The 247,554-nt window shown below is 49.2% G+C and overlaps 12 protein-coding genes across 46 annotated transcripts; 4 read left to right on the top strand and 8 right to left on the bottom strand.

The window, feature by feature from the left end:
* Positions 1 to 597: 597 nt before the first annotated feature.
* Positions 598 to 6,095, bottom strand: C10H2orf72 (chromosome 10 C2orf72 homolog). Its single transcript, XM_033068205.2, has 3 exons — positions 5,561 to 6,095; positions 3,107 to 3,223; positions 598 to 2,568 (listed from the first exon to the last, which is right to left on the bottom strand). The coding sequence occupies exons 1-3, from the start codon at positions 6,093 to 6,095 to the stop codon at positions 2,477 to 2,479; spliced, it is 744 nt and encodes a 247-aa protein (XP_032924096.1). The 3' UTR covers positions 598 to 2,476.
* Positions 6,096 to 14,921: 8,826 nt separating this feature from the next.
* RPL35A (ribosomal protein L35a) lies at positions 14,922 to 18,581 on the bottom strand. Its single transcript, XM_033069177.2, has 5 exons — positions 18,517 to 18,581; positions 18,160 to 18,202; positions 16,732 to 16,884; positions 15,780 to 15,924; positions 14,922 to 14,980 (listed from the first exon to the last, which is right to left on the bottom strand). The coding sequence occupies exons 2-5, from the start codon at positions 18,168 to 18,170 to the stop codon at positions 14,957 to 14,959; spliced, it is 333 nt and encodes a 110-aa protein (XP_032925068.1). The 5' UTR covers positions 18,171 to 18,202; positions 18,517 to 18,581; the 3' UTR covers positions 14,922 to 14,956.
* Positions 18,582 to 18,780: 199 nt separating this feature from the next.
* IQCG (IQ motif containing G) lies at positions 18,781 to 39,863 on the top strand. 7 transcript variants are annotated; one of them, XM_033068231.2, is made up of 11 exons: positions 18,781 to 18,817; positions 20,821 to 20,855; positions 22,651 to 22,786; positions 26,095 to 26,321; positions 27,367 to 27,495; positions 29,342 to 29,423; positions 35,472 to 35,633; positions 36,251 to 36,325; positions 37,734 to 37,865; positions 39,042 to 39,143; positions 39,570 to 39,863. In XM_033068231.2, exons 3-11 carry the CDS (start codon positions 22,652 to 22,654, stop codon positions 39,696 to 39,698), a joined length of 1,173 nt encoding a protein of 390 aa, XP_032924122.1. In that variant the 5' UTR covers positions 18,781 to 18,817; positions 20,821 to 20,855; position 22,651; the 3' UTR covers positions 39,699 to 39,863. The 7 variants fall into 7 exon arrangements, with proteins under 7 accessions (XP_032924122.1, XP_032924129.1, XP_032924128.1 ...); XM_033068236.2 differs by lacking the exon at positions 18,781 to 18,817 and adding an exon at positions 18,831 to 19,011; XM_033068235.2 differs by lacking the exon at positions 18,781 to 18,817 and adding an exon at positions 18,831 to 19,055.
* Positions 39,864 to 42,435: 2,572 nt separating this feature from the next.
* LRCH3 (leucine rich repeats and calponin homology domain containing 3) lies at positions 42,436 to 105,379 on the bottom strand. 14 transcript variants are annotated; one of them, XM_033068218.1, is made up of 23 exons: positions 105,161 to 105,379; positions 80,913 to 81,057; positions 79,704 to 79,830; positions 79,074 to 79,179; positions 78,758 to 78,894; positions 77,704 to 77,813; positions 73,517 to 73,610; positions 72,454 to 72,574; positions 69,859 to 70,007; positions 68,430 to 68,506; positions 64,509 to 64,604; positions 64,056 to 64,107; positions 63,779 to 63,919; positions 62,519 to 62,566; positions 61,496 to 61,549; positions 58,458 to 58,538; positions 57,124 to 57,195; positions 56,225 to 56,273; positions 55,613 to 55,726; positions 54,890 to 55,008; positions 53,240 to 53,377; positions 51,107 to 51,184; positions 42,436 to 45,875 (listed from the first exon to the last, which is right to left on the bottom strand). In XM_033068218.1, the coding sequence occupies exons 1-23, from the start codon at positions 105,369 to 105,371 to the stop codon at positions 45,747 to 45,749; spliced, it is 2,448 nt and encodes an 815-aa protein (XP_032924109.1). In that variant the 5' UTR covers positions 105,372 to 105,379; the 3' UTR covers positions 42,436 to 45,746. The 14 variants fall into 14 exon arrangements, with proteins under 14 accessions (XP_032924109.1, XP_032924114.1, XP_032924120.1 ...); XM_033068215.2 differs by lacking the exon at positions 42,436 to 45,875 and adding an exon at positions 46,464 to 48,840; XM_033068223.1 differs by lacking the exon at positions 58,458 to 58,538.
* Positions 105,380 to 106,437: 1,058 nt separating this feature from the next.
* On the bottom strand, positions 106,438 to 120,443 carry FYTTD1 (forty-two-three domain containing 1). Its single transcript, XM_033069074.2, has 9 exons — positions 120,296 to 120,443; positions 117,158 to 117,289; positions 114,104 to 114,249; positions 113,266 to 113,378; positions 112,224 to 112,320; positions 111,265 to 111,326; positions 110,362 to 110,436; positions 109,445 to 109,571; positions 106,438 to 108,393 (listed from the first exon to the last, which is right to left on the bottom strand). Exons 1-9 carry the CDS (start codon positions 120,441 to 120,443, stop codon positions 108,298 to 108,300), a joined length of 996 nt encoding a protein of 331 aa, XP_032924965.1. The 3' UTR covers positions 106,438 to 108,297.
* A 15-nt stretch (positions 120,444 to 120,458) lies between these two features.
* Positions 120,459 to 150,496, top strand: RUBCN (rubicon autophagy regulator). 8 transcript variants are annotated; one of them, XM_033069071.1, is made up of 23 exons: positions 120,459 to 120,540; positions 131,165 to 131,318; positions 133,038 to 133,121; positions 134,069 to 134,228; positions 134,403 to 134,509; positions 135,066 to 135,206; positions 135,420 to 135,576; positions 135,791 to 136,339; positions 136,886 to 136,930; positions 138,773 to 138,868; positions 139,043 to 139,158; positions 139,632 to 139,833; positions 140,194 to 140,295; positions 141,077 to 141,151; positions 143,515 to 143,575; positions 144,090 to 144,222; positions 144,571 to 144,716; positions 145,033 to 145,097; positions 145,649 to 145,887; positions 146,283 to 146,344; positions 146,531 to 146,684; positions 147,066 to 147,159; positions 147,970 to 150,496. In XM_033069071.1, the coding sequence occupies exons 2-23, from the start codon at positions 131,280 to 131,282 to the stop codon at positions 148,131 to 148,133; spliced, it is 2,991 nt and encodes a 996-aa protein (XP_032924962.1). In that variant the 5' UTR covers positions 120,459 to 120,540; positions 131,165 to 131,279; the 3' UTR covers positions 148,134 to 150,496. The 8 variants fall into 8 exon arrangements, with proteins under 8 accessions (XP_032924962.1, XP_032924960.1, XP_032924955.1 ...); XM_033069069.1 differs by lacking the exon at positions 120,459 to 120,540 and adding an exon at positions 125,113 to 125,191 and having other exon boundaries at positions 135,956 to 136,339; XM_033069064.1 differs by lacking the exon at positions 120,459 to 120,540 and adding an exon at positions 125,113 to 125,191.
* LOC117000954 (deoxyribodipyrimidine photo-lyase-like) lies at positions 148,146 to 154,480 on the bottom strand. The gene is made up of 10 exons (XM_033069073.2): positions 154,386 to 154,480; positions 153,970 to 154,222; positions 153,643 to 153,788; positions 153,321 to 153,503; positions 153,001 to 153,159; positions 152,479 to 152,677; positions 152,237 to 152,389; positions 151,866 to 151,987; positions 151,606 to 151,765; positions 148,146 to 151,463 (listed from the first exon to the last, which is right to left on the bottom strand). Exons 2-10 carry the CDS (start codon positions 154,208 to 154,210, stop codon positions 151,312 to 151,314), a joined length of 1,515 nt encoding a protein of 504 aa, XP_032924964.1. The 5' UTR covers positions 154,211 to 154,222; positions 154,386 to 154,480; the 3' UTR covers positions 148,146 to 151,311.
* A 110-nt stretch (positions 154,481 to 154,590) lies between these two features.
* LOC117000791 (flocculation protein FLO11-like) lies at positions 154,591 to 161,283 on the top strand. Of its 3 annotated transcripts, none has more exons than XM_033068812.1 (5): positions 154,591 to 154,884; positions 159,510 to 159,863; positions 160,079 to 160,189; positions 160,477 to 160,562; positions 160,774 to 161,283. In XM_033068812.1, exons 1-5 carry the CDS (start codon positions 154,803 to 154,805, stop codon positions 160,846 to 160,848), a joined length of 708 nt encoding a protein of 235 aa, XP_032924703.1. In that variant the 5' UTR covers positions 154,591 to 154,802; the 3' UTR covers positions 160,849 to 161,283. The 3 variants fall into 3 exon arrangements, with proteins under 3 accessions (XP_032924703.1, XP_032924701.1, XP_032924702.1); XM_033068810.1 differs by lacking the exon at positions 154,591 to 154,884 and adding an exon at positions 156,425 to 156,933; XM_033068811.1 differs by lacking the exon at positions 154,591 to 154,884 and adding an exon at positions 157,793 to 158,362.
* Positions 161,284 to 178,344: 17,061 nt separating this feature from the next.
* On the bottom strand, positions 178,345 to 188,782 carry MUC4 (mucin 4, cell surface associated). Its single transcript, XM_033068421.1, has 27 exons — positions 188,521 to 188,782; positions 188,076 to 188,215; positions 187,703 to 187,867; positions 187,466 to 187,621; positions 187,207 to 187,337; positions 186,887 to 186,975; positions 186,358 to 186,579; positions 186,168 to 186,311; positions 185,961 to 186,080; positions 185,552 to 185,754; positions 184,832 to 184,910; positions 184,425 to 184,595; positions 184,134 to 184,235; positions 183,693 to 183,929; positions 183,173 to 183,307; positions 182,909 to 183,087; positions 182,624 to 182,783; positions 182,446 to 182,544; positions 181,688 to 181,870; positions 181,519 to 181,592; positions 181,146 to 181,210; positions 180,641 to 180,840; positions 180,275 to 180,443; positions 180,017 to 180,190; positions 179,154 to 179,191; positions 178,974 to 179,071; positions 178,345 to 178,777 (listed from the first exon to the last, which is right to left on the bottom strand). Exons 1-27 carry the CDS (start codon positions 188,750 to 188,752, stop codon positions 178,721 to 178,723), a joined length of 3,822 nt encoding a protein of 1,273 aa, XP_032924312.1. The 5' UTR covers positions 188,753 to 188,782; the 3' UTR covers positions 178,345 to 178,720.
* Positions 188,783 to 194,303: 5,521 nt separating this feature from the next.
* TNK2 (tyrosine kinase non receptor 2) lies at positions 194,304 to 214,748 on the bottom strand. Of its 7 annotated transcripts, XM_033068415.2 has the most exons (18): positions 214,515 to 214,748; positions 209,336 to 209,574; positions 208,906 to 209,197; positions 205,190 to 205,367; positions 204,976 to 205,046; positions 203,573 to 203,785; positions 203,329 to 203,481; positions 202,855 to 203,132; positions 202,653 to 202,779; positions 202,415 to 202,561; positions 201,971 to 202,065; positions 199,065 to 199,259; positions 197,555 to 197,646; positions 196,997 to 197,041; positions 195,465 to 196,780; positions 194,927 to 195,022; positions 194,710 to 194,837; positions 194,513 to 194,605 (listed from the first exon to the last, which is right to left on the bottom strand). In XM_033068415.2, the coding sequence occupies exons 2-18, from the start codon at positions 209,524 to 209,526 to the stop codon at positions 194,599 to 194,601; spliced, it is 3,624 nt and encodes a 1,207-aa protein (XP_032924306.1). In that variant the 5' UTR covers positions 209,527 to 209,574; positions 214,515 to 214,748; the 3' UTR covers positions 194,513 to 194,598. The 7 variants fall into 7 exon arrangements, with proteins under 7 accessions (XP_032924307.1, XP_032924306.1, XP_042635532.1 ...); XM_042779598.1 differs by lacking the exon at positions 214,515 to 214,748 and having other exon boundaries at positions 209,336 to 209,609; XM_033068419.2 differs by lacking the exons at positions 208,906 to 209,197; positions 209,336 to 209,574.
* Positions 214,749 to 216,720: 1,972 nt separating this feature from the next.
* On the bottom strand, positions 216,721 to 232,758 carry TFRC (transferrin receptor). Its single transcript, XM_033068689.2, has 19 exons — positions 232,652 to 232,758; positions 231,092 to 231,162; positions 229,070 to 229,283; positions 228,265 to 228,481; positions 227,935 to 228,078; positions 227,076 to 227,169; positions 226,577 to 226,699; positions 225,337 to 225,432; positions 225,044 to 225,183; positions 224,509 to 224,669; positions 224,087 to 224,206; positions 223,413 to 223,498; positions 223,236 to 223,299; positions 222,836 to 222,903; positions 222,403 to 222,470; positions 221,944 to 222,025; positions 220,796 to 221,020; positions 220,184 to 220,324; positions 216,721 to 219,914 (listed from the first exon to the last, which is right to left on the bottom strand). The coding sequence occupies exons 2-19, from the start codon at positions 231,122 to 231,124 to the stop codon at positions 219,672 to 219,674; spliced, it is 2,319 nt and encodes a 772-aa protein (XP_032924580.1). The 5' UTR covers positions 231,125 to 231,162; positions 232,652 to 232,758; the 3' UTR covers positions 216,721 to 219,671.
* Positions 232,759 to 244,781: 12,023 nt separating this feature from the next.
* On the top strand, positions 244,782 to 247,248 carry SLC51A (solute carrier family 51 subunit alpha). Its single transcript, XM_033069062.1, has 9 exons — positions 244,782 to 244,825; positions 245,012 to 245,106; positions 245,470 to 245,624; positions 245,740 to 245,813; positions 245,888 to 246,046; positions 246,179 to 246,290; positions 246,392 to 246,538; positions 246,718 to 246,823; positions 246,942 to 247,248. The coding sequence occupies exons 1-9, from the start codon at positions 244,791 to 244,793 to the stop codon at positions 247,076 to 247,078; spliced, it is 1,020 nt and encodes a 339-aa protein (XP_032924953.1). The 5' UTR covers positions 244,782 to 244,790; the 3' UTR covers positions 247,079 to 247,248.
* Positions 247,249 to 247,554: the final 306 nt, after the last annotated feature.

The raw sequence follows: 247,554 nt of genomic DNA, 5'->3' as shown, positions 1-247,554 counted from the left end.
AGTGCAAGGATCAGCGATTTTATCCCATGGGTTTTACAACCTGCCGGCCGCCTCTGCGGCCCAAGGCAGACGGGATACCCAGGCTGATGGATTTGCACCAAGGAAAGCCCAGCTCAGGAGAAGCAATGCTACACACAAGAGACCAAAGTGCCCAGACCTCTGTAGCATTAATTTCTGCTTGTTGCTCCTGAATAGGAAGAAACAGCCTATGAAGGGCTTGAATTCTTTGAGAATGCATAATGGTATCAGTTAGTGAAAGTTATTAATGAGAATTGCTAATGAAACCTTATCAGACCCCTACCCACAATGCCAAGAGGGGCTGCTCTGCTCTTGGACAGCTGGGAAGATCTCCAGCTTTCTCCATTGCTCCACCTGGGCTGCACTCAGTTCTGCTGATCTTCTGCATATCAGACACTGGGGTCACTTCCATTCCCTCCTATCCCATCCCAATAACCAGTTTTTTCAAGCAAAGGTAAATATGAGTTAAGCTATGCATAATGCTACTTTAAGGATAATACCATGGCAAACAAATAAGCACATTCCAATTCAGAAATTAAACGTCTTTATTCAATAATTCATAATAGTGCCCTTAAATTATTCAATCAAATATGTTAAAATATGTAGTTATACTCCAAGTGCACAGACAGAAGAGAAAAGAAAAAAAAGTAACTCAAATCACTTTTATTCCTAGTCAAAGAAAACCAGTACTTTTAGTCAAATGTATTCTTGCTCACACCTCCTAAAGCCTGGGCAGTTCATCCACTTCCATCAGTCTTGCAGGGGCAAACTTGCATGGTTTACCTAAAATGTACCAGTAAATAAATCCAGTAGATTTGCAGCACTAAGGGAGGTGCTCTTGGATCACCTCTTCACTGGAGAATGCTTAGTAGCAAAGGCTAAATGCTGCAAGAAAATAAAGATTCCTACTGGTGAGTCCTGCTTGACCTAACCAGGGCTTTACTAGGAAATACAGACCTGCACAGCCATCTGGGCTGTGCAGGGATGGAGCAGGAGGGAACCTTAATCTCACCACGATGCACTGAGTGCTCAGTGCTGAAACTCAGGGTCAATAATGCAGTCACCCACACCAAGTCACTTTGTTACATTTGTATCTTCCACAGGTCATAAGCACAGAAATCCTGGAGGCTGGAAGGAGAGTGGGTCAGTGCCCCCTCTGCCGAGCAGCATCCCCTCCTTCAGGGAAGAGCTTCTGAGATGCCAAAGGCAAACTGCTGCAGGATAGTGCTGGCTAGAGCTGGCAGGACTCCAGACACTTCTGCTGCCAGTGGAGAAAAAGGAGCCAGAGAGAGGACAGACATGCACAGAGGATGTACTTGGGCAACTAACCCAAAGTAGAGGTAGGCAGGTTGAAATTTCTGGTCTGAGCTGGAGGAAACTAATAAAGGAAAGCCAGCCCCAAGCTTGTCCTCAAAATAAAACAGGAACTCTTTTATGTTGCATAAACAATTTAAAAGATATTCTTAGCATTAGAGTAATATTCCTCGTAAACCAAGGATTTCTAGTTAGTTGTGTTGTCCCACAGGCTACAGGCAGCCCTTTGGATCTACTTAAATAGATAACTTTTATATTTTTATGTTTGTTTATAAAACAGCCACATCTTGTTGTGCTGCAGGCCACCTCCACGATGTGCCATGCCTGTGGAGATGTCCCAGGTAAAATGGCCCTCTCCTGTATCCCCATCCAGCACCAGTCAAATCTTAGTGCCCACCTGCCACCCTCCAAGCCAGGCATCCCTCAGTTAGCCTGTGAGCACCAGGACAAGCCAGAGAGACAGATCCTGCTCCCAAACCCCACTCTGATCTAGATGCCAGTACTGTCAGTATCTTTCATGTTATTCTTGGCACTCAAGTTGGGCTGTTACTGCATTTTTCACATTACACTGTTACACTCAAGCCTTTTCAGTAGCTGATGATCAGATCCAAGAGCTCACATTTTGTCCCAGTGCAGTCTCCAAGCCACTATGTTACTTGTTCCTGGGTTGCTTTTTTTTTTTGTTTTTTGGGGGGAGGGGTGAGACCTTCCAGACACCAATAAAGCAGGAAAGTGAGACAGCACAATCAATCTGCCAGGGAGGCCAGCCCCAGCAACCTCAGCAGGAACTTGGCTCAGAATTAGAAAACATTTCTCATTCTTCAAACAGGTGGCTGCATATCACACTCAAAGTCCCAACATCATTTTGCCCAGGATGTGAGGTAGATCCCCAAAGGGTTTCTCAGAAGCCCAGTGCCCAGAAGCAGCTCCAGGTGCCCTGGGGCAGCAGGGCACAGCAGGGAATGGCTCTGGCACAGACCCCAGGGCTGGCAGCAGTTACAAAAGACCCTGGTGAGTTCAGCCAAGTAGCTTTTCCCTGGAGCTGAGGGTCCTTGGAGGAGAGGGCTGTACCAGCTCCTCCTCCCACTGCTCCAAACCCACTGGGCAGGTCTGGGATGTGGACTGTGTTGGATGCCCAGCAGCTCTAGGTGCCTGTGCCTCCAGCAGCTTCTTCGCAGTTTCCACTGGGGGAAAGGCTGGCCAGAGCCACTTCTTCCTCAGGGTCCTGCAGGTTATCTGTACAGGGAGCAGAGAGAGGTAAAGGCAGACCTGAATGGAAAACCCCTCCTCCCAGAAAATGCAACTTAAGATGAAAAGAAAGCATGGACTGAAGCAATTTATATATATTTGCAACCTAAGATTTTTTTCAAAACTGATTTTCATTTTGTTTAACAAACTCAACATTGTTTCAGCAAACAGAGCAAAGGAGCACAGGGCCCAGCTCCTGGCTTCCTGAAGTGTCAGCAATCTAAAAACACACATGGCCACAGGGTATTGCCTGCCTGGCACTGACAGCAAGATCAGGCACTTCAGTTTTCTGACCATGTTTAGACAAGCAAAAGGTCAGAAAACAAGGAGATGGCAATAAAGCAGACACATGTGCTGTTTCTCTTCAGGTTTGGTCTAAACCACAGCCAGGGAAGCAAGGTCAACTGCAGAGCTGGAAATAGCTGGAAGAGGCTACCAGCAAGGGGTTTGGGCACCAGAACCATCAGAGAATCATGAGGAATTTCTGACAATCACAGCAGAGTACAAGGGAGGGAGCTGAGTGTACCTTCATGGATGTTGTTTTCAGCTTTTGCTTCATAATCTTTTCTCCAGCTCCTCTGGTTCCAAGAAATGCACTGCAGGAAGGATGGGAACCTCCACCTCTCCCTGTCCTTCATGTCTTCTGAATAAACCAGAGAAGATGAGTTTAGACTGGTAGCCGGTCAGCCCTTCTGCTTCTTCACCTCTCCTTCCATGAGCCTTGCTACAAAACCAGGTCCACTCCACAAAGCCCACTACTGGAAAGCCCAGAGCAACTCCTGGCAATCCTTATTTTTGGCTGAAACCTCTCTGCTACCTTGGAAATTTGTCCCTGGTGTCAGTTTTTACTTGGCCACCTCACTGCCAAAACCAACCTGGATGTGGCAGCCAAGAGTGAGCAAGAAACGTGGCAAGAGCTCAATTGGCACACGTGGCAAGGCTGGGGACTGACACAGAAAATTCCTACAGAAGGAAGTTTTCCTTTTGCACTGTCACACAGCTTCCACCACATCAACCTGTTTACTGCTCCCTGCTTTATGAAGCAATTCCTCCCTCCCATGGAGACCTGCTGGACCTGCTGTCTTGCAGCAGCACACTGAAAACTGCAGCTGTAACTGCTTGCAAACTGCAGAGAGCATGTGGTCAATGCATGGTAATTATTCTGTAAGACAACACAGTTACTACAGACTTTCAAGCCATTTTAGTAAAACACTATAGCAGCGTATTTTATGTGGTCTCCAAGAGCAGCAGTTCAGCATCCCCACTGAAATGTCATCCAGTCTTTCACCTCCTAGTCAGATAACAAATGATAAGCCACTTCAGTGTCCTTCAGTTTATCAAGCCATTGCGACACTAAAGGGCTCAGTGTCTTTCAAACAAACAAAAACCTCCAGTGCACAGTCTGGGGTGCACTGCCTGAAGTGTTCAACTGCTCTTTGGAGGCACAGCTACTCTTGGGATCCCTCTGTCTAGGTGGAGATTTTGGAAGGCAAAGCTCACAGAACCAGGGAAAGAAGTTGTCCCTGTCTAAGGTTGAACCCTGAAGGTGATGAGTGTCCTCATTACACACACAGGTCCTGGGACACTTACATGACTCAGAGCACCAGGGAGAGCATCAGAAGTGAAAGAGCACACACAAACAAGCTGTAACACCCGATCCAGCTCCTCCTGCTCCTCGTTCTCCACAGCCAGCCACAATAATACATTTACTTAGCCAAGCACCACCAAAGTGCCAAGGCAGAAAAAGGTATGCAGGGATGCTTTTCTGCCTCTGTAGCTGCTGTCCCACCAGACTGCTGTGACCAGAACTGGAGGATTCACTGGCATCTGGGAACACACTAGAAATTCTTGCAGCAGGAGCAACGTGAGGAAGACAAAAGCATGTGAAAGGAGAGAAGCTGGAAGGCGGACTGTGTGTGCCTCAGTAGAGAGGTAGCAGAAGACAGCCCTGTGCCCTTGCCACCAGCCACCTCAAAGCTCCTCAACATTCAGATTGAGGATTCTGGGCTGAGCTGATAGAAAGAAGCACCTGAACTGCAGCAAATCAACTCCATGTCCCAGGGATCCCAGGAGGCCCTGTCAACCCTGTGGTGCTGAAGGCAAGTGCCAGGATCCCTCAAGGTAAAGTCAGCAAGACGGCAAAACACCCATGCCCCTGGAAATGTGGGGGAGCAAGGTAAAAGTGGGAAAAAATGAAAGAAGGGAGGAGGAAAGGGAAGCAGCCAGAGACAAACTGCCAAAGATTAAAGTGTTTTATGTGGCAGCTGCAAGAGCAGAGCCTGCCCAGCTGCCCATCACCCTTTGTTGACACACAAACCCAACTCCCCTTTCGCCCCAGGGCAAATGCTGTTCCTTAGGCCTAGCTGACACCCAGCTTTAATCCTGCCATCCTCTCCCTGACATGGTTTTACACACAAATAACAAGCTGTGGTTACTTATTCATTATGCAAAATCAGCACAAGCATCTTCCTCCTGCAAGAAGGTCAGGTCCTGCCTGCAACCTACAGCACAGGCCACATCCCAGTCCTGCTTCCCCCAAGAACACACATCCAATAAGCGTGGAAGGCCACCGTGTAGTGAATGGCCACAATGTCACGGCTGTCAGCCGCCACATCCCTGTTACCCATGAGAACTGCTGGGAAGTTTGTCCACCTAGGCTGCCAGTCTGGGAACCTCACCAGAAAGAGGCATAGCATATTGGAAAGGCTCTGATCCCACCAGCTGAAAGAGACTTCACTGGGGAAAGATCGGATTGTGCGTGTGTAAAGTTGCCTTCAGTAGTGAGTGGTCAATCCCAATGGGAAAAGCCTGACCCATTGCAGGGGAGATCCCATGAGGAGAGATCAGAACCCATTAGGATGGGGTAGATCCCACTGGGAAGGAGAAGATCCCACAGGAAAACGCAGCAAATCCCACTGTAAAAACCGGCCCCCAGGTGAGGGAGGGAGGGAAGGATGAAGGAGTCCCCCGACCCTGGTACCTGCGGGGTGCTGCAGGGCGGCCCGCAGGGCGCGGCAGGCGGCGGCGCGGCAATCGCCGGGGCTGCCCGGGCTGTACCGGGCCGCCTGCACCGTGCCGGGCACCGGGAAATGCCGCCGCAGCGCCGCGTCCAGCACTGCCGCGTCCTCTCCGTCCCCACCGGGCAGCAGGACGCCCACGACGGCGGGCGGCGGCCCCGCGGGCAGGCGGCCGCGCACGTCCCGCACCACCTCCCGCAGGCGGGTGCGCGCCCCGCGGCCCCGCGCCGCTCCGCCGCCGCACAGCACCAGCAGCAGCCGCGCTCCCAGCGCCCGCCGGCGGCCGCCCGCCGCCCGCCGCGCCCGGCACCCCGGCACCGGCACTGGTGCCGGACACGGTGCGCGCGGCGCCTCGTCGCCCAGGAGGTCGCGGGCGAAGGCGGCCAGCGCGGGCGCCGTCGGGGCTCCCTCCGCCACCTCGGCCACCAGCAGTACTGCCCGCCGGCCGCCCACCCGCTCCACCAGCGCCCGCAGCTCCTGCAGGTCCGCCGCCGCCATTCCCCGCCGTGCTCCCTGTCCGGCCCGCACCTGCATGTTCCCCGGCCACGGCTCCGCACCGCCCACTGGCCCGCACACGCCCCACCACCCTGCACCAGCGCCGGCCCCGCGCTGAGCAACACCTCGGGGCATCTGGGCGAGACGGTGTCAAGGATTCCCCCTGCTTTCAGCCCCGTCCTGGAACCCGCACAACCCCGCCGTGAACAGCCCCTCCCTGCTTCCCGGTGGGCACAGCAGAGAGGGGAGTAGAGAGCCCCCGGATTTGCCACACGACCAGACTCAGAGCCCTCGCACAGGCTGGTCTTGTTGTCAACGAGGAGTTGATAAAATTCAGGCAAAAAACTGCACTGTGGAGGGGTTCAGAAGGTGAGAGGGGGATGAAGAGAGGCTGTGGTGGCTGCAAAGTGGGACACACATGAGGTTATGATAGAGGAACAGCTGACCATACATCTCCAAGGTGCTCCCTATGGTGTGGCATCTCATTCCCCAGAGCAGCAATAGAGTGGCCTCTCTGGCATCATGTGCACTGTGCTGCTGCACAGCCTGGCCCCAGGCTATAGCCACCCCTGGAAACAATTACACCCTCAAAGGACATACCCACCCCACTGATCACAAGCGCACAGCTGAGCTGCAGCCCCCACATCACATGCTGTATCTGTGAGTCCCTTCCCAGGCCAGTGCCCTTTGACTTCCCCTCTGCCACCTCCATGCAAAACACAGCCTGCAGTCACAGGCCCACGAGCATCAACATCACTACATCCCATCAAAGCACAAATGTTTCCAGGTATAAGTACAGGGCTTTAGTCAGGGCTTCAGCGCTGGCACTTGTTACACGTATCTCTGCCAGCTGACAGTGAATGAAAGCCACCGTGCCCAGCCCTGACACTTGCATGGGGAAGTTCCAATCCTTGGCATGCAGTAAGTATTTCTCCTATGCCATATCAGAACAGGCTCCTCCAAACCAGTAACGTCTTATTGCAAGAACCTGGGAAAGATGTAAATGGCCAGAATCGCCTTGGCCAATTGCTCTCTCAGGATTTTTGGAGCCAAACCATCTCTTGTGGGATGGGTGGAGGAATCTCTGAGTGTACTGGGGATGAAAGCAGAACATGTGCCTGTGCTGGATCAGTAATTCCCAACATGTGTATTTGGGTACACTTGTGCCACAAATATGTTTGAGCTGTTGTGCCTGCTGCCTGCCCATACTCATGGGCATCTGTCCCCAGAGCCCAGCAGAGCAGCAGCCACAGCAGAAGAGATGTGCCATAGGATGATTCCCAGGCACAACAGCAGTGTGGCAGCTCAGGAAGGTCACAGTGTGGCACCAATTTTAATCCAAGGAAAGTATTTCCCCCAGTACGGCAGGCTTAGCATCATGGATGAGGGCTTCAAGAGAGAGTTTCTGCCTTGGATCCTAGCAAAAGTAATTTTCTCAGGGACAAGTGCTGATAAGCAAATGGGACAGGGCAAAAAGGGGGCAGTAAAACAGAAGGATTAGGCTCCTCTTCCAAAGATCAGGGTCTGCCAGAGCCCATGCCCCCATGCCAGTGTGATAGCCCTGAGAGGAGCTGTCAACATGGGAAGGCTACAAAGTTAGACATAATTCAGCAGTCAGGTCTGGCCTTAGTGTTGCCCAGATTTTCTATTTATAAGGATTTTTTTCTCATCTGTTCAGAATCCTGTTCATGGTCCTATGGACAAAAGCTCAAGGTGTAATCAGCATCATGAGTTGTGTCAGCAGCAGGAGGGGACAAGAACATGTGCTGGTCCCCAGAAACCCTGATCTCTCTGGAAAACTGCCACAAGATCCACAGAGTGTTTAAACTCCTAAGGAGTGCCAGCCAGGCCTGTGGTGTGGTGGCACTGGTTAAAGCCTGACTGATGTGCACACCATTAGAGCACAGCTCTCACAGAGCTCTTCCAGAGAAGAGCCATGCCAGTGACTTGCCTAGAGAGGCCAAGATGGCTCAGGCATTGGGAAGTGAGCTTTCTAGCTGGCAATTCCCCAGTTTTATGATGATAATTCTTGCAGAGAAGGTATAGAAAAAATTGAGTACTCAGGTACATCACTGGCTACTTCTCTGCAGTGGCCTCAATGTTCAAACTGCCAGCACAGCCACTAAAAACTAATATTTGGGACCACATAAAACTGTTCTTTGTGGCCACTGCACGTCTTTAATTTATATTGGGTACACATGTAACACTGCCAGCAGAGGCTGGTTGGAAAGGTGAATGTCACCCACAATACCCAAACAACTTTGTTTACATTTCTTTACTCATTAACAGGGGTAAGATCTTACACATACAACTCCCTTCATGTTACTTAAAGAGGTATAACTCAAATAGTTCAGAGGCAGTTATGAGCTCAGCAGCATCTGTTGTCCCTCACAACTCTGTCTTCAGAGCCCTGTCAGAAATCTGAGCAAAACCACAGATGTGTTTAGAAGACCTGACACTCCACCAAACATCCATCTGACAGTCACAGTTGTAGAGAATCACTACAGACAGCCCTAAAGCCCTAAATGAGGGTCATCACATCCCTTACATATACCCCTAGCAGTCCAGAGCAGACAAAACATCTGTTCATTTTTGACTTCAAAAAGAGAAGGTGCTTTGTTCAGAGAAACAATTTTGGCATGTGTATTAGTAGTGCCTTAAAGCCTAAACAACAACAAAAAAAGATCTACTGCATTAGAGCCTGCATTTACCAAGATTAACCTTTCTTCTGAAGAGAATAAAAAGAGGACAGGAAAAAGGATTCTTATGCCACTTTTGATAATAGAGGAGCAGAGACTGAATGAACAAGAAGGGATCTGTAGGAGCTGTTCTGAGCCAGTGTCCAATTACCCAGCCCAGCTCCTTAAATTCTTCCTTTCAGTAGCTTTGGTGGTCATGGGGACACTTGGAAAAGCCTCTGAGCCAGCTGGAACTGGCTGCAGACAAACTAAGCTTCAGCAAACCTTTGCACACTTGCTTCCACTGGTCTGTTCTCCAAACTTGCTTCAATCATTACTTTGAAAAACACATCCTTACTAGATGCTGTTAAGCATGTGCTTTAGTTGTGTAGCACTGCCAGCTGCTACCAGGGCATTGCTGCAGGGCACCAGCACTCACTGAGCTCTTCATCCATGGAGACCCGGAGACCTCCTTGGGTCCCCCAAAGAAATAGCGAGGAAGTAATTGTGAGAGAAGAAAATACCCCAAAACCCCCTCCTGCCCCCAATATCCCAGTCCCACTGATTCCCTTCTAGCCTGCCTCCTGTTCACTCCTCCATGGCTCTTCCTATTTCCTCCACTAACCTTCCCCAATTTCCCCTCAATTTTTCTGATCCCTGAACCCAAATGTCTTCCCACTTTTCACCCACTGGAGCTTGAACTTTGTATCAAACCAGACATGAACCCTTTCTCTGACAAGTTTGGTCACACTGAATCCAAACTGGATGGTCACATTGTTCTGATCCAGGTCTTCTCACTCTTCCAGACCCAGCTACCTCCAGGGCCAGCTAAGGCAGCCCCAGTTTTGGTCCCAAGGCAACCTGTATCAGCTCAGTCCTGGCCTGGATCCATCCAAGTCATCATAGCCCTCTGGGCTCCACTTACACACCATAAGCAAATAAAGTTGGGAAGTCCCTGGCACCCACAGCAGGGACACAGCCTGGCTTCCTGATGGGGAACCTCAAACATTTTTCTTGTCTCTTTTTCTCTGTTCCTTCTAAAAGTTGCCCATCTCTGCCATTGTCCTAAGTTTTCCTCATGTTTCCTTGAGTCGCCATTCCCTTCTGGATGGCAGAGGAGCATAGGAAGGTATGGCTGAAGAGGAGGATGGAAATCTGGAAGGGGGCCATGTGCAGAGAGCCCAAAGTGTTGGTCAGCCCTGGTCACACAGTAGGAGGGATGTCCTTCCCTGCCCTCTCAGAGACAGATGGAGGCAGCCTATCAGCCTATTCCACTCTTGGATCCTCCACTGGAAGATGTAAAAGAAGTGGCAATGAGTATGAAATCAGACCCAAGGAACAAGCCTGCCTCTTCTGGCCTTTTTTCTGGCTGCCCTCAGCTGAATCCTTGTCTTTGGTTTGAAAACAGGTCCCAAGACTGGCTGGTCACAGCCACCAGTGTCCATTCTTTCCCAGTATACACATGACTTTGACACCGACAGTCCAGCTTTTGTGCACTTACCTTTTGCAGCACCTGTTAAAAATCAACTCAGACCTCACCAAGCTGGGGGTCAATAGTTGGGACCACTGCACACAGACACAGCCCCTTTTGCCTCCCTAACCCTGCCTCATACATTCTCCTACCTCCTTCACACAAAGCCCCTTCTTGGCATGGCCAAGCTCCCAGGTTCTCAGAACTGCTCCCTTTTATAAGGCAGAGGGCAGGTCCAGCAGCTTCCCTGGAGTTGCTGGAATGAACAGAACAGGTCAGTGTGGATCTGCCTGGTTTGCCAGCCCTGAAAGAGGCCACAAAGGGGCCCCTCTGGTACACTGCAGGGCACTCTAAGACTTCTCTGTCTCCACTCAGGATTAGGTGGAGAATGCAGCAAGGGTGCTGCTTGAGAGCATCCATGGATGGCCTTCTGCCTTCTCTCCTCCTCAGCTCTCTGGGTGACCACACTCCTTGTTATCCCAGCCACACATCCCTGTGGCTGTATCACTTGCCCTTGCAGGGCATTCCTGTGCCCCCAAGCTCTGGTCAGGATTTCAGCCACATCTGAGTTTCTTCCCCCTTTCATCTTGACAGTGCCCCACAACACCCTACACAGAAGTGCCTGGACACAGTATAAACATGCTGCCAAAAAAGAAACTTGACAGCTGCATGGACTATGCCTGGATTTGTGTGGTTATCTGTGTGTTTCAGATGCTACAGGAAATAATAGAGACACAGGACCTCATTGTGACTTCTTGATTTAAGGATGTCCTAATATGCTGATCTTTTAAAGCCAACCTGTCTTCACTCACAAACAGCCTGAGCATGTACATGTCTTGCTTTGACTCAAGGGAACTATTTCTTCATTAGCTTGACCAAAAACCAGTAATGAAAAGGCAGAATTCATCTGGTGGAAATGCTCGTGGATAGAATCTTCCATAGCACAGCAATTGGGTCACCTCATCCAAAAGCCTGCCAAGCACCAGCACCACCCAAATACTTACAGCAAGGTTGTTTTGCTACATAAAGCCACATCCTTAAGGATCTGAAAAGAATCCATATTTAAAAAATAACCTGGAGAATCCTTTCTCTGACAAACGTTGGTTTACAGGATCTGTACCCTCCTCAAATCCCACACTTCTGTACCATACTGCATAAACCTGCAGCTTCAGCAAGTTTTGCAGTCTTAGATATAAGCTTTGAAGCTTATAGACACACAGACGCAGAGAAATGAGGTAAATATCCAGTTTTAATCCTTCTTTTGATGACAATGAAGATCTTAGGATGACAAGAGATCTATAAAAAACACCAGAGAAAAAAATACATATAAACTCACAATGAAAAAAAAAAATGCAGCTACCTGTAGTGCTTTGCCATGCCCACAGAGGATGGGAAATTATTTCAGCCATTATGTCAGTAATTGGACTTATAAATATTCTACTACTCCCACAATTCCTCCAATCCTAAATAACCCATCCCAGAAACTCAATCAGTTGGATGCTTACCCACTTGTATGTAAGGTCATCTCCCTACTACAAAGAACCCTGGGGAGTTTAAAGAGCTTTGTTTCTGATGAGAACCACTAACCAAAGACTCCTGCATCCAGGTTCTCCTGGGAAAACATGGTCTGAGGCCTTAGTCTTGAGTTTCACTGTTTCAGTTTTGGGACAGTTTTAAATCTAGAGGCTTCTGGCCTGCTCTGATTCCCTCTCTGCTGACAGTTTTCTTAGGGACAGGTTTTTTAGGGACATTTTAATAATCAAGCAAGGCATTTAATGCAAAGCAGAAACGCAGTGATTTTTGATAAAAGTTTCCCAGGTCAGATTGTTCAGCCAATGCAGCAAAGAACGCTGAGCTTTGTGGCACGGGACACGTGGCACCGATGCTGAGGGTGCAGTGTCCCCTTCTGGCAGCAGTCACACATTGAATCTCATCCATGCAGAAGGCCTGGGCAGACAAGCAGGTCACCAGGAAGTGTTCTGCAAAGGGACATCCAGCAGGACAGTGCTAAAACCAACCTGACAGATTCTGCTGCCCAAGGGAATTCATTCTCCATCTGTCTTTGATACCTTCTCTTGCCTACATTCAGGCAGAACTCGACAGTATCTGAGCTCCGGGAGCGAAATAACAAATGGCTCCTGGGAGTCGACTTCTAGGGGAAGAAACACAAGTGATAGAACACCTGGCACCATCCTTTCAAAGCTAAGGCCTGGGGCCACCCAAAAAGGTTGGCACATCTCTCCAATGAAGAACTCAGGGTCAGTGAGGCTGTGGAGCAGTTAGTATCATCACAGAAAGCTCCAGCAGGGAGTGAGAACTTCAGCTCTTACACTGAGCAGCATTTCTACTGCCATGTGTGCTTTGGGGCAAGGAAGAGCCAACACCATCTGACTTGGAAGAGGGAACGTACTTGGCTCAAACACATTGTCCATCCCCATCCCAGCATGTAAACCCTCACTCTCATTTCTGGCTCATACTGCCTGCAAGGTCCAGCTTGTCTTCCCTCTTGCATTTGAAACCAGTTGACAAGCACCACTTCAGTCTACAGCATCCCTCAGGCTCTGCCCTGAGCATGTTTTTGTGTCCCTCACCCCTGTGTTTAGCTGTGTTACCCGGTTACCTTCATGGCAGTTCAAGGCTTCTCTCAGTGCCCTACAGGCAGCTCTCTTTGCCTCCAGGATACTTCCAGGCTGGCCTGGGCTGTAAATTGCAGTCTCCACAGTCAGTTGCAAGGCCCCATCCAGCACACACTGCATTCTTCTCAGCGCGCTCACTGCCTGGTCCAGCTGCTCCTGGGAGTCAGGACGGATCATCACAAGCACCAGCACGTCTGGCAGGCAGGGGAGGAGGTTCCTCACATCCCGGACAGCCTCCTCCAGGTGATCCCACTGCATGAGCCTTTTCAACACACTGGCTTGCCACAGCATGAAAATCAGATGTGGAGGAACCAGGTCCTCCTCTTCCTTTCCCTCATCATCTGCCTGCTGTGGTCTGTGTTTGATGTCCCCTGTGCCACACAGGTCCTGGGTAAAATCCACCAGCAATGAGGGAGCTCTTGACTCTGCATGGTCCACTTCCATCACACCCACCCGTCCATTCCTGCTCCCCAGCATGTCCAGTAGGTTGAGGAAATCCCAGGTAGTTCTGTCCACGAAGGAGGTCGTCTCCTTTGATGCCATAGCTTCCTCTCACACGTCAGTTTACTGTGCTGCTGGGGAAACAAGTGGAAATAGCAAAGGCAATTGCACAGCACAGGCAACATCTGCTGCTCTGAGCAGCCAACACTGGGTTGGGTGGGACCAAATGAATGCAAAAATACGTTTTGATACAAAGATTCACAAATTGCAGCCATGTGCTCTTTGGGATTGGACCTCCCAAAAAAAAGTCTTTGTACCCTTGGTAGTCTGGTACAATAGAAAGAGATGAAGGAAGAGAGAAGAGATGATTACCTATTTTTCGGCATCTCGTATCAAACTCAAAAGGACTTAGTGCCTTCTTATCAGCAAAACCCAACTACATGAAGTGACCACAGGCTTACAAATCTGTTACAGTCCACTTTGCTCACTACATTTCCTCCTCCTTCCTCTGCAATACCTGAAGCTGGAAATCCCATCCACCCTTCCTTGAATCCAATGTGTCCAACCTGTTGGTAGTTATGAAGACTAAAAGCCCTACCTGATGTGGTCCAGTATCCCATAAGCTGCCACTTCTCTCCACACATTAAAAAAATGCATTTTGCATGGCAAAGGCTCTCCTGCTGTGCAGTAGCAGCAGGCTTAGATCTTTTAAGTCCAGCAGAAAAATTTTTATACCGGAGCTGAGTAGTTGCGTCAAATTTTCAAATTCCAGTTCAAAGTAAAGTTTTGATTTACCCAACAATGTATTCTGCACATACAACTACTCCACTTTTTTCAAGAAGGAAGAGGATTAGCTGTGGAATACCAGTCCACTGCAGGAGAAGACGTGCAAAGCCTCAAAGGGCTCCCTGACACACACTGGGAGCAGGGCCAGACAGGGAGAAGGAAGCCCTCATGCCCTGGGAAGGGGTGACTGCACAGGAGTGGGCTTGAGGTGTAATTGACCCAACAGACTTACCTGCCTGACCAACTAGGGATGCACTGAAAATGATGGAACTACTTTGTGTACATGGAACTGCCCTCACAGGGTATCCACAGCTCATTTGGGGACTGTGACATCAGCAGCAACCATGACAACCTGTACCTGCCTCAAACTTCCCTTTAAACTACCCAGTATTTTGGGGGGATTTTCAGACATAAGAAACTCTGAGCCTTGCACTTCAAGACTGTAAATTAGTTTTTCACCACCTTGTTCTTCAGCAAATGTAAAAGAACTACGTAAGTGCTGTGAAGATGCTCACTGCCCTACATGACGAGCCAGGATAAGCCTGGCCAAGAAAACAGCGTTAACACTTGGGCACCACAGAGCTGTGCAATGAAAATGTGTTTAAATAACTTACACAGAGCAGACACTAAGGGTACACATGCTGCCCAGGTACATGGGCTCATTATCTGGGATTCTAACAGAACTACTACTGTGAGATGTGAGAGAGGCTTTGCACCTGCCAGGATTTAGTGTCTCTGTGCTGTCAACACTGATACACTACTGAGAAAGAGGTCTCTCAAAATTGGTGGAGGCAATAAAACCAGAAATATACAAAAGTTAAACAGAGTCTCCATTTTATTTCCAATAAAAATTTAGATCCTAGATGGATACAGCATCTGTAAAACAGAAAACCAGACAGAAGCACGTTAGAAATCCTGTATTCAAACACGAGTTTTGCAGTTACAATCTAGAACATGAATCTCTTCTGCTATAAATGCAATCCCCCGTTTATACACAAGAGGCATGAGAATGGAAAAGCCCAACAGCTGGTTCAGTGACTTGCAGAAGAGCACTTTGCTGGTGGCACAGACCGGGTGGCAGCCAGCCCTTCTGTGTGCCAACAAGAGCTCCCATGGCTCTGGATTTCAGGAATTACCTGTGCTGTTCCTACTGTGCTTTTTTTAAGACACAGGAGAAAGACAGAAAGAAAGGACTGCAGCCCTCTTGAACTCCTTTTGACAACACCACTAAGGAAATATTACATCACAACTCTGGGTGAAGGAGCTAAAGGGACAGTCCCACTGAAGCACTGTGGCTAAAACACCAACTTGTGGAAGCAGATGGGAATGGCCATGACAGGACAGCACCACCCCCAGTTAAAGAAAAATGAAACAGGTTGAGGAGTAGAAGGATGCAAAAATACACAGAAGAGATTGGTGGAAAATAAATCAAGGCAGCTTTAGAAAGCAGCCGAGTCCTGGAACTTGAGGAGCCTTTCCAGACTGAGCAAGCATGCAAACCGTGGACAATGAGACAAATCCCTCAGCAAAGCCTCACTGCAGTCACTGAGCCATGCTGAACACCCAACAGCAACAGAACAAAACCACAGTTCAAATGTTCCCTCATACTATGTGGAATTAAAGTCACCCCAAAAACTGCCAATAAATATCTTGTTGCTAAAACACCCCCACTTACCACCCTGATTCTGTGTCCAATGGCCTTGGCAGGAAGGTTGGAGCGGAACTTGGCACGAACCATGCCACTGTTCCCATGGGCGCGGGTCACCTTCCCCCAGATCACGCGTGTCCTGTTGGGTTTGCCTCCGGGGGTTACCGTGTTGCTGGGGGAAAGGAGGCAAACAACAGATGAGCAGGGCAGTCACACTGTGGTCCCTCTAAGGCACCTCAATAATTAGCTCTGTATAGACCAATATCAATTTTTATTTACTTGTGAATTTCTCCAGGCTTCAGATTTTCACTGTACCTTTCAAAGGGGTATCTACAGCTTGTAATTTATCAGAAGTTCCACCAACAACTACTAACAGCTTACTAAGCTCAGAAATTTGGAAAACACTTTTGCTGATATGATTAAACTGAAAAAAAATCAACAACATGAAATTCCAACACCTTATTTCTCCAGACACAGTAAAGGCAGGAGAATAGGCCATTGGGACAGATGGCAGAAATTGCCTTAAATGAAGAGCCATGTGCCATATTGGGAATGATGGTGGTCAAGTTATCAGTCTGATGAATTTTATTCAAGGCAATTCTGAACTCTTAACAACAGCACTCAAGGAAAAAGAAGGAAGTGGAAATAATAAGCAGCTGCTCCCAAGGTGTCTAGTCTACCAAAGGCAGCAGAAGTGACACAGTGCTCAGACATGGGCACACCAAAGTCAGAATACAAATTCATTCAGACTTCACAAAATCACTTTACTGATTAAGTAACTCAACAGTTCACAGCTTTTAACACAAATTCACCCACAATTTACTCCATCAACTCACCTTCAATTTTGTCAATCTTAGGCAAAACTTGTTTCTCATCCCACATGGTCTCTAAGATACCATGTAATATCATTATCTCCTAGCATTTGCAAAAGCTGATACAGGAATTGGCTCATTCAGCACAAGAACAAAACATTACTTACTTTTTAGCTTTGTACACATAGGCACACCTCTTGCCCAGGTAGAAATCTGTCTCCTGACGGGCATAGACACCTTCAATTTTCAGAAGGGCCGTGTGCTCCCGCTGGTTTCGGAGGCCACGTTTGTAGCCAGCAAAAATGGCCTTGCACCACAGCCTAAAGACATGGAAAACATCTGCAAATTACAATTCACTCCAGAGTAAAAAAAGTAAAAACAAATCACATGCTGCTTCAGCAAAAACTAATTCCATACCAGTAGAAATTAGCAGAGGAAATATCTGACTTCCATAAATCACTACAAATACTTATGTTCAATGAACAGAAAAGCTGAGTATGTGGAGTATGAAGTATTTTTGAGAACACTGCATTTGCTTGTCAAATGTTTGTATGCTTGTCAAACTCCTCACACTACAGTACAGGCTTCATATTAAGTTTGAATTGCTTCAGCTTTAGCAGATATTGTTTCCAAAAGTCTAACACTCATGAGTAAACACTGCTTTATTTCTACACACCACAGGAAGCCTCTTGTGTTGCAGTTACTGCTACAGAAGGTATGAACTGCCCCTGATTTGTAACCTCAGAGGAGTTACCAGCCAGAGTAACAGCCTGACATCCACTGGACACAGACATTACACAAACTCCCCAGCAGTTCTTCAGGACAAAGTCCTGTCTGCACTGCCCGTTAAAGTTATTATAAGACTTGTCCCACACACCGAATAGACAGCACATCTGGCACAAGGGCACGCAGCACCTGCCCAGGATCAAACTGAGAGACATCCAGTTCTACCTGCCACACGTGTAGCAGGACATAAACTCCAGAGATAAACAGACATAAAGCTGTGATTCACAGAATCATGGAATGGTTTGGGTTGGAAGGGACATTAAAGACCATTCAATTCTGACTCCACTGCGTGGGAAGGGACATAGCACACTAGATCAGGTTGCTCAGAGCCCCATCCAGCTCGGCCTTGAACACTTCCAGGGATGGGGCAGCCACAGCTTCTCCAGGCAGCCCTAGAGTATTCAGATTTAATCCCTCCACTTACAAACTCAATCCCTACATCTGTAAGAAAATTCGGCGGCACAACAAGAAATTTATCCATGGGAAAAATATGTTACTTCCTTTACTCAACGAAACACTATATGTCAAAGTTCCATTGTACACTGGAAAATCACAAATACTGTGCTAACAAATGCATAAATTTTACATTGATATTTATTGACAGGACAGGGAGAACGTGGCACATCGCAACAGCAACTACAACCAGCTCCAGACTACAGAACAGGGACACACAACTGCGGGCGTTCTACAAGGCCCAGCAGGACACTGGGCAAAGGAACACTGCTCATTACCTACTGCTCCAACACTCTCAGAAATGTTTCGACAGCTTTACAGCACCCAGCCGAGAGCCACCTCGGACAGTCACTCACCTCCCAGCCATGGTATCCTCCCGCAGACCTGGTCCCGGCAGGCCTGGAAACGACACACAGCCATGAACCTCGGGCCAGCATCTCCGCCCGGCCCGGCAAGGGGGGACCTACCCGGGAGGGACCCAGAGCTCCGGGACCCTCCGTTCCCCCACCGCGCAGCCGCCTCAACCCCGCTCCAGCTGAAGGCCCCAGTCCGCAACTGGGACCATCCGCCGCGCATCGGCGCCATCCCGCCTTGTTCCCGCCCCAGACCGGACCATCCGCCGCGCCCCGGGTGCCCCGCGGCCGCCGGCGGCCCCATAGCGGGCGCACCATCCCCTGACCCCGCTCCCGGCCCGCGGCCCCGCTCCGCCTCACCCCCAGCGCCACAAGATGGCGGCGAAAGAGACCCGGGTCGCGCTGCCTGCCGGGAAACGCGCCTCCAGGACCCGAGCGGGTGTCTAAGCGCTGCCTGAGTGAGCAGCACCGAATTGACGCGGGCGGTCCAGCGGCCCCGCGCCTCGTGTCCCGTGCCCCGTGTCCTGTGTCCCCCCGGAGCGATCCCCGCAAGAGCGATCCCGGGAGGGGCGGCCCCAGCCCTGCTGCGCAGGCACCCTCCTGGCAGCCCCGCGAGGCCCCCGAGCGTGGTGGTTGCCACGGAGACGGGCGGCGCATCCCGGTGAGGGCGGGGAGCGGCCGGGACCGGGACGGGGATCGGGAGCGGGGGAAAATGAGGGCGCATCCCGGTGAGAGGTTGAGGGGAGCCCGAGCCGGTCTGTGCAGGGAGAATGAAAGCGGGCCTTGGCGCTGAAACGAGCCGAAGAGCCCGAAGAGAGGCAGCGCGGAGGGAGAGAGCAGCCCTTGGTGCTCGGGGTGGACTCCGGGCCCTGCCCCTCGTCCCTCGGTTCTCACCCTGAGTCAGTGAATCATCTCGACATTTATTTTACTTCTGGTATCGCCTTGGAGGCAAAAAAGATACTTCGACACTGAAATCCCTGTAACCAAGTCTCACATTCCTTTATTTTCCTAAATAAGATCTGGAAACATATACTTACCCAGTTGCTTGTGTCAGGGTTATTCACTCCCGATTTCTGTCACTTCCCTCACACTGCCAGAAATTCAGGTGTATTTTCAGAGCGCTTGAAGCGATTTAGGGAAAGGAAGGTGAGGAGAAGGGAAACCTTGAGGAACCTTGATGGTTTTCCCATTCCCTTTCTTCTCTTCCCATCCCTTTCTTCCCCTGACCCTTCCTCCCTCCGTTCCTCCTCTTTCCTTTCCTTGCCTTTCCCGGCCACCCCCACTTTTTTTTTCCAAAATGAGCACCTTGCTCTCCTAATATTTCTAGAAAGAAGCAGAGCTGTGTAAGGTAAGGCCACACCTGTTTTGCTTTCCAATAGACCTTTCTTTGGTAAAAATGAAGTTACTTGTGATTTCTGGCTCAGCTGCTGCTCCTGTGGATATTGAGAATCTCTCCTTGCCAATCATTTGCAAACAGAGCTAAAGGAGATGTGACATTCTCAGCTATGTGTTTTCTCACTGGAATTCACTGGAGTCTCTTCACTTTACTACAAGGAATGCTGCACACAGTGCTGCTCTTGAATCCCTCTTCATTTATCAGGCAGCAGGGTGGGAGAAGTGTTCATCCAGGACTCTCACACAGCAGAGGGAGTTGCAATCCCCAAAGGAACAGGAGGCCAGACCTTTTATGCAGCTGCTTTAAAAATTATTACTTGATATGTTTTTCTTTCCCTTTAGATCAGCAGGGAAAGAATGTCCTCCAAAACTCATGGGGAAAGCTGAATCCTTTACATACTTATTAAAAAAAAATTATTAATAGAGTTTAATGAGGGAGTTCAGCAAACCCAGCAATGCAGGGTGATGCCAGGATGGTCTGAGGGGCACCGTGTTGACACTAAAATCCAAAGCAAGCAGCTCATATCTGTAGTGTTTCCTAATGCCCCAGACAGTGGTTTCCTTCTTAATTCCAATTCAACATAAGCCCAGACCCTACTGGTTTGGCACGTGGTTCTGCTGAGCAAGGATATGGATGCAAGAGAAGGTACTCAGGAGGAGCAAAGCAGCAAAGGGGTTTTAGAGAAACATTCCAGCTGCCAGCCTTCTTAAAGCATATTAATATCCTGAGTTAATTCTCTCCTGGTCAGAGGCTGCTGATGGAAAAGAAGAAAAGCTGTTGCATCTTGCTTTGTTTCCAATTAAGTCCCTTTTTCCTATGAGAGCTGCATGTGTTATTTCTTCTTCCAAAAATGCTTCTGTAATCATCTGTCACAGCTATCTCCCAACACATCTTTTTTCACCATATTTTTAGCATTATGACTCCACATGTTATAGATTATTCTTAGGTTGTTTAGACTCAAAATATGGATCATGGATTTCTGAAAAAGATAAAAATGAGTAAAACATTGAAAAATATTTTATTAGTGCCTGTTGACTGGAGACACTGCCTGACTTTCTTGATGTAAAAATACTGCATCTCCACTTCTATCATTGATTCCAAGGTTGAAAAGAAAAGCAATGGATTTAGTGTATTATGCAGATCATTTGCCATTTTTAAAATGCTATTATCAGAGTCCTATCTCAAGCTGTTACATTTTTAAAATAATTAAGGTAAAAGAAAAAAATCTCAGAAGCGAAGGGATTAAATCAGCTCCTTCCTCATTCTAGGTGACCATTGAACACCCTGCTCAGAGGAATCAGAGGTAAGAGGGTACAAACAGTACAAGTATAATGAATATATTGATAATGTTCAGAATCACTGCTTTGCTGTTATCTTTTCCTGCCATGATTTAAACAAGCTTCTTGAAATAAATCAGTGTGCCTCTGCCTCTACCTTGTCTGAAAGGCTGTTCTGTATTTTCATCCATTCAGGAGTTAGAAACCTTATCATAATTGCCTGGTTTAGGGGAAATTACTCTCCTTTGACCCAGGGCAGTATTATCCTTTAACTTCAATACCTCTGTCTCTCCCTGGTATCTGCCCTTCCTATGGATTTACTGAGAGTAATCCCAGTCATTGCCCTGTGCACACTTTCTAATCTTATCCCCAGGGAAAGCTGTGTCCTCTCCCAGCACATTTCAACACGTGTGGCATTAAACAACTTCCTGCAACAGACAGGAAGATCAGGAAATAAATGTGTGAAATCTGAGTTACTTTTGTTTGTTTTACCTATTCTGCACTAACAGACATCAAATAAACCTGCACTGAAAAATGGCATTTCTTTTCTGCCAGGTGAAACTAAATTAATGATCCAACTGTAAATTACATATTTTCTTCAACAAAAAACAACAAAAAAGGAGGAGGACAAATGATAATAGCTTCAGAGAGGTTATAACAAGAATGAATCTTTTTAAACACTTGCTTATGAAATATCACTGATTTCCACTGATGCAGAGAACATTTGCATCCAAACCTCTTTAATTTTCATAGAATATGGCCACGTCTTACGCTAACAGGGACTGCCTGATGTGTTTCCCTGGCATGCTTACAGGTTGGGCTGTAATATTTTGCAGGCTTTTGGATATGTTTATGCAAGGGTTTTACAGAGGGCACAAATGCAGTTGTAGGTAGAGCAGCCAAATTGAGATTTTGGTAGTGGCTATTGATACTTCCATTGCAATGACACTCAGGATCTCAGCCACCACAATCTGCAGTTGTGCTATGTGTTGTACAATAAATACCTGGTTTGTATGTACAGGCTTTGGAGGAATTGTCCAATGGCATATAAAAACATTAAAGTTTTTCCACTGTTGTGCAGGTGTTTTCTTAGGTATTTTTGGATTAATAGTGAATTTTCACTTTTCCTTAGATATGCTTTCACAATATTCCATCTGCAGACAAGGCAAAGGGGTGCCTGAGTGTATGACAGAGCAGTTTCATGTTTGAAGTGCAAGTTAAAATAAAATAATACAGAAAGTTACAGATTGTTTACTAGGTCCAGGTATTGATTCTCATTTGTGTTGCAGCATCTTAAGATGGTAACATTTCCTGCTGAGAGGGGACTGGGATTATAAAAGTGTGAAGGCTACACAGTAATATTAAGCAATGATTAGAGCATGAAGGTTTGCCATCTGAGACTTTATAGGATGTGGATTTATTATTTTCTTTAAAAAAGGTGTATTTCTTCTGTTGTTTCCCAAAGTGCACTATGAACCACTGCTACCCCCCTGAACTGAATAATGAGGCACCTCACCCAATTTGTGCCCTCTGTACCCATTCCCTTCCCAGCCTGTCTACCCAGATCTGCTGTAGGAGGGACCAGGACCTCTTTGTTTTGGGAAAGCTAAACATTCCCACTGTCCCTGAATGCAGCCATTAGCAGAACACAGCTCCTCTTATAAACAGTGTATGAAAAGTTATAAACAAAGCCAGGGAAGTATATGTAAGGCTGCAAATAAGGCTATTTCGGGTCTACCTTTAGTTTAAACTACTGTTACTGACATTACTAACACCACAGCATTTTTTCTGATTGGTATCTTTTATCTTTGTTCCTCCTAGCATGAACACAAAGACTAAACAAATGGAAAAAATCACTCATCTGGAAGCTCTGATGTTTAGTGCTGTGCTGGAGAACTGTGTGGATCAACTTGCAATTCTTGGATATATCATGCCAGTTCCACAGGAGGACAAGAATGTATGTGCCACTGCGTAAAAAGATGGGGGTTTTGGTTGCTTGGTTTTTTGTTGTTTTTTTATACTGCAGCATCACTGAGAAGCCTTGGTTATGAATTTGTGCAAAGCATCCTACTGATCCAAGATGAGGTTCCTGAGATTATAATTTTAAATCTCAGTAGTTAGACAACAAGCAAAGAAGTGGGGAAAAGAAAGAAAAACATGTATAGGTTCTTCTGTAGATACAGAGCTATTTTAAAAGTAGAAGCCTATAGGTTATTTCAAAGTACTTAAAACCAGGGTGATTCTATTCCTCTCTAAGTCCATGCCAAAGTTCCTTTTGTTCCCACCATGTATTAAGAAAGATGCACTTCAAAATATATTAGTAACTACCCTTCCTCAGTGATCATCAATGATTAATTATTAGTTGATTTCTAATAGACATCATAGCTATGATGGTTGAGCAGAGATATGGAAAACAGAAAATTTCTAATGCTCAGGCAGGGGTTTGTTGTTGTGGAAGAAGGTGGTGTGACATATCTGGTAGCTGTTAGACAGAAGAGTCAGGATGGGACCATCCTGAGGGGTAAATGGCTCTAAGTACTATGGTCTATAAGTGACACAGCAGGCTCTTTCCAGTTTTAGCAGGTTTGAAATCTTTTTAAGATGAACTGAAGAAAAAAGTTCCCGACCAGGATGGAAATAAAAACTAGGATCTGAGTTTTCACATCTAATGATGTTCACTCTGTCTAATGTACCAGTTAAGAATGCCAGAGGAAGTTAAATCATGTTTTTCTACGTGCTTCCTTGCCATATTACATTTTCGAAAAAGCCATGTCAAAGCCACAGCAGCAGCTGGAGTTACAGTGAATTTCACGGTGGGAACGATGCTGAGACTGTGCCATAGAGGGCACTGCTCCCCTGAAAGACTCTGGGAGCTGGCCTCAACTGCTCCCAGAGGATGCTTCTCCCTCTCTTATGTGCCACCAGCAGAAAGAACATATCTCTGGGAAGCAGCTGCCGTCTTCAAACACACAGACTCAGGCTGATAGACCTACTGAAGGTACATGTAAATTATAGGGAAAAGACCTTTGCTTTTCTCTTCAGTCACAGATACTCATTTTTACCAAGTCACTTCTTAGAACACAACTTTCTCACAGGTTATAAACCCTACTTATGCTCTTAAAGATGTGAAAACAAATAGAGGAGGAAACAATTTAGAAAAAAGAAAATGGCTTAGGGAAGCTATTTGCTAACTTTGGTGCTCTGTAATTTGCTACTCCTCCCTGTTTCTCAGTTTACATTTGGCTGTTTTCATTATATTTGTACAAGATCTATATTTGCAAAGTACCCTGGAGTTCTAGCAGGCAGACAAATCAATGGCATCTTCAAAGACTGACATCTAAATTTCAGTTGATGACATTTTTGAGAGGGTTAATCACAGTGTTGGCCAGCACCTCACTGATTTTCTGGATGGGATGCTCTTGCACATTGCTTCACACAGTGCATGCCCCAGAGGGAGGCAGCCTTTCTATTTGCTGAATTTTGGGCAACAGACAGGCACTTAGGAGACTACATAAATGGTAACATAAATGCAGTTTACAAACTTCTTGCTTTTGCATATTTATTTGTTGATTATTAGTGTGTAAGTCCCTCCCTAGTGTTTACTACCAACCAGACAACCCAGTTATTGCCTGTCTTGAATTTACTGGACATTAAAAAACATCTATCAGAACATTCATAAAATCTACATGATACTAAAGCAGTTTGTTTGCCAAAATTAGTTCTTTCTGAAGCACAGAACCAGCTATTTAAGCCTTTTTTTTTTTTTTTTTACTAATTAACAATGCAATTTTCATTGGTCTGTATATGCTTTGCATGGATTAATTTAATGTAAATTTAACAGTCAAAAAATTAAGCACATAGTCACTTTGCCTTCTTCTCTAGTCACTGATGAGTCAGGTACTGCCAGAATCTGATCCATCCCAATCCAGAGTCATCCAAAACACTCAGCATGAAGCAGTCCCTTGCTGTGCCCTCACAGACTGCAGCAGCACCTCAGAGCTCTGACAGAGCCTTGCTTGACTTGCCTGACAAGTAACTTTTGGAAGTACTCCTGGCATCCACAGCTGCTGCCCTGACCACTTGTTTTAACTCTGCCCTCTGCTCTGCTGGCACAAATGTGTGTGGTTGTGGAAGGATCTGGGCTGAGAACTGGAGCTGCTAAAAATAACTTCTTTTTTTTTTTTTTTTCTTTTTGCTGGAAAATGTTTCATCACAGTGAGTTCTCTGTCTGCTTCCCCAAGCAGCCGGGGTGGGGAGCAGGCAGCTGTGGACAGGGATGGGGCTGGCAGAGACTGTGTTAGCTGCAGTCAGCAGTGCTGTCAGCCACAGAAATGCGGGTAGGCAGGCAAGAAAATGTTCTCTTTTTATGTCCCATTGTGTACACCTGCATTTTATCTATAACATATAAAACAGAGAGTTTCCTAGAAGCAAGAGCTTAGCTGATTTTATGGTGTGCTTTTGCATTTTTGGGGGCTTTTCCTTTTCTAATGAAATTGTACTCAATCACAAGATACCTTTCCATGAAGGAGAGAGCTGCCAGTATTTAGAATTTTTTCTTTGAATTCATGTTACATTTCCTCTGCTGTTACTCTCAAAAAACCTGCTAAGCAGATAGCAGACAGAAAATCTATCACCTTTATTTCCACACAGCTCTAGTTATAACAATAATATTGTTGGGGAAGACTGTGGTGACAGGCAGTGGGAAATGTCTAAGATGGAGAGAAGGAGGAGGAGAAACAGGTTAACAGTCTTCCAGATTGTAAAAACTGCTGCAAAAATGGAGGGAATGACTTGCCTACAGAGAGCAGGACAACAAGCTGGGGGCTCAAATGCTGTTGAGTAGAAAAAACTTTCTTATGGTACAGATGTGTAGTCTCCACTGATGGAGGCCATTAAGAACATGTCTGATTAAGAAGAGTCTGAACCATCATCTCCTGGAATGGATGAAGTCACCTTTTTAGGCCTTTTCTAGTCATATATCACTTTAGGACTTTTGAACCCATAAACTTCAAATGAGCTACACTGTGTGCTCAAAATTAACCAACAGAAAAGTTTCTCATCTTCCACTCTTTGCAGAATGTAACATGCACTATCAGTGGCTCTTACTATAGCTGCATTTTATTGAAGGAATTTTCCTTCCTCTCACATAATATTGCAGAGGGTTTAGTTCTGCTGTACAATGTGCAAGCAAGCAGGTCTCTCTTATTCCCTTTCTGCCCTTCCCTTATTCTCTTATTTCCTTTATCCCCTTTTATTCCCATCCAGAAAATGAAAGCAATGATCCAGGAGGAGCTGGATATTAACTCCCCAGAGCTTATGTCAGCAAAGCAAGAGAGTGGGGAAACAGTTACCTCCACGGCCCTGAAAACCACCCAACACAAGCAGCAGCAGGGGAAAACGGAAGGTCAGAAAAGCACCCAGCATTCTTCCAAAAGCGCCAAGAAACGCACCACTCGGGCTGCAAAGAAGCTAAAAAAAATTTATGCTGACAGGTAAGTGAACCACCTGTGAGGGATCCTCAGAGCTGTAAAGTTCTGCAAAACTACAAAATTCCTCTCTCTCCCACTGCCAGAGTACATCAGTTTCTGTCTGGAGGGAGTTCCTCTAAGGACAGCTGTGGTATCCTTCACAGACCATTTAGTTCTGGCCTTTGCTTGCCTCTGGATGATACCTAACGACCAGCAGTTTATTTTGAATGGAGCTGTAAAACATTACCCCGTTGATAAATGTTGCCTGGGTAGAAATCATGCCAGGCACTGATCAGTGCTCATGTTCTAGTACCTGGAGAGAGGTTCCTTTAGCAGATCCCAGATCTGCAAAGGAAGATCTGAGCCTTATTTTTTAACTCAGTCATTCTGCAGGGCACACAGAGCTTCTGTGACATTTATAGGCATTACAAAAAATGAATATAAAGACTAAAGATTTTCTTTCTTTTTTAAAACAAACTTTATTCCTGCACCTAAACCAGTGCCTTGATTTGCAGAAATACCAGAAACCTTTGGTTTTAAAGGATTATGGACCTGAATGCTCAGTATGCATTTTTCTGCATCCTGGATTCTGTCATTTAATGTCATTTCAACAATGGGTTTAAGATTCTGACACAAATGGAAAATGCAGCTAAAGTGTAAATGCCACATGCATCATGACATTCAGTAAACTGCACAAACCCATGTATTGCATTGCCAGGTCTCATTTTCCAACATGCACCTGTCATCACCACTGCAGGCCAGCAGCCTTCTTAATGGCACCACATCTGACACAACATGGATATGTTTGTGCCTCTGCAATTTCCCAGAGCAGCATGCAGGACAGCATTTTAAAATTATAAACTTCAACCAACTCCTAATACTGAGTTCTCCAGATGTCCAATAAGCAGACACCATAGGAGAAGCACTCCTGGGTTTGATAGGACATAAGACTAGAAAAGGGACCTTTTATTTCCTTGTATTTTACTGTAAACAGTAATGGATAAAAAATGCCAGACATTGTACTACCAGCACCTGTAAAGTATTGTTGTGTTCCTTTTCTTCCTGGCAGGCAGTATGCAAGTGATGTAATTACAGTCACTATTAAAAATCTGGAGGAATTGGGAACATTTAGTAGCCTAACAGATGCTAATGAGAGAGAGAGGGCAAAAAAGAACAAGTTTTGTGACATCCTCATCAGGTCAGTGTTGTATATAGTTCTTCCCTGTTTAAATGCTGAAAGTAATTGCCACTCAGTACATGCTGAAAAAGAAATAAAACCCAATAGAAAAAAACCCAGAATTGCTACTTTTTAAAACTTGAATTATTCAGTTTGCTTTGTAATTTTTCCCCCTTGGAAAGAAACAGTGGATGGGTCTGACACTGATCTGAGCTAGGAATTGCCTGAGCAATTAGTGCAAATGCCTAATTTCAATTAAAACATAATGTGATGCAGGAGCTCCTTGATCTTTAACTCCTGTCTCCAGTGAAAGCCAGAGCAGCAGAGAATCTGTTCAAATCAGGGCCAGCAACATATGGCCTTTAGGTTGTCTGATGCCCAGGAGAATCTGCTCTGACCCATATGCTAATAGGCTCCCTTTTCCCAGCAGCAATGAGGGGATAGCACAGATGGTGACAAGTGTCTTATTTAAGGCTAATCCACCAGCCACTGTGCTGTGATTCTCTTCTGTCCCAAATCTTTCAGGCTACACATTTGTTATCATCTCAGCTCAAAGCAGTGATGTCTTAGCTCAAGCTTTTGAGCTCTAGAAGTTGGGTGTTTTTTTAGCAAAACTCTGGTTCAATCCCAAGACTGTCAGAGAATTGCAGTCATCAGAGAAATATTTGACCACTTTAAAACTGCCTCAGTGCAGCAGCTCAGGCCCATCATTGAGGGTGCACAGCAAAGCTGCTCTCAGTCCTGATTTGTTAGGAGTCCAAGCTACTGGAACAGCTCTTGTGGTGGCTCAGGGATCTGCCTCCAGGGCAAATCCACAGCTTCAGTGGAATGTGTGACTTCAAGCATGAAACCCAACTCTTCCACTGCCTAAAACCAAGGGATTTATTGTTTATCCATGGAAGGGACAGAAAGCAAGAATGAGATTAGCAATTGGCTGTGCAGTAACTAACCAATACTGAAAGTAAAAAAGAACAGACAAATTATTATGAGAAAGGACATAATCCTATTTATCCCCTTCTGTCAATCATATCTAGTCATGTTGTACTAGACATTCTTTTCACGGAATGAACTTGATCTGTCCTTCAAGATAATAAATACTTGCCTGATTTTGTGTAAATACACTGCTCTGGAAGCATCTGCAGTGAGATGATGGGACTCCTTATCAGGAGCTTTTGTTCATCAGTCACCCAGATAAGGACTCTGAAAATGAAGTGCACGTGTTATTGTAAAGTTGGAATAGGATACCAAGTTTCAGGGGCCAACTGCAGTATTTACTGGTTTTAAAACTAATCATAAATGCTTAGAAGCACTCTGAGTGAAATAAGTTAATACCTAGAATATTTACTGCATCTGTTTTGTTTTAGACAGATGAACACTTCTCCAGCTTTTGGTCTTCACTCAGATCCCTTCATGGATCTCAGAACCTGGGGCAGTATTCTTTGGAAGATTTTAGGTCTGATATGAAAGAAACAACATTTTCATACACATAATAACACAATTTGATGCTCTCTTCTGCTCAGGCTTGTTTCTGCACAGAATCATGGGCATTTTTACCAAAAGGTAAAATTGTGACTCAGTGACAGGTGTCTTCCCTCTCCATTATAGTAATTATAGATCATCCTCAAATCCATCCCAGGCTTTCAATAAGAGCATCCCCTGTTTTTTTGGCTTGTTCTCCCTTTTGTTCCCATCTGCCTTGCTCAGTCTGTGCACCTTTTCTTTCAGGATTTACTGACCAAATAAGTAGTTTGGTGAGAAGTCTCTGTTTATCTGATCACAATGTATCAGGAGACAAGAAGTTCCCCTTCTAGGTAAACAGCTCTTGTCTTTTTTAATATATTCAAGTGATTGTGTTTTCCCACTTCAGGGAGGAAAAAGGAAAGAAGGAGATAAAGGCACTCCAGAAACAGCTGCAAGATGTCAAGAAACAAACTGATAAAGACCTTAAGGTGAGAGCACTTAGCACTGGGCGTCTTGCCAGGGGGAAGCCTGTTAGGAAGCTGGCCTCTGCTGCCCAGGAATTAGCACTCGGAGAGGCCATGGCCATACACAATGAGCCACCACTCATGCAGAGGTAGAATAATTACAATAAAGATTTGTATTTGGAATAACCCCTCTAATGACTTCAAGAGCAGTGTCTGATCTGTCAAATAGGAGCTCAAAATGATCATAATCATGAGAGACTGTGATCAAATTAGAATATCCCAAAAACTCTGCTGGGACTGACAAAGCACAGATACCTGCAATCAGTAAGAAAGGTTATCTGCAGATAACACTATCTAAGCTTCTGTCATACTCTGTCATGGCAGATCATTTGGCACAGAAGGAGGTGTGCCAAAGGGAGTGAGAAAGATGGACACCTGACCCTATGGGGGAAGGCTGTTTTTCTACCTACATTTTCCTCTGGGGAAAGTGTCATTCTATTGAGATATTTTTCTAGGCTTTCAGACATCAGAAAATCCCAAACATGCCTACACAAGGACAGATCAATGTTATTGCACATATGCTGTCAACTTAATCTTTCTGAAAAGCTTCAGCCCTTCTGTCTGCATCATGCAAAGGGTGTGTGCATGCACAGTAAATATGGGGCATTCTGGAAATGTCAGACTTGCTACACAAGTGCAGATCAATTGAATGGCTTATCACTGGTCACTTTGATGCTCACCAGACCACTCAGACTTGATGCTCATTCAACATGGAAATGTAGCCTGGACCTGCTGAGGTAGGAGATGTGTGATAGCAAACAAGTAGAAGGCAAGCTGAGGCAGAGCCGTACAGGGGCTGGGGGAAGGAACAAGAATCTGATACCTGGTTCAGTAGTGAGCAAGAGGACAGCAAAGGCTTCTGAAGAAAGAATTTGGTGTCATTGAGTTTTGTCTTTGGACAAAAGTGTGGACAGTAATCAAGCCAGTATATAGTTGACTACACAGAGAAATTTTAAGTCCCAGACATGGTGGTGAAATTTGGTTTGTAGAACACAAAGGTTTTGTGTTGGCAGCCTGGATGCCTATGCAGTGGAGAGTTTAATTGTAAATATGGGACAGTTGTAAAAACATGAGGGACCTATTTGCTTCTCACACTGTCCCTTCTCAGACTCTGATGGCTACTGGGAAGTTTCTGCTCTCCCACTCCCCAGGCTGGTGAATGTGTTGAGGTATTTCTCTGTGTAGTGTTCTTCAAACCTCACCATGTCTATGCACACAATATACTTACCCAATCCTGGTACCTTCCCGGGGCTGTAATTATCCTGTCTTGCACCAGCAGCAATGTTAAAGCACTCTGCAGTCAGGCTCACTTCTCTGTGTCCTGCCCTGCACCTCTCCTGCCTCCTGCAGTCATAAAAATGTGTGTAGCTCCCATCCTGAGAGGGGGTTCTTCTTTTTGTCCTTTCAATGCTAATTCAGTTATTGAGTTTTGCCTCATCAAGTGGGATTTGCACTCATCTGGGATTTTTTTTTTAATATTTCAAGCTTAAAAGTCCTTTTCTGAGCTTCCATATAGTTTCAGCTTTGATAACAAATCAAAGAAAAGACTACTTTAAAGTACTGCTTTCCTCCTGTGCCAAAAAGAATGGTGTCTCACTGTGTCTCCCAAGGGAGAATAATTTCTATTTGCTTCATATGGGATTTTCCCATAGGCAATTTTACAGACACTTGCATGATTTGTCACCTTGCCAACTAATTAAAAATAAAAATACAGCTTCGCTGACTGTGGAGTACTTTGAACAACAATTATAATGCACAGACCTGTAGACAAAAGCCTACATGTTTGAGAAAACAAAAGCGAGCAAATCTAATCCTGGAACCAGAAAAACACGGCCTTTGTCTCACTCATGTTGCTGTGAATTTGTATTTTCAACCTTTCTACCTCTTAATAAGATGCTAATTAATAGTGTATTAGCCTACTCAGCTCATTTTTCTTTCCAATGGAACACAAATCAAATGCTAAATGTTCTTCTTTATTTTGTTTTCTCCTGGAAAGCACTGATGTCTCTAAAGGAGCTGAAATGGTGCATCTGGTTTTGCTCTTACCTCTCTGTGCAGGAGCAGTACTGGTAGCTCAGGTTTGGCTGCAGGGGGTCTGTTTGCTGCTGCAGTGTTCATTTTCTAGTTTCTGTAAAAATACTCACTTTCTCTGGTTTCCTGGGCAAGTAAAAGCAGTCTGTGCAGGTTTTGAAACAGATTAATGTCATAGAGGATTATACGGCTTAACATAAATTTAGGAATGTAAAATTTAGCATTCCTGCATTGCTCTTCACCTGAATACTTTTTATGTCCTATAGGTTTTGTGGTGTACTCATGTCATACATGTGTGCAAGTAGTGGTCTCATTTTATTACAAGCAGTAATATTACAGCTACCAAACAGAAATCCAAATCGTGGCACCACAGTACCAGTGAAAACGTCTGTAACTTTAATTCTTTGTCAGTTGACATAACACACCCAGATCCACTGTATCAGTGCATCACTCAGTCACAGTTTTAGTAGTAAGATCAAAACCCATTGTGTTTTTTCCCTTTTCCTCTCCCAGGAGGACAAAAACTTCAATGGAGTGTTCTGTGGAATGTTTTAAACACATATACACATGCACTGGTGCATGTTTCTACTGGAGATATGCACAGGATGATTACAGTAGAAGGCACAAGGTTTGTGATGGTCCTGAGCTTCACTGCTGGCACAGCCCCAAGGAGCACTGCAGGACTTGGTGCACTAGGATCCAAACCTGGCTCCAGAGGGGCAGGATTTTCCACAGGAGTGCTGCTGCCAACAGGTCTGCTCCCTCTGCCAGCAAACTGCCCCTCCTGGCTCTCTCCCACAGCTGCTGCCATCGGCGCTGAGCTGGCCAAGGGCTGCAGAAGCTGTTCTGTCCTTACCAGGTGACAGCCAGCCTTGCTGTCCCTTGGGCACAGACATTCCTTGAGGGTGTTCTGGAGCTGGGACAGTGATGCAGGCAAAGCCTTACTGAAGTGCCTGCAGTGTTGCCTGTTGAGGTTTCAGGGGAGCGAGCCCAGGCTGCAGCAGGTGTGTGGATCCAAGCACATCTCCGGGCCCTGCAAGCTGAGATGCTGCAGCTGCCAGAAGAGCCTTGAGCTCTGAGCACTCAGTGTGGGAGCAAGGCAGAGCAGGGCCCCCTGTCAGCACAGAGCACAGCACTCCTTCCCCTGCCAAATGGGCAGCATTGGACTGCTGGAGAATTCCTCAGACTGTTTACTCCTCTGGGCTATTTTTGTAACCAGCTGTATTTTATGACTGTAAACACTAATTGCTGTGGAAGAGCTGGGAGATCTTGGTGGCACTTACAAGAGAGATAAATCAAAGTAAATGAAAACATAGGAGTGTGGCTAAGGTCTCCAGCTAAGTGCAGCTGCTTCTGCAGCCAAACAGCATCTGTGGGGAAGACTCCTGTGGCACCAGGTGACAGCAGACAGTCCCCTGAGCTGATGTCTGTGAGCTGAGAGATCAGAGAAAATCAGCTTGTTTACCTGCTTGTGAAGCAGACTGGCTCCTGACAACTATTTCCTGGGTTTTGATCTTGGTCTCTGCCAGTTTTCTGATAGTTTTGGACATGAGGGATGATTTGGTTTGGCCGATTCAACGCTGAGGTCATCCCAAATAAGCAGCCCAGAGATTTACTGCATCAGCTATGAAAGTGTTCCATGTCCTGGCGTGGACTTTGCTATGATAAACCAGAATGAATAAATATTAACTCATTTCCCCAGTTACTGTCCCTGAAGTTCAGGGAACAGCACACTCTGCAGATGGTACCCACAGTTTGTGGGCATTTACTGCTGCATTTACTACCCTCAGCCAAATGCCAAACGCGCCCCAGCTCTGCAGCACCAGGTCCTGCAGCAGGAGCTGCCCTCATGCCTGCAGCTGGCTTTCCCTGGCCAGGCAGATGCTGCTGTAAACCACCAGTGGGTTTTGCATTTCACTTCCTGTCTGCTTTGGATTGTGTAACCAAGCCCCCAGACTCCCCACCTCTAACCAGGATGTTTTACAACACCGCAGACCAAATCCAAACCACAGACATGCCATTCAATAGAGCAAACAGCAGAGCACATGGGCCCCCATCCCGGCTGAGGCCTGGGGCACAAGAATCAAAAGCACTTTTTTTCTTTACTAAAATGTGAAATAAAAAAGAAAATAACCTGGTGAGAAATTCATGCTCTTTCCCAGCTCTCTGAGTATTTTGTAACCTAGGCTGAACCTTTATTTTCTGGACAGTTTGCAGAGCTTTAGAAGATAGCAGTAATACACTGACATCAGCAGTGCTTGACTTTCCTGAGCCTCAGCGCCACAAAAAGTTGTGGGTTGGGTTTTTTTTTAGTTAGCATCTCCTCACTGTCTTTGCTGAGACACAATTTCACTATGACCCAGGAAGACAATCTCAAAATAGAGTGGTACACTCACATTCCCTGTCTACTCACAGGAACAAAACTCCTCCCAATGGCCACCAAAATTACCTGCCAGGGAAAATAAAGGCCATGACCAGGAACCTTAATAAGGCACAAACAGCTCATGTCTGTAGCTGTCTGCAGTCATATGATGATATGGCCATAAAAATAATATTTTGTGTTTGAAACCTTCAAAAACATGTGAATACCTTTGAACCCACAAAATAGCATTAGCCAATGACCCAGTTATCCTGAGCCTCATAAATGTACTCTACTGTTCCTATGCACGACAAGGGCTTCAGAAGGAAGGACTTTCCTTTTAACTGTTCCAAACTGTTCTTATAAGGAGACCTTTTCCAAATGAGTCATGCTGCAAGGGCTTTCAAACACAGCACTATTGAGCTGGCTTCTTGCTGTGGCATTTTTCCATGTTTACACAGCTCAGGAATGTGAGGTGCTTCAGAGACAAGATATGTGGGTTTCAAAAAATGCCAGCACTGTGGTATTTCATCTTCAGCTGTGGAAGTTTGCCTGATGAATATCAAACCAGGGAAGCAAAGAGAAAGGCTGTAATGGAGCAGTTGGGTGCATTCACATTGATCTTGCATAATTATACAGGAAGCTTTGATGACCTTTTTAACTCGATAAAAAAGTCTTCCTTTTACAGGCATTTGACCCAAGTTCCAACCTCAGGGTAATGAACCTTTATCTGTTATTCAAATAGATTAATTAAAAATGAGTAAACAAAACAGCAAACCCAAATCAAGCAAAAGCACTTTGATTCCTGAGCATGCTCCAAAAGCTGGATAAGCTACTCTGTATTCTGGCCTATGAGAGAACCCTAGGGAACAGAAAACTGATCTTTCCGCCCCAGGAAAGCTCATCTCCATTGCAAATCAAGGCATGTGGAGAGGCTGGGACCTCACAGCCAGCTTTTCCTTGACACTGATTCCTTGCCCTGGGTGTCTGTTTTCATAGTGAAGTGGGCACCATCTACCTGGTAAGATTTCAAGAAAGAACTGTTTGAAAATAGGAGCAAGACAGGATTAGGTTTGCACCTGTTCCTAAGGCTGTATTTATACAGTTGCTGCATAACTAGAAAAAAAAATTAAAATCTGAGGAATAGAGTATACTTTAGGATAACAAACTTTGACTTTTGTGGGGCTGAGACATTATCCTCCTCTTACAGATGCTCAATCACTGAGATGGTCTAATGCAAGGTGTTAGTAAAAGTAAAGCCTAACTTTAAGTGATTAAAATTCTTTGTTTTTTGTTTTTCGTTTTTTTTTTTTTTAATATTTATCCTAAGCATGAGTGAATCAATTTCTTGACCAGAGAGCAGGCCTGCCTTCTTGTCCCACTCTGTCCCTCACTCCACCCTCTCCAGAGACAATCACTCCTTGCTAATGGGTTTATTGGTGTCTATATGGGTCACAGATCAAACTAACCTTAGAAATGCTCCTTGAAATGGAGCAACATTCAGGGAAAGTGAAGCCTATAGCTTTGTCTCTTCTGACCTTATCAGGGGGTGGAAAGATTAAGAAATGGTGAGCTGACCTCAGTCTCCAGCTCTGCTTTTGTGCTGCTTTTGTCTCCACTAGAACCGAGATGAGGCCATTGATCGCCTCAAAGATAAGCTTGAAGAGAACACGGCCAAATGGAACACAGAGAGCTACTACATGAAGAGAAGCACAGATCTCCAGATCCACCTAACCCAGAGAAAGTGCAGCAATGCAGAGATGGCCCTGGAGAAGGAAATCCAGGTAAGCCCTTCCCCATGGCCCATACTGGAAGGCATCTCCATCTAGTAAGGGAAGAGCCCTCCCTTGCTCCCCAGATGCCCTCTCTGTTCTACATTATTATCACCAGCACAGCTGGTGTTTGAACTGGATCAGGAAACTCATCGGGGTTAGGCACCTTTATGTCTTCTATTGTTTCTGTGAATGATGCTGCAAACAGCCACAACAAGGATGGCATGACTTTAGGGGACAGGGAATGCTTAAAGTAATGCCATGGTCAGAAAACCAGACCCAGAAGTATATCCAAAGGGGTGGTTATAAAGGTATCAGCAACCTGAGCTCCTAGCAGTGCCCCCAGCAGATTATACAGATAGAGCTGCTTGTGTGGCCATAAGGTGAACTGGACTAGAAAACTGCTCTGGTTTTGCAAGCATCTTTTTTTGACTGATCAAGGTCTGATCTAATAGTCCCTTTTTCATGGATGGCCCTGGAGCAAGGACTGCCTTGGCTGATTTTATCACTGGAAAAAATGTCTGTGAACTACACAGAGCTCCAGCACTTTTACTCAGCTTTCAGCAGCAGTGTGCACACACATAGACACCAACATTGTCTCACATGTGTTCTGTCTGCTCTGATCACAGAATTTGAAGAGCAAAACTGATGAGGAGATTCAACTCCACATGGAGGCTGAAAATTTCCTCACACAACAATATCAGGTATGTGTGACTGTCAGCCCATGCTTAAAAAAGCAATCTATAAACACCATATCATTGATTAGTGCCTAAAGGAAAACAGTTATTGCTCCACCAAATGTACCAGGTTCATGACTGCTGCAGTTTGAATGATTACTTGTCCTCAACCCAGCTCTCCCAGGCTTGGAATTTACTACATGTAGATACATTTCTTTAAATTAAGGGTTCATGTAATGAATTACATTGTTTATTCAGGTGTTATGGATTTTTCCTCTCTCAGTTGTATTTGGAGTTTTATTTAGACCCTCCTTGGTAGTTGCTGGGTCTCCCAGCACCCCTGTGAAGAGCCCAAAGTAAGGGAAACAGCATCAGAGACCCAAGGGCTGTGTAGAGGAGAGGGACATTGAGGTTGGATCATTGCTAATCCACAACTATTGTACACATTTTCAGCAGCATGAATGTCCTTGTGGTGTTGATTCAGAGGTTCAGAGCATTCCTGTCATTAACAGTGAATAACTTTATAGTGACTAATGCTGCAAAGCCTCACATAAATGGTATGATTGGAAGAAAACCTGGACTATTGCAGGGTACCTGACGTCACTGCCAGTACAGAATTTAATAGGAGATAATAGGTTTTTAAAAATGTAATTTGAGTGCAAACCAGTGCTGTATCTAGTGAGCAATTGAACAGTGTGCTCTGCACCCCAGAGCTTTGGTCTGATCAATGCTCCCAGCGAGGGGGCTGCCCAAGTACATGCTGAGCCTGGCTGACCTCCAGCAGCCAGCCCAGCAGCAGCCTCTCCATGCCCAGACAGCAGCTGGTGGCTTTGCAGGGGCCGCAGACAGGAGGATGACCATGCCCTGCATCCCCCTTGTGTGTCCAGCTGTGATGCTGTAATGAGATTGATGCTTTTCCTCAGATTATTTTTCCATGGAAGCAATCACGGTGGTTGCTATGGAGAAGTCATTGGTGAATAGGAGGAAGTCATCTGGGTGACTGTTTCAGAAACACCTGCTCTGTTCATGAACACAAAGCCAAGTTCACAACCTGAAATAGCGTGAAGTGCTGTCCCTTGAGATCTTATTCTTGGTGTGCTGACCTTAATCCAGAAAGTGGGTAGGGAGTCAGGCAGAGGATAAAAGCTCTCCCACTGACAAATTGTGCTTTTTAACCCCTCCTCCTTCTGTATACACACAAAGAATGGCTTCTGGCTGTCACTTGCTTCATCAGGACTGGCTGCACAAAACTAGCCCTGCTGTAATTTATGAGTAGTCTTAGGGGTTTGATCCTTTCAAGACGAGAAGGAAGCACTGACCATGCATAATTTACAGGACTCTCACCACCATCCTGAAAGCAGGCCATGAAATAGTAGCAAACCTCTCACCTGTGCACTCTTTGCACCATGCTGAGCACCCCTCTCTCTCCATGCAGAAGGTGAAAGAGAAGCTGGAATACTGGATGGAGAAATATGAAAAGGACACTGCTGCAAAAGATGAAGAAATTGATGATCTAAAAGCATTAAAGGCAGACAACTTGGAAACGATGCAGAGATTTGCCAAAGAGGTAAGACATCAGCAGCATCTCAATATTCAGTCATGCAAAATTGCATTGGGCTTTTTCCTACACCACTCAGATAAGGAACCAGGACCACAGAAAAAATCAGTAATTTTGAGGAACAGGCTGTGATTATAGCACTTGTCTTGGGAAGACAACGGCTGAGATGTCACCTTCTATTTGCCACCTGTGACATCAAGGAGGGATGATGATGTTTCCCCTATAGCTATTTTCAAATACCAGCAAGTAATTGAGAGAGCTACTGACAGCCTTTGTGAGGGGCAGAGGTACTGTCCCATCCCATTAGTATGCCTCACTTTACTTTGCTGCATGAGTGTGAACAGATCTGCTGCTAGGAAGACCAGGGAAAGACAGGGTGAGAAAAGTCAGCTCATCCCTTCCTGCAGACACACATTCCCAGCTGCACAGAGCTCTGTTATCAGGGTCCTGATTCTGGATAGAACCATTCCTGCCCCACTGGGTTCTTGGTTAACTGCTGGGCTCTGATCACAGCAGAACAGCAGCACAGAATAGAGAGTGGCATCTAGAAAAATGTGTGGTTTAAAACCAGAAAGAATTTACTTGTAAACATTCCTTACCATCTGTAGGCTGGAGATGATGGGATGGAGTTGAATGTTTCCCTGCTTGTGGGCTCATTTTTCACTCTGTACACTGTCATCTCAGTGTCCCAAGTGTGTTTGTACATCATCTGCTGCTTAGCCTGTGTCCTCCCCACCACCAGCTGTTGCCTGGGAAGCCATCAGGCAGCCATTTCACAGACGGGATCGGGGGGTTAATTACACCCAGGCTGTGAGAGGTTTCACTTTGGCAGCAGCTCCAAGTGCCTGAGGACTGGCGGTGGTAATGAGCAACATTTGCCATCTGGATTTAGGAAAGATCAAATAGTGGAGATGGGGGAGGAAAGTCCCCACTCACACATTATCCCTGGAGCTCCCTGGTGCAGAGGGACACCACAAGCCATGGGCCTGAGCAGTCCTGGCAGGGCTGTGGGAAGTGTGTAGCAAGGATGAGACCTGTAAGCAGCAGAGGGAAAGAATCCTTGCACCAGGGTCCAGGTGAGCCGTGCCCTGGCAAACGGCTGGGCACACTTAGCCCTGAAAGCTGGCCTTGCAGTTTAGGGGATGTGTTTGTCATGGCTTTTGCCACCCCTGTGCTTTCTTGCAGTGCCTGCTATTCCAGACAACCATCATCATTGACCGGACAGACAAGGAGGCCAAGAGAAAACAAATAGAGCAGGAAGCCCTGGAGCAGAAGAGTGCCCTGAAGGTAAAGGGGAGCAAAGCTGAGGCAGTGCTGCTCCAGCAGCCCCTGGGAGTTAATAATCTGTGCCACAGGCTTCGTCTAGTAAGAAAAGAGTCCAAGAAAGCTGCCTGGTGTGTGGTGGCACAAACAAAGGACAAAACCTGTTCCTTTTGCTGGGCACACTCGGAGCCAGCAGCTGGCTGCAGGTTTGAGATGGGAAATGAAAGGGGAGCAGCCAGGTAGTGCTCCTGCTTGTCCCTTGCCACCAGCAACAGGTGCCTCAAGTCCAGCTGTGGATGCCTTTGGCACAACCAGGCTCAAAGGCTGCTGCATGGGCTGGGGGCTCCCTTCTGTGGCTGGAGAGCACAGGAAAGACTCTCCAGGCATTGAGCTGTACCAGGTACCCCAGCAAGTGATTTCCCCTCAGGCCTCTCTCTCTCTCACTTCCAGGTGCAGGCCTGGTGGAAAGGTACAATGGTGCGCAGATTCATTGGTCCCTACCAGGAGCTTGAGAAGTATTTGAAGGAACAGTTAGCAGAGAAAGAAGGACGCAAGGAAAAATCTGGAGCAAAGAGATAAGTAAAGAAATTGGCCACAGATGTGTTCCAGGACTGTTGCTGGCCACGGCACTGTGGTATGTCCGACAGGACAAAATAAACCATGTAACAGAGGTTGGGCAATTCTGGAGAACACAGTTCCTGCAGACACAGGTATGGTGAAGTTGCACTAAAGATCTTAAAGCTGCTCTTGTACAGCCTTTTTTCTCAGCACAGAGGGGATTTGTCTCAAAGCAGTGAGAGACACTTCATCTCCTGCAAAGTGCTTTATGGAAACACAACAGTGGGAGGTAATCCTGTTACCAGCCCAGTAACCACCAGCATGGGATGCTCTGCAGCCAGAATCTCCTCTGCCACCCCCAAAGCACCGGCCATGGCTCTGGGTCAGGCAGGGAGGCCGAGGCACCCCCAGATGGGCTCCCTCTGTGCTCTCCATGCCTCCACCACTGGCATCAGCTCAGCAGGGGAGAACATGAGCAGTTTGCAAGTGTAAACACAAGTGCAGTCAGAGCACGCAGGTTTCCATTCCCACAGTCCTGCACAGTGTCAGTGCACAGACAGAATAGCTCCATATACCCTCTGACCAAGGGGAGGAACAAAGGGAAAAGGCAGCCAGCCATGCTGCCTACAGGAGCTGGTCCATCACAGTCATCCCCACTGCCCCAGCCAGTGCCACTGCACATGGGGATGGGGCTGAAGGCAGGGAGCAGAGCTGCTTCTTACCAAAAGGGAATCTCTGCTCCTGACACCTCTGTCAGTCCACATACAGTCTGTGCACAAAGTCCTGTGGCCTCTCCCACGTGGGAGATGATCTCAAACTACGGAGTCTGCTCTGCTCTTTGAGACCAGCCAGTGCTGGCCCCATCCAAACCTCCTCGTGTCCAACCTGAACTGGGCCAAAAGCTCACATGAGATGGCTGAAACCATGAGCAGAGAGGCTGTGGCTCAGAATTCTGAACAGAAGGCACTGGTGCCTTAGCAGGCAGACTTGGTTGTCAGGGGAGTGCTGAAGTTTCAGATGCTCCAGACAAAGTGCATTAGAATTGCTGGTATTCCTGCTGGAGCATGGACACTTGCTTGAAACCTGAACAAGTCCCATTCCAACACTGGTACTGAACAAATTCCCTCACTTCCCATGCTCCCCATGCAGCACTAAGAGCAGGGATTGCTCCAGTTCAGGGCTGGCAGGAACAGAGCCAGGACTGTGCTTACACCCCACTGCAGGAAGTGCCCTAGTGCAAACCTGGGACTTAAGTTCCTAATTTTAGCTCTGCTTTTTCATGTGCTGCTGACTCAGTTAATTTCACCACAGACCTGTGTCTTCTGTATGTGATGGGGAGTTAACAGATGACCTGCTTGGGTGGAAGAAATGAAGTTGATCATAAAACTCTCCAGAGGCTTTGAGCTAAGGAATAGCGGGATGAGATGGAGATGAGCAGATCTCTGCTGTTTATGTCAAACTCCAGGCCCACTTTACTAATGCAACCAAACAACTGAAATCTGACTCTGGGCTGCACTTGCTTGTCAGCAGAGAATGAAGTAGCTCTGGAAACAAAAACAGAGGCAAACAGTGGAAGAGGGTTTTCCCATGAAAAAAACCTCAGGGGTGCTGAACCTCAGGTTCCTACCCGAGGCCACTGCAGGGTACTGACAGGGACACAGGTGTGTAACCTGACTGAACCCTGTGACCTGCCACACACTCTGGGCTGGGGACTGTGGCCACAGTGCCACCCATCCAGCTCTTCCCAGCTGCTCTCTGTATGAGCCTCCCCTCACTCCATGGAAACTGCAGCGGAGTTCGTGTCTGGGCTATGCAGCTGCCAAGCAAACAGGCTGGAACATCCAGGGATGGCAGCAGAGCCCCAAACCCAGCACTTCTGAGGAACTGTGCCACAGTTGGTACTTCTCCGTATTTCCAGCTGTGGAGATGGACTCAAAATATACACCCATGAAATTTTCTGCAGGGAAAGCATATGCCCTTTGGAGAGCGTTTTCCTGGGAATTAAATGCAGAAGAAAGGCTGGAGATTGGGAGGCTGGTTAGGAGAAAGCTTTAGTTTGAGGGGGAGAAATAAATACCTGAAGAGAGCTGGGCAACCTTGACAGGCAGGAATGGAGCTGTTCACAGTGGCTGACAGAGTAACAAGGTCAGACAAGAATGCTGGAGCAGCCTGGTAAGCAGGGAAGAGCATCACAAGGATAACACAAGCAGGGAGGGTTTGTGGATCTTGGGCAATTTCTAGGCTTTGTATTTTTATATTTTAAAAAAACTAATAAAACTAGTGATGAGGAGGGATGAAAAGAGGATTAAACATTCTGGCTAAGAATAAACCTTTCAAACGCAGCAGGGTCAGGAAATAGGGGTGAGAGTTTTACACTTCACACCCAAGACAGACCAAAAGCCAAGGATGAGAACAAGGAGCAATGGGACTGGCAGCAGGAAACCCCAAACCCAGAATGTGTAATTTACATAGAGAAGGAAAAAAAAAGGGGCTATGGAGGGATGAGCAAAGAATTCTTTACAAAATCAGTATCTGGGAAGGTTAAAAATACCCCCAAAAAAGTTTCTGATGTGATTGCAAAATATATATAAAAATACTGGGATTTTCCTTGCTGGTTAACTATGAAAAACAGAAAATCAAAGTAGGTCCATCAAATGCCAACTGGGATGATATGGAAGGGGAATAAACACCTGACACAGAGGATGTGACATTCATTGGTGCAACAGAAAAACAGCAAGAAGAAATACTGCAATTCATGTAAGTTTTAAAACTTTATTTCAAATACCCATGGTTTCCTTTTATATTATTAATGTGCTAGAAGTTCACACTACTGGCAGAATACAGGTCATTTAAAATATACAATATTCAGACACATTTATATGTAACAGAAATTATGGAATGTATTTACAGACATACAGCATGGGATGAAGCTTTAAAATCCTTTACTCTATTACTTACACGTTTACACTGTTTTCAGAAATAACAAAATTAGATCACTTTGTAAAACATCACAATATCTATACAAAAGAATTTTTTATGTCCAAATTCACCTTACAAGTCCTCTGTTTCTAAAACAGTTTTTCAAAGAACCATTTATAGCCATAAAGGGGTAAGAATACCATTTGCCATCCTGCTACCAAGAACAACAGAGGTGCTCTGGCCCTGTTGTAAAAAGCTGCTCCTGGTGGATTTTAAGCAGAGGGTGGGGCCTTTACAAAAGCCTCTCCTTCAAAGGGGGGACCCCCAGCTGCTCTGCCCTGCCCCCCCAGTGCCATTAGGGGCTCTCGAGTGCCTGGGCCACTACACCTGGAGTGTGTGACCTTGCAGAGCCTCAGACACTGCCCAGAGCTCACCAGGTTTGAGGATGGAGTGTGACACCATGGAGTCGCTGTAGGAACACCAGCAGCACCAAACACTGAGGTGGATCCCTCCCACATCCTCCAACACACACAAATGCCCCGAGGAGGAAAGACCTCTCTTCTTTAACACATAAAACAGAACTTTATACATGTTTTCTTTCAAATACCCTTTCCATGGGATACAACAAAAATTGCACATAACTACACTGAAAAATCCCAACCCATTTTGCAAGAGAGAACGGAAGTGGGTTTGGTGTAACACGTTAAATAAACTATATTTTGAAACTTAAGGATTGGATTTTTGTCCTAAGCATCTGGACAAGGTTTAGCGCTTGCCAGCCTGAAAACACAAGATTACAAATGTCAAACTAACACAATTACCTACACTGAAACTGCTAGAATGAATGCTGCTCACAACAAAGTACCTGGCGCCAGGGACCCTCTGCCTGCCTGGCCTCCAGCCACAGGTGGCCGTAAGCCACTCATGGCTGTGAGCCACACATGGCAATGGGACATGGCTGCTTCTTGCAGGTCAGACTCGAGTCCCCACCCCATTAAAAACTACTGTTATTAAACAACAAAATTTCCACCAACCTGAATACTGTTAAGTTTCACTTTCCTTAAGTGCTGGAGCAATCACCACACCCTCGCAATTCCATGAAGGGAATGGTTTTCTTCAAACAGGGATACTTAAATAGCCCATGATGGGTTGTGCTGCTAAATGCAACAGTCCCTATAACAACAGGTGACCTGATGTTGGAAACCAAGATGAAGTCAGTGCCTCCCTCTCTCTCAAATTACGTGCAGAGACAAACACACCAGGAACACTCTGTGGTGTTGCCTGCGAGTGGCAGCATCTTCCCCTCAGCAAACTGCAGCAGACACTTCAGACACCTCTGTGTAACCCTGTGGGAATGACCACTCCTCACCAATGGCATTAAGTGAAACACAAAAACTACTAAAGGGGGTGAGAATGCCTGTGTGGAGCTGCTCTTCCTGACGGTACTGTGAGTTCCTGGCATTCCATTCCCTGCAGGGCTCAGGGCACTGAATTTGGCCAGCATGAGGTTTCTCTTGGCAGCTGGGCACTCTTAAACACCTTCCAGCTGTTCTTCACTTGGAATGTGACCAACCAATGCCAGTAAGAAGCAACTGGAATACTTATGAGAAATAAGGGATTCAACAATCACCACAATGGCCCTTGAAAGAAATACATGAAACAAAACAAAATGGAAAAACCCCTGCAAATCAAAAGGGGAAAAATGCAGCTAAAACCAATCCTTGGCAGCTCCCACAGCAGGTTTTACTTCTGCAAAAATGACTTTTAGCTAATTTGTTCCCATTTCTTCTTCCTTTATCTGCATAAAATCCTCTCAGTGTATTCTGCTTCAACTATATCCCAGTCAGAATATGGCTGATGCCTGGAGTTGCTTTCAGAACCTCATGTACCATGTATTAGTAGCATAATGTTCAGAGATGCTTTAAATTGGGCAACACCTGACAAAGGAACCGTATGAGTGGAAAGCTGGATTTTGTAAGGCCTTTTTGTGGAGGAAAAAAAAAAAGTTAATTGATCTGGTAGTGAGCTTGGCCTTGTCATTAGGACCAGAGCATACAGACCTGTCTTTATTTTGCATATCAGCTTTCCAAGAAAATGCAAAACTTGTCAGCTGCCTCTCCCACTTCTGTAGAGTGATTTTATTAAGGGAAGAGGAATGAAGTAACAGCAGTTCTGTAAAACCAGCACATCTCTCTACATAAACTCCAACGAATAAAGGGCTTTGGTGAAAGCCTTGTCTAACCCTTCAGAGCTGCCTTAGCTGGTAGGGATTCTAATGAGCAGCAGGGCAGGCTGGCACTGCTCCCACTGCAGGGAAATGCATGGGATTCTGGTGATCCCACAAAACCACCAGAAGGGGATGTGAGGACAGGGACAATCTCCCTCCACTGCTGTAGGAAAAGTGTTCAGATAAAGACATGCTAAAACCCGACCAGAAAGTGAACCCAGCAAGAATGCTGATGGGATTAATCCCATTTGAACAGACTTAGTATCTTTTACTAAGGTGTTTCTGGCAGAGAAAACATGCAGTAATTCTTCCATTAGGAAAAAAAAAAGTGATTTTGTCTTCAACTTTTAGTAATGAAGACCTGCCAAGGCAAGTGACAGCTCTGTGAGGTTCAACCCTGTTATCAAGCACTGCAGGTTAAGATTGTGTGATGCAATTTAAAAAATACTTTAATAGAAATAGCCATTCTTTGGAGGCAAAAAACTCCATTTCTTTGCACCCTGCGGGTAAGGAAAGAAATTTAATTCCCTGTGTGCCCACTGCAGCAACACCTTTTTTTTTTTTTTTTTTTTTTAAACAAATTCCCCTAGGAATTGCTTTCCAAACTCTAAACCCATTTTTCATCCTGCAAGGTCAGTTTCTATAGCTGGCTCCAACAGCCGGCCACTGGAATTCCCTGCCCTTCTCCCAATGAACTCTCATTATTTTAAATAAGGGGCAAAAATATCGGTAATAAAAAATGTTATTGGAAACTGTTGTGATCTCCAAAAAAAATGGAGAAATGAAGTAAAACATTCCTGTCAGGAATCACGGAAACTCATTTCCTTAGAACAGAGCTCTGTGTGTTTGGATGCACTGCATGGGCAGTAAAGTCTTCAGGTCCTTCTGCTTAGCCAAGGTAACCCAAAAGGTCCCGGAGGTCTTTACACAGCAGACAAGTGGTGAAGTGGCTGCTGCTTTGGGGGTGCCAGCTCCAGGAGCGCCTGGACAGTCACAGCTACCTGTGTCAAACCCTTCTCTTCTAAAATATGCAGAGGCAAACATAATTGCTCCTGAATGGGGAACAAAACAAAGACAAAAACAAAATGGATGAAAACCACTCAACTGAAAAGAAAAAAAAAATTAAGCAAAAGGTGACTGAAATAGGAAATGTTATGGACAGGCAGCACACACACATAGGGGTAGGACATGAGATTTCTGCTGGTGACAAAGGAACCATGACCTTGACTACTCAAGAAAGGTGGCCTTGGGCTTATCTCTTGTGTTCTTTTAATAGAAAACTCTACAAATAAGAATTTGGAAAAGGATTGTGATAGAAAAGGGGAATAGCAAATTGTCTTCAATCTCTGCCCTCAGTGAGGTGGCAGCAGTTTATGAAACCAAAGTCGATGAACATAAGGGCAAAACTTTGCTTCAATACGATCAATGTGCTACAACACAGAGCAGGAGAGGAGCCACAGCTTCCTTTCCAAATCACACCTTTTGGAGACAGTCCTGCTCAGCTACAGCTGTCAGGGAAGCCCTGCTGGGGAGCAGGGAATGAGTCACTACCACTCACTCAGGTCCCCAAAGTGCCCCTGCTTAGTGGGCAGCCCCCAAAATCCTCCTGAGGAATAACAGTAATACGCAACATGCAAAAAGAGGTTTCAAACTGTTTATTAATAGTTGTGCTATTCTCAGTCTAAGATGTACTTAAAGCCTCATCCTACAGAAGTCCTTGGCACCTCCTGGCCATCCTCACTCCACAACAGTCAGGATACATGTTCAACAGTTCTCTGTATCCACAGAAAATAACTCAAGTGTGCTCTTCCTATAGGGCTACAGAGACTATTTTTCATGTGTTATTTTCACATCAACTGGCATTTCTCCACTCATTGAGTCTTTACTGATTTCTGAAGTTAAAGAAATCCTTCAGCACAAACAGTGGCAGCCAACACTCCTCCCACAAAGCTCCAAGCAGAGAAAACAAGTGAGCCCCGACTGAAATTCTCATAGAAAGCCATATGCTCAGGCTAAAATACATTTTTCTTCCAGTAAATGTATATTACTATGAAAAAATTGTGCTTTTTGAGAAAATACTTGTAAACTTGAGTAAATATGCCTTATCTTTTTTCTTATGTACGCAAACAGATAAGGGGGGAAAAGCTTTGGAATGACTCCATATCACAGACATAATGACAAACAAAATTTAAAAACTGGAAGGCACTGTTAGTGTAAAACCCCTTGCAGCTTTTATCACAGTGTTCATTAGAAGTTAAGAAACACAGGAACCGAGTTCATTTTAGTTCATACCAGTAAGCAGTGCAAAAATAGCTTACTTAAAAATAAAACAATCTCCCCCTGTCAAAAGTCCCTTCTTTACTCAGTGATGTTTGGCTTGGACAGAACACTTTGTGTGACTTGGACAGAAGGCAGCAGCTCTTACTTGCTCCTTTGATAAATACTCACTTCATGGTACAAGAGCTTGTGAGACCCACATACTCGTAACACATTTTTACTGGTAGTGACCACATTTGCAACTGGACTCCTGTGTACCTTAAACTGTGCTTCAGAGGTGTTCCAGGTTATGGCTGGAATGCCAACACCAATAGCACCAGGCTTCCAAGCCATTTACTGCACTTGCAGATATAACAGAAATTTATTGAACAGACATTTGGAACAGCCATTTCCTGAACACTTACCTGTCACTGGTTTCTGAGCAGAGCTCCCTGAATGGATCTCCACTCTGGGGAGACATGGTCTGTTACACACATGGGGAGTGCCCTGAAGTTCTGAGGTGTCCCTGAGACATTAAAGCATTAAAGCACCAGGATGCTTTCCCTGGGGAGGGAAAGGTTGTGAAGCTTTATGGAAGACTACCTGAGTTTTGTAAAACAGTGAAGAGTGCTTGTGCAGCTGGGACTTATATTTGTGCAATTGCATGATACAAGTGTTTCTGACAATGACAGGATAAGAGGATGAAGGGCGTTAGCATGGAACAAGCTTGGGTTGGGGCATCCAAGATCAAGTGACAATCCAAGAAATTTTTGGTAAGTCTTATACAGATTAGAGTAAAATGCTGACATTCTGTAGCACCTGATAGGATCATAAAGATGTTTCTTTCTATGCCATAAAACTTTTCTCTTAAAGCTGTTGAAGAGCTTAATTTCTCTGAGATTTTTCTGCTTGAACTGTTACAAAGTTCAAGTAGCTCAGGATTCATTGACAGTTGTTTTAAAAATCCTGATGCTAAGTAACACAGCAGAGTATATAAATCTGAGAAATCAAATGCTCTCAGAAGCAGGATAAAGGACTGGGGTAAGAAACCAAACCAGTTAGAAAGTTCTGTGCACAACACCAGACCATGTCTCCTAAGACTGTAAGACCGCATTGAGAACATTGACATTGAAAAAAATACTTCACATTGTTTAACATTTTTCATCAGATAATCCTCAAGCAATTTACCAAAGTGGCTGCATTTCCCATTATACAGATGGGGGAACAGAGGTACAAACTGACACTGCAGTTTTCACTACACCACTGGTCAGCAGACTACAGCATGCACCACGTGTCCTGAGCTCAGCCCTCGCTCGAGCCCAGGCACAGCACCTCCTCCCTTGGAAAGCATTTCATCTGCTCAACGTGACACAGCAAACACAAATGGGAATTGGTCACGGATGGTGCTGTGGGTGCACCAAGGTGTTTGCACATCGTACTTGTCACCTCTGTCCCATCCGTGGGAAACAAAGCACTTCATACACACAGTCTTGGCAAAGCCCAGAATCTGTTCCCAAGCACTGGAGTGACGGAGGGAGGAAGCAGCACCACTATCCTTCACTAGAGAAAAAAGACCCAGCGATAGAACATACAGAGCGTTAGCATTAGAGTACAGTAAAACACCACAAAGCCCCAGAGCTGAACGGAAAGGGACACAAGACTGGATTCTTCTGAATCTGTCCCCAGGGAAAGAAGAGTCTCAACTGTTCTTTTAACGCTGAGGTTTAGCTGGAGAATGTCAGAAGGGGAACAAAGATTGTCCTGTCCAGAGTGTGTGAGCAGGAAGGGAAAACAGACAGAAAAAAACGGTCAGTCAGTTAGCCATAGCAACATCCACGAAGCAGTTATCAGACATCTCAGATACAACCTACACATTTGAGAAGCACATCACAGCTGGTTAATTCTCACACAGAAATCTGCAAGACTCCCACTGCACAGAACTCAATGTCAGTATTTAGTGTTCAGTCACCTCTCTGGCTCCAACATGTAACTATTCCTTGTTGTTAAAAACAGCAGTTTACACAAAGCCTGAGTGAAACCCATTTTTCTCCAGAAGTGACGAGGTTACAGGTATCTGAGATGCTGCTGGCATTGAGTACTCAGCAAAGTTCAGCCTCCTCATGTAACTTAATGAAAACAGCAGGACAAGGAATTATTTATGTGTAACTGATGCTTGAATACAGCATCCTGCAGAAATATCTATTACTAATTAGAGTTTAAGAGTTCTGTAACTATTCCCATTATGTGTCTCTTGTCTCCCTTTCCCACAGGTAACTGCTAATAATCAGTGAAATCTAGATGCATGGATCAACCTGCTCAGCTGATGGTTTCCTTTGATCCAAGGGCTTTAAAACCACCCAAGTCCTACAGAAATTGCTGCTCTGCTGTGGTCTCTAATTAGCCCTTTCTGAAAGTAGCCTTCCCCTTAAAAGACAAGCATTCCTAGATGGATCCATGCTTTCACAAAGCCTATTATTTTTGTAATTAGAATGGAAATGTAATGAAAAACCTGCAGGCAACTTTTCAAGAAAAACATACTAGGCTGCCATGCCATTCTTACATACAGGTATCTTATGTTCACATCTCAGTAGAGATGCAATGCAGACATGTGAGAGCAGCTTTGGAGTTCATGGGGGGCATTTTACTAAGTTTTCCCAGAGAGACCCTCCTTGAACTCTTTCACATTAAAACAAGATATATATGAGAAAAACAGGAGGGTTCTACACAGTAGGGGTAGTAGATGAAGCAGTCTGAGTTTATAGGGGACTTTTTGACTGGCCTTTGTGTTTGTTTGGTTTTGATTGTGGGTCATTCCAGTGATCTTTGTACTGCAATCCCATAAAAATTGTATCTTCATACTTGAGGGAGCTATAAATAGGGAAGCTGGGATGGAATTGCTCAATTCCCCAGATGAATTTATATTGTGCAGTTCTGCTGGGATTGAAAGTCCAAAGGTTTTTAGGGGACTAAAGCAGTGCAGGATCTCCCAGAATCAACAATCACTTATAACTCCCTAGCCCCTTCCAACACGATTCACCACTGAGCCATGTGAAATTGCCAGGCACCTCAATAAATAAGTCATCCTAAAATCCCAGTGGCTCAAATATCTGCAAGTGATCTGAAAACACCAGAAAATCCAGCATGAGCGACTCAAGAACTGCCTTTAGATATAGCTGGGAAATGAGTCACAGGGTCTACTTCTCCCTTTCAGAACACAAAAGAAACCAGCACCTACAACAAAAGCACCAGTGCTCAGCAATGTAAAAATCCAAATCAATTAGTGCACTGAAAGGGAAAGCAGGAAAAATATAATGTCATGAAACTATTTGTACTGAGACTGCTGCTGAATAAGACCAAGTGCAAAGGACAGGACAGCATAAAACAGGGTAAGTGGATCAACAGGATAAGATGGACTATTTAATATGTGTCCACCTCCTAGATGTAGAAGTTTCAAAAGAGGACAAGGAAGACAGACTTCTACCATTGGTACATAACAAAAGAAGTAGGAACTATGCAGACAGCTACCATCAGAGAAAGGCCAATAATTCTGTGACTTGTTGATAAGACAGTAAAGACACTCAGGTAAGAAAATTATTGTGAAGGAACATGAAAAGCTTTGGGATTAAAAAACCCACATGCAAACCATCATCCACATTTTATTCCATTTTTTTAAAGCTGTCACATACCTAATATTAAGAAAACGTAACTGGTTTTATAGAACCTGCCAGTTCTAAAGACAAACTCTAAGTCCATCAGCTATTATGAATTTGATGCACAGTATTTAAGTAAATGTGTATGAAAATATAAAATCTATATACTACAAGCTGATAAACTGTATCTGGCTTCATTTTGCTCTGGAAGACCATGCAAGGTAAGTCTGATCTATACTGTAGGACAGCTTGTACCTGAACCTTCTAAACTTTTAATCATTTTGTTTTAATCTAATATTCCAAAGAATGTTTTATTTTCTGAAGCACCAGGCAAAACTGCATCTGAAATATTATATCAGGACAGCAGAAATACATACCTGAGGCACTCCAATCCTTCTGCAAGCTTCCAAGAAATTCTCCACATTTCGTCTGCATTTTGCCATTGTAAGTTTAGGCTGCAAAGAAGCAAAAGCATAGTGTTCTTAACTGGCAAGGTTTTAAAACATTTTTATTTTTTATTTAAATAAAACTCTTAATAAATCTCTTTGCCAAAAACACTGTGCTGACACAAGCTTGTCTAATTCAAAGCAGGCTCTGCTGAAGTTTGCTTTTCTTAGAAAACCATCCCAGTTTTCAAAGTTGTTTTATGAAAAGCTAAGTTATGAATACTGGATGATTTCAAAAAAGGGACACTTCTAAGCCCTGCAATATTTATATACACAGTGTTATATAAAACCGGCTAACACTTTCAGGGACTATAGTATAATAATTTTAAAAATGTCTTGATGAAATGCACATCCATGCCTTCCATGCTGTGATTTCAGAGCAATTTCATGACATAAAGCAATCCAGAGTCTGTTCTGGATTACTGTAATGCAAAACTATATAAATATAAAATCATACTTCAATTAACAAAGGGGTAAAAAAATAAAGGCTAGATGAAACCAAAAAATAATGTCAGAAAGCTGGAAGTGAAGCTTGCTTCTTGTCAGCCTCTTGTAGATGTGTTAAGTGGAGCTGTTTGAATTGCACTCATTGGCACTTTTTCAACTGAGGTTTTTTTCTGCAGTCAGCTTTCATAGCTCTTCAGACATACCACAGCACAGGCTCTGCTCTATCTTGTTCCTGCTCTCAAACCTTATTCTCTTCTGGTTCAAGAGACACAAACTCCCTGCTCCTGTGAACACACTTTGGAGCAGGAGGCAACAGCCTCCAGGTGTTCAACACTTCTCTAAGTGATGGGGTTCCTTCTGTCCCCTTCATGTGCTGCATTTCCCCACCAAGGAAGCAGGTTAAGGCCAGCAGTGGCTTCTCTCTCCTGAAGGACCAAGGGAGTACAAAGACCACACTGTGCCTCTTCTGGTCCTGGAGCCACATGACTCCAGGCTGCCTCTTCCTTGGGATTCACATGACAAAGCCATGATTTAATTCCTAACACAGAACATTCAGCTGCTCACCAAACCAGGCCATTGAAAAGATCTCAGGGATGCAATGCAAACCTCCTGAGCAGTGGCTCCCTGCCTTTGCTTGGAACGATCCCACAATCTGCCTAAAACATTGGTGTGTCCAGTTCAGATGTTCTCAAAATAATGGGGCCATCTGCCTGGTCACATCAAGTCCCAGGGACACAACAATGACACACTTGGCAGCCCTGGAAGTGCCAGTTCAGATTCCAATCAACATGAAGATTCACTCCAGAAGAAGGGTAAGTGAAGACTACATGCCTGTTTCAACTTCCCCAAGGAACAATCTCTGGTTTTTTTCCTTATTTGTACAATTTAAAGGTGCATAACAAGCAATCTGCCTGTCCATCTTACTTTCAAGTAGCTGATCCTAAATATTTTCACTGAACTTTCTGACTTCCAGAAACACAAACTGGACAAATAATGTCATCTCACAGATTTGACCTTTCTCTAATTCTGTGCTTTCCCTACAAAATAGATTGCAATACTTCCCTGCTCTCAAAAGCCCCCTGACACAGCCACACTTTTTTTAACTGTTATCACAAAGGTATGATGGGATTTGTTTTGTTCCAGGAGATGCTGTTCTTCAAGTATCTTAAGTGTGTTCTGGTAAATTCCTAAGCAGAGGAATTTGTAGTGCTGTGGACATGTGAATCAACTTTGTCTCTGCCTGGTTTCCCTGTCTTGTGTAGCAGGACCCAACTTGTGATAATTCCCTTCTATGTTTTCTTGAACTTCTCAGATATTTTGATCTTTTAAAATATCCTATTTCAGTTTTCATGTTGAACTGTCTCATATTTCACTAGTTTTGTAGCTAATGTGCTTAGGGAAGCACATGAAAATGTTAGAGTAACTTCCCTGAAATGAAACAAACCCAAACAGAATTTCATTTAGCGACATTACAGACCCTTTTTACACAGCACAGATGGGTATTTTTTGTCACATACATTCACTGAGAACGCTGAGTTTTGTGTCTGTCTGGATTACAGCACTTTGCAGGATGTCACTCAGGACAGCTATAAAGCAGTGTCACAGTTAGACACTTACAACAGCAGGAGAGGGCACGTGGATGCTGGGCACAGAGCGGGGCCGCACGTGGTTGGCCAAGTGGCACAGAACGACGCCGTCCGTGAGAGCCGCCCCGAGGTCGCTGGGCAGGGACACCTTCAACCGCGACTCGATGTTCTGTGGGAAACCAACAGGGACAGGGGGAGCTCAGAGCTGCCTCCTTCCAGCTGCTTCCCTCTGCACAAGTTTGTACGAGGCAGAGCTCCTGCATTACAACTCTGTCTGTCCTCTGGCATTTCCAAACAGCTTTGTGAATAACCCCAAGGAAAGCCCTGTGCGTTACTGTGGTGCAGGGCTGGCCACAGTCTGGGAGCACAGTGGACTAATACAACCATTATTCAAAAATAACGGAACTCAGGACCTAGGAACAGTATTCCTAACCCTACATATTCTCAGAGAATGGCTCTGCCAAAGGAAGTGAAGATGATTGTCTTTGTGGGTTGGAGGACAACACAATTAACAAAAGTCAAGACAATATTTTTGCCTTTAAATAAAAACTGAACTGAATATACTTGCTTATTTGGCATAAGCAGTCCCTTAAAAAGGAGGTAGTTAGCATTTGTTTAAGAGAATGATTAAAAATTCAATTCAGGCTTTTAAACTCATTTAAAATGCTCTGTGACTATCACTGAGTTGTAATACTGTATCTAAATTTTTAAGTATTTAAAAAAATTTAAGCTTACCTAGGGAACAGAACAAGAGACAGACTACGTAGACTACACAGAAAGCAACCTGAGATGATAACATAAGAGAGGGTCTGCAAACACCACCAAGTTTTGCTTTATCTAAGGTAACCTTTCCCCTTTAGAGGAAGGAGACTGTCCTTACTTCAACACTTTCCCCCAAAACCAGGGAATTTTCTCAATCTGGGATGCTTATGGCTTTTAAGATTAGTTTCACTAAGTATATTCTTATTTATTGGGAAAATTCCAACAATTAATTACAGCACCTCAAGAAATCCCTTCATGCTCTGCAGAAAGAAGTCTGGGGCAAAGCAGAGCAGTACCTTAATGCCACGTGGCATTTCCAATATTCCCGTTTATTGTCATTGTACCTGGGCACGAACTAGGAGTGTGGTGCCCCTGGGCAGACAAAAAGCATAAATATTAGAAACATTTGTGGCTCAAATGTTCTGCACTTAACTAAGGATAAGGCAAGAATCAACAGACAGATCTAGAGCACACGAGGAAACCATGATGGCAGTATGACTGGCAGCAGTCTCTGCACTCCATCTGCTTTCCTGTCAGTTTTACAGAAAAAATGAATTTTAAAAAAAGACATTAAAATAAAAAGTAAAGGCAACTTTCCAGGGAGTTCCTTACAAGTGTGAAAGCTGATAAGGAAGAAAGGAAGCACACATAAAAGCAGAGTTCACCAGACATTCCAGCAGGAGTCGACACAGTTTATTATACAGAATTTGAAGCTGACTTCATCCAGCACAAGCAACCAAGTGAACACCACTGCACCCATCTGAAAGAAGTACATAGATTGTACCACACCATTTAAGTTTTGGTCAACTGTGCCCCACATTGATTCGGTGAAACTGGTCCATAAGAGAAAGGCAGATTTAGCAGGGTCATAAAACGCGTTTCCTGCTCTGTTCACACTCTGGCTCCTGGCAGCATTTACCTTGCGTAGCTGCTCTATCAGCTCCAGCTCCTCCTCCCGCTGTTTGGAGTTCTGTCGCACTCGAGGGTCTGCAGAATCATTAGCAGGAGACAAGGCACAGGTAGAGGATGAAGCAACAGCTAAAACAGCAGCATGAAGGAAAGGAAATCACTAAGCATGGATTGGCTCTGTGTTGTTTGCTACTGCACCGCGCACAAAATTCCAGAATGGGTACACTACATTCTTTTCCACAAATCTCTTTCTTACCTTTGATTATTAATCAAACTAATGTTCTACCAACCTAAAAGAGATTTCAACACAACTCCCTCACTTTTAGATTCTGATCTTTCTGTTGGATAATAGTCGTGCACAAACGATGATAAAGTTTTGCCACATGGAGCATTTTGAAACGGTTCTGTCTTTCTCCAGAAATTGCAATTCTCTTACAGGCTACTGGGCAATGCAAGAATTATCAAGTTGTTGAAGGCTTGTGTAGCAAAGGTGTAAGTGCAAACCAGGATGAGCAAATTCTCACACTTCCACAGAAATGACAAAAGAATACTGGACAGCTCCAAATAAAACCCTGTTTGTTCACAACGTATGTGATGTCATCTGTCTACAAATGGAATTCTAAAAGTAGTTTATTGATAAAGACCTAAAGTAACAAAATACTGCAAGCCCCAGGTACTCCAGATGCCAATATAATGTAGCAAAACTAGCTGATTTCTGAGCTGGATAACCTACCTTTCTTGGCTTCATCCCTGACAGCTGTTCGGAAAAGGAAACTCTCGGGTCGCTGGGAAGGGTTTCTATAGGAAGGCGGGGCTGCATGGCCAGGATATGGAGGGGAAAGGTGGACTAAACAAATGTGGAAAGGCACAGGAAAGGAAGGAGGAAGAAGGAAATGGTTAGAGTTTAAATAGGAAATGGGCACAGCAATGTGGTAATTAAAAAGAATAAAACAAAAAATTTTAATGTAATGATGACAAAATAAATTACAGCCATGCATGATAAAAGCAGAGCAGGAAAAGGCACTTCCAAGGACACTTGCATGCAAAGCACATTCCACATACCAATTCCAACAACTGTTCTGACTCTTGCTGAATGCATCTGTGTGCCAAAGCCTCTATGCAGGCCTAAACCAACCAAACCCTGTGCTCTGCCTGAGGACTTGCTGCATCCCTGTTGTCTCTTCCATTGTGTTTTCTAAGGAGACGCCAGTGACTGGGTAAATTCTCACACACACCAGTGCCACACACACAGGTGGGACAGATGCTCCCCTCTCTTCACAGGACAAATAAGCGAGCAGACATTCTGATCTTATTTTTCAGAATTTTTTTTTGCTTTTCCTCTTACCTGTCTGAGCGGCAGACGAGCCAGGGGAGATGGTAGGTCTGTCATCACTCTGTGAACAAAAAAGCAGAAGAGTATGAATGGTCCTAATCTGGAAAAGTTTTGACTACGTTTTAATTTGCTGTTTCAAGAAAAGCTCCATCCATCTAAGCGTGTTTCAGAAAAATAACCAGAAATAAGAAAAAACACTGTATGTTGTTTCCCAAGTCTTATCTCTGCAGATACAAAGTTTTCTTCTTTTACAGAACTGACATAACTGCTTTTTTTCCTTAGAAAAAAGAATGATGAAACAGCTCTGACTATGCAATGACAGAACATTGTTAACTCTTTCTTTCAACCCAAAATTGAGAAGTTCTCTTCACAAAGGGGACACCAAAACCCAGGTATTAAGTAACGTGCAGAACTGACAATACAGCAGCCCCGACAAGGATACTCCTCTTTGACACCTTGGCTAATGCAGAACTGCTGCTTACTGAACATCTGTCCCCAGTGAGACACTCTGTGGTCTCATCACAGTGCTTACACAGACTAATGATTTCTTGTGAGGAATGCATTCAGCACAGCAGTTTCCACAGAAAAGAAAGAAACAGGCAAAGAATACAAGTGTACTTTTGATGAACTCAACTTGATCAAGAATAATGATCTTGTACAGAAAAAGCAACATCAAAGACAACCAAGAATCCCTTGGAGCAGCATTACCCTGTTTTATGGATCAGGCCTCCTGCAGACACAGCCTAAAGCTAAGCTGAGGTAATACCTACTACAGTTTAATCAGGTGAATCAGGTTCATACCCTACCTGAACTTTTGATTAGATGCTGACAGACTAACACCTGTTAAAACCGATGTGTGGATCCGAGAATTTTTGTTGGCTCTAGTGGTGAATGATAATAGCAAGAGATACCTTGACAGGACTGAAGGTAGAGGCACTAGGCAGGGTAGTAGCACAGCTTTCCTGGTTCAACCCTGAGAGTGACTGAATGCAGAAAGAAAGAGAAGGCAGTAGCAGAGTTAGTGAGCAGCTGACAGGTTGCACACAAAGGTGGAATGCAGCAAAGTTAAAAATGAAGAGGGGATCACAATCACATTCTCAGAAACACTCAACAAGCAACACATCTATACTTGCTGAACTATAGCTAAAGCCTTCCTACCCTCCTGAACTTTCTGGGAGGTACAGTGTTTCTTTTACATATAATACAGTGATATTAAAAACAGAATTAAGAACAATGAGGCAAAAGCTTTTTTAGTAACACCTATGCCATCAGAGAAAAAGAAATTTTACCCTACAACTGTCCATTATAGGCCACCATTAAAAATAAATAGCTTTCTTTTTAATGTTTTGAGAATGCCTGAAAAATCAGAGAAGCCAATAATAAATAAATATCAGAGGCTCAGTAATACACACTTTATATCTGCCACAAACACTAACAACTGGTCCTTGTGATTACACACAAAATAAATGAGATCCTGTGGGTAGAATCTCACTTTTGGGGAAGATGTCAGTGTCAGGATTTACAGTGTTACCACAAATAAAGTGCAGTCACATTTCAATTATGACCAATATCAAAACAACTTTTCCCGTTTATAGAACAGGGGCTGTAGTTGTGCCCATCTGTCACTGACAGGTGGATCTGGAAAGCAAAATCCTGCATCTCACTGAATGCACCATCAAAAATTTAACATTTGAGGACTGAATGGCTCACTGCACTTTCTGAAACAGCTTTCAAATAGCAACATGACAGTTCAGCACAGGAAAGAACATCAAATGACACCTAGAAACTCTACAGGTAGTGAAAGATATTTGGGAGTTAGTTTTTAAAACATTTGCAACTATTCTGCCACTTCAGAACAGCCAGAAGGACTAGAAGGGAAGGTTTACACTCAGAGCAAGCCTTAAACACAAATACAGACTTATAGCTGATCCTCAAAACTGGCCCTTTCTCCAGAGCAGGACAGAGCCAATTTTTTTTTTCTTTTTTTTTAGGAGTTTCAAATATCCCTTGATTTAGACAACATATTAGCTAGCACATGAGAATAGTAAAATAAACCAGAACTAGCTGGGATGTGACATCAATGTATCTGCTATTCCTGTAAGAAAAGAGCAGGGCAAGCTTGACACAGACTAAGAAGTGACCACTAAGAAGTGGTCACTGTGCAGGCACCCAGCAGTGGGCAGTGGGAAGGGGACACAGCACAGGGAGGGACAATCACAACACCAACACACTGCATGCTCTTCACCTGTTTGCGAGTGCCTGGCCTCCTTTTAATGGTATTGGTGTTATTGTCAATCTCAAACACAAAGAGAGGCTCAAAGCCATTCTGGCAGGTACAGTAAGGAAAGAAAGAGAGGGAAGAAAGGAAGAAGTGAGGCAAAGAATGACTGTGAGAAAAGGCAGCCACAACATTAAAGGAATTATGATGCTGCAGTTCAGACTTACACCACTCTCTGCACATGCTGAACCCAGTTTTTAGGTCTAGCACTGAAGTCACAAAAATTTCCCTGTGCCAGAAACAACTGCAGATACAGGGAGTGCCAAAGGAGAGCCCAACCAGAACTCTGCATGAACCAAATAAGGATATTTTAAGAGAATTCAGTTATTAAACATTTGAATACACAATGAATGCCAATGGGCTGAGAGAAAATTCCAGGGTACAAGTTTGTGTAAGTCAAGTCCTGCTTACTTTACCCATACCATTATTATTTGTAACACACTGGGGCTTACCTAAATGTAGTCTTTACTTAAAATATTTCAGAGGTGCTAACAGTAATATGACAGCCTCAGGTCACATTTAAGACCACAACAAGAAAACACAAGGAAGGGAGCACAAAGCAGCAATGACACAAAGCTTGTGAGAGGAAAAGGTCACAGCAGCTGCCTGATGCTTCTGAAATACCTTGTGGGCTTCACAACAGAGTAACTGAGAAGCAGTGAGAGGATGGTTTATTTTTCCCCCCTTCAACAGTACTAACCTTGTAAGGAACAGCAGAGGAGAAAACAAGAAGATATTTGGAGAAAAATGAGATTTAGAGGCAATGAGGGCTGAAATCATCAGCCAAGTCTGAAAACTTGCTACCAGCTTTACAAGTCATCTCTGTGGTGATGAATGGAACTATCCCTGTGAGAACAGCAAGAGCTTCTGACTAAAATAAAAAATTTTATTTTCTCAGAGAGGCCAGTGATTACATTTCTTCACCAACATTTTAGTCTGGTTATCTATCACAGGTCAACCCAAAAAAATCCACCACAGTGTGCAATGAAGTTCTACAGCCAGACTCCACTTCAAATCACAGTATGCAGGAGAACTACAACTAAATGGAACCATTAACAGTCACAGAGAGATGGGCAATCGTTCTGGGACTTCAAACCACCTCTCCTGATGTTGTTTATAAACAGAAGGAAATGAGCAGAGTAACCTGTGCAACATGAATACATTTTAATTTTAATTAGTGATTAAAGACAACAACAAGATGACCAAAAGAAACACTAAAGATTTTAAAGAGGAGATTTGCAACTTAATTTTTTTGTTAAAGCAGTAACAATGCCAAAAGAGCAAAGGAGCAAAATAAAAAGCTCACTTGGCTTTCTAACTACATATTAGATTTAGTACTTTTAAAAGCTTTTCCTTATGTCCTCAGAAATTAGACCTAGCTAAAATTTCAACCCATAAGGATAGGGAAAATGTCAAATGAAATGGAATAGAATATAAAAAGGAAAAAGCAATGTAAACTCTTACAATTTTTTAAAAGCAAATTGATGACTGTTTCCTTGATGTTGAACAAGTTTTTACGATATAAAATACATTTGTGTAAACAAAAAAATGGTAAAAATTCCTAAGTGAGTATGGCCTAATGTTCCAGTTACAGTAACTGCCAGAAACAGCTCCCTTGGCATATGTGTTCATTAGGCACAGTGTGGATTTCCACATAGAGAGCTGCAGATCAGAAACCCCAGTATTTTTATATACTACTATAATTTAGTGCTGCTGAAAAACGTGAGGAACCAAAAGAAAAATGAAGAGACACATTATTGCTTTCAATCCTTCCCTGCCAGCCTGGTCACTCTTTTTGTGAGGTAAAAAAGGATGTAACTTGGTTAACACAAAAAGAAAACACCCCTTTCAACACAGTTTCTGAAAATTCTGTATCTTAATTTACAACAAAAGTCATGTGATCACACAGTCAAATAGAAATGGGGTTCTGAAAGGTGTCTTTAAAATACTTTCCAAAGATGAATTCACTGACAACAGAGAATCATCTCAACCCAAACTATTGCTGTTCTCCTGCTTTTTATGACCTAACTATGAAAACACGTTTTAATATGCTCACTGATAGTGATTGCTCTAAACAGCCACAATTATTAAATTTCTCTCTAACATTTTAAGCTTTCTTTCTCTCCCACAAAGTGCTAGTCTTATGAAAGTAGAAAACCCAAAAAGTCTGAATAAAGACACAGTAAGTATCTTGATCAACATGTTCAGGAGAGAGACACTCTAACCAAGAGCACTGCCTAAAGAAAATTCAGGCAAATAATGGAAGCACACAAATCAAGAAAATAAATTCTAGGCATGCAGTCATGCAACAGTAGGCAAATCAGGTGTATTTTTAATTTTCTAGACATGGATTATGACATTAATTAGTTTTTTTAATTATGCTACATTGCTAAGATGCCACAAAGGAAAAAATAGCATAAAACATGAATTATGTGCATACATATTTTTATTTTTATATGTGTTCAAAATAGAAAATTTTTAAGACATTTGCACTAATAAACAATAAAACTGTATGAGTATTTTTAAGTTGAACAGTTTTTTCTTGTGCCAAGTATTTCTAACCCCCATGTGCAGGACACAGATAAGTTAAAGTAGAAGGCTGTACTAAGCATTAAAATTGTTTACTTGACACTGAAGAGCACATCAATTAGGAAGCAAGCTGAATGGAGAATAAATCAAACCAGAACAACTAGAGGTGAATTTTTCATTTTAGAAACTCTTCTTTACTATCAGTAATTTTCTTCTGCTCTCAAACAAAATATAAGCTTTAGTTATTTTGTGGAAAAACATCATTGTATTATTAGCAAATGTCTGATAGCAAGAGTGTCAGCATATTCATTACACCACAGTTCACAGCTAAGCTATTCTTCAAGGGAGATGTCATGTTTTATGCTATTTAGATTAGCTCTAAAACAGTTGGTCTAATCTGAGACAATCATAACATGTTGTCATTTCTATGCTCTAGAATCTGCCACAGAAAAAGGCCATTTCATGCAGGATCTTACCACTAACAAGGCACTATCATCAGTATGCTGAGACCTTCTGGATGGAAAGGGACACTGGCAGGTGGGAGAGATGGAGCAATGTCAGAAACACACACAATGTCAGAACACATGGTATGTGAACAGACAGACATTTTGGAACATGTACTGCTTGCTTACAGCACTGTGAGCTCTTTAGAACAACCCATGAAGTATCTGTAACTCTGTAGGAATACACAGCCTCATGACCCAGCAATTACAGTGCAGTCCTGTCACTTAAGGAATCAATTATTCTGCTTTCTGTGTTGTGTCAAGCAAATACAGAACACTATGCATTCACAGTGCCTACTCTGGTAGAACAAAGGACCTTTTAAAAGAATAAATTAAGAACAGAAAAACATAAAGAAGAAAAAGGAGCAAAAACTATTTCAATTTCCCCACGTTTTGGCAATTTTCTAACAAAAAGAGTTGGAAAATGCTGCTAAAGAACTATCATATTTGTTACAATATTAAAAGTTTTCATCTGATTAACACTACCAAGTGAATTATCTGGTTTTGATTATAAAGATTATATTACTATAAAACTATAGTAGAAAAAAGCTTAAAAAAATATTTATTCCTTTTTCTGACAGCCCTCAAACTTCTAAAGCTTAATATTTCTGGGACAACTGATGATCTGGGACAGAAAACTGATCAGTGAAGGATGACTAACAGTGTAACTTGACTGAATACTCCTGTAAGAATATAAACTGTAGTGCTCACAAGGAGCAGGTCAGAATGGAATATGAAATGTATTTTCTGCAGAGAACATAGAAAACATACAAAAAACAATAAAACAACACACTTGGACAGGTAATCTACATGAACAAAAGAAAATACTAGACTCGCCCCATTAGAAAAACCCCCAGCCAAGGTTTAATAATATGTAAAAAAACTATGCCATAACCCAGTTTTGAGGTATTTTCCACAATAATAAAAAACTCAACTCTGATGGAGATCTAAGAATAAGCACTGACATCCTTACTAATGCTCTTATTGGACTCTTACCTCACCATCCATTGGATTTTGTTTCTGAGGACTTAAAGAGGCTTTTTGCTACACAGAAAAAGAGAAAATAAAACTTCAAATAATGTCACAGAGAAATAAAAGCTCACAACAAAGCAGCATAACTCAAAAGTGTTTTAAAACAGAGGTCTTAGTTTTTTTAATAGAACATGCACTGGGAAAATTGCAAATTTAACTGAGCTGAAACTTCCCTATTAGTAAAAAAACAGCCTTTATTCAACAAACAAACCAACTAACATTTCAAATTATGCTTATGAAAGATGCATAATAAATCCAAAATACAACCCAAGGGAGGAATTTAACTGGTGAGAATAAAGTGGTCATGAATAACAAAGGCAACAGAAGAAAAATACCCCAAAACCAAACCAAAAACCCCAGCAGACTCATCAGTGAACAACATGCATCCTATAAGCTTAATCTTGAACTAAAAGACTGAGCTGAATATTTAACAAGCAGCTTTACTACAAAATAGTGCCAGAGGCCTGAGCATAGTTGGTGCTAATGAAAAGCCTAGTCTCAGGCAGCTTTTCCTAAACCAACTTTATACATGAAATACAAGCAATAAACCATTCTTTGCCTCTCTGCTGACTGCCCTAAGCCCAAAATATTAACAGTAACAGTTCTTAAATTTGTGATGGTGTGATTCAGGAAGTGATCAGAGCAGCAAACAGTAAAACAAGTTTAAATCAACTATCATATAAATAAACTGGCATGTTAACCAGAAGACTTCATATTGAGTGCAGAGAGAGACAGGGAAAACACAGTGTTCAGAGTGCCTGAGGTACCATAGCTCTGCACCCATGCCTTACCCAGGTGAAACTTATTATCACAAAATAGCAAAATAGATCAGGTAGCATTATATTTTTGTGTGTCTGATTATTTCCTCCCTGTCAAATTTGTCTTCAAATTTAACTGCCTCTATGCCTTCTCAGATACAGGCCTCTTCTTTCTTAAACCAATCCTGTCACATCTATGCAAATGAAAATTGAGAACATGAGGTGAAATGGGCAAAAACCAGAATTCTTTACAATTATATTTTGGGTAAATCTTCCTCCCCAGTTCTAGCTTTGCCTGTGATAAGTGAGGTACAGCACCAACACTTAACAGACTTAAATGGAATTTGTCCAAATTCTTTATAAAGTGCCAGGAGCGCAATATACAAGCAGTAATTACCATGGCAATTAGTCATGATTAAGGGATTTAGAAAAGATAAAGTATGACATAGGTACTAAAAGGAGGCACCTTTATAAAGTCAAGGACAGCTTCTCTCTGCATCTGCTTGGTTCTCATCCTCTCCTCCTCGTACTGGAGGGCTGCCAGTTGGGCCTCCCGGCGGGTGCGCTCGATGTGCCGGCGCTGCAGCTCCGAGTCTGTGCTTGGCACCTGCAATCAGACAGGGCATCAGGCTGGGCAGTCAGAGCTGCAGAGGGGTTATGGAGAAACAGCTCACATCTTATGGATAACACCAGTCTGGTTTTACACCAAACTCATTCAAAACAATTTGAATTCTGTGTGTTACCTGGGTGTGGTGACTTGATAGCGAGAGAAAATAAGGTGAATCAGGCAGGGGTCTGACAAATGCAAAAACAGAAAGTAAGTAGACTTTTAATCTTAAATCTAAAAATTTTGCATACAAGAATTGTCAGTGACAAGTATCAGAAGAGTAACTGTCTACTAACAGCTGTGATGATGATTTAGCTCCCTGTGAATGACAGATTTTGTGAAGTAATTTCTATTTCTTCTCCTGAATTGTAATAAATTTTTTTACAGCACAAGATGTACCAGTGGGATTGTACATTCGGCCTACAACATTGAGATACTTGGCACTTACACCCATTCTCTAACAGTAACCAAACCAGAATTTTTTCACATGATCCTCATTTAGAGGAACAACTGGATAGCATGGTTATTTGAGGGAGGGGAAAATAATAAAATTAATCAGGCAGAAATGTTCAAGTCTCTTTTTCCCTACCTCTCTGTCCTGTCCACATAACTCCTTAGTACTTGGTGATGCTCTCTGTCCTGCATCAAATTTAGAGTTTCAGGTCTTCGTAATTCATCTGTATCCCTGCAGGTAAGACACCAGGTGGAAGGGGATTTGGCCACTGATGCATACAGACTACTGTCAGATTAATTCTACTCTAGGTTACAACTGTTTTTGTGAGAGAAATGCCCAAACAACTAGCTTCATATAATCACAAAAGTGAAATCTGGACTAAAGAAATCACATTGTGATACCAAGTCAGATAACTACTGCAGTTTGTAATTAAACATTAACTTGCTGAATTAACAATTATTTCAAAATACAGGAAGATGGATTCTCTCTTAGAAGACAATATTTGGATTATTGCAGGCCTTATTCTGCTGTGGAAAGAGCAGAATTATTTTTAAACATCAGGATCCTTTGGTATTTCCAGCACACCTCACCAATCAGTGACACAAGCCCTCAAAGTCACAAGGCAAACAAGAACCCATCTGGCTCTTATCCATCGTATCAACAGTAAGAGAGAAATTTTGCAGTCAATTCTTTGCTAGAAGGCAGCTGTTAGCACTGAAACAATTCCCAAGGTCCACAGCCCACAGCATGTACCCTGACATGTTGCTGCCTAGAAACAAAGTTGATGGAAGTCAAGGAGCTTACTCTTGACAGCCTAAGCTCTGTGACCTGCGCTCCTGGGGCAGCCATGGAACACACACACACTCAACCGTGCATTTCCCAAACATGCAGTGCAGCTGGCTGTGTGCACACCAGGGCTTTTCCTCATGGAGGTGAGATGTGGAAGACCAATATGTTACAGGTCTCTTCTGTTACTTAAATTAGCACTGAAGCACATGACAAAGCCATTACTTGGAGCTGTTTTGAACAGACAGGACTGGGTTCAGCTCAGTGCCAAGGAGTGCGCTCAGAGTAGAGTACACACAGCTTTGTTGCATCAGGAATGCACCACAGTCTGTCCAGAGGCATAAACTGAGTTTATTTAATTGAATCAACTAATATAAGTACTCTTGAGATGAAGTCTGTGCTACATCCAGCTTTCAGAGTTTTAACGGCTCCAGCATGCTAAAGAAAAAAAAAAATAAAAAAGAGGCTGCCTGCCAAGACATTGCACAGAATTACTGTGGAAGCACTTTACAGCTTGTGGTTGTCACAAAATAAAATATTTGACTAATACAAGCTTAAAATACAAAAAATTACTCATTGTCATATGGCTGTTTTTACACAATTTTGAAGGCAATAACAACATGATCTGGTTTTAGTGCCTTAATAATTTCACTCTGCTGCAGCATAGTAAGCTACAACTCATGCAGATGATTAACTACTTCTGCATGGAGATCTACTGCTATCCTTAAGTTAAATTTTGAAATAAATGGGTTCTTTAATGAACTACAACTTCCTTTATCATTAACACCTGTCTATGTAAGCAGCAGCTCACCCCAGCTAACCAGCCTTCTATTTCCTTCAGATTTATCCTGCAAACCAGTGTTTGCAAAGTCTAATTATTTCCACATTAACCACAAATGTTCAAATAAGAAAATAAGTAAACAACCAGGCAAAAATTCAAATTTTGAAACCAAGAGCACTCACTTTTTTGGGGGAGAACATGGCAGAACTGCTATATCACTTTATACCTGACTTGTGGACAGGATAAGGAATGCTGACATATGCTGAAATAGTTACCCTCTCCTGTACAGCTACTGTATCTGCACATTTTCAGCACATTTCAGAATATCTATTTAGATGTTGCCAAAACTCTGGAAAAATTTATACACTAATCTTGGTCTCAATTTGCTCTTTCAATACCATTTTAGAATCCATTAAAAATTGGTTTCTACTGACAGCATAAGTAGTGACATACTTAGGACTAGCAGTTGTCTTTTCCACCATTCCCTGCCCCCCCAAACATTCCAAGTACAACTGGGTGGTTTTCTGTGGAGTCCTTACAAATTCACTTTCACTCCACAGAATACTGAAATGCTTCAATAGGGTAATAAAGGTTCTATCAGTTTTTATTTGGAAGAATTTGCTTGATTTTATCTTTTATTTGCTTATCTTCTTTTCTTTTAGCTAGACACCCAAAATTCTTTTCAGAAATCTAACCACCTCTCATTGACACTCTGTTCTCCTGACCTTTATTTTACAGATAAGCATCTTGTCCAACAAGCCAAGTACAGTAATTTCACGAATACAAGCCGCACCAATTTGACCAAAATTTTGGTGGAAACCCGGAAGTGCGGCTAATATTCCGGGGCGGCTAATCTATTAACAAAATTCTAAAAGCTGCCAACACGGAAGTGAGAGCCCGCGGCAGCCCCAAGCCAAGCTGGAGCCCGGCCGGCCCCGGCAGAGGTGGGAAAGCCTGGCAGAGGCGGGGCCAGCAGTGTGGGGGCGGGCGGCAGAGCCTGAGCCAGCAGGGCGGGGCAGGGAGGGCGGCAGAGCCTGAGCCAGCATGGCGGGGGAGCCCGGGAGAACTGGGGCTAGCAGTGCAGGGGAGCATGGCAGAAGCAGGAAGGCCGGCGGGTGGGGCTGCCTGGCAGCGGGGGAAGCCCAGCAGAATCGGGGCCAGCAGCGTGGGGGAGCCCGGCGGTGCGGGGGCCTGCAGTGCCGGCCAGGGCGAGGAAACGCGGCGGCGGTGCAGACGGGAGGGGGCGGCCGGCGAGCCTGGTGGCCGCGGCGGCAGCCCTGCCGGCGGGGCGAGCGAAAGCGGCGCTCGCGAAAGCGCCGCTCGGCGAGCGAAAGCGGCGCTCGCGAAAGCGCCGCCGCTCGCGGCTCGCGAAAGCGCCGCCGCGAGCCGCCGCCGCTCGCGAAAGCGCCGCCGCGAGCCGCCGCCGCTCACGAAAGCGCTGCCGCTCGCGAAAGCGGCCGCGGGGCGAGCGAAAGCGGCAGCGGGGCGGGCGAAAGCGGCAGCGGGGCGGGCGGCGAGCCCGGCGGCGGCAGCCCTGCCAGCCGGGCGAGCGAACGCGGCAGCGGGGCGGTGCTGACGGGAGAGGGGGGCCAGCGAGCCCGGCGGCGGCGGCGGCAGCACCACCCGGCCAGCCCCGCCGAGCCGTGGCGCTGAGCTGGGCCACCCGGCCCCGTCGGCAACCATGAGCGGGCCGAGCCTTCCTGGCCCCGCCCCGAGCCAGTAAAGCCCGCTATGCCGCGATCCTGTTACTAATTGGCCAATTTGTGAAAGCTGCGCACGGATTCTCGCGACGAACGAAAGTGCGGCTAATATTCGGGGTGCGGCTTATCTATTGACAAAGACAGCAACATTGTCGAGGCACCGGGGGTGCGGCTTATAATCCGTGCGGCTTGTATTCGTGAAACTACTGTAATCACTAAAGAGCATGGGCTTACTTCACCAAAATAAGCAACTTGTTTTCAGAATTGATCCCCATTCTATCTCTTCTGCTGATGAAAGCTCATGATTAAGACCCAGAAAGATACTTTTAAAAAATAAATTAATGTCCCACAATACGAAAACCAGCAGGAGCCAACCAGGAATGTGTCCTCATGGCACATCAGATACTCCATAGTATCTCTATCCTTCTTGCAAGCACCTTTATCCCTTTTTGTCCTCTATGTAATAAAGCTTAAATCAATGATTTAATCAAAGCACAAATTAAACCACAAAAAGCAGATATTAAATCAGTTTAAAAATATGCACTTTAATTATGCAGATTTCTTTAACCAACTGATTTTAAGTTGAGCATTGGCATAGAACAGTTATGCCTTTTGCTCACTGTCATTATTAAAATTCCAATTCCTAATATGGGGGCAATAACATATGAAAAAATGCAATACACACTTCTGGTGAAGCAACAGAAAACAATGCCATATTCTACACACATTCAGTAAATACATGCTCTGCACTCATCTCTAAATTCTTGTTAAATTATTGTGACCACACACCTGTTTTGATGTAAATGTCGTCTTGTATCCTCTGTTCTCTGAAATTCTCTGATGGATACAGGCTTTACTGGTGAGTTCTAAGCAAAAAACCACAAAAAAACAAGCTGACAATTTATTCAGAAAACTGTACATTAATGCCAAACAATCTCTTTGTAGAGCTACATCTGTAACTACTGGTATTAAAAACACCTGACAAAGCACAAAACACAAGTCAAGGATGTTCATTTCCAACCAAGCAAGCTCACTCTTATATTTTTTTCTCCAATTTAAATAAATAATAGTTTCAAGATTACATATAAATGCCTGCTGGTAATTTCAAAAGTTTAAAACCTCCAGTATGAAGAATTATGCAGAAAAGTTCATATAGGTATAAAATTTGTATTGAAATGTAAATACATTATTTGGAGTTTAACTCTGTAAGTGTATAACAGTGAAGACTGGATTCTCAGAAATACAGAATAAAGGAGCTGATGGTCTTTCATTGCATTTTAAAGACAGGTCTCAGAAGGACTAAAAAAGCAAAACCTGGGATTAGTAAGAACACTTTAGGTTTATTTTGAGCAATGAGATAATTTATCCTATTTGGAACAGAGACATATTGCCTTTGGTGTTATTTAAAAACTTCCACTGATCACCCATTCATGTAGGAAAATAGAAACTTTGCAAGATTAACTTGCCAATTTTCACTCACGCACGTTACTATACTGCAGTCAGCCTTCCTAAGTAGTAGAGTATTTTGGACTGTCTTTTTAGAGAAACTACTCATTCAGCTAAAACCAGTTTAATTTTTTAACTAGACAGACCCCAAGGAATAGCTGTTGCGATGCTGACCAATGCCTGTTCCTTATCTACAGCAAGGAGTCCTTGGGTTTCATTGCCTACAGTTGACTTTTCTGAGTTCTGCTCTTGTGTCTGTGCATCAGCTTCTGTGACCTGATACTGAATTTATGAGCTTTGCAAAATGAATGCATCTCTCATATCTGTGTGACTGATTTCTAACACAGTCATATAAAGCTGACAAGAAACTGCCCAAGCTCCTACATAAAAGCTAAAGATGCACTTCTCTTTTTTTCCTTTCTTCAAATAGCAAATATTTTTCTGCTTCAAAACACACAGAACTTTGAAAGAACACATATGAATCACAGCAGCACAGTTAACGTTTAAGCAGAGCAGCCACAAAGATTTTTGCAGACAAGTTATTCATGTAGTGTGTACAGTGAGCCACTGAACTGTGTAACTGGGTGCAGAGGTATTAATTAAGACTGACAGAACACAGAGGAAACATGTTGTGGCTAAAAATCTAATTCTATAGGTCCAGTTTCTGGTGTAACATCCACAAGTGTAACTTCCAGGTGACTCAACAGGGAAGAGTTTTCACCAGGGCTTTGCTGGGCTGTGTGAACAGAATGAACATGAGCAGAAGCAGCACCTCGTTGGAGATCCGCCGCTGGTCGATGTAGGCCATGAACTGGGAGCTGAGGCTGTCTGGCTCCAGGCTCTTGGGCTGCCTCACCTCTTCCTCCTCCTCCTCTGTGGCACAGCTGTCAATGTAGTCGATCTGATCGAGATCGTGTTCCACTTGACAAACATACACAGAGAAAACCCCCACAATTAGATAACCCACGAGAGAGGAAAAGACCAACAATGCAGCAAGGTCAGGAACTAAGGCCCTGATTTTTCTGCCATCTGGGAAAGCTCAGCCTGAAAGCTCTTGGATTTTGCCAGGCCCACTAACATTACACAAACAAATTTTGAAATAATGATAAAATTTATGCCTGTTAAAAGCAATGAGGAACATGTATCAAGCAGGTAGTTTTATACTGCTGGCTGTAGATATTTCTGCAGTGACTGCAAAAGTAAATACTGTGATTTCCTTTTCAAAAGTAAAAGCTATATATCAAAATCTTTCAGCTAATATCAAGACTATACAATGACATGTGTACATTTTGGAATAATTTCTCTTGGTTCTCTGTCAGAAAAATCAGAATGGATATGACAGATCCTTCTACTAGTATTGCTACTACAACAAAATAGAAAGCAGCTTGTCTAAATTATCTGGATGCAAACACAATAAATATAAGTGCATGTGGAAATAATGAACAACACTACAGAAAACAACAAAATCCTTCTAAAACAATATAAGGCACCTGCAAATTTACTTTAAAAGAAGAATGAAAAAAGAAATTAGGAATCACTGAAATGAGAGCAAGAAACAGCACCGTGTGGCTGGTATTGATTTTCTTTTGTGTGGGAGATATTATGTAGGGCAATTTTTTCACTTGTCACTGCTTTTCCACATTGTGCCCAGGGATTCTGAGAGTCATGACATACAGCAAACCCCTCTGGTGAAAAATACTGCACTAGGGATGCAGGGGAAAGCATAAGTTCCCTTTCAGAGCACTAGAGCTTTCTTTTCTTAAATCCCTTCCCAAACTTGCTCCAGACTCCTGCAGACATTCTTCTTTACTCCCCCGCCCCTTTCCTGCTTGTCTAAAACAGACTTCTCATTGCTCACCACACAATCTAGCAACTGTTACTGCCAAAGCCACCCCCTCTGCTACAACAACCACCCAAAACTACATTCCTATATGCTGTGGCTTCATTAAATCTCCATCTCAGTTTCAAATCTTAAAAAAATCCCAAAGAATCCAAACTCCCTTTCTTTCCAGGCTTGCTTATTAAATAGTGATGATGATAATAAAAACAATAATACAGAAGAAGGTGAAAGATATATGTTGTTAGGATCACAAAACTGCAAAGCATCTGATTTCTGACAGCCACATGTTATGGTTTGTGCCCCTCTCAGATACACCTACTCATGAACTGATCATGCTCCAGCTTAATAGTCTGTGAGGCATTTTGAAATCCCTGCTGTACAAAAGCCAAAGAACAAAGTAAAGTTAGTCTTGGAGGCAGAGCTGGCAGCACCACCTGTTATTAAGGTTGCCCAGAGTTCCCCATGACACCATGTCTTCAATTTTCTAACTGCCAGAATTTAACACATTTAACACATTTTTCCCCATTAATGTGAAAGAGTGTCAGTAAATTAAAATGTTTCAGGTATTTCTAGAAGGTGGCAGAGAAAACAAAAAATTGTGGCACAGAAGACTAAGACAAGAAGGTGGCAGAAGATAAAGATGGGGAGGAGAAGGGAAGAGGAAGAAAACGTGGGAGCTGGGCACAGGAGATTAATGTAGCTGGGAAGAGTAACACTTAGAAAAAATGAACTGCAGTAATCAGGGAAAATGAAAAACAGGGAGCAGCTGAGAAAGAAGAATCATCAAAGTATATTCAGATAACATCTAATAATAAGTAGTGCAGAGGAATGGAAAAAAAGGAATTATTGAAAAAATAAACCTGAAAGATTATTAAAATTAAGGCATATAAACAAAAGGAGACACTGGTAGCAGCAGAGTATTGGAAGTTAAAATGAAGGAGGACTGTGGAGATATGGGAACATGGAAAACATGATCACCTCTTGATCAGCTATGAAGGTGATCCTGCAAGATTGCAGGACGCCAATTGAGAAAGTGCAGTAAAGAACTGTCACTCACAAACACCAGACCCTCCTGGATGGTATTAAAGTTTGCATTAAAATCCAAAACTGGAACGAGACACTTGTACTACTTATAAATATAAAATTCCTGAACAAAATTGCTCATCCCCTTCTGACAGCAATCAGCACAGAGCACTGGTAATTTACTATTGCAAGTAAATTTTCCCCAGAAGTTCAAACAGCAAAACTCCATGCAAGGAAATTCAATATTTCAAAATACCATTTGAAGCAGTTGGAGACTTGAACATAGGACATAGGCAAAAGGTGACAGTTTTCAAGAAAATACCAATTCTGCCACTATTTGATTTTGCCTTTAACATCCTTAAAATCACAGTATTTTTACAGTTTCCACACCATTGTTTTTGTGCAGTTCCACCTAGACCTTTCTGGTTGTTTTTCCTCTTTAAACAAGCTATTATCTATAGGAAACATGATAATAAATACTGTTAGCCAAAGGTCACTACTTACCTCCACCATTAGTTACAACTGCACTCCCTCTGTTTTCTTGGTATTGACTTTCTCTCCTCAGTCTCTGCTCTTTCGTGATCTCTGCCACACGTAATGGGAGGTCTGACAACTCATCTGTTGGCTTTAAAACACAAACAGTGAAGTCTGGAAACATTTTTCTTCAGAAATGTAATTTTGTAATCTACTACTTCTTGATTTGTCCTTGGTTTGTACTTCAATTGCCCTGTTTTACAATCACAAAACACTAATTTAAAGCAAAAGACAGCTATAATGCATTGTTTTAAAAAAACATAGAAACCAGTTGCCTACAGTTTTGACTGCAGTATCTGCAGGTGACTGAAAACATCCCAGGATGGAAAATCCTAGCACCTTCTCTAAAATCAAGCTAGAAGTGCAGCTATGGAGTATAGCTCCCTGTGACACTTTATGTCTTGGTTATTTTCTAGTTGCCCCAAGAGGAAAAGGGAACTTCTTCATGGCATTAATAATTGACAATCTTTTTGCCAAGAGATCCTGTTTTCCTGCTTCTAAACAGTGAACAGATTTCAACATTTTAAACAAAGAAAGAAGACAACACTTCCAGCTGTTTTCCAACGCTGAATTTTCATATTCAGATTTATTTTATTGAAACAAATTTTCATGAATAATTACAGTTGACTTAGTGTTGCAAAATGATAGTCACAAAGTTTTTTAAATGAGGAACCCAATTTTTCTCATTTTTTAATGCTCCAATAAATAAACCTGTCATGCACTGTTTTATACATTTCTGTTAATACTTCCAACTTGGGCTCTGTCCTATATAAAATTACCTTGTTTTTTCCCCAATTAAACAAGCAATATTGGTTCAAGCCAACCTGCACACCAGCACATGCATGTTACCTATGGAATGTGCATACACATTTACAGTAATTTCACAACCATAAGGTGCACCAGACTATAAGGTGCACTTCCGGGTTTGGGCCAAAATTTTAGTCAAAAGGGTGCATCTTATAGTCGTGAAATTACTGTAGTTCTCTTTCCTGTGCAATACTGCACTCAACAAAAAGAAAGCTGCAACACTTACCTCATTCCCTGACCATCTTTTGTCCCCGCTGTCCACGCTGTTGAAGCCAGAATCGAGTGCTCCGTACGGACGACTGGAATAGAGTTCCTCATGGCTGTCAAACACACAGTTATCATTACTGTGATACAAACATCACCAGAGCTTCTCAGCTATTGCAGAACAAAAGCACAATAAGCCACCAAGCACACTTGCAGTGTGTTCACAAGCTCAGGATGTCTGAAAACCTCACACTGAATTTGCCACAACAGGGCAGGAGGCAGGTGTGACAGTTCAGCATCCTGCTCAGTCTGCTGTCACCTGCACTCCCTGCCTTCAGAGCTACGCTGATTCAAAGGACACATCCACTCTTCAAACGTTTCCTAAAGAGAAATTATGACAAAGGAAGCTGCAAAGTGCTCTTGTATTTCTCTGTTTAGCAAGTCAAACTTTCATTTTCTACTACTCATATGTGTTGGTTGAAAAACTCTGTCAAACTTTTATATAAATAACCATAAATATGTACAAAATCACTAAAAATACAGAATATACTACTTCGATTCAAAGGTATGCAGCATGTATTACATAAATGTCTTCTGTGTCATAATTGCATAAGAAACTACAGTAAACTGAACAGTATTACAGAGACATCATAATATAGTGACTGAAGAAGTACAGTTTTCATTTACAGAGCTTTGTCAATGACATGTCTAGACAAAGGCATTAGACACGTGCCCAGTGTTACAATACATATAACCAAACAGCCACACAGTTCTTTAAATTTCTGGGCTTCGAAACTATGTAATTCAGCAGTATAACTATTAGAGATGCCAACTCTGGCAACTGCTGCAGATAGCTACAGTAAAAGAGACAATGGGACTTGTCTGATCCACTGCAGATGGCATTTCACAATGGCTCAACTGTCCTACTGGCACTCAGTGCCCCAGGGAGAACTGCAGCAGTAATTACTACATAATGCACAAGGAAGAATGAATTTCAGGAAGCCAATTGCTTCACCCCATCATAACTAAATTGCAGGTCATCTTCTCACTGGCATTGCTCTCAAGTTGCTGCTTGCTCTGAAATTCCACTTTCAGGAAATACATATTTTCATCATTATTATTATTATTATTATTATTTTCATAGAAGGCTGACAGACTACTATCAAGGCCTATTTTAGCTTTCAGATAGTCATGAAATAGCAAAGTACTAAGAGGGATGGAGGCTACGGATGAGAAACATTAAGCTATGCATCTGTTTCTATGCAGATGTAGACTAGGACAAGCTCTTGCATCTGCATGGAGTTTTGATTAACTCAGAGGAGTTCTACTTTACAGCCCTGTAGTTGAACAGAAAGATCATCTGCATAATAAACCATCAGAAAGGAAAAAAAGCCAGAGAAAAAACCAACTCCCTTCTTCTGGGTGGGAAGAAAAAGTAATTACCATGAAGTCACCCAATGCAGTTAAAGAGCTACTAATTTGAATAACTGATCATAGAACCATAATTATACTAACAGTTTGTAGAACTTACACATATTTTTAAAACATGGGTCAAAGAAGAATCCATCTGCAGTATAATTCCATTTTAAATGAATCAATATTCTCAGCATCTCCTCAGCACCTTGTTGTAAATTGAACAATTACTGCAAATTAAGGAGCTCAAAAATGAGGAAGTGTTTTGATACGAATTTTCTTTTAGCCTCCCTTTTCAATCAGCGAATTTGAAAAGCTTTACATCTAACACTAAAGTTAGCTGGAAGCTCAAAATATGTAAATGCTGTGGTAAGGACTTCTCCTTTTTAACCAGAAAGCTGCTTTCTGTCTTCCCAACTCTCACAACTAAACCCACCTATCCAATGCTACACACTTTACACATTTATAATCATACAGCAGCCATCCTAACATCAGCTGAGACTTAAGATTTTTATTCCTCCCTGGCCAAGAAGCCACAAGGAACAACCATAAGTCATTTGGACAGATCAGAGCATTTTGGGGCAACTACAGCTTATAGGAAGCTGTGTAAAAATTGAAATCAAAGAATGAGAAGCCAAATGCCTGCTAAGACCAACAATGAAAGACAATACTTGCTGCCATTTCCAAGTAACACTAAAACCTGTGTGACCTCCTGTAAGCAAAAAGAGTTGCCCAAGTCCCAGAATACTCACTGCACTGGTTCACCCGTGAGTACTTAGCATTTTAAGCCTTCCAGCTCCAGACTATGTCAGTCTGCCAACAACTGCTACACAGCTTCAACAGTTCTGCCTCCTCTCAATCTCATTCCCTCCAGCACCAACCTGAGCTGCTCTGAGTTTCGCTGCTGCAAATGAGACTGGCTTGTTGCAGCTGAACAAAACTTGCTGCAAGATAAATTTCACATAGCTTATATTTAGAAAAGGACTGAAATATACAGGGTTTCACTCTGGTTAAACAGTTTGATATAATTTGACAAGGCTAAAACAATCAACTAGCTGTGCTAGAACCTGCAACCCACACTTACTGCCACGGTATTTTATAATATCTTGTTTTATTAGCAGTATCAACAGCCTTGCTATTAAAAATGTTTGATCAAGAGTGAACTGATAGCACGACACAAAGTTCCTCAAACTTTAAGAGTCTCTACCTACTCAGACTCTCAACCTGCATGGTATTACACCAAGTTGATCAGATAAACCAGCAACAAAGTCTAGGTGGACTGACTGATACCTTATTTCTATAAGTCACCTTTGAAGATAAGAAACACAAAGCTCTTGTGCCTTGCCTGGAAATATTAATTGTATCACAGCCGGAGGATTTTATTTCTTTCATCTCAAATTACATAAAAATATAATAACTGGTGATTCCCTCTTTCACTCGATCATTCTACCATTTTCTTCTAATATGTGCTCTGCTCCACAGACAGTTCTTCCATAGGAACATGAAGATGGAAGGAATCACCTGCAACACTGAATGCCCTAAACAGCACAGTAACAACAAATAATTCTATCACCAACTCTTATCTCCTCTTAGGTAGAGAAATAAAGCAAAAGCAAAGCCAGTTGAAGCTCATTTCATACTGCTGAATCTAGTAAAAATTCTAGAGAACGCATCCTCAACTAGTTCAGCCCTTATTTTAACATTTACAATTCCAAGCTATGAATAAAATACATTAATTCTTCTGCTTATTTCACAGAAACAATTAATGAAAATTTCCAGAGCAATATACAAATACAGACAACAATAAATCAGTAAGCACACAGCCCAGTCGATTTTAAATTTCTTTTAAAAATAAACAAACTCTTAGAGCTAAACAGATCATGACATTTTCTCATTTAGAGCCTTTTCCTTCCAGAAAAGGGCAGTATCCTCAGTATTATACAGAGACCATCTGCAACAGCTTGTACTGGAAATTGATTAATTCTTGACATGCTCATATGTTGACCTCATCTAGAACAGTAATTTATGACATTCAGTGCTGATGAGGAACCACTCTGTCAGTCCCTCACGTAAATTCTTCTTCATAAATCTGACTCATGATGATTTATTGTGAAGCCCCCTGATTTGTGTTTTATTGCTGCTAAGGCAGCAGTACATCCTTCAACAACTTACTCCTCCACACCTTATTAATACCTTCCAAGATGACTGAAGTGATTTTTATATATATTCAGTTTCATACTTCACTGACTCCCTTTCTTCTGTATCACGTAACAGAAATAAATCTTAACTCCTGCTTTTTGCTAGACATCTTAATTTAGCAGCTGATACTGCTGACTGTTCCAATATTTGTGTTACAATGCCAGCAGCAGAGCCAAGTGAAAGCTTGCCAAAAATAACAGTTTACTAACGGGGTGGAGATCAGCATTTACACCTGCGGTTTGAGCACAGCCGTTATAAAATTCTGTACAAAAGGTTAAAAATCACGGCTTGGATATGATTCAGTAACTCTGTGGAAAATATTAAGATCTTGTAAATCGAACATACAGGTTAACAACACGAGAGCATACCCTCTGTATTTTTATTATTACTCTCTTTTTACTGCATATCAGCTCTGACACTGCCCAGATCATCCTCTGAATCACTTCTTACACACTGGTACCTTACTAGAATGAACCATGAAATAGCATAAACAATATTTTTCAAAGCCACCTCAATGCAGCAGTCAAAGAACAATCCTTGATTTTTTTTAATAAACTCAAGTTGGACTGACAAAAATTGGAAATGTGCAAAACTTACCATGATCCAAATCCCATGGGTCTCCTGTCATAATCAGGCAAGTCTGGAGCTATCTTGCATGCTTCTATGTTCAGGTATTTAAATATATGAATTTTTCCTTTTATACATATCTTAAAAAAAAAAAATAAATAAAGTAAGTATAATTTGACAATACATTTTCAAAGTACACTACAGACATTCAAGATGCCCTTGAAAATAATAATAAATGAGTACATTTACATCAATCAATGTATCTTTTATTCTACTCTCACTGCAATTTGGAGGAACAGCTATAGTGGAGCATCATGACGGACAAATGGAAGCTGTCCTCCAAGTACATCTGGTCTGCAGGCAACTCTGTCAGCTGGATGCTGAAATTTCATCATGCAAACAAGACACAAGCATTTACAAGTACTAGAATTTATACCCTTGGCATCAGAACAGATGCATCCCACCCATGCCCAGATTTGAATGGCAGTGGCAGACTGCCAAAGCCAGCTCAAATTTATAGTCAATGAAGGCAGTAACAGCTGTCTCTGCTTTCACAAGGAAAGCAAAACCCCACTAAAACTACAAGTTTCAGCAAGTGCCCCTCTTGACTCTGATGCAGCAGCTCACAGTAGAACCTGTAACACTCAGGGACTCATATGCCCACACTGAAAACCAAATTAGTCATTAACAATATTGTTATTTCTAGCTCAAAGGCCAATTTGAGTATTCTGCTGCAAAATGGATCAGCAAACTGCAGCACTGAGCCTCAGTCAAAATTCTGACATTTGAGTGACAGAAAATCAGTCTTGCCTACCAGAGCTTCCTCTCTCCTATGCTGAAAGCAGAAATATTCAAGCCAACATTAGTGAAATTTTTTGGCATATTCCACAGCAGAGACCATTAATACAGTGAAGAGAAGAAAAGGGATTTTCCAAGCTGTGCTACATATTTTTTTTTAGACAATACAGTGCATTTAAAGTTCTCTTGTTTTAAAATAACAAATATGTAATATAACGCTTCAGTTTATAGTTTAGTTCTTCCCTTGTTATCAGAACTAGTAATCTGATTTTCTAGCTGCATTTACCTGTGCAGGGGGGGACTGGAGAGGGTTGTTTTCTAACATGATGGTCTGAAGATGTCTGAGGTTCCTATAACAAACTGGTATTGTTGTTATTTTATTGCAGGAGAAATCTAGTCGAATCAAAGGTAACTCAGCAAGCTCTGGAGATAGAAAACAAAGAATTCAGAAGATTAAAAGAGTGTGAGAAAAAGCAAAAGTATAAAAATATGTGTTTCACAATACAATTAAGCTGCTTCCAGCTCTCAGGGGAAGTAAAAGGGACTGAAAACAGAGAAGTGTTTGAAGTTTCTGCTGTTATAGTGGACAGCTGTTTTCTCACCTTCAGGTAAACGCACCAAGTTATTTCTTCTGACATTTAAGTCTCGCAAGGATTCCAAACTGCCAATCTGTGGAGGTATTGTCTGTATTTCATTACAGCTCACATCCTACAAAGAGCAAAGGAGTTACCACTGTGTAAGTCTGTTAACTAAAATATGCAGTTCTATTTAGGGACTGAAAGAAAAAGACAGCTATTTATATAACACCTCAGATCTGTATTCTTATTCAATATCACTGCTGATATGAAGCATTGTTCTCATTTTAAACACAAGGGGAAATAAAAGCTTTAAAAGATTAAGCACTCAGATGTAGAAATTTATTTCCAGTTACTCCACAGTATTTCAGACAGCACAACTTGCTACATAAAAGCTTTCTGCCAGAAACAAACATAACAAGAACTCTAATTCCACCAATTATTCCTTTCTAGAATACAGAAGTCATTTCAATTGACATGTATCATTTGCAGTGCCTCTTTCCCTCACATAAAATTATTTTAAAATCTCAGAGTATTTAAAACTCTTTTCTAACATCTTTATACAAAACTAAACACAGTTTAGAGACACAGTAGCAGACAGATCATCCTTGGGCCAAGAGCAGAACAGTAATAGCTGGAAATCAAGTGTTTACTCACAAGCTCTGTCAGCTGCTTGAGCCGTCCAATTTCTTCAGGTATTGAAACCAGCTTATTATTACTTGCTATCAAAACTTTTAGTGGTAGACTACAGAGGTGTACTGGCAATGTTGAAAGTTGGTTTCGACTTTTGGACAGAAAGAAAACAAAATAATCAGAAGTCTAATGAGAAATAGTCATGCAATGAAAGACACATACAAAAAGCACACTACATTTAGATGATCTAATCAGTCTTTATGCAACTACTATAGGGCTCCATGAGGTTGCTCTTCATTACTTTATCTAGTTATGTGCAAAGAAACTGTGAATATCAAGTATCAAGGCTGATCAGATGCTTATGAACTCAGTGTGGAGGAATGTAATGCTTTTGTGCCCTTTCAGGTGCCTCTGATAACTGGCCATGCTTACAAAGGAGTATGTTTGGGCTGAGTGCAAAAGCTTTCCTCATGGGTAGCACTGCAGGTCAGCACACATGAAATGCCACAGAGAAATTCATGAGACACTGAATATTTAAACTGTACTTCTGATTAAGTAAGGATAATAATGGTACTGCACCTACTAGAGATACAGCATTAGGAAATCCATATCTGATTCATATCAGATACATACAATTTTCACACAAATAGAAAGAATTATATTTGTGACAATTCAGTGTGCTTAGAAGACCAGAGAGGAAGAGCCTGAGACTCTGCCAATTTCTGAAGAGAAACTTTTCACATCTACTAAAAGACCCTCTACAAATGAAAGATGTTGTACACATTTGGATTTCATCAAGAGGCCAAGTTGCAGCAATTTTTTGCCTGTAATGCTGGCAGACAAGTCTTAATGCTTGAGAAAGATCTTCCAAAGCCACCAGTACAGTGAAGGTAAAGGGATATTGCATAAGCCTTTTTCAGCTGCTGAAAGCTGCTTTGCAGAGACTATGCAAAAGCTCTACCATCTCTTTTCAGTCTGCAAGGTGATATTTCACATGGAAACTACTGAAATTATTACTCCTTCAAGCTGGAATTAGCTTTCTTCTTCATGCTCCTCTTCTACAAGCTGCTACTTAATCCTCATGTTCCCTGATCCACCTAATGGGTAAGACTGGTTCAGGTTGCTTTGATCTAATGACATACAACATAACGAGTTAGCGCAACTTATGGGTGCACCAAAATGTATAAACCTAGACTACTCATGCTAAAGCAAAATTTGTAAGACAGCTGTTACCTGATATTTAGAAATGTTAAAGACTGTAGGTTCACAACAGCCTCTGGGATATATCGAATGCAGTTCTGGTACAGGTTCAGAGTCTCGAGGGACACAAAGTGACACGCTTCTGCTGGGAGCTCCGACAGTCTGTTCCGTGACAAGTCTGAAGGGAGGGAAAAAGAAAGATTCAGTAAAGCTGCCTTAGAACTTCACTGAGTTCCTTGCATGACAAGGTTGTTTTGGTTAAAGAAGTTTAACCAAAAACACCTACCAAATGTTTACACTTGAAGAATCAATATTTTTCCTTGGACAGTTCCAATTACCAGTCCACAAGTATTACTCTCTTTCACGTGCTGCACTGTGATAAAAAATATTTGCAAAGGGCTCTTTTTTCTTTAAAGGTCAAGGAAAGCTGCTGCTTATAAATGCCAAAGGGCAGTTCCTAGAGACACACACCTACAGCCTGCACTTCCTCACAGACACAGCTCTGAGTTCTGATAGAAGCATTACCCAACCTCCAGGTACGATAAAAGCTCAATACAGCAGGGCTATGAAGGATATGAAGTTCAGCAGGGTGCACACAGATAAGAAAGCATCAAAGCCATGGAAACTTCTAATCCACCAATACAAAAAGTTATTGGTGAACATTATGAAACCCTTTCTCTGTTCACCAACAGAACATTTTAAAAAGAAATAAATTAAAAATCACCCCCTCCCCCCATAGACAAACACCAAGTGCTTCTTTCCAGTTGGTATCAAGCTTGAACATGAACTCAGTTTCAACTTGTCCAAACTTGATTTTGAAAAAATCCACTATAAATTAATGTTTCTGACAGCTCTAATAGTGGGAGTTAAAACTACAGAAGTCAGAAATAGGTTTGCATTGCATATCTAGAATAGTTTTATTATTTTATGACAGAAAGCAGTTTGAGATCTTTGCCTTACTTTTCTACTTTTTGTGAAAAACATTTTTCCTTTTTCCCCCCACCTCTTTTCTTCCAAGAGTAAAGAAAAACCTGCACTTACACATTGCTAAAGACAGGCTTGATAAAGAGCCTGATCTTACCATTTGCTAATCCATATAAAACATCAGATTAATGCATCAATGCAAAGAAAGATCATAGTGATGGATTCTGCTTCCTGCTACTGACAAAGCAGAAACTTCCTACCTCTACAGCTTGTCCCAGGTGCTTTGCATTGCCAGAGTGTGAGAGAGATTGATCAGAAATACAGCATTTTTCTGATCACCTCTCCCTCAAACCCTATGCCAGAAATAGGGAAAAATATTGATACAGGGAAAAGAATCCCTATTTTTGCAGCAGAGAATATTCTTGGCATTTTAAAGCACTCACTGAACTCCAGCTTAAGTGGAAGCAGCAAATTAATCAGACTGATCAGAACAACCTGCTTAAGAATCTGTAGGTAACAAAGGAGTCAATAAAGTAATTGTATATACCATGCAGAACACAGCATAGGCTTCCAAGAATTTATACAATGGATACTTATTTTGCACTAGCCATCCCCAGAGTGTTCTAGTACATTCTAAGGTCCCTTCTGCTTTACTTCCATAGTTTAATTCTAATTAATGATTTAGTGAAAATGACAGCACACTGCAGCCCTCCCCTCCAAGCTGTAGAGCTGCAGCAGATTCAAAGCAGAGTTTTAGTGCTGTGCTACAATGTGGTGTCCAAAACTGTGACAACTCCTAGTGGGATCTCTGTGTGCCAACATTGTTGTAAAAGGTAACAGGAGAAGAGAGGTTTTCAATCATACTGTCCCAACATAAGTCATATATCCTGAAACATTTCCACCAAGTGCAGCTAGCCACCCTGGAATTATCTGCAATCCACACAACTTGCTAAGAGATTTCACAATACAATTGTATGTTACCATGCAAGAAAGGGAGAAGAATGCAAATTATTTCAGAAACAACAACAAGAAACAACCAAGAGCAATTTAGAAAAAATACTTATTTCCCACACTGGATGTTTGACCACCTATTTAAAGAATTATTACAACACTGGTTTACGTATAAGGTGTAAAAGTTTCTGAATTCCACCACTTCTCTCACAACATACGAGCATCCTTCAGCTCACAGCTTTAGCCCTCCTTCACACAGCTGTGCTGGCAAAGGCAGCTTGAATTCTACCCATTTTAACAGAAACAGGCTTCCCAAGTAGGGAGCCCTATTTTCTGGCAGAAAAGTGACAAAAAGTTTCTTTATACTCTGTTTTGGAAAGGGTTTAACCACAAATATGAGAATTCTCATTTGCTTTTTGTTTCACTTTACCTTACCAAAGAATTATTTTAAAACTATTTTTTACACATTGTGCAGACCATAAGGCATGAATTAGTCAAGAACTTCACATACTCTGAACCATGATTTAGTATTGCTACAGAAATAACTCCCTGCAAAAATAACACTAGGTATGAAGAAATGAAAATACACTTTTTAAAGCAACAAACGAGCTCAGAGTGTGATAGAAGAGAGACACCAAAGCTGGTTAGCACCAATGAATAGGTTTTTCCAGACTTCTCTCAATCTACGGTGATTTTTAAAACTTGGCACTCCTATGTAGCAGTAGACATTCAGTGGAAAACAGATTAAATCAGAGCTGAATTTTGACGCTGCAGCATAGTCTCTTAAATGATTCAAAATGGGTCTAACGAGTTACAAGTTTTGTCAATGAGTTTAGAGCATTTTTACTCACGAAGGTCACGAGACTCACACAGCATCTGTGATTTCATGGGCCCAAATGGGAGCCAAGAGGGAGGGTGGGCCAGGACCATAAAAACAGGCAAGCACCAGGAAAAGAGCAAGTAAGCTAAAACAAGAGTTGAGAATTGAGCTGAGAATAAGACAGATGCAACAAATGACAAAACACAGTGTGAATTCTGAATCTGCAAATTCAAGAACTGCTTTTGGTTATTTGCAATCCCTGCCTTGCCCCTGCTCCCAAATTTTCAGTAAGTATTTGAATTTCCCAAAGTCCAGAAAACAACATCCTCAAGATTCAGTGACTTATTTTCATTTGTTTAGTTTCTCTGGAATCCTCTCCCATGACAGAAAAGTAGACCTCAAATGTGATCAGAAATAGGGCACAGTACAGTGGTCACTGCATGAAAAAATTCAGCAATTTCATCCTCTCTCCCATCATCTTCCTCAAACACCTGAAGGAGAGGCACAGCTATAACAAAACCAGAAAACAACAAAAGCATTCCAGTCACTGGTTTTATATTCACATATTTGCTGCTCAGCAGCACAGCACCAGCTGGTGTTTTTTCAAAAGAGAAAGTGGAAGTGAGGTGAAGGAAAAAAATAAGGCATTTTATTTAAAATACCCAGTTAATACCCTTAAAATTAAGACTTGTTTTGGTCATATTCTTCTGTTACTGTATGCATGAAACAATGTCAATAACCAGAAAGGTATTACAGTACAAATTATAAACTAAAATTTCTGTAAAGATTTCTATTTCTCAGAGAAAATAACAGATGTTGTGGTGAGGTATTGTTTAAATTCTCATATTTTTTAACAAGCAAGACATAATTGACGTGATGCAGGTTATTTAAAATGTAGGTGCACACCCTTGCTCCCTCTCATACCTTAAACTGTAAAAAACAAATTACTAATTCCCCCCTAAAAGCACAAATACTTAATTTCACTATGAATAATATGAATGAAATCTAGTTGTTATAATTTGAGCTAGGATTAACTCATTTGTGTCCACATTTTATGAGTTAAAATCACTGTTACCAGAAATATTCCTTAAAAAAAAAGGCTCTCCTAGTTTACTAAAAATGGATGTGTTTCCTTGAAGGCAAGATCATGTGGAATTTTGGCAAAGGAGAAGCATTCTTTAGAACTAAGCTCTTCGTGAAAGATAAAAAAGCCAACAGTACAGATACAAAATGAAATCTCAGAGCACTCAGATCATTGACCTTTTCCATCTTAATTGGGATTCTGTGGAGAAAGCCAGCAAATCCAATGTTAAATGTGACTAGAGATACACTATGCTTCAAATTGCATCATTTGGCATTAATGCAAACTCTTCGGGCTCAAAGAATGCTCCTCTAACACCAAACATTAGCAGGGCTGTGTTCACACATTTTTAACTTCAGCTGTAATACAAATTTTGTCTCCCAAGGACATCAGTGACACATAAAGATGCACTGTGCAAGGTATGGGGTACCCTGCAATGAGAGGGAGTTGCAGCTCAACTGTTGCTGGCACTCAGACCAGCTGGGTGGTGCTGCCTTCCAATTCATCACGAGATGCTAATGGGATCAGTCCACTAATCCTGTTGAGATAGGAATACAGGTTTCTGCTCTCATTCTAATTAACTACAACAGAGAAGCTCTAGACCTGAGCTTTGATACAAAATTTTGTTGATAAAAATCTGCCTTTTGTCACCAGAGATCTGCACGTGTTCCCCACACATTTTGAATTTTAATTTTTTAAAATTTAAACTAGCAAAGCCCAGATTTTGGCTGTCTATTCAAAACCAAGTATCAGCAACCACCACAACACCCACTGGCAACCCTGATGTAAGAGAGATTGTGACACTGTCTGCTGTGGGCTCCCACCCATGATGTAACACGGCTCCAGAACAACCTCTCTGCAGCTGTTTGATGTCAGCCATGAACTTGCAGCAGTGATGCAACAACCCTGGTATCTATGAATTGTTCAGAATTCCTGTGGTGACACGGGTGGCTATACTACCCTCAGATAGGATGACTTCACTTGCATGGCAAGCAAACGTTCTGTTTTCCCAAAAACTATGAGATTTGTTGTGGCTTGAAAGCACACTCCTAGTTTTCCTTTATTAACAGACAAATCTAAGACATATGAGCCTGCAGCTGACAGAGGAAAATATATTTTCTTATGAATAATTAAAGAAGCCAATCAATGACCAGGAGGCTGACAGCCAATATAGTGACAGAAGGCAAAAGGCAGCAGGAACTACTTTAGGAGGAAAAGGTACAGCTGTTTAAGAAGAAATATCAGAATCTGGAACTGTGTAAACAGCCTTTTTTTCCCCTTCATGTACACAACTTAAAGACGAGAAGCAAACTCCACAGTTTCACACTGATAACAACAAAACCACCACGGCACTGAAGAATATCCTTGAATTGGGTGATGCAGTCTCGATGATGGGGAAAGCAGCTCCCTACAACAGCTCATTTACAGCTCCCTGCAAAGTGACTGCTTAGGTACAGCCACCTCTCAAATAACGTCACTAAAACCATCTTTTGAGGAACTTGATGCCATCTGACTGCTCAATTCTCACATTTAGAAATAAGTTTATCAGAACAACATTTCCAAATGGATTTGAGGGACATCGTTATACAAACCCCAGCTCCACCTTTAAGGTTGTCACTCATTCTATTAGCCAAATAAATGCATGCATCTTTATCCTACTTTTAGGAATTGGTTTTTTTCACTTCTCAAAAACTTCAGAACGTGATAACCTAAGAGTAACAATGCTTCTGATTCTGCTGACTTTCAGGAAACATTCCCATAAAGCTACTAAGAGAAAATTAATGTAATGAAAGCATAGCCTTAAGCAGATGAGCTACTGGTATTATGGTACTGACTTTTCTTGCATGAGAAAACCAGAACTCATGGGAGAATACCTCTGTGATATGCTTCTGATGCTGCTGATCCCTGTACACTGGGAGTGTTTTTCCTTCTAACACTGAAAATGTTGGCATTTCACACCTGGAGGATTTCCTGACACAGGAGGGGTGACTTTACCTCTTCCTGCCTGCTGTGATACAAGACTACCACTTCTGCCATACCCTAATTTAAAACAAACCTCAAAAATGTCATCTCCTGACTCACCTTCTACCCGCCAGCCCTGTCAAACATGAACTTTTCCCAATTATTTCCCCAGATACTCTTTGTGTAAACCTATTAAGTTAAGGTGGCATTTACTGAACCAAAATGCATTTGTTCCTTCTGTGTTTCCCCCAGGTAAACTGCCAAGGACAGCCCCCTGGTCAAGCCAGAATACCCACAGAACAGATTTAATGAAGACTCTTTTCATCATCATTATTTCTATAGTCCTGTAATGAAATATGGAATTTCCAGTTTCAATTTCCAGCATTTAATGACAGAAGATTAGGTTCAGATGTGATCCTTCCTTGATACACTTATCACATTTCAATTCTCAGCAGATCCATGCTTGACATGCATGATCACATTCCTACTCAGCAGCATTAAACTGCACTTTAACCATTTCCATGAGCTAACAGTTTGGAACCAAGAATCTCCAACCTGCTGCTTTTGGCACCATGCATGGGCTGTGATTTCTGCAGTTCCAGAAAACAAGGTAAAGGTTGCTGGTTTCTTCCAAATGTTAACTTGATGGTGCTACGTTTGGAATACAAAAAGACAATCAAAACTTGCTCCACCAACCTGAGAATTCACTGCATGACATGGAACACAAATAGAAGATTACACATCACACTGAAACGAGTGGGATTTCCCTGAGTGCTAAAGACAAGGTTTGTAATTTTTAACCAAGGTTGCTAACTGTCCTTTATAAAACCTGCTTCAAATCACTGCCAAATCATTGTCAAGTTTCACATGTGTGAATCAAAGTTTCACAGATGCTATTTCCTCTGGCTACATTTTTGTTTTGGAACATTGAATACAAATAACAAAGCTTATTGCCAAAGCTTTTAAAAACCAAGAAACTCCCTCACTTCTCTGAAGAACTTCCACAAATCTCTTGCTTGAAGCAATTTTAACGAAGTGAGAACTATGGCCAAAGCCTTTACCTTTTCCTTCAACACCTAGATTACAAGATGAAACCTGGCTGGCTTTTTTTATTTTCGAACTCAGAAGCATCTTAAGAACAATCATACAAGGGAGATTTGCAGAATCTGGCTTCCAAGTTACTGGAACTACACTAGGGTTTTTCAGCAGCTCTTTTTGTTAAAACACATCACATACAGAAAAAAAAATTTAAGCGAGTGCAACCCTCTGACCTGGCCTAGTCTCTGCATTATTCACCATTTGCTCTTAAGAACAAATATAGAAAAATCTATATACAAAGATCTGTAAAAACTTTAATTATACTAAGTAAGAAAACTTAATCATACCTCGGATCAAAGAGGAAACCAGAAGATTGTAATCACCAACTCCCATTCTCCTTCTCTTTTTTTCTCTCCACATGATTTTAATGCATATTTGCTGTAGCTTAGCTTTCTCTATTACACATGAAGGAAAACCTTGCAGGTGCCACCATAAAAAACACTGACTAAACACAAGCACATATTACAGTCCTGCCCTTAATGTAAGCTGCTGTGTGACCACTGACAAGAAGGCACATTTCCAAGGAAAGCACAAAGTCTTGCTGCAGCAGAACCACCTGAGTACTGCAAGAAGAGGATAAACATTCTAACGAAAGTAACAACTTGGAATACAATGCCACTTCCTTTGCAAAATGAGTTCATTTTCCTTTTGCAAGGAAGAATATTGTTTATTAAAAACAAAAAACAAACAGTGGCAACTATTAAACACCATTACATAATTGTTCTTGTGTGGTTACTGGAGAGCAGGCAAGAGTGACTTGCTCCAGTCCCTGCAAGGAGCAGGAAACTTCATATTCCAACAACTCCGGTTGCTTTTCCTCTAGTTGGCTCTAGAGCAGAAAAATCTGTGGCCTGAACGGATCAAACTGTTACATCAGTTATTATTTATTCATTATTCAATGCAGACCCTGGCTCCACGGTCAGCCACTCCAAGCCATGGAGTAATTCCTTACTGGCCATGTGTTACCATCCTCTCCCTTGCACCAGCACTCCTGCCTATGCAGCCAAACTACCAGTTTGGTCTCATTACTGAGAACAAATCCTGAAAAAAACCAAAGCCACAAATAGCTTTCAGCCCTTCTGAGCCATGATCCAGTTCCTGCTGCAGTTGAGTAATCTCTAACATCAACACAAGGGAGAAGACGAGAATGTGGCTTTATGAGTATTGAAGAACAAGACCAGGACTTTGGGCAGTAGCTGGGATTTGGACTAGCTGGTTAATAACAACCATGAAACTACTTTTTTTGGGGGGGGAGGGGAGGGGTTTCCTTAACTCACAAACATTTCTAATAAATCAGGTCTTTTCAGAGGAGCAAATACAGGATTGTGATCAGGGATTTATTCCCAAATTCTGCTCATTATGGATTCAAAGCATGGTATGTCCTTGTGTACACACCATGGTACTTTAAGGATGGCACACAGTGGAGCTAAGCAAACACTTTGAAAATGAAATGAAACCACTTTTCAGACGAGCAGGGAGAGATTTTCAGTAGCTTTAAAAGGGAGGCAGAAGGAAGTCAGGTGATCTGCCAGCTGGGCCTTATGACTGGCCAGTAAACAACAGGACAGATTACAGCCAGAATACAAACTGCAACTCATGTACTGCTACAGCACAGATGATGCAAAGTGGAACTGTTTAACCATGTCTGAAAACAGGAATTAATTCTGACCCCTTCACATGGGGTTTGCGGTTAAAGAAGTTTTCACATGTGCTCTGCTTCCAACTTCCCAGAGACATCCCCCAATCTTCTCTCTTCTAGCAATTTCATTCCCTTTCCTCACTAAACTTGGCACCCACCCAATCATGCTTCGCTTTCAAACAGCTCTAAAACTTAAAGCAAAACAAACTAAACTAAGCAAAAGTTGGGGAAGCAAGGTTGCAAGAAATCTATCACTGCGTAACTGGAGTCTCCAGCTCACCAAGGCTGGTTAAATTGGGAAGTTCAGTTCCTCATTGTCCAGCTGCACTGCAGGCCCCTCTGCTTTTTTAAATGCAGAAACACAGACATAGTATTTATCTCCAAGGAAAGCAGCCTTTGGTCTACACCTGCAAAGCTGGTAGAGCAGCACACACCCCTCCATTGATAAAACTGGTTTAAAAGAAGCAGTTTGGGTTTGACCCAAAACTATCCTTTGTTGATTTAAAACTAAAAACAAAAAGTCCAATTATAGCATGAAACTCTCATGTCTAGCCTTTTGTACAGTGTAGCAAAGAGAGTTTAAATGATATCTGAAAGCCTTGGAGATCCCCACCCTCTGGGATCCGACTTTACTGGTTTAAAATTATCCCCTTTGGGTCCTCCCTACTGGCCCTTTGCTGTAAGCCACTGATTCTGCAATGCTTGTGTGAGCATTTCCCAATTCACATCAGGCAGAAAAACCGTCAAGTTAGCTCACATGATTTTTGAAGCTGTTTCAACAACTCTTGCAAATTTTGCCTGAAGCTAACTTGGGGAGGACTTAAATGAACTGTCTCTCCAGTGGATCTATGAGGGCAGTGACTTCCTTTGGCAGCACTGCTTCCTTAAATTAGCTGTTATCAGCACATTGACAAACAAGTTGAGGTCTGGCTTTAACAATGAGTTGAAAAAAGGAGGAAAAGTAAGAAAACAACTTTTGTAAGAAAATCTTTCATCAAGATTTTCTAAGCAGACATTACTTTGAATTGAATCACATCAAAGTCTTCATTACTTAAGCATTCCATTTTCTGGTATGCAACCATCTTGGCTAAAACAAAGGAGACTAAGCTCATTTCATAAATGTCTTAGAATCATGACATGGTTCAGACGTACTGCTTTGATTCCCAGCATACACAAAATTTACCTCTTCTGTATTTCTTCATCATCTATTTTTATCTGAGACATCTGCTTTTCTCAGTTCTCACACTCAGGACCATGGAGAATAAGTACCAGTACATGGGCATGCTCCCTCCAAAAACATCGGCATACCTCCCTTCTATGGACTCTCCCAGTCAGAAAACAATTTCTCATTTTCTTTTAATCTTTTCACTTTCCCATGAAGACTTCAAGACAACTGATGGCTCAAGACTTGAGTATAACTTGTCATGTCCACAGGGGCAGAACTAACCTGGCTGTCAGTTCGTAACTTACAGCAACTTATTCTTAGTGATCTGGTTTGTAGTGCAGAGGGGAGTTGAGCTGCCATGCAGAAACAGGAATAAATGTGGCAAAGGGCTGCAAAAAAAGTTCAGCTGAAGACATTCTTTTACAGGCTCAAGATGGAATGCTGAATTTGAAAGTCAAGTGGCTTAATACATATGTTTTATCTTGTTTTTAATTAAAAGCTTGCTAATGTTGTTATGCTTCTCCTCACATCATGGTAAGCTGTACTCAAAAATAAACCTCAGTACTGGACACAGAGCAAGGGCTGAGCCAGTGGAACAGAGAGATGTCTGCTCTCAGTGAGAGGAGAGAAGGCTCTGTGTTCCATGGGGAATCTTCACGTTTCCTCACTTCTACTAGTTAAAAGTACCACATTTTTCTCATGGTCCAGAGAGTGGTCAGCAAGCACTCAGAGGGCTGCAAGGTCTTCACACACATTATCATCTCCTCAAATCCTGATTTTACATGGAAAACACAGGGCACGAAGTCTGAACAAAAGGCAGTGCAGAAGCAGGTATGAAAAACAGAAAAAACTCCTGCCAAGAAACTCTGCTGCACATACAGCTTCTCACAAACAAGACAGGAAATCAAGAATGTGATAAATATTATTTCCTCCATTCCATGATAAGACTCTCAGATACTACGCTAGATACCACAGCCTATAATTTAAAATCCATAGCCAACCTTCAGTTATTCATAAAAGGGAGGGGAAGGAAGGGTCAGATACCAGGACAAAGCAATCCCACAGGTTAATATAAAACCTAATGCAGAGAGTGTACAGTCATAGGCAATGACTGCTGACAGAAAGGTGTCAAGGACCTCTGAGTAGGACTGAGCCAGGCTAGAAAAACCCTCAAGGTAGCACAGTCCCTTTTGAACAGTTACACTGCCCAAGGTGGTCCTTCCACACCCAGCTTAGACATCCCAGGTACATCAACTGCAATGATAAACGACCCTCACCAATCTGTTCATGGCTGTCAGAGTCACCCTGAAGAGATCATGAGTGAGGAAGATTGTGTGGCATTGTCACTTTGCTGGATGTTGTGCCCTGGTTTTTATCTCAATCAGTAAAATATCTCATATATTCAGCCATTCTAATGGCTCTGTGAGTAAACTGTAATTTGGGGAAGGACAACCTGGAATGGAATAAAAGCAGGAGGAATGGGTCAGTCAGGAGGGCTGGAAACATAAAATGCGACTAACAAAGACTTTTTATTTCTGTCATTCATCTATTTATTTTACTAAAAGCTTTAATTCATCTTAATATTGGACATAAAATTCTCCATCTACAAGCATTTTCACATATAAAAATATCAGCTAATATAACAGTTGCCATTTACCTACTGTCACATTAATTCTGCATATTCCTCCTATTATTTCACCAATCAGTTCAAAATGTATTACTATAGTCCCTTTTTTCATAAGTTTAAATAGACTGATAGCTACAATAGATGGACAGACAATAAAGAAAAAGAATGTGGCTGTGAATACATTTCAAAATATCTTAAGGGAAGAGTTAGAAACAAACCAGAACTGAGAATTCAAAGATCCTAAAAAGAAAAGTGAGTAATTTCACATAAAAAGGCCAATTACTTTCAGAGAAAGGCAAGCATTTCTATAAAATTTTATGCCTGTTATTACTGCATTTCTCTGACACTCTTAATAAAGTGCCTCTGTATTTATGGCACTCAGATACAGCTTCATCAGACTGCACAGTAAAGTCACCAAATGTCTCATATCACTGCAGACACTGATCTGTCTTCTGCAGAACTATATTTTACCGAGGAGAAAAGTCAACAAAGTCCAACAGTCAAAAGTCCTGTGTTCTTTTAATGGCTCCTTGAGGCCATCTCTCATGCTGACATCATCCCTAACAAAAAAAGTCTGTTACACTTTACACAAGCAGTGTTTCAATTTCAATAGGACAATTATTGCCAGAATTCTAGAAAGAGAGCTGGAGTCTTACAAAGTCATCTGAGCAGTATAAGCCATTTTATTGTCAAGAAATAAAACAACAGTATAGGATATGCATGGAAAATATCCCATATCAGAGGGAACAGACAAACGAGGATATAAATGGCAGCAACTGCCAAAATATATGTTTAAAATATGAAATAAATTTTGAATCTGGAAACCATAAAAGTCACCTCCAGTCACAAACACACCATCTAGACATTACCAGGGATCAAGGGCTACAGGACTGGTGGTCACCATTTCGTACCTCTTCACTTTTTAAAAAAAAAAAAGCTAAGCTTGCTAAAAACTAGTAGCAAGGGTATCAAAATGATTGCTACATTTTCCAATCAGTATTTGAGGCGAATTACACGCACTTCTTTTCACAAAATAAAATTAACATTATGAATGTGGAAGCAAACACCTTTTATAAAACAAAATCCAAACTCATCTGATCAAAATGAATTTTTTTTTTTTTTTCCAAATCCAAACCATACTGATTCTTCTTCAGGGAAACGCTTAAGTTGAGGTTTAACAATAAACACTGCTCTTCAGAAGCTGTGATGAAAATTAATCCCAAACTGCAGTAGTCACTTTGAAAATTTTTGGCTGGGCAGTTCTATCCCTCCAGCTCCTTCAGTGAAACAGTTTTTCGCATGTGACAATTTTTATCTATACCAGCTCAGTGCAAACTGATGAAAATGAAAGCTTTTTGCCTTGCTAAGAAAAAATTCTTGACAAACACTGAGCCACAGAAGAGAAGCTGTGCAGCCACTGCCCACACTGCACAACAACGATGAGAATTCCACTTCCAGAGATCTCTGTTATTCCATTTCATAATGACTATTTCAACTGCTGATATTTTTAGCTGCACATGTATATAAAACTGTAATTTAAAAAGCGTTCATTTGAAAGCATGTAAGAATTTCAAGTGGAAAAATCTCCAAGTTACAGAGAAAGTGCCTCACCCCTGCTAACAGAGGGCCACAGGCAGGACACTCGAGATGTGTGAGAGCATTCACTGCTCCTCAGCAACACGACACTGCCTTCTGCCCGCTGCTCCTGAAATACTTGACTGAGTTCCAGCAGAGCAGGGTTTCATTTTCCAAGACTGCTTCACAACGTTACCAGTGAGGGGAAGTGTGCAGTAAATGAACTCATCCCCCCAGCCCCTTAAATGAAGTTCCTTCAAATACAAAAGGCATCATCCAACTAAAAAAAAAAAAATCAACTTTTAAAAACATCAATTTAAAGCAATACACATTAAAAAAGCTTTCAAAATGGGGCTAAACCTATTGCCAGATTCTAAGTCCATGTGCAAATCTCTGGATCCATCTCTTATTTTTTCCAATAAAAAATTATGAGTATTGTTAAAACATACATTTGATATTTATTCAATCCACTTACCCTTCCCACAACCTCACTAGGATAACAGGGTTGGGTACAAAGAGGGTCAACAACCTCCAGCTTGGGTGAACAGGAGGCAAATAAATAGTCAGAGACTGCAAAAAAGTTCCAAAGAAATCTAACACCAAACAACAGAAAACAGTCCCAATGAAAAAATCACTCCCTGGATTTTAGTCAATAGATTTAATGGAAATAACTCAGCTTAAACAACTTCTTAAAGTCTGCACAGACTGTGAGGAGATAAGAGAGAAGGGGTTTGATGCAGCAGGGTACTGGAAAACTTCAGTCTTGAAATTACAGATTTGATATTCACTGAATAGAAGATAAGCCAGTGAACCACACAACAAACTGGAAGGGGTGGTTATGCATTGAAAATAATTGGTCCTGATATGCAATATTTGAACAACATCATAAAAACGGCACAGTAATAAAAGATTCATCTAACTTCAGTATAAATATGGAAGTGATCAGCAAAAAAAAAAAAAAAAGAAATAAGGGTAGGAAAATCTGAGTCAAGCAGGATATCTGAAGTTATATAAAAAAAAAATTATGATAAAGCACTAACAATAGTGGCAGTACAGAGTACTTCTCTTGCCCTGAAAGTAATACTTCCAGAGTTCATTACTGTAAGCACAATATGATGAAGAAAATCTATCCTGAGATCAGCAGAGGCACAGAAATGCATCTCTACTTCTAACAGAACCAAAACAAACTCCCTGGCCAATATAAAGAAAGAATGAGAAACTTGTGAAAAGTCTCATCACAAACCATATTTGAAAATAAAATTATTTTAGTTCGTTTCTCCTGATAGTATTTAACAAACAAGAATTTTTTATTTAAACAGCACCTACAGCCAAAGAAGAAACAACTGTTGTAACTATAACAAGAAATACTAAGTAAAAGAAATAGAGAGCACTGCATTTCACTGATGCAGAGTAAGATAGCAAGAGTGGCAGGATCATAAGACGAGTTGCCATAAACTGACAAAAAAATTTGTAATGAAAGTTTGCCACTGGAGTTTGACATTGCCTGAAAAAATTAATGCCAACATTACACTGGAATGACTCTTCTGCACAACGTGCAATTTTATGATGTTACATAATGTAGTCACATAGCTTCAAATCATCTGTCTTGGAAATAAAATACAAAGGCATACGAAAAACCTGCTTCAATCAATTCACTTCTATGCAATATAAAACTTGAAATTAGATTTAAAAAAAAGTCCCCCACATAAGATGGATGACTTATAATTTCTTTTTTCCTCCTCTCTTCATGGAGCACAAGCTATGCTTTCCAGCTTTAAAATTACATGGTTTTGCCTGAGAAGTAAAACAATACACCAAACAAGTTCTTCTCTAAATGCCTCTGACATAAGGATGTGTTGTGGTGCACACAGGAAGGAAGGAGAACGTGCCACACAAAATAGAGAAAGCAAGATACAGAGAATTGGGAAATGCAGTGATAGGAGGATTTCTTTATAGTCCAAACCAGAATGGAAATAGAGTAGGCAAATTTGAAAAGCATGTTGTAAGTATGAACACAGTTTTTTTCTAATACAATTAAAAAACAGACACCAGTGTTCAGCAGATTGAAACACTCCCAGCTGAGGAAAACTGAAGTATGAAGTTCTTCTCCAGGGGTGAAGTGGCGGCCAGCCTACAGACTGGAGAACAGAAAATCTCAGGGTTCTACTCAGGCCCTTTTGTTTGTTTGCCTCTGTTATCCCTAACAATTGTCAGGTACCAGACACATTTCTCCTTACTATTCTGAGAAAGCCCCGGGGACATGTGCTGTAGTCATTCATTAGAAGAGGAAACCCCTTCCCCAAAACAGAGAGAACAACACCTCATTTGAGTTACCCCAGAATCTGCTCATACAGCTGGCAATGCATGCTTCTAAAAACCCCTGCATTTCTAATTGTAACATTTCTCAGCATGGTCTAGAATTGAAAAAAAAAGTCTATCACATGGCAAGGAAACAGCTGAAGGTAGTTTTGGTTTGGTTTTTTTTTCAAACATCACATTTCTGTCTGAAAGTCTAATTAGACAGAAACAATATCAGTCATTAAAACCATTAAAAGTTTTTCTTCCATTTATATATTGCAAATCTGGCAGTACTGGGTAACAACTGCATTACTGATGAAAGTCTGTATTTTTGCCTTTTGTTTTATGCATCCAAGGAGGAAAAATGTCTTAAGTGAAAGGAATATGAACCGAATAGTATTTAATTTTATTTGTCTGTGGAAAGCTACTTAAGCAGACTGGTTTCAAACTGATAACATGTTTTTCAAATGGAATTTCCACACACTTATTTCTTAACCACTACAGGGCAATACAGGGGCTGTGAACAGAAAATGCAATGCAAATACGTTGATAAAAGAACCTAACAGATGCATTTCTCATTTTACTGTATTTGTGAAAGCAGAGAAGGCAGATGTTTAAAACATCACATCTATATTACTCAGTTACATAATTCACAGTCAGATCATGAGCACTAGAAATGTGTGTGTGTGTGTAATTTCCTTCACCATGCTCAGAACACAATGCCAGTTCTGAGCTAATCACTGGTGAAGGTTTGATGACTTATCAACAGTGAAGCTCCTGCGATTTCCACACTAACTTTTAACAATTGTAACAACCTGACACACAGCCATCCCTGACTGATGTGACACAGTTTGCACCCAGCAAAGAACAGAGCCATGAAATATTTAACATCTGAATATTTGCAGTATGTTTATAGCTCCAATGGCTGACCTGCTGTTTTAGCATAGATGGGTTCCAAAGATAATTTTTTTACCTTGCTAAGCACAAATCTCTCCAGTCCTTTTCAAGCCAGCAGAATGAAAGGAAATAGCAGATATTTTATGGCTCATAACCACATTCAGTCGTGGTCCTCTACAAAAACATTTAATTCCATAGTTGAGCTTGGGACAAATGCAATGACAAGCTCCTGATTGTCCTGCCATTATTGTGCTCAGTGACTCTCAGTCCCTGAGAACAGCATGACTGACACCAGCCCAAAGACCAATAGAAACCTTGGTGTATGACTGAACTAAAGGGTAATATATGTGACCATAAATAATAGTAATCATTAATTAAGCACATTCAAATTATTACTTGTCTTATCAGCATCCTAAAATTAGTTTTCTCCTTGATTTTAAAAGGTATTTCCTACCAAATGTTAAGATACCAGTTATTCATCTTATGCTGACAACTTGGATGAGAAGACTGGAGTTGGTGATGAGAGAGGTATCTGAGACCAGGCAAGACTAACAAGAAAAGAAGAAAGTGTTAAGACATGGAAGTTGGGATAAAGGAGATGAAAAAAAAAATCTGGGCAGAAGAGACAGAACTGAGATAACAAACTTGGCTGGGAACAAGACATGTGACATGAACACAGGGTAGAGCATCATCATCTCCAGAACACCAAACACAGAACCTAAGACCTGCTCAAACCATCACCTCTGCCCTCAAACATCTGTACAACTTGGAAGTACAGCATCCCACCCTACAAACAGGTTCCAGGGAATGACAACCTCCTGCTATCTTGCTGGCTCACCTAAAAGAAGGTTTGAACTGCCCAGATGAGCCACACAGATGCCAGCTTCATTCTGTTTAACCATTCTAGAAAATTCAGACTGCATCTCTGCCTAAAACTCAGCCTGAATTTAGAATTCGGCATCAGGAAAGCAACCTGGAAAAGACAATGATATTTTGAACAGAGAAACCTCAGTTATAAACACTGCTAAATCAAGCACAAGGATGATACAGTCTATCATCAGAGATGCCCACAGAACTTTAATTGCTTGTTTCCTGTGCATATCTACCATCTACATGTCTTTAATTAAAAACCACATACCATTTTTCATTCTTCTTCAAAATTTTTGTTTAAATAAATTTTTTCAGACAAGATGAATTTACTGTAAGAATCAGGACTGATCACAGTCAAAGTCTTATAAAAGAGGGTGTTGTTGAAAAATGATTAGGGAAAAAACCCAGGGAATTTCACAAAGAAAAAGGGATTGTTAATCTGAAAGTAGTGAACACTACTTTGGAAAAACAGATTGCATACTGTCAGTGTCACGTATTTTCTTCATATTACTAAGTAAATTTTCTAAATTAATCTTTAAAAAATATAGCAATGAATCACATTTTTTCTAGTAGTTGGGCTTGATTCCCAGTATTTCTGAGGAGTCACCAAGTTATTAAAAGCTACATTAAAAAATAATGCCCGTAAGTTCAGGCACTAAGTATTTTATATGTTGGTACCCCAAATCAGCAGATGCTTTCAAACTTTGTACCATTCCAAGCTTCATATATATAAAATGCAGTAACATTACCATGCTTCACTGCACAGAGGTTACATGAAAAATAGCATTTGAAAACTTTTCAATGGTCTGGAGCACTATCCAAAAGCCCAAGGCAACAATAACACGTTTCTGTATTCAAAGCTAAGTTTCAACAATAAGCTGAATAAAGAGACTAAAATTCACATGGGTCACTGAACAATATCTGGGTGGTGGGTGGAACTGAATAGATGCTCCCTAATCCTCCTGCCCTCTGCACATAGCACATTATGGTCACAAACCATATGTTCCAGCAGCCAACACCTGGGTTGCAGAGCAAATTGGGGGTTTTTGGCATATTCTCGTTTTGGAGTGCCTGAAGCTCATTGGGAGCAGGTTATGAGTGTAAATACTTTACCTTTCAAAGCAGTAACATTATCAGCTGGAAGAGAACGAAGGCTCCTCACTCCAGAAGGACATGTGGGCTGTCAGTGGAAACAGCAGTTTGTAGTGTGGCATTGTAAGTGAGGCTGAAGTCAAGGACTATTGGGACAATTTTGGGGACTGCAAGTTGGAACATTAAACCCTCTTCCTGCACATATACAGAAGCACTAACCTAGGCACAACAGTCCTATAAAGAAAAGACCACAACGTCGTTCCCTTTGCATCTTTTCTAAATATCTGTAATTCAGATAATTAAGGCAATGCTTCTAACTCAGATGCACTGATAAATCCAACCACGAGACATTTCTAACATGAATGGATTTCCACTCCTCCACTTTGGAGAGAGGGACATAGCAGATGAAGAAGAAAGCCCCCTGCACAGCACATGGCTTCAGATGAATACACAACTGCAATTCATTCAAGCTGTTTGGCCAACATCAGAAACCATGAGATCCAAGTCTGATTAGTTATTACAGAGAGAACCCTTGAATTGAGTTATAGCCTTTTTGTTAGCTACCATGTAATTTTATTTTTAACACATGGTACATAATTTGCAGTGTTTGTTGTAACTAATTCTTCACTGCTGGTTCTTCTGGATAAATTAATTACATCTACTGCATTCTAAACCCGAACCATAAGTTTAAAACTACTTACATAAAATAATGTATTTTGCCAAATGAATGCATGAGAGCCAAACCTACCAGCAGTAAGGTTTCACTGAATGAAATTCAACTCTATAAGCCATATTGTAGAATAAAAAACTCTTATGCTCACTGAGCAAAGGCCAGTACATTGTTTGACAGAAAATTATTACCAAATTTACAGCAGGTCAGTAGTAAAAAGTTCCAAAACAGATTTAAGGTGTGATTTCATTTAAGCTTACACATCTGTCAAAACAGACCCTCTCATTCTCATCATCCATGCAGTGCTTCCATCCTTTCCTTCACTGGCATTCACACACAGGTGAAAACATAGTGAGCTGTCCAAGGATTCGATACAAGTAGTTATTGGCTGGATTTGCAGCCAGATAAGTATTAAACAGTTTGTTGGAAGGCACTAGGACTGCTGGTGTTGACCATGTAGCAGGAGATGAAGACAGAACTTCCCCTTTCGGCATCAGCATAGAACTTGGATCACATTAGGTTGTGTATTTATCATGGTCTCCATTTAACAAGGATGAATTTTCTACCTCCAAGCACAGGTACAGCCATGGGAGAACAGGGCTGGAAGCACCATGAAAAAACACATACATTTCCTTTTTTCTCTAAATTCTAATTTGTCCTTCGTGTGACTGCAGGGCTTAATACATTCAACTATGAATCCCTACCTTCTTTATGTTACAGTTATCTCCAAAAACATAACTATGAGGGCATATGTAGACAGGAACAAATTAAACAAATTAATAATACAAATTAAATCTGATCATGATGGACTCAAGGAAGGGGAAAACTAGGGAAGTAACTAGAAACACAGGCAACACCACTGAGCACTACTTACAAGAGCTCACTGGAAGTAAAATTTGATAGCAGGTCTTTATTGTTTGTTTTAAAAGATAAACTCACTAAACAAATGCAATCTGAATGTCACGTATTGCTTTTATTGCCACAAGGATTAGAAACTACAAGCTCAGATTGCATTTTCCCAGTTGCCATAAAACATTAGACAAAAAGACTTCCTGTGTGCCAAGAACAGTTGAGCATTACTGCAGCCCTCAGGTCCCCATCCAAACCCAACACACCCAACAAAAATGAACTACAAACTATAAACTATCAGTCTACCCCTCTCTGTGTTTTCAGGGTAACAAAAAAAAAAAAGCCAGAGAACTGACCTCAATTTAGCATTTTTTTAGCAACCCCATTAGACCAAGAATTGCCAGTGTTTATGTATAGACCACACGAGATTAAGACTTCCTAATACCAGAAACACAACAAGAACAAAAACAAAAGGGAGCAATAATCAAATTAAACAAGACTGACACAAGTAGGAGCTAAGACCGAAAAACACAGTTGAATGGAACAAGCTGGATTACTGTCCAAAGTCAGGGGAAGGGCTCTGATCCTCTCTCCTCCTCACTCCTACAGCTACTAGGAACCTCTGGACAGGGCATTTCTCTTTGGGGTTTGGTAAGCACACAAACGCAATCACAAGACTCTGAACAACCCTACTGACATATTAGGTTTTGGGCTTTAATACTGAAACTTTAGATAATTTAAGTATCAAAACTGTAAGATCTATAGACAGTCTGAGATTTGAACAAACAATAATTCCAATGCCTTCCAAGTTACACCTTAAAGATCACAATAAATTTACATTCAAAATACAGTAACCAAAAGAGATGAAAAAATTACTTTTAGGTTGTTTTTGACTGTGCTGTTGTGGCTTTAAGAGCAAACGTTTGGGTAACAGGGGCACTGTTATCTGAGCCATGCTGTGCTTCCCAAGCCATTTTACATTTCATTAGGCAGCACCAACTGAACTTCTAGCAAGAATAAAAAACACCAGTGAGATCCTTTACTGCAGAACACTCACATGCTCACTGCACTCCCTCTAGATGCATGCAAGCACTTGGCATACAGAAATTTTACTGACAGCATGGTCAGATTTTGCCATTTCTATGGAGAGCTAGCAAGAACAAAATTACAGAGATGCCTTATTGGCAAAGCCATTGTAAAGACACTGCAGACCATTCTATTCTTCCTGGTCAGAGTCCTTCTATCCTTTTTTACTACTAATATATTCCAGAAACACGACATAGTGAGCTGCATGTAATTATCTTACTCAATTTCCATGCAACGGACATTTCTTTTATTGCATAAACCCACATATTCCCATCTTCTCCTTTAAAAATAGAGACAGTGAGTGGTTTAAGTAATTACAGCTGTCATGGAGGGTTTGACAAATAGCTTTTCTGCTCAATGTATGCTTTAGGCCACTGGGAAAGCTGTCAAATAATGACATCAGAATCTACATTAACGCTGGCAAAATGCAACTGTGCTTCCTTTCACATTTAACTCAGGTGGTTTATAGCCCTTCCTTTTCTTATTCTGTGCTCAAGAACATGAGTGGAACGAACAAATGGGTTGTAACTGAGATAAAATGGGGAGAGATAATGAATGTAAAATGAAAGTATGAAAGAAAATGAAAAGAAACAGTATAAAATCATATCCTTCATTTGATAATGAAGAAGCTTGCTCATTCTTCACCACTGATGAGCTTTGTAAACCTGAGCAATTTCCTAAAAGTCCAATTAAACTGTAAGGGAGGAATATAAAGGAATGATATACTTTTTCAGTATCCAAGTTATTAGTTATTACTACACTGCATTTCTTGCACATCCCTCATATATGAGAGCATGAGATGGGCAACTGCATCACACACTGCTTCCTGCTAATCCATGCCAAAGCTTTCCAGCACAGACTATCCCATCTTCAACTTGATTTTATATGATCTTAATTCCAGCCAAAGTACAAAACAACTATAAAGTCACTACTGTTTTACTGCCTGCTCAAGTTATATGCTCAGTTCTGAGAGTAACCTTGAGCATTGATCTTGGTTTAAAAAATCACGTGTGGGTTTTCATCACCTGGAAGACAGCAATGCCCAGAAGCAGCCAAGGTCCTGAGATAACTAGACAATTCACTATCCAGTGAAAAGCTTGGGGACTGAAGAAAATTACTAATGAGGAATTTAATTTTTCCACCTAAAAGAAATACAGTATTAAATTTAAAACTAAAGTGCAGCAAACCTGACCTGGTTTTGCTGCTTTGGGGACTCTTTAGTGAGTGGTTAAGAACAGTACTTAGAAACTATTACAGCTTGAGCATCAGAGTTAGCATTAGTCAAATCTGAACCCTTACAAGGTGATTTAACTTCTGAAAATGCACCTTATAGCTGATATCACCCACCATCAACCTCAAAACCTGCACAGAGCACCCAACTAAACTTGATCAAAGCTCTGATCTCTGACACCCTGTTCCCAATGACGCGCTTTGCTGGTTCACCTGTGTTGACAGCAGTTTCCAGGCAAGGCCAGTGGCTCTGTTAGGGCTTCTGGCAATGCGAGATCCTGGTTTTCCAGCAGGTAGTTACGTTTAATGAAGGATGTGATTCATACCCACCTCCTAAGCATCGATGTGGTTACACTGACATGCAGTTACTTTTATTGCTACAAGAATGGGAATGAGCTGTATCAGTACATGATTCACACAGAGATGTGTCTATTCAGGCACATGAGGAGGAAGGTTTGCACGTCGTTGTTTCATTTTCAGGTTTGTAACTGAATTTGTGACTTGGGAGCAATTCCAGTAACTTTTATGAAACACAGACATGCAGCACCTCATGTGTTTGGAGTCTGTGGCACAGCATGCGGAAAGGCTCTGGGGAGTCTACCCTGTGGGGTGTTGTTTACTTTTAGTGCTTGTAACACCTAACACACAAATATATTGTATCATATTGTTTGTGGCTAGTCCTATATAAAAGAATTGTAAGTGTGCCATGAAAAAAACTGTATCCAGCATTATTCAAAACAAAAAAATCACAGGACAGACCACGCTAAAAAAACCCCACAAGATGAAGTTATTCATAGCAGCCTTCAAAACAGAGAATTTAAACACAATGTGTGTCCCCACACACACTCAATAAGCTTTGCTTTTTACAACTTAAGAACAGTTCTAGCGTTTTTCTAAGGTTCATTGTGATGATAAATGCACAAAAGTGTACGGCGTGCACTGCCGCTTATTAGCATTTAATGCTTCTTGAACAACTACAATGCAAATATTCATCACAATAGATGGGAACCTTGGTGGGAACAAGAATTCCCACAAATTGTTTAAGAGTACAGTAAATGAATAGTGTTATAAACAAAAAGCCCAAACCCCTCACAAACGCGTATGCTGTATTTGCTTACACATTAGTCCACTATACATTCATTGTGCAACTGCACTTGTAGAAATGAAACAAAAACCACCCCAAAAATTTATATCCCAACAAGTGGGGTTTTTTTATGTATAAATGTGGTCAAGACAAGCAAACCACTGCTATCAAAAGGTTTGCTTGAGTTTTCATCTGTTTCTTTAGTTAGTGACAGATCTTTGTGTAAGTAGGATGTTACAGGACAGAGTATGAAGTCAAGACAATTCTAAAGAAGGTTCCATTTTGAATTACTTAACTGACAGTGTAACCACCACACTTACTAACCAGCATGGTAACTTGAAAAAAGAGGGATGTTGGAAGCTTATTTTTAAGCTTTCAAGCTACAATTCAATACTGAAAAGTCTAAATTACTAGATTTCAAAGCTACAAACAAATGGCATGCTAACACCTTTTAAAGTTACTTTGACTTCACTTATACAACTCCACAATCAAAATTAACTAAATCTGACCTATATAATGTATTAAGAAGATTTCTAAATCCTGCACAAACTCTCATTTCCCAAGTCTCACCTCTCTATTTAGTACAGTAATATGCAAACAGAGATGTGTTCTCACTTCTGGTCAAGATACAGTCAAAGTATACGTTTTTTTAGTCTACTCTTCTGAATCCTTTTAAGGAACAGAAAGGACAAAAGCCCTATTGCTTCCTGTACCTTGTAAAGCAATTCATAATCTTTAATACCCTTAAATCCATGCTATACAACAACAAAAAAAGGGCTGTGATCATATTCACAGTATCTTTCATATCTTCTTATGGCTGTTTGAAGTTACAATAATAGAAGCACAAAGAGCTTTTCAGAAATAGTTTCTTTAGCATAGACACACCTGACAGCCCTTCTTGCAAGGTTGGTTTCCCGTGTCAGCAGGACAAGGTGAGAGATTGTGAGGTGCACACACAAGTGTATATACAGATTCATATCTACATGTATCAGAGCAAGAACAGACTGGCTAAAACCACAGCACTGAGCATCACTGCTGAGAAAAACCCCACAACGCTTTTGAAAACAACTCCTCATAAAGGAAACATTTTACAGCAGAGATGATAAAGAAAAAAACTACAAATAGGAGAGATCTCATCAGACGGGCAGAGGAAGAACCCTGCCACAGCTCCTCCATCCTGCCTCAGCCGAGGAGAGGAAGGGCGGAGAGCGAAGGGAAGAGGCGAAACCAGCTTCAATTTAACCAAGAGACAGCAAATTGGTCACCTCAGACTCCGTCCTGAACGGGGGCTGGCTGGGCAGCCAGGACCCCCAGCCCCTCTGCCACAGCCCCGCTCCCCTTCCCGCTACCTCGCCCCTCTCACCAGCCTGGGTGGTGTCGCTGAGATCGTGGTTGGCGGCGCTGGCCCGCGGATAGTCCCGGAGCTTCCTGCCGCTCAAACTCAGGGTCCCGCTGACCGCCGCTTCTTCTAGGGCTCGGTCCAAGGAGCGGCTCCAGGAGCCGGGAGCCGAGGGACCGGGCGGAGCGGGACAAGCCGCGGGCATCGCGGCAGAGCCGCCCTCCGGCGCCGCCATTTCCCCGCCACAGCCCGGCCGGACAGCGCATGCCAGAGCGCGCGGCAGGGGCGCATGCGCGGCCGCCGCCCGGCGCCGCCGGGACCGCGCGGGCTCCGCGTCCGTTCCAGCCGAGCCGAGCGGAACCGAACTGAGCCGAGCCGAGCCAGCCGCTCCTCGGGGCCGCATCTCCCCGCCCCACTCGGGTCAGCCGGCCTGCAAGGGAACCAGCGCCCCGGACACCTGCTGAAACTCTTACAAATTACAGTTTTCCCGCCAACGAGGGATGTCACAGGTTGGTTGCTGGCTGAGCATCGCTCACGGCTGCTGAGTGTCAGGCCCGTTCCGGCAGCAAAACAAGGGTAGAGCGCACAGATCTCTGCTAAGTGGGAAATGTAACAACTGCTTCACGTTTTTTAACTTAAGGATTGATAGCATTAAAAGGCCACACCCTTGGTGACATCTTAATAAATGCCATCTTGCCCAGCTGCTTCCTCTGAACCCACCTGATGCTGCAGCTAACACACCTCAGCTGATACTGAAGAAAAAAGGCTGTCAACACTCAAGTAGCAAGACAATCACAATGTGTAACACCTTATCGAATACATTTCCAGGCAGTATTTTGTCCGGCATTGCCAACTGATAGCAGCATTCGCACTGCTTTGTGCCTCCTGCTGGCACAGCGCTCCCGCACACCGCGGAAGCTGCTCGGGCTGTTCCTGCAGCACAAGGTGTTGATGACAGCAATTCTCGCTATCAGGACATGTCACAGCAACAATCGGTGCTTGGGCTGACACATCTGCTACTCACCACACCAAACCACTAAATTAGGCAGTGCTGCTGAAGCATTAATTAGTAGCTGACACATTCAAATGCAAGTGAGCCACTACAGTGCCACTCCAAAAAGCGCTCCCTTGTCAAGGTGTTAAACTGGGCAAGGAGTGTGAGCCTTTTTAAAGTTAGGTTGCTTTCTGCTGTGTTCTTCAGAATATTTAATAATTTGATAAATAAGAACCCCTTGCAGGTTATCAGAAAATTCACATAACCGGTATATTGCCCAGGTGGTTATAACAGGAACAAGACAATATCAAACCTGTAACTTTTTATTTAAAAAAAATTAACAGCTTCAGAATAGATCAAATGTAATAACTTCTCCAAAAAATACCAAAAGGTACAGTGTAAAGCATCTTCTCATTAAATACAAACTAGCACTTTTGATGCACTGCATCAATGTTTTGCATCTAGGCTGATGCAAAAGAATTTTTTTTGTTGCATCCTGGCACATGGAAAACGTATACATTGAAACAGGATGACTGACTACACTTTACCTACTCAAATTCCAACGGTGGGACATTTACTAAAAAAAACCTACTAGTAATTGAGAAAGAAACCTTAACACCATTACATTTACTTTGCTTCTGCTAAGGTATATTTTTCAACATTAAAAATAAAGGTTTAAGTCCTACTTTAGCATCTGAGTGCACTCCAACTTCAAAACTATACAAAAAAAACCCAAAAGCTCTTCTGCTGTCAAGTTTTCTTCAAGGTTGAAGTTGCCAGTATATGCTAGTTAACTTGGAATTTGAGATAAAAATGCAAGGAAACCAACTCTGTCAAATGTAAATTCTTCAACAATGTGAAAAGGAGCTAAACTTGCTTTAAACACCATAAACATTTCCCGAGGCAGCAAGCCAGTCTTCTACCTGACTGTACCTATCACACCTCACAAAAAAGCAGTGCTAAGATCATCAGTGCCTGGTCTGGAAGCAATTCTGAAGAAGTGCCTCAATTTTAGGGATTATGTAAATATAGATTGAGGATGCCCCAGTTATTACTGTCCTGCAGATTCTGATTCACAGAGCACTCTCTACTTAAAGCAGGTGGCTACATGTTCCTGCCTAATGCCTTACACATGCTGGCAAACAGGGCTCTCCTCCAGCAACGTTCCTCAGTTTCAGACAATTTCCAGATGTCTGATCACTTTGGATCAGCTTCACATCTTACCTCTCTTTGGTATAAACAAACAAAGTACCATGAGATTCCTTGCCTTCAGCTATTTTTATGAGTTAGAGAAAACCCTCTGGGGCAAGGTGTGCAGGATGAGAATCCTGTATCTTTGAGGGTAAGACACTCTACCATACTGCTGACTTTCTGGTGAACTGCTGTATTTTTTCCTATCAAATTATTAAAAAACATGAAGTTATTGCATTAAGTTAAAAAAGCTTTCAAAAAGAAATAAAAATCAAAAGTACAAGAATGAAAGGAGACAGAAACTCCATTTACAGAGTAGGATGATGAAGCTGAGCTACCTGGAATAAAAAGGACTCCACACACCACCTCTGTATATTCCTCCAATGTGGTATATGATCTGGACCACTTTTTAAGGATAAGAGTAGAATAGTCTCCATCCCAGTTACAAATTTTGGGTCTCAGCTAACAGCTTTATTTGTGAACGTGAGGATGCAAAACAGTTTTCAAGAAAGGAAAAAAAATGGAACTTTAAAAGCACGAAGAAGTACAGAACCAATGCTCCCATGAAAAATGCCGCTACATCGCTACCCAAGTATCCACAGACTGAGGCTCTGTGCTAAACTGGAGTCTGAAAGAGAGCTCAAAGGCAGTCCCTAAAAAACCCTAAAATGGGGTTTGTAATTAAACACTTAAACAATCTTTACCATAACAGAGGGGTCAAAGAACTCAGGTGGGCAACAGAATCTTTTCCAAATAGGTGATGGTGCCACTATGTCGGATCAGTTTCTCTCCACTTTTTCTCTCTCAGGGCATCAAGTCTTTTACCATTCCCAGTAAAAGTAATAAAGAGAGATAGCTCTGCCACCATCTTAGCAAGATATCTGGAGATTTCTAGTGACATACTCTGCATTCTTCTGCCCACTTCTATTTCAGGGTCTTAGGTAGGTGAGCTCAGTGCCCAAATCCATCTGCCAGGTTAGCCCACTGTTACAAAGCGGCTTCCTTTGTTCTGAGACAGTGCTGTCCTCTGCTCTTTCAGGATCCCAAATCGTTCGTTCAACGTCATCCCTGTCTGAAAAATAAAACAATGTAACCAAAACTTTAAAGGTGCTGGGTAAATTTAACCAAAATAATGGAGATTTTTTTCTTTAGTCTGTATCATCACTTGACTCCTCAGTTGCCTCGCTTGGATTTTTTGTCACTTCCCACACCATTTAAAAATGATTGGACTACACATCAAGAGCTTGCATTATCAGCATTCATTAAGAACACATGGTAAGTATATGCCAATACTCAAAGCCTACTCAAAATATTTTAAGTTAAATTGAGTACAGACAGACTGAAAAATGGAACTTTCAGTACACATTTCCCCACACAGATTCTTTGCAACTTCAACAAATGCAACATTTTCACCATTTTCATGCAGGCTGCTTTCCAGTTCACTCAGCAAAGGCAGGAAGCTGCAGTCTAATCCAGAAGTTCAATTAATTTTACACTACACTACAGACTATTTTTGACATGTTCCTGGATGTAACAAATGCGGATCAATGCCTTGACTCCATGCAGTTTTCTACAGCAGGCACTAAGGAGCTGATTACAATAACAGCATCTAACTCTGTCACTCTGTAAGAATTCCTTCAATGACAGCATTAGGATCACTGCACCAAATCACCTATCTTCATGAAACTTGTGAAAAATTGCTCAATTTCAAGACTTTACATGATTTTTTTTTTCTTCCTAGCTGGACAGCAAAAGTTGCCTTGTAAATTTGTCTGCCAGGGTTCTAAGCAGGTCACACAGCTGAAAGCAGCTCATCCCAGAATTATTCACAGTTGCTGATGCAAGCACAGCAGGAAACCAGAAGCCTTTTAGAAATATTCAACATTTTAAATCCCATTTAAATCATGTGGGCATGCAAGACATGAACTAGAAGAACAGGAACAGTGAGTTTAGCTACTTGCTTGAAGTTACACAGTGAGTTAGCGGAAAGACTGGAAGTGGAAACAAGAAGTAGTCACCTGTTCTCTGGTTTTGTCACTAGCAAGTCTAGGAGGAAAGTGCCCCACTGGCTTTTATTTGTCTTGAAACTACTTCTACAGTTATGAGAGGAAAATTGCATTTACCTGTTTTCCAACACTGTTTATATCAAACTGCAATGGAACCCCTTTTGGTATCTTCTTCTCTTCAGACTGGTCCCTCTTCATCAGAAATGGTGGCACAGGACTACGAGTTAATCGTAATTTCTGGGAACTGTGAAAGAAGAATGTTACAAAGGACATGATGAACATGTGTTTTATGCAAGAAAGCCTTAATGCTCATAGAGGTATGAATTCTTCATCAACCATTTCACCCAGCTGGCTGAAGAGCTGGAGGGCACAAATTCAAGAAGGTAAGTCAGGCAGAACTGAAAAAGGGACTATTATTGTTATCAGACAGGAAGAGCCCCAGCAGGAAACCATCTTATTTTTTATCTGCAATTATACTGACAAACATATAATTTGCAGTTAATTAATCCTATAAATACAAAATAAAAATTGGTAGTCTTCCTTACTGATAAAATGCTACCAAGGAAATGCTACTCAAGACATTTTTAAAATACACCACCTATAAACAACAGACCATCAACTTCTCAAACACAAATACAGCAATGTTCTCTTTAAGTGTAAGTCCAGCAGTATTTTTATGAATCAGAGAGTAACTGTTACCATCACTCATGAAGTAGGTGCTCATTCACTTCCACTCAGACAGAGGCAGAAAACAGCTGTGACATGGCCTGATTTGGAAGGGGCAGACAACGTGAAAATCTACCAGCCCAACACTCTTCCACTATACATCACATCAAGCTCCTAACTGGGAGATGATGTGTGAGATCCAGCTGTGATATTATTCAAACTCAGAAAGGGGCTAGACTTAAAAGCCTTCACAAGAAGCTGTGACTTTGAGGTCACCTGAAACACTCCCTGCAAGGAACATTCTAAATGGTTCAAAGCATGGATTCCATTTATATTCAGAACATTTCAGAACTTAATTGAAAACTCACATTGGGCTAATGATTGCTCCTGGATTGTCAATAGATACAGTCAGGATCCCTCCACTTGTGGTAGAAGTTCGCCATCTAGTTTGAAAACACAAAATCACTTACAAAAATTGTGCAGAGACTTCAGTCAGGGTATCTTTAAAAGTATGTCCAAAATATTGGCCAGCAAAGAATGGCCAAGCTTTTGTGATGTTGGCCAGTACAAAGATCACATGCTATTGACACCTGGCTATTGATTCTTGTACCTTTCACATTACCTACACCTATTCAGGACAGCACTAAATCACACGCTGTCGAGATGCACTAGAACTACAGCACTAACCCACGAGTTCACTTTTTAAAAACAAAGTTTCCCTGTCACAGATGGGGCCAAAATGGCTCATTCAAGAGGTGACAGACTGCACTCCGTGGCACCTGCTGCTTTCCTCATCCTGTTGTGTTCTCAAGAAACACCCTGCAAAGAGCCTAGCAGGCATGGAATGATATGGGAAGAGTATATGGGGAAAGAACCAAGTGGCCTCATTGGGCTCTGCTTTTTTAATTTCTAAACTGCTTCACAGACTTAAAGCCATATTAAATAAAAGGCAAATTACAAGAGCTCAGAACACTGACATTTTAATTTTTCTTCCAGTCTATGCAGTATTCATGAGTGCTAGAGATTAGTCTGATCCTCTTACCACCTTCCCTCTCATTTCTGCAAATGTCTTATGCAAACCAACTCCTCCTGGTTAAATTAGAAGATAATTTAGGAAATAACTGAGAATAGGGGAGGATCACTGTCACTCTAGTTGATGTGCCTAGAGGGGAAAAAATCCACCCTCCTTCTATTATCATAGCCAGGATGTCTGAGCTAAAATGAGACTCTTAGGTGTTACAAAACTGAAGTTTTCCAAATTAGATACTTACTGACGAGTTCTCTTTACTGTCTGATTATCAAGATCATCTGTTGACTGCACTTGAGCTCGCACCTGAAAACACATCAGTACAGACACCTGATTTGAATACTGTTTCAATTCCTATTGTAGCAGCTGGAAATACAGAAGTTCAAAATCAGAAATTTCAATCTGTACACTCTGCACAAACAGGGCTGTACTTGCAGAGGGACTTCAAAGACAAGAGCCTTATTACCTTCCTAAGACATTGAAAAGAAATTACTATAAGAACACGAAATTATTTAAACAAAATTACCAACAGAGCAATGGTAACATTTTGGAGGACTATGTTAGCCTAAGATACATCAAAATATTACTACACTAGCAAGAAAAGTCTGTCTAGTTCCTGATCCTGTCTGTAATTTTGCAATCCATCTGGAAGACAACAGCTACTTACAGTCACAACAATGGCAGATGTAGAATGAGGGCACAAATAAAAAGCAAAACCACCACTTTTCATTCACTGCGCACTCTCTAATCTCTCCATCCTACTAAAAATAACGAAAAAATCCTTAAGTAACTAAAATAACTGAAATAAATGATCCCAAAATAAATAAAAAAGCAAACCAAATCATAATCAGATTCTAAAATGTGTTCCTGCTCTATTATTCACCTGAAGGCAACTTCTGAAAGCTGGACAGTGCTTTCTAATATTAACTTTTAAAAGGAAAAATTAATACCTTGCAACTACCTTCAAGCACTGACAAGTTCCATGCCCCTAGAATAGCTCAATTACACTGGAATGTGAAGCAAGACTCAGTGGATTACAGTAACTGAAGAGAACAAGCACACTTCCCTAGAACCCATGGCTATTTCCCAATGCACCTGAAGTTTCTACTCAGATCTGCTATTTCAAGTTGATCAATATCAGTGTTACAAGTTAACTTAGAACCTGTGGAACAACTGCCTTGTTCTTTTCAAAATATGTATTACCTTCAGGCCCCTTCTAAACAGAAAAGTTGCTTGACGAGTATCTTTCTGCTGATTTAGTTTGTTTCCAATTCTGACAAAAGTGGATGGCATGTTATTCCTGTAATAGTAATTAAAAAATATAGTTATAAAAGATTCCACAGGGAACAAACACCTTAGAGAGACTACCATGGAAATCAAAAAAGTGCTCAAAACATCCATAAGGACATCTGTAGTGCTGCCTCATTGAGGTCAAACACTTCAGTTGGGATAAGCTCCTCATCCACTAGCAATGAAACAGTACTCATAAGTAGAGCAATCATTGTTTTACACAGAAGTCTACATCACAGGACAATATGGTCATTACTTCTGTTTTTCACTTTGTTCAGTATCCTCCAGCACTTTAAATGCTGTTGATTAGATTAAAAAAAAAAAAAAAAAGATATGAATAAAGAAAGTTTGTTTACAGTTTCCACGATATGGTCACATAGTGAAACCTTTTATCATGGAGACCATTTTGTTTGCAGTTTATAACATGTTAATTCCAGCAAAAATGAAACATGCAATGGCTTCCCTGAAGCTGCAGATGGCACCAGATTCCACAAAGGCATTTAGAACTTTAGAAAGTTCACTAAACCATGGCTACTAACACTTCTGAGCTACCAAAATCCACAGTGGCCATTTCCATACAGAATCATAAGCCACAGTTTCATGGTTTGGGTTTGAAGGAACCTTAAAGACCCCCTGGATTCAACGTCCCTGTCATGGCAGGGACACCTTCCACAAGATCAGGCTGCTTGTGATTTAACTGAAGGCAGAATACCAGGTGCTTACAATTAGAGGTACTTCCTGAGTGCTCTACATCATAACAAACATCTGGCTTTGTATTGAGACCATGTTAGTCACATTCTTGGCTTCCAGATTTGTAGAACTTCACACACAAGGTGGTCTTGACCATATTGCTACTGCCAGTACCTACTGTCATCTCATAGCCTCAGTCCTGTCAAACAAGATTCACTATGGAACGTTGCCAAGTAGTGTTCAGAAAGCAGGCTTGGTATTTTACCTCCTGTTTAGCAGGGTAGGCCTCCTGAGGGCAGGAGCTTGTTTTCTCTGCATTTCAGATTGTCTCTGCAGGTTTGTTTTCCTTTTCAAGACTGGGTAATTCCGCTGCGCATTCTTAAAAAAAAAATAAACACATACAGCATAATGTATACTGTACACACACAAACATTTTTCTTTCAGTTTCTATTTACCAACTGTGATTAGAATACACTTGGCTTTGCCTACCTTTCACCACCTAGTGTAATTTGAAAATACTTTCTACAATTTCATAAATTCTATCTTCTCCACACCCTCAGGAGAAAACAAAAAGCAACAGACCTTAGCAATTATTTTTTTCATTACCATATCTCCCTAAATGACAAAAATCCATGCCCCACATGTCTTAAAATTAGTCTTCTTCATAAATCCAAAGGTAATCCCCATGCTACAATACTGAATAAGATGAAGCAGGCAACAACTGGAGCAGTGGAGAAAAGGAAGCCTATTGATGGAGTTCAGTATTCTGTGAAAGCTTTCATTTTTGTAATAGCACATGCTTAGCACCTGCATAATGCCAATCTTCCTTGTAAAAATACAGTAACTCCCTCCACACTTGCACAGAATATACTTCTGCACTTCAACTCTCATGACTTGCAACCCAATTAAAAATTAGTAACTATTTTCACACCTAGTCATTATCCAGCCCACTCAAAACAAACAAGAACTCGGCTAACACATTCCAAATTTGATAAAAGCTTGGACCATTTGTCTCCCTTTTATATTTCAGTAGCACTGATCTGAAACACTCTTCTTTAATTTTTTTAACCTGTTCTGACACGAATCAGGGTTGCATTAATTACCTTCTCACTCAGTGGCTGCCTGTTCAGAGGACTGATTCCTTTGCGTGCACCCACAGCTTTCTTGGCTGCCAGGCCAGTTATGACTCCATAGGAACGCTTCTTCCCTGCTATCTTCCTTCTGCGCCCCAGACGATTCTTACCATAACCTGCAACAAGCACAGAAAGCTCAACAATTCTTCTGAAAGAAAAAGGTGAATGCTTTAAGATGTCTTGCAGGTAGCACAAGTTATTTGGCTGCACACTTCAAGCCTTAGAGCAGAGGCCACCGCTACACCTGACGACAATTTGGTCACTCAGTTGTTTAGCAGGTCTGGCCCAAGCCCCAGCACAGCAATGATCAGCTTCTCACACACAGCACACTTTTGTCCTAGTTCATTGCATTAATTTCTGTTGAAAATTTCTTATTTGACATGTTTGCAGGGAGAACTTCAGAGTCTTCTAGCACAGAAAAATACCAAAATACTCTGAAATGGAACTTCATCAAGTACTGAACAATATAAAACCAAACTTGAGAGTCCCTCAGCTTCCTACCTATTCAGGAAACTTCAAATTACCAGTTTAACTTAAAAGAAAAAAAAAACAACGAAAAAACCAAAAAAAACCCAAGACAGCTTCAAAGATTATTTATTTAAATCAGTGGTTTCCACTGATTTAGCGACTGACTAAATGACTTAGGAGGAAAGAACATAGCAATTGGCCTACAAAAGCACATTAAACAGCATATGAATTATATCACATTTGAAGTGTTTCCAATTAGAAGTCTGCATGGCAGTGCAGCCAAACTGAGAACTGAAAGCAGCTTTTGAATATAAAAGGCTTGTAAGTCTTAGGTCTGTAGTATCTCCAGTTACCAGAGTTTGATTAACCCTGTCTGAAGTCATTTAGCGTCATGCTATGAATACAAACCATGCTCTAATTTTGTCCCCAAGCACCCTCTCCTCTGGAACCTCAGACTGCAAAATAAATTTAAGACTGAGGAGTCAGCTCTCCAGCAGCAGACACATTTAGTTTTAACATATCTGACATAACAGCACTGATAACAAATCTGTGCTTCCTCGTGAGACAGGAGCCATGACATGAGGTAAGCCACTGGTCAGAACCCAGCTTAGAGCAATTTGCCATGGAAAACTGCTGTGTACACACATTTTGTATCTGGTTAGCAAATGCTCTTCTTTTCCAAGAGAAAAGCTGAGAAACAGGGTTACTTAGGCTAAAGGGACCTCAGGAGCTCTATAAACCAACCTCTGCTCAAACAAATGAAAACCTCCAAGTTAGCTCAGGCTGCACAGGGCTTTGTGCAGTTGCATTCTGTGTATCACCAAGGACAACTTTTATTTAAATGAACAATGCTCATCTCTCTGTTTTTACCCCCAAAAGCTGAATAGAATCCCTTGCTTCTTTGCAGAAAGTTTGGCAGCCACTTCTGAAACCACAGGGAACTGAACACTGTTGATCATTTGTGGTTTCTGCAGTTGTCCACAGAGGATTTACTACTTTTCAGAGTAACTTCAATAGCAGAGTAGCAATAAACTACTGGAAAGCTTCTAATAACTAGAATGCTCACAAGAACTATTTAACGACACCTTCTGTTTAAAAACAATATAAAACATTTGTTTTCACTGGGAGAAAATGTGCCAAGCTATATAGGAGGGAGCAGTTGAAACTGTTTACAATGTTTCAAGATATCATTAATCTGGCAATTTTGCAAAGAAATTTTTTTGTTTTTTCCTAGAACACAGGCAGGCAAGCTGGTAAGGTTCCAGTAAAGTAGCTGCCCAAGACATTAGTATTTAGAATTTCATGTTTACAGATCAAGTTTTTCCTAAAATTCTAAATCTTAATACTTGTTTCTTTGTGTTCTTTTGATGATAAACAATTGCACTTGACAACTGTAGTTATAAACAGAGCCTACATGTTTGATAATCTACAACTTAAATTCACTTACTCTTCACCCACACAAATATGCTCATATTTGGGCTAAGAGATTTAATAAATCTTTTTCCAGGCCTGTCACCAATTTATTAGAGATATACAAGTAACACAGTTGTGTGGGCCTGCATAGAAACCAAAACTCCTCTGAGCCATGAGTAACACAACATTCCACTGATCTCTAAAGACATTTGTGTCTAAGGAGGAGCTGCTGTTACAACAAACACTAAACAAGACAAAGATAACACAGGGATCATTGTGAGTACACCAGACAGATGTGTCTTTGTTTTAAAGGAATGCTACTAAACAAGAAATTGCATGTATTAACTTAAACACCTAACCAGCTCATACTGAGGTGGTAAGCTTTCTTAACACACAGTATTCTTCCATATTTTGATCATCTTGTGCTAGATACTTTTCAAAACTAATTGCAAGCAAAACCAGTGTGCACTTCAAGCAGGAGCTATCCATGTTCTGAACTAAAGCCTGGGAATTGTTTTAAAATGTCTCCTGTTCATCAAAAAAACCATGAGTTACTCAGGGGAACCTACAACAAAGCTGTTATTGCACACTCTTCCTCTCCTCACTGAGACAGTACTTCCTTTGCATCTCAAGCTCTTACCAACTCACACTTTGCACTATCCATTTAAATATTCCTGAGCCAGGATCACAGCCTGCAGTAACAGATACTTTGGGAGGCCTATAAAGAAAATTCTACCCAGCAAATATGAATATGCTTTTCTTTTGTACAAAGCTCTGGCAAGGCCTCCACATCTCCCAATACACAGGTTTTGGCATAAGCACTTGTTCTGTCCAACTCTGAGAAGGTGCAAGGCATCATCACAAAAATTTCCAAACTTCATTTGAAGAATTAGAAAGCAAGCCAATTCTTCCTTAAGTCAAGGACAGACCCTCAAGCATCTAAGCTCCCTGGTGGCCAAACACATCAATTACTTTCTCAGACTGAATCAGAAACAAAACCAAGTATAAATAGATTAAAAATATCCCTGAATTATAATCAAAAGACACTATTTGAAAGACATGTGAACTGACCACACATTTCATTATGCTATCTTTCAGCTCAAGAAGATAATGTGGAATCTGTGTTATGTTTGGCACACACACCTTTCTGCTGTTGGATTCCCCACTTAGAGTCTTGTGAAGTGAACTGCTGAGCTCGATTCTGTTGAAGCCCTCTTTTTATTTTGGGAGAATATTGCTTTCTCTCTTCTTTCTTGTTCAGCTTGATTATATCATCTACAAGAAGAAAAAAAAAATCACATACTGTTTAAAATTTAATATACTAAATAAAAACCCCAAACAGCCTGGAGTCAGAGGAGACAGACCAGTCAATCCTGCAAAGGCAGCACATACAAGTTAAGGTTAAGAAACATTAGCACTATAAACATCTGTTACATCTCACAGAACTTGCTTTATAATACAATGCCCCAGCAAAAGGGAAGCAGTTGCATACACTCAGAAAATGCAAGACACACGTAAGATCATGGCATTCAGCCCAGCATTAAATTTTAATTTGAATGACTCCATTAGTTCTTGTACACTGTTAAAAAAATGTGAATCCAATCACATGCCCAGACTTTGCAGAATCCAGACAAAACATCAATTCCAGCTTTAGTTATTTTATCCTAAGCTACTTAAAAAAGATCACATGAGACAACTCAGGCCATCAGTTATCTTCAAATGTTCACCAAGGCTGAAATGATGGGGAATAAAGCAAGCTAGACATCTCTCCCCAGGAATTTACAATCCAAAGCAATCACCTTATCTATTGTCCAGGGAAACAATTTCAGACAAGTATACATCAGTTCAAAGATATGTGTAAGAAACAAGCTGATGGAAAGTGAACAGCAGGTCTGTCCAGTGAAAATTATGCTACACCAGTTTGATTTCCTTCACCGATCTGGTAGCCAGCTTAGGAGAGAGTAAAGCAACAGGTGTGGCAGCTTTTACCTGACTTTCAGCTTTTTTACAAGAACACCTTAAAGGAAACTGTCAGACTGTGTTTACTGCATCTTTATCATGAGAGCACAACTGATAAAAACACCATGTTTCAATAGGGAGCCTCCCCAAATATGTGGACAGTAGTTTTTCAGTCAAGGAAAGATGGAAATGAGGTTACTGTGTTTGTGGCTGAGTTCAAATGGACTCATAAGGGGTAGAACAGAGGAAAAAAAAAGAGTAAAAAACACAAACAACAAAAATCACAACACTGTTATCCAACTTTTGCACACTGTCAAAGGAAAACGAAGAGAAAATTAATTCACTTTACTGCAAAAATTTACTAGGACAAGAATACTGATCCAGGTCACTCAGGGTTTGATATCTACACAATCTTCTTTACCAAAGGGGCTGTCCCTGGAACAAGGATTCCAAACTATCCTTTTATACACAAAGGAAACCAAAGCCACTTCAAACACAGATTCATGCTTCACAGTTCATCTGCTTCATCTTAAATCAAATTTCTGCAAGTTGCTGCACACAAGGTTACAACTTTTTAAACAAAAGGACTTAAGTTTCAGTTATTATCTTATCTGGGCAAATGAAGGACATTTGGGACTTCATGCATTTGTTAGAGGAGTCACACTGAACATTCTCCTTTCTTGTAAGAGATCAAAGACCACAGTTACAGCTAGAACAGCAGCAGAGTTATCTGGGAAGAGTATCAAACTGGAAGCTCAGCTGCACATGAACTGCACATAACACAACCAAAACATGTTTAATCTTTATTACTATGTAAGAATTTACTCAGCATCATGATCTCGACCTTAAGACTTCCTAGACTAAGGTCATGTCAGTTTCTCTGATATCACACTAGAGGTGGGACTGCATCTTCTCTTGGTTATACCCAACACAGAGCTTTCACCTGGGGACAGCAGCTGGGGTGACAAGGTCTCATACACCCAGAGAAGCTGAGGGACACACCCACTTCACAACACCACTTTAAAACAACATCCTCATGACACTACAACAGTCCTTTACAGTCTGCTATCAATTAATGGCCAGGACACGCAGCAATGACTGACTGAAAGGTTAACTCAGCCAGGAAACATTAGAATATGTGAAAATAAAACAAGCCAAGATCAATGACTCTATTAGCAACCCTGAAAACAATGATTGTGTGCAATGGGTAAAAACAGCTTTAGCTTTCTATGAATGCTGTAGCACTACTATACATTCAGACAAACTCTAAATATCATTTCACAAGTTATCTCCACTGCCCAAACAAAGAACTCTGCTGAATTCTTTACAGAGGGAAAAATTGTATAAATCCTCTTATTTTGCAGTGGCCCAAAAAGAGGCCAAGTCCACCATTAATAATTTCAGTTCACACTCTTTGATTCTGATAGCACCAATCTATCGTGCTCTGGTAATATCACAGAGCAGATTAAAGCGTATAAAACCGATTAAATTTTTTTTTTCTAATAAAAGTAAACTGGAAGATGCAGTCCACAAACCAAATTGTCCCTGACTGTTAAGGGGACTCAGTACACAGCACCAGAACAGAACTTCTCTGAGATACCTCACAGAAGTATCTACAGTGTGGATGTCGGTTTCTCGGACACGCTGGACAAACACAGCTCTGCAGATTTGTAATGAGTCTGTGCAACTTCCTAACACACACACACCCTGCAATAGGAGGGCAGGGGACAACGGGGTAGATTGTCACAGGAAACTACGTGGTAGAGGCGACGTCATGCTTGGTGTGACTGGTCTTATACTGCAAAGAGGTTAGACGGGAGACTTGCCACTGCCGACTTCCAAACCTGAGAAGAATAAAAAGGCCAGGCCAGCTGAGAGACCACCAAACCTCACCCATCCCTGTAGTTACGAGCGCCAGGCGAGGCCCTGGAACGCTCGCCGAGGGCCACCGAGCCTAAGGCCCGAGTACCGAGGGCCTCACTGGGCCACACGCAGGCGGTGCCCCGGTCCGCGGCCTGCTCAGACCGCCAAGCGACACAAAAGGGCTATGGCTGTTCCCCGCCAAGGATCGCGACCCCCGGCTCCCCGCTGCTCCCGGTGACAGCCCGGGACTCGCCCCCGTGCCCAGCCCCTCCTGCGCTCTCGCTGTGGGAGGGTCCCGTCCTTTCCCGTCCCCACCTCCCAGCCCTCCTTGGTTCCGCCCGCGCCGGTGCCCGGCACAGCCCCGTTGGTTCATTCCGCCCCTCCCCGTCCCCGGCGCTTGGTTCAGCCCGAGCCCACCGCCCTGACGCCCACGGCGGCCGCCCCGGCCCAGCTTCTCACCCAGGGACATGTCGATCTTCTCCAGGCTCTCGCCAGCGCCGTGCCGGGCCCCCGCCGCGGCCGAGGAGCCCGGGAGCGGTGCCGCAGCCCCGAACGCGTTCATGGCCGCCTCCCTCAGACCGAACCGCCCCCAGCCGGGCCCGCGCATGCGCAGCAGCTCCGCCCAGCCCAGGGCACAGACGGCCGTGCCGGGAGCGGCGCAGCGCCCCTCTGGCACCGCGCCTCCTGGCGGCCGGGAGGAGCAGGTACACGGGCGGGGGGCGGCGGGGGGCGGCGGGGGGCGGCGGGGGGCGGCGGGGGGCGGCGGGGGGCGGCGGGGGGCGGCGGGGGGCGGCGGGGGGCGGCGGGGGGCGGCGGGGGGCACCCGCTGGGGGCTGGCGGTCGCTTCCAGAAGCGGCTCCTGCAGGGACAGTGTCCTTGGGAGGAGCGAGGGGCACGCCGGCCTGCCCGGGGAGTGGCGGGGGGCGCGGGAAGCAGAGCTGCGGGCAGGCTGCGGATGCAGGGGCCGGGGACAGGACACTTGTGCCGTAGGACTCGGGATCCTGGACTGGCTGCAGACCTGAGGGGTGCTCAGAGGGGCCGCGGAGCTGATGGCAAGCGTGGAGCACCTGTCATATGAGGACAGGCTGAGAAATTTGGGGGTTTCAGCCTGGAGAGGAGAAGGCTCCGGGAGATCTCATTGCAGACTTCCAGTACTTGAAGGGGCCTCTAGTAAAGATGGGGACAGGTTTTTACAGCAGGGTTTGTTGCAATAGGACAAGGGGTGATGGCTTTAAACCGAAACTGGATATAAGAGACTGGGTATAAGGAGGAATTTTTTTGTAATGAGAGTGGTGAAAGACTGGCACAGATTGCCCAGGGAGGTGGTGGATGCCCTATCCCTGGAAACACCCAAGGTCAGGTTGGATGGGGCTCTGAGCAGCCTGATGTATTTGAAAATGTCCCTGCTCATGGCAGGGAGGACCTACATGACCTCTAAATGTCCTCTCCAATCTGACCATTCTGTGTTGCAGGGTAGGGAAGGGTATTCAGCTGAGAAGCTGGCTATGAGATGCCTTTGCCTGTGCAATTGAGATAAATAATCTTTTCTGTGAACAGCAAAACCAATGCAGGGTGGTTTTGAGCATAATTATGTTTTCAAACATCAAACAGCAGAGTTCAAACTAGGTTCATATTTCAAAATACCATGTAAAGCTTAAAATTACTACTTAAACCCAGAACAGTGTGTGCACATTTTGTTCTCTTTGGGTTCTTTTCAGAGTTGTTATCTTCATCAGTTTTCGGTCAGAATCATGTGATTGAGAAATTCAGAAGAGAAATTGTTTTTTTAACAAGGAATCTAGCAAAGCCTTTCCCTCCTTGCTGTGTATTCACATTCTTTGGAGCTGTGGCTATTGGTGGGTCAGCAGTACACATGTGCCTAGTGGGCTGCTGCTAAACTAGCTACATGTAACAGGGCTTTTTTACACAACAGCACTTTCTTCATTTGACTCTCTAATACAATTAAGGGATAGTAATTATCTCTGGAATCTCCACATCTTGCTTGTGGTTGGTTGAAGTTGGTCACTGAGTTCCAGACACAGAAAAGGAAGGAGCAGATGGACTGACAAGGTGATCACAGAGGATGAACTTCCTTAAGAAGCCAGGCAGTAAATCCTGGAAGGAAAACCCACATCCATTTTCCCTGCTCACAATGGTCACCTGGTGTTACTGTCCACATGTCCCTGAGGTGGCTCTGGGGCTGTGCTGAGGCTGCCATCCTGAAGGTGCCTTCCTGTGCCAGCACCAAAGGATGGCTTGTTTTAGGGCTGGCCTGCTTGCCTCCAGAGAGGGAGCTCCACACTGAGACTACAGGGACTGCATGGCAAATGCCCTTGGATAGGGATAATTATTTCCATACATGACCTTGCACACACCTCCTTCCTGCAGGAACGCTCCCACATTTCTTTAGTTGCCCACATATTCCATATGCACATTTGCTAAAATAAACACTCTGTGTCAAGTGCAATGTCCCGAGTACCTGACACACAGTGAGCTCCAGTGTGTGAAATCTGTGTCACAGCTCTGTCCTGCTGGCTGGGAGCTACCTGCACTGAAATACTCTGCAGGCCTTAAGAATGGGAGATCTTTCTAGGAGTGTTAGTGTGAAAAGCAAGAATAAGAGGAGTGAGTTGAGGCTTTCTGTCCTCAGCTGTGTCCTGTGCTACAGACTGTTGACAAGGCCTGCTCTCTCCATTTGCATTCTTTATCCATTATTTATCTTTTTAAATTAGGCCAAAAATGTTTTTCTGGATGTTCCTCTTGCTGCTTCCTACTGTCTAGAAAATAATGTCTCAGTTACTGTCACAGGACACCTCCAGCTAGTGAGAGATTTTCCCTTCAGGCAGGAGAATCTTGTGAACACAGTGCTGGAGGCTGACAGTTTCACCCTGTTTTCTTCTCTGTGTTCTCCACGGGCAGCAGAAGTTCAGACACAGAGTTTTGCACCCACAGATTTGAAAACTTTTGAAAACATTTTCCCCCAGGTGAGATTGGATGACAAATGATTGATGACGAGTAGGAGGTTCTTATAATCAGGCTATGTTTCTAATGCAAATATGCTATTGCCAGATTACCAAGAACTACTAAAAATAGAGGTGCCAAAAGATGTATTTTTAAAAAAGCATTAAGTCAAATTTCCTTGAGGCTGTAGGGTCCAGCTCCATCTGGGGACTGTGTCACACCAATAAACAAATGCTGTGTTTACCCCTAACAAACACATGAACTTTAAAGGTGGCAGATGCTACCTATCCTCATGACAAGTGGAAATCAGACAAAACCCAGATTTTACCACATCCATGAGTTGTGTTTATTATACAAACAGGACACCAGCTGTCTGCTTCTCAGCACAACAGAAAACCAGGCACAAGTTGTGATCCTGAGGAGTATTTTCTTTCTGTGTTCAAAATAGTTTGGGATCATGAAGGCAACCATGTAAACATCAGCTCTTGGTTTGCTGTGTGGCTCTCAGGAGTGTGGTGGCATCCAGAGAAGTGGCAAAGCTTCTACGTGGCACTAAGAGCTACAAAGAACCAGTATTTTAGTTGTATAAACTCCAGTATGACACAGCTGTGCTGAGTGTGTAACCCACAGGCTATAGAAAATTTGGGGCTGGTTCTTTCCTGGGCTTTTCCCAACCTTTCCCGAGCACCAGTTGTCTACTCACAAAAAAGAGACCTCATGGCTTGTCTGCCCAGTAACCTCTACTGTTTCAGTAGGAGGAGTTGCAGAGGAATTGAGGAGGAATTGCAGAGTAGATTTCACCTGCTGAACATGCAGAAGCTCCTGGGATGAAGTGTTGAAATTACCAAGCAGAAACAACATCCAAACGATCATATGCTAAATGTACTCAAAGATTTAAAGCCAGAGGGAACTGTCTAGTCCAATGTTGTGAGCTGTGGAATATCACCCCTGCTTTGATCCCATATTTATAGATATGGGATATATAGATATAAACATACATTGACCTCTCCTGGCACTCCTGAAATTTTACACTGGAGGATTAATGTCCAGTTTAATCTCAGTGCAGACCCAGAAGCTCACGTCTGTGTGTGACCACAAGCTTTTTATTGATGGCTTTTTATACGCTCCCTAAATTGATGTGGGCATTGACAATAGTTAAGTAAACAATGACTATAAGTAATGTATGCAAAACAACATAATGAAGCAGGGGAAATGGAGATTTTTTTTTCCTGAAGAAATTAAAAAAATCACTGTTGAGCAACATTCAGGCTATTTCTGACTTGTGGAGCTAGAAGAATCTTGTAATTCCTGATGGAGGAGCTAAATTAGATCTGTTAGCTTTATCTGCATGCTCCATTACACCAGACATGATCATCTAACAATCACAATAGTCCGGATGACTTGATTTCTTCCAATATGTTTACTGTGAGAGTCAACACAGTCTGATGGCCTGAGACCTAACATGCCATGTACAGGCAGTGTTTTCAGTCAGTGCAGTAGGCTCTATGAAGGGAAATTTCTGCCTGACGACTGGATTCAAACTGTGGTTCCACACTTATATACAATTATGATGCATGAGGTCTCCTGGTCTCTTCATTAAGCAGCTTCTGAAAAATACATTATTGTTGTTATCAAGAACAGCAGTAATAGAACCTTATACCCCCATGTGCTGCAACTGGTAAAATAAACCACACAGAAAATGTCACCTTTTCATGTATGCAGCATATAGTTACCATTTCAAGTAATAGTTATAGGGAATTTCCATTGTACAAACGCCTGGCTTTGGTTTCTGAGGCACCAGACCACGTCAGAGACGTATCTAGGTTTTATCTCCGATAATAATTTGTCAATGACTATTCTCAGTCGAAAGACAGCAGCATCACTTTTTCCTTTTTGAAGTTTCATTTCACTGCGTCTTACTCTGCTGTATTTTTCGCATCCTCCTTACTGTGGGCGGCAGAACAGAACCCTCTCTCCGTTTCTGCAGGTGTGATCAGTGAATGAGCTGTCCCTCAGGGACACGTTTCTGTTTGGATTTTTTCCCTTGTCATCGCATTTTCCCCATCACATCCAGGGCAGGATTTGGTGAGGGTTTTCTCAGCAATCACTGAGGTTTGTCCCAGCGCTTTGAAGTCGGGGGGACACCGAAAGGTCCCGAGAGGGGGAGTCCGTCATGGCGGCCGAACGCCGCGGTGCACGCCGGGAGCTGTAGTCCGCCGCGGCGCTGGGTGCGCCGGAGGTGCGGTGCACGCCGGGAGCTGTAGTCCGTGGGTGCGGTGGGGCGGGACGGGGCGGGCTCTCGCCCCACCCGCGCGACGGTGTCGCGGTGGCGGCGGCGGGGCCGCGCGCGCCCGGGATGGAGATCGGGCCCCACGCGGGGCACGCGGAGAGCAGGTGGGGCCGCGCGCGGCGGGACACGCGCGGGAGGGGCGGGTGCGAGTGTCCCGGGGGCGCGGGGCGCAGCGGCCGTGCCGGGGCGTGGGGCAGCGTGTGCGCGCCCGGGGCGGCGGGGTGCTGTGTGTGCACGCGTGGGGTGCCGCACACCCGTGTGTGTGTGAGTGTGCCTGGGATGTGCGTGCAGGAACGCGGGTGGCAGCGGCGCCAGCAGGCGCGAGGTGCCTGGGCAGCAGTGGGGATGCTCAGGGGACGCTCCTGGAGAGCTCGCGTCCTGCGTGGGTGTGGGAGTGTGCTCAGCCAGCGCCAGGCACAGCTGTGGGGGTACCTGGGGCAGAGCAGGGGGTGAACAAACCGCTCGTGAGTGGGATCGCTGCTCGCACAGCGTGACACTGCCCCCGATCGGTCCCTCGTGGGAGGGAGCACACAGTGGGCCGGGCTGTCAGAGCCATCGCCCACCCGAGGCCAGCACATCGCTCTGCTCCGTGCCTTGGGAAGGAGTCTTGGCCCCTGGAGGGGCAGTGACAGCCACGGATGAGTGCCCTCAGTACCTGATGCTCTGTCCCCACTCTGTCCCCCGTCAGCCATGTCCCACAGCAGCTGTCAGGCCTCTGCTTCACACGCCTTGAGCTTAAGGGTGAAACCACCCCGCCCTAACGCCACGCTGCCACTGTTGGGGTGGCTCTGCAGCTTGCTGCTCTGGGATCCTATCTCCTGTCCTTCCTGGCAGTCGTCTGCAGCCCCTCTTCTAGGTACTGAACAGAAATTTCTTTATTTATCTCTTTATTCCCGAGGGCCCCTGCACAAGGCTGCTGGTGAGCATGGTGACCTCGGTTGCATGGTCTTCATATGTGCTTCAGGCCTGGTTTTTTCCTTGTTAGCATTTGTGAACAGCAGAAGGTCTTTCCTGGAGGTGTTTGAGGGCGAGTCCTATTTACTTCAGGTTTTTACAGGTGCATTGTGTTTGCTCTGGTGCTCACAAGCACAGGTTGAATGTTGAATGGAAATTGGAAATGTTGGCTGGGGAGGAAAGAACAGCTGAAACTTGATATGGGAGAGAAGCATTCCTTATCTGAGGGGCTCAGCCAGTTGCTCTATTCCTGCTTGCCATATCACTGGGAAAATGCTACCGGTGCTTTTAAAGCTATAGCACGGGTTTGGTGATTCACACAGTTCGAGCTGTTCTCTTTGCTAATGCTTCAGACACAGCAGGTTCCAAAAGGAATTGTATACATTCACCGATTTGTCTTTCCAGGCTCATCTGTGTGCATTTTCTTGCCTTTGCAAGCACAATTCCTGCACTACCAGGTTCTACCATGGTGTGACTAATAGGGCTGGGGTGGTGCCACCCCCAGCACTCCCCCAGGGACAAGGAGGGCATCGTCCCCCACCTGTGCTGGCACGTGCAGGAGCCTGCTTGCACTCCTGGCTGGCACTGATACCTTGGGGAGGATCCCACATGGGCCTTACGCTGCCTTGTCCTTTGTGTGATGTGGTTAGCATTTTTATTCCCAGTGAGGTGCCATTTCATACTGGATTGTGGCAGTTACTGATACTGATAAGATAGAGATCACTGGATCCGTCTTCCTGTGGATTACAGGAAATGCAGAAACAAAAGTTATTGTGCTGAAGTCCGTTCTTCTGCCAGCACAGGAGAGGAAAATGAGGATCTTTTGCTGGATTTTTCCTCCTTGTAGCAGGTCTGAAATGCATTGAGTGGCAGGGCTGTAATGCCAATGTCCAGGGAGGATACTGTCCTTGGAGGCAAGAGGGTTAGTGCTGTCCTGCTGGGCAGAGAGCAGGGCTCTTGGGGTGGTGCAGAGGACATAGCAGTCCCAGGGGGAGCAGATGGGCCACTGGTCAGCTGGGCAGGTTAGCAAAGAGCTGCCACCTTTGTCTCTGGCGTCAGCAAGGCCTTCGGGGACAACAGGGCCAGAGAAGAGGGTTCCTAAAGGGAACCTGTGCTGTGAGTAATGAAGGGATGAGAGCAGGTACTCTCAGGGAGGTGGGCTGTGGGATGTGCTCTGCCTGTCACTGCCTCTGGCTGCCTGCATGCTTGTCACAGGCAGCTCCTGTGCAGATTGAAACCCAACGGGCAGCACCCTGGGTTCACAGTGTGTGGTCATCTGCTTGTGAGGGACTTATCCAGATGAGCAGGTAAAGCTATCTGTCATGGGAAAGTTAAAAAACACCTTTAATCCCTATTTTCTTCCCTCATCCTTTGCCAGTGCAGAGCAAGAATGCGTCAGCAAGCAGCATCTCTGGGCTGTGTTTGCTGGGGGTACCTTTTGAAGTCGTGTCCCCATTTTATATCAGTGCCAGCTTTTAGCATGGATACAAGTTACCCTGCGTGTCCCTATTCCAGCCATCCTGCTCAGCTATTCCTGCCCATCCCTGCTGGGCTGGCAGAGCTCTTCTGGCTTCCTCTGCCTGTCAGCCACTCCCCTCGACTGCAGATGAATTGCACGAAGCCTGCCTTTCTTTAATCCCTTTTCCCAGCAGTGCTGAGCTGCCGGAGGAGCAGGCGGGGGAGTCCAGGGAAGGGGCTGCTGGTTGTCTGGGAGATCTGGGGACAGCGAGGCGGGAGCAGGCTCTGTGCAGCGCAGGTTACGTGGCATCTTCGGTTTCTGCAGGAGGAACTGACAGCCAGCACAGGAATGAGAGTCCTTGGAGATTTGTCAGAAGTCCCTCCATAACCTCAGCATCCTTAGCCCAACCTCTTTAGTGTGCTAAGAAGGATCAAGAGAGTCTTCCAAGTGGAGGTGAGGATTCAAGCAGCCATTGCTGGGTGCCTCCTGCAGAGCACAGGAGATACGCAGCAGATGACGTTTGCGAGAAAGATGAGCTTCATTTTTGTTTTTCGTTTTTGAACACTGGCTACCTGTGTGATTCTGCTTTGGAAAGTAACCAGGGTTTGGTTTTATTTTATACAAAGGAGTCAGCAGCATGACTCCCTGCCTCTGCTGTGAGTCACTTTTGCTGACTCGGACCAAGAGAAGTTCCTACCCTTGCTGGCCTGGAGGGGCTGAGTAAGCCTTGGAAGAAGCATTCCCTGTTGTCAGCAGTAGCAGCATTAAGCCATTTTTTGCTCCAAGGCTGGATGCTGTCTTTTATCACTCCAGTGCAAAAGGTTCAGTTATGTTTGGGACAGTTCCCGATGTCAGGTTGATGTTGCTGTACTTGAAGATGGAGTTTGTTGAGGTAAAGAAAGGAGACCCAGAGCCAAGTTTGTGAAGCTGGTGGTTGAAATTGGAGGCTGGATCAGAGGTTGTCTTTAAAGGAGGAGAGGGATGCAGCTGAGATCTCACTGCTGCTCCACAGCCCCTGCAAGCACCCTTGGCCTTTCTGTCTGGGGGAAACCAGCTTTCCTAGATCAAGAGAGCAGAAGCATGTGTGATTCTTGCAGGGGAAGCTCTTGTCTTGTTCTGTGGCCCTCTGGAGTATTACTCACTTTGCCCTTATTGTAAATTGGGTGTTTTGATGATGTAATATGAATTTGTGTTACCCCATGCCAGGCTTTCTATAGCACTAGCAAAGGAGAATTCTCCTTTTTCAGGAAAAAAAAAGCAGATTTTTTGGTAATGCTCTGAACACCAGCAGAAAAGGGAACTTGGGCTTTCTCCATCCCTCCTGACAGCTAAAAACCAGGCTCTGTCAGCAAACCCTGCTGCTAATTCAGGGTTGACCCAGAGCTGAAATTTGGTTAGCTGTGCTGTGCTCAATTGCCCTGCCACCTGCAGCCAGCTGTATGGGTCGTCATTTCTCCAGCCTTGTGTCACTGTGTACTTTTCAGCATGTTCCAGCCCAGAAACAGCTGGGGTTTGGCTATCAAAAAGGTCTTGTGTGTCCAACTTTTGGACTGCTTTGGGCCAACAAGTCCCATAGAATACTTACTGTCCTACCAGGATTTAATTCATTTTCAGTGGGTTCATGATCACTTCTGCAAAGGTGCTTTAATGATGTGACTTATTCTGTATGTGCTTCTGTGTACAATGTTTTAACATTTTGAGATTATTTTGTTCAAGGATTGCTTACCCTTAGGTTCCCTGTGCTAGGAAAGAGCCATGGATCCTGGTTTCCTACTTCTTGAGATGCACAAGTCCTTTAATGGGACCATTCATTTGGAAAGGCACATCTCTGCATGTGCTACCCTTACATCTTTGTGTGCATCACCTCCTTTTTATAGCATGAAATAGCATGGGAGGGAGTTCCCCTGACTCACTGACTTGGAATATCAGTGGTGTGGCTGAGCTTTCACTTGCATTTCCTAACTCTGAGTGTTAGAAATATCTTAGGGAGGAGCTGCTGATGCTTTGAGCTCAGTGGCTGCAGGTGCTCTTTGACCAGGAACTGCCGTTCCTCTCTGGGCATCCACAAAGAACATCTGCATTGCTCAGGGCAGGGATGGGAAAAGCCCACAAATTCAGCAGAGTTGGGTAATTCTTTTTGTGTCTCCCCAAGCTGTATCTCCTTCAGGAAGCTGCCTTTGATTTGTATCTGTGCATTTTTCTTCAGTCTCTTCTGAGATAAAGCCCTGTGCCTGTTGGTCTAAGTACAACATAAACATGCACATGCTGCCACATGCACTGCAGGTCTGGTTTAGAGCTCCAGTGCTGTCAGGGTGATTTTGCTGGTGCTGGTAGGATGGGCTGGCTTCTGTGTGGTTTAAGCTTAGGTGGGCACTGACGGTGATGTTCCCTTCATGAGGAAGCAAAGTGAATGGGGGTTGAAGTAGAGACAGTAATTAATGATCTGCTTGTTCAACTAATCAGTTTGGCAGTAGTGAGCAAATCTCAAAAAGAGAATATTGGTGAGAAAAGCTTTTGTTTTAATTACCAGAAGTATGTGGCCCACACTTTTCCCCAAGGGGATGAAAATGAGAACAGTTTAAAATAATTATATTTATTTTAAGTTTTTTCCTTCTTTTTCCCCTTGTATTTTGGAAATCCAGTTTGGTTTTGGCTGTGGGTGGGATTAACTGCTGAAACACCATTTTGTTTTTTGCCAGTTGAAAACCTGAAGTTTCATGCTAAGGGTGCTTTTGTTACAAACCTTGCAGAGACTTTTATTTTTTGTTATTTGCTCTCCTGCCTGTACCTTGCAACGTTCCTGTTCTGAGAGAGTGGCTCCGACTTGAGTATGTGTTTTTGACAGCTGCTGTTCATCTGGCAGCATTGTGAAGCAGCTTGAGTGGGAACCTCAGCCATCTAAAGCTTCCTTCCCCAAAGCTACTTTTGCATAGTCAAATGATGTTATCTCTCTGCACCATTGCTCCTGCTTTGTGGTAGATAATGGTGATTTCTTGCTGTATGTAGGGCAGCCAAGGGGGATGATACTGATGAAGTATTGTGCATACTCTTGAGTTCACCAGCAGTTTGCTAATCTCTGTCCATAACATCATAATGTTTTTGTAAGTTGTGCCTACTGCAGGTCAGGGCCCAGACAGTGACTGTACAGCTGGAGTTGCACGTGAGGTGTCACCTCCCTGGGAGAGGAGCAGCTCTGCATCCTGACAGGGCTGGAGCTCTTGATGTGATGTGCATTGTTCAGGGAGTGCTGCTCTGTAGACACAGGGTCTGCTCGATGTGGTGACTCTGTGGTCCTTCCATACAGCTGCTGTGCTCCTGAGGGGCTCTCTCAGAGAGAATGTGTCAGTGAAGCAAGAGCCTGCTAGAAGGTTAATCCCCAGACTGGGGTACAATGTGGTACATTGCAGGAACCATCAGTCTGTTCTGTTTCGTGGTGGTGGCTACCACTCATTAGAAGAACCTTTACAATACGACCTATTGTCCACAAACCGTGTGTGGGAGACCACAGGGATTTGTAAAGTGTTTCAGCTCACCTTTGCTGGCTTCTGGACCACCAGAGGTTTCAACCTGAACAGTGTTTCCTTTGAGATAATGCAGTACCATGTTCCTGTTGCAAAGCTCCTCTTGCTGTATCTCTGATATATCTTGCTGTGTTCCTCTGCAGGAAGGAGCACTGGAAGCTCCTTGGCAACCTGAAGACCACAGTGGAAGGTTTGGTGTCCATAAGCAACCCAAATGTCTGGTCCAAGTATGGCGGCTTGGAACGGCTCTGCAGAGACATGCACAGCATCCTGTACCACGGGCTCATCCATGACAAGGTATGGCTCTGTCCTGCCAGCACAACTGTCTGTCTGTCTGTCTGTCTGTCACAGCCTCAGTGCCTGTCACAAGCAGGTGCTGCAGCTCACTTCTGAGCTCATAGCACTTGTGACAGGGTGGGAAGTGATCCAAGCAGGGACTGAGCTTGCCTGGTAAATGCTGTGGTTGTCAGAGGAACCTGGGTGCACATTCTTTCTATCTCATCTACTTTCAATATGTTTTCTCTAAGTACTTGTGCCCCCTGTGCTGAGGCCAGCCCCTCTCTCCTTTCTTTCTGCTGCAGCCAAGCGATTAAATTGCATTTGCAGTGAGTCAGCCCCGTATCATCTGCACTTGGACAAGTCCCCAGCGAGGCCTGGCAAGAGAAACCTCGCATCTTTACTGTTTCTGGTTAGCTGTGTTAGTAACAGGAGCTGGCAGCCAAGCCTGTGCTCTGCGTGAATGGGATCACTCTTTCCAGGCTCTTGTTGTGCCTGCAGTTGCTCACCCAGCCTTCCCCCCTTTCCATGGCTGCCTGGAAGAATTTCTCTTTCTCACTTGTGTGCAGAGGCTTGAAGATCTCCCCTTCAGCACAATTAATTTACAGTGGAAAGCTGAAGCAAGGCTGCAGGGCTTGCCTGGGGACAGGCTTCCCATCAGTGGCTTTGCCATCCAGAGAGAAGAGAACAGCACAGAGGAGCCCCAGGCAGCTTGCACAGGCCAGCTGGGTCCCAGATCAGGGAAACTGCACCTATGCAGTGCTGCACCCAAGCTAATAAACCTCCAGGAAGAGCCAGACTGACTCTGGTTGTCCAAGCAGGGAGCTTTGCTCCCTGGATTTATTAAGTTTGCAGACACCATTAGTTGAGGTACTGCTCTGTTTCTGTTAGTCCTCAGCTGCATGGACCAGGGACCTTCTCTGGGAGATCAACAGGGAGAGGAGCTACCTTTTCTATGTGAGGAGTGCTTGCTTCTGACAGACCTGCTATTCACAGGCTCCAGGAAGTGAGATTTAAATGATTTATACTTGTCTGTCTGTTGGTAACAGCTCATGCCAGACCTCCAAAGCAGGATGGTGTGTTACCTTCCTCAGTGCTTTTACTAGAGGCAGAGACAGCTCTTGCACTCAGGAATGTCTCATCTGATAGGCATGGGTGACACCAATCAAGCTATGGGAGTTGCAAAAGGAGGCCCATAAAACTACAGCTTCCTAACAGCAGTTGGCTCATAGAGGCTCCAGCAACTAATTTCCATTTGCTTTTTATTTTCTTGGCAACTTTTTTTGCCTACAGTTTGGAATTGAAAACAAAAAGGTTAAACATTATGTGCACATTAAGAAAACTAAGGTATTTTATTTGCTTGTCCAGAAAACCAAATTCAGTCTAGAAAACTAAAATTGCCATGTTAGTTTTCTAGTCTTATAAAGCAAACTACTCCCCTGCCAAACCAAATAAACCACCAAAACAGAAGCCGTTCCTCTGTCACTTGTGAAAGAGGAAATAGGGATGGAAGTAAAAATAATGAGCTTTTTGGTGAAGAGAGGCTTTTTGGGTCTGTGTTTACAGCCAGTAGGGTGGAGAGGAAAACAGAAACTCTGATGCAGTTCCTCTCTAAGGGGAAGAATAAGAAAACCTCTCATTGTCTGAATAAAGCTGAAGCAAACAGCATGGGACTAAGGGGGATGTGCTCGTTTCACTGGCACCTGGGAGGTGCTACCTGACTGTGCCTGTCCTGGGCAGGTGTGCTGCAGACAGAAGGATTACTGGCAGTTTGTGAAGGACATTCGCTGGCTGAGTCCAGGCTCTGCTCATCACCTGGAGAAGGTGGGTTCTGGAGGGGTGGCCTTGAGTGCCCAGTGGGAAGGGAGAGGGCAGCTGGGCTGGAGCCTCACCCGTGGGACAGTGGTGCCTGGGCTGTTGTGAGTAAAATGGCTTGTGGAGGCTGACACAGCCGTGTTTTTGGGTACAAGCCGTGTCCTGGGAACTCAGTGTGGTTTGGGCTGAGACAATTGGCTGCTTATTTCTCCCAGGCCAGTCTCCAGTTCTGCTGGGCTGGGTGCAGCAGGCATCACCAAGGGAACTGGCACAAGCAGCGCTTGTGTACGCACAGGGGTGATTCATGTGTCTGTGCAGATCTGTAAGGGTCTGGGCTGTCCCATTTCTGGGTTGTGACTTCACCATGCGTTTGTTTATTTGTTTTCCCACTCCTAACTTGTGCCAGCCACTGGCATATGGAGATGCTCCTGGTCCTCGGCTGCCCTGAGCTGACATCCATGGTTCCTGCTGTGGCTGGGCACAAAGGGCTGGCCCCTGATGGTCCCTGTGTCCAGCATGCTGCTGGGGGCATGGGGCTGTGACTCCAGTCCAGCTCTGCAAGCTGCAGCAGCTCAGGCATTGCCATAGCCTTTCACAGTTAATGTGTCAGCAAGAAAATGGCTGTCACCACCAGGGTCAGATCATATTTGGGAGCGTGGGGTCCCTCCAGGTTAGGGGCAAGGCTCATGGATGGGAGAGTGTGCAAGAGAAATTCATTATGCTGGTGGCTATCAGAGAACTTTGGTCACTGGCTGACCTTTGAAGCATTGCTCCTGCCTGGTGTTTTTGCTTCCCTGGCAGCTGGGGAGCTGCTGGGACATGCCCTCTTTCCTGCTGACGGTGACTGGCATGGGAAAGCTGCTGTTATCAGGGGGACCAAAGCCTTGCGGTGGAACAAGCCCTGCTCCCCTTCTTGCCTGTGCCTGCCTTAACCCGTGCCTGACGTCCCTTTCCAGTTCATCAGCCTGCAGGAGAGCAGCCAGCGTGACCCTGAGGGCCCAGGGGACCAGGCCATTGCACAGCTGTGGCTGCAGCACAGCCTGCAGTGCCACTGCCTGTCAGCACAGCTGAAGCCACTCCTGGGGAACCGGCAGTACATTAGGAAGTTCTACGCAGGTAAAGAGCAACGGGCCTTTTCCTTCTTACTAGGAAAATATCTAGCTGGTGGCATTTCCAAGCTGTGTGGGAGTGAGGGAGGGCAGCAGAAAAGTTGGTTTGCGTGTGAGCAACCGGTGTGTCAAAGTGTGTGGGTGAGAGGGACTCCCTTGAGCAGCATTTTTTTCTCCCCAGATACTGCCTTCCTGCTCAGTGACGCCCACGTGACGGCCATGCTGCAGTGCCTGGAAGCTGTTGAGCAGAACAACCCCAGGCTTCTGGCTCAAATCGACACCTCCATGGTGAGTTGAGGTTCCAGATTTTACATCTGAGCCAACTGGCTGTGGCTGCTCCCTCAAGGTCACATTCAGGGCACACAGAGCCCTTGGACAAGGGGCTGGACTTGGAACTAGTAAAAGTTGCTCCAAGAGGAAAGGAGAATGGGGAACTGTCCTTGTCCTGCCTGTGTGACCTGTAAAGGGTCAGGGTGGGGGAGATGGCTGTGTGAACCTGTAGTGGGGCACCTTGGTTCAGGCTTGCACCGAGAATTTGAGTAAGGACCTGAGGACCAGTTTCTTGTAAGGGGCGCCTTTAAAGCCCTCTCCAACAGTTCCAGGCTTCAGGGCCAGCACACAGAGCTGCCTGGTCATGATGGACAGTCACCCTCATGACAGGATAGGCAATGCCCCGGGACACCTGGATGCCTACTCCTGCTCATTATGCCAGTGACCCCCTGTGCAGCCCTGTGCCAGCTGCCCCCTCTCCAGAGGAGAGAAACAGCAGCTGCCTTCTTTGCACTGAGTCCCCAGAGGAGAGCAATTAGTGAGGCTTCATTAAATGGGAGATGTGTTCTTTCAGCTGGCCGGCACGTCACTGCCATCCCTGTGCACGTCAGACCCTTCTGCTGGGACAAGAGAGATGTGTGATCACAGTGGTGAGGGACACAAGAGCCGTCTGCCGGGAGCGCTGGGCTGCCTGGATCATTTCACTGAGAGCCGGGTAATCTCCCAGTGAGAATCTGTTCTGTGAACAAAGAGCTGCTTCCCTTCTGTGCTGCCATGTTTTTTCCCCCCCCACCCTCATGTTCCCAGGGCTGTCACCTCGTTTGTGGTTGGTGACCTGACATTTGTAGGTTGATCCCTTTCTGTTGCTGCTCTTTTGACAATGTAGCCCCATAGATGCTGATTTATTGATGATGCCACCTCTCTTCAGCTTACCAGGAAGAGTGACAATCCATCTCCAGTGACCAAGAGTCAGAGCCTGACTGCCCTCCCTGCATCCCCGTGTGTCCCTGCTGCCACCTGCTCACAGCAGCGCTGCTTTGGGTCCTTCTCCAGCCTCCAACATCCAGCCTCCTCTGGTCTCTCAGGTATCAAGGGTAGTCTGGGGAGCTTAGGGTAGACCTGGAAAAGACTTTACCTTTTAATCTGCCTATGTATTTTTTGGGATGAATGGGTATGCCCATAATGAGAGAGAGGGATTTGCCTGTACTGGCTGGGCATGTTGGTGTGAACCCACAAGCTTATTGCCCTAGGATATGTCTCCGTGTGCCAGAGTGAAATCATGCTCATGTCTCTGTCCAGACAGGAGACCAGTGAGTTCCTGTGGCAGCTCCAACTCCAGCCAGCCCCAGGAGCGCTGCCCATCCACCCGGTCCTCTTCCTTCAGTGAGGGCAGGTCCCCTCTGGAGCAGCCCAGCTCTGTCACCCACTTCCACGTCCCCTCACCCAAAGACCCTTTCTCTCCAGCCAGCGAGATGAGCTCCAGCACCACCAGCCAGAGCGAGGACACTTGGACAGGGAGTCAGGATGATCCACAGAGTGATGTTAACGATGGGCCGGAGTACCTGGCCATTGGGAACTTGGGACGCCGAGGCCGGGCATGCAGCAGCACCAGCACCAGCAGCACCAAGAGCAGTAGCTCCAAACTCTTCTCCTCCAGCAGCTCCCAGAAGCTGGACTCGGTATCATCCCTGGGGGAGCAGGGAGCAAGTGGAGGTGGCAGCAGGGGCCTGAGCCTGTTGCGCCGGTCCAGCTTCTCGGAGGGACAGTCTTCAGCTCCCCAGGGCATCCTCAAGAAGAGCCATATGCGCTCACACTCTGACACCAACGTGACTTCTGGGAAGTTACATGGTAATGGGACAGCTTTTCTGGGATGGCTTTTGGGTGTGGGAGTCCCTGGTACCAGAAGGCTGATGCTGGCCTCTCCTTTGATTCTGTGGATCATGTCAGAGAGAGGGACAGTGGACAAGTGGTTGGTCTTTTCCCTTAGCTTTTCAGCTTCACACTGGAATGATGGGATTACATCTTGCTTCCCAGAATGCCTTGGGGCTGGACTGTTACTGATACTGGCAATTTTTACTAAAATCTTAGAAAATGGCAGCAATGCTGTGGCATCAGCTGTTCTCCACTGGCCTTGCTTGGCTGGGATGTGGGACTGGGGCCTGGGCTCATCTAACTGGTAGGATGTCATCCTGTTGATAACCTGGGTTCTACTGTGGTCTTGAATGAGTGAATACATGGGGATGGGGAGAGTGGGGTGTGAGGGGACAACCAGTTTGTGGGAGTTTGCCCTGATGCTGCCTTCGTTGGAGAAGTGGAGGTCCTTGCTGAGTAGTAACCAGTCTGTCTCTGTTTTCTCTCCCTTAACGCTGCCCTTCTCCTCCTCTGTCTGCCCAGGAGGCCTCAGGGATATCACCATTATAATAGAAGATCCAGTGGCAGGTTTGGGAGCCAGTGTAACAGCCCTTCATTAGTGATCATTGCATCAAGTTCAGGATTGCCATCAATCCATTAGTGTTCATTTAGAAAACCAAAAAAAAAATCTTTCTTTGCTGTGTCCCAGCTGATGCTTTGAGGTGTGGTCTGGTTTATGCATGTGACCTGACCAAAGATCCCAGCTTGGTTTGTGGAAGCAGTGGCCCAGACCCAGAAGTGTGTCCAGCTCCCCTGCATGGCATTAGGGAGCGCTGGCCATCAAGTCTGTGAGCTGCATCCCTACCCTTCCCTCCACCCACTGCCTCAGAAGCCAGGAGAGGTTTCCTCTCTTACCTAGTGAATAAGGGCTGGCAGCTAACCAGGCATGGGCTTGAACATCTAATTTTCCCTTTTATTTTGTGGATCTGTGGCACAGGGAATTTTGATGTTTACTAATTTCTAGTCTATGTACCCACAGCTGAGACTCCTGGATGCTCTTTTGAGCTCAGGGCAGAAATGCTGGGGTGCTGTCCTTTTGCCCCACATGCAGAAAAAGTCAGCAGCTCAAAATAATGGGCTGTTTTGTTTTGCATCCACTGAACAGTGGTACTGGGTTTGTCGAGCTCACATCTGAGTGCCTGAGGGTTCTGTGTCTGGGAAAGCTCTTCCTTGGGGGTGATGGGTGTTCAGAGAGATGTGTCCAGCCCTGTGTCCTGCTCCAACAGGTGATGCTGAGTACTGCCTCACTTTACCTTTCAGCAGTAGGCTCTGTTGTGGCGTCCCCAGGCATCCACCCTGAGAGGTGGTTTCTGTGTTGAAGTGGGCTGCAGGACTCCCTGTCAGGCTGTAGTGAGTAGCTGTGACAGTGTCCTACACTGACAAATCTCTTGTCTCCCAGCCTGTGGGGTGAGTTGATCCCAGACTCCATCTTGGTGACTGCTGCTTCATAGCCTTGATGGGGAGAAGCGGTATTGGAGGGCTCAGGAGCCTCCAGCCACATCAGAGTTATGACACAAAGCTGGGAACAAAAGTGAGTAGGAAGTTGAGAGGACAGGGTTGCCCTTCTGTTATGCTCAGGACTGTCAGCTGGCACCTGCCCTGTATCCAGAACTCTGTGCTCCTGTCCCACTGCAGGCAGGGTGTTTTCAGTCTCCTTCAGCAGTCCTCTGTCACCCAGCCACTCCATGCAGGGGCTCCCTGGGGCCATGGCTCTCTGTAGAGCACCACCTGTTCTTGGTCTCCGGTCAGGCCAGCTCCTGGCAGTCTCCACTGGCTCAGTCTGGCAGGGAGTTGCACCACAGTGCGTGCGTGGGGCAGAGCCCTGCCCACAGCCCGTGTAGGTCACCTTGAGCACTGCTCCAGTGCTGTGTGTCCTGGCTTTTAGTGGAGCAGGAGCATGTCCTTCAGATGCCTCCTTACACTGATGTCCAGGCTGCTTTGCAGGGCAGGGACCCCTACAAATCCTTTGGCTGCTCATGTTTCCCTGTGTCTCCTGTTGTCTGTTCTGGGGGTAACTCTGCCCCCAGAATGCTCCCTCAGGAAGAAAGGGCTGGCAAGAGGTACTTTCTGGAGCCTATTATGTCCCCCAGCTCTACTCTGGGGTAAACAGAGGAAGGCTCAGGACGTGGCTGTTCCATGTTTCTCATGATCTTCTCTCCTTCATTCCCCTTCTCCCGCCTGAAATGCCTTTCTAGTTTTGCCTCCTCCTGGGTTTGCCCTCAGCTGTGGCATGGAGAAGGAAGATGTCTCTCTTTATTTCCATCCATTTGTGCCTGCGTGTGTGATGCCAAGCCCCTTTCATTTCACCCTGTGCAGTGGCAGGGCACCTCTGAGGTACTGAGCTGTGCCTGGTGTCATCTTCCCTTCCAGAGTCCCATGGTGATCCAAGTGGAGGGAGAGGGCCGGTCTCTGCTTCCACGCAGAGCAGTGAACTGAGCACACCCAGCTCCCTCTACATGGAGTATGGTGAGTACAGCCAGCCTCAGTGGGGACTCTCAATCCTGGTCAGGTTCCCTCCATGGGCTGCAGTGGCCTCAAATGCTGGTATCTGCTTGTGGGATGCTGTCTAGGTACTGGCAGGTCTTGGTGGCATGGAGATAGCAGGTCCTTCCCTCATACCTGTGTCTCTTGCTTTTCTAGACTCTGGACAGTACCTGAGCTCGGGGGAAGGGATGTTCAGGAGACCTTCAGAAGGGCAGTCCCTCATCAGCTACCTCTCTGAGCAGGACTTTGGCAGCTGTGCAGACCTGGAGAAGGTGAGGGAATCAGCAGCAGCCTGTGTGCATTGGGGAATGGATCTTACTGCAGGTTCAGGGATACTTCTGCCATGGGGGGATAATGCCATGGTATTGCCTGTTGTAGAGCTGTGCACAGAACTCCAAGGCTGAGCTCCTTGGTGGTGTCTGGTAGCTGGAATCTGCCCATCGGTCATATACATGGCAGCTTTGCTACATGTGAGGGCCCCTCAGGGCTGTGTGCTGACCCCCCAGAATGGATGTGTTGCACATCCTCTTTGTAGGATGCCTCTTGTGTTTCATGAGCATTCTGATGCCCAAGAAGGTTTTGTTTTCTAGGGCCTTATAGAAGAGTCATATTTTGACATAGATTAACATCTTTCTGCCACTAGGCATGAGTAATAAGCTCTTCCCTGGCATAGGTGGGGAGCAAAATTTTACCAAGTCTGCCTAGTTTGTCCAAGGCATAGCCTTGAATTCTTTTGCTCTTGCAGGAGAACGCCCACTTCAGCATCTCAGAGTCCCTGATCGCTGCCATTGAGCTGATGAAATGCAACATGATGAGCCGGCAGCTGGAGGAGGAGGAAGAAGACAGTGACAAGGAGATCCAGGAGCTTAAACAAAAGATTCGCATTCGGCGCCAGCAGATCCGCACCAGGCACCTGTTCCCTGCCTACCAGGAGATGGGCTCAGACAGTGAGTGATGTGTTTTGGGCTCATCAGCTAGTGGGATGTGGGTTTTCTGTCCATTGCCTATCCTATAACTGCCTGCCTTCCTGCCCATTCCTTGGAAACAGTTAAATTGCTACCAAGGTGGTGCCAAGATTTGTGAAACTGCTGCTATTGAAGACCATAATGTGACAGGTACCATCCACTGATAGCACTGCTGGCACTGAGTTATGGAATGTCTTTTCATTTTGAACCCGTAGTTTTCCATCCTCGAGCTCCATTCCTCCCTTCCCTGGCTGTACCTGGCTATCCCCAACTCCGATAGCTGTCAGTGACCCTTCAGAGCAAGGGTCCACTGATGACCTGGCTGTGATGCCTTTCTCCCAGGTCTCATGGCAACAGACAGTGGGTCCCAGTTCAGCTCCCACGGCTCCATGCGGCTCTCTGACTCTGGCTCTGCGGAGGATGTGGAAGAGTATGAAATTCGAGGTAGGAGGGAATGGCTGTGATGGCCTCTTTCATAGAAACACTTCCTGGTGTGGTTGTGTTGGGGTCAGTCCTGCTGAAGAAGACCCTGTCCCTCTGGCCTTCAGGATGGCTTTTCCCAAACAAATGGCTGAATTCTGAGTATAGAGCAGGGCAATCAGTTTCCCTCATGTGGTGGCATGACTTTACTTCTAAATCTTCTATAACCCTGTAACATTCTGTGCCTCTGGCTGGTAGGTGGTTTCCATTCTGTGCCTGGTACATATAGCTGCTGTCACAACTAGAGAGGTGGGAGAGCTGCTGACCTCTCTTCTCCCCAGGCAGAAGGAGCCATAGCTCTGACCACTGACTTCTTGGATGGTGGGTATTGGTCACATCCCAACCTGCAATACCTGTAGTCTCTGCTCCTGGCAGCTTGGGTGGCTGAGCTTGTCACCCACAGGAGACCAGCCCAAGTCACTGGGTATTTGTTTCCTTCAGAGCCTTGTTCATGCTCTGAAGTGGATGACACTTCTCAGCAGTACCTCCATCTCTCTTACTTTAAAACGAAGATGGGGTTGTCCAGTCTTCAGCTTTAAACTTCTTGTCTCCTGACTATTGACAGCAACCTCTCCTTTCAGTCCATGAGGGTGAGGTTTTGGGCTCAGTTTTGTAGCCCATGGAGGAGTGTGTGAATTCAGTTCTGGGCTCTCCTCGTGTGAGTGCTGCTCTTGTTTTATGCCCTTTCTCTCTGGCCTGGCTGAAGCACTGAAGTGAACTGTTTTGTCATCACCGTGTCATACAGATGGTAACGATGGATCTAACCTGATTCAAATGTCCAAGAACGGCCTCTCAGTGTCAATGGCTTCCTTGTTCTCAGGTACCCTGCAGTGCTCCCTGGGCACGCGCGCGTGTGTGCAAGGTGTGTGTGTGTGTGCACGGGCACACTTCTTCAAAATCTGCCCGCCTTCAGAACTGGGAATTAGTTCTGGTATCATCCAGATGTCAGCTAGAAAAGCTGTGGCAAGCTGATGTGGCAGGACTGAGTAGAGAGGATGCAGAGGAGGAGTTCTTCTGTGGGCTCCATCCCCCAGAGTATTTTGTCATGCAGTGTTTTGGATATATCAAAAGTGCCTGCTGTGGTGAAGACTTGTATTTTCCAGGGTAGGACTCCACAGGACAGTGAAGCTCTGTAGATGTTGAAGGCTGAGACTGAGCTGGATGAGAGCAGAGTCCTCTTTGATGTGGGACCAGGTCTCCATCCTAAGTGCCTTGGAGAGCATTATCCTGCTTAACTTGGCAGAGCTGGCCTGCCATAGCTTTGATCTGAAGCACAGCCTTCCTGTTCTGCTCAGACTTGACTTGGAGTGGAATCCTTCTAGAAAGAAGTTCTGGAGGGAGAAGTAATGAGATCAGACGGCACAGGCAGTTTGTTCATGCTGAAAGTCCTAATCACTGGGATCACATGCAGCTTAGTGTTTTTATTGTTTACAGCAGTACGAGGTCTTCTGGTCTGCTGGCCATGTTTTAATAACCTTCATGTGCTCCCTGTTTGCTTTAGCAAGGGAACAGCCTGCTGGGCTGCTGCTGATCTCTTCTGTCAGGTGTTCAGCACCAGCATGTTGTTCCTGCTGGGTTTGCTGGTGCTCAGATCTTTTCTGTCAGCCCTGTTGTATTCACAGACCATTCTGTGATCCTGGCTGAAGCTGGTACATGGGGTGATGCCCTTAGATTTGGGGTCTGCTCACAAAGTTCCTGGGAACTATCCCAGTTGATAGCATTGGCAGCAGAGGCATTCTGGGTAGCTAATGAGGATTTGAGGAGTGTTTGCAGTTAATGTTGGGAAGTGAGCAATATCAGGATCCCTGTGTTGGCTCCTGTGGAAGCCTAGGGTCAGATGTGGCTCCCTCTGCCATCTCTGAGACCATGTCAATGCCTGAGTGTGCTGGCTCTACTTCTCCATAGCACCTGGCCCACTCTGTGCTGTGTGTGCCTCTGTTTGCTCGTGTTCATCGTAGTTTGGGACCATGCAGGGCCTTCTACTCTGTGCAGAAGGCACCACAGCATGGCAGGTGTGTTGTCTGACTGGTGCCCTACAAGGTTGTGAGGCTGTTTGCCTGAATTTCCTGTTTTCTGCAGCTGGAATTCAGTTTGCATGACATAAATATGTGGATTCCTTAACATTAGGATGCTTTCCTGTTCCTGTTTAGCAATGGATGTCAAACAATGAAGGTCAAATATCCAGGCTGAATTCAGTAGTGTGAGTCTGTAAATTTGCAGGACTTGCTCCCTTTATTGCTAGGGCAGATCTACTGGGATGAAGGTTGTGGCTTTGGCCACTCTTCTGTTCTGATCTGTAGTACTTCACCCTTGCATGCCTTCTTCCGTTTTCTGGGAGCCTGATCTGCCATGAAGCAGGTTTCTGCTTCTGTCTGTTGTACAACTGGAAGTGTCCTTACATAGAGGTCTTCTACTGTTAAGATGGATTCCCTGTTAGGGTTTAACCTGCTGGAGTGAACGAAGGATGAGTGGTGAAGGTACCACTGGTACTCCCTGGTACCTGAGCTGCAGGGCAGTCCTTTGGGAGCTGATGGAGGGGTGTAGAGGGAGCAGAACTGCAGTGTCTTGCACCTTGTCTTGGACCTCTCCCTCCTCAGGAGATGAGTCTGTGACCTCTGCAGAGGGCTGGCCTCATGGCTGCTGGCTCTTTCTCTGCAGGGGTGCTGATGTGTCTGGGGAGTGCTGGGCACAGGCTGGCAGCCCTGGCTGTGCAGTCACTGACAAGCTGTGGCATGGCCAATGTCTGATCTTAGAGGGTACAGTCAAGTAGAGAGAAGGGCTCTGCATCCCATTGCTAATCCCATCCATCCATACTGTGTGTAGAGAAGCTACTAAACTTTCTTGCTAACCCTACAGTCCTGCTCTCCAAGTTCCTGTGTGTGTTCTATTTCAGGCCATGTTACTGCTAGGACTTGGTGTGTAACCCGTACCAGCAGCTACTTGTCTCCCCCAAACTTCAGGCTGGCTTTTCACAGCATCCCACCATGCCTTTCCCTTGTAGTTCTGACAGCCAACCGATTACACTGCACCCCTCCTTGCTGCTCAGTGCCACTGGTAGAAGTTGATGCTGTAGTTCACTTGCTTTTGAACAGCTTGATGAGTTTTACCTTGAAGCTTTGGTTTGAAATTAGTGTAAGCCTCTGCCCTGTCCCATCTGTTCCACCTTGTCTGTTTGTGATTCAGATGCAGACATCAAGAGGAACCCAGACTCCAGCAGAAAGTCCTTTCTCTCCTCGGACTCCATGTACGTCTTCAACCTTATGGTGACACATCTTGGTACCACATTCTCTTTCCTACCTAACTCTGCTCTTCCATGTGCATCAGTTTCTGTTTTGCACTGGAGTAGATATCCCTCCCTCCCTGTGTGGGGACCCCTTTGCTTTGTGTGGTGAAATACAAAGCTGTGTTCATGGTTGGCAGCTGCTTGGTAGGTTCATACTGGGGGAGCAGTTGTTTCTGACTTATGCAGGCACTCCTGTCACTTTGCAGCTTCCCCTGCAAACAGGCAGAGGTTTTGCCAAGTGAGTTAAGTTTTGCTCGCTCTTCTGAGCAGTTGTTGTGGTGCCATTAGCCAGCTTTGCTTGGGAACAGCTGCAAAGACAGAATCAATCACATTACTAATTTTAAGCTTGTGTAGCAGTGCAGAATTAAGGTACCAGAGTTGAAGGGAGGATCTTTGACTTGGGCTGGGACTGGCATGGGGCTGCAAGGAGGGCATAGCTGTGAGATCCAGTACTAACAATTCCTTTGCTGTCTAGATCCCACTCCTTCCTCAATTCAAACTCGGCAGAGGCAGTGGCCATGGGCTTGTTGAAGCAGTTTGAGGGCATGCAGCTCCCAGCTGCCTCTGAATTGGAGTGGCTGGTCCCTGAGCATGATGCCCCACAGAAGGTAAGGCTATGAATTCCTGTCATTGATTGCATTTGATCTTCCCTGGCTTCAGGGCACTGCTGAGGGGGCTTTGCTTGTCCCAGTGCTCCCTTTGTGGAGCTTGAGGAGGGGGTTTGTCTGGGCTTTGGAGATGGATGCAGCCAAGCAGGATTGTGCCACTGTAGCCTCCTGCAGCAGCGTTCAGATCCCTGGGGACAGCCCTTCTTCAGCCCCTGATTCAGCTGGAGAGGTGACTTGGTGCCTGGCAGTTTTTGGAGGGCTGCAGTTGCAGCTTTCTGTCAGTCCAGCTAGGTGCACTGCCTTTGCAGTACAAGATAGGGATCTGACCCTCTTGCCTGCCTCTCCCAGCTCCTGCCCATCCCTGACTCTCTGCCTATTTCTCCTGACGATGGAGAGCACGCTGACATCTACAAACTGAGGATTCGGGTGCGTGGAAACCTGGAGTGGGCCCCGCCGCGACCGCAGATCATCTTCAATGTTCACTCAGCCCTAACGTAAGGACCCTGTGGCTGGGGGCTCTCAGGGGACCTGCCCTTTCCATCCTTTTTCATCAACACCAAGGTTGCTTATCCTCTGCTTGCTGGGGTTTCCCTGCTCTCAGGCTGATAAATTCACAGTGGTCACCACTGTGAGATGGTGAGATGGAGCCAGTGCCCGGGGTTAGTGCCTTTGGTGTGACCCAGGACACAGTGGGGCTTTTTCCCTTGGATGTGTTGTCCACATAAACCCCAGGCCTGTGCTGGTACCCATCTTCTGGTGGCAGGTACCATCAGGGCTGGGTCATGCGTGTTGTCTTCTGTCTCTGGGCAGGAGGAAGGTGGCTGTGGCCAAGCAGAATTACCGGTGTGCAGGCTGTGGCATCCGGACTGATCCTGGTGAGTGCTGGGAGCATGACCTGTAGCTGGAGAGTGCTGGGGAAGAACCTAAAAACAAGTGGGAAGATGCTGAGTGAATGGGTGGTGGTAGAGCTCAGCACAAGGTCCCTGAAGCAGTGCTATGCTGCCTTTGCAGGCTCTGCCTACTCATTTTTGTGCACCATCCACAGAGGAGCCTCCTCTTCTAGGAGGTCACGGAGTTGGTGGAGGCAAAGAGCAGCCAGCCTGTCCTTTAGAGGGCATTGCAGATGTTGACTCCTGTAAGGCAAAGTCTTCTATTAGGTCCTCAAGCTCCCAGCAGGTTCTGCAGCTGCAGAGTTCTTCCCTGAATAATATGTAGGTAGCTGTGGCTGCACCAGAGTGGACTGTTGGTCCCAAAGGCTTTTGCAGTCAGAGGGTGCTTGCAGACCCCAGTGTTGAGCACTCTGGGCTGCAGGAGATGCCAGCAAGGCAGTGTTCCTTGCTTGTTGGGAATGCTGAGCAGTGTTTGGAGTGCAGCAGAGGCAGTGCCTGGGCTGACCCTGCCTGTCTGCCTGGGTTGGGTTTGCCAGATTACATCAAGCGGCTGCGGTACTGCGAGTACCTGGGCAAGTATTTCTGCCAGTGCTGCCACGAGAACGCCCAGACCGTCATCCCCAGCCGCATCCTGCGCAAGTGGGACTTCAGCAAGTACTATGTGAGCAACTTCTCCAAAGACCTGCTGAGCAAGATCTGGAGTGACCCACTCTTCAATGTGCAAGCTATCAATCCTGGCCTGTACCAGAAAGTGAAGGCTCTCAACCAAGTGCGGGTAAGACCCTTTTCATGCTTCCTGAGTGGAGTTTGGGTGAGGTGGATGGCTGCCAACTGTAAAATGTATTTCAGGGGAGCTGGGGAAAAGCAGATAGTTCAGTTTTGAAGGCTTAAAACCTCACCACTGTGTCTTTCCATTCACCTCTTCTGATTTCTTCAGTAGCATAGGAATGTCAAAAGGAATTCTGCCTGGTATCCAGCTAGGCTTCAGTTTATCTCCTGGAGCACATGATGGTTGTGCTCGCCTTCCCCTGTGTGATGTAAACACTTTGGAAACAGGAGAGCAGCAGCTGAGTAGCAGCAGTTATTTCAATAGCACAGGGAATGGGGCAGACCTGCTTGGCTGAGGACTGTGCTCTGTTTACTGATTCTTTGTCCCCCCTTCCTCTCCAGCTGCTGCGAATCCAGCTTTTCCACATGAAGAACATGTTCAAGACGTGCCGGCTAGCTAAAGAGTGAGTCCTGGGCTGTTTTGCTGTCCTGGTTCTGTCCCCTGGCAATTGGCACTGGGAATCTGTGCAGCTTGTGCATTGAGCTCTGGGCAGAGAGGGGGCTGGAGGGGGAGAGAAAGCATAAGGAGTGAAGGGAGGGGTCTTTGTGGAGTCACTTTGCTCTGAGTTGTGGTTTCTCTGTCCTGGCAGCCTCCTGGATTCCTTTGACACAGTGCCTGGCCACTTGACTGAGGATTTGCACCTCTACTCGCTGAGTGACTTCAGTGCCATCAAGAAAGGGGACCTGACACCTCGCCTGACAGAGCTCCTGAAGGCAGGCAGCCTGCACATTGACAAGTGCATGGTAAGGCCTCCTCTCCTGCCTCCTGCATGGCTCTAGACCCTTGGAAGCAGCCTTGGGAGCAAGCTTTGCTGCAAAGATGAGTGATGGGGAGGCTTTGGTGTGCAGGGCAGCCACCAAATTAACTGATTCAATGCTAACTGTTCCTGCCTGCTTCACACAGCTCCTACCCAGCACAAATGGGATATTTGCTACCCCACTTTGGCTCTCCCCTGCCCTGACATAGTTTGATTCAGCCTTCCTGTGCTCCATGCTGGGGAAGGGCCGTCCCACATGGTTAGAGCAGGACACTGTGGCCTGCTGTCCTGCTCTACTCTACCTCCTGCCCTACTTGCCAGCAAGATGAGTACTTAGCTGCTTTTTTCTCATCTTTTCTCCTTCCAGCTGTGCCAAGCCAAAGGCTTCATCTGTGAGTTCTGCCAGAATGAGGATGACATCATCTTCCCCTTTGAGCTCAACAAGTGCAGGACATGTGAAGGTGAGATAGTGGGGAAAACCAGGGTGGGGGCAGACCCTGGGGCCACCAAGGTCTGCTTCCAGTTTGAGTGGCATTTGTGCTAGCAAGAGGTACAGAGCCATAGCCAGCCAGACCAGAGTGCCCCTGTGCATGGCCTGTGTCTGCAGCATGTTACAACAGCAGCAGATCATTGTGACAGTGTTTGCTGGCATGGTAAAGTGTGTAAGTCTCCTCCTGACCATGCTCTGTGCTGCCTACCCTGGCAGCTCTGAGTGGTTGGGCTGTCACTGCAGCGAGCGCGTATCTGCGTCTGGGAGCCCTGGCTTCCTTCCTGCTGTGGTTACAGGACAGGCTGCAGCCTGCACACAGCTCCCCTGCCCCTACTTGGATGGCTGGAGATGACCTTGAAGAGCAGACAGAGCCTGAAGGCTTTATCTCTGTACCCTTCCTGCCTGCTAAGAAATCCCTAGACTCCTTCAGGAGACATCCTCGATAATGCCCAATATAAATGGCTGAGTAGACCTTAGCCCTACCTCTTGGGACCAGCCTCTGAACAGGCAAAAAATGGCTCCTGATAACATGTTATCCATGATATCCATGTTATCCAAGCATGTTATCCATAACATGCAAATCTTGGTTTGGCAGATGCAGTGCCAGAGAAAACTTGGGGCAAAGTCACTGTTTCCTTGGAGTATCAGCTTGGGGAGGGACCTTGTGCAGAGCAGAAATCCTCCCTCGTGTGCTTACAAAGCTTCATGAGCTAGTGTAGGGACCTGGGGTGTGGAGTGTCAGGCAGCCTGTACCAGCACTCAGCCATGCTTTCCCTCACAGACTGCAAAGCCTGCTACCACAAATCCTGCTTCAAATCCGCCCCCTGTCCCCGCTGCGAGCGTCTTCAAGCCCGGAGAGAGCTGATGGACAAGCAGAGCATGGAGTCCTACATCTCGGACTACGAGGACAAGCTGGAGCAGCCAGAGGCAGTGGCAGCCACATGAGCACGTTGCAGCCAAGGAGCAGATCATGGGTTTATTTATGTGCATGGCCTTCATCACCAGAGACTGAGCCAGGTGGACTGGGGATGAGGAGGACTGTTGGGAGGCCTGCAGCACTGTCTTGAAGGGATCTCTTCTTCCTCATGCAATAGTGCTGGGCGGGGAAAGGAGCATATTCCACCATGTGGATCTGCTCCAAGTACCACTCCCACTCCCTGATGCCTTTGCTTGAAGGGAGGCAGCTTCTCCTGCCTATCCTGCAGGCAGAACAGGGACCTTTTCTGAGCAGTTGTTCATGCTGGACCCAGCAGAGTTGTGCTGTCCATCCCTGTGCCCTGCTCCAAGCCAAGCAGGGTCCCCTGAAGGGTCAGCGCTTCCTGCTCATCAGCTGTATACTTGGAAACTCTGGTCACATCTGCTCCTTGGAGGAGGGAATCGAGTCTCAGTCCTCTGATCCTCCATTTTGCTGCTGGGGGTTGTGTGCATGGAGGGAGGGTGGGGTTTGGGGTTGGTTGTGTATTTAACAGCTCCCTTTCTCAAATGTGCTGTGGGACACTGCTGGAGAGCAGTCACTCCAGAGTCAGCGGAGGAGGTGGCAGTGATGAATGTGCCAGATTTCCCTGTGCTGCAGAGGGATATTGCCCCTGGAGCAGCTGCACAAGTGGATGTGGTGATGGACTTTTGGCAGGCAGATCCCCATGGCTCCATGGAAATCTGCTTCCATGGGATATGGTGAAGCTTCTGACCCTACTTCCTCCTCGTGCTGCCAATCTGTCCTTCTTTAAGGATGACATGGGACCTCACTGTTGGCACCAGGACCTGCCTTGTGTGGAGCTGCCTCTGCCTGAGACCTGTTGGGATGCAGGTGGAGGCTCATCCTTCCAGCTGCATCCTCAAGCCTCTGTCTTGGTTTATTGTTTTAGGTTGTTGGTTTTTGTTTTTTTTTAATCTGCTGGACTTGGTTTATTTTTTTAATGTGGTTGTTTGTATTTTTAACTGTGTGTTCCCCCTCATGGAGGTGCTGCTTGAAATGCCTGCTTAGGGGGCATGGGATCTGCTTGGGACTCACCAGTCTAAAATCTCCAGGGCTGTCCTGCTCCTCACCCCTGGATGGAGCTGGTTCCCTCTCTAGCAGGATCTCCTGCTTCCCTTAGGGGAGGAAGGGTCCCTGAGCCAGGCAAGCCTTGGAGCTTCCCAGCTGTGCTGTGGTGGGATGGTCAGGCAGCCTGCTTGCAATGGGGATACCTGAGGGAGAGGAGTTTGGCACTGAGGTGCTGCCAAGGACTGGTTCCTCACTGATGCAGAGCCACCTGCCACAAGTGACAGCTCTGCAGGGTCAGGGTCAGAGCCAGTGGGACAAGTTGAGGAGGTGCCTCTGCAGTGTAGGGGGATGCTTTAGCCATGACATATCCAGCAGCACCTCAGCACAGGTGGGATGTGGGGTGTTAGGAAGGATGGTGTGGCCTGTGTACGTGCAAGGAGGGTGTTGAGGGACCAGGGAGAAATGCACTGGCAGGAGGCCTTAAGGGGCAGTGGCTCTTTTAGCCCTGATTTGAGGCTGGGATGTGACCTCATGGGCCCTCCCTGTGGGGCTGGCAGGGCTGGGGAGAGGGGAAGGGGCTGGGACCAGGAGAGGTGGCTGCAAACCTTGCTGCTGAGGGCTGGGCAGCTGCACAGCAGCATCTCTGCCCTGCCTGCAGCATCCTGATGAAGTCCTGAAAGCAGGGTTCAGCTCCCCACTTGCTCCCCTGGAGTTTTTGCTGCCTTGTGTCTTGCTTCTGCTCGTTTTCCCCAGCAGTGCAGCTGCTCTTCTGCTGACTCCATCTCTGCCATCTCTGGGGCTGCCAGATGCTGGTCTGACTTGGTCTTGCCTGTCCCCAAGCCCAAGCCAAGCCCTCCTGCTGCTGCAGGACTTAGGACCCCCTTCCCTGGAGTTGCCTCAGCAGCATCCCGGAGTTGCCTCAGCAGCACACCTCCATCCACCACCCTATTTTGTTTGAAGCACTTTAATGTCATGGGACAACAGCTGACAGGCTGCTCAGATCCCTTTCTAGAAGCACTGAGTTCTTTTTGAGAAGAGGGAAGGAATTCTGGCTTAGTTATGGTTTCCACCCTCCGCCATGGACTGTGTGTGGAAGCAGCAGGACTCACAAACCTGGCACAGGTCTCCAGGGCAAAATTGTGCCCAGCACTGACACTGCTGCCCAGCACTGACCACTACAACTAACACTGGAACTGGCCAAGACAGGGGGCTCTTTGGGAGGGAGAGCTGGGGGCTGCCCTGGCCATCAACTGGAGCCCTCACAATGGGATTGTAATTGCACAGCAATTAAAATGCCGTCCTCAATAAACTAAGTTAATAAGGAGTCTGGTTGTGTTATGACATTGTTTAAGGTGGGGTAATGGTTTGTATGGTACCTTGAGGTGATGGGGCAGGCAGGGCCTGCTGCTGATGGCAAGGAGCAATGGAAGGGACAGCTTGTGCAGCTGGTGATGCAGTCACTGGGAGGAGGTTGCTGTCACTACCCCCTAACTGATTAATCTGGTTTGTGGCCTCCCCCTGCAAACTGCTCACTGGCCTCACGGCAGGCAATACAAGCCACTGAGTGAGGAGCTCTCTGTAATGCCTGCGCCTTCAAGAGCCTGCCTTTTCTGCTGGCCCTGGCTGCCCTGTCTGTGCTTGCATTCCCATTCCATGCCATTCAGCTCTCCCTGCACAGCAGTGTTGTGCATCCCATAAACACCATCAACAAAGGTGATAGAAAATGTAAACTTTAAAACAACTGTTAAAAAATACATCTGACAGCCCAGCACTGGCTCCATGAAGAGCCTCTTCATGGGGGCTTTTCCCTAGAAGCAGCCAGCTCAGCTCAAATCTCAGCTGCACTTACCAGCAGCAATGGTGACCTGGGATACTCCTGAGGACAGTGGTTGTAGAAAAGGTTTCTGGCAGGCACAGGCATGCTGAGGATGGGCTCTGACAGCTCCAGCAAACCTGTGGCAGCAGAAGGGCTCCAGCAGCTGCCCCAGTGTGCCAACTCGAGCAGTGGGTGATGGCAAAGACCTGCAAAACCCAGGAGTTTGCTACAGGGAGCCCTTCGATATCCCAGGGTGATCCCTGCCCTGGGTGATCCCTGCAAGCCGCAGCTTGGCAAAGGCACATCTGCCCCAGCACAGAGGATCACTGGGAGTGTGTGGGAGTGTAGCGACGCTCAAACTGGTCCACATCAAACTTGCGCTTGCAGCCGGCGTAGTTCATGTAGCGAATCTTCCCAAAGATGGGCCGCTCCGCCCAGCCCTGGTCGTGAATGCCACAGATGGACCACAGGCAGCCTGCCAGGCACAGGGACAGAAGTGTCAGCTCTCCCCGCTGCTCAGAGGCACACAGAGAGCAAGTGGGATGGGGGTGCCTGCAGAGCCCCCACTGCAGCCTTGGCCATCACATCCCATCCTGTGGCCCCATCCTGCAGCTTACCCACGTATCCATTGGGGTCCCTCCCATCCAGCTCGTAGCGGTCATTGAGGTAGATGGCAAACTGCAGGGCCTCCTCAGGGGAGCGTGTCCACTCCAGGATCTTCTTGGCCCAGTACATCCGCAGGAAGCCGTGCATCTTGCCCTCCTGGACCATCTGCAGCTGCAGGGATGGAGACAGCCACAAGGGTCAGTCCATGGCAGGTCACCTCTGTGCCTTGGAAAAAAGCTCAGTATTTAGTGGGGAAGATGTAGAGCAGTACCTGGGCAGCATTCCAGAGCGGGTCATGCGTGGTCCCCTGCTCCAGCTCCTGCAGGCTGTACAGATAAGGCCTCTTGTCTTTGGCGTGGAGCTTCAGGGTGGTTTGCGCCCAGTCATAGGCACCTGTGAGCAAGGGAGGGGCAACACTGACCATCCTGTTCTGCAGGGTCCTGAGAACGGGCTACTGAGGGCACTGCGCCCTGGAGGCACCAGTCTTGAAAAGGGCACTTGCCAGCTTCTGTCCTACCTCCAGAAGAGACCAAATGATGGGACATTAATGCCCCCACAGCCCTTCTCCTAGCAGAACTGGGACTGCCAAGCTGGAGTGACCAGTTGGGTACCCAGCACGGCCCACATGATGCAGGATGTTACCCTGCACGCTGTCGTAGTTCTCATTGTAGTAGCAGAAGTTTTCAGCCAGCTCCCTCCGCACCACAGCCTCCTCCACGAATGCATCCACTGAGTCCTTGTAATTGCGCCGGTGTTTCTGCACCTCCAGGATGGCTCTTTGGGTGGAAACCTGGCCTGGGGACACGGGGAAGGAGCAAGTCAGGTTGCCAGTCCAAGCCACAATAGTCAGTCCTGCTGCAGAGTGGGAAGCCTGGGATACTCACCGAAGTGAAGCCATGGAGATAGGTTGCTGAGAGCCGCCTTGTTGGGATCATTCCTGTGGGTGCTGAAGGATTTCAGCCTCTCTGCAATGAAGGACTTCAGCACAGCCATCCCTGCAGCTGTGCCAGGGGTTGCCCACTCCACCTCCTTCACGGTGTGGTCCACCTGCAAGCTGGAATAACAGGCCTCCCAAGCAATGGGCTGGGTGGCGACCAAGCAGTGAGTGTATCTGCAGAACCTTTTCAGCCAGGGCTGCCCTGAGTGTTATGTTCCCAGCCACCCTAGTCCAGTCCATGCCAGCCTTCTCTTCTCAACTAGCCCTCTGCATGGCATAGGTGTGGGAACTGAATGAATGAGGTGGGAACCTCCCTTTCCCCAGGGCATCCTCATCTCCACACCATCTGTGTGTGACCTCAGGCACTCCCTGTCCTCATTCCCTGTCAGCCCCTCCCAGGATCACAAAGGATCCATGAAACACTCTGAGACATGCCCATGAATGGGTTTGGAGTGTTTTATGCTGGTACCTGTGCTGGGCAGGAGGGCGGATGTGGGTGACGAACAACAGGAGGAAACTCGGTGAGGAACTCGGGGAGCTGAGCGTGGATCTTGCCCCGGATGGTCCTGGCACTGTACTCCTGCTTGGGGGAGGCAACCCAACAGGGCACGATGTTGTGGGCATCAACCTGGGAAGCAAAACCGCGGAGAAGGGTGTGAGAAGCAAACAATCCTGACAACATGACATGCATGCTCTCTGCTGAAGTCACGCCAGTGCATAAGACATAAGAGACAAGTTTGTCCCACATCTCACCAGGCAGTTTTCCATTCCCAGAGTGCTGGCACCCACCTGTGCAAATGGCACATCCTCCGGCAACCGCGCCCTGACGTCCTCTACCCACTGCCGGGGGAGGCGGAGGGGACTGAAGTCTGTCACCAGCCCACCCACGCCGTGCTCTGCCACAAACGTGGGCAGCACATCCTTGGCATAGCCCAGCAGCAAGTGGAAGGAGATGTTCAGCTCTGCACACTCCTGCAGTGACAGGGAAATGGCTGTGGGACAGTTCATGGCTCTGCAAACCCCACTCAACATCATCTGCTGAAGGGATGGATCTGCCTCCCCGCTTCCCCAGGAGCCCTGTCCCACCCCTCAAGGACATCCCTGGCTGTACCTCCGCTACCTCCTGCAGGCCCTTCAGCATGAACCTGTAGTGGCGGATGGTGGCTTCCAGAAATTTGGGCACCAAGCAGAAGCAGACGTGCAGAGGCAGCTCCTGTTTGAGGGCCAGGCGCTGGGCGTAGAGGAAAGCCCAGTTATCTGAGGGGAAAGTACACAGGGCAGCGTCAGGAGGGTGCTTCACTGACAGGATGGGGATGGGGTTTAGCAGGAAGTTTCCCCCCAGACACCCCAGCAGAGTGGGGCCAGCACCAAAGTTACTGTAGGAGGGGACCAGCGCTTTCCCCACCCATGGGAGCCCCTTCCACCAGCCGGTTCGCACCTTGCACTCGCTGATCCCGGCACATCCAGTAAAGGATGCACCGAGCATCATCCTTCAGGTCCGAGCCCTGCGAGACAAGGCGAACCCGCTTTTTGTTGTACTTGAACTCTCGAACGGACGGGGCCGCCCTCCGACGGGCGTTCTGTATCGCCTCCTCCTCCTCCGTCCTCCTGCGAGACACGGGCGGCACCTCCGTGACCTCGGCGCTTCGCTTCCCGCGTCCCCGCCGCATCCTCAGCATGGCCCGGAGCCGCTGCGAGAGCAAAACAGGCCTGAGCTCCCGCGCTTCCCGGCGCATCCCGGGCCCGGCCCGCCCCCATCCCGGGGGATGCTGGTCCCCTGCCCAGCCTGGTCCTCGGGAACCGGGAAATACCGGTGCTACGGTCCGCGGCCCGATCCACTCCTGGTCTTGATACCTGGAGGCCCGATCCTGATGCCGATGCCGGTCCCAATCTCGGTCCCTGCCTGGCAGCCACGCGGCCCCCGAGTGTTACACAAGCCGTGGGCGTGTGCGAAGGGCGTGCCCAGGGGCGTGGCCGTGCCCAGGGGCGTGTCCGCGCACAGGGGCGTGGAGGTGTCCGATGGGCGTGGCTCCGGCCCCGGCCCCGCCCCCCGCACGCGGCCGCAGGTGCTGCCGCGATGTCCCCGGCGCGCCCAAGGCGCTGCACCTGCCCCGGCAGTGGTGGCAGTGTTCGCTGGTGCCTCCCCTCCCTGCGCCCGGGAACAAGGAAGCAACTCCAGCTACCTTCGGCCATCACTCGGCAGCTTAGCTTCCTGCTGGCACCTTCCCCACGCCCTGAGTCCTCAGGTCCCCCACCTTGCAAGGCGTTGGGATGCTGGCTTTGGACATGACTCGGGGCACGGGAGGGCTGCCCCTGCTGCTGCTGAGCCTTGCTGTGCTGCATCTCCCACTGGGTAAGGGCTGAGCGGTATGGGGAGCTATCCATGGGCTGGGGGTGAGTGAGGGGCATCGTTCTCCAGGGTGGTGGGTGGCCCTGGGGTGACTTCACCCACAGAGCTGAAACACTTCAGGTGCTGTTTGCTCTCCAGCATCTCAGCTCTGTCCTAGTGAACAAACAGGGCAGTGTTTTATAGAACACAAGCAACAAGCTCTATTTATTTTCCCTCTGATGTGGGTCTCCATCTGGGGAGAGAAGACCTTAGGCCTAGCTGGACCCCCTTGCTGAGCCTTGGTCCTTGCTGGGCTCATTGCCTTTGCTACAGCCTTCCCAGTGGCACCAAATGGCCCTACCCAGATGGCAATGGGATGTACTAGGCCTGGAAAACTTCAAATGCCATCCCAACATTTGCATCTGATGTGAAGTAAGAGCAGTTTTGAATGGAGCACTGGGAATAAGCCTCAAGCTTGTACCTCCCGAGAGCCTTAACTGCAGCTGTAGGTCTTCTCCTGCTGCACCGCCTCAACCCCCTCCCAGAGCTTTTGTGGGTTGCAAAAGGTCTCTCATGGACTTGCCCTGAGCTGCAAGCTGGGATTTGTTCCTTTGTGGGGCTGCTTCCCCCGTTACCATTATTTACACCCACCGCTATCAGTTCCTGACTATCTGAGCACAGAGGGTTTGTTTAAACTGCTGCTGCTGCATTTCCAGACCATCTCACGGTCACCAGTTCCTGCTTGGCTCTTCCTGTCAGACGGGTTTGTCTGACTTCCTCCAGGGATGGGTGAAGATGGTGGAATGGGTCTTAGGACTGGCGCCTAGAGGAGTTTCTGCCCTGAAACCAGCGATGGCCATGGCTTGTTCCTGCTTTGTCAGGCTGGGGATTTATGATTGTCATGTGCTATTCAGGGAATCCACGTGCTTGATCCATGTAGGACAGGGAATCCCCACTCCTGATGATCCATGACTGATGCAAAACTCGGGCAGTTCATAGCAGTAGCAATATTGCACCATGCCCAGCACAGCCGTGCTGGCTTTCACTGCCAGCCCTTGTGTGCTGTTTCCCACATCTTTGCAGGGAACACTGTCCAAGATATGACTGTATCCCTGACTCTCCCAACCTCCTTGACACCCACAGAGACCGTGGCACTGCTGCCCAACACCAGCTCAAGCACTGCAGCCACCTTCCCTTTCTCTCGTCCAGAGATGCCAATGGATACCTTCACACCCAATGCTTCTACAGCTCAGCAGAGCAGCCTGGCAGCCTCCAACATCACCATGCCACAGGCAAGGGGCAGCACAGCTCACAGCACTCGTGTGTCGCCTGGGCTGGGACCCACCACCACCAGCACCACCCCAGCACAACTGGGACCCACCACTAGCACCACCCCAGCACAGCTGGGACCCACCACCACCAGCACCACCCCAGCACAGCTGGGACCCAGTACCACCAGCACCACCCCAGCAGGGCTGGGACCCACCACCAGCACCACCCCAGCACAGCTGGGACCCAGTACCACCAGCACCACCCCAGCACAACTGGGACCCGCTATCACCAGCACTACCCCAGCACAACTGGGACTCACTACCAGCACTACCCCAGCAGGGCTGGGACCCACTATCACCACACCCACTCCAACCTCCATGGCCATGACATCTGACTGTGACAAGACTCCCACTTTCTCATCTGCGGGGGCCAGCACCACCCTGGCTGTCAGCTCATTTGGAGTTGAAATGAGTATGCTTCCTCCCCCCACCTCTACTCTTCTCTCCTCCACTGGGGTGGGCACCACACTTGGCACCAGCACTCACCAAGGGCCAGCTATGACCACACTGCTTGGCAGCACATCCCCAGGGACCAGCACCACCTCTTCTTCCACCACCCCAGGAGTGACAGGCACTTCAGATGGGCCCTTGTTGACCCCATCAGACACCATGGCCTCCCTTGCTACCACCACAAAGCTCCCTGGGAGCATCCCTGTCTCCAGCCAGCCAGTTGGGACCACGTCTAGGACCACTCCTGGTACCTCCACCCCAAGAGAACCAGAGATCCCCAGTGACACTGCAGGTGAGCGCAGCTACAGGGCACCCAGAGGGCAGGATCAGGGTGGTAATTCTCTGCAGGACCTCCCATCTCGCTTAGCCAGGCGCTTGGCTTCTTCCCCCAGGGCCACCTGGTCTTCAGGCTCTGCAGGCAGTGGGTGGGTGCCAGGCTGGGGACCTGTGCTGTGACAGTACTGCTATGTGGCTGTGCCCCCAGCACTGAGCCTGTATGTACACACCCCCTGGAGGATCTGTGTACCCTGTACCCCAAGGAATGTCACTGTACCCCATCAGTCCCTCTGGCGTCTGTCCCCTGGCAGTGCTGCTTACTGGGCACCTGTGTCCTGTCAGTGTGGCTGTATCCTCTTGGCTGTTGCAGGAGCCTTTATCCTGGGACTGCAGATGTACCCTGGTGACAGCCCACTCTGTGCACCTCAACCAGGACAGGGAGACTCTACCCTGTCCCAGTACCCCTGGCCATGCACGTGTTCCTGGTGTCCCTGTACCCCAGCAGAGTATCCTGTATTCTCAGGGTACCTGCATCCTGGCCCAATGCTTACGGTGTGAGAGCACCTCATCAGAGTGCTGATGGCCTCTGTGTGCCTGTGCAGTGTGTGCAGTGCCCCCATGTAGCTGTTCAGCAGCAGGGTGGCTATGCCCTGACAATCCTCCAGCATGCTTGCCTGCCTGCAGAACACCAATAGCTGGCCCAGGGCCTGCAGGCGCCTCTGAGTGCCCCTGTCCCTGACCCTGAGAAGAAGGAAGCAGCCCCAGCTGTGAGCAGTACACTTGGGCTGTGACACGGGGAAGTGATGCCTGTACTGACAGCCCAGGGGACAAACCCTCAGCCTGGAGCACGCCCTTCCTGTGAGCGCCGTCTGCTCTCTTGGCCAGTTCCTCGCGCTCAGACAGAGCTGGCTGTTGTCTCCTGAGGGCGTTGGTGCTGGGAGCCACCACCAAACATCACCCCTGTGGTGAGGTGCGGGGTTCCAGGCAGCCTGGCTCACCCCTGGGCTTTTTTGCGTTGTCATCCTCCCCACAGCAGGGAGAGGAAAGCCACAGGAGCCAGGTCTGTGGTAGTGGTGGCCTTGGTGGCCTGCCCTACGCACTTTTTGTGGCTGTTCTGGGTCCAGCCTTGCAGTTGATGTTTGCTGGGCATTGCGCCAGTCCTCGAGAGTGTCCGTGTCAGGTGGAACCCACTGCCTTGCTGCCAGCACCTGGAAGGTAAAAGGACCCAGCTGGATGCTCTTCCTCTGCTGGGTGAAGGAGACCTGGAAACCCCAGTGCTGGGGCTGTGGGGAGCACTCAGAGTGGTGCCTGTGGGGGTTTGTCAGCTCCCACTCCCTTGAACATGGCTGGGCAGAGAGGAGCACTGTCCCTGCTCCTGCCCTGGCCCCTGCTGCTGCTGCTGCTGCTGAGCCTCACCTGCCTCTCCGTGCTGCACCTGGCTCTGGGTAAGGGCTGAGCGGGATGCCGTGCTCTCCACAGGGTGGGTGGGGAGAGGGAGCATCAGTGCCCAGGGTGGAGGGGTGGCACCTGCACAGTGCAGGGGGGTGGAAAGCTGTAGGGCTGTTTCCCACTTCTTAAATGGGAAGCAGAGGTGGACTTGCTGCTTCTCCTTTTGTGAGGATGAGGCCCTTCTGTGCTCACCTGGCAAGGGCTGGGGTCAGACCTTTGCCCTTCTATGTATTTTTATTTAACCAACTGCTGTGTGCAGGGAGGGCACGGCTGCCAAGGGCTTTGGAAGTTTCTGGCTGGCTTGGCTAAAAGCAGGTGGATGGCAGCTTGCGGTTTGGTTTCCCATCCTCATGTGAGCAGAGCCCCAGACTCACTGGATTTGTGCTGGGATCACTGGGGAATCCACTCTGGTATCCCAAAGCCACCACCTCACAGACACCCCTTGACAAAGGTCCAGGCTGTCCCACCTATCATTTGGAGAGGGTTACAGATCCCTGGGCTTTTCTGGGGACAGCACACTGCTCTGGCACAGTCCATAGTGGAAGAGAGGACAGCCCTCCAGTGTCCCACCCCCTCCCCCCTAGAGCTTTTGTGGGTCACAGCACGTCTCTGAGGCTCATCCTGAGCTGCAAGCTGGGATTTGTTCCTTTGTGGGGCTGCTTCCCCCGTTGCCATTATTTACACCCACCGCTATCAGTTCCTGACTATCTGAGCACAGAGGGTTTGTTTAAACTGCTGCTGCTGCATTTCCAGACCATCTCACGGTCACCAGTTCCTGCTTGGCTCTTCCTGTCAGACGGGTTTGTCTGACTTCCTCCAGGGATGGGTGAAGATGGTGGAATGGGTCTTAGGACTGGCGCCTAGAGGAGTTTCTGCCCTGAAACCAGCAATGGCCATGGCTTGTTCCTGCTTTGTCAGGCTGGGGATTTATGTGGTCTGCCTGGCTGATACTCATTGGAGAGGTCTGTGTTTGATCCATGCAGGACAGGGAGCTCCCACTCCCAGTGCTCCATGGCTGATGTGCAGCTCTGAGTTCCTCGAGGCGCTCACTGCGGTGGTGATGCTGCGCCATCCCCAGCATGGCCATGGACTCAGCCTTTCACCACCAACCCTTGTGCATCTCATTGTCCCAATTCTTTGCAGAGACCACTGTCATGGGTGTGACAGCAACTGTGTCTCCACCTCTCCCTACTTCCTCAACACCTATGGAGAGCTCAACACTGCTGCCTACCACTGACTCCAAGACCACAGCCACCCTCCTTTCCTCCAGCCCTGAAACAGAATCCTCCACCCTAGAGGAGTCCAGCACATCCGAAGAGACTGGCAACACCTCACCTCCCAGTGTGCCTCCTCCCTCCTCTTCAGCTGAGTCCATGACAAGCCTGGCAGCCACAGACAGCTCTGTTATCAACACATCAGACCCCATGAGCACTTCTTCAACCGACCCAGATGGGACCACCCCTGACATATTCCCCTCAACTGTGGAGTCAACTCCAGGTACCCTGACAGTATCTGGGACCCCCGGTGCAGCCATGGGTGGGTTCAGCTGGGGGGCACCTGGAATGCAGGGACATGGTCAGGATGACAAATCCCTGTAGGAATTCCATGTACTTGGGTGGCTTCACATAGGCAGCTTCACTTAGGCCTGCCCCCAGCTGCAGGAGCATCCTGTACCTCTGCAGACAGCACTAACCTAACATTCCTTTGCCCAGACACTGAGCCCTCTTCCCCTGCCACCAGCTCAGCCCAGACCTCAGAGGCTACTACCCTCAGCACGTCTACAGAGCTGCCGACAACCTGCCCCTCTGGCTCGTCCAACACCAGTAAGTGCAGTGCTCCTGGACATCAACACCCCCAGCATCAGTGCTTGGGGCCAGTGCAGGGGGTCCTGGAGCCCTGCTCCTCTTGCTGTGCTCTCAGTGTGGAGGTGCTGATGTTCTGGGGTACATGTGGTTTGCTGTACAGTGAGAGGCTTGTCCTGACAATGTAGTGTGTCCATGACTGTAGTGTGTTCCATGTCTGTGCCAGCAACCCTGGAGAGAGACCCCCAGGTCCTTGGCACAGCCCAGGGTTCAAGGACAATAATCAGAGTCCTGTATTTAATCCTTAGGTTCATCTCACCTCTTTCTGTCACTGCGGCTAAGCACCCCTCTGGACCTGGGGAACACCACGGTGCAGGAGCTGGTGTTGTCCAAGGTGAGGTGTGTGGGAGGGGATCCCACTCTGCATCTGCCAGCTGTGGTTCACCCAGGGAGGGGAATGGCTGCATCTTGCACTGAGTGTCATCCAGAGAGACAAAGGGGAGACCCTCCTTTGGCTGCCATAGTCCTGGATCAGCCCTTCCTATGTGGGGATAGGGAGTAGGAAACTCCTCTGGCACACTTTGATGGCTGTTCTTTCCCCCCAGCTCCGTGAGAACCTGCAAACAGCATTCCCGTGTGCTGGCCTGTCACTGGCGTGGCGAGGGAAGAGGAGAACTTGACCACTGCCCCTCGCCTGGACTGCCAAGCCACCTGCTCCCAGCTCCTCACTCCGTGGTGGTGCAGGCCCCTGGGGAATCCCACACAGCTCCTCTTGAACCTGGGGCTTCCTGTCTTTCACTCTGTACCCCCAGTCCCCTCCTGCCCCTTCCCACAGCCTGTCTGAAGAGCCTGAGCCCTCCCACCACCCTGCTCCAGACCTGGTTCCTGTGGTGGGAACCCCTCCAGCTCTGCTGGGGGGCTGGGAGAAGGGAACCCCACGGGACTGGGATTTTACACCTGGGACTGAGCTGGCTCAGCCATCAAAGCCACTCTGGGGACAGAGGAATGAGGGGAAGGAGACCTGAAGCCCCCAGTACTGCTGTGCCCAAGGCTCACCTGTGATATTGCTGACAGAGAAGAACACCCATGCTGGGCAGTAAATAGAAATTCCATGTTTTCTGTGTTGAAGTGATGACTTCTTTATTTTCCAAGTTGTCTTTCCCAGTTTTCAGCTTTGCCATCTATTGGAGGTAGCGGTGAGGAAAACTGAGTCCCAAAAGCTTTGTGTGGAGAGACGGGCTCAGGGCTGTCCCCTCCCACCAGGGGCTGCTGCAGACATTCCCAAGGATGGCTCAACAGCCTGGTGGTCTCTGCTTTGGAGCTCTCTGCCCCATGACACCCCACAGCTGCAGGGGCAGCACTGTGCACTGTGGGGCTGTGGAAATCCCACGGGCTACTCTCCTTTCCTATTTTTTCCAGTCCCCAACTAAGGAGAAGGCTGTAATGTCTGTCCCCCTGCAGCAAAGTCATTTATTAACTGATTAATTAACCAGATAAAATCCAACTGAAGCAATTATTAGCCTAAGTAAGCCACCTCACCTGGAGATTGAAAACTGAAATAATTAGCAAAATAGCCTTGTTGCGTGTCAGGGGTTGTTTTTGGCTGATCCCTACTTCTCACTACCCCAGCACAGGGAGGGCTGGGAGAGGGTGTGTGGGCCTGTGGGATTCCTAACCTGGGGACTTCTCTCAGGCTGCCTGGATTGTCAGCTGGCTGGGAAGGAGCCAGCAGCTGGACAGGATGGGGAGAGACACCGTGGGATCACCCAGCTGCCTGCCAGTTCACAGGGCCTGGGAGAGGCTGGGCTGGGGCTGGAGGCTGTGCCCAGGCAGCTTGTCAGGGTGCTCCCATTTGGGGCACCCCTTGCATTCCAGGGTGGCCCCTTTGGTCTTTAGGATGCTGCCTGGGTTTTGTGGGCTTTTTGGACCCGTTGAGACTGAGAGAGGTCCCTTAGCAGCTGGGCAAGGAGCTGGGGAGCAGGGCAAAGACTGTTGGAAAGGGTCCCTGTGCTAGCTGCCTGATGGGGTGCTGGGAAAGAAATCCTTGTGGTCTGCCTACGCCTTGGAACTGGGCCAGGAGTCCTCCCACGCCGCATCCCACTGGGCTGTTTTCTCCGGCTGTTGAATCCATAACTTCAGACCCCGGGACATGGCCGGGTGCCAAGGCCGGGATAATGGAGCCAAACTGCGTCACAAAGGGAGGAAAAGGTCCTGAAATGCTGGGATGAAAAGGTGACCAGGGTACTCACTGTTCTCTGCTGGCACAGCTGCCTTCCACTGTTACCGTGGTTGGGGGGCTATGGTGGGAGGAGATGCTCCAGCCCCCTGTGCCACCAACCTGGGAGGGAGAAGAGGGGCACAGTGAGAGGTTGTGGCTCCCCTGGGAGTGGTGTCACTGCCAGGCAGTGGTGGCACAGAGCTCTGCCAAGCCCTGGCACTGCCCATACTCTCTGTGCCTGCTGTCCTTGAGGTGCCACCTTCACCTCATGGCTGCTTGCCTGCCATAGACCACTGACCAGAGGGGCTTGGGAGGCTGGATCCAAGTCCTGCTGCTTTCCCAGCCTGCAAAAGAGTTCTCTCTGCTGTAATACACTCCAGTCTCTCAGCATTGTCCAAAGGAACAAATCTTGTGCCCAACATGATTGTCACCTTTGGAGGACCTGGCAGCATCGTGGGGCGTGTCTCAAGTCCCTTGTGACTCAGGTGTCCCTTCCAGTGTCCCCTTTCCCTTTAGCCCTGCTGATAGCTGTAGCCCAGCTCCCACTCTTTGGCAGGAGGATGTTGCAACACACCCAGCATGCCAAGTCATCCAGAACCTGTGGGGTTGATGGATAACCTGATTTCCCCCATTGCCACCCCTGAGCCCCCTCCAAATGCCCTTGCCAGGAGGCTGGAGGGGAGCCAGTAGGAGATGCTGTGTTTTCCACAGGACTGGAACAACCAGCCCATTAATTCCAGGAAAGCTGATAAGGCACTGTGCTGGGCCATGCTCTGCCATGCTGGATGGTGCAGAGCCCCTGGGTGCTGGGATTCCCAGAACTGCCCCCTGGCTACAGGCTCCTGAAGGGCTCCAGTGCCCACATGATGCTTTGGTCTTTGGTAACAGCAGATTAATGACTTTTACAGGAACCAGCACTTTGCCAGGACCTTGGTTTCAGACATAGCAAAAAGATCAATAAAAAGCCCCTTCCCAGAGTGGTAACAAGGTACTGTCCTCAAGATGAGGTGTCCTTTGGTGGCTCTGGGCTTTCTTGGGAGGGTGTGCCCATGCCTGAGCAGAGGGATGAGTTTGGTTTGTCAGCCCTGTGACTCCATTGGGAGATGGGCATTTCTGGGGGACAGCCTGGGCAGGAGTTGCAGCACAAAGGTGTCCAGACAGTGCTGGCCTCTGTGGAGCACAGACAGGAGCTTGCAGACAGTCTGGGACCAGCACCTTGCTTCAGGTGAGTTGTTTTCCTTTACGCTGAGCAGCATGCTTGCCACAATCTCTGTGGTTCCCACCACATTTTGCACCTCAAACATCATCTGAAGCAACACTCTCCAACATCAGCATGTATTATTCCCTGTTGGGGTTGCTTTCCAAGGTGATACAGCATCGTCAGCACGGGCAGGAACCACTCTCCCATGGCAGGTTTACATCTCTCAAATCCTCCATTGGCTGTGGTGTGGTCACTGCTCGGGTGGTCACTGATGGGTCAGCCACCCCATGATGTGCAGTGCTGGTTGCAAGACCCCAACACACTGTTCCCTCAAGCTTTACACCTACAGTGGCATTTTTGGTGGGCAGGTGTTTAGTTCCAGGTGAGTGACGCTCCCTGGTTTATCGCCTGTGCCCTGTTCCAGTGCCGGGGGCAGTGCGTGGGTTTTACAGGATGGGGTTTGATCAGCCGTGACTTGGCCTCCCCTGGCATTTCCCCATCCACACTGCCCAGTGGTGGCTCGGGGTGTCACTTGATGTGCTGCCTGCCCAGCTCCAGTGGGACACTGTGTACTGCCTAACACCCCTCATAACACTTTGCAGGAGCTGCCTGAGGGCATTTCTGGTTAAGAAGTGTTTAATTGACTACAAAACCATTTAGTGGTGGGAGTTTGCATAATGCTGTTCACGGGGGAGCTGGCAGCAGTTTTCAAGGGGGTGTGCAGGAATTGCTGCTCCAGGAGGAAGAGGGGGGTGAGACACAGGGGTGAAATGACTCAGGGGATCCCCACAGTAAAGAAGGGGGTCTGTTCCTTTTCCTGCTCCATCCTCTGGGGATGCTGGTGCAACTTTGCAGAGAAGCTTCCCTGGACCCTTTACCCCCATCCAGCACCCCAGCACTGCTGTGTCCAGACTGAAGTGCAGGTTTCAAACTCCACTGTTCTGGGCTCTGAAGAAGGATCCCCAGTGCTTCTAGTCACAGCTGAGCACAGTGGAGCTCACCCAGGGCCTGACCCCAGCCACGCTACTCCCTGCTTCATAACCTGCCCCTGCTCCCGGGGAGCCAAGTGGGCAGTTGTGTCCTGCCTTGGGTTGAGACATGGCTCAAGTGATGATTTTAGTGTCCATGGCATCCTCACAGGCACGGTGACACCAGCTGGCATTGCCCTGTCACCAGCACACACTGCTCTGTGGCCCCATGCCCTGCATGTGGAGCAGGGTCTGTGGGGTGACTGCCATGCCACTGTTGGCAGTGCCACACATTGCTCTGGGGCTCAGCTTCACCTCCTGGTGCTGGCAGCCCAGGGAGCTGCACCAGGCTGAGCTCGGGTCCTGGGGGATGTGGGTTCCTGCAGGGTGGGCTTTGGGTACACCCCAGCCCATGCCCCAGCTGAACAGGGCATCCAGCCCTTGGCAAGGGGAGGGCTCGACCGGAAGGGAAGGGTGACAGGGACATTGGAGGGAAGGGACCGGGGGCGGGAGAGGACGTCGGCAACCTGCCTCCTTCTGCCATCCCTATAAATAGGAGGGAGCAGGAGCACGAGCACCTGTGGGACTCCAGCTCTGCAGGAGAGGCAGACAGGGAGGGACGGAGGGAGCTGCTCCTTGCTGCTCTCTCCTCCCTTTGAGCTACCTAGTGCTCTGCCTGTGTGGAGGCCTGAGGCATGGGGACCAGGGGATGGACGCTCTCCACCTTCCTGGGATGCTGCGCATGGATTCTGCACGGTATGTCCTCTATTTTTCTGCTAGCCCATGTGCTACCCGAGCCCTGTCAGCGTGCAGCAGGTACACTGTGAGATGCTTTTCACTCCTGGCTGTACTGGAAACTCCTCTTACGACCAGTCCTTGCAAGGCATTGCAGCCAAAGAGCTGGAAAAGCATTTTGCAGGGCAGGCATCACCCCGAGGGGCTGGTTGCAGGCGTGGAGCCATGGGAGAGATGAGAGCCCAGCCCGGAAGCCTGCAGGCAGCTGTGTACCCCTCCAGCAAAGGAGCCAAGGGAAGCCAGCTGGCAGAGCAGGACTCAGGGATGCTCCCATCCCTCCCACATCCCAGAAAAGAGCAAATGCTGGTGCTCCATGCTGGGGCCCCTCTTGCACAAACTTCCCATGAATGGGTGTGTGGGATAGATGGTGTTTCCTGCTCCACACTGAAGAATTAAGATAAAACAGGGATTTACTGGGGTGAGTCGGCCAAACTAAACTGGGGTGACTTGACTGATGTACTTTGTTTTCCCCGTGATGGGGATGGAAGCTGCTGAGCTCTTTTGGCTGAGGGGGCTGGTAAAAAGAGCCTTTTCCAGCCAGGGAAGATGACACTGAAGGAGCCTGCCAGGAAAGGGAATGTGGGTCTAGCAGAGGATGGACCCCTCGGGGACTGTCCTGGCACAGGAGCTGATATTCAGTAATGACCCTGCACAAGCTATCTGGGAGCTAAGGGGCTGAGCCAGCGGTGAGGTTGGAGGCACCTCTGCTGCAGGGAGATCTGGCTGCCTGTCAGGGGGAACCTGACGAACTGGAGCACCAGGATTGGGAACAGGCTGGAGCTGTCAGGCTGCGGCAAAGCCCTGCTGGATCTTGCCATCGGGTGCCCTTCGCCTCCCCTAATTGAAGCTCCCTAAAGCCAAGCGTCAGCAGATCCACCCGGCTCCTCACGGAGCCAACGGCGGCAGCTTGGTCGTTCTGCGTCCCTGTCCTAAAAATAAGACCGTGTGAAACGTCACCTATGGGTGCCAGTGGTTCTGGGAGAGGTGTCTGGGATGTGGGCAGGTGTCTCCTCCTTTCAGCAGAGTTCCTGAGTGTGGGTTAGGATTTTGGCAGCAGGAGGAGAGAACTGTAAGAAGGGTTTGGTCCTGGGAGCTTGCAAATATTCCCTTCTGGGCAGGGAACCCCAGGTGCCTTCACTCAGCTGGAGGCAAGGGGATGGGGGCAGGAGCAGGCAGGCACCCAGCCCAGGAGAGTTTTATTGAACCTGCTTTAAGTGCAGCAGATCAGAATCCATTTGCAGTCAGGGGAGGCTTCCCTAAGCCTTGGCTTTCCTGTCTGACAAAGGGCTTTGGGTAAAGTGATTTAAATGTCCCTCAGACACTCAAAAGGTGAAAAAACACAGAACCCTCCCAGGCTCTGCAGAAGCGACTGTGCTCAGAGCTGTCCCTGCAGTGATGGAAAGAGGGCTGAGGGTTGCCCTGAAGTGGCAGAGCTCCACAGACACCCCCTGGGCTATGAACAAAACTTACTGGGCTCCTGCTCTACCAGTGACCAGGATCCCAGTACCATTCCCAGCATGGACTGGGTTTCAGCAGCTGCTTTTGCCTCCCTGCTTGCACCAGTGTCTCTCTCTGTGGTGAGTTGTGTCTGATCTCAGCTCTCAGCTGCTGCTGCTGAGGATACAAGAGGTGCTGTGCAGTGCAGTACCCAAGGCAGTCCAGACTGCGCTCCTTGGCTTTTAAATCAGGGCCTTGTAAGGCTGTTGGATGAGGCAGAAGGGGTTTAAGAAGTGGTGGGAGCTCTGTGATTCTCACTGAGAGGTGTCTGAGCCTGGCAGGTGTGAGCTCCAGCTCCCATGGTAACACTCCACTTTGTGCTTCTCTGCAGGGCTTGGGGCTGTTGTTGCTGTCCCCATCACTACCGATGGGCCCTTTACTGAGGGCACAGCTTTCCCCATTACAGCAGAGGACGAGTGGCCCCGTACTACCCTCCCTGCAGAGATGAGCATCACAGCAGCTGACACTGAGACCTTCCCTCCCTGGACTGAGACAGACCCAGTGATGGTGACGAGTGAATACGGCTCTGCAGCGCCAGCTTTGGTGAATGGGACCAAGGCTCCTAACACGACTCAGAGTACTGAGGGACATTCAGCTGCTCCCAATCCAGCCTCTGCTTCCACCACCGCCATCACACATCACCTCTCTGCCACCACAGCAGCAGTGCAGGATGAACCAGAGGCCACTTCTGATGCCCCTCTGGGGACCACCCCTGTCCTTGAGGATGTGAAGGAGGACATCCTTGCAAACAGAGGAGAAGACACAGACCTCAGTACTGCCACCACCTCTCCCCTGGCAGTCACCTGGGTGCCAGAGCCAACCACTGGTGTCACTGAGCTGCTGAGCCAAGGGCTGACCACAGCAGTTGAGGAAGATGTAATCCTGCCTGAAGCTACTCAAAGTGAAACCACTGCCAGCTCCTCCTCGAGCCCCAGTCCTGATGTCAAGGAACTGCTTCCAACCGAGCAGGATGGAGCAGTGGGTGGGGTTGAAGGCAGTAGCCCAGAACCAGCAGGAGAAATGGCCCCAGCTGGTGAGGAAAGTCCCTTGGCTTCAGAGTCTGGAGATCCAGGAGATGCAATAAATGGTGAATTCAGCACAGCCAGCTCAACCCATCTACCTCCAGAGAGCCCAGTGATATCAGGAACAGTGGAAAACCCTGGGAAGTCCTCCCTCCTCCCTGGCCAGACACTGAGCCCAGACACTTCGCTGACACCATCCAATGGTGGGGATGGGGACGGGCAGGGAGTTCCCGGGATGTCATCAGACGCTTCTGGTTCAGCCTTGTCACCTGCAGCCAGCCAGGCACCAGTGGCACCTGAGGAAACAGAGGACACTGGCACCTCACTGCCAGCCCCAGGGGTTTCCACGGATGCACAGAGTGACACAAATCTCCCAGTCTCAGCCACTGCACTGTCTGCAGGGGATGTGGGAGCTGAGGATCTGGCCAGTCCATCCCTCCAGCCTGCCCCATGGCAGACCCCCACTGGAGAACAGCCACTGCTGCTTCCTGATGATCTGGCATCCCCCACAGACACCCCCAGTGTTCCCGGGGCAGCTTACCCAGCCCCAGAGGCTGAAGCCAGCACCCTGCCTGAAGGTGATGGTGCAGCAGAGACACCAGCAAGTCCTGACCTCGCTACTGGCCCAGAGGCAGCCGTGTCTCCGTCTCTCGGGGAGCCACAGCCAGCGGGGATGCCAGCTGGAGCTCCCCAGGAAGCTGATGGACTTGGCACTGGCTTGAGTTCAGATTCAGATGCCCCCAGCTCAACCCCTTTTGTTCCTGATGGACTGGCATGGCCCACTGCTGGGACCCAGGGTCAGGGAGCTGCGGGGGTGGGGGACCTGGCACAGGCAGGAGGTCTGGGGGATGCCAGTCCCTATGAAGATACTCAGAGTGACATGAGTCCTCCAGCCCTTCAGCCCTCAGGATCTCCTGCTGATGATGGAGAGCTGCTATCTGAAGGAGCAGAAGACTTGGCAAATGCTGAACTTTCCTCTCCATCTGCACTTGCGGATGAAACAGGAACAGGAGGAGCCCCAGCACTGGGACAAGGGTCCTTGCCTGGTCCTGCAGCTCCCAGCAATGATGGAATGGAGCCTGATCTCGCAGGAGCTGAAGAACCAGGGGAGCTGCCTGGTGAATCTACCAGTGCTCCTGGGGCTGTTTTCCCACCCCTAGGGTCTGTGGCTGGCCCTGTGTCCGAGGCAGAGACACCAGTGAGCCCTGACCTCAGTGCTGCCCAGGGAGCACCTGGGTCTCCATCCTTTGGTGAGCCACAGCCATGGGGAGCAGCAGCTGGTGCTCCTGTGGGAGCAGGTCTCCCTGGAGCTGAAGGGCCAGACACAGACTCGACTTCAGCATGGGATACCCCCAGCTCAGCAGTTCATGGACCTGTAGGACCCCCAGCACCTGGCCTTGGGGACCAGCCTGGCACAAATGTAGAGTTGCCAGCAGCAGAAGGGCAAGAAGCCAGCACAGCAGAGGCAGCACTGGAAGGAGCAGGCAGTGGGATTGAGTCTGAGCCGTCCCTGAGCTCCAGTGCAGGCAGTGGAGCAGCAGCAGGGATGGATCAACTGCCTGGCACTGGTTCCCCATCTGGAATTGCCTCTCCCAGTGATATGGCGGCGCCTTCCGTGTCAAGGGGTGATGAAGTGGGACCCATCTCATCTGCAGCCTCTGGCCCTGACAGTCTGTCCTCGGCCTCTCCAGATGGTGAAACTGGCCCAGGGCTTGGTCTGGTGCAGGGGGCTGAGAGTGCAGGGGATGTGGCACAGGCAGGAAACCCAGAGAGTGAAAATCCCAACACAGAGACAAGTCCTTCAGCTGTCAGCCCTGAGCAGGACCTCACTGACACCAGAGATCTGCCAGCAGAAGAAGCAGGGGATATGGTGCATGCTGAACTTTCCTCTCCATCTGCACTTGGGGAAGGAACAGGAACAGGAGGAGCCCCAGCACTGGGACAAGGGTCCTTGCCTAGTCCTGCAGCTCCCAGCAATGATGGAATGGAGCCTGATCTCGCAGGAGCTGAAGAACCAGGGGAGCTGCCTGGTGAATCTGCCAGTGCTCCTGGGGCTGTTTTCCCACCCCTAGGGTCTGTGGCTGGCCCTGTGTCCGAGGCAGAGACACCAGTGAGCCCTGACCTCAGTGCTGCCCAGGGAGCACCTGGGTCTCCATCCTTTGGTGAGCCACAGCCATGGGGAGCAGCAGCTGGTGCTCCTGTGGGAGCAGGTCTCCCTGGAGCTGAAGGGCCAGACACAGACTCGACTTCAGCATGGGATACCCCCAGCTCAGCAGTTCATGGACCTGTAGGACCCCCAGCACCTGGCCTTGGGGACCAGCCTGGCACAAATGTAGAGCTGCCAGCAGCAGAAGGGCAAGAAGCCAGCACAGCAGAGGCAGCACTGGAAGGAGCAGGCAGTGGGATTGAGTCTGAGCCGTCCCTGAGCTCCAGTGCAGGCAGTGGAGCAGCAGCAGGGATGGATCAACTGCCTGGCACTGGTTCCCCATCTGGAATTGCCTCTCCCAGTGATGTGGTGGCACCTTCTGTGTCAAGGGGTGACGAAGTGGGACCCATCTCATCTGCAGCCTCTGGCCCTGACAGTCTGTCCTCGGCCTCTCCAGATGGTGAAACTGGCCCAGGGCTTGGTCTGGTGCAGGGGGCTGAGAGTGCAGGGGATGTGGCACAGGCAGGAAACCCAGAGAGTGAAAATCCCAGCACAGAGACAAGTCCTTCAGCTGTCAGCCCTGAGCAGGATGAACTGCCTGGTTCAGACTCCTCATCTGGTTCAGCCTCTCCCAGTGGTGATGTTGCAGCATCCTCCGTTTCAGATCAATCCAGCCTGGGTGCACTCGAAGGAGCAGACAGTGCTACTGAAGGTCTTCAGCCCTCCCTGGATGCTGGCACTGGGGTCCTTCCTGCTGCAGAAGAAGGGGCAAGTGAAGGGGCTGGTGATGGAGGGTCCACAGGGCAGCCCCAGGCTCCTATTGGAGTGGGACCAGCTGGTTCAGTTTCCCTTGATGGAGAAACGGGAGGTGTGCTGCAGTCTGCATCTTCTTCCTCATCTACAGTGGGGTCTTCATTACCTGGGAGCACAGGTAAGGCTGCTGATGAAACAAGCCTTCCTGGAGCTGCTGCAGCTGGTGCTGGACTGAACACAGGCTTGGAGGCTGCTGGGCCTCAAGAAGCCTCTGTGTCTGCCCCTGGCACCCAAAGTGGTGCCAATACTGAACTTTCTGATGGAAAACTGGGCAAAGATGATGTGGTGGAGGTGCCTGGAGGAGCCTCGGTGAATGGGGGACCATCCCCTGGTGCCAGCCTGGTCCCAGCAGCTCCAGACAACAGCGGTGTTTCCAATGGCGAGGCCACCTCGGTGGCTGCTTCTCTGCTTCTCCCTGGACATGGGCTGAGCTCGGGGCTGGCACCCAATGGGGACCCCAACCCTGTGCCAAGCACCCAGAGTGGGAGCAGCCCCCTGCTGCCAGGGTCACCAGGTGGGCTCTCAGAAGAACCTGGAGGTGCTCAGTCGTGGTCTCTTGAAGATGAGGCGGCCTCAGGCATGCCAGGACCTTTGGGAGAAGCGTCCCCTCATGCTCCCATATCCCCCAACGCTGCCCCAGTGCTGCCTTCTGCTCCACAGAGAGGAAATTCTGCAGAGGGGGTGTCTGCCAGCCCTGGGCTTTCAGCACGTGAGTCCACAGTGGGGTCCTCTGTAGGGGGAAAGGGAGAGCTGGGGGCTGCTGTGCCGGGGGGGCCTGCCTTGCTCCTGCCTCCCTCCCAGCCAGGAAGCCCTGGAGCCCCCTCTGGGGATGCCAACAGCCCTGTTCCTGGAAAAGGGAGTGCTGTGCTCCATGGAACCATGACAAGGCAAGGGGATGAAACCCATCTCCTTCCCAGTGCCACTGGATCCGGGGCACATGTGGAGACTCACTCTCCGCCTGAGGGGAGCCCAGGGCTCCCCGGCCTTTCTCCCGCTGGGATCATTGCTGGCGGTTCTGGAGCAAAATCCCTGGGACCAGGACCTGCTGGTGGCTCATCACCTGCTGCCCTGCAGCCATTCCAGGGCAGGGAGCTGCCCACCAGCCTGGCAAACAGAGCTCCTTCCAGCTCTGGGTCGAGCCTTTCTGGAGCCTCCCCAGGCCAGGGGGGATCCCAGGGCAGGTCCCCATCCACTGCACCCCCAGCCACACCCTGCAGCCCAGCCCCACCAGCCCCCCTGCCCAGGGGCAGGGAGGTGCTTCCCAGGCCAGGAACAGCCACTGTCACCTCCCGTGCATCGTCCCCCGTGGTTCCAGCTCCACCAGGAGTGCCAGCAGCTGCCCCAGCCCTGCCGCCCAGTCCCGCAGGTACGTGATGCTCGCACAGCAGCCCTGGTGGCACTAAAACATCCAGTTTCCTGATGGATCGTCCTCAGGGATATTCAGTGCTCAGAAAACAAGGATATTTGAAGGCAGGATCCTGGGGGAGATGCAGCACAAGGAGCCCCTACACATGAGCTTGCACATACAGATTCATCAGCTGGAAAACCCATCCCCTCCAAATGTTTTTGGTTTTTTTTTTTTTTTTTTTTTTTAACAGACAGAAATAGGGAGCTGGAGGCTGTAAAAGTCTCTAGAAAGAGCTGTGGGTGTTTAATTCTGTGCTATCCCTGCCACAGTCCTTGTACAATGTTTTTCTCCTAATGGCAGTCATTCAGCACAGTGTCCCAACAGGCCTGGTTGAAGCAGGGGACAGCAAAAGTCATCATAGCAGGTTTAGGGCAGCTGTGTTTGTGTAAGGCAGTGAAAAGGGCGGGGAACAAGCTCCTACCAGGGAGGGTGACATGCAGAGTGTCCCTGGAGGCTTTAGGCACTGTCCCCCCATCCTTCTGCCCCCCAGGCTCTGTCCCAGTAGAAGCGAGATAATTTCAGCCCTTTTAAATCTTTGATACAGACCAAAGGCTTTGCTGTAAATGTGGTTTGGTTTTATTGTTTGTTTGTTGGTTTGTTTTCTTTTCCAGTTCCAGCTGTGCCCCTTTATGGGTATGGAGCAAGGGAAAATGATCGGGAGTATGTGGAAAGGAGAGTGGACTTTAATTCTCCACTTTTCAAGCCCGAGACTGGATTCCCATTTGGGAAGACCCTGCGCAGCTCTCTCTACGTGAGTCTGCTTGGGCTTGACTCATTGAGCAAGCACCATCACCCAAAAACCTGGGAGAGGTACCAGGTGCCTGGGATGGGACTCGTGGGGCCCAAGCTATTGGGATGCTGCTGTGGTCTGTTTGCAGCAGGAGGTGGCTTTGTGGCATTTCAGCAGTGACAGGTGGTGGCTTTCCTTGGGCATTGCTCAAAATGGACTTGGAAATGGGAGGGCTGCCACCCCCCCACCAGGGCTGGTCCTGATCTCACCTGATGGAGGGATCCCTCTGCTCAGTTTACAGACAATGGACAGATCATTTTCCCAGCCTCAGAGGACAGGATCCTCACGTACCCCAACCCTCCTCCCGGTGGCTTCAATGGCCATGAAGAGGTCCCCATGATCGCTGTATTTTGGGACAACGCTGACTTCTCCAGAGGTGTTGGAACCACCTTTTACCAGGTGAGTGTACTTTGGTACAGGGGTCTGTGTGTGACCCCAGTCTAGGCCTGTTTTGTCCCACTGGGAGCTAATGCAGACCTGTGTGTTCCCACTCCACAGGAGTTCTCCACCCTCAACACGGCCAAGCCGCCGTTCGTCCTTGACGTGGAAGCGAAGGTCCGGCGGTACCTGAGGTCCTCCTACTCTGCAGTCTGGACCTTGAAAATCACCTGGGAGAAGGCACCTGTCTATGCAGCACGGACTGACACCCGCAAGGTAAGGGACTGATGGAACACAGGTGCTGCTGAGTTGTCAAAAAAACCCCAAGACCCACAACGACCTTCTCTGTGCCTGAAAATAAGAACCAGCTTTGTGACAAAGGCCAGTCTTGACGAATTTTGTCCTAAAGGACTGGGCTGTGCCCATGTTTTGGTGGTTTTCAGGTTTTTTGAGGGGTACCTTTAGTTGAACTTCCCCTGTTCTATAAAACCTTTCTCTTTAAGGTGGTGGGAGTTTATTGCACACTAGAAATGCTGTTTTTCAGAGGCATTAAATTGGGTGAATTTGAAGATTGTCATGGAACTGTTTCAAAGTAAAACCATCACATTTTCCATGTGAAATGTGAACCAGGCCTGGCTGTGTTTGCCTTGTTTCCCTCCAGACCTCAGTCTGGCCATTCCCCAGCGAGTGCTGCCCCACACCCTGAATTTTAAACCCCACATCTTTACTCACTTTCTTACCTGTCTGCAACACTTCTCCCCAGACAGTCACATACCAGGCTGTCCTGACCACTGATGGCTTCAGGTCCTACATCCTGATGCTGTACCAGGATGGAGGCATGCAGTGGGATTACACCAGGCTCACTTCCACCAATGTGCTCATCGGCTACACCAGGTACAGCAGCTCAGCACCCCATCCCTGCCTCCTCTGAGCACTGGGGTGCATCCCACCCATAGCTCCTGCTGGTTGAATCCTTCCCCAGCATCCCAGGGAGTGCCCTGCAAGGATGAGGACAGCCCAGATGAGGTCTGCATGACCGTATATCCTAACATATCGGGGCCTCACAAACAAATTTGCCCCATTAGGGACTGGATCATGCTGCAGCAGGCTGTCTTGCTGGGCTGTGCTTGCTGTAAGATCCAGAAATCCCTCTGGAGTCCTGGGCCCCCAGCATCCTGGCGGTTTGGGTGGAAGGAGTGGGAAATAGGGGATGTTTGCTGAACTTTGCACCAGCTGAGGGAAGGGATTTCCGTGCTTGGCCGGAGCAGTTGCTTCCTGCCTCCTCACATTACGTCTTGCCCTGTACATGCTGTCTCCAGAGTTTTCTCATTAGCTGCTTGCTGCAGCTGGGTAAGGAAAAGGTGGCTTGGATGGGAAGCACGGGCAGCACAGACATGTGTGTGTGTGTGTCTGTGTGTGACCACTTGTGGGTTTCTGCTCCAAATCACCTGGCAAGATGCTAGAAACCATGGAAGCTGTTCATGGGGGTCTTCAGATGTCTGCGTGCTCAGCCCCTGATGCAGCAGGAGTCTTTGCAGCACCCAAAAACAGCAGTACCCTGTCTAGAGGAGGAAGCAGGCTGGAGCAGCTCTTGCCTTTGCCCTCCTGTTCCAAGAGCTGCTGTGTGGGTGCTGCAATTCCACCGGCGCAGGATCAGGATGGCTGAAGGGCAGGCTGGGGCTGGAGCTGGGGCTGGGGCTGGGATAATCCCACCCAGAAGAGCAACCCCTGATTTTTCCTCTTTCCTCTTCACTCAGTGGGGATGGCTTTTACCACAACGATGACCTGACTAAGAGACCTCCAGCTGCTAAATATCGCCCTGACCAGTTCAGGGGCTACAACACAGGTAGTACCACACAGCTGGGGTGGGTTCAGGAGGGGAATACTCCCAGGGATTGAAATCCAGCCTGCTGCTGTGGTGAGGCTCTCACTGAGTTCTCAAGGCCAGGCTTTCCCCCTCAAGCACATTTCCCCTGGGTACCAGCTATGCCCTGAGGCTGGAACATCCCTGCTGTGCCCATGGTCACTTTTTGTTTCAATGACTCTGTCCCAAGGCTTGCTTCTTTGACAAGAGCCTCTCCCCCTGTTTCCCTTCTATTGAATGGCTGTTGAAGATGGAAACCCATGGCTATATGTCAATGTGGGTTTAGTTTTCAGCATCAGCACTACATGACTCACCTTGAGACTAAACAGCCCCTGTGGTCCCCTTGGCCAAAGGTGACAGCTCACAGTTTCTCTCCCTGCACAGACCTCCGTGGGTTGTGGATTTACAAGTTGGAGAGCCGCGTGGGCATCAACTACGGGCTGAAATGCCTGGCATGGATGGGGAAGCAGCAGGAACCCAGGGCATGGAGCCAGGGCCTGCCCACCTGCCCCTGCTCCCTGCAGCAAGGGCAGCAGGACCCACGCTTCAAGAGCAGCCGTGGAGGCAAGTGGACATGCTGCTTCCTCACCCTCCTCATCCCCAAGCTCTCCTTCCCCACCTTCCCTGCAAGGGTGGCTGGGGTCCCAGCTGCAGGGTGGGCAAGTGACCCTAAGGAAAAGGAGAGGGAGACTTCAGAGACAGGAAAAGTGAGGAGGATTGAGGGCTGACCTCTTCTTGTCTTATTAGACTGGCCAGAGTTGGTCAGACCTGCATGGGGATGCAGGGGATCAGGGTCTCACCCTGGGGAACCACTTAGATGGTCTCCATCAGTTCCTCCAAACTCCTGTAGCACCGAGGGTGATGTGGTGGGAGTGGTGGATAACAAGGAGCCAGCTCTGGCCCGGTCCTTGCCCCGAGGCAGGTGTGCTGGCCAGGCAGAGCTCCTGAGGCTCAGTGCTGCCCATTTCAGGCAGGTGGGGTGCCCGTGTGTCCATGCTGCACTCGGCCTCCCCCAACCAGCACGGTGCCGGCGTCCGCTGCGTGTACGACAACCAGAACCAGCTCATCGAGGGGCGGCAGGAGAGGTACTGGAGGTCCTCCAGGCAGGCCTCACCCTACCGTGGTAAGCACAGCCAGCCTTGGCATACCCTGGCTGAGACTGGTATTGTTGTAGCCTGTAAATAATTTTAATCTCTGTGCCAACCTGTTTCCTGACGTGCTGTTTACCTTGGAGGGAGTGTGGAGCTGCCAAAAGCTGGGGAAAGCGTTGCCTGGCACCAGCCCATCTCCCTCCTCTTCCCTTCAGCCCCTTAGTGTCCTTTTTGCCTCCAGACCAGGAGCTGAAGCTGTACGACTGGTGCTGTAACCGGGCGGGCAGTGCCCACCTCTGTGCCCGCTACAGTGAGAAGAGGCCGAAGATTGGCTGTGATGGATACCAGTCACCCAGCACGGGTGGGTCTGCAGCTCTTGTGCACGGGGGTGATGCTGTCTTGGTGCCCAGGGCTGGGAGGGAATGTCTCAGCCTCCCTATGGTTAAGGCAGCTAGAGCCCTGAGCAGAAGAGGGAAGGGTTTTGGGGTGTGCCATGCCCTGGGCCATGGGGGGTTGTGGGGATATCTCCCTCAGTACATAACCACCAGCATAGTCTGGAGGTAATGGTGCTGGGAGGTGAGGAGGACCACAGCAAACGTGGTTATGCTGTAAGCTGATGTGGGGCTTTCTTGCAACCTTCAACAGGTTCCTCGGAGGAGGCAGAGGATGACTCAGATGAGCAGACAGGTGAGCAGGATTGTGGGGTCTCCTTTCCCTCTGTCCCTGTTCCCCTGGAAAAAAACACCCCAGGGCTCCCAGCTTGCCCCACAGTGAGAAGGTGGCTGAGCAAATCGCATTTCTTCTTTGCAGATGGAGAGGACAAGTAACTGGGAGGTTGCACACCCACAGCACGTTCTGGGCCATGGCTGATCCTCCAAGTCCTTTGATCTGCTCTTCCCCCATGTCCCCCCACAGAACCCATCACCCCTGCCCACCAAGCAGGGCAGCTCACTTGGCCAGTGCCTGCAGTTGCCTGCCCTGAAAAAAGTTCACATTTTAACCCAGACTTGTCCCAAGGGTTCAGTTGCTTTAGTTGCCCTTTCCCAGCTGCAGCTGGGGGGCAGAACTGGTGGGGAGGTGGGCAGGTAACCCCGCTGCACACACCAGCCTTGTCCTTCCTACATCCCACCATGCTCCCATGCTGCACCTGGACCCCTGGCACTCAGGGAAAGGGTTAAACACCAGACATGGGTTGATTGTGGCCATGTCCTGAAATACCAGGGTGCACCAGGCTTGTCTTGTGAGCCAGCCCTGTCTTGTCCCCCACTTCTGTTTCCCAGCCATCCCTCCCTGAGTGGTCCCTGGGCCCTGTGCTCAGGAGAAGGAACAATTCTCCAGATCAATCCAGAATCAGATCAATATGTCTGCTGGGTGTGTGAGGGCAAAATGCGACCCCATGATCAGGAATGCTGGAAGAGAAATAATTTTTTGTGTGTAAGAGAGCTTCTTCCTTTCTTAAAAAAATAAATCATTGTCAAATCTTGTTTGTTCAATAAAACCTTGGAAGGGTTTGAGCATTCACTGATCCTCCAGCAGCCATGGCCTCTGCCAGAATGGGGTGGGAAGCAGTGACGGGGCAGGCTTGGAGCAGCAGGATTACAGGATATTTCTGTTCTTGGCTTTAGTGCTGGACATACAGCTAAGCCAGGGTCTAGGACAGTGAATGGGATGGGAGTTGGGGGGTCTGATGGGGTCTAATATACCTTCCTAGGATCAGCATTCCCCAATGATCAGGGCTGAAGGGTTGTGGAATGTTTGTGGGGACCAAAGCCCGGCCTGCGTGCTCCGAGCCACTGTAAGCAGTGTCCATGAAAGCAGTGTGTGGAGACTTAGAGATGTGTATGGAAAATGAGGGAATGAAGCCACCAAAAAATTTACATCCATTTTCACTTTGGCTCTGTGGATGGGACCAGCAGAAAGCAGTGACTTGAGGGCTCAGTGGCAGTGAAGCGGGGCTGGCACAGGAACCCTTGAGGTACAGACAATTTAACAGCAAGCCAACACTTTTGTTTTATTCTATTTAGTTCCTAAGGGATTACAATCACTGCATTGCCCCACCTGACCCTGCTCTCGGGGGCTCTGCAGGGTTATACTGCACCAGCACATTCCCTGGTGCAGACACATTCAAGGGTGATCCCAGGTGTCTCCGCAGGTCCTCAAGTGAAGGTGAAATCCTCCTGCTTTGTGACCCAACATAAACACATTCAAAAAAGCACCTCCTCCAGAGTGAATCCTCCCAGAACCCAAAAGGCAGCTGCCTGTCCCCTGCTTCCATATGCTGCTGGAGATCATGAAAGCAAGCAGCAGAGCAGGCAGCAGTGGTTCACGAGCTGGAGGCGTCAGAAAAGGACTGATGGCAGGTTAGGGCTGCTGGGGGGACTGGCTTGGAGGCTTAATGTGGGGTCTCTGGATTCTTATCTGTAAAGGAGGAACAGACCATGCTGTCAATGTGGCTTTGGCTCTGTGCTTTGTGACAAGCTCAGATGGGGCATGCATCCCAGGCCCAGCCAAAGCATCTGAGATGCTTCAGGATGAGGCATAGGGGCAGGATTCAGAGCCCAGCCCAAAGTTCCCCACCCCAACACCCCATGGAAAGAGTAACCCCAGGGCAGACCTGGACTGAGGGGTCAATGGCCTGGAGCTGCAGTTTCCAGTGCCTTTCCAGGGAGTGGGAGAGGGTGGGCTCTGCTTGTTCTTCTGCCGTCGTTAAAGCTGGAGCAGGGAAGATGAGCAGAGCTTGAGGGCTGGGGTGAAGCAGAGCCTTAGTGGGGAAGTTTTACAGGCATGTACTCACAGGAGAAGGGCCGTGTTCTCCACAAGGTCTCCTTGGCCCTGAGAGGAGGGAACAGAATAGGGAGAACATGTCAGCAGAGGCTGGGAGAGCCCCTGCCTGATGCTGGTGTCTGGGTCAGATGGCAAAGGGGAGCCGTGACTGACTGTAGGGGTGAGATGGGGCTGTAAGAGGAGGAAAAACACCAGTTGTGCACACAGTTTCTTGCCTTGCCACAAGTGCAAATGAACAGAGGAACTTCCTAGAAATCCCTGGTTCCAGGGCTGTCAGGGAGCTGGGAGCAGAAGCAGGACACAGCTCCAGCCAGAGCCAAGGGCTTGGGAGATCCCCTGAATGTGGATGCCACCACAGGATCAAGGGCTGGGGGGGGGGAACAAGATCCTGGTTCTTTCACCCTAGCCTTGCACTTTGCCATTTTTCTGTTAACTCTCTGTTCTGCAGAAGAGCAAGGTCCAATTCTTAAACCACTTTTCTTCACTCCAGGCCAGCTCTTTCCAGACTCATGTGAATTGCAGTGGAAATAATTTGGGTGGTATGCAAATTAAACAGAAAGCCCATCTGTAACCAAGTATTGGGTGGGATGAGGAAGAAATGTAAACACTCCCTAATATGGGGGGAAAAGGAAAGCTAACATTCAACCCACTGATGCTATTCCACATCTGAGCAGTAGATGTCTGGAAAAGGGGCTGGAAGATATTAAAAGGTCACCCAACGCCTTTCCCAGGGCAGGGTCCCCCCTGCCCAAACCAGATGAGTTCTACCAGTGGTGGATCTTTCAAATGTGGATTTCTGATCAGTATTTCTCTCTGACACCCAACCTGCCACCTGCCCAGCACCCCCCTGTGCAGGCCCAGCCCACGGCTCACCCCTGGTGCTGGCGGCGGTGCTGGCGGCAGAGGTGCAGGGCCAGGCAGGCGATGGCAAACAGGAGGCAGAGCAGAGCCAGGGCTCCCAGCAGGATGCCAAGGAAAGCAGCCAGGCTGATGGCCAGCCACTCACACTGAGAACCGGCCGGGGAGTAGATGGAGAAGGGCAGGCAGCTGTGGATGGGGAGGGAGGAGCTGTGATGCTGTGGGAGAAGCAGCTGTGCAGGGCGGCCTCGTCCACCCCGGGGCTGCTGCTACCTGCACGTGGGCCCCTGGGGCAGGTGCTGGCACTGGCCACCATGCTGGCAGTAGCCCATCTTGCAAGGGGAGATGCAGATGAAGCCAATGGTCCCCACGTAGTGGAGCTGGTAGCCTTTGTAGCCATTCAGAGAGCAGGGGAAATAGTCCCTCAGCTCATCCACTGTCACTGGGGAGGGAAAGCACATGGGTTCAGCCTTGCAGCAACACCCCTTGATGCTTCTCCAAGCCTGCCCAAGGCTGGGAGGCTGCCCACCCACCTCCCCCAGGAGTGTGAACCAATCCCTGGGGCACACAGGGTTATGGGGACAATGGGGACAGTGGGGTACCCCCACGCTCTCCAGCTCAGTGCCAGGAGCCACTCACGCTTCACCAGGTCAGTGATGTTGTCCTGGTACAGGCGCTGGAAGAGGAGCCCCGTGCCCGTCTCCCGTCGCCTGCGCCGCCCATTGAAGGCTCCGGTGACGGCTGCGGGCAGCTCCTCGTTCAGGAAGTGGATGACGATGCTGTGGCTGTCATAGGCAAACTCTGACACCACCACGAAGGTGAAGCCATCGCTGTCTGTCCTGCAGGGAAAAGAGAGGGCTGCTGGCAGAGCTGCTGCTGCCTCTCAGAGCGACTGAGCCTCACCATGCCTCAGTGTTCCCATTTGGGCAATGGTAAGGAAGGGATGAGGCAGGAGTGGAAGGTGTCAACTGGCTTGTGTCTCCAAGGCAGTCTCCAATGCTTGTGTTTGCCAGCGTCAGGGCTGGAAAAACAGACTCTGAGCTGGAGGAAAATGCTGTTTGTGCACCAAACTCTCTGGGCCTACACTCAGCCCTGCCCCAACAGATCCTTAGAGTGGTCATGGGCTGCTTCACATCTGACTCACATCTGGGTGATGTTGGTGTTGCTCTGGAAAGCCTTTACCTCCAGGGAGTCCAGGATGGCTGAGACCTGCAGCAAGGGGAGCAGGAAGGCATTAGGAGACGGCAGAATGACACCAGCATGGGGAAAGTTTGAAGAGTGATGCAGGCATCGTGGCCAAGCCCCAGGGGTTGCTCTGGCCTTTGGTTCATTTGCTGGGGACTTGGCACAGGGCCACAGCTGCAGCAATTGCTGCTTCCTGCCTCTGGGCTTGTGGATCTGCTGGACCCCCAGAGACCCCCATGGGAGGGCATACAGAGGCATGGGCACCCCCAGCTGCCGTGCTGCCCAGTATGCCAATGTGTCCCCTGCTTTGAGCCCCCCCTACAGTGACATACAGTGCTATTGACTTGCTCAGCAGTGGCGTTTTGCAGTGTCTTGAGCCTCATCTGGATGCTTCTCCGAGGGAGATCTGCTGGGGGAAAGCCACAATGGTGGCTCTGGCATCCCAGGACCAGGGTGAGGTCTGGGTTTGGGTTTCACCCCATGCCAGGCACAGGGACCCACCTGTGCTTGGCAGTGGCTGAAAATCCCCCCCTGCCACCTGGCAGCGCTGGTCAGTGAAAGCCGGGGGGCAGGTGCAGGTGGGGGTGCAGGTGATGGGGTGAAGGTGGCAGTGTCCCCCATTGCTGCAGTAGCCCTCAGGGCAGGAGTGGTAGCCACAGGCTGAGCCACAGCCTGGCTTCTCACCTGTGGGATGGAGAGCATGGTAGAGATGTGAACCTGGCTACAGTACAGAGCCCCATGTCTCTGAGCCATCCTCAGCTGCTCTATAAGGCCTTTTTTCTGAGTTTTGCTTTGTTTTTCTTTTATGTGTTAGGAGTTTTAGAATAAATTCAAGAAAAAGCCCCACTCCCCCTCCTTCCAGCTGGAACTATTTGCCCTTCTTAAATCCCAGCATTAGAACAAGAGCAAAAGCCATCAACTCAGCCCCACCAAAGCAATCCAAAACCAGGGCTTGATTTAGCCCCCAACCTCCGCATGTGCATTTGAACTTTGCTGGGATGAGAATTTTTTTCTCAAGGAGAAAAATTGCATGGGAAAAATTTCCCTTCCCAGCAGATTAGTGAGATTGACAGCCTGGGAACATGAGTGGTGGCTGGACTCTGGTCCCTTCTGCTAATGACAGCAAGTGTTTGGATACAGAGCTCAGCCAGTTCCCCTTTCTCTCCTCTCCGACCAGCCTGGGTCCCCCAGGAATTCTCTTCCACAGAGCTGGGGGTGATGAGGACGAGGACCATGCCTGCCAGGGACCGCATACTCACCCTGCTCACTGGCCAGGCAGGAGCAGACGTAGCTGCCCACAGTGTTGGTGCAGGTGCTGTTCTCCGGGCACTCCGTCCCCTGCGCGCACTCGTCGATATCTGCCGAGGCAGTGCACCATGGCACCGGGACAAACACCTCGGCTGGGCTCCCAGGGGCCATGGTGTGAGTCCTTGTCACCTGAGCAGTGCTGTCCATCCCCTGTCAGGCCAGGTGGGCAGGGCCCACAGCCACTGAAAGGGTCACATCCCACGCCAGGGAAGCATCCCTGGGAGCAGGGCTCCGGGGGGTTCTGGCAGATGGGACCCGAGTAGCCGCTCTCGCATCTGCAGGCTGCCAGCTGGGAAGGGGAGAGTGACACTGGCTTAGGGATTGTGAGGAGGATGGGTGGACAGAGAAGACAGCCAGCACAGCTGGCATGGGGACAGGCTCAATATGTTGCCAGAGGAGCTTCTGGCACACTACCTGCAGGGAGGACTCCCTGAGAGTGACAGTGTTGCTGTAGTCACACTCCTGGCTCCTGCTGCATCTGCAAAGGGTGAAGTGGAGCTGGAGGAGTGCAGAGACGTTGTTGGATCCAACAGCCTCCAGGTTCATGGTGAATGGGGCTATCCCACGGGGCTCCCATATCAGGGTGCCATTCTCTGCCAGGAAGAGAGGTGGGAGTTAGAGGTGGCAGAGGAATTCCATCCCATTCCTTCACATCCCAGCTGCTCCATCTCTCCTTACCTGATATGTTGAGCTCTGGTGAGAGATGGGGAATGAAGCGTGCACCCACCCCCAAGGCATGGTACTGCCTTCTGACCTTCTCTGTCCTGAAGGTTGTGATTGATGTATCACCGGTGATGACAGGAGGGAAAGCATCTGAGGAAAGAGCAGCCCAGCACACTTGCGGCCTCATGACCCCTTGGCTCTGAGTCCCTCCTGGTGAGGATGGGACCCCAGGCAAATGCTGTCATGGCTGCACACCAACAAGGCCCTTATGTTGCACAGCGTGGTGGCATTTCCCAGGTTTGGAGAGAAGCCAGAAATGCAGTTCCAGGAAATGCAATTCCAAAACCTTGATGGCAACTGTCCTGCTGGTGGCATCTCCCAGGACTGGAGACAAGCCAGCTGGACAGTGCAAATCCAAGACCTTAGTGACTTCTGTCTCATGTGAAGCAAGACAGCCACGGAAAGGAGCGGAGCAGGGCAGTGCCCAGTTACACCTGAGCCATGCCCTCTCAGAGGTGAGGATGTGTCCACTTACTGAGAGCTGTCCTCCTCTGCTGGAAGTCGGCTGCAAGGTTCTGGGTGGCCAGGCCCAGGGCCAAGTTCCCTGTGCTCAGAGAATCGTAGATGCACTCCTTGCTGCCATGACACTGCGAGGCTGCCAGCTGGTACCGGCTTTCATTCTCCTGCCGCAGCCGAGACAAGAAGAAGGGTGTGAAGGTCAGTGCTGGTGAGTCCAGAGGCTGAGTGAACAGGCTGTGCTCCCCAACAGCCCCTGCAAGAGAGCACACCATGGGTACAGGCGATTTTGAGGTTTGCTGTATTTTAGGGTTCCTTTTCACAGAGCAGTGAGGACACCAAACACCTTCTCTTGGCATTGCTTTTGCTCAAGCAAAAGTTTAAACATTTCAAGCCTAAGCATGGCCAGAAGGTGCAGGAAGGGAAGGATCATCAAGGGGGATGCTAAGCCTGGACTTACAGGTCATTCCATAGCTGTAGATCTCCTCCTCACTGCTGTTCACAGGGATGCTGGTACCGTTTGGCATTTGGAAGTCATCTGCAGGGTCATGGTCCCACACACCTGGCAGAGCATCACCAGAGTGCTGGAATCCCCCATGCCAGGGTTGACCTCCTCTCTCATGCTGGTCAACGTTTAATTTACACCCAGGTGTCCCTGCCCTCACAAGCACAATTCCCCAGTTTTCCAGTCTACTTTAGAGAGGGAAGACAATTTGCACCCCGGCCCTGCGGTGGTGCCAGAAGCCCTCACCCAGGAGGCCCCTGGTGCTGTTGCGGTACCAGTCGGGCAGGCTGCAGACCACGCTGAGCATCCCAGAGGTGGCCGAGACAGAGACAGCAACGGTCCCGTCAAAGACAGCCGTGACAGAGGAGGCGTTGACTAGCAGGACACCAGGGCTGTAGTAGACCTCGTCACCCAGGTCTGCAAGAGAAGGATAGCATAGAGGGTGAGTCCATGCAAAGCTGGGATCTGAAATGACAATCCTGGAGAGGAGTGCTCCCCATCCACCCCACCCAAATCAGAGACAGGGGCAGGTGAGAGACATTTAATGGATCTCAGGATGGCTGCCCTCGCACTGGCAGGGCTGGTCCCAGGGAATGGGGACATCTCTCATCCCCACCACAAACATTTAGTATTTAACAGCAGATCCTGCTCACCTTGGGAATAGGAAAACAGGATGGTTTCATTGTTCAGGAGGACTTGGATGTCATCCTGGCTCCCCAAGGTCCACTCAACCTGAAAATCGTGGTGGATGTCCCAGTCAGCCCCTCTGCTTGTCCCTTGCTGCTGTCCCTCCATGCTGGGAACAGCTATTAACTCTGTCCTCCTCCAGCCTAGGAAGAGAGGCTCAGCCCTGGGGTGTGTCTTGGTGTGTTCTTCACCCCAGCAGACACACAGTACAACAGCTTTGATGTTTGCACAGAAGAGGACAGCCATCTGCCTGTCACCACTGGCAAGGGGCACACCCAGGCCACCACCACTGCTCAGCTAACTGTGACAGCATGGAGAGCTGTGCTGGGGGGCTCCCAGCTCTGAGCCCCCTCCTCATGCTCTTCAATGCCTGTTCCTGGTGATACCAGGACATTCTGCTTAATGAAGCTAAATGGATGTGGGGAGCAATTCTGCAAAGTCAGGAAGACCATGTTCCTTCACAATCTCCAGCCCTTGCTGGCCTGTTTCCAGGAGGTGTTAGACCTGTGCCTGGTGAATCCCACCACTAACAGTACTCTGTTGGAGTGGCAGGAGGTGGCAGGAAAGGAGAGGGGATGCCTCTCAGGTCCCACCCATTTGTAGGTGATGCAGAGGTGATGCCCAACTTGCCAGAGAGATCTCTCCCATTAGAGAGTCAAACTCATACCCAGAGCACTCCTACTCACTGTTGTGGTGGTGTTGGAGATGTACTGGGCAGCAAAGGCCACAAAGTTGGTGGCCTGGGCCATGCCAGTCTGTGCTGTGCGCCCATGCAAAACAAAGCTGGTCTGGGCATCACTGGCCTGCAGCAGGACAAAGTCCCCAAGTCCATTGAAGGTGTAGGTGAGTCCATCCAGAGTGGTGATGTGAGGGTCCCCAAAGGCACCAGCTGGGGTCCAAAGGAGATGGAGATGGAGATGTTTTGGGCAGAGGAAGAAGAGCAAATGCTGATGTCATTTTAGGGAGGAGAGCAGCCCCAGAGCTGTTCAGTGGTGGCTCAGCAGTCCCCACTGGCATATTGCAGTGTGGTTAATGCATGGTGTCCATGCACAGCTCAGTGCCCTGGCACAGCAGAGGCAGAGCCTGGGGACTCACCGGGGGTGGGTGGCACGTATCCCTCACAGCCAACCCTCGGTCTCTTCTCAGCAAACCTGGCACAGAACAGGGGCTTCCCCACACGCCGGCAGCACCAGTCAAATGCTTCCAGCTCCCTGTCTGTGGAGGAACGTGATGGGGTGTGTCAGAGTCCTTGCTCTGCCTGTGCTTGATGCTTGGGGCAAGGGAATGGCAGTTCCCACTTACCAGTGGCAGTGTGGAAGGGGAGGCTCCATGTTCTCTCCTGCCAGCCTTCGAGCAAGCTCCCACCTTGGTACAGACATCGCACCCCAGCTCCAGCTGGGCTGGGAGATGCAGTGCGCAGCATCCTCACAGAGCTGTCCTCTGGGCCTGAAAGAGTGGGGGGGTCATGGTTGTCCCCAGCGCAGGAGGGGACCATCCCCCCCACCCTGCAGCTGGTCCTGGGGGGTGTCCTTGGCACCTCTGCTCCAGTGGTAGCGGGGATCCAGCTCTGCCTGGGGCCGGGAGCAGGGGCACGGTGGCAGCTGGCTGTTCCAGGTGGCCGGCGCTGGCTCTGTGTCCAGCCACGCCAGGCACTGCAGCCTGTAATTCACCCGGGAGCGACTGTCCAGCCTGTAAATCCACAGTCCACGCACATCTGGGGGAGCAACCAGAGACAAACACGGCTCAGCCAGGGTCTCGCCTTGTGCTGAGGGATCCCGTGGGGCAGCTGTCCCTGGGCACTGACCTCACACGAGGTCTCCAGGCTCCCTCTAGAGCCCGCGGGGCTGTGGCAAGCCACAGGAGGACATGGGACACTCACAGTCTGCTCTTGGTGGCCAGCTCTTGCCCAGAGGCTTTGCTGGCCCATCACCTCGCAGGGATGGGTGCTGGGGACATGCTCCTGGCACAGAGCACACAGCTCCTGCCATCCCCACCCGCCCCAAGGACCACCGGTGCCATACCAGAGCCGGCGCTGCTGTACTGGTCTGGTCGGTACTTGACAGCTGGGGGCTTCTGAGTCAGCTTGTTGTTTTGGGCATAGCCATTGCCGCTGTGTGGAGAGAGGAGGTTGGAGGTCATCCTTCCAACACAACCCTCCTCCTCTCCCCATAGAGCAGCTGGGGTGGGAGCTGCTGCAGTTTGCAAGAGAAAGGATTAAATGTGGCAGGGATGCTCCAGGAGTGGGAGCTGGGCTCTCCTGGGGGTAATGCCTCCAACAGTCTCAACACAGTGCTGGAACAAATCTCTGCTGTCCCAAAAGCCAGTGACACGTGTGCAGCACCTGGAGAAGCCGATCAGCACGTTGGCTGCAGCCAGCTTGGTGTAGTCCCAGCGCATCCCACCGTCCTGGTAGAGCAGCAGGGCGAAGGAGCGGTTCCCATCCGTGGTGAGCACTGCCTGGTAGGTGCTCGTCTGGAGAAACCCGAGGCACCCCCTTAGCACTCCCAAAGCCTCCCCTGCTCTCTGCAGCACAGACTGAGGCAGTGAGACTTGAAATAGCCATCAACAACTCTCTGTCACCTGGGTCCCCCACTTCTCACCTGAGTGTCATCCCTCCGGGATGGGTATGCTGGAGCTTTCTCCCACGTCACCTTCAAGGTCCATTTTGCTACATAGGGGATTTTCAGGTACTTCTCAATCTTTGCTTCCACATCTTGGACAACAGGGTTTTGTGTAGAGCTGAGTGTGGAGTACTCCTGCCAGATGGCAAGAGAGAGAATTAAATTAGTGAGCAAGGAACTGGATTCTCCCAGGAGAACACCTCTGCTGGCCCTCACCTGGTACCAGGTGGTGCCAACACCCTTGGAAAAGTCTGCATCATCCCAAAAGGCAGCTACCATTGGCAGGCTCTCCCGGCCAGTGAAGCCCCAGGGTGGGGGGTTGGGGTTGGATGGGACATAGTTGTCCGTGGGTGGAAAAATGATCTGTCCGTTATCTGTAAACTGACCAAAATAACTTGTTATTTGCTGACTGGGATAGCTTTTAGCCTCCATGGGTGAGCAGAAACCAACCATTTTAAATGTAAAAAAAAAAAAAAAAAAGATACTCAGATGAAATTTGGTTTCTGCTCCATTTCTGTGTTTGTTTGTTTTTGTTTTTTTTACCAAAAGGCAGCACACCCATTATGTGCTCACCAAGGGGGGCACTCACATAGAGAGCATCTCGCAGTGACTTCCCAAAGGGAAATCCAATCTCTGGCTTGAACAGGGGTGAGTTAAAATCCACCATCCTCCGGACGTACTCTTTGTCCCCTCCTTCCACGCCAAAGGGGTAGAGTGAGGTCGCTGGCTCTGCCATGGGCAGGAGATCAATGAAAAAGGTGTCAAATCATTAATGTCTGCTTCATCCATCCTGCAGCCAGGACAAATCCATCTGTTTGCTGCCAGGATGCTGTGCCTGTGCTCTGATGGATTGTAACCCAATTTTGAGGTGTTCTCAAATGTCCTATTTTGCCTTTTCCCATTAATACCGTAGCCCAGTGTGCAATGTAGATGAGATACTCTGGACCAGGCCATACCCTCATCCATCACAATGCTTGAATGGCTGAAAACTCCTTTCCTAATCTTGTCTTTGGGAAAAAGAAAAATCTACTTACTGGTAAGCTCATGGGTGGGTTGGGGCTCAGGTGCAGGAGCTCTGTGCCCAGGGGTGGTGTGGGCAGATGTGTTCAGTTTGGTGGATGGTCCTCTCTGTGTCCCAAAGGCATGAGACAGGGCGGTGACAGGGCTGGTGGTGGCTTGTGGTCTCACTGGTGCTGTGGTGCCTGGGGCTGGGAGATTTCCTGCCTCCTTGGCTGGGCTCACTGGGGCTATGGATGAAATAGCCATGCTGTTCCCTGCAATGATGGCTGTGGTGCTGCCTGCAGTGGTGGCAGTGGCAGCAGTGGTGCTGTCTGTGGTGGTGGCAGTGGTGTTCCCTGCAGTGGTAGCAGTGCTGTTCCCTGCAGTGGTGGCAGTGGTGGCAGTGGTAGCAGTGGTGGCAGTGCTGTTCCCTGCAGTGGTGGCAGTGGTGGCAGTGGTAGCAGTGGTGGCTGTGGTGCTGCCTGCAGTGGTGGCAGTGGTAGCAGTGGTAGCAGTGCTGTTCCCTGCAGTGGTGGCAGTAGTGCTGCCTGCAGTGGTGGCAGTGGTAGCAGTGGTGGCTGTAGTGCTGCCTGCAGTGGTAGCAGTGCTGTTCCCTGCAGTGGTGGCAGCGGTGCTCCCTGCAGCAGTGGCTGTGGTGCTGCCTGTGCTGATGGCTGTTTTCTCCTTCCAGGCAGGTGCCCCTGGAGATGTCTGGAAGGCAGGAGGTGACGTGCTCACTACTTGTCCCATGTCGTGGTAGATGATGAATGTAGAAGTGGTGCCTGTTGATGGCTTGGTGGGAGTCTGTCCAGCTGCTGCCACCCCAGTTGCACCAACACCAAGCAGGGACAAGGGGGCTGTTGTTGCCTCCTCTGCTGGGCTGTGCAGGCTGGGAAGGGAAGAACCAGACACTGCAACAGCAGTGCTGGGACCAAGGACACCCCAGGATCCAAGAGTTGTCTCCACCAAGGGGTTACGTGCTGCTGGGGATGGGACAGGCTGCCCAGCTCCGCTTGTCTCGCTGTGTGTGACAGCCAGGGATGGGGCACTGCTGGTGCTGGTGGCCCCTGCTGTGGTGGGTGGCATGGCTGTGGTGACCCTGGTCACAAAGGCCTCCCAGCCTGTAGAGGTGGGAGGCAGGTTAGTGTTGCTGGGGAATGTGCTGGTGGATGGTGTGGTGGCCAGCAAGGTGGCCAGGCTTGTGCCAGTGGCGTTGGAGTCAGGGCCATGGGTGCTGCTGGTGCTGGCTGAGGGTGCTGTACCCTCAGTGCTGCTCTCAGAGTGGGTGGTCTCCACATGTGCAGTGGTACCTGTGGTACCTGTCCAGGATGCAGCTGTAGCCTTTTGCACATTTGAGTGGCCAACAGTCGGTGAGGTGATCCCAGCTGTGGGCTTGTCCTCAGTGGCATGTGGCTCTGGTGATGGCCTGGCAGTGACAATCACGTGGCTGGGTGTTGGCCCTGCTGCACTGGCACCTCGGTTCTCCTCCATGCTCACCTCCAGGAACCCCATCCCCACTGCTCGCCCTGTGGCACTGCCATTGGGCTGGGGGTCACCTGAGGCCCCCACTGCTTGCAGTGGGGCTGTCGGGGACACTGGGGACATGACTGTTGTCATCTCTTGGGGGATGCTGGATGGGGACACCTCAAGAGCCATCCCTACATTAGCTCTGCCTTCCAGGAGAGGGGTGACATCTGCTTGTGATGCCATGGGGACAGTGACTGCTCTGGGTCCCCCAGGGGTATCTGACACAGCTCTGCCTGGTGCATTGTTGGATGATGGCATCTCTGTCCCTGGAGCTTCCACAATTTGGGGCCCACCCCAGAGCACTGGGGTTAGTGCAGATCTGGGTGTGACATCAGTTCCTGGGGCTGTTGAGCCTGCTGTGGGACCTGGCTGGCTGTGGCTGGGGTGTGCATCAGGCACAGGCAGGTTGGCTTTGGTGTCCTCCGGCATTGTGGTGGCACTGCTGCTGGCGAGTGATGCTGATCCCATCCCCGCTTCACTAATTGGAGTGCTGCTAACAAAGGAGAATGGATGGGCAGTTGGCACAGTCCCAATGCCAAACGCAGAGATGGAAGGTGGTGGTGCAGCAGCAGCAGCTTGAGGGGTCTTGTCTGGCTTTGCTCCACTGGTGCCCGTGAAGGACAAAGGCACGGCCATGCTGGGAGTGGCTGGAGGAGATCCACCTGCAGCTGCCTCTGCTGTGGTAGTGCCAAGGCCTGTTGAGAGGGGCTGAGGGAGCAGAGAGCCAATGGAGCGTGGAAAGGGCTTTGGAGAAGGACCATCAGGGTGATTGAGAGCTGTGTCCTTGGTCTCTGGGATGGCAGTGCCTGCTGTGGCTTTGGTACTGGCCTCATTCCTGATGGACACCAGCTCAGCATTGGTGCTTCCCAGGGTTGGGATGTGCTCTCCAGCTATGACATCCATCACTGTAGCCATCGTGCTCACAGCTTGTGTGGTGGCCTGGGGCTGGGTGACAGCATTGTCTCCAGGCAGCCCATGTCCAGCAGTGCCTGGGGCTGCGCTGTGGCTGGGGGGAAGCGTCGCCCCTGTGCCCAGCACAGCATCATCAGGAAGCTGGGACAAAAGGGCTGGAGACAGCTGAGCAGGAGGCCCAGGAGGGTCCTGTGAGGCATTGTGGTCAGCGTTGGGTAAGCTGTATGTCCCTGGCTCTGTAGCCGTGCCAGTGGTAGTAGAAGAAAAGGTGACCTTTGCCAAGGATGCACTTGGGGGGTCTGCAGACAGTGGGGCTGCCATGCTGGCTCCCTCTGTGTTGAGGGGACTGGCTGTGGCTGCTGCTGTCTTCATGGGGCTGGCCCTCTCCTGAGAGATGCTGGCAGTTGTGGACGAAGGTGAGGTGGCCTCATCCAGCCCCAGTATGACCTCCTGGGACAGGAGCAGGGCAGTATTATGTGGCTCAGCAGAGTTCCTGCTTATGCTGGGGGACGATATCGCTGTCCTGTGCTCATCCTGGGGCAGCGACGGCTCTGTGGTCCACGCTGTCACTGGCATCTGCTCCAAGGTGACAGCACCCAGGGCAAGACCCTCTGTGTGCCCCATTGGCTTGAGGGACGGAGGCTGCATGTGCCAAGTGGTGAGAGGAACTGGAGGGTTGCTGGTTGGGTGGCCAGCAGGACCTGGAGAGGAGACCCCAGCCCCTGACCCTGCCTGGAGGCTGCCTTGCATTGCTGGACCCCCAGGGAGAGCTGCGGGGCTGGGAGGTCCCTCCTGCTCACTACTCCTTCCAGCTGGGACCTGTGTTGCCTGTGGCACCAGGATGCCTGTGGAGCGAGACAAGGCAGCTCCAGCTGGATCAACCCCACCGCGGCCCCAGCAGGCAGGAACCTGCCCGCGGCCAGCTGCCTGCCGGCCTTACCTGAGCTCCGGCTGCCCGCGGGGGCGGTGGTCGGGCCGGCGGCAGAGGGGAGCTCTGTCCCTGCGGCTGCGGGGAGCTCCCGGCACACGGCCAGCTCTGAGGGCAGCTCGGCGCTGGTGCTGTCAGCCACAAGGGAGATGCTGCCCGACTCGGAGGGCTCCAGCGTGGGGACAAGGGGCTGCCCCTTCATCTCCCCGGCTTGTGCAGAAGGTGGGTGAGGGCAGGATGAGGAAAAAGCCAGCCCGGAGTCGCCATCACCCCCACCCCTCCTCCCTTCTGCGGGAGGACCAACACCAAGAACGGGCCAGGCACCTTCCCCCAGGGTGAGTCTATCCATTTGATCCACAACTCCCGCCACCTTCCCCTGCTGCAGCTGGGGACCAGGACAAGGTTTGGCACCCTGGGACAGAGACAGGGCAAAGCAGGGCACTCGGGCTCGACCTTGCAGCGCTGTGGCAGCCGGAGGGCTGTTTGCACCCATCACCCAGGTGCTATCAACCACCCGGTCATCCCGATAGCAGTGCGAGGGACCTTGGCACTTACCTGGCAGCAGCCAGAGCCCCCACAGCACCCAGCTCCAGAGCGGCCACGGGCCCCAGCACCCCATAGTGTTTCTTCGGTGTCGGGGAGGAAGGCGACAGGGCTGCAGCTCTCACTCTCAAGGGAGCGCGGAGTGGCTCCACCGGTGAGCACTCCCCCAGGTGGGGGGGACAGGGACACCACGTGCCCTGCCTGGGGCACTGACGTCTCTGTGCCCTCGCAGCCTGCGCTGAGGTGGCAGCGTCCCGATTCTGGGGACCCACTGATGCTGGGGGACACACCCATTTTGCCATGGGAAGCTTTAAGGTCCCTCCCAGGCTGACCCCACTGTTGACAGCCGGGGTCCCCAACCCCTAGGAAGCAACCCAAGGGATTCAAAGTCACTTGGCCTAAAGGCACTGGGACAGCAGATGGGGACAGGGGTCCCAAACATCTCTGGGAGAGGTGGGTCAGTCCTGGGCTCTGCAGCACCCCCATCCACCCTCCGGGCTGCTGTCAGGTCCCTCCACACTTGGCTGCATGGCCGATAACCCCTGGCAGGGGTTGGCTCGTCACCAAGGAGGAAGAAGGAAGGAGCAGGCTATTGCTGGTGCCTTGGGGTCCCACGTCCTGACCCTGCCCTGTCCCCCCCTTCGGCACTGCCGGTGCCAGACGGTATCTGCACATCGCGGCAAACGCCCACACAAACCCGGATGGAGTGGGGGGGCTGTTCCCGTATAGGTGGCGGTGCCAGGCACTGCCCTGGGTTCCAGGTCACCTTCCACCAGGGACAGAGGGCGGGTGCACCCAGCTGCATGAACGGACCCACTGAGGCCACTGCAGCAAACGTGTTTGCTTCTTCACAAGGTCTCATGCAGCCCCAGGATCACTTACGGAGAGGGAAATAAGTCAGTGATGTTTTGCCTTCCTCGCTTCACTGACAGCCCTGCCACGGTGGCTGCACCTCACACAGGAAAACAGAAGCAGAGTCCCGAGCAGCGACGCATGACCATGCTCACAGCAGCACCAGCTCCCTGTCCCCATGCTCAGGGAGGGCCAGGGGAGCAGAGCTGAGGGAGCTATGGGTGTACAGGATGTGTGCATCCATCTGCCACAGGGATGGATCCATGGTCATGCCAGGGCAATGGCATGTCCCTTCCTCACTGTGTAGGGCCGGGTCTCTCCTCTGAAGCCACCAGGTCTGGAGCAGAGTAGCCTCAAGGTACCACCACTATCAATGGATCTGGAGAGTTTGGGCACCAAGATCCTCCTCCACCTCATCCCAAGATCCCTTCCTGATACTGCTAGAAGGCAGCACTGCAGGAAACCCAGCTAAGGGCTCTGATACCCACTTGGAGGGAGGAGTGAGCACTGACACCAGCTCTGGGACCCCACAGGAGCCACCCCTCCACTCCCGCACCTGCTCCCGGCTGTCTGCGGCGGAGGCACCCGGTTGCACAACACCCTCACGTGGGTGGGGGCGACGCCGGTCCCGCCACTCCCTGCCCGGGCATGAGTCAGCCGGAGCCGCGGGGCACCGGGCAAAGGGGACCCGGCTGCGGGGGGCTTCCCTGCAGGCAAGCACTGCCCACTCAGGGCAGGCAAAACCATGCCCAGCCTTCAGGCATTGGGACCGGGGGTGGGATATACTGTGACTAACTCCAGTACCCCTGAATGGGGAGAACTTTGCACCCTAAAGCAGCCTGGGAGGACTCAGCAGGAGTTTTTATACGTGCACAGCCTCCTGGGGATCCTGGGGATCCCCAGAGTCTGTGCAACCCCTCCTGACCTTCATCCCACAGTGGATCCCAAGGGTCACAGTCCCAGCTGCCTACAGGGAGGAACCAGCACCCACCGAGATGTGGCCTGTCCCTGTGTGTCAGCAGGGATAAACCTGGGAGACGGCCATAGGCACCCTCCTCATATCCATAGAATATTTTTATATATATACATAATATATATATATTAAAATTACATTTCTCTTTACAAAAACAATTCAACAAGGGGCCAGGGGATGGAGCCCATTGCCAAGGTCAGGGCACAAGCACCCTGGAAAGTCTGTGGCGCTAGGCAGGGTCCCTTTTGGGGTGTCTTCACCCTCAAGTGAGGGCTCAGTCCAGAGTCCTGCAGCAGGTTGCGTGGGTGGAGGTGGCAGGACTGGCCCCGTGGCAAGATGCCTGCTCTGGATCCGACACCGCTCGCCCCATCCCTGCTGTCACCACCTGTAAGAAGACAGGACACAAACTCAGGAGGGGTGACAGTGCCAGTCTGCCCAGAGGAGTGTGGCATAGAGAACTGCCCCCCACCAAAACACTGATGTCCCTACTTCTGGCGGGTGGCGCTGTAGGGATCGAGGAGGTGGGAGCTGGCCTGTGCCAGGTTCCAGTCGAACATCTCCAGCACCCGCTGGCACTCACCACGGGACTTCAGCCCCAGGCAGAAGAGCTGCTCCACCTGCAAGGGGACATGGCATGGCCAGAGGGGTGACAGGGGTGCCACCACTCTTGCTGGAGCTGGGACGAGGGAACAGGGGTGTGCTGTACCTTCAGGTACTGGATAGCCCGTTGGATGCTCCAGCCATGGCTCTGTAGGGCTGCCTGGCACTCCTCAGTGGTCACACCATGCACTGTGTCCTGCACCTGGGGGGGAGCTTGTAGTCACTGTCTGCTGCCAGCCTTGGGCAGCAAGAAGCCTGTGACTGAAGCAGAGGACCACCGGGCTGCCCCCATCCCTGGTTGTGTCTTCAGGGAGCACTATGAACCTGGAGTTGGGATCATTCTCATCCTCAGGACCTAAAATCTCTCCTGGGCTTGGGTGGGCCACAGTATCCCCAGCCTAGAGAGACCAAAGGGACCACAGCAGCAGCCACTTCCCTCTCCCCAGGGCCTTCAATTCCCATTTTGACACTGCAGTGACATTTATGTCCCCCTGCACTTCTGGGGCTTTCTTGTAGCCAGTCCCCTGGGGTTGAACTTGCAGAAACTGAGGCACAGGGTGGGGAAAGCTCTTGCCCAAGTGAGCCCATGGCTACTCTTGCCCATGTGAGCCCACTCTTCATAGATGCTGGGGGATTACACTTACCAGCCGGATCTTGTCGGCAGGACGGCAAACATCTGGCCCATCGTAAACAATCTTCTGGAGGCTGCAGGAGGCTTTCACCAGGCACTTGGGCCCAGGGTTGCTGTTGTTGGAGGAAAAGTTGGCCTTGCAGTCTGGCAATGGCTGCTGTACCATGGGACGGACGGTGGCTGTGGTGACCTGGCGGGACGCTGGAACCTCCTCGGGGCTTTTAGCCTCCTTGAAAAACTTCTCGTACTTGTCCAGGTAGGCAGGGCGCTCAGGCAGCAGGTAGTAGTGGGTGCTGCTGACCTTCTGCCCATCCTTCACGATGGGCAGAATGCAAGGTCCCTTGGAGCAGTCCTTGCCCTGCGCCTGGATGACCTTGGGGGTGGCATACTTAGGGTCAAGGGCAAAGCTCTGCGTGGTGGGCATGGGCTTCCCTGGTGAGGTGGAGAGGCAGGAGCAGAGGGCGGCACGTTGCTGGGGGGAGCCCACCTGCAGAGCCATGGGGCTGGGTGTCCGGGAAGTGGGCTGGGACAGTGGGTCCCGTGGGGGAATCTGGGGTGGCCGGTCTTCCTCGCCCCCCGAAGCTGGGGAAAGGTCCCCTGACCAGCGCCCAGGCTCATTGCGGCGAAGGGGCCGGGGCGGGATTGGAACACGGGGAGGGATCTGGGGCTTGTCATCAGCTGGTGCAGCCAGTCCCAAAGGGACGTTGAGCCTCTTCATACACTCCTGCTGCAGCTCCTCAAAGAGCTCAGTAGTCTGCGTCATGCTGGGCTGTTTGGTCTCCTTGGGGGGCAGGAAGAGGTTGTCCTCCAGTGCTGGTCCTCGATCACCCTCATCCACAAAGCCATAGTTGGTCTTGCCCCGCCGGCTCGGGGGGCTGGTGATAGAGCAGACCTCAATATCGTCCTCATCCTGTGCCACATCATCATAGGCAGGTGGTGGGGGCAATGGCCGGGCATCCCAGTCCACCACTGGTGTGGGGTGGAGAGGCCGAGGTAGAGCCCGTGTGGGGCTCTGTGGTGGGGTCTTGTCCAGCAAAGAGCAGGCCTCCATGGCCAGCTTGGCTAATGATGGGGCTGTCAGCTCCCCCACTGGAGAGGGGCTACCCTGGGGCACTTCCTCCCCAAAGTCAATGAGGGTCACCTCGCTGCTTGCCGGCCCCTCGCTTGCCAGCCGTCCGGGCTGCCGCTCGCCCACCTTGGTGCCCGGCACTCGTGCTGATGGCTTGATTGGCCGCAGGCCCTTCCCTGTGCCTGGCTTCTTCAGGCAGAGCTTCCGGAGACCCCCTGGCAGACCTTCCTCCTCCTCACTAACTGGGTCGTAGCAAGGCTCTAGAATGGGACAGAGAGGGATGGTGAGGGTCCCAGCAGTCATCCCTAGACTGCAAGAAGGGGCATCTGCATCTCCAAGCCCCCAAACCACCCCATAGTTTCAGCCCTCTTTGCTCCCAAGGCATACCAGAGTACCTGCCCCAGGACAGGCAGGTAAGAGAGAAAAGAAAGAGGGTGTGAAGAAGGGAGAGCAGCACACAAAGAAGCCCAACTTACTGGTGAGGAGGACCGTAGGCTGAGGTGGGCGTGGAGGAGGCTGCCCTGCAGAAGAGAGAACCCAAGAGAAGGGGAAGCATAGGATGAACACAGAAGCAGCAGCCGGGGTGCTTGTTAATGAGGTGCATACTTTGTTACGTCCCCCTTCACTGGTGGGGCATGTGGAGGATGCTGGTGGGAAGCCCCCCCAAGGAAAAGCTAGGTTTATGGGGACTGGGGCATACGCACAGCATCCGAGTTCCCTCCTGTGGCAGCTCTGCTGAGATCCCCCGAACTGGGGAGCCCAGCTGTGTGAGGCTGGGAGGGAACAAGGGACTCGGACGAAGGGCAGCAGGGCAGAGTCCAGCCAGGCAGAGCCACCAGCCGGCCACGCTGCTGGCAGTGACCTATGGCCAGGTGACAACACGCCCCATCACCCCAGCTCCCCCTGCTCTGCAAAAAGCAAGTGCCAGCAGAGAGACAGAAAGGAGAGGATCCAGCCCATCACCCCGGCAGCAGGGCACAGAGATGGGGGCTTTGCACAGTTGATGGGCAGGAGGAAGGAGAAAAGCCACTCACTTTTAGCCCTCCCTGGAAGCTGTGTAGGTCTGGCAGCACTCGGGTCCACACCTAAAATATCAGGAGGGTCCATGGGATTTCCCAGGTACAGCCTGTGAGGAGAGAAGAGAGTGCCTGGGAGTCAGCAGGGGCCACGTGGGACCCCTCACTCCCCAGGCTTGTGCCTTGAAACACCCCACAGCTCCTCCACCACACAACTATGCCAGGCGAGTACCATTCCTGTGAGCGCTGGGGCAACACACCCCAGAGGCCTCCAGTGCTGTGGCGAGAGCCTGGTGCCATCCCAGTATCATCCCACCCACCTCCGGCTCCGCGTGCATCTGTGGCTGCCTGTGCTGTGCCCAGGGGACTGCAAGCAGGGCACTGTGTCCAGGGCACTTGTGCAGCGTGTGCTGCCCAGGACAACCCTCCAGCACCGGGGCGATGCTGTGCCCAAGGCAGGATGCCCCGGCACCGTGTGCCGGTGGGTGCCGGGAGCCCGGGCGAGCCGTCGCAAGCCAGGGAGCCGGCGGGAGCCGGCGCAGCCCGAAGGCTTGGGCGTGTGCCGAGCTCGGTGCGTTCTCGGCAGCCCGGGCAGCACGTACCCAGCGCCCGTGCCCACGCAGTGGGGCGCGGGGAGGCCTGCCGGGGCACGAGCCAGATCCGCGCGCACGGCGCCTCGGTTCAGCCCTCCGAGGCCGCCGGCACAGCCCGTGACACAGGGTGCTGCGGAGGGGTCAGGCTGGGACTGAGAGCACCGGCAGAGCTGTCCCAGGCCTGGGATAACAAACAGGATCATCATCCCAGGGGATGGACTGAGCCTAGCGCAGGAGCTGGCCCTACCCACCAGGAGCTTTCCAGTTTTTGAAATTCTATCCTGTCCTCACCACACTGACCTCCCACATCTCTCCAGCCTAGCGCTGGGAGAGACCCCCATTTGCTCCCTGCCAAGGCGCTCCTGCTCACTGCTGCACAACCAATACCACCTGGCAGAGAGTATGTGGGACACTGGAACACAAGCACCCAGCCCCCCTTCCCCCCACCACAGTCCAGCCAGGTGTCTTCTGATAGAGCAGGATGGAGAAAAAATCATTTTGGTGGATATTTTTCATGTTTTGCTTTCCAAAAAGACTCATGCTGTTAGAAGCGTGGGGACAGGCTGCAAGTCGCGCACATTTAGCAGCCCTGGGACACCCCAAAAGTGTTTTGGGGTAATGTGGCCACCTCTGGGGTGGTGCTTACCGATGTCTCCCTGCCCCAGGACAGCCACAAAGGTCTCCCCCCTGGGACAGCCCCAAGCACAGCAGCCCCCCACATCCCTAAGCCCATTAGTAGGAAGAGGCAAGGAAGTTAGTCCAGTTGCAGGGATGCTACTCAGAGCCACCATTCCCAATAAAGCGGGGGCGGAAAGAGATGCTTCAGAGGGAGAGAGGGGGGCAGTAGCCAAGCCGCGTCTTGCTCCCGAGCCCAGTGGGCAGCGGGGAAGGGAGGGAGCAGGCAGAGGATGCAGAGAAGACAAAAAGTTTCTTACTCATCAATTTTATCGGGAAACCCCCAGCAGTGCTGCGGGTTGGTGTCTCCATGGCCTGTGTGGATGAAGCTGTTTTTAAGCGGCTGGCTGATGTCGTGGGCTGACAGCCCTGCCACCGAGGTCACCGTGTTTCGGGGAAATTGGCCAACTTTTAGGGTCCGTTTATTCTGACCCCGCCACCAGTAATTCTCGGCCCTAAGGAATAAAAAGGACCTTGTTACTGATGAGGGGATGGGAGGTTGACACGCGCCTGCCCCAGTGATGGGGAGGAGGCAATGTGACTTGCCCAAGTGCACGAAGGCAGGCAGTGACACAACCAGAAAGGGACCCTGGGTGCCCAGGATCCCAACCCTACACAGGCAGTACACTTTGGCTCCCACCCCACATGGTCCCTGCACCTGGTGGTGCTGGGAATGCAAGTAGTGGGGAACAAAGCTACATGCCTGTGTCCCAGAAGATACGCTCCTTCCTCCTCCTTGCTGCCTCAAGTTACACAGGATCCTTGGGGTGATGCCTGCACCAAGCTCTTTGTCACCAATCTCTCTGTGCCCCATCCACTAAAGGATGGCACAGGAACATGCCTAGTGTCTGATGGGGGCCCAGTGGAAGACAGTCATCTGTGGAGTCTTCCTTGTTCCCTTCCTACATTATCAATGAGCCCTGTGCAGGCTCGTATGGGCAGGGGGGGATTGGCAGAATGACAGGTGGTGGGCTTAGGCTGTCAGTCTTCCAGGAGCCACCTGAGTGGCCCAGGCCACCCTGGGGTACTGGTCCCCAGTGTGTCCCCGAAGAGCTGCCCAGGACGCAGCCACTTCTGAGGAGGATAAGGTGGTCATCTAGCCCAGAAGGATTGGTGGGGGGAAAAGGGATGGGGCAGGACAAGACATCCCAAGTGGGGTACCATTCCTAGCACTGTGCCAAATAAATGGCGGGGGGGCTCCAACCCTAAGCTACCCCCCTGCCTGTCAGGGCCCTCCACTCCCCATGGGCAGGGTGTGCTGTGGGCAGGGGGCAGGGGCAGTGTGGGTGCCAGCCTGGCGAGGCTGGCACAGGCCCCGCAGTTTCCTGGAGTCACCTGTGAGTCACCCCCGGCCACCAGCTCAGCCCTTTTCCTGTTTACCTTCCCGCTGCCGCCAGCCAGCCGCCTTACTCAGCGTCGGGACCCCTCGGCAGAGCCCCGGAGAGCCCAGCCGGTACCGGGCATCCTCCCTCACCCGCGGCAGGCAGGGGGAGGTGGGGGAACAGCCCCCTCCTCGCAAGGTCCCCTCCACTTGCCCTCCCTGTCCCCCTCACCGCCACATCCCGACGCAGGGATGCTGCAGCTCGGCCATCCCTCCACTCTCCCTCCTCCCAGCCTCGGTCCCACCGAACCCGAGCTCGGACCCCCGGCACAAACCCACTCCGGTGCTGCCCTGGTTCCTCTCCCCGCGACAGCCCCCTCCCACGAGCGGCTGGGTCCCCGGGGGGCTTTCAGGGAGGTCCCTGCCCCTGCCCACACACACGTACGCACAGCCGGCGCCCGCCGAACGACAGGTAGGGGCTTGAAAAGGGGTGGGGGGTGTTTACGGTGCCCCGGGCGGCCTCGGCAGGGCCGGATGCGGCCCCCGGCAGGAGGCACCCCCCTCCCTCCCGCCAGCTCTGCCCAGGCATCCCCACAAGCAGGCGGCTGCTGCCGGGGAAACTGAGGCACGGGGAGGGGGCTCCCCTCCGGGAGTACCGGCAGTCGGTGGGGCTTCTGCCACCCCCCGGCCGCTGAACCCACCGCGTGTGCCCTGAGCCCGCACCCCCAAAACCTACCCACGGGGGTCACCAAGGACCGGCGTCCCTCGGGGAAACTGAGGCAGGGGAAGCTGCGCCCCGGCTCTACTCCACTCCCGACAATTCCCGACCGACGGGCAAGCTCCAGCCCCTGTTCCTGCTACATCCTTCCGTCCGCGGCTCACCTGGGGCCGGCGGTGGGGCGAGGGGCGCGGACCCGCAGCCCGGCCGCGATGCAGCGGCAGGGACGATGTAGGCGCTCTGGCGCGGCCGCACCGCCCTCCGCCGCTCCTTCCCTCCCTCCGCCGACGCTGCTTCCCCTCCCCTCCCCTCCCTGCAATTAAACCGCCAGACCCTGGGCAAGAGTCATCCCCGCGGCGGCGGACCGGGAGCAGCCGGTCCCTGCAGACACACAAACCCGGCCTGATTCACCCCGGGTTCTGACTAACCGCGGGGAGCCGGCCCGGGGCGGGGGACAGGGAGGGACGGGGACAGAGCCCTCCTCCTCCTCCCCTCGGGGTTGGGAGGCTGCCTCTAGTGCGGGTACACCGAACTCCTTTGGGAGGTCCCCGCTCTCCCCCAGCTGGAAGGTGACAGGCACATCCTACGATAGGGATGCAGGGACTAAAGGGCCCCCCAGTCCAGTCCCAGGCCCCTGGGGTGGTGGCGGGGGTGGCTGTGCCCTGGCGTGGTCAGCAGGGACCAAGCAGCCACTGCACAGCGGGTTCTGCCAGCATGGTACCGAGTCCCACGGTGCCTCTCCCAGCCCGATGACAGCAGCACGTCTCCAGGTGCTGGCGGCACGTCCCCACCGCTATCAGCAGGGAGTGGCCCTGGGGCGTGCAGTTTCCCGGGGCACGGTGGGGTGAGTCAGCAGGGATGGTGCCAGCAGGGCTGTGGGCAGTGTGGGCAGGGCTGTGCCCCCCACACCGGGGTGGCCCCCACGATGCTGTGCTGCCCACAAACACACCAGCTCTGCCCTCCCGTGGGGTGCATGGCCAGGTGTGCTGGGGGCAGAGTCACCCCTTTCCCTCCCTGTTTCCCACAGCTCTGCCAGTGCCCACAGTCTCCCCACTCCCTATCCCGATGTAGGCTGGCAGGCAGTCCATTCCCCCCTCTACAGTACCTGCCACCCTCCCATGCAGTACCTGCCCTCAATGACTGTGATGATGTCGTTCATCTGGATGTGCAGCTTGTCCGGTTCCTCAAAGTCCTGCAGTGCTCTCATGTCGGTGGGCTGAGCCTGGGGGAGAGGTGGGTGAGGATAGGAGATGCAGCCCCCCACGTCCATCCTCTTTTGAGGCCAGGCCCAGCCCCAAGGAGGGCAGAGAGGCCCCAAAAAGGGACAAGAGACATCATCACCAGCCGCTCCTCAGCTGTCACATCCCTGGGGTGTGTGATGGCAAGGCAGCAACCAAGTGCTTCCTGCTGTGACCATGTCACCACCCTCCACCTCCCGGCCTGCAGGGCTGCCTGGCCCCAGCTCCCCCATGTCACCTCCCACCTTGGCAATATTCTTAGCTCTATCCATGCTTGAGCAGAGCTAGCGGGACAGGGTGCAGGGGCTCCTGTCCCACTCCCGACTCACCCACCTCCACCAAGAAGTCTCGCAAGGCCACGAAGGTGGGTCGGTCCTCAGGCTTGTGCGCCCAGCACTGCAGCATGACATTGTAGATGTCCTGGGGACAGTCCTCAGGCCTTGGCAGCCGCTCACCCTCTTTGTCTATCTTGTGCAGGATCTGTTGGACAGGGTGTGCTGTCAGGGTGTCCCAGATCCCCCTCAGCACCAGCAGGGTGAGGCGAGGGGGCAGGTCCCTGCTGTACATCTACCTGGCTGCCATTGAGGCCAATCCAAGGCTCCTGACCATAGGTGAACATCTCCCAGAGAGTCACTCCGAACATCCAGGTGTCACTGGCATGGGAGAAGGTGCGTGTCTTCAGGCTCTCAGGAGCACACCTACAGGGGGAAGGACATGAGCATCAGAAGGCCATGGATGCTGCAACTCCAGGTCTCCCCCTCCCCAAGGCTCACCAGGCAAAGGGGACTTTGCGATGCTCCTGCATCACGTAGTGATCATCATTTTTGGGCAGTGCCCGCATCAGTCCGAAGTCTCCAATCTTGACGAGCTCATTGGAGGCCAGCAGGATGTTGCGGGCAGCCAGGTCACGGTGGATGAAGCGCTTGGACTCCAGGTAGGCCATGCCCTTGGCCACTTGGATGGCATACTGGCACAGGGTGGAGATGAGGAAATGGCCCTGGTTCTTCCGCAGGCGGTCCAGGAGGGAGCCCAGTGGGGCCAGCTCTGTCACCTGGGCCACGGGATGAGGACAGCAAGCAGGTCAGTTCAGGGCCACCCCAGCTGGGCTGGTTTCCAGCCCTCTTATGCCCCACTGGGGATGCCAGCAGAGGACCTGGGGTACAGACCCAGCCTGGCTTTGCTCATGCCATCATGTGGGAGCCCCACATGGGGCAGTCATTGGGGTGGGCCCCAGATCCCACACTCACCATCTTCATGGGGTGGGAGAGCACCACGCCATACAGGCGGATGAGGTTCCTGTGGTCCAGGGAGTGCATGGCATTCACCTCCCGGATGAAGTCATCCAGTGCCTCTGGCTGGCTCAGCACATCTGTCTTGAGGCACTTCACTGCCACATTCAGCTACGGTCAAAGCAGGGATGAGCTCCAAACTGTCTTCCCCTGAGCATGGTCCCACTGCCTGGCTCCCCACCCCCACAGAACAGCCCCTCACCGTCTTGCCAGCAGGTGTGCACCACTCGCCGCGACGCACAACGCCGAAGGAGCCGTCACCCAGCTTCTCAAAGATGGAGAGGTCCCGCTCCCGCACAAGGCAGGTGAGGGAGTGCTGGCCCCCAGCTTCAGGAGGTGGTGGTGTGGGAGGCTTGCGGAAGGTACTCTGGGGCTGGGGCGGCAGATCTGACTCTGGGCGCTTCCCACTGAACACCTGTGGGACATGGAAAGGTGAAACGTGGGCATGGAAAGACACCAAGTCCTTGGGTCTGTAAGTGAGAAGTGCTGACACAACCCCTGTACACAGTGGAACCTAGTGATGACCCCTAACTGGTGATGACCCAGAGAAGGCTGGTTGTGGGAGAAGGCTCCATTCATCCTGCTGCCAGCACAATGAGCTGTGATTCCCATGGAGGGAAGTGGTTATTCCTCTTGCAGCAGCTCTGCAGTAGTCCTCCAGCAGCCACAGCAAACCAGGCCAGTAGCCAGAGGGCCCTGGGCACTCCTTGGCCAGGCTGAGGCCACACAATGTGCCTGGGCACAAAGCCAAGGGAAACCTCCAGCTTGGGCTGAGTGTGGTGACACATCCCTGCAGCAAAGTGGGCTTTGCAATGCGTGCTGGCTACCACCACTCAGAAGGGATGGGCTCTTCTCTCATCTCCCTCAGCTGGGACAGATGATGTGCTCCATGGGACAGGGTCCACCCCAGTCTCAATGCAGGGTGTGCATGGGCTGGGCCCAGCATGTGTCTGGGGTGGGAGGTGGCATCTCTGCTATTTGTTCTTTAATAGAAGTAGCCTTCTATTAAAAGCCCATTCTCATCATGTCCCAGCACAGACAAGTCATGCAGGGGAGAGGTCATGGCCCAGTGCCCAGATGGCAAACTGGGCTCTGCCAAACTCTGCTCTTCTGGGGTGCCAGGTGCCAGAGGTGCCAGCAGTACCAGCTTTGGATGGGATGGTATCAGGGCATATGTGAGCATCCCAAGGTCCCCTGTTACGGCGTGTCCCAGCCTGCAGGTACAAGGCTTTGTCCCCTCACTGTGAGGCAGCAGGGTGGGCAGCATCCTGTGCACCACTGCTACCCTCAGAGCTGTCTGGAGCAAGGCTCTCTGGTTCACTCACTGCAAACAAGTTTCCTGACAAAGAGGCAAATAACATGAGGGGAATTAATTTTCCAAGTGCTGGGGAAACAGGGCTGTCCTTTGCTGGGAAGTGACCCAGGAGCCTGAGGGGGACTGGGCCGCACACTGGAGGGGCATGGATGGCAGGTGCTTCTGCCCATTTCCCTGTCAGCCTCCAGGGATGTGGGGGAGCCAGGCACCCTGAAAGGGTACAGGGAGGGGTCCAGCTCTTCCTGTCTGCCTCGGTTTCTCTGCCACACCTGTCCGTCTCCCATCCCTACCTTGCTCATCCAGGATTTCCGCTTGCACATGGCTTTCCTCCGCTTCACTGCCTCCCACAGCCGCCGCTGGCCTGCAGGACACAGGGACACAGTGACTGTCACAAGCCAGTCAGGGTAGAGCTCCCCTCCAGCCCCATGTGCTCCTGTGGGCTTCCCAAAAGATGCTCCACATGCAGCCGGGGTAAGGTGAGAGGTTTGGGGGGGATGTACACACCGGGGCGTCCCATGCCGATCTTCTCCAGATCCTCATTTTTGACGTACTCGAAGTGGGAGAGGCGTGTGACGTTGAGCTCGTCTCGGATGCGCAGGAAGTACTGCTGCAGCTGCAGCTCGGTGAGCAGCTCCAGCAGCCAGTCCGTGCCCTCCTCCGCCTGCATGCTACAGCTCAGCCTCTGCTGGGACACAATATTGGGTTGGGGCAACCCTATTCCACTTCCCTCTGCCCTATTCCCACTGGGGAGTCACCCAGAGGAGCTCAGAACCAAGGCTGGGGTGCTGCTGTGAGGGATACTAGTGGAGTCATGTCCTGTCACCACCTCTTTTGGGGAGAGGCACCCTAATCAGCAGGATCCTCAGAGATAGGAAGGGACCTCCAGTCTGCCCTGTCCTGCTCACAGAAACACCAACCCACCCCTCCATTCCAGCAACCCTGGTCAGGGGGTCCAAGGAAACAGGGGGAGGCAGAAACTCAGGACAGATATGCCTCCTCAATTCCCTGTGCTCAGATGGAAGAGCTGAGCAGGGAGCTGACAGCTGTCCCAAGCAGGGACACCCAGCTTGGCCCCCTGGCATGCCCACACGCTCGGCTGAGCTGTAGTACAGACTGACACTGACTCTCCTCTGCCATGGGTGGTGGTACCTCACTGGGCAGACCCAGGGAGGGGGCAGACAAAACATCTGGGCCTCTGGAGGGTCCTGTTTGCTCCAGCACTGAGGTACAGGACACCCCGGTGCTGCTGGCATCAGCCCCCAGCTGTGCCAGGACACAGAGAAGGGCTGGAGCCCCACATTCCCCACCCCTGCCAGTTGTCCTGGCTCTCCCCACTTTAACCACCACCTTTCTGGAAATGACATGGCTCTGCCTCCTCCTGCTGAGAGTGGGTGGGAGGTTGGGACCCGCCATCCCAGCTCCACAGGGCGGCAGCCCCCTCCATCCTCTCCTCTTCCCTGGGAGACGACATGGCCCCTGGCGTCTTCACCCGCCGTGCTCGGCTCCCTCGGCCGAGTCACCGCAATTACAATCCTCAGCACTGGGCTAAAAATACGGCGGGCGCGGCGAGCAGCTGGGCACGGGGGCGCACGGGGGCACGCAGGGCCACACGGGGCGAAGGGAGCTGCGGCTCCCCTGCCCGCAGGCGACGGGGACGGGGCCGGGTGACGGCCAGGGCAGGGTCTGCCCGGGGCGAGGGTCAGCACTTACTCGGTACAGGCGGAAGCGGGTGAGGAAGGGGAAGGATCGGTGCAAAGCCTGGAAGCGTCGCATCCTGCCTGGCTGCCAGCCCTTGGCACCGCTGATGTCCCTTCCCCGGTGCCGGCGTCCTACGGAGGAGCCCGCTCACTGCAGCCGCGGCACTCGCAGTCCCTTCATTTGCGCTACAGAGATGTCCCCTGGGCTCGACCGCCCCACAGACCCCCCTGGAGCGGGCAGGGGGTTCGGGCTGTCCGTCGGCCGGACGCGGGCTGTGGCTCTGCCCCTCCTTCCATCCGGCTCTCGATCCTCTGGCCGGCCGGCCGGCCCTCCCCTTCCCCAACGCAACGGGGCCGGGGCGGGGGGTGGCGGCAGGCAGGGCTGGGGGTCACTCCCCTGGCTGGAGCCGCTTTCCGGGGACCCCTCGCTGGCAGCGGGGTTCGGTCCCGGCCGCCTGCCCGCAGCGCTGCCCAGGAGGGTTATTTTCAGCCGGGCTGGGACGCGCGCCCAAGGGGCCGGGCTCCCATCAATGTCCCGCTTTCTCCCTTGTTCGGCGGTCGCCGGCAGCTGGGAGCCCGGACCCCCGCTCCCATTGCCATGGAAACTCGCCCCAGCCTTGGGAAACGCTCCCAGGCCTCAGTTTCCCCCCCAGGAAGCAGGGAGGGAGGGAGGCAGAAGAGACATCCGGCTCTCTGCTCCCCAACCGAGGCCACAGGCATGATGCCAGGGCGATGGGCACTGCGGGGGGAGTTTCTGGCTCGGGGAACATATCCGCTGCCCAGCTTCCAGACCCCACGGGGCTCTGCCGTGGGGCACCACCAACACCCTGGGGCTCGCTCCCCTTCCCTGGTGGGACTGGCACCCAACCCCAGCAGTGCTGTCCGCCCGCGGGCTCCCCAGGGAGAACAGCTGGCCATGCGGCAGCCACAGCGTGAGAGAGGAAAGACCCACAGCAACCTCTTGCCACAGCCCCCGCCTGCCTGGCCCCCCAAACCGTGGCCATTGCTGTGCCATGGGGGCAGCTAAGGGGGATTTAAGCGCATCCCCAGGAGGAGTCTCCGCTGGGGTTTCCACTGCTACTGGGATCCCAGCTGGCACCCGGCAGCAGAAGCACGGGGCACAACAAGCCCATTGACTGGGGACAACTGGGCACAGTGCCCTCGGCACCAACCTCTGCCACGCGCCAGCTTCCCCCGTCCCAGCTCAGGGGACACCAGGGGTGGGGGGGTGCCCTGCCTTGACAGAGCATCACCCTCATAATGCAGAAATGGCACCCACTGCGACTGGAACCCAGTGCACTGCCTCCTGCACCCCCAAATCTCAGGTGAGGCTGCCCAGTTCAGTGCTCACATCGGGAGTACAGGTTCCCAAAAATGAACGGGGAACCCAGCTTTGCACATCATGCCAGCGGAGGTTCCGTGCCTCAGTTTCCCTCTCTGTGATAGATCCACATACACAAGGACTGATTCTGCAAGCTGCACTCTTGCGTTGGACAAGGAGTCCTGCCAGTCCTCCCATCCTGAGGTGGGGAGGTCACAAATCCCCTAGACCCGCTGCACAGGCGCTGCTCGGCCCTCGGTGCGCTGCACGCCCCTGCCATGCACACCCATCCCTGCAGCGCCAGGGATGCACCCTACGTGCACCCCGGCTCATGCATGGTGCGTGGTGAGGACGCTCACGTGCACCCCAGGACCACACAGGAGCAATCCCCCCGCGTGCCTCCCGCCACCTGCACAACCGCAGCCGCCCCCCACGCACGTCCCCTCCGCACCCCGCGGCTGCCGCCCTGCCCGGCCGCACGTGCGCAAACACCGCGGCACCGCCGCCGGCTCCGTCCTGCTCCCGCCTCCGCCCGACGCGCACCTGGAGCCGCCTGCCCCCTGCGCGCCCACGGGTGCCCACCCCCGCCGTGGCATGCTCGTCGCCTCCGCGCTTGCCTGACAGCGCACATACCTGGGCGAGCTGGCATGTGGGGGGGTCAGCCCTGCCACCTTTCCCCCTTCCCTCCTCCCCATTACATCTGTCCTTAATGACACCACAATACCTGTCCTACACCTCAAGCCCCCTGCACCTACACATTCCCCACATCCATGCAAAGCCTGACATCCCCCAGGAGTACCCCCATGTGGGGACGGCAGCCTGCGGAGCCACCGTCTGGTTGCGGCACTGTAGCTGGGGGACGGTATCCTGTGCTGGGCACCGTGCTCCCCCTCCACGAGCTGTGGCGGGCTTGGCTGAGCCTTGCTGCCTCTCACCATTCCCCTATGCCTGTTTCCCCAGCAAGAAGCAGCAGGCAGTCCCCGTCCCCCCCCCCATGGGTCAGGATGGAAGCACAGTCGAGCAAGGGGGGAGGGGGTGTCATGCTGCCCGGGATGCTGTGGGGTACAGCACATTCCAAAGGGGAGATGCCATGCAAGGACCCCCTATGCTCCATGTCAGCTGCCAACGCATGCTCATCCTGGGGCCATCAAGCTCAGCCAGGTGTCCTCCGCTGCTCCCCTCTACCGATTCCCCCCACTGACCCGCCGGCACGGCATGCCCGGGGCGATGTCCTGCCGGGGGGGTGGCGTGGGGCGCCGGCTGCCCAGCCGCAGGGCCCGCTGCCCGGTGCTGTCCGAGAAGCTGTGGGGCAGGGGGCCGTGCACTTCCTCCTCCTCCTCGGCGCTGCTCAAGCGCTGGTAGTCGCATCTCTCGCCCATGGTTGAGGCGGCGGCTGCGGCGCAGCGGCGAGCGGGGGGCTCTGCGGAGACGCCCGCGTCTGCCTGGGGGCGGCGAGGGCTGGAGCCGGGTTTGGGATCACATGGCAGAAAGTTGCTGCAGTTCCGGAAAACAGCGAGAGGGTGAAGGTGACCGCGACAGCAATGGTGGGGGTTGGGGGGGGAGGATGGATGGAGGGATGCAGACGAAAAGGGAAAAGAGAAGGGGGGCAGCCCCTTGAGCGCTTGTCCTCACCCCAATCCCAGCCTGGCACCACTGTCTTCCTCCCGGCGCGGCAGCCCAGCCGCCCACCTTCTGTCCCTGCTCCGGCTCCTGAGTGGAGAGGTGGTGGCATCGCCGCCCGCGCCGCGCTCGCAGCCCCCTTCTCCCCGCACCCCGGCACGGTGCACCAAGCAGCCAGGCGGAGGAGGATGAGGGGGGACCATCGTCAAGGAACCGGGGCTCTATGGCAGGCAGGATGGGTAGGGAGGCACCTGCAGAGGGATGGGGTGCTCTGGCGCTGGCAGTATCCCCAGCATCCCTCCCGCTTCCCTGCGCAGGCAGAGGGGGATGGGATGCACCGGGAAGATGGCTGCTCCGCAGCGACCGGCAGCGCTGGCGCAAGCACGGCAGGGCTGGGACAGCAGCCAGGCCCCGGGGATGCCGCTGGGATGGGGGTCCGAAGGCCACGCCAGGATCAATCCTCTCCTCCCACGCCCTCGGAGAGAGATGGGGGTCTCCTAGACCTCTGCCACGCGCTGCTGCAGCTGGCACAGCCCCCAGCAGGAAGCCACCCCCTTGATGGGGACCCCCACACCTGCGCATCGCGATCGGCCTGTACCCCAATGCTGCCTGGCCACAGCCCCTCTCCAGCCTCTGGACCAGAGCTGCAAGCAGGTTGAAATCGGGGGATGGGGCTGCAGCCCCCTCAAAGACCGCTGAGACCTGCCTGTCTTTGGGGCACAGCAGAGTCCCCAGGGACCAACTTGCTCCTCATGCCAACGTCGCAGGGCATGATGCTCCATTCTGATCCCCAGAAGCGCCCCCATGACCCATCACTGTTCCCCCCACGGAGCCCTGAGAATCTGGTGTAGCCAAAAGAATGACACCAGGCTGTCAACGTGCCAAGGCAGGGGGCAAAGAACGTGTCCTGCGCCCCCTTCCCCTCTCCCTGCTCCGGAGAAACAAACACCCCCAGTCCCGGTGGGCATCTGCCCCATCTGAAGGGCCGGGCGGGGACAGCCCCTTGGCGACTCCTCCTGCCATACCACGGAGGTGAGCTCAGCCGTGGAGCCGAGGCGGGCCGAGCCTGCGGCGTGGGAGCAGCGAGCCGCCCCCGCGCACGGCCCGCCGGCGTCACCGCGCTGGCACGCCACAGGACGGTGACTGATGCACGTGCTATGCCACCTTCCCTCCGGAACCAGCCGCCCTGTGCTACCCCAAAACCCTCACCAGCCTGCCCAGTGCAGGCGATGCTGTGGGGATGAGTACGGACAGCCCGTCCCCACAGCCCTAGGCATGGATTTGGGTCACACACCCACACATCGGGTGCTCCTGGCCTGCCCAGGCTTAACTGACACCAAAATGATTAGGTACCCTACAAGGGGACAAATGGCATCGCGTCCTGCCAGCCTTGACTCACCTGCTTGCAATTCCCACCCTGCGGGGGGGTCCCACCACAATGACAACCACTGGATGGGGTGCACTGTCTTCTACCCTCCAGGGTGTGACAGTCACACAGAACACAAAGTCTCCCTTCCCTCTGTGGGAACACTGGTGCTCCCCAGCCCTCTGGGACACCACACTTGGCCCCACACCCCTGGGACCAGTACCACAGCATCCCCCACACCCACCACCCCTCATAGAGGGACCTAGAAATAGGTGGGTTCCTGAAATAAGCTTCCAGAGGGGGATGGGGTCCCCTACTCACCTCCATCACATCACCCTACTCACTGTCACAGCCCGCCTGCCACCTTCCTGCCACCTTCCTGGCAGCTGTGTCGCCTGGAAGTGATCTCACTGACTGCGGCGGCGGCAGCCGCACCGTCACCCCGGGCTGGCTTGTTCAGCCCTGGCAAGGCCCCGAGGGCGGCCCCAAATTGTGGTGACACACTCCCCGGCCTGGCTGCCACGGCGCAGGTGTGCAGACACGCACATATCCACGCGTACAAACACACCCCGCTCCACCAGAGGCACGGCTGCCGCCTGCATCCTGCCCACCCGTGGGATGCCGCTGCCACCCAGCACCTGGGGACCATCCCCAGCCCCTCACCGGGCTGTGCCACCCCACGTACCCCCATACCAGTGGGTGCTTTACCTCCCTCGGTGCTGGCACCTGATGCTGCTTGGTTGGCTGGATGGAGCAAGCAGGAGGTCTCTGGCGGCCAGCACGGAGGGCTGGTGACCCCCGTGGCAGGGGTGGCCGGGGAGGCCGAGGTGCCAGGTTCCTCCTCGCTGCCATCTCTGGGCTCCCAGAGCCTGGCCCCACGGCCTGATCCTGCCCCCCAGCACAGAGCATCCCCTGCTCTGAGCCCCTGCCTGCAGCAGTGGCTGTGTGGGAAGGAAAGACACAGGCATGTGGGGGGGCCCCACCATCCAGCACAACCCCAATCCCCTCCCTAAGCCTCTTTCCTCTGCTAAATCCGCTCCGCAGGTCGAGCTGGGGCGGGCTTAGCTTGTCTTGCACCTCCCAGCTCACTGGCATGGCAGCAATTGCTGACCCCATAACTGATCCTCACCTCAGCCCCAAGCTCTCCCACCAAGGCAGGGTCACAGTGCAGTGTTTTGGGGGACAAACACGCAAAGCAACAGTCCCTGGCACTCTCGTTGCTGGGGAGGTGGAGAGGGAAGCAGGTTTGGCATCACTGAGCTCTGGCATCATTGCCACAGCAGGGATCCTGTCACCTGCCCCAATGCAAGGCTGGTTTGTGCCTGCTGGTCCCCCACACTGATCTCACCTGGGTCACAGGGACAGCACTGTGGGGGTCCCTTTGCAGTGCCAGCCCCGCGAACTGGGCAGTGTGTGAGAGGGCAAAATGTCAGGGCTCAGGTGACACTGGTCACAGGGTCCCTCTGGGGTGAAGTGGGAGAGCTCAAAATGGGCCTCCCTGCTGGCACCCCTGTCTGTCCACCCCAGACTTCCTGGAGATTAAAGTATGGGAAGTCTCTCTGTAGCCAGAGTCATGACCCCCTCTGCCAAGGTAGCTGGAAGAGCCTTTGTGGACTCAACCCCATGTGAGCTTTGCCCCCAGTCCTGCCAGGGAAGGGGGGCACCAAGATACACTCTGAGCCCAGGGTCCAACTGGCCCTCCACCCCAGGGGTGCTCCACCCCAGAAGTACCCCTAATCTCCACCCCAGTACAGGACGTGTCCTTGGGCCAGGCTGCAGCTGGCACAAAACGAGTTTGTCAGGTCATCACATCCACACAGCAGCATCTCCCCTTTTGGCTGAGAGCAGGCGAGTTGGGACCTCTGAGAGGTGGGAGGAGGGGGATGAAGGCTCAATCCCCACAGTTCCCCAATACCAGAGCAGCACAGCATCCTGGCCAGACCATTCAGTATTTGACAGTCATTAGCACTAACTGACAGCACCCTAATTAGCCAGGCTGTAGCTCGAGCAGTGGCCCTCCCCCAGGGCTGCTCAGCAAAGGGATGGAACAAGACTTTCTCCTAAGTTTTCCTCTCCTGGTAGCGGCTGTGCATGAAGCACAGCCTCCTCGTGTACCCCAAAACTCATACAAGTGGGCAATGCCCCTCAGGATGCTTTGCCCCTGTCAGCTACCATCCCTCATGGACACAGCTGAAGTCAAAACCCAGGTGGCTCCAGGGGCAGGATGGGACCTCTCGGGTGGGAAATTGAGGCACAGTGTCAAGTCTAGCCTGCAGTTGGTTAGGACAGGGCTCGGCTACAAGCTCACAGTAGTTCATGGTTCCCATGGGGGCTCCTCTTCTGGTTATGAGGGCCCCTTGCCCCAGGGAGGCTGAGTCACAGTGGGACAGCAGGTTGGCAGCAGCCCGAGGAGGAGGAAGGCATCGCCAGCCCCCCCAGCCATACCCACTACACCCCACCCTGCACTAACAAATACCTGGCTAACGAGGCTCCGGTAGCTCCAGGGGTTGGTAACAGGTTGCACAGCCTGCACAGCCCCCACCCTGCACCCCCAGGCCTCGGCGCGGCCCGACGGGGGATGAGGAAGCTGCTTCTACCCCCCCACTCCCTGCGGGGACCAGCGGGCTCGGGGCTGGCAGTGGGAGCAGGGCTGCAGCTGAGGATGGCTGCACAGACCCGGGGTCCGTCCTGGACCCTCCTCCTAACGAGGTGCCTGATAGCACAGACCTGCTCAAAGACACCCCACGAGACAGGTCCTGTTTTTAGGAGACTTCTGCAAAGCCCGGAGCCCAAAAACTTTGTTCAAACCTTTGCCCTGAGCCTGCTCAATGAACGGCCGAGTAAGAGGGGGGAATGCACAACCTCCAGAGCCCACAGCAGCTGGCAAGAGGGACACCTTTGCAGGGTGTTCAGCCGGTGCTGGAGCCCAGCAGCACCGGGACATCCCGGTGTTCCCGCTGCACCAAGCGGCCCCAGGGAGGCGAGGGTGTGGGGAAGTGCCAGCGCCAGGCTCTGCCCCAGCCTGTCCTGCCCAGACAGCCCAGCCCCAGCACTGCTGCCAGAGACACTGTCCCTGCCTGGCCTCCTCTGGCCACCTCCAAACCTCCTCCCCAGCTGCTGCTTCAGAGTGGGCAAGTGGGGGATCATGCTGGGAGAAGCTGAGCAGGATTTGCCTGGCATGGTGGGATCCTTGTCTGGACTGTCAGCACCACCTTACCAAGTGTAACTTAAATTTTTTATTAAAAAAAGCAAAACCAACAAAGACCAAAAGTACCCAACAGTCCCGGACTGTTCAGAGAAAAACTGCCACAACACGGCTGGACAGAGCCAAGGTGCAGCATGCTGGGCCGGCGGTCAGAGGCTCCCCGCACCTCACCTCGCCGCAGTACAGCACCCCGAGGCGCGAGGCTGGCCCCAGAGGACAAGGATCCTCTGTTCAGTGCCACAGCTCCCACGAGCCCGGGAAGAGGAAGACCAAAGCTGCCTTTTCTCCAGGAAAAAAAAAAAAAAAAAAAAAAAGCCTTCCCCCAGCTTCCGCTGTGGTTTAGGAGAGTTCAAGGGCACCAGGCACCCACTCACACCAGACCCTGCTGCCTGCTCTGCCCTGGCAGCTGGAGCAGGAGGTCGGGCATGCAGCCGGCCGGGACTGAGCAGTCCCGCAGTGCCTGGGCACGAGGGCAGCACCGCAGCTCGCAGTACGGCGGGGCACGGTGCCAACACAGCGGCACACTTAGATGTCACCAGAGCAGCAGCACAGTGCCAAGCCCCGAACCCCCCCAGCCCCTCGCAGCACCCCCAAGCACGGGGTCGCGTCTCGTTCCTTACCTGTGCGCTCACCACCACTGCCACCGCATCCTGCGCCGGGTCTGCAGCGTCACCGGAGGGCGAGGACGGGCACGGCGGCACTCCAGACAGCCAGCATGCCAGGCGGGACGAGCCCGCACACCTGCCGGGGCGGGGTGCGACGATCGACGCCGGAGACGTCCGGGATCACCGCCGGGGCACCGGGCACGGGCTGCGGCCTCACACCCGGGCGGACCTCCTGCGGCTCGGGCGCTGTGCCGGCGTCCGCGGGCCGGGGTTGCCGCCGGGGTGCTCCTGCTCCCCCGGGTAGAGCTCGCCCTCCTCCTGCACTCCGCCCCGGGCCTCTCCCTCCTCCTGCCGGCCCCGCCGCACCCACCAGCGGGCGCGGGCCGGGGGGCTCGCCGCGTCCCGCCGGCCCCCGCCGCGCTCCTGCTGCGCCCGCCGGGCCAGGCCCTGCTCCTGCCGGACCTTGGGGCCGTGCTCCTGCACGCCCCGCACCGCGCCCCGCGCCCGCCGCGCCCCGGGGCTGCCGCCCGCCGCCGCCTCCTCAGCGCCCCGCGCCCGCCGCCGAGCCCGCGCCGCCCCGCGCTCCCGGGGCCGCCGCGGCTCCGCGCCCGGCTTGGGGCTGCCGAGGGCGGGGACGGGCCCGGGCCGCTCGCCCCACTCCTGCAGGCTCGTCCGCTCGCCCAGCGGCACCCAGTGCCACCGGCCCGGCCCCACGCCGCCTCTCGGTTCCCCGCCGCCCGCCACCAGCTCCTGGCCGCGGGGCAGCGCCCCCAGCCCCGCCTCCTGCACGCCGCGAGTGAAGCCCCCCTGCTCCTGCACGCCCGGGGCCACCCCGCCGCCCTCCGGCACCGCCGGGCTCAACCCCCCGCCCTCCGGCACCCCCGGCGCCCCGCTCGCCCCCTGCCCCCGGATGGTGCACGCGGTGCGGGCCCCGCCCCGGCCCCGCACGCTGGGGAAGCCCCCCCGCGCCGCGCCCCTGAGCTCCGGCTCCACCGCCCCTTCCTCCCCTCCTGCCCCCCGCCTCCTCCTGCCGCCGCCGCCGGGAGCCCGGACGGCCCCCGACCCGCCCCCGGCCCCGCTCTTAAAGGAGCCGCCCCGCCGCTTTACGTAACGGCGGGGGCGAGGACGGACAGACGGACAAGTGGATGGATGGATGGATGAGCACGGGGATGGACGCACGGACGGACAGACAGACAGACTCACCGCGGAGCAGCGCCAGGCCCCGGGACCGATCCGCTGCACCGGGGACGCGGGCTGCCCTGCGCTGCAGAAATCCCTGCTCCAGGTGAGCTGGAAGGGGCTGTTCCCCGTTCCCCCTGCCCCGGCCGCAGCAGGGCCCCGGCCCGGGCTCTCGGGACACTTTGCACAGTTACCGCAGGGAGAGAGCCCTGCCAGGCGCGGGCAGGAGCTGCGGGAAACGACGTCCTTCCAACAAGTAAATCATCCCCGCGGGAAGAGGAGGGACCAGAGCTATGCCGGGACAGCCCATAAAGTGCGAGCTGGGATCCTGGAGAAGCTGCCACTCATCCAAATAGTGCGACTTCTCGGGATGTGGTGTTTGTAAAGCAGAAGGCGAGATGGGCATGAGGGAAGGGCAAGGACAGCAGGGAGAAACTGAACTTTTTTAAATGCAGAGCCCCAAACCCATAGGGTCTCACCTGAGCAGGCCTCTGGCACGGAGGAGGCAGCTCCTGCCCTCCCAGAGTTTCCCGGGGCTCTAAGCAGTATCAACATCTGCATCTGTACCTTGGCCCGTGGGACCTCCAGGATGATGAGCGGCAGGGACAATGCAGGAGTGAGTGCTGGCTTCCTGGGCCACAGCCACCCCACAGGCCTGTCCTGCCACCTTCTCAGCAGCACAGAAACGGCCAGGGGGAAACCTGACATTTCATCCTTCTCCCATCATTCACCCCTACAGCACAGGCTTTTCAGAGTTAATGCTGTGACAGAGAGGGAGGATGAAGGACATGAAAAGAGGGGGAGGTCTGGGGGCTTGTATACATTTGTGCTCCTCCACCCCATTACCAGTGCAGCTGGCTGTGGTAAGACAGGACTCAGCTGAGCAGCACTGTGAAGTGCACATCATCTAAGTTGTACTAGAGCTCCTACCAGCCCTGATGGAACAGGACAACAGCCTCCCCCCAGCTGCCCAAGATCACCCATGGCCACAATGCCACAACAGCATCATGGCTTTGCAAGAAGTCACAAGAGAAGGCGAGTGTTCAAGCTTCAAAACCTTTATTAAAGCAGACAGCAGGTAATCCCGAACCCCACATGAGAAGCTGAGTGTTCAAGCTTCAAAAATACTTTATTCAAGCAAACAGCAGGTAATTCAGAAACAGTTTAGTGCCCCACAGCAGTCAGGTGCCAGCACTAAGCAAGGCATCCCAGCAGTCACAGCTGTGCAGCCTAGCTAGGAGACAAGCTTTGGTTTCTGTCTCTCTCTGCTGGCTATAAAGCACAAGATTAAGTCTGACATCAAGATGCATGCAAACACCACAGTGAGGACTCCCAGACAGCAGCTCTTAGATGCCATCCAGAGAAATGTCACTAGGAAATACTAACACAGACAGGGCTGTAGGAAGTTAACGAAGAACAAGAAGTTGCACAAGCCTGGGCATCAGGTTTCTAGAGACTGATGAAAATCTGAGCTCTCCAAGCTGGTGAGCACTGAGCTCAGTAACTAGGCCAGTCCCTGCCCATTCCTTGTGGAGCTCCAGCTGAACAGTGGGGGCTCAGGCCACTTGCTCAGGTTAGGTTTAAATGCCAGATCGAACTACGCAGTACAGGTCTGGCAACAGCCACTGGGAACAGGCAGCACAGTTTAGCAGGTGTCACATCAGCAGTGCTCAGCTTCAGATCACACAGCAGAGCGGCACCAATCAAAAGCTGCCACTGATTTTCCTCCCTCCACGCAACACCCCAGGGGGCAAGACTGGAATTTCCAGCCAAAACTAGAGAGTGAGCAGCCCATGCACACACAACACCACCCTCCCAGTGCCACAGCAGGCCAGCCTCTCAAAATGTTACATGCACCCAATCCAGAGCAGTGACCAGAGTCCTCTGGACAGCTGTCAGCCCCAAGCCTTACATTCACTTTTAATTCCTCAGGTCTTTGAAACTGATTTGAAGGAAGTTTACTACACCACAGAACACACAGTCTAACTAGCCTAGTTTCCACTAAACACTCAAGCACCACTCCCGTGACTGGAGGCAGGAAGCCAATTCATCAAGACAGCACAGCTATTTGAAACAGTTCAGCCTATGGAGAAGGAAGAGTCTAAGGATGTACATAACAGACTGAAGTTTGTATCTGCATCACCACAGGAGAGTGAAAAAATAGGACTGCAGGAAATTAATCCATGTTAGATACTAACCATCAAGCTTCGCAGATGACATTGCGTGATAAGCATAGAACAATTATGGGAAACACTGTCCCCGATAATTAAGTACACCCATAGTGCAACATATGGAGGTCACTGCCTCCGATATAAACACTGTGGTAGGCAAAAACTACCTTGTTCTTTACACATTATGGGAGACACTGCCCCCGATAATGTCAGTTAGGTTTCATGATACATAAGGTACTGGAAGTTTGCAGGAAGCTGCCATTTAAAAATCGTGCCAATGCCTAATCTGAGGTACAGGGAGTTTGTGTGTGTTGCCACAGGTGGAACTAGGGCTACACAGCAAGGCCCTCTGCTGGGACCAGGGCCAGGAAGGAAGCTGTGCTCCCTGTGAGAGCACACAGCATCCAGAAAGGGGAGCAGGAAGAAGTCTGAAGCCCACAGAGGGGCACAGATCCTGCAAGGAAGACAAATTTCTGGTAGTGTAATTACCACCCAGGTTTTCAACATTTCAAGTATTACTTTTAAGCACAACCTGGAGACTCTACCAGGTTTACACCTTCAAGTTTCTTCCAGAGCGGTGTTTTCGCCACAGAAAGCTTAATTGCTAGTTTTCCAAAACTTTTTGAGGGGCTTGTTTTGATTACTTTAAATGCAAAGTTCCAGTATCATGTTTGATTGTAATAGCAGATGCTGCTTTATTCAAAAACGACAGTATAACTGTCATAATTATGGAAGGCACTGCTTCCGATAATTATCTTCTATAAAAAAAACACACCATTTATAGTGAACACTGTCACTGATAAATAAATAAAGAAATAAATATCTCAGTGCCAAACAAGAGCCAACCTGCAAAATGACATCAGTCAAACAGGGTTTGGCCAGCAAGAGACTCAATTTCACACAAGGCCCCTGAGCAGCAAGGTCTGAAGTGCCAGTCCTAAAGCCATTTCTCAATGCTGCAGGACTCACTGAGGTGCCAGCCAAGGATATCAAGGGGACACTGGATAATCTTTGGGTCACTTTCCCTGGGTGTTGATACCTGCCTCGGCAGAAGCAAGCCTGCAAGATTTCACTGGGACCCTGCTGTTGAGTAAAGGCAGGCCAGGCACTTCAGAGCTTGCTAATAATCCAGCACTTGCGGGCTATTACTACCTTGTTTAATTTTTGAACTGCAGCTCTCTGCAGCTTCCTGCCAGAGAAGGGATCCTCATTACAGGTCTTCAGAGGAATCCATTCCCTGTTTTGTCACTAGGTTTAGGTGGCCAGCAATTAAAAGCCTGAATAGATGAGGTACCTTCCCACTCAAGGTACCGGTTCAGGAAACACCTGAGTTCTTAGTTTTTAAGCACACTGGAGGCAGGAAATCCCATAAGCAGCTGTACATCACCAGTTTGGACTGTGGTTAGGTGGGAGCCTGGTCAGAGGAGACTTCATGGTAATCTTAGTACTGCTTTAAGACTGCCTCCTATAAATTTGTCAAGGTGAGATTTAAATTTCATGCTCAACTTTGGTCAAAAACATTTTGTTGCCAGAATATCTACAGGAAAGTAATGCCATGTTAGGGAGTGGGTTTCATTTGGATTTCAGGGAGTTTCGGTTAGGTTTCACAATATATTAGGTACTGGAAATCTGCAAGAAGCTGCCATTTAAAAATCATGCCAATGCCTAATCTGAGGTACAGGGAATTTGTTGTGTGTTGCTACAGGTGGAACTAGAGCTACACAGCAAGGCCCTCTGCTGGAGTCAGGAAGGAAGCTGTGCTCCCCATGAGAGCACACAGCTCTCCTGTACCTTAGATGGGTAATCCAGGTGTTTGCTGTGTCTAGATGTCATTGTCTGTATTCCAAATATCGCCCACTAAAGCATTGGCAGCCCCTTTAATGGTCCAGGTTGCCAAGGCCAGCTGCTCTTTCACCTCCTTCAAATCCACCCTGCTGTCGTTGGCTTTCAGCTGCTTCAGGTTCTCCAGCAGACTCTTCAGGGTGTGGCTGCCTTTGCCAAAGAAGATGTGGCGGAAGGGAACATCTTTTGGTGAGAGGTATGGGGAGAGGAAGTCGTATTCCACCTGAGTAGAGGTGCAAATTCAGGGTTATACTCTCACTTCCCAAGTCCTTCTTTCCTTATCTGTTCCAACACAAGCTGCCAACCTCTGATCCCCACTCAGCCCTTTGCCACAGCAAGGGCCAGACCCTCTCTTGTGAACAAGCCATCATGTTGCCACTAAGCAAATGGAAGAGACACCAGTCTACACAGTGCCCATGGCCCCTTAGGGAAAGGCTCATCCCAGCCAGCACTTCCTTTGTGAAGGAAGAAAAACCAGTTGAAGATACCCACCTTCATCATCCTGTCATTCAGGGCTCTGCGGACAATCCTGTTTTCCCTGTCACTGTTTGCAATGTCTCCTCTCAGTGCATGTGCAGCTCGCTGGAAGTCTCCACGCGCAAAATACAGCCAGTTCAAGGTCAGCCCCAGTGCCTGCAAGGGAGGAGCTGTTAGCAAACCTGATTTTCTTCTTTTGCTGCTCTCTTACCAAAAGAAAGCATTTTGGGTTTCTTTTGTTGGTTTTTTTTTTTTTTTGGCAGTTTAGCCAAGTAGCAGAACAAGTTCCTGGCAGGCTCTTCTGAGGTCACTCCCCACCCCACAGTTTCTTGTAGATTTTCAGCAGGGGTGCAAATGAGATGCAAAGCTGCACTATGCTGTGAATGATAACCAGAGAAGAAACTGTTCACATCCATTTCCTCAAGAGCTCACAACATCTAGATCAGCTAAATCTGTCTGCCACAGCTGCTCTGCCTGCACTGCTCCATAAGGAATATAAATTCTGGTTACACTTCACTACCCTTTTACATCTAAGGTGTCCATCCTGCTGTATCTACTGGAACAGAGCCTTATTAGCACATGACCCCATAACCATCAGGGATTTGGTGAACTCTGAGTGCTTCTAACCTTCACACTGGGTTCAAAGGGCAAAAGCTGCTCCTGGAATGATAGCAATTCTTCACTGTATCTATCAAAGTCCAGGAAGAGCTCATGGTCATGGGTCAGTCTGAGAGCTACTTGTCCAGCAACCTCCGTAACAGTACGCATGAGAAGATACAACTTGTCAGTCTTCTCCTTCAGGTTAGCCAAAGTGTCTTCAGTAGTGCCCAAAAAGGAATATTCATCACCTTCCTACAAGAAAGAAGGTATTGAAGTTAAACAAGAATGCTTTTCCAGTCAGACTTTTTTCATCCCCCACCAAAGATTACTTGTTACTTGCACCACATCCTATCCCCCTGTGCTGCTACGGAGCAAAGACTCAAGTGGCAAAACCCCAAAGCACTGGGAAGGGAATGGAGCTCTTGTATCTCATCCCTGACAGCTTCCAGTGACCAGCAGGATGTTCTGCTTGTTATTTAGACCTGAAGACAGACACAGACCTTTATCCCCTCAGAGTTCACTGCAGAAATGCAGGTGGGCAAATCTCACCACTGGGTCTGGCTTGCAGCACCCTCTAACCCTTCCTGTCAGGATAATTCAAGTGTTTTTGTGAAACAAGTGGGACACCAACAAACCCAAGCACTCCTAAGAGAGGGAGATGCTATCCCTAAGGGGCCAAGCTGCACACCTGCAGTAACAGGGTAGGCTGCTGGGCTGATGTTACCCCCAAGCTGCAGCAGCAGGTTGGAAGAGTTAAGGGAGATACTTGGCTCTGGGCAATGATATCGCTTCCACAATGCCCTCTGCTTGCTGACCAGAAGGTTGTAGAACAGTCTTTCACTGATGCAGCAACAGGTTGACATCTTTCTATTGCTTTTAGCTTCTGATTTATTGACATCTGAACCTCCAGAAGAGCAAGTGACCCTTCTCCCCAAAAACCTGCAAGTATTCAGTATTTTGGAACAGAGATTGTACGTCAGCCTTGTCCCAGAAGCAGTCTTGGACAGCAAGCACTGCCACAGCCACCAGGTCCAGAGGCTGCACCTCTCCCTTTGAGAGGCTCTTGCAAGGACATTGAGCTTGGACAGCACCTCTTGCTCTGCCATCCTGTAGAGCAGATATCCTTACAACAGTCTGCATGGAATGAGCACAGCAGGCAAGCGCACATTACTTACATCGTAGAAACCAAAGGAAACCACTGGAATTCCTGAGTAGGCCAGAAAAGGGTACGCTGCATTATCCATATCAAGGGGAACACTGCAGAAGACAAACACTGAGTAGTTACCAACTGGTTTGGGCATCTCAGGAGAAAAGCTATAAGCTCTACAATTGAAGCTCTGAGCCAACAGAACTCTAGACAAGACTGAAGGAGTCGCAACCAAATCCCTGGTCCTACTTGTCCATTCCCTGCTACTAGACTTGGTACAAGGCTGTTCCTGTCCTGCAGGTGTCTGGGCTGCCTCAGCCAGCTTGGGGCAGCACAGTTAGTACTGTACTGTTCACACTTGCCTGACCCCACATCAGAAGGTAGAACCACCCCCCAGACAGCAGTATGACACTCCAGCAGAATCCATATTGTCTGCTCCTCTATGGAGAACATCTGCTTTCCCAAAGAGATGGATGACAGTACTTACACTCTCTTTATCCAATCAGAGCCAACTCTGCTATACAGGTTTTGCGAATCCTTTGCAGGGTCCTTTACCTGCACAGAGATGAGTGTCACTGCATTTGTTATGACCTCTGCTTGGGCTTCCAGGTCCATCCTGGAGCTTACACTGCTGTGCAGAAGAGTCAGGTGTGCTCCCCTGACCTTTCTACACACCAGCACATCTGCCACTGAACTGCAGCATTTGCTGATTTTAGATCCTGCATGTGTGAACTGCAATTGCCAGAGAGCGCAGCTGATTTCAGACAGTGCTCCTTCAGAATATCCCAGGTTCTTCTCCTAAATGGGTCTTTCTCCTCAGAAGGTGTCAATTGGGCAAAGTGACCCAGCACAGCTCAGTCTGCTTTCAGCTCCTCCTTAAAACCACAGTCACCTTGATCAGACCAAGCCCTTCAACTTACCCTCTTCATAACTGTCTCCAGCAATGAATACAGCAACGGGCTAGCAGAAATTTTCACATCTTTGGAGCCTGCAAAAAATGAAAGGGTATTTGACATACTGGCACAATCAACCACTACTGCTAGAGCTACCCACCCCGATCTACAGCTGCAGTTGCCAAAGGACCTTCAACAGACACAGGACAATCTACAAGGACTTAGCAGAGCTGGCTCCTCGTGGCTGAGGCTGTATCAGCCTCCCAGCTTCAATGACAGCAGGAGAATAAATAGAGTCATGCCAGTCTTCAGCCAAACACCCACCAGCCACCTCTGGCACAGCCCCCATTCCTAGAGGTTAAGGGATGTCTCTTCCAGCTATTCTAGTCCCACCCAATTTCAAAAAACTCAGAGAGCAGCAGGTTACCCAGGACTGCGGTATCCAAGTTGATGTAGGTGAAGGCTTTAGCATGCAGCGTGGTGGAGTACCCCTAGAACAAAACAAGTACTTTAATAATGGGCAGTAGCAGTCCAACACCAGAATGTTTAATCCACAGGAACAACTGCACAGCTATCCTGCAGAACTCTATTAAATAATCAATACCTCCAACCACTCGGTAGCACCCACAGCTCCGTACTCTCCCCCACTCCAGCTAGCAAAGATAATGCTGCGCCGCGGTTTGTAGTCATCTGTAAAGAGACACAGGCTGAGATGTCTGCCCTTCTCCCATGGAGACACAGATTAGCACTGCGGGCCTGGGATGATGAATTGCCCTCTCCTCAGACAGTGCTGCTGCAGAGAAGTGTGCACATTGCACAGACGCTGTACCCTGCCCCCACATGCTGCAGAACAATGCTGTCTGCATTTCCACTCTGTTTTGTTTAGCTGCCTAAGCCCAAAATTAACCCTGGAGACAAATGTGCTCACACTAATTGCCGCCATGCAGTCCCCACTGCTCCAGCTGGTCAAACACTTCTCAGTTTTCCCACTTGGGACCTGGCTGTCCAACAGACAGCTCAAGTTTAAGGTTTGCATCCTGTGTTATTCAAGGACACTCTCATATTTGAGCCATACCAGATATCGGCAGGCAGTCCCTTGGAAGTGAATGCTCATTGCAGGCAAGTTGTACTGGACAAGTAACAGCTTTTCTCAGGAAGCTCTGTTACAGATTCCTACACCTTCTAAAGGATTCTTTGCAACTGTGCTCTCCATTGCTAATACAGAGAGCTAGACCTGCATCACCTCCCACCCTCGTGCTTTTGTTCACAAATATTTACCATTTTTCACCATGTCCGAGATGACACGGGCAAGTTCCAACAAGATGGCAGTGCCAACACCAGCCTTGGCTGCTCCTGGCCCCCAGGAGTCTCTCTGGGCTCCGAGCACAACGTACCGATCTGTAAAGGAGACAAGATCAAGACCTCAGCTGCAAGCTTCACATTGCAAATACCATTTATGAGAAGAGCAGCTTTCAGCTTCTGTAGTAGGAAGAGAGTCTGCAGTCTATCCCTGAATCTGGCACACTGAGTGCTTTCATTTAGCCTTTCCCTGACAGCATGGTTCAGATTTCTCTTTGATCCTCAGGGGAAGGAAGGAAGGGGAAGGCATTGGTTCTGCTGAGAAAGAACTGTCCCATTGCAGTGACCACAAAAGAGGAAGGGTTCCTCTCAAAATTGAGCCACAATACAGATGCTGTTACCTGGTTCTTCAAATCCCTTGATAACACCAAAGATGTTCAGAATCTTCCTATCCACCATAACGTTGTTCACAGTCAGTTTCACTGTCATGTTTTTGTTTACTGTCACCTTACATCCCATGATACCAATCCAGTCCAGAAGGCATGGGTCTCCGTCCATTTTTCTGGGAGAAAAAAGAAGATCCTTTGAACTCATTATCCAGCTCTGACCTCATTTAATTTTTGTGTGAAAAATGCACTCCTGCAACTGCAGGTGCAACCTTGTTCAGGGCCTGCCTAGGAGAGAATTTGCAGTTCTGCACCACTAATTAAGCAAGGAGGGGAAGAATGCAGAGGCCAAGAGGAATTCAACACTAGATTAAGTTCAATCTTTAAGGCATGAACACAAGTGACTCTTCTCCAGCTAGTTCCAGAACATGCTCCCTGCCACACACAGCAGAGAGCAGCAGAGAGCTCTCAGTCTCACAGCACCTCACACCACCCTCACTCCTGCAAGAGGCCACAGCACCTCACCCTGCAAGATGGGAGAAACACTTACCCAAACAGTCTGGCTGCTGCTTCTCTAGAGATAGTTTGAACAGGAATGTGAGGTAGTCCAGAAGATTCCACTGGTGGGAACTGGGTGTGGTTGAAAGAAGGGAAGCCTGGAGTGAAAGGGTCTCCAGTTCCAAGGTGGGCCTGTGAAAAGCAAGAGGAGTCCTCGTCTCACCAGAGTTCAACAGTTTTCATCTACAAATGGCACTGCTGAGCCAGAGGCCTGCAGGACTGTTCCAGGCTGCAGCCCACAGCCAGAGAGGTTCTTGAGAACAGGGGAACCAGTTACATACTCACATGTCCAAAGGGGACATAGGAATCTGCCTTCTTGTTCTTTGAGAAGTCCAGGAACATCAGGGCACCGACTGCTCCTTCCTTTTTGGCATTTGCAACCTGCAGCAAAGAGAAACATTAACTGCACATCTGCACTGCAAGCAAGGGGAGTCCAGGCAAGAACATGGAGTAATGGTGTGAAGGGTTGTGCTTCCAGTGCCCAACTCCATAACAGATTTTAACAGCCACCTGACAGATACACAAGGCAACTAAATCCTAGCAGCTCAGCTCTACTCCAGGCAAACTGTGTCTAACATCCTTTTGAACAGTTAGGACATACCGCAGTGTCTATGATTCTTTCAGCTCATAATTGCTCCTTGGAGCAGCTTAAAATTTATTATTATGTAATTTTGATTATGCTCCATCTGTTTTCCCAAGATGAGGTTAGTCTCAAGGAGTGACTGGAGGCTCACCTTCACATGGAAAAAGGTGCCAGAGTGAACTAGCCAGGTCCCTGTTTAACACACTTGAAACCCAGCTCTAGTATGCCACTGGTACAAACACTCTTGTAAGGCTAGACACCAGTTTAGAAAGTGGGAATGGGATTGGCGAGCCAGTCACCACATATTTTGGAAGCACTTTCTGGCACTGCCTGTGTTAGATGCCTGCAGACAGGTGGAGACCAAGTGCAAAGGGTCCTGTGCCCCAGTCCCCCAGGAGTATCCATCTGAGGGACAGCTCCGGGTCAGATATGGGACAGGCCTGCATACAGAAACAGCTGGATCCTTCAGGCTGGTTCTATCCTCTACAGAGGGAACAATACAGCACGTGGTCCAAGGGAACAGTTAGCAAGGACCCAAGTGACACACTGCAGCCAAGCTTTTAAAGTATCTGTCTATAGCAGCAAGAGGTGTTCTGGAGGCAAGGCTGTCATGCTTCTGGCAGCCTTATGGATGTATCCAGTGATATTAGCCAGCTCTGCTCCCAGGCTGCCTCCAGCCCCACCACTCCAGAGGCCTGGTTGTTCCAGCAAACAGCCCGAGGCCAAGAAGAATGGCACCACCAACAATAACAAGCTATGCCCAGCCTCAGTGTCCAGACCTGCACGTGAAGCCTTAGTGCAAACGAGCAAGACCAGGCTTGCAGAACAATCCTACATAGTCGAGTTCTATACACCTGAAGAAAGACACCTCTGCCTCAAAGAGTAGGAAGCATAACTTCCTGCTGCCAAGTCTAGCCAGACTTTGGGGCAGACACTGCTTACCTTCTCAGCAAGGGTTATTTTTCCAGCTCTGAAGATGATTATAGCTCCATTCATTGAAACACCCATATTTCGTATCTGCTGAAAATCCTCTTGTCGTCCATAGTTCACATAGATGGGTTTGCCCTGCAATAGAAACACTGGTTATGAATGCAGCAGTCCTAAGTCAGTAAGATAGCTGAAACAGCCTACAGAGTCACTGTAACAGTGACTCCTGTTAACAGGAGGGAGCTGAAGCTCAGCAGTGTAAACTGATCCAGTGTAAGATGCCTGTTGGAGCAGCATTTCTGTCAAGGTTCCTGTCTGGATTCCAGCAGGGAAGTTTAAAGTTACTCCTGCACCTTGCTGCAGTAAGAATACTATGTGGGCCCATTCCCCTCCCCACTCTGATCACCCTGCCCAGTTCTCTTAACTGGGGAGGGCTTTATACATTCCATATCTTAAAGAGACTTATTTTTTAAGTGTACAGACACATTTCCAGGATCCTCCTGGAGTCACTTACAGTAACTGTGCCATTCTTGCTGTATGCCACATATGCATCAGGACTCTCCAACTCCTCTTGACCATTTTCTACAATGAACACTTGGTTCTTGCTACTGTTAAAGGTAGAGAGACAGTGTTATACTCTTTCACACAAGATTTTAATCAGCTTAGTATTCTGAGCCAGTATTGTGACTGTATTCAGTCTGTGCTCTAACAATTCTGATCAAGTCAATGGAGCCTGAAACAGGCGGACTCATCCCAGTACTTCCATGCAAAAATCTCTGGAGTTGGTCAGAGACATTAATGAAGGCTGATTTCTAAGACAAGTAGCAGAAACAATCTCTGCTTCCAAGTCTCTCAGTCACCTCCAAAGAGAAGCTAAGCAAACTCATTTTCCCTGACAAAAGGGGGCAAGTAAGACAAGGGTGTGAGTTGTGAGGCAACACAATGCCTGTTGACATCCTCCTGAGCTACTGGAGGAGCCACTGCCAGGTGTGCAGCTCTGTCTGGGTGACAAGACAGCGTCACCTGTGCTAGCAGTTTTAGACACAGGGAATCTGCCTTTCAGCAGAGTTTTCACTCAAGTTTGTTTTCTCTCCACTTCTTCAGCACACTTAGAGGAAACAGCTGCCCCAGGAAACATCCAGACTGCTGCTACCAGACCCTGTGGATTTAGAAAGCCTGAGAAGAGGCAGGAGCAGTTATTGCTTGGCTAGACTGAGGTTGACTTTGGAGAGTGGTAACTGGCTCATAATTTTCACATCATTTTAAGCAGAAATCACACATTTGCTCAAGACTACAAGTATCCATGCTATATGGACGAGATGAGCATCTCTTTGTGCTATATGGATGAGATGTGCATCTCTTCATTAACGTACCTGCCTTTATCCTGCAGCCTAACGTAGTGCTCATCGTTCCACACGTCATCCAAGCGGAAGCGGGTGAACTGGTCATGAATGTAGCTGGCAGTGTGCTCATCTTCAGTCTTGCCAGCTTCAACAGAATTCTTACCTTCTCTTTGCCTGTAGGTTACAGATATATGTATAGCTTAGGCTACAGCACCAGGCTGCACTGCAGCCTGCAAGGCCATTTAAGCCTGAGTTTAAAACACACCACCCTGCATCACCCTTATTCTCCAAATGAGCTCAAGCCCCACTCACAGGCTGTGCCTCTGTCAAACCCCTAGGTAAACTTTCTGGAACTGTTACCTCATGCTGGTCTCAAAACATGGAGTTGCCAGTTTAGTTGACAACATGTTTCTGAGTTCAGGCCAGTATAAGATACGTGGTCCAAGAACCTCTTCCTCCATTCCATCATCTGAGTAGTAGGATGCAGTAGGAGTCATCTCACAGTTCCCACTTCCATCCAGGCACCTGTTAACCCTCTGCATTCGTCCTCGGTAACTCAAGTAGCCAATCAGAAACCCTGTGGACAGAACAGGTATTTCTTTGTGCTGCAGAAAGATGACTGAACCCCACCACAGCTTCAGAGTCAAGATGCATCTCTGCTCTGACTATTTTTGACGAGCTGGCTTACCCAATGACAGACAGAAGTATGCAACCTGACATTTTGCCTGAGCTGGCATGTTTTAAGGGGCACTGTAAATCTGATCTTGCACTTGGCAGTCCCTCCAGCACCACTTGGGAAGGACAATGCTCACTTTAGGCCAATGGCATCGTTAAAACCTTAAGAGACAAGTACCAAAGGCTTTACTCATCTGTTGACCCACAACTCTACAGAAGTGTTAGGAGTTAATGGAGGGAAAACCAAAACTTCGACATGGACCAGTATTCCCTTCAGTTAAGACACAGTTACACTGTCAAACTCCACAAGTCTTTGTGCCAATGCTTTGTACCATAAGTCTAAGCTAGACATACTTTGTGACAAGAGGTTGTGGCCTGGATCCCAGTTGTTGAATTATCTCCCAAAACAATACAGATTCAAATTTAACAACCTTGGATTACATTCAATACCAGAGTCCACTTCATGCAGTTGCCTCCCACCCTTCCTTACCAATCAAAAGGAGGACGACAGCTGCCATGATTATGAGGCAGAGGTTCTTGCCATTCCTCCGTGGAGGAGGCATGCTGGCATGCAGGTGCTCTGGTTTCCCAATTTCCCCTCCTTCCTCCTCATCAGCAGCCAGGTTCATCTCCACATGGCTGTTGTCTCCATCCGTTTGCCGGGCAATGCTGAAGCGTGTGTATGACGTTGGCTCGCCACTGAACTGTGAGGAAAGGCAGACATGCTGGAAGAGCTGGCTATGCCAGCCTACAGTCCTTGCAGCCAGCTGCACCTGTGCTCCAACCCAAACATCTGGTCCATCTGCAGCTGCTCCGGTGCAGCAAGAGTTTGGTCTGGATGCTTTAAACAGTTAAGACTCAGACCCACTCAAGGTCTCCAGAATCTATTTAGATTTCATCTATCCTGGTCAAGTTTGGAGCCACCCTGATCAGAGACTAGCCTGACGTTTGTTACAGATATGAAGCAGCCAATAGCATCAGCACACATGTGACCCCATGGCTGAGGCTGATTCAAGCAGAAAGTCCTGGTTTTAATCAGCAGAGCACAGACCAGACTTGAGTGTGTACAGTTTACGCTTTGATGAAGACAGAGGGAAGGGAAAGCAACCACAGCTGTGCCTTTGAGCCACATCCACTTTGATGTAAATACTGTCATCCAGCACCCAGATAATTTTCTACTAAACTGCCTTATGGCTACCCTTAAATTACACTATTACACACATGGCAGTATTACAAAGCAGCTAGGCTGAAGATAGATGGCCCATGGGTATTATGCTACCTCAGCTAACATGAAAGCTGAGGCTACACCTCTTGCACCCACCAAGAACCAGCATTGTTTGACAGGTTTTTACCAGTGCCCAAGCAGACCTTCCAGTCTGGAGCTTACCCTTCTAAACAGGTGCAAGGCACAGCCCAGCCCCCCACAGAACAGCAGCCCATGCACAAAGCAGCTGCTCAGATTAACTCAATTCCAGGCATAGCCAGGCACTGGCCAAACACTCGGCTTCCATTAGGGACACAGAAATTGCCTTCACCGTGGCTGTGCTGGGGAGTAGACGGAGACTGGCTAAAAGGCCATAGGAACAGCTTTGGGAACAGCACTCTCCTCTGTACTGGAGAAGCAGCTGGTAAGAAGCACCCAAGCCCTGGTACAACCTCAGCAGCTCATCTTCAGTTCTCAGCTCACTCTCAAACCACATGTCAGAGCTGGAAGTGAAGAGACCAGGTATCTGCTTGCTTTGGCAAAAGAAACCAATGTCATTTCAGACATGTCCTCACAGAGAGGACATGCCCCAGCCCCACATATCCTCCATTCTTGTTCACAGACTAAACCACCACACTCATAGTCTAGCCTCAGGTAATTTCACAATCCAAACTCTCTAGGCAGGCTTGGCTGAACAAGTTCAGAAGTACCTCCTCCTGCACATTTGTTTCAAGCACAGGTTGCTTTCAAGAGCTGGACTTGTGGTTGAATTCTCACCCCCAAGTAACAATAGAACACATGTCGATTGTCCCAGCAGGCATTTGAACGGCTTCCTCAGCAGCACTTCCTTCTGCAGCTTTGTTCAATGCCTGCCCCCAGTTTCTCTCAGAGACCCAAAACATGATAGCAGTTAGTGATAACGCCACCAGCACTGAACCACTTGAGCCACGTCCTCATCATTTACAGTTACTTGCAGTGACATTTGGCTCACCACCCACACAGCAGCACCTAATGCTGCTTTGGATTCTTCTCTGATACTGATAAGCAGTGATATTTTTTTGAATAAATATAGCTCACTACTCATCAAGTATCTTTCATACAGTTCCATCAACACAGCCACTGCTGCACTATAGCTATACTCAATTCTGCAACCCATTTATGTTCAAATAGATAATGAACTACATGGAAAAATATAAAAAGAATATTATACAATCTCATACACAGATGTTGTTGAACCTTTCTTCAATATCGTCAGCCCACCAAGAGACAAACAGCATTGGGGTACACCAAGTAAGAGACTGATCTTACCAAGTTAGTGATTGCTGCTCTGGCATGGTCCATTGCCTTCTGGATGAATGCAAACCAACTTCACCAAAGTCCTAGAAGTTCAGAATATAACAAGTCAAGTGAGGCTGTTCCCCTGCCACTACGTTACACACCTGAGGTCAGTAATTGCCACGAGTGCACTGCTTGCCCATGGATTTTCTGTGCATACTTCCACACAGGTCACTACATTAGTGAACCTACACGAACCTTGAATGCAACCTTAAAGTTCCCAAGGCAATGATGAGCCTCAGTGAACATGTTAACTCTTTCTGTTGAACTTTGGGCATACTGACAGGTATATAAATGAGGAATACACTTTCCAATGGCTAAGTTCAGCCAAGGGCAGGGACACCTCCATTAAGAGAGTGCCAGCAAGAGGCATTTACTCAACTGTGAAAACGGACTCTAGATATCTAAGGTTCCTGGGGTCTGTCTGTCTCAATGACAGGAAGAGTCCAGGGGAAGAGAGAAGTGGTAGAAGGCCACAAGACAAAGCAGCACAAACTCCAACCCCGACCAAACACTTCCCATATGAACACCCCTCCTAGATGGCTATGTTCTCTACAACTTCGTGAAGGCAATTTCTGTTTTGAAAAGTCTCTGAAAATCGCTAAGAGCATCTCTCCAAAATAATTTCAGCAACTTTTAAAATCCTAAATTCTCTGTAAACAGCAAACATATCTGAAAGGTAAATTGTAACTGATTTATTTCTCCATTCTTCATGAAAAAAGTCTGCAATTTAGTGAGTGACAAGACAGGTGCTGAGGTTGGGAGCAATCAACCTGAGTATGCCCTCAAGCAGCGCTGCTAAAGAAAGGCTCTGGTCTTCAGGAGCACGTGGATTAGCTCTACACCTGGGAGCTCTGCAAGCTTTTACTTGGAGATCAAAGGTGAATAGCGGCCATTGGTTATTTCACCTTTTATTTAGGGCAAGAACACACGGAGATGAAACCCCGACAGATTTGAGAAGCCTTTCCCAAGTGACAGCCTGAGGCCGCAGGCTCCCACCAGGGCACGAGTGGGCCGAGCATGTGGCTGAGCATGTGGAGGCTCTGCTAAAAGGAAACCCGGGAAGGCACAAAGGGCCTGCGGGCTTTGCACCTGGTAGGGATGCTGGCCGGCTGCGCGACGCCTCCCCGAGCCCCTCCAGCCAGGCCCCGGTCTTTCAGAAATAAGGCAAAGAGAAGAAAAGGAGAGAAAAGCGAGCACGTTCGAGCAGCCGCCCCGCGGGGCTGGGCGGCCCCGGTATCGCCAGCAGGGCCCAGCTGCGGAGCGCCAGATAAGGGCCCGGGCGATAGGGGCCCGGCCGGGGACACGTCCGCGCTGAGCCCGCCCGAGGGACAACGCGGGACCGCGCAAGGTCAGCGGGCACCGCCGCATGCGGAGCGGCCTCGGCCGCCGCCGGGCCCTGCGCCCGCAGCCGCTCCGCGCCGCCTCCGTCCGTCCGTCCGTCCGTCCGTCCGTCCCTGCCTTCCTGCCGCCCTCCCTCCCCGCTCCCGGCCGTCCCTCCCCGCTCCCGGCCTTCCGCCCGTGCCCGCTCACCCGCAGCCGCTCCACCGCCGCGTTGGGCGCGACTGCAGCGCCCGTGGTGCGAACAGGGCTCGCGGGCAGCCGCCGCAGCCGAGGCTCCAGCGTTTGCGTATTCGGCAGGCGGAGCCCGCCCCGCCTCCCCGCGCCGCCCCTCTGCACGTACCCGCACAGCGCGCCCAGGGACTCGGGGGAGTGGCTGCCTGCCCTACCTGCGGACGGGGAACGCGCGGAAGCACGGAACAGTGCAAGGAAGAGACCTCCAAGATCATCCAGTTCAATCGTCAACCCAGCACCACCACTGGTGTGACCCAGCACCAGATCCACGCACCTTTTAAGCACTTCCAGGGATCATGACTCCATCAGCTCTCTAAGAAACCTGTTCCAGTGCCTGATTACCCTAACAGTGAAAGCCAGTTTTCTAATACCTGAACTGAATCTCCCATCTCAGTTAAAGGCCATTTCTTCTAATCCTCTCACTGGTAGAAGAGACTGGTCCTCTCCTCACTACGACCTACTTCCCTTATAAAGAATGAAGCGGCATGCTTTGTAAATTGTGCTTTATAAAGGTGCTCTCCGTACGGTGGAGAAGTGGCACGTGTTTCACTGAGTGCACACCGAGTCCCACCTCCTCCACAGGAAGGGCTGGAAGTGGGGCAGGGAGATGAGGTTAACAACTCTTTGTGGGAAGACATGCTTGTACCGCAGTAGAAGAAACAGTAAGTCACAGATTCAGCATTCCCACCCTCTCAGCATTTTGAGGGATGAGGGCAGGAAAAATATTTTCCTCCCTGGGTGGTACAAACCAGACGCAGGATTTGCTCTGGCTTGGGAAGTTCTCAGCATCCTCAGGTCCCAGCAAGTCACACATGCTCAGGGCTGCCTTTTTAGATCTGAACAGGCAGAGGTGCTCAAGGTGCCTTTCCTTCGTGTTGGGCTGCACAGATTGCTATTTTATTTGTACAATGGGAAGTGTGGCGGGTATTATGTCTTCCAGCCCCTAAGAAGTATGGACAGCCCACATCAGGACACAGGCTGCCATGAGAGAAGGTCACTGCTTCCAGCCTCAGTCCTTCAGCTCAGGGCATCCCTCAAAAGCATGTCACAACTAGGGAACACTTCAAGGTTTGTGTGTGCGCATGTTCTGCAGTACTGTGCTCATTTGTCCCTTGCTCATTAGAAAAATAAATCAGTAGGCCCGGATTATCACGTCAAATCCTGAAGGATGGAAGCAGAAAGTTTATAGTTCGGCAGAGCACATGATTGCAAAGAGGATTATGTTTGGTGAAAACCAATACATTCCTGTGCTGATAAAAGGGGGATTAACTAGACCCAAAATTCGGTGCGGACATCTGGAGACAAGTCTGTAAAGTGTCTCTCAGGCAAGATGTGCTGGTGGACCTGCCAGTTCTGTTTAGCAGAGGAGATCTGAGCCAGCCTCCAGTGCCCAGGTTCCCTGTTCTCCAGATTCATCCCTCACCAGCTGTGGTGATGCCAGTCATGGGATGGAAAACTATTGTCATGGCATGTGACTGACTCGTGGGACGTGGCGCTGGCTGGTGCCTTGGTGGAAGCCCAAGGTGTAAGAGGGTTCAGAAAGAGTTTAGATTAGTCCTGCAGGCTGGATGCTCTGATCGTTTCTCACCACAACAACCTGGATGCAGCCTGCTGCTCAGGATAGTGTAACCCGGGGAAAGCAGTCACAGCTCTGCCCTGTTTTTTATGTTCCTCCTGTGCTCCCCCCACCAAGCCCTCACCTTCCTTTACCTGTGCACACCGTGCCAGGCGCAGGGCAGCGATTCCACACCGAGGTCCCGCCAGAGGAGGGACACCTGCAGGAGAGCTCAGGTTCTGGACGTTCCCTGGAGCAATGCCGCAATGCAAGCAAGGAAGGCGGCAATGGGGTTTATTCCTCCCCCTGGCCTCGGTTTCTGTACCTCCCTTCCGGCCATAGCAGGGGAGGGACTGCTCCGCGCCAGCCCCGACCTGCCCGGCACAGCCTTGCTGCAGGTGTTTTCCGTTCACAATCACAACGTGCGTGTGCCGAGCAGCCAGTTCCCCATTTCTACACGTGCCTGGAAAAACAGAAGAAAGCTGACATTCTAGAAACTCAGACATGTTTGCATCTCAGCTGGCAGTGAACTGCCTTAAAATGAGGGTTCTTCACCGTGAGCAGCGGAGCACCCTTCACCTTGCACTGGGACTTGACGGGCTATCAGTGCTTGGTGGCTGGTGCCACCTCTCTCAGGGACACCTGCTGAACTGCTGGCCATGCCGAGGTGCTCATGCTGCCCAGCCCAACCACAAATCTTTGCAAGGAACACAGAGCAAAAACTGGGAAATAGATGGAGAGGAAAGAGGATGTAGGATTGGTCACTGCTGATCACTGCTGACTTCCGATCTGTCTTCCCAGCATCAGGGTGTTCCTCCTCATTGCAGCTTGACTTGGCTATTTTAGGAGATGTCCTTGTGTCTTCTGAACTCCTGGGGGGCTTGTGAGTCCTCTGACTCGACTCAAATGACTCTGCATGGTTTTGCACAATATCTCATGATGTGCCAGTGTCCTTCCTCTGGGATTGATGCTGAGAACATGAGATCAAAATGTAGGAAGGAAAATATGGTTTCACTTCAGCTTTTCAGCATAGCTGACCCTCGTGTAACCAGTTGTGTAAGCCACGTTAAAAGCAGCCAAAACACACATAGTTCTGAGGTTAGTTGGTTAGAGCATAGTGCTAGTAATGCCAAGATTGTGAGTTTGATCCCTGCATAGGCCATTCTCTTAGGGGTTGGATTTGGTGATCCTTGTTGGTCCCAACAAGGGTACTCCAACTCAGAGTATTCTGTGAAAAGCTGCCTTTCCGGCAGCTCATCATGAACAGTGTTGTGACTTGAACACTTCTATGGCAAGAAATATTGTGAATAACATGGCTCTTCAGTCTGGAAGGAATGGAAAAGCCAAGAACCAAGTGCTGGAGTGTGGTGCTAAATTGGATCTGCTGTTGGGCTGAGGCCAAGGGTTGTGGGACATGCAATGGTCGGTGGAGTGGGAGGTGGTTATAGGGCATTGGCATGGAGTGCATTGGCTGTGGGGCACTCCAGGCACCCCAGGGTGCAGGACCAGAGAGGCAACAGGCATCTGAAAAGATAGACTTTGATCATCTGCCCTGACTCTCAACTGCTTTCTCTGGATCCCAGCCACTCGGGAGTGGCAGTGCCAGCTCCTGCCTTCCTGGGAGCAGGTTTGTGCTCCCTGGTCACCTCATGGGTTGCACCTCATGGGTGCAGTCAGCTATTGTAGGTCCCAGAAGCTGAGAAATCTAGTTTTTTCCAGTGTCAGGATCATACTGCAACCCCTCTACTACCCTAAGTTTCCAGTTTAGGGCTGGCAGACATGGCTCCCAGGAGAGCCTGACCTCTCTGCTCCTGTCTCACCAAGCCAAGAGTGCAATAGCTAAGAATTTCACAACACTGCGAGTACCCCCATCCTCCAGAAGACCACATATTTTGGCCACTGAGGAAGGAGATGGATTGTGACAGGCACTGGCATCTGGGAGAGGATCTGCTGCCTCTTGTCCTGTAGCTGTGGAGGAGGTGAGGGGAAAGGCACTTGAGGGAATGAAAACTCAGTGGATAAAGCTGACAGCTGGCCACAGCTTTGTTGTCCCTTCAAAATAACACCCGTCTTTGCATCCTTCCTGGGGAAGCACGTGGGGCCGGCCTGGCTCCACAGCTGGCCTGGTGCTCCCACCAGTTAGCTGGAGAGGAGACAGAGCACCAAGCACCTGGAGAGAGATGTGTGGCTGAGGACAGTGTGGGCTCTTGCTGCTAGAGATGCTGACCTGGGGTATCCCATGGGCCATCCTCCAAAGTCCTCTGGGAATTTTTTTTGCCTTCCTGCAATGTGGAGACTCATGTCCTCATCTCTCCCAAGTAGGGATGTGGATGCAGTGATGCTCATTACTACTGCTCTGCTTGCCAGGGGCTGGCATGGAGGCCCAGCAGAGAGGCTCATGCTTGGACACTGCCCCAGTGGGACTAAAAGAGTCTGGCTCTTTAAACAGGACTTCCTTGCTTGCAAAGACTGGGTTTCACTGGGATTTTGATTACCAAATCCTGGGGACCCCTCTGTGCTCCGTGCACAATCCTACCTTACCTACAGGGAGGAGGATGGACTGTTAGCCCACCTTATGCCTGCCCAGAGAGCACGGACAGATGAGGTGATGATCAAAGAACACTTTAGTGTTCCTTCCCGCCTGGCAGTTACCTCTTCTGGCGAGATGCTGGCCCTCCCCAGATGCAGCTGAGGGGGAGAACAGCAGCACAAGGACATCCCTCGGCGTGCATGGCACTGATACCGCTCCTGCCAGCCGCCCGGTGCCCTGGCAGCAGCTCTGGGGCTGTTGACCTGGAGCCTTCACCCCTGCGGGGTCGGGCTGGCAGAGCTCCTGCTATCTTGGCAGCTGCAGCTCGGCCGGTGCCGTTTGTCCCTGCTCCGATAGCAGCTCTGCCCCGTCAGCCTGGCTGCTTTTATCTGCGGGTCAGGGCGGCTGCAGCTGTGGCAGGGGGTCTGCGGGGCTGGGGCCCTCCAGCAAGTGTACAAACAAGCTCAGGATGTGAACACAATAGCCAAGGACCGGCCTTTGAAAAGCAGGGGGATGCAGCGCGGCCACCCTGGGGCACATCAAAGGTCTGGCTCTGCACTGCTGGAAAAGCCCGTGTGTTCGATGGCTACCCAGGGACTGGCCCCCGCACAAGGGGCCACGGTTTGAGTGAGGGGAAGTGGAAAAGGAAAAGAAGGCAGAGGGGAGAGAACACAGGAACCGGGACACAGCCATGTGGGTCACTTCCTCGGAAACGTGGGCCTCTCATGAACTCCCTGGGTTCTGGCTCTTGCTGATCTTTATTTGGAGTGAAGCACACAGCCCTTCTCTCCTTCTTCTGTGCGCCTCCAGGCAGGTATTCCAGGTCGCTTTCGCAAAGTGCTTCATGTGCAATTTTGTAAGCACTTCTTTTGAACCAGCATTTGCCACAGCTGAGGGCTGTTGAGGTTTTTCCCTTCCAGGCTTGGTGATTGGAATCCTAGAAAGCCAGGCTTACAGAAGCGTATGTGGCCAGAAGGAAAGTTACTGTTACAGTTAACAGCCTTGGGAGCAGCTCCAGGCAGTGCCTGGACAGAGCCACGAAATTACATGAAGACACAGTGGGAGCGGTCTGCTTGGTGTGCTGGCTATGTATCTGCCCAGCTGGGTCCTGCTTTACCTGCTGTACCCCTCTAGCAGAGTCTGGTCCTGCAAGAGTCCCTGGCTGCTCACTCCTGTGCTCCCAAAGGACCTGGAAAGCCCAGGATTTGCTCTGCAGCTTGTGCACACGTTGCTGCTTTTGAATAAAAACAGGTCCTGCCTGCTCAGTGGGAACCAACCTCTGTGATAAAGAGCATGTTGACTTAGAGATTAGAACTCTCCACTGTTTTTTTTATAATGTGCATTTATTGCCATAAGAGCTGTGCAAAGGACAAAGGAAAAGCACAACGTAAAAAACCCAGTACCCTGTACAACACTGCACAGGTGTCCCTAAGAGGGCTAGACTATAGTTCTGCTCTTGAGAAGAGGCTGCAGCCTCCAGGTACTGGCCCCAGGCATGTGGGAGCAGCAGGCAAAGCCGATGTCCCCTCTGTGGATTTGTGATTGAAGGGGTCTCATTGCCCTTCTTCTCTTGATGCCATTGTCAGGGTAATTAAATGCTGCCAGACAGGTGCCAGAGCCTTTTGCACGCTGAGAGTTGGCTTTGTCCTGTTGACCTGCTGGAAGTACCTTGTTTTAGGGTGGATTAATCTCTCGAAAAGAGGGAGCTTTAATTGGGGTGGGATTAGCACAATGGGGCTGAACAGGGAGAGCAGGAGCTTTTTCACTACCTGCTAATTGCCTCTTCTCTGCACTGGTGGCAGCTGCGACACCCTCCCCTGGCTGCTGTGTGTCGGCTTTGTGCCATGGGGACCCAGGAGATGCCATGTGCCTTGTAGATTTATTTATGGAGCAGAGAGTGAGATGTGTGGTGCTCAGGGTACCTTAATTTGTCTTTGGCAGCCAGGGATGGGATGCTTTTCATCACGCTTGACATGGCTCTGGGGGGCTCGTGCCTTCCTCCTGGGCTGTTGTGGGATTCCAGGGGCTGAGCTAAACCCCATGGGATGCAGTTTGCAGCCAGCCCCCACTGCCAGGAAGAGGCGGACAGCAGACATGATCGATATAAATGTGAGTCTGGAATTGTTTTCCCTGGGACAGGAGAAGCAGGTCAGTGCCTCCAGAGCAAATCAGGGTGGTGTGTGCTTGGAGGTCTATGACTCGCAGCTCTTGGACTTAGATAAGACCTTCCCGTGCCTGCTGATCTGCCCTGCAACAGCCACTGTCCCTGGCAGGCACTGTCCCTCCATGTCCCCTTCAACAGCAAATGTCCGTGGTGGGCTGTGAGGAGGAAAAACTTTGCCTGGCCCCCTCTGTCTTGGCAGGCAACCTTTGGGGTTCACACATGAGAAAAAACACCCTTACCCAAGGGGAAAAAAAATCAGTCTGTGTTTTTGTCTTGATGTGGCCTGAGAGTCAAAGTTTTTCCTGCAGCTAGAAAAACCTTCTGGTCAAACTAATAGAAACAACTTCCCCTGCTCTTCCCCACTCCTCCAGTGAATAGTGGGCTGTATTTGGTTTTAGCTCCTGACTGTTAGTCATCTGTGGTCTGTAAAGCAATGGTCAGCAGGGACTGTTTCCAGCACCAGCCTCCCCTTTAGCTCTGCTTGGCTCAGTATGTCCACGAGAAGTGCCCCAGGGGCTGCTGTGCTGTGGCTCCCTGCTCAGCCTCATGCCATCATGGAGTTTGCTCAGTGTCATTACCCCTCTCTCAAAAAGCACCTTTGCCTGTGCATGTCTCAGTAGCTTCCGTGGCTGCACCCATAAGGTGCTGTGCTCACAGGTATGGGTGCCAGCCAGGCGGATAAACCCACATGTCCCACACACGTACATCACAAGTTTGGGCACACACACGTGTACACGCACATCTACACCCCTACCCATGCACACACCTAACAGGACTGTGCCCACACCTCTCCAGGCATGCCCATCCCCTCCCATCCCTCTGCTCCTGGCCTGCCAAAGCAGGAGGGAGCAGGCAGTAGGTGGGAGTGCTTGACCAGCACTCTAATGTGGACCTGGGACTGGTAGCGGTGACAGGAAGGGAAGGGAAGGTGTTTCTCTTGGTTCCCATTGAGGTGCATGCACTTGGGATGCTTTCCCACCTGTGGTGGGAGGCAGAATTACTCAGGAGCAGCTGAGGAAGTCCCAGTGAGGGCTGAAGGCTTTCCTTGAGCAGGTGGGACTACTCCCTGTGCCTGACTCAAATGGTTGTGGGTGACACCATGGGGTGTCTGACACTGGTGGGTGAGTGTCACAGTGCTGGGAAGGTTCAGGGTCATCAGGGGAGCAGCACCTCCCTTCCGCAAACACACTGTGTCTCTACTGGCTCTCTGGAAAAATATTTGTCCATTTGACTTTTTAAAGCCTCAGCATTTTCACCTGCGAGCTTCTTGCTCCCAGACAGACGAGTATGAAAATAAAGCTCCTGACCAAAGAAAACGCTCAGAGCCCACTCAGAGGGTGTTAACCTCGTCATTCACCAAAAGCAAACATCAGCAGTGACGTGGCTGTTTTAGGTAGCTGTGGCAGAAAAAGGCCCCTCTGTTTTTCAAACAAGGCACCCTTTCATTCAGAGGTTGGGGGCAGCTCTAAGAAACCAGTGGCATGTCACTGGGACACCCACTGGAAACGCAGATGTTACCTTATGCCAGGAAAATACTTCTGTGCATCCAAAGCCTTGGAGCAGGCAGGAAGCCCTCCCAAGGGTGTTGTCTGTGGTATTTCCGCAGGATCCCCGCAGCCGGGTTGGGACCACTGGCTGTTTGTTTGTCCCCTTTGAAGGACACAAAGCCCTCACCATGCTGAGCCCCACAGCTTGGTCACTTCCCTTCTGGCCCAGTGCAGCGCCATTGGACATGGAGCTGCTGGGAGGAAAAGCAAACAGAAATGGGGCCAGAAGGGCTGGACAGAAGATGGGGGTGTTATCAGGTACTCCATCTGTGAGGCTCTGTGAAAGGGAGGAGAAGGTTGGGGCCATCAAAGCTGCTCTGATGGCCTCGATCCAGGTCATAGAAAGGTTTAATCCAGCTTCTATTGGGTTTCTTTCTTCTCATGGTGGGCTCTCCTTCCTCCCAAACCAGGGATAGCCTGGGATGGACCCCACCATCCCCTTCCTCTTCTCTGTCTGGGGAATGACCTGCAGAATTCTGGGCATTGCAAAGAGCAGACCCCTGTCCTGGGGAGTCCCTTTGGTCATCTATGGGGCCAGGGGACCCTTGGGTGTGCCAAGACCCCAGGAATGGTTTAGAAGCATGATTGAGGCTACAGCATGGGTGATAAACCAGCCTGTAGGGAAGAACTGTTCCACATTTGGGGGCACATCCATCCCAGCTCATCACAGTTTATGTGCACTATACAAGATCTTAGATAGTATAGAAAGTGACACATTTATGGATGTGTGTGTATGCTATGTATGGCTTTTCTATGACTGTATGCACACAGTCAAATGATCTCAGCAGTTTTGGGAAGAGGTGTCTTGCTGACATAACTGCAGCTGGGCTGCTGAGGGCTCACAAGCCAGCCAGTTCCCTCTGGGGTGACTCCTTTATGTGCTCTGGGACAGACACAGTGACATCCTGGTTGTGCCAATGTCTCACTTCTCTTCCCAGCCTGGCAGCACGGGAGCCTAGTCAGGGTGGCAGCATCTGTGGTGTCACCCAGACCTGTATGGGAAGGGACAGGAGGGTCACTGGGGGTGTCACCAGGGCTGTGCACAAGAGCTGGTCCCCCAGCTGTGGCTGAGCAGTGTTTCTGAGAGCTGGAGCATGGGGAGATTTTGCCCACACACCCTCTGCAGCACTTCTGCTTTCTGAGAAGGTTAGACATCTGGGGTTGGGTTTCTGTGAAACAGTGAACTGTTCTGGTTAGCAAAAATCCCCAGCTCTGCCCTGTGCTGCCCCATGTGCCACATTCTGCCACTCTCACCCCCCCCATGGCTGCCCCACAGCCACTTCCTGGGACTGTCCCATCACCCATAGCCAGGTAGGGGACTTAGGGACTGGGGTCTCTAACAGGAATGATCATTCTTGCCTCATGCTGGGAAAAGGGGATTTTCTCTGCCTAGAAGGGGAAGCTGCAGCCAGAAGGACTGGCCCCTCGAGACCCCTGGTGACCTTGAGGCGGAGACTGGAGGCAGCCAGCTGGCTCCCAGGACAGTATCCCTCCCGCCCCCTATCTGAAATGTCAGCTTGGTCTACAAATAACACCTGACATGGATCTTTCTTCAGGCACCAGAGCAATGAGAGACTGAGCCCTCTACACCCTCATGCTGCAGAACTTATGCCCCATTTTATAGCTGGGGAAACTGAAGTATGGTAGGGTCCCTGACTCCGCCTTGCAAGCTGATGTAGCCCTGTGGGTTTGCAGGGCACTGAGAAGTGATTTACAGTGCCAGAGGACTGACCCACTAGGAAAAGGGAGGATTTGTGGAGGGTTGTTGCTCTGCCAGGAGGTCCACACTTTCTCCCATTCCAGCTGTGCTGTCAGGACAGCCAGGGCACCTTCACCTGCCCAGGGAAGGGACCCAGAGGAGCCCAGTGTCTCACACCCCTGCAGTACTCCCCTGCCCTCATCACCCACTGCTCCCTCCTGGTATCTCCCAGGAACGGTGGCTCCCAACCCTCCAGCTGCCTCCTGGGGCAATCGGTGGGGAACACATGGTCCTTATCTACAGGCCAGCTATGGGAAGGGCTCCCTGCCATCCCTATCAGTGGGGCGGCTCCGGACCTGGGGCTGAGGGGAGCCAGCCCCATTCCTGCTGTGCTGGGGCCAGGGCTGGGGGCATTGTCACTGCCCCACACTCACCATTGCAGGGGATGCTTAAAGTTCTGGCACTCCTTTCCAGCCTGGTGGCCAGTGTGGCTGTGACATTGACAGGGGTCCAGCCAAGGCCATCAAGCTGGGCAGTTGTAGAATGTGTTTGAACATTGAAGGCAGATGGTGGCAGCAGTCTTACCTCTGCCAGCAGGATCCACACCTCTCATCCACTTCCACTGAACTCTCAGCAGCAATTTCCTCACCAGGGAGATTCTTGTAGGGCTGATGGGGGGTCAAAAGAGCCAGCACCCTGGAAAAGGCTTTCCTGCCCTTTCACAGGTCTGATAGACCTTTGTGTGCAGCAATGGAGCCTTCCTTGCACACATGTGCATGTGTGCTGGGGCTCACTCATGCAGACCAACAATTTGTGGGGCTGCCCTCTGCTCTGGGCTTGAGGCCCAGCCATATTCTGCATCCAATTCATATGTTGGCAGGTTGCTCCATGCCCCACAGCTGTACCTTGCACCTTGGGGTGTGCTGTGCTTGGGAAGTGCAGGGGACCAGGGCTCTGGCAGGTTCAGGTACTACCTGAGTGGCAAGAAGGATCATCATGGTGCTGCAGCAGAGTCAGGGACAACCAGACACAGGTGTGGTGGGCAAGGGGACCAGCATGTGCCCCTGTGCAGCAGGCACCCAAAGGTGCTGGCCCTGGGCTATGCCAGGCAGGGAAGGAGGCTCCTGCCTGTGTCTGGGCAGTGCAGCATGTGTGGCTGTGTGCTGGGGCTGGGCTCTGCTTCCCTGGGGCCAGGGATACGTGCAGATCGTCCCAGTATTGATGGACCACAGGGGGATGAGCACCAGCTGGATAAGCAGGACAGCAGGATTGCCATGACATAGCCTGCAGTGACTGTCACATAACGGTCAGCACAGCAGATGTCACAGAGCTGATGTGTTTCTTCAGCTGTAGGCAGTGCTGGTGGCACAAGGATGCTGAGTGGGGCCCCCCACATTGGTGCCATGCACCCCGTGGGGCTGGGAGCAGCCCGAGGGGCTCTGCTTGTGCAAGGTGGGGGTAAGTGTTTGTGAGTGTGAGTGCAGAGGGCGTGCAGCATGCAGTGTGCCAGGTTAGGTTACAGCATAGAGAGCAGGAAAGGGTGTACAGTGTGTAGGGACAGGATATGGGGCTTGGTTAATAGGGCTGAGAGGAGGGGAGGGCCAGCTGTGCACAGCACCTTGGATATGCAGAGAGCCCTCACAGGACTCCCTCCTCCCCCATCCCATCCCCACCCAACTGAAGCACTCACACCGTTCCCTCCCATTCCCATGACAACAGCAGCATCCTGCTCCTACAGCAAGGTGCAGAGCGCCCATCTGGGGTCCTGGTGCCATTCTGCAGCAGAAGCCCCCTGCCGAAGGGGCAAAGGGTAGCAGTTCCAAGGAGACCCAGTATAAACCAGATCTCATTTTCCTTGAGGGTTGGGAGAACACCCGGAGCCGTGGACACCCCTGGAACCCATGAAGATTCTGGGATCCATCTAAGGCAAGGGTACAGCGCTCCCCGTGCCCAACCCCAGCTCCCCGCTCAGATTGTCCCCTCCGCAGGGTGTCCGAGGCAGGGCTGTGAGCGCCGGGCCAGCCCTGCCCTCTAGCGCCGTGGGAGCTGCTCCGTGCCCCGGCTCCCCGGGGCTCAGCCACCCAAAGCCCTCAGAGCAGAGCAGAGCAGAGCAGAGCAGAGCAGAGCGGAGCAGAGCAGAGCAGGGGCTGACAGCCTTCCCAGGGCCCCCCGGCACCACCTCCCACCCCGACACTGCTGCTCAGGGGACATGGGGACACGTCCGGACCCCCCACGGCAGCACCAGCACATGTCCAGCTACCCGGGGGTGCAGCAGGGTCACCCCAGCACGGGTGCCCTGCGCTCCAGGCCTTGGGACACAGGCGTGCCCGTACGGGTGACAATTGCCTTCCCAGGTTAATAACCTGGTGGCCAAAGCACTCGGTGGGCCGGGACGGCGTGGGGCCACGCCAATGGGTGCCTGCAGCCGCGGGAGAGGGAGGGAAGCTCTGGAGGCTCTGGTTAAACTGGAACGAGGCGCGGCATCGTCCCGCGGTCCCTGCCCTGGGGACTCTGACCCCGTGGGCCGGCGAGGGGAGCTGGGACGGGCGGTGACGAGCAGCCCCACAGCCGCTGGGACGGAGGCAGCGAGGAGCCCGACAGCATGGATCCCACCTTGGAGCTGGCCGATGACCCCAGGTGAGTGCTGGAGACGCCCGTGCCGCTTTGCAGCCAGGCAAATCCAACTTTTTGGATCAGAACTTTGGATGATTCATTCCCTCTGTAAAGAAAGGGAGGCGCTGGGCGGTGACTGCTCGGACCCTGCGGGGCTGGGTGTCCCCGTGTCCCCGCGGCCCCGTGCAGCACTCCCGTTCTGCCCCGCAGGTTCTCCCGCCCTTTGGTGGAGATGCTGATCAGGAACTTCAGCGTGCCGGCAGCCTGCTTCTCCCTGCCGCCCACCTCCCGGCAGCTGCTGCACCGTAGGTGGGGGGACGGGGTGGGGAGGACCCTCCTGCTGTCGCTGGCAGGAGCAGGACAGGGTTGAAGTTGTTAGGATGGCTGTGGTGAGTGCAGCCACGGAGCAGCCCTCGAAGACAGAAACTGGGCTGCTGCAAGGGTCTTAACCTCCCATCCCTGCAGGGATGGGGACAGCCCAGGAAGGGCCAGCACTGGGGCAGGTCTCATGGGACAGGGAGCAGCGGCACAGAAAGGCCAGCTCTAGTCCAGGGCATGGCAGAGCTTCCTAAACCTGTGGAGTGGTGGGTTGTGGGGCAGCTCCCTTCAGTAGTGGCCCCAGGGGGGACCGAACAGGGTGAAGACAGATTTTCACTCCTTCCTGGCAGAGCTGGACATGGCCCAACTCATCATCCTGGGCCTCTGCACCATCATGACACTGCTGTCAGTTGTGATCTATGCAGAAGAGGTTTCGTACCTCTTCCGCAAAATCCGCTGCCCTATCAAGATGAAGACCCTCTGCTGGAGCAGCTCAGCCCCTACGGTGAGCTGGGTTATGGGGGTGCTGGGGGGCATCACCCTGGGGGGCCAGGGCCATCCAAGGCGTGCCAGCCCACAGGAGGGGGAATGTCAGTGTGCCAAGCTCATGTGTCCCCCAGGTTGTGTCAGTGGTCAGCTGCTTCGGCCTGTGGTTCCCGCGCTCCATGATGGTGGTGGAGATGGCTACCACGGCGTGAGTATCACCCACCCTGGGACAGGGCACCAAGGAGCCCACAGGGCTTGACCTGCCTTCCTCCTCCTCCCCAGGTACTTCGCTGTCTGCTTCTACCTGCTGATGATGGTCATGATTGAGGGCTTTGGGGGGAAGGAGGCGCTGCTCAGCACCCTGAAGGACGTGCCCATGGTGGTCAGCACTGGGCCCTGCTGCTGCTGCTGCCCCTGCCTGCCTCGAATCACCATGAGCAGGTGAGGGGGAGCTGGGATAAACCTCTGTCCCTGGAGGGCCTTCACCCTCTGCTTCTGCTGGGCTGGAAGAGAAGTCCCTGGGCAGGGACCTGGGGACCTCAAGAGTTCTACCGGTCTCTCTCACTATACCAGGAAAAAGCTTAAATTGATGATCCTGGGGACTTTCCAGTATGCCTTCTTCAGGGCAGTCGCTGTCTTCCTGGGGCTGATCCTGTCTGCTGATGGGAATTACAACCCTGCTGATGTGAGTGCCAGAGCACAGGGATGGGCAGGTTGATGACCTAGACAGGAAGTCTCCACCTGAACTTTGTCTACCCAGTAATGCTTTCTGTGTGTGCCCCTCAGATTTCAGCTGAGAGCGTGGCCCTCTGGATCAACACCTTGGTTGGTGTCTCCACCCTCTTTGGGCTGTGGGCCCTGGGCATCCTCTTCCGGCAGGCCCGGCTGCACCTGGCTGAGCAGAACATGCAGGGCAAGTTCACCTGCTTCCAGGTGAGCCCCTGCCCTGCCCAGCTCCCTCCTAGGTGAGGGGCTCCTGCAGCACAGATGGGGTGAGGCAGCATGAGGGAAGATGGTGGGGCAGGAGCCACTGCTGCAGAACAGCGGGGAAGGTGAAGGCTGGGAGCCAGGCAGCAGCACAGCCCTCACCACTGGGGTGTTGGTGGTTGCAGATCCTGCTCCTCCTGACGGCGCTCCAGCCCGCCATCTTCAGCATCCTGGCCAACAGCGGCAGCATCGCCTGCTCACCGCCCTTCTCCTCCAAGGCCAGGTCGCAGCGTAAGTGGGAGATGAGAGCAGCACCACGAGCTCCCAGCCAAGGCCCTCCATCATGGCATGGCTTGGGGGTGGGCATGGTGAGTGAAGGCAGATTCAAATGACCCTTCTCCTCTTGCAGAGATGAACGCACAGCTGTTGATCCCACAGACCTTCATCCTGGCGGTGCTGACAAGGATGTACTACCGCAAGCAGGATGACAAGCCGGGCTACCAGCCCGTCAGCTTCACACCTGCACCCGCCGAAGCCAAGGCGTGAGCAGGAGGGAGAAACTGAGGTGCCAAGGGGCAGCGTGGGGTGAGGGGCTGGTCTACCCTGCACAACCTTCTCGTCCTCCCCTGGTCCTGGGGAGCTGCTGGCAGCAGGAAAGGCAGAAGGGGAAAGAGCATCTTGGGACAGAAGAAGAGAGTCTGAAACCTAAAAGCCATAAGCCAAGGAGGTCCACAGAGCCACCTCCAGCCCGGAGGCTCTTGTCTAGCACTGAGTAAAGATAAATTTTTACTGGAGTCTTGCACTGGTGACTGGGTTCATATTACCTCTGCCTAGGTGGGTAATAATATGTGTGGGAGATGACTCCATACAGGGGGAGCCCAGACTAACACAGCCATGGCATGAGACCCTCACAGGATGCCCAGCACCCAGCTGTGACTCTGAGCTCTGGGTGCTTGCTGCTGGCTGGGGTCCCACAGCCAAGGCAAGCCCAGGCCAATGGTGATTTCTCCCAAGACGTCAGA

Source organism: Catharus ustulatus, chromosome 10, assembly GCF_009819885.2.
Source record: "Catharus ustulatus isolate bCatUst1 chromosome 10, bCatUst1.pri.v2, whole genome shotgun sequence".
Taxonomy (NCBI): domain Eukaryota; kingdom Metazoa; phylum Chordata; class Aves; order Passeriformes; family Turdidae; genus Catharus; species Catharus ustulatus.
The sequence above is the reverse complement of the archived record's forward strand: the minus strand, read 5'-3'. Positions and strand labels throughout refer to the sequence as shown.

Coding starts and splice junctions, on each gene's coding strand:
- C10H2orf72 (XM_033068205.2), bottom strand. CDS start 6,095: ATGGCGGCGGCGGACCTGCAGGAGCTGCGGGCGCTGGTGGAGCGGGTG. Junction 3,224..5,560: donor CGCCCTGCAGCACCCCGCAG/GTACCAGGGTCG, acceptor TGGTTTATTCAG/AAGACATGAAGGACAGGGAG. Junction 2,569..3,106: donor TGAAAACAACATCCATGAAG/GTACACTCAGCT, acceptor CTCCCTGTACAG/ATAACCTGCAGGACCCTGAG.
- RPL35A (XM_033069177.2), bottom strand. Junction 15,925..16,731: donor TATGTGTACAAAGCTAAAAA/GTAAGTAATGTT, acceptor CCTTTCCCCCAG/CAACACGGTAACCCCCGGAG. Junction 14,981..15,779: donor TTGGACACAGAATCAGGGTG/GTAAGTGGGGGT, acceptor TCTGTTTTACAG/ATGCTGTATCCATCTAGGAT.
- IQCG (XM_033068231.2), top strand. CDS start 22,652: ATGAACACAAAGACTAAACAAATGGAAAAAATCACTCATCTGGAAGCT. Junction 22,787..26,094: donor TTCCACAGGAGGACAAGAAT/GTATGTGCCACT, acceptor ATTCCCATCCAG/AAAATGAAAGCAATGATCCA. Junction 39,144..39,569: donor AGCAGAAGAGTGCCCTGAAG/GTAAAGGGGAGC, acceptor TCTCACTTCCAG/GTGCAGGCCTGGTGGAAAGG.
- LRCH3 (XM_033068215.2), bottom strand. CDS start 105,371: ATGGCGGCGCCGGAGGGCGGCTCTGCCGCGATGCCCGCGGCTTGTCCC. Junction 62,567..63,778: donor CTGTCCTTGACTTTATAAAG/GTGCCTCCTTTT, acceptor TTTTCTGTGTAG/CAAAAAGCCTCTTTAAGTCC. Junction 56,274..57,123: donor CTACCTTCAGTCCTGTCAAG/GTATCTCTTGCT, acceptor TTTTGTTCACAG/AGTGATGACAGACCTACCAT.
- FYTTD1 (XM_033069074.2), bottom strand. CDS start 120,443: ATGCGCGGGCCCGGCTGGGGGCGGTTCGGTCTGAGGGAGGCGGCCATG. Junction 113,379..114,103: donor GGCAGCCACTGAGTGAGAAG/GTAATTAATGCA, acceptor TTTTTTTTTAAG/AATGCGCAGCGGAATTACCC. Junction 111,327..112,223: donor TGTTTAGAAGGGGCCTGAAG/GTAATACATATT, acceptor ATGTGTTTTCAG/GTGCGAGCTCAAGTGCAGTC.
- RUBCN (XM_033069064.1), top strand. CDS start 125,154: ATGGAGATCGGGCCCCACGCGGGGCACGCGGAGAGCAG. Junction 134,229..134,402: donor CATTAGGAAGTTCTACGCAG/GTAAAGAGCAAC, acceptor TTTTCTCCCCAG/ATACTGCCTTCCTGCTCAGT. Junction 135,577..135,790: donor AGCCTCCTCTGGTCTCTCAG/GTATCAAGGGTA, acceptor GTCTCTGTCCAG/ACAGGAGACCAGTGAGTTCC.
- LOC117000954 (XM_033069073.2), bottom strand. CDS start 154,210: ATGCTGAGGATGCGGCGGGGACGCGGGAAGCGAAGCGCCGAGGTCACG. Junction 152,390..152,478: donor ATCTCCATGGCTTCACTTCG/GTGAGTATCCCA, acceptor CCGTGTCCCCAG/GCCAGGTTTCCACCCAAAGA. Junction 151,988..152,236: donor GAACTACGACAGCGTGCAGG/GTAACATCCTGC, acceptor CCTTGCTCACAG/GTGCCTATGACTGGGCGCAA.
- LOC117000791 (XM_033068810.1), top strand. CDS start 156,510: ATGGCCATGACATCTGACTGTGACAAGACTCCCACTTTCTCATCTGCG. Junction 160,190..160,476: donor CTCTGGCTCGTCCAACACCA/GTAAGTGCAGTG, acceptor TTTAATCCTTAG/GTTCATCTCACCTCTTTCTG. Junction 160,563..160,773: donor AGGAGCTGGTGTTGTCCAAG/GTGAGGTGTGTG, acceptor CTTTCCCCCCAG/CTCCGTGAGAACCTGCAAAC.
- MUC4 (XM_033068421.1), bottom strand. CDS start 188,752: ATGGCTATTTCATCCATAGCCCCAGTGAGCCCAGCCAAGGAGGCAGGA. Junction 187,622..187,702: donor TTGGCACCACCTGGTACCAG/GTGAGGGCCAGC, acceptor GCCATCTGGCAG/GAGTACTCCACACTCAGCTC. Junction 181,871..182,445: donor CTGCCTGGCCAGTGAGCAGG/GTGAGTATGCGG, acceptor TCCATCCCACAG/GTGAGAAGCCAGGCTGTGGC.
- TNK2 (XM_033068415.2), bottom strand. CDS start 209,526: ATGGTCCCCCCTCATCCTCCTCCGCCTGGCTGCTTGGTGCACCGTGCC. Junction 205,047..205,189: donor GATCGGCATGGGACGCCCCG/GTGTGTACATCC, acceptor TGTGTCCTGCAG/GCCAGCGGCGGCTGTGGGAG. Junction 195,023..195,464: donor CTGCCGACAAGATCCGGCTG/GTAAGTGTAATC, acceptor GCTCCCCCCCAG/GTGCAGGACACAGTGCATGG.
- TFRC (XM_033068689.2), bottom strand. CDS start 231,124: ATGGACCATGCCAGAGCAGCAATCACTAACTTG. Junction 228,482..229,069: donor TGTCGTCCTCCTTTTGATTG/GTAAGGAAGGGT, acceptor TTCTGTCCACAG/GGTTTCTGATTGGCTACTTG. Junction 225,433..226,576: donor AAATAACCCTTGCTGAGAAG/GTAAGCAGTGTC, acceptor TCTTTGCTGCAG/GTTGCAAATGCCAAAAAGGA.
- SLC51A (XM_033069062.1), top strand. CDS start 244,791: ATGGATCCCACCTTGGAGCTGGCCGATGACCCCAG. Junction 245,625..245,739: donor GGAGCAGCTCAGCCCCTACG/GTGAGCTGGGTT, acceptor TGTGTCCCCCAG/GTTGTGTCAGTGGTCAGCTG. Junction 246,047..246,178: donor CCTCGAATCACCATGAGCAG/GTGAGGGGGAGC, acceptor TCACTATACCAG/GAAAAAGCTTAAATTGATGA.